This window comes from Phyllobates terribilis, unplaced genomic scaffold (assembly GCF_046119375.1).
Source record: "Phyllobates terribilis strain yellow unplaced genomic scaffold, ASM4611937v1 Scaffold_3__8_contigs__length_932513732, whole genome shotgun sequence".
Taxonomy (NCBI): domain Eukaryota; kingdom Metazoa; phylum Chordata; class Amphibia; order Anura; family Dendrobatidae; genus Phyllobates; species Phyllobates terribilis.
Genome location: NW_027362763.1, coordinates 917,829,148 through 918,117,505, shown reverse-complemented (window position 1 = coordinate 918,117,505; position 288,358 = coordinate 917,829,148). Strand labels below are relative to the sequence as shown.

General features: G+C 45.6%; 2 protein-coding genes across 4 annotated transcripts; both read left to right on the top strand.

Moving 5' to 3' along the window:
• The first annotated feature begins 26,131 nt into the window (after window positions 1-26,131).
• On the top strand, window positions 26,132-74,155 carry TBP (TATA-box binding protein). Of its 2 annotated transcripts, XM_073672804.1 has the most exons (8): window positions 26,132-26,279; window positions 31,524-31,670; window positions 32,309-32,631; window positions 32,966-33,053; window positions 38,085-38,176; window positions 41,126-41,293; window positions 66,689-66,783; window positions 73,519-74,155. In XM_073672804.1, the coding sequence occupies exons 2-8, from the start codon at window positions 31,620-31,622 to the stop codon at window positions 73,596-73,598; spliced, it is 897 nt and encodes a 298-aa protein (XP_073528905.1). In that variant the 5' UTR covers window positions 26,132-26,279; window positions 31,524-31,619; the 3' UTR covers window positions 73,599-74,155. The 2 variants fall into 2 exon arrangements, with proteins under 2 accessions (XP_073528905.1, XP_073528906.1); XM_073672805.1 differs by lacking the exon at window positions 66,689-66,783.
• Window positions 74,156-91,610: 17,455 nt separating this feature from the next.
• Window positions 91,611-206,696, top strand: LOC141257803 (protein Mis18-alpha-like). Of its 2 annotated transcripts, none has more exons than XM_073672802.1 (5): window positions 91,611-91,936; window positions 113,936-114,002; window positions 142,947-143,069; window positions 158,208-158,304; window positions 205,342-206,696. In XM_073672802.1, the coding sequence occupies exons 1-5, from the start codon at window positions 91,795-91,797 to the stop codon at window positions 205,495-205,497; spliced, it is 585 nt and encodes a 194-aa protein (XP_073528903.1). In that variant the 5' UTR covers window positions 91,611-91,794; the 3' UTR covers window positions 205,498-206,696. The 2 variants fall into 2 exon arrangements, with proteins under 2 accessions (XP_073528903.1, XP_073528904.1); XM_073672803.1 differs by lacking the exon at window positions 205,342-206,696 and adding an exon at window positions 194,764-196,676 and having other exon boundaries at window positions 91,617-91,936.
• Window positions 206,697-288,358: the final 81,662 nt, after the last annotated feature.

Below are 288,358 nucleotides of genomic sequence, written 5' to 3'. Positions count from 1 at the left end.
TGATCGCCAGCCCTGTCCTCATCAACACCCACACCTGTGTTAATGGATCAATCACTAAAACGATGTTAGCTTCTCCTTTTAAGGCAGGACTGCAATGATGTTGAAATGTGTCTTGGGGGTTAAAGTTCATTTTCTGGGCAAATATTGACTTTGCAAGTACAGTAATTGCTGTTAAGCTGATCACTCTCTGACATTCAGGAGTATATGCAAATTGCCATTACAAAAAATGAAGCAGTAAACTTTGGAAAAATTACTATTTGTCTCATTCTCAATACTTTTGGCCATGACTGTACACGGTGTGCAGAATTATTAGGCAAGTTGTATTTTAGAGTATTATTTTTATTATTGATCAACAACTATGTTCTCAATCAACCCAAAGACTCATAAATATCCAAGCTTAATATTTTTGGAAGTTGGAGTGGTTTTTTTTTAGATTTGGCTATTTTAGGAGAATATCTGTTTGTGCAGGTAACTATTACTGTGCAGAATTATTAGGCAACTTAATAAAACTCAAATGTAATCCCATCTCACTTGTTTATTTTCACCAGGTAAACCAATATCAGTGCACAAAATTTAGAAATAAAAATTTCTGACATGCAAAAACAAAAATCAAAAAAATGAGTGATCAGTATAGCCACCTTTCTTTATGATGACACTCAACAGCCTTCCATCCATAGATTCTGTCAGTTGCTTGATCTGTTTTCGATCAACATTGCGTGCAGCATCCACCACAGCCTCCCAGACACTGTTCCGAGAGGTGTACTGTTTTCCCTCCCTGTAGATCTCACATTTTATGATGGACCACAGGTTCTCTATGGGGTTCAGATCAGGTGAACAAGGGGGCCATGTCATTATTTTTTCTTCTTTTAGAACTTTACTGGCCAGCCACTCTGTGGAGTAGTTGGATGCATGTGATGGAGCATTGTCCTGCATGAAAATCATGTTTTTCTTGAACGATACGGACTTCTTCCTGTACCACTGCTTGAAGAAGTTGTCTTCCAGAAACTGGCAGTAGGTCTGGGAGTTGAGCTTCACTCCATCCTCAAGCCGAAAAGGTCCCACAAGTTCATCTTTGATAATACCAGCCCATACCAGTACCCCACTTCCACCTTGCTGGCGTCTGAGTCGGAGTGGAGCTCTCTACCCTTTACTGATCCAGCCTCTGGCCCATCCATCTGGCCCATCAAGAGTCACTCTCATTTCATCAGTCCATAAAACCTTTGAAAAATCAGTCTTAAGATATTTCTTGGCCCATTCTTGACGTTTTATCTTATGTTTCTTGTTCAAAGGTGGTCATTTTTCAGCCTTCCTTACCTTGGCTATGTTACTGAGTATCGCACACCTTGTGCTTTTTGATACTCCAGTAACGTTGCAGCTTTGATATGTGGCAAAACTGGTGGCGAATGGCATCTTGGCAGCTTCACGCTTGATTTTCCTCAATTCATGGGCAGTTATTTTGCGCCTTTTTTGGCCAACACGCTTCTTGCGACCCTGTTGGCTATTTGGCATGAAACGCTTGATTGTTCGATGATCACGCTTCAAAAGTTTGGAAATTTCAAGACTGCTGCATCCCTCTGCAAGACATCTCACAATTTTGGACTTTTCAGAGCCTGTCAAATCTCTCTTCTAACCCATTTTGCCAAAGGAAAGGAAGTTGCCTAATAATTAAGCACACCTTATATAGGGTGTTGATGTCATTAGACAACACCCCTCCTCATTACAGACATGCACATCACCAGATTTACTTAATTGGTAGTTGGCTCTCAAGCCTATGCAGCTTGGAGTAGGACAACATGTATAAAAAGTATCGAAGTGATCAAAATACGCATTTGCCTAATAATTCTGCACGTGGTGTATTTCGGTTTTCGGATGGATCCGTAGAAGATCCGTGCTGTTCTTGATTGGAACCTTCCCGAAAACCTGAAGGCTCTACAGAGTTTTCTGGGCGTTACTAATTTTTACAGGAAATTTATCCAAAATTATTCAGTAATTTTGAAACCCCTCACTGACATGACAAGGAAGGGGTCTGATTTTTCCAAATGATCAGATGCCACTCTTCAGGCTTTTTCTCCCTAAAGAGCTGTTTTGCCACTCTGTAACGACCGAAATGCTGGTCGAATGTGTATGAGGGATAGGGCGGAGCTATGAATGACTCCGACCTCAGTGTAGTGGCAAATCAACTTTCTTTAAATTTGTCAAACAAATAACAGGGTTGAATTTTTCTACAAAGTTTGGGCCACAACAGCCACAAATACAAAATACAAGTTATGATGCCGCCCGAGAGAGCCCAAGTGCAAATCTCGCGGGAATGAGCCAAACTACCCCTGGGCTATGCCGCTCCCACCCTTATTCAGTACAGGGCCTACCCAGGATGATACCGCTGAAGTGGCACGTGATCCTCCCAGGAATATAACCTTACACTAATACAATGGGATCCGGGTACCCTTGTTTTTCCCCTTAATAAACACTTGTATGTTTAGCCAACGCATTGTCTATACAGTATACAGTTTCTCTTCCTACAAGAGCAAAGATATATCTGTCTAACTTAATATACACCACCAATTAACAAACTAAACCTTTTATTAGACCCTGATCTCCGGCCACAGGGTTTTAATCGGCTTCTCCTTCTCACCAAGTTCTCTAGCACATCCCGGTGCTGGCAGGAATCAGAATCGATCTCAGTCTCAATGTATAGTTCACAACAGGGCTCCTTTGCAGTATTCACGTACTCAGAGTATTGTTATACCAGATCTTTCACAATCTCTGGATCAAGCCTGATCAGTCCATCAGCAATGATATACACCGGGCAGTTCTCAGTACTACTGGGATTACTAACTAGCTTTCCCTAGCTAACTACACAGTTTGTGACTGGTCACATATCTCAGTTACTCACATGGCACAGCTTCTTCTTGGACACACCGACCGACTCCAGTCTCGGCAAGCTCCAAGAGTCTCTGGATATCAGACACGTCTCGTCCCCTCAGAGGTCTTCCTGGATCTCTGATTCCCGGGCTTTTTTTTCACAGATCCCCAGGCTTTTCTTTACTTGTCTCTTGCTGACCCTTAATGGCCAGACTAAGCCATTGCAGGAGAAATTTATGCTGTCAGTAATATGAACTCATTACTAGGAACACATGCCAACATGCTACAACTGACCTATACTCAGTTAACCCGATGTTTCCCATTTCTTTATTGTGGAAGTTGATGCTTTGGAGGTGGGGGTTGGGGCTGTGTTATCTCAGGGTCCGTCCCCCGTTAAATGCCGTTCATGTGCTTTCCCTTCTAAGAAATTCTCTTCAGCTGAGAGAAATTATGACGTGGGTAGTAGGGAGCTTTTGGCGATTAAATTGGCGTTTGAAGACGACATTGGTTGGAGGGGGCTGTCCATCCTATTACTGTTATCACAGACCATAAGAATCTGTCATATCTTCAATCAGCTAAACATCTCAACCCTAGACAAGCAAGATGGTCCCTATTTTTTACTAGGTTCAATTTTAAATAAACAAAAAAAGCAGCCTCACCGTGTCCTATTTATATGACTCAGTCCGTCTTACAATGTTGTGGGTCTCCAACCAGTAGCCGTGACTTACTGCTTCACATAAGAAAATAATTTTGGTGAGTCCCAAAAATAATTAAGATCTCAGTGAATAAGGGCTTTTTGCCAGAAACGCGTTGAGATGTATTCCCAACCTGTATGATCTTTTAAATTATTTTGTAATAAATTGAGGATTTTAATTATTTTTGGGACTCACCAAAATTATTTTCTTTGGTTCAATTTTGTTGTCACTTTCCGTCCAGGGGTCAAAAACGTCAAAGCTGATGCTTTGTCCCGGAGCTTCCCTGGTGGTGGTGACCATGAGAACCCTGCCCCGATTTTACATAAGTGGGTAGTTATTTCGGCATTGTACCCTGAACTGGAGGTTGAGGTGTTGGAGGCTCAGGGGGACGCCCCAGCCTCCTGCCCTTCAGGAAGGTTATTTGTACCATCTAATCTGCAACGCAAAGTGATTAGGGAACATCACAACTCTGTGCTTGCTGGTCATCCAGGTGGTAAGGCAACTGCGGACCTCCTTTCTCGTCATTTTTGGTGGCCGGGGTTGCATCGGGATGTGATGGAACATGTGTCTTCTTGTAGTGTCTGCATGCATTCTAAGGTATCGCCTACCTGTCCGTTTGGTACTCTTCATCTGCTACCTATTCCTAGCAGGCCATGGACACACTTGTCCATGGATTTTATTTCTGACCTACCGGTATCTGCAGGCAAAACTGTGGTTTTGGTGGTTGTAGATAGGTTCAGTAAAATGGTTGACTTTGTCGCATTACCAGCACTTCCAAATGCCAAGACTCTTGCTCAGGTGTTTATAAACGAGATTGTGGAGCTTCGCAGGGTTCCCTCCAATGTGGTGTCAGATTGGGGGAACCCAGTTTGTTTTCAAGTTCTGGAAAGCATTCTGTTCTCGACTGGGGGTGTAGCTATCCTTTTCCTCTGCCTTCCATCCTCAGTCCAATGGGCAGACTGAGCGCATTAACCAGAACTTGGAGACTTTCCTCAGATGTTTTGTCTCCGAAAACCAGGAGGATTGAGCATCTTACTTACTGCTGGCAGAATTGGCTATTAATAATCATCGACAAGAATCTACCGGCAGGTCACCGTTTTTTGGTTCATACGGTTACCATCCACAGTTTGGTACTTCTACTGGGGGAGAGGTTTCGGGAGTTCCTGAGGAGGAACGTTTTGCTTTGTCGCTCTCCTCGGTGTGGCGGGGGGGTTCTAAATAATTTGAAGATCATGGGAGACAGGTACAAACGTATGGCTGACAGGAAATGCTCGCCAGGTCCGGACCTACGTGTGAATGACTTTGTCTGTTTGTCTACCAGGAATATCAAGTTGAAGGTTCTGTCCTGGAAGCTGGGACCTAGATTTATTGGTCCCTATAAAATAACCGCCGTCATTAAATCAGCAGCGTTTCGTCTTGCGCTACCTCAGGCCCATAAGATCCACAATGTCTTTCACAGATCTCTGCTCAAAAAGTATGTAGAACCTCACACCTGCCGTCACCCCAATCATGGTTGATGGTAATTTGAAGTTTCAGATTTCCCTACAATACTTGGTGCACTGGAATGGTTATGGTCCAGAGGAAAGGATGTGCGTTTCAGCATCAGAGGTGAAAGCCCCAGGCTGGTTCGTTCATTCCACACCTCTTATCCTGAGAAACCTGGTCCTGAGTGTCCGGAGATCACTCGTAGAAGGGGGGTACTGTCATGAGTGTGTCAGATGTAACAGACAGTCGCTCTGGATCTGTTTGTAGAAGGTCACTGCATCTGGCATTGCAGACGCCTTCTTAATCTGTCTGCTTTTAGGACCCAGCGGCTACCTCTCGTCTGCTCTGATTGACACACCCTGCTCTAGGTGTTTAAAAACTCTCAATCTGCTTCAGGGACTCGCTGGTGATATTTCTATGTCCCTTGGCTCTGGCTTGGAGTTTTAGCAGTCAGCTAGTGTCACGGGTGTGTTGCCACGAAGATCGTCACGAGTACACAGCCTGACTTCTCGCAGCTGACTTGTTGGTGCTTTGTGTTTTTTCGGCAGTGTAGGAGTTAATTCTCTCTCTCTCTGGGCTAGCTGAGGTCCAGCCTCGCCCAGCTGCAATCAATGCTTCTTTAGTGAGACTCCTTTATATTCCTGCAGGTCTGTTTGGGAGGTGTCGGTGAAAGCTTTTCATTCTGACTTACAGAGCGGATCGTGGTGTTTGGAGTTGCTGAGATAAGTGCATTTGGAAGTGTTTTTTCCCTTTCCTCGCTTTATCATTTATCTCCTTTCCCGTTGGTGTTCCCTCTGTTGTAGTTGTGTAGAAGTTGTATGCAAGGTGGTTTTGGTTTTTCCCTTGTACTGTCTCGTTCGTCTAAATACTGTGTGTGGGCATATTATTTCTGGTTCCCTATTGTTGTGATCGGGGTCCTTCTCAGGACTAGATTACTTAGGTGCAGGGATCCTCAGGAGGTAGGGGTTACGCTGGCGGCCTGGACCTCTGTACCTTTAACAGTACCTCCAGGTTGAGGGGTTAGTCAGGGTCCCAGCTTAGGGTCAGCTTAGGCCCCCTACCTCCAGTATTCTGTGACAGTGTGACATTTTCACCGACCATCTTAGTTTTCTCCAGCTACCATGGATCCAGTAGCCGGTCTAGCTCGGCAGTTGCAGAGTTTGTCCATGGGGCTGGCGGACGTTAAGTCCAAGGTTTTGCATCCTCCGGAGCAAGCCGGACCAGAACCTAAAGTAGCTCTCCCTGACAGGTTCACTGGGGGGCGGGACAAGTTTTTTGTTTTCCGGGAGGCATGCAAATTGTACTTTCGGCTGCGGCCTCGGTCATCGGGCAGTGAAGAACAAAGGGTGGGAATTGTCATCTCGCTCCTACAAGGGGACCCTCAATCTTGGGCGTTCTCTCTTCCCCCAAGCTCCCCGGTTCTCCAGTCAGTGGATAGGTTTTTCGCTGCTCTGGGACTCGTATATGATGACCCAGATCGGATCTCCCTTGCTGAGTCTAAGTTACGTAGGATTCAGCAGGGAGATCGTCCGGCGGAGGAATTCTGTTCGGAGTTCCGTAGGTGGGCCACGGACACCCAGTGGAATGACCCGGCTCTTAGGAGCCAGTTTTGTCATGGTTTATCCGACAAATTACAGGATGTGTTGGCACAGTATGACTCTCCCGCGTCACTGGAAGCCGCTATGGCCCTTGCTATTCGTGTTGACAGACGGCTTCGGGAGAGGTGCGGGATAACTCTACCCCCTGTAATGTCTCCACCTCCTACAAGGTCCCCTCATATGGTGGTTCCCCTGGTCAGTCCGGAGGAGCCTATGCAATTAGGAGGGACATCATTTCGGGGAAGGGGACCGGTGGTGCGCCATAAGACAGGAAGGTGTTTCCTCTGCGGGAAAAAGGGACATTTTATTGGGGGGTGTCCATCCCGTCCCTTGCAGAGTAAAGAGTCGTCGAAAAAACTGTTGATCCCAGGTTGTGTGGTGGACGGCAATCTGGGAGTAGGTATTTCGTCCCTAGGTTCGTCTCAGTTTCTCGTACCGGCGGAGGTGGTGGTGGGTACGAGAACTGAGAGGATATCTGTTCTTCTGGATAGTGGGGCCGGGGCTAATCTGGTTGATGCTCGGTTTGCCCGGGTTCAAGGTATGCGATTGAGTGAGTTGGCTAAACCCATCCCCATATTCTCGATCGATGCCAGGCCTCTCGGTCAGGGAAGTTTTTTGCAAGCTGTGCATGGTGTAAAACTTCAAGTGGGGGCAATACATAAAGAACTGTTGTCTTGCTACGTGTTGGAGGGTCTTCCCACTCCTATAGTGTTGGGCCTTCCTTGGTTAGCTAAGCATAACCCGGTTATTAATTGGCAAACCAGAGAGATAAGCCAATGGAGTAAATTCTGTAATAAAAACTGCATGAACACGGTCATCGGTGCAGTTACTCCTTGGGTCTTACCTCCATTTCTGGCGGACTTTGAGGATGTATTCTCGGAGAATGGGTGTCAGGAACTACCTCCTCATCGCGAGTATGACTGTTCTGTAAAACTGCTCCCTGAGGCCAAGTTACCTAAAGCTAGGTTGTATAACCTTTCTGGTCCTGAGAGGCAGGCCATGAAGGATTATATTTCTGAAAGTCTGGCTAAGGGGCATATTAGACCTTCATCTTCACCGGTGGCCGCGGGGTTCTTCTTTGTTAAGAAGAAAGATGGAGGCCTACGCCCTTGCCTGGATTTCCGTGAACTTAATCGGATTACGGTCCGAGATCCGTATCCGCTCCCACTTATTCCCGATCTCTTTAATCAGATCGTGGGCGCCAAATGGTTCTCTAAGTTGGATCTCAGGGGGGCGTACAATCTGATTAGGATGAAGGAGGGGGATGAGTGGAAGACGGCTTTTAACACTCCGGAGGGGCATTATGAGAACCTTGTCATGCCATTCGGTCTGACTAATGCCCCGGCGGTGTTTCAACACTTTGTTAATGATATTTTTCGCCACCTGGTGGGACAGTTTGTTGTCATATATCTGGATGATATCTTAATTTACTCGCCGGATCTGGTGTCTCATCAGGAGCACGTTAGACAGGTGTTACAGATCTTGCGGGATAATAAACTGTATGCCAAGTGGGAAAAGTGTGTGTTCGCCGTACAGGAACTCCAGTTTTTAGGCTTCCTGGTTTCAGCGTCCGGTTTTCGTATGGACCCTGGGAAAGTGCGGGCAGTTCTTGAGTGGGATCGGCCGGAGAATCTTAAGGCACTACAACGTTTCCTGGGGTTTGCTAACTATTACCGGAAGTTCATTCGTAATTTCTCGTCCATGGTTAAGCCTCTCACAGACATGACTAAAAAGGGGACGGATTTTTCTAGGTGGTCTGACAAGGCTTGTCAAGCATTCTCCTCCTTGAAAAAATGTTTTGCCTCGGCACCCATTCTCATTCAACCTGATGCGTCTCAGCCATTCTTTGTAGAGGTAGACGCTTCCGAGGTAGGGGTGGGAGCAGTATTGTCACAGGGTTCGTCCCCTGGTAAGTGGCATCCATGCGCCTTTTTCTCTAAAAAGTTGTCGTCCGCTGAGAGGAATTACGATGTCGGCAATAGGGAACTCTTGGCCATTAAGTTAGCTTTTGAGGAGTGGCGCCATTTTTTGGAGGGGGCAGTTCATCCGGTCACCGTCATCACCGATCACAAGAACCTGCTATATCTGGAGTCCGCTAAACGTCTGAATCCCAGACAAGCTAGGTGGTCATTGTTTTTTACCAGGTTTAATTTCGTCGTTACATATCGTCCTGGGTCTAAAAATGTAAAGGCGGATGCCTTATCTCGCAGTTTCCCTGGGGCCGGGAATACGGACGACCCGATTCCTATTCTTCAGGAGGGGGTGGTGGTTTCGGCAGTATGCTCTGAGCTGGAGGAGGAGATATTGGAGGCTCAGGGGGACGCCCCTGTTGGACCTTCGGGGAGACTGTTCGTTCCAGATCAGTTGCGACAAAAGGTGATCGAGGCACACCATAACTCAGTTTTTGCAGGACACCCGGGGAGTAAAGCAACTGTGGATCTCCTCTCGCGTCGGTTTTGGTGGCCTAACTTACATAAAGAGGTGGTAACTTTTGTCGCGTCCTGTGGGGTTTGTGCGCGCTCTAAGACCTCACATACCCGTCCGTCTGGGGCCCTCTTACCTTTGAAGATCCCGGAGCGTCCTTGGACTCATCTGTCTATGGACTTTATTACGGACCTCCCTCCGTCTTCGGGTAAAACGGTCATACTCGTTGTAGTGGACAGGTTCAGCAAGATGGCACATTTTATCGCTCTTCCGGCTCTTCCTAATGCTAAAACTCTTGCGCAGGTATTCATTGGGGAGATTGTGAGGCTTCACGGGGTACCCTCCGAGGTGGTGTCTGATCGGGGGTCTCAGTTTGTGTCCAAGTTCTGGAAGGCGTTTTGTGCTCGGCGGGGGATGCATTTGTCATTCTCGTCGGCTTTTCATCCTCAGACCAATGGTCAGACGGAACGTATGAACCAGAGCTTGGAGACATATCTTCGGTGTTTTGTGTCAGAGAACCAGGAGGACTGGGCTTCTTTCCTACCTCTGGCAGAGTTTGCTCTCAATAATAGGCGGAGCGAGTCCACTGGTAAGTCCCCGTTTTTTGGGGCATATGGTTTTCACCCCCAGTTTTGTACTTTCAGTAGGGGGGGCTCTTCGGGGGTTCCGGAGGAGGAACGATTTTCCTCATCTCTCGCTTCAGTATGGAGAGGGGTGCTGAAGAATCTGAATACTATGGGGAACCGATACAAACGTATGGCTGATAGGAGGAGAGTGTCTGGTCCGGACCTAAGTGTGAACGATCAGGTATGGTTGTCTACCAGGAATATTAAACTTAAGGTTCCCTCCTGGAAACTGGGTCCCAGGTTCATCGGGCCGTACAGAATCAGTTCTGTTATTAATCCGGTGGCATTCCGTCTTGACCTCCCCCCTACGTTTAAAATTCACAACGTGTTTCACAGATCATTGCTTAAGAGGTATGTGGCGCCGGTGGTACCATCACCTTTACCTCCCCTTCCTGTGGTTGTCAATGGTAACTTGGAGTTCCAGGTATCGAGGGTCATTGATTCACGCTTTAATCGCCGGTCCCTTCAGTACTTGGTTCATTGGAAGGGGTATGGTCCTGAGGAGAGGATGTGGGTTCCTGCGTCGGATATTAACGCAGACCGATTAGTTCGGGCCTTCCACTCGACTCACCCGGATAAACCTGGCCCTGAGGGTCCGGAGGCCCCTCGTAGAAGGAGGGGTACTGTCACGGGTGTGTTGCCACGAAGATCGTCACGAGTACACAGCCTGACTTCTCGCAGCTGACTTGTTGGTGCTTTGTGTTTTTTCGGCAGTGTAGGAGTTAATTCTCTCTCTCTCTGGGCTAGCTGAGGTCCAGCCTCGCCCAGCTGCAATCAATGCTTCTTTAGTGAGACTCCTTTATATTCCTGCAGGTCTGTTTGGGAGGTGTCGGTGAAAGCTTTTCATTCTGACTTACAGAGCGGATCGTGGTGTTTGGAGTTGCTGAGATAAGTGCATTTGGAAGTGTTTTTTCCCTTTCCTCGCTTTATCATTTATCTCCTTTCCCGTTGGTGTTCCCTCTGTTGTAGTTGTGTAGAAGTTGTATGCAAGGTGGTTTTGGTTTTTCCCTTGTACTGTCTCGTTCGTCTAAATACTGTGTGTGGGCATATTATTTCTGGTTCCCTATTGTTGTGATCGGGGTCCTTCTCAGGACTAGATTACTTAGGTGCAGGGATCCTCAGGAGGTAGGGGTTACGCTGGCGGCCTGGACCTCTGTACCTTTAACAGTACCTCCAGGTTGAGGGGTTAGTCAGGGTCCCAGCTTAGGGTCAGCTTAGGCCCCCTACCTCCAGTATTCTGTGACAGTGTGACAGCTAGCTTCTCCTCTGGTGCCCTTGGAGGACTGTTGCCATTTCTCCTCTGGTGTCTGCTCAAGCTAAGTTATCCCCTTTGTTTGTCTACCTTGTTGTCTTTAGTGTGTAGTGGGGCCTGACCAGTGCTCACTCCCTCCTTATCTAGGGCCAAGCTCTAGGAATATACAGGGCTTAGGTTTCCTGCTCGGTGACTGGTGTGGAACCAATATAGGGACGGTAGGGTAGGGTGTTATTAGATCTGCCCAGGGGTCTCCACTCCCCCTTTCCCTAATGTTTGTGCTTCCCCTCTTCCCTTCATGTTGCACTTAGTCGTTCCACACCGTGCATGACACTGTGTTATATACGTGTGCCGCACATTATCACACGTACCGGTGCCTGGGAATCTGCGTTACAGTTAGCGCTCTTCCCAAGTACTCGGTGCTGAAGGACTCACCATTGTCCCCTGCTTGAGCTGTGATCAGCATTAGCAAGGGAAAATGTTGAGAGTAGTATTCATCCCCTGATTTTTCTAAACCGTGTCAAGAAATGAAAAAAAATACACCTGGTTAGAGGCGACCACACACGTTCATGAGCAGAGTAAATTTACTTGCTGCAGCGAGCAGTCCCCTGAGACCTGAGCTCAGCGCAGGTCTGGGGCCCGCTCACTTCTCGTTTTTACCACCAACCAAGCACATACAAGTTAAATAGCTGTATCTATTCTATTGGAAAATACATGCCATGTATATCCCCTTTTTTTCTTTGTGAAAAAAATTAACTAAAATGTTTAAATATAATTTTATTTTATAACAAATAACTCCAACAAATAATGACAAACATTGTCATTTTAACATGAAACAAAATATAATAATAAACTACTCATGACAAAAATTGTCATGCTATCAACTTGTAACTTTCCCATAAACAGGGAAAAAAATATTTTGGAACCTGTCAACAGTTTTGGCCCATATAAAGTACGGCCAGCACCTGTAGGCACTTATTCTGTCTATAGGACATAAAAGTAAACACCTTTTGTTATAGTCATCTTATGCCATAATCCAGTTTGATGAGTGTTGCCGGTCTTGGTTTGACACCTTCTCCAGCCCCGCAGTGGTTGTCCTTTTTCATGTGGATGATGCTTCTTGTATGACGCTCAAAGCAGGCACACTTTTCAACCCTCCTCAGGACACAGAAGCATCATTCACATGAAGGAGGACGGACATGACAAGCAGTGAGGAGGCGTCGGATCAAGAGCAGTTACAATCATCTGCCTGGACCGTGGTGTAGGTGATTATAATAAAAGGTGTTTTTTCAAACAGTGTTTACGAGACTAAAATACAGCATTCCAAAATGTTGGATATAAGGACCTACAGGTGCTGGCCATAGTTTTTATGGACCAAAACTGGTGACAGGTTAAATAACAATCAGATCCTTTAAAAGTGATGGTAGTCCGAGGAATACCCATAACCAGGGCAAGTATCTGAGAGGTAAGTGGCATTTGGGGAGGGGCCAGTGCATTGAACCACACTCGAACTGCATGGCGGGTTACTGAACAAGCCCTGTGACACATCACCACCCTCTTGCTGCATAGTATAGGTAGTGACAGCTCTTTGTCACTGAGGTAGTCCAGCCGCTGGTAGTTGAGCGCTGGGATGGACGACGTAAAATGTTCCAGGCACTATGACGTGCACAGGGGCAACTGGAAGTGGGCACTCGTAGGCGTTCATCATCGAGATGCCAGCCGACATGTACATTGACTGCCTGTCCTGTGGCAATGCCCTAATCCGACTAGCAATCATAGAGCCATAATGGTCGAACTCATCCTCCTGATGAGACCTTTCAATCAGATTGAGGGTGTCAACCGTCAAATTCTCAACATCACTCACACCATCATTGTTTTGGGCTTCTTTGCCTTCAATTTTAGCAGTGGCTTTTTTCCTGCCACAAGACTGTCCTAAAGCAGCGGCGGCAGCCGGAGAGGATGAAAGTTCCAGTTCCTAACCCTGGACTGTCGCTGGGAGACTGTCTGTCATCGGCTTCTCTTCATCTTCAGCCTCAGCCTGTGGGGGCATATTTCCTTCCGTACTGTGAAAGCAATATAAAAAAAAGGATGCATCATAATCTAAATATACATGTATCAAAATACTAATAAATAAAAACATAATAAAAAATTACCTATGCAATGTCCGACTGGTTGCTATAAAATGCGCAGATCATAGTATGGACATTTGTTTTTTGATGGAGAGGCGCCACTTTTTTTCTGCTGCTGTTGTAATTTCATGTAGCGGTTTCTCACCGACAACCATCGTTTACGGAGGTCACGATCTACAATACAAAAACACTGTTCATTCTTCCTGCATTTACTGAACTTTAAAAAACAAACAACCAAAAAATACACTTACCAACTAGAGACTGAAAGTTGGTCTCAACGGAGTCCCACTGCGGATATAGGTCTCTACATATACTATTCCAGCTCTGCTCCCACTGCTGTTTGTCTTTATATCTGGGACAAGCTGCGTACCAAATGGGAGGGAAATGCTCCACCTAAAAAGTATAACGGAATGTCATTACATACCATTTTTTAACACTAAATATATATTTATATATATTATTATATTATTATTTATTTATATAGCGCCATTGATTCCATGGTGCTGTACATAAGTAAGGGTTACATACCAGATACAGACATCACTTACAGTAAACAAAACTAACAATGATAGACTGATACAGAGGGAAGAGGACCCTGCCCTTGTGGGCTTACATTCTACAGGAACGGGGAAGGAGATAGTAGGTTTGGGGGGTTGCAGTAGCTCCGGTGTTGAGGTGGCAGCAAGCAAGGTCATGGCAGGCTGTAGGCTTGTTTGAAGAGATGGGTTTCCAGGTTCCATCTGAAGGATCCAAATGTGGAGGCTAATTGGACGTGTTGAGGCACAAAATTCCATAGGATGGGGGATATTTGGGAGAAATCTTGGAGGCGATTGGGCGAGGAACGATTAAGTGTGGAGGAGAGAAGGAGGTCTTGGGAGGACCGGAGATTACGTGAGGGACTATATCGGTAGACTAGTTTAGAGATGTACGGAGGGAAAAGGTTATGGATGGCTTTGTAGGTCAAGGTTAGTAGTTTGAACTGGATACGCTGGGCAATTGGGAGCCAGTGAAGGGATTTGCAAAGGGGGGGTTGCAGAGGAGTAGCGAGGTGAAGATGAACCAGTCGCGCAGCAGAGTTGAGGATGGACTGGAGGGGTGTGAGAGTGTTAGCAGGTAGGCCACAGAGGAGAATGTTGCAGTAGTCGAGGCGGGAGATGATGAGAGCATGCACAAGCAGTTTAGTAGATTGAGGGTTGAGGAAAGGACGGATTCTGGAAATATTTTTGAGCTGGCGGCGACAGGAGGTGGCGGAAACTTGGATGTGGGGTTTGAAGGACAGGGCAGAGTCAAGGATTACTCAGAGGCAGCAGATTGCCGATACTGGGGAAAGTGTGGTGTCATTTATTGTGATAGAAAGATCAGATGGGGAAGATACGCGAGATGGCGGAAAGATGAGGAGTTCAGTTTTGTCCGCATTCAGCTTGAGGAAGAGAGAGGAGAAGAAGGAGGATATGGCTGATACACATGCTGGAATTCTGGACAGCAGAGAGGTGACATCTGGGCCAGAGAGGTAGAACTGGGTGTCATCAGCGTACAGATGAAATTGGAAGCCATGGGATTTTATGAGCTGTCTCAGGCCAAGGGTATAGATTGAGAAGAGTAGGGGTCCTAGGACAGAGCCTTGAGGGACTCCAACAGAGAGGGGGCGGGATGAGGAGGTAACGTGTGAGTGGCAGATGCTAAATGTGCGGTTAGAAAGGTATGAGGAGATCCAAGATAGGGCAAGGTCTTTGACGCCAAAGGAAGAGAGGATCTGTAGTAGGAGACAGTGGTCAACTGTGTCAAAGGCAGAGGACAGGTCAAGAAGAAGGAGTACAGAGAATTGTCTGTTAGCTTTGGCTGTAAGTAAGTCATTAGTAATTTTGGTAAGGGCAGTTTCGGTGGAATGGTGGGGGCCAGGGCCGGCGTCAGCACCCGGCGCACCCGGGCAAATGCCGGGGCCCTGAGCAGGCAGAGGGGCCCACTGGCGGTCGCGCACCCCGCTGGGCTATGGGCGGAGGAGAGCGGTGTCAGCGCCCGCTCTTCTCCGCCGCTTGCTCAGGGCCCCGGCAGCTGGATACTTACCTCTCCCCGTGCCTCCGCAGATCAGCTGTCTTCCTGCTCTGCGCTCCCTGTGACGTCTCAGGTCAGAGGGCGCGGTGACGTCTTTACACCGCGCCCTCCCCTGAGCCGTCACAGGGAGCGCTGAGCGGGAAGACGCCGACAACGCTGGAGTTCAGACCCAAGCAGCGGGCAGCAGGCAGCAGGTGAGGAGAAGGGAGGTGAGTATTTGATTTTTTTTTTTTAATGTATGGAGGCATGGGGCAGTATAAAGAGCAGGGGGTGGGGTGGCATCCTCCATGGAGCATTATAAAGAGAGGGGGGGACAGCCTGCATGGGGCATTATAAAGGGGGGGGCAGCCTGCATAGTGCATTATGTGGGGGGGAACAGCTTACATGGAGCATTATAAGGGGGGGGGGCAGCCTGTATGGGGCATTATGTGGGGGGTAACAGCCTGCATGGAGCATTAAAAGGGGGGGCCTGTATGGGGCATTATGTGGGGGGTAACAGCCTGCATGGAGCATTATAAGAGGGGGACAGCTTGTATGGGGCATTATATGGGGGGTAACAGCCTGCATGCAGCATTATATGGGGGCCAGTATCCTGTATGGAGCGTTATAAGGGGACCGGTATCCTGTATGGAGCGTTATAAGGGGACCGGTATCCTGTATGGAGCGTTATATGGGGGCCAGTATCCTGTATGGAGTTTTATAAGGGGACCAGTATCCTGTATGGAGCGTTATATGGGGGCCAGTATCCTGTATGGAGCTTTATAAGGGGACCAGTATCCTGTATGGAGCGTTATATGGGGGCCAGTATTCCGTATGGAGCCTTATATGGGGACCAGTATTCCGTATGGAGCCTTATATGGGGGTCAGTATTCCGTATGGGGCCTTATATGGGGGCCAGTATTCCGTATGGGGCCTTATATGGGGGCCAGTATTCCGTATGGGGCCTTATATGGGGGCCAGTATTCCGTATGGAGCCTTATATGGGGGCCAGTATTCCGTATGGGGCCTTATATGGGGGCCTGTATTCCGTATGGAGCCTTATATGGGGGCCAGTATTCCGTATGGAGCCTTATATGGGGGCCAGTTGTTATGTTCTGCTACCAGAGCTAAGGAAAGAGAGGAGATCTGTCCCTACGATAGAACTCAGCTGAATCCCTACGATGTAACAGGGAACCTGATCCTGCGATCAGACCTGCTAAAGTCCTAAGCTAGTCTGTACGGAGACCTATAGATGTGGGGAAGGAATCCCTACAAGTACTAAGGACTGGGAGGAATATGGGACACCTCCTAACAGAAATAGTAGCAGACAGACGAACAAACAAAACATATAGAACATAGAGGTCCGTAGACCAAGCAAACTAACAGAGTAAGATACAGAGCACAGGCTAGCTAGAAAGTAGTTATACAATGAAGTCCAGCAAAGCCAGAAGGGCGGAGCAGGCTTAAATAGGCCAACAAGGTCATGTGACCAGCAAAGGAAAAAAAACCTAAGAGCAAGGTTCTAACACCAGTATTCCGTATGGAGCCTTATATGGGGGCCAGTATTCCGTATGGAGCCTTATATGGGGGCCAGTATTCTGTATGGAGCCTTATATGGGGGCCAGTATTCCGCGTGGAGCCTTATATGGGGGTCAGTATTCCGCATGGAGCCTTATATGGGGGCCAGTATTCCGTATGGGGCCTTATATGGGGGCCAGTATTCCTTATGGGGCCTTATATGGGGGCCAGTATTCCGTATGGGGCCTTATATGGGGGCCAGTATTCCGTATGAAGCGTTATATGGGGGCCAGTATTCCGTATGGAGCCTTATATGGGAGCCAGTATTCCGTATGGGGCCTTATATGGGGGCCAGTATTCCGTATGGGGCCTTATATGGGGGCCAGTATTCCGTATGAAGCGTTATATGGGGGCCAGTATTCCGTATGGAGCCTTATATGGGGGCCAGTATTCTGTGTGGAGCGATTCACCGGTTTCTGAGCTATTGTGGAATTTACAATAGATATCACTCATGTAATGTAAGAAGTGAAATCTTTGCATTGCACTATATATATATATATATATATATATATATATATATATATATATATATATATATATATATTCTCCGCCGTATCTCTGCATCATGAATCGTGGTATGTGTTAAAGGGGCCCACTGAGACTCTTTCGCCCGGGGCCCATAAAAACCTGGAGCCGGCCCTGGTGGGGGCGGAAGCCAGGTTGTCGGTTGTCGAAGAGAGAGTTAGATGAGAAGTGAGGGGAAAGTTCAGCGTGAACGTGTTGCTCAAGGAACATATAGAAATGTGCTTCTCACATAATTAGAATATCCTCAAAAATTTTATTTATTTTAGTTCTTCAATACTTGAAACTCATATATTATATAGAGTCATTACTGATCTATTTCAAGTGTTTATTTCTGTTAATGTTGATGATTATGGATTACAGCCAATGAAAATACAAAAGTCATTATCTCATTGAATTAGAATAATTAACAAAAAACACCTGCAAAGGCTTCCTAAGCATTTAAAAATGTCCCTTAGTTTGTTTCAGTAGGCTCCACAATCATGGGGAAGACTGCTGACTTGACAGATGTCCAGAAGGCAGTTATTGACACACTCCACAAGGAGGGTAAGCCACAAAAGGCCATTGCTAAAGAAGCTGGCTGTTCACAGAGTGCTGTATCCAAGCATTTTAATGGAAAGTTTAGTGGAAGAAAAAAATGTGGTAGAAAAAGGTGCACAAGCCACCGGGATAACCGCAGCCTTGAAATGATTGTTAGGCAAAGGCCATTCAAAAATTTGGGGGAGATTCACAAGGAGTGGGCTGCTGCTGGAGTCATTGCTTCAAGAGCCATCACACACAGACATATCCAGGACATGGGCTACAAGTGTTGCATTCCTTTTGTCAAGCCACTCATGACCAATAGACAACGCCAGAAATGCCTTACCTGGGCCAAGAAGAAAAAGACCTGGACTGTTGCGCAGTGATCCAAGGTGTTGCTTTCAGATGAAAGTAAAGTTTGCATTTCATTTGGAAATCAAGGTCCCAGAGTCTGGAGGAAGAGTGGAGAGGCCACAATCCAAGCTGCTTGAGGTCTAGTGTGAAGTTTCCACATTCAGTGATGGTTTGGGGAGCCATGTCATCAGTTGGTGTAGGTCCACTGTGTTTTATCAAGACCAAAGTAAGTGCAGCCGTCTACCAGGAAATTTTAGAGCACTTCATGCTTCCGTCTGCCGACAAGCTTTTTGGAGATGGAAATTTCATTCTCCAGCAGGACTTGGCACCTGTCCACACTGCCAAAAGTACCAATACCTGGTTTAAAACAGCAGTATCACTGAGCTTGATTGGCCAGCAAACTCGCCTGACCTTAATCACATAGAGAATCTATGGGGTATTGTCAAGAGGAAGATGAGATACACCAGACCCAACAATGCAGACGAGCTGAAGGCTGCTATCAAAGCAACCTGGGCTTCCATAACACCTCAGCAGTGCCACAGGCTGATCGCCTCCATGCCACGCCACATTGATGCAGTAATTGATGCAAAAGGAGCCCCGACCAAGTATTGAGTGCATTTACTGAACATACATTTCAGTAGGCCAACATTTCAGATTTTAAAAACATTTTTCAAGCTGGTGTTATAAAGTATTCTAATTTACTGAGATAATGACTTTTGTGTTTTCATTGGCTGTAAGCCATAATCGTCAACATTAACAAAAATAAACACTTGAAATATATCACTCTGTTTGTAATGACTATATATATAAATATATATATATATATATATATATATATATACATAGTACAGACCAAAAGTTTGGACACACCTTCACATTTAAAGATTTTTCTGTATTTTCATGACTTTGAAAATTGTACATTCACACTGAAGGCATCAAAACTATGAATTAACACATGTGGAATTATATACTTAACAAAAAAATGTGAAACAACTGAAAATATGTGTTATATTCTAGGTTCTTCAAAGTAGCCACCTTTTGCTTTGTTGACTGCTTTGCACACTCTTGGCATTCTCTTGATGAGCTTCAAGAGGTAGTCATCGGAAATGGTCTTCCAACAATCTTGAAGGAGTGTGCAAAGCAGTCAGCAAAGCAAAAGGTGGCTACTTTGAAGAACCTAGACTATAAGACATATTTTCAGTTGTTTCACACTTTTTTGTTAAGTATATAATTCCACATGTGTTGATTCATAGTTTTGATGCCTTCAGTGTGAATGTACAATTTTCAAAGTCATGAAAATACAGAAAAATCTTTAAATGAGAAGGTGTGTCCAAACTTTTGGTCTGTACTGTATATATATATATATATATATATATATATATATATATATATATATACAGTGGGTACGGAAAGTATTCAGACCCCTTTAAATTTTTCACTCTTTGTTTCATTGCAGCCATTTGGTAAATTCTAAAAAGTTCATTTTTTTTCTCATTATAGTACACGCTGCACCCCATCTTGACCGAAAAAAAACAGAAATGTAGAACTTTTTGCAAATTTATTAAAAAAGAAAAACTGAAATATCACATGTTCATAAGTATTCAGACCCTTTGCTCAGTATTGAGTAGAAGCACCCTTTTGAGCTAGTACAGCCATGAGTCTTCTTGGGAATGATGCAAAAAGTTTTTCACACCTGGAATTGGGGATCCTCTGCCATTCTTCCTTGCGGATCCTCTCCAATTCCACCAGGTTGGATGGTGAACGTTGGTGGACAGCCATTTTCAGGTCTCTCCAGAAATGCTCAATTGTGTTTAGGTCAGGGCTCTGGCTGGGCCAGTCAAGAATGGTCACAGAGTTGTTCTGAAGCCACTCCTTTGTTATTTTAGCGGTGTGCTTAGAGTCATTGTCTTGTTGGAAGGTGAGCCTTCGGCCAAGTCTGAGGTCCAGAGCACTCTGGATGAGGTTTTCATCCAGGATATCTCTGTACTTGGCCGCATTCATGTTTCCTTCAATTGCAACCAGTCTTCCTGTCCCTGCAGCTGAAAAACACCCCTATAGCATGATGCTGCCACCACCATGTTTCACTGTTGGGATTGTATTGGGCAGGTGATGAGCAATGCCTTGTTTTCTCCACACACGCCACTTAGAATTATCACCAAAAAGTTCTATCTTCATCTCATCAGACCAGAGAATCTTATTTCTCATAGTCTGGGAGTCTTTCATGTGTTTTTGAGCAAACTCTATGAGGGCTTTCATATGTCTTGCACTGAGAAGAGGCTTCCGTCGGGCCACTCTGCCATAAAGACCCGACTGGTGGAGGGCTGCAGTGATAGTTGACTTTGTGGAACTTTCTCCCATCTCCCTACAGCCTCTCTGGAGCTCAGCCACAGTGATCTTGGGGTTCTTCTTTACCTCTCTCACCAAGGCTCTTCTCCTATGATTGCTGAGTTTGGCTGGATGGCCAGGTCTAAGAAAACTTCTGGTGGTCCCAAACTTCTTCCATTTAAGGATTATGAAGGCCACTGTGCTCTTAGGAACCTTGAGTAATGCAGAAATTTTTTTGTAACCTTGGCCAGATCTGTGCCTTGCCACAATTCTGTCTCTGAGCTCCTTGGGGGTTCCTTTGAGCTCATGATTCTCATTTGGTCTGACATGCACTGTGAACTGTGAGGTCTTATATAGACAGGTGTGTGCCTTTCCAAATCAAGTCCTATCAGTTTAATTAAACACAGCTGGACTCCAATGAAGGAGTAGAACCATCTCAAGGAGGATCACAATGAAATGGACAGCAAGTGACTTAAATATGAGTGTCTGAGCAAAGGGTCTGAATACTTATGACCATGTGATATTTCAGTTTTTTTTAATAAATTTGCAAAAATTTCTACATTTCTGTTTTTTTTCAATCAAGATGGGGTGTAGAGTGTACTTTAATGAGAAAAAAAAAGAACTTTTTAGAATTTACCAAATGGCTTCAATGAAACAAAGAGTGAAAAATTTAAAGGGGTCTGAATACTTTCCGTACCCGCTGTATATATATATATATATATATATATATATATATATAACATATCAGTGTCTGGTATTCCACAGATACGACACCAGGGAGATCACGCAATACCTCACCGTGCCGTCACTGTGTCGAGGATATCGTCCGGAATTGCAAGCACGTGATCCAGACTACTCGCTTCTTAGGTATCGGCAAGCGACCAGTGAGCGTATGGCGTCACACCTCTGGATTCCAAAGCATGGAATATGTGTTTAGCTCTCCGTATGGTTACTGTCAGCTTCTCGATAGCCCAATTATTAATATTCTCAGCCACCACCGTCCAGATTTGAAATATAATACAGGTCTGGGCGGGTGCTTGCGTTCTGGTAGCGTATGGCTTCGGGGGAGGGCGCCATTACAGAACAGAAGAAACAGAACTATTACATTTTATATTTAATCCAAAAGGGAGTCAGTGTAAGAAAAATATACAAGATTTTACAAAGGAGACATTACAATACAGAATATGCAGTTAGACAAAATAATGATAAAAGCAGAAACTTAGTCTATAAATATCGCTGCGACGATTCAATATAGCCAGAGGGGAGCTCTCCTTATTACCATTCAGCAGATCGTGACCCCTTGCTTATGATACATATGCTCTCTGCAGTGAGTACTGCTCCAACCTCAGCAAACTATTTTAGGCTTAAGGGAGAGACCTGGCCACACCTCCTTTTGCCAACATCAGAGGCTAGGGTTCCACCCTTCATGTTTGTATTAAAAATCTGTTTTTTGGGATAACTTATCGCTGGTTGATCCCAGAAGCCCAAAAGTGGTACCATATTTTCTATTTTGATTTTACCTTCATTTAGAGACCACACATCGCGCCGTTGCAGTCTGCTATTCTGGTGCTTTTGCGCTACAGCTCCACGGAGGGGTTTATGGTTACAAAAAAATGAACATATCGCTCCTTGGCTGTCCCTGCCACTAAAAATATAGGTCCCATCATTATCAGAATTATGGAACTTCAGTTATTCCATATTTTGTAATGGTGTCGGCGAGACTAGAAGTTTCCCTTTGAAGCTCAGGAAGCAAGCCTCAACAGCTACAAGCAAACTACTGCAAGCCTGCATCTAATCACCTCCTGCGTCTGCCAGGGAGAAAGATGCTCCCTTTTAAATTAGGCTGGTGACACCTATCTGGCCAGCATTTGTGTACAAGGCCTTACTTATGAGTGTGCTAACTGGGGTTTTGTGCTGAGATCTACACGGAGATAGCTTTTGTATTGACAAGTGGTCGATTGCTAGCTCTTGTCTTGGGACGAAAGGTGGAAAGGAGGGGTGAGGAGGCTTCAGGGAAATAAAGAAAATGTTCAATATTTCCCTCACAATGAGTTCCACTTTTTGTATTGAAGAACTGAAATAAATTAACTTTTTGAGGATATTCTGATTTAGTGAGATGCACCTGTTTATATGGGATATGTTCATTTCCGTAATCTACATATATTTCATGTTCATTCCCCACCTAAGGTTAAGTTCACACGATGCGTTTTTCCCGCCGTGGAAACGCTACGACAACGCTTAATAGGTCTGCCAGGTATAGCAATGCAAATCCAGATGTGCTGTGCACATGATGCAAAAATGTCCGCTCCAGATGCGCATTGAGGTAAAAACCGCAGCATGACCATTGTGCAGGCGTTTCCGCCACGAATTTGCGCCCATTGACTTGTATTGAATCGCATCAAACCCGCAGGTATAATGTCTATACCTGCGGATATGCTGCGTTTCAATGAAAGTCAATGGGTGCGAAATCCCGCCGGAAACATGCTGCGGATGGTACCCGGGTCGAAAGAGGAGGACTACATCTCCTCTCATCCGACTGGTTAGATTTTATAGGGGGACCCCACGTCAATTTTTTTCTGGGGTTCCCCTGCAATCTAGCCAGTAAAGGCTAAACAAACAGTTGTGGGCTGATATTAATAGCCAGGGAACATTGTTGGCTAATGGCCCCTTCCCCGGCTACTAATATCAACCCCCAGCAGTCGGCTTTCCCTCTGCTGGTTATAAAAATGACACGGGAGCCCATGACATTTTTTTAAAAAAAAAATTTTACGCTCTGTGCCCACGATCCGGACATAGCAGCGCTTTGGATGCATATGTTTTTTCTGAGTCCAAAACGTTGCATTCGATTGAACGCAGGTAAATCCACATGTGTTCACTGAACCATGCGTATTTACCGCATTCTATACATTCTAGCAGGGCTGTGGAGTCGGAGTCGTGGAGCCGGTGCTCATTTTGGTGGAGTCGGTATAAAATGGACCGACTCCGACTCCTAAAATATATAATAAATTGGGTACAGTAGTTCAATGCAGAATGTGCTGAAAATTTTTTCATAGGAATTTGGGAAAGTTATGAAATGTCCTATAAATGGCTGTTCTATTCCAGATCTAAGGCTACATTCACACACAGCGTTTTTGCTGCGTTTTTTGAGGATACGTTTTTCAGCTGCAAAAGCAGATCAGCTTTTTTTAAAAACGCATCACCTGAAAGGTTTTTGAGCTTATATATGTTTTCAATAGCAAAAGCAGATTAGAAAAACGCCGCGCAAACTGACATGCTCATTCTTTGTGAGGATCCGTTTTTGAGCCCAAAAACGGATCCTCACAAAATTATGTGTCTGAATGTCATATCTTGAAACCCATTGACTTTGCTGGGATGCCCAGAGTCACTGCATTTTACTGCAATATAAGAAATATATGTGGGAGTCGGAGTCGTTGTAAGGGAAATTGAGGAGTCGGAGGTTTGGCTTACCGACTCCACAGCCCGGCATTCTAGTGGTCAAATTTCTGTTGTGGAGACTAGCGACTCCGCAAGAGAATTTGACATGCTGCGGTCCTGAAAGACACGCCGCATGTCCGTGTCCGCAGCCTCAGATGCACGCATAGCGGACATGGGATTTCTAGAGATCCCATCCACAATACCGTAACATCTGGATGCTGCGGGATTGACGCTGTATAAACACACAGCGACAAATCTGCAACTGCTCTTGACCGTGGCCACGTACCCAAACTCACCTGCAGCATGTCAATTTCTGTAGCGGACACGCTAGTCTCCGCTGCAGATTTTGACTGATTGAAGTGTCATTATATGCGGTGGATTCACATGTACTGACAACAAAAGTGCGGTATTAGAACACCACGCTGCATCCAAAGCGCTGCTGAATGCTGATCGAGGGGACGTAGCGGCCAACGAAAAAGCTGTGAGATGTTATTTAATGGCCAGGGACCATGCTTGCAAATGGCACCTTCCCAGGCTAAAAATAGCAGCTCACAGCTGCCGCATAAATTACATGAATGGAAATGCTAATGAAGATTGGGTGAATGGGACTAGCTGACACCTAGCTCTTTTGTTTGGTTATGACAAGGTGTCAATCTGCCCTTTTCATGACCAAAACTAATTAAAGTAAAGAGTTAAATAAACACACAGACACAGAGAAAACACTTTATTTGAAATACAACAGACACATTCTTTAATCATTTAAATTAACCAATATACTCACCCCAGTTACAATGGTAATCCAAGGTTTTAAGCAATGTCCCACCAAACAACTTTGAGGCTGGGTGCCCACGTAGCGTTTTTCAAGCGTTTATGCTGCGGAATTTCTGCAGCGGAAACGCTTGTGAAACACTAGGTAATCCGCACCCCATGGTCCCCAAGGGGATTCCGCATGTTCTATGCACATGCTGCGGATTTTTCCGCAGCGTTTATGCTGCGTACAAAAATCTGCAGCATGTCATTTAATTCTGCGGAAGTGCAGCGGAACTCCCGCCATTGACTTGCATTGAGACGCACAGAAACCGCGACTGTACATTTTTACAAGCGGCTTCTATGCGTCTCTATGTGCGGATGGTACCCAGTTCTGGAGGAGAGGAGACTCTCATCCAGACCTGGGTACCATTGTACCTGTAAAAAAAGAATAAAATAACAAATAAAGTTTATATTCACCTGTCCGGCGTCTTCTCTCTGAATGCCAGCAGCGCTGAAGGACCTTCGGTGACGTCACAGTCATGTGACCGCAGGCCCTTCACCTCTCTGTCTCGCGATATGCCGGCAGCCGGGAACCAGACAGGAACGAGCGCTGCAGCCACGCCGGGGCCTCGGGGGTGAGTATAGCGTTATTTGTTTTAATTTTTACGGTTCACACTGTATAAATCCATGCTGTTTGCATGGATTTATACTGTGTGACCTAGTTGTCAAGCACTTTCCAAGTGATGCTATCGCCTGGAAAGCGCTTGTCAATCTGCATGCGGAAACGCATGTGAATTCGCATGTGGATCCGCATGTATTCTGCAGGAAAAACGCATGTACAATCTGCATGCGTTTTTTCTGCCAGGGAGATGCAGAAACGCTGCAGAAATTTTCTGCTTCATTTCTGCATCGTGGGCACATAGCCTGATTAGATCCCAAAAAGCATTCATTGAGGTACCAAAACCGCATCAAAAACGCCCAGCGATTTTCCTGACAAGGAGATGCAGAAACACTCAGGAAATTTCTGCTTCCAATCCTGATGGTGAGCACATAGCTATATTGTGCTATTTACAAGAGCCGGTGTCTGTTACAGAGGAGTCACACTGCCCCCCGTAGAGGTGCAGAGAGGGGTGGGAGCCCCGGCTATTTCCCTGGCCTGTCCCACCCTCTCTGGCACCTGCAGCCCCGCCTGGGAGTGATGGCGCAGCATGCCATGGAGGCTCCTCAGCCAGTCACTTCACTGTATCCGGAGAGATTTGGGGAAGGGCTTAGCATCCAGCATTGGGTGTGTGGGGGTCACGGAGGAGACGGCTTCCTCACTTCTCGTTACTGATACCCCGGCACCTCAAACAGGGCTGCAGTACGCGGAGTATCATGTAATCCCAAAAACAACGGCTACACCCTATAGAAGAGCTCGGCTGAGATTTCCTTGCCGTCATTGGCCAAGAGGAATTTGGCATCACAAAACCACGCCCACCTAGGTCTACGTACAAGACTGACTGGAGACTTCCGTGGTTGGCGACTCAGCGCTGAGCAGCCAGCGGAAATGGCGTATCCGGGCTACGGGAAATAGCGCTGATTGGTTCACCTCGGAGACTTGGCCAGTTCACGCATGCGCAGAAGGTAGTGGCGCCGGCGGAATGGCGTGAGAAAGCACGAAGAGCCTTGAGTGTACACAGTTCACCTTTCCCAAGGTAACGGTGTGGTTGGCTGTGTTAGTTTTGGTATTCGCGGTAGTGCTCACCCGGGTCTTCGCTGCTGCAGACTTCCATTTCTGTTCAGACGTCCTTATCTGCTAACGTTGTGGCTCATCATTCACCGGAAAGTGTACTGCTCGAGCAGCCTGATGTACCGGCCTTTACTGTGTGCCCACATGTACACAACTGATGTACCGGACTGTTCTACTGCTGTAACCTGGCCTCAGCCCCATATAGAGACCCCTATACACCCAGCAGTGCTGTATCCTGGGCTCAGCCCCAATATACAGACCCCTATACACCCAGCAGTGCTGTATCCTGGGCTCAGCCCCATATACAGACCCCTATACATCCAGCAGTGCTGTATCCTGGGCTCAGCCCCAATATACAGACCCCTATACATCCAGCAGTGCTGTAACCTGGGCTCAGCCCCAATATACAGCCCCTATACATCCAGCAGTGCTGTATCCTGGGCTCAGCCCCAATATACAGACCCCTATACATCCAGCAGTGCTGTATCCTGGGCTCAGCCCCAATATACAGCCCCTATACATCCAGCAGTGCTGTAACCTGGGCTCAGCCCCATATAGAGACCCCTATACACCCAGCAGTGCTGTATCCTGGGCTCAACCCCAATATACAGACCCCCTATACATCCAGCAGTGCTGTAACCTGGGCTCAGCCCCATATAGAGACCCCTATACACCCAGCAGTGCTGTATCCTGGGCTCAGCCCCCATATACAGACCCCTATACATCCAGCAGTGCTGTATCCTGGGCTCAGCCCCGATATACAGACCCCTATACATCCAGCAGTGCTGTAACCTGGGCTCAGCCCCATATACAGACCCCTATACATCCAGCAGTGCTGTAACCTGGGCTCAGCCCCAATATACAGACCCCTATACATCCAGCAGTGCTGTAACCTGGGCTCAGCCCCAATATACAGACCCCTATACATCCAGCAGTGCTGTATACTGGGCTCAGCCCCAATATACAGACCCCTATACATCCAGCAGTGCTGTATCCTGGGCTCAGCCCCATATACAGACCCCTATACATCCAGCAGTGCTGTATCCTGGGCTCAGCCCCAATATACAGACCCCTATACATCCAGCAGTGCTGTATCCTGGGCTCAGCCCCAATATACAGACCCCTATACATCCAGCAGTGCTGTATCCTGGGCTCAGCCCCAATATACAGCCCCTATACATCCAGCAGTGCTGTAACCTGGGCTCAGCCCCATATAGAGACCCCTATACACCCAGCAGTGCTGTATCCTGGGCTCAACCCCAATATACAGACCCCCTATACATCCAGCAGTGCTGTAACCTGGGCTCAGCCCCATATAGAGACCCCTATACACCCAGCAGTGCTGTATCCTGGGCTCAGCCCCCATATACAGACCCCTATACATCCAGCAGTGCTGTATCCTGGGCTCAGCCCCGATATACAGACCCCTATACATCCAGCAGTGCTGTAACCTGGGCTCAGCCCCATATACAGACCCCTATACATCCAGCAGTGCTGTAACCTGGGCTCAGCCCCAATATACAGACCCCTATACATCCAGCAGTGCTGTAACCTGGGCTCAGCCCCAATATACAGACCCCTATACATCCAGCAGTGCTGTATACTGGGCTCAGCCCCAATATACAGACCCCTATACATCCAGCAGTGCTGTATCCTGGGCTCAGCCCCATATACAGACCCCTATACATCCAGCAGTGCTGTATCCTGGGCTCAGCCCCATATACAGACCCCTATACATCCAGCAGTGCTGTATCCTGGGCTCAGCCCCATATACAGACCCCTATACATCCAGCAGTGCTGTATCCTGGGCTCAGCCCCATATACAGACCCCTATACATCCAGCAGTGCTGTATCCTGGGCTCAGCCCCATATACAGACCCCTATACATCCAGCAGTGCTGTATCCTGGGCTCAGCCCCATATACAGACCCCTATACATCCAGCAGTGCTGTATCCTGGGCTCAGCCCCATATACAGACCCCTATACATCCAGCAGTGCTGTATCCTGGGCTCAGCCCCATATACAGACCCCTATACATCCAGCAGTGCTGTATCCTGGGCTCAGCCCCATATACAGACCCCTATACATCCAGCAGTGCTGTATCCTGGGCTCAGCCCCATATACAGACCCCTATACATCCAGCAGTGCAGTAATCTGGGCTCAGCCCCAATATACAGACCTCTATACATCCAGCAGTGCAGTAATCTGGGCTCAGCCCCAATATACAGACCTCTATACATCCAGCAGTGCAGTAATCTGGGCTCAGCCCCAATATACAGACCCCTATACATCCAGCAGTGCTGTATACTGGGCTCAGCCCCAATATACAGACCCCTATACATCCAGCAGTGCTGTATACTGGGCTCAGCCCCATATACAGACCCCTATACATCCAGCAGTGCTGTATCTTGGGCTCAGCCCCATATACAGACCCCTATACATCCAGCAGTGCTGTATCTTGGGCTCAGCCCCATATACAGACCCCTATACATCCAGCAGTGCTGTATCCTTGGCTCAGCCCCATATACAGACCCCTATGCATCCAGCAGTGCTGTATCCTGGGCTCAGCCCCATATACAGACCCCTATGCATCCAGCAGTGCTGTATCCTGGGCTCAGCCCCATATACAGACCCCTATACATCCAGCAGTGCAGTAATCTGGGCTCAGTCCCAATATACAGACCTCTATACATCCAGCAGTGCAGTAATCTGGGCTCAGCCCCAATATACAGACCCCTATACATCCAGCAGTGCTGTATACTGGGCTCAGCCCCAATATACAGACCCCTATACATCCAGCAGTGCTGTATACTGGGCTCAGCCCCAATATACAGACCCCTATACATCCAGCAGTGCTGTATACTGGGCTCAGCCCCCATATACAGACCCCTATACATCCAGCAGTGCTGTATACTGGGCTCAGCCCCATATACAGACCCCTATACATCCAGCAGTGCTGTATCCTGGGCTCAGCCCCATATACAGACCCCTATACATCCAGCAGTGCAGTAATCTGGGCTCAGCCCCAATATACAGACCTCTATACATCCAGCAGTGCAGTAATCTGGGCTCAGCCCCAATATACTGACCCCTATACATCCAGCAGTGCAGTAATCTGGGCTCAGCCCCAATATACTGACCCCTATACATCCAGCAGTGCAGTAATCTGGGCTCAGCCCCAATATACTGACCCCTATACATCCAGCAGTGCTGTATACTGGGCTCAGCCCCATATACAGACCCCTATACATCCAGCAGTGCTGTAACCTGGGCTCAGCCTCATATACAGACCCCTATACATCCAGCAGTGCTGTAACCTGGGCTCAGCCCCATATACAGACCTGTATACATAAGTGAAGAAATAGTCTAGCTTCATGGGTAGATTTTTCTTTATTTAAAAGACTGCAAGTTCTGGTTGCTTTTAGCCACATTTACTGGTAGTATGTCCTTCACATATTATGAAGGCATTTACAACATGTATGATATACCTTGCTGCTCGCCCACCCACCTCCTGTTTGTTCAATAGGAAATGTTTGCAATGCTGCAGTATATATACAGTACTGACCAAAAGTTTGGACACACCTTCTCATTTAAAGATTTTTCTGTATTTTCATGACTATGAAAATTGTACATTCACACTGAAGGCATCAAAACTATTAATTAACACATGTGGAATTATATACTTAACAAAAAAGTGAGAAACAACTGAAAATATGTCTTATATTCTAGGTTCTTCAAAGTAGCCACCTTTTGCTTTGATGACTGCTTTGCACACTCTTGGCATTCTCTTGATGAGCTTCAAGAGGTAGTCACCGGAAATGGTCTTCCAACAATCTTGAAGGAGTTCCCAGAGATACTTAGCACTTGTTGGCCTTTTTGCCTTCACTCTGCGGTCCAGCTCACCCCAAACCATCTCGATTGTGTCCAGGTCTGGTGACTGTGGAGGCCAGGTCATCTGGCGTAGCACCCCATCACTCTCCTTCCTGGTCAAATAGCCCTTACACAGCCTGCAGGTGTGTTTGGGGTCATTGTCCTGTTGAAAAATAAATGATGGTCCAACTAAACGCAAACCGGATGAAATAGCATGCCGCTGCAAGATGCTGTGGTAGCCATGCTGGTTCAGTATGCCTTCAATTTTGAATAAATCCCCAACAGTGTCACCAGCAAAGCACCCCCACACCATCACACCTCCTCCTCCATGCTTCACGGTGGGAACCAGGCATGTAGAGTCCATCTGTTCACCTTTTCTGCGTCGCACAAAGACACTGTGCTTGGAACCAAAGATCTCAAATTTGGACTCATCAGACCAAAGCACAGACTTCCACTGGTCTAATGTCCATTCCTTGTGTTCTTTAGCCCAAACAAGTCTCTTCTGCTTGTTGCCTGTCCTTAGCAGTGGTTTCCTAGCAGCTATTTTGCCATGAAGGCCTGCTGCACAAAGTCTCCTCTTAACAGTTGTTAAAGAGATGTGTCTGCTGCTAGAACTCTGTGTGGTATTGACCTGGTCTCTAATCTGAGCTGCTGTAACCTGCGATTTCTGAGGCTGGTGACTTGGATAAACTTATCCTCAGAAGCAGAGGTGACTCTTGGTCTTCCTTTCCTGGGGCAGTTCTCATGTGTGTAGAGCTTTATGGTTTTTGCAACTGCACTTGGGGACAGTTTCAAAGTTTTCCCAATTTTTCGCACTGACTGACCTTCATTTCTCAAAGTAATGATGGCCACTTGTTTTTCTTTACTTAGCTGCTTTTTTCTTGCCATAATACAAATTCTAACAGTCTATTCAGTAGGACTATCAGCTGTGTATCCACCTGACTTCTGCACAACACAACTGATGGTCCCAACCCCATTTATAAGGCAAGAAATCCCACTTATTAAACCTGACCGGGCACACCTGTGTAGTGAAAACTATTTGCGGTGACTACCTCTTGAAGCTCATCAAGAGAATGCCAAGAGTGTGCAAAGCAGTCATCAAAGCCAAAAGGTGGCTACTTTGAAGAACCTAGAATATAAGACATATTTTCAGTTGTTTCACACTTTTTTGTTAAGTATATAATTCCACATGTGTTAATTCATAGTTTTGATGCCTTCAGTGTGAATGTACAATTTTCATAGTCATGAAAATACAGAAAAATCTTTAAATGAGAAGGTGTGTCCAAACTTTTGGTCTGTACTGTATTTGTGATTGATTTTTGTCTTCATCCTGTTACAGATTGGGTGATAATTCAAGATGATTCAATGAAACTTGACAGCCTGTAAACGTGAAAATAAAAACAGAAGCATATTCATTGAACTAAACAAGAAGAAGATGGATCAGAACAATAGTTTGCCTCCTTTTCAGGGCCTGGCTTCCCCGCAGGTGAGTAATATATCCTAACCCATTTCATAAGAAAAGTAAACACATGCTTTGGATGTTCACATTAGCATTTTACCATTCCATCAGACTTCCTAGGATCTTTGATAAAAGTACATAATACGTTCTCTAGAAGTGTATTGGCTTCCTTCATATGTACTGTTAGCTGGAGAAAATGAGCACCATCATCCCTGGTTTATCTTGTCTAACACCCACTTCTACTGAATGTGAAGAGCTTCACCGCAAACTTGAAAGCCATAACTCATTGTGAATGTCATAGTACATACATGTCAAACTCAGGTCCGTGGGCGAAATCTGGTCCACAATCTAATTATAGTTAGCCTGCGAGAAAATACAAAATGTCTAAAACAGCTGGTCCGCCGTTAGACAGCGCATGCTAATACTACAAATCCTGCGCTTCTAGTCTGGCATGCTCCATGGTTACTACAAGATTTTTAACATACCCAGTAATAACGCACTCCCCAGTGCGTTACACACTTAATTCTCTTTCATGTATTCTCAGTTTTGTCTTTTTGTACGTTGTTATCCTTTCCCTATCTATTGAGATGTTACCCTTCTTGTCCTGATAGTGTATGTCACTTCTGAATAATCTTCTTTTGAACTTTTTGCATCTCACTTTGCAGGGAGCAATGACACCTGGAATCCCCATCTTCAGTCCTATGATGCCCTATGGCACTGGTTTGACCCCACAACCTGTACAAACGACAAATAGTTTGTCGATTCTTGAAGAACAGCAGAGACAGCAACAGCAGCAAGCTCAGCAGTCCACGTCCCAGCAAGGCACTCAGGGGTCCGGCCAAACTCCACAATTGTTTCACTCACAGACTCTAACCACAGCACCTCTTCCAGGCAATACGCCTCTATATCCTTCCCCTATGACCCCCATGACTCCTATCACCCCAGCCACTCCAGCATCGGAAAGTTCTGGCATTGTACCACAGTTGCAGTAAGTACACAATATATGTGGATCTTTGCCTAAGAATGAATCATTTATACACCTATGCTTTGTTTTCGTGTTCTCTAAAGCTATAGTCATACTCAGTGCCTATTAAAAGTGTAGCATTAGAGTGAGTAATGACATGTTGTTTGTACCCATGGGATTTCAAAATCTGCAAATCTGGTACAGTTAATGAATAATATGCTGTATACTTGTCCACTTCCTCCTTTCATACTCATTCTAGTCAATGGAGAAGATATTGCATGACTGACAATATAGGTTGTAGTTAACACACATTCACAAAATTTGTTTATCAATATTTATTTATTTATTTTTTTTTAAGGAATATTGTGTCCACGGTGAATCTTGGCTGCAAATTGGATCTTAAAACGATTGCACTTAGAGCTCGAAATGCTGAATATAATCCAAAGGTAAAACTATCTGTAATGTTAGGGTATGTTCACAGTTTGACTGATTTTTCTGGGTGAAAAATCCATACAATAAAACCACTGTGCAAAAAAAAGTGCTCTAAAACAGTTTTTTTTTCTGGTTGGGGAATTTGATGAATTTTAGTCGTTTCAAGCATAATTGTATCAAGGTTGATATGTTGCTGCTTTTTCCACATGGGTAAAAATTAGCACCATGTGCACCGTGGTGAGAGTTCCCATTAAAATTAATTGGATGCTTATTCAAAGCGTATTTAGGCTATGTGCCCACGATGCAGAAATGCTCCGGATTTTTCCTGAGCGTTTCTGCATCTCCCTGGCAGAAAAAAACGCATGCGGATTGTACATGTGGATTGTACATGCGTTTTTCCTGCCAGGGACAAGCGGAAGTGAAGCGTTCTTCACATGCATTTCTGCATGCGATTTTAGCATCACTTGGAAAGTGCTTGACAACTTGGTCACACTATATAAATCCTTGCAACCGGCATGGATTTATATAGTGTGACCGAAAGAATGGTAAAAAATAAAAATTAAATATCTCGCGGTAGGTCCTTTAGTCCACTGCGAGCTGCCGGCAAGCCGAGACAAGGACACCGGGGGCCAACAGAAGGTAAGTATAATATTTATTTTTTTATTTTATTCTTTTTTTTTTTTATTTTTTTACAGGTACTATGGTACCCGGGTCCGGAGGAAAGTCTCCTCTTCTCCAGACCTGGGTACCATCTGCACATTGAAACGCATCGAATCCGCATGTACAGATCCAGTGATGCGGATTCCATGCATTCCAATGCAAGTCAATGGCGGCGAAAACGCGGCGCTTCCACAAAATAATTGGTAGTGCTGCGGATTTTTCCGCAATTACAATCCGCAGCGGAAATTTCCACAGCACATGCGGATTATCATTGGGGAACATGGCAGACCTTCTACCAAGCGTTGAAGTGTTTCTGCAGCGGAATTGCCGCTGCTGAAACGCTTAAAAAACGCATAGTGGGCACACAGCCTAAAAATGGTTTACATGTGGATTTTGGAACAGAAAAAAACTCCATGTGCTCATATCTTAAAGAGATCTTCTGCCCAGTATGCAGTTTGTTCTGAAATTAGCTCATATCAAGACGTTTCTGTATGCTTTTGGGGGCACACTGAACACTGCAATCTTGCTTTGTACAGTTGTGGCCAAATGTTTTAAGACATTTTGTTTTTATTCATTCACCCGTGACAGCACCACGAGAGAGGGGATCCGCCCACCAAGGACAGGAAACCTACAGGTTAAAAGGGCGGCACCTCTCTCTCGCCTCAGTTTGGTTTCCTGTCGTTGATGGGAACCCCTGCAGGCTTACCTGATGAAAGAAGAAAAAAGCTTCCGGTCCCAGGCCAGGCTGGGATATCTTCTCCGCTTCGGTTGGTCTGGATCCCCTGGAGACGCTACAACAGAGCTCAGGGGGGCTGCTCCGTGTGCATTGGGGTAAGAGCGGCATCCCCTGACCGGGGTCGGCAGCTCGTGCGTGGTCCAGACCGTGGGAATCATGAGGCGCGGTCTGGTGAAAGATCCCCCCCCAAACACCCATCCCCTGTCTGCAGATGCAGGAAGTTCGGGCCGCTGCAGCGGGTGACGCGGCGGGCGAGGCTGGTGATGAGGCGGAGGTGTGACAGTACCGGCAGGTGAGCCTGGGTACAGCGCTTTCAGAATGATGTCACAGCGGGAGACACGCCGGGGACGTGCGGCGTCAGGTAGGGGTGGATGTTCCCCACCAGGGAGGGTGGGTCTTCACTCCACGCAGGGATCAATTGACCAATAGGGAAAATATTAGAATTTTTATAAAAAGGGTTAGAGTTGGGACTATCCACCAGCACCTTGAAGGTCCAGGTATCAGCTCTGGGGGGCCTTATTTTCCTATGATTTAGCAGCAAACTACTGGATATCCTGTTTCGTTAAAGCATCATTTAGATCTAGACCCATTGTAAAACCAAGACTGATACCTTGGGACTTAAACCTGGTTCTTTCCGCACCAACTAACCCTCTCTGTGAACTTTTAGATTCGGCATCCCCTAAACTCGTCTCTATAAAAACAGCCCTGTTAGTAGCTTTAACATCAGCCAGGAAAGTCAGCAACATTCAAGCCTTATCCATGGCCCTACCGCTTACCCAAATCTTAGATGATAGGATAATCCTGAAACCAGACCCAGCATACCTTCCGAAAGTGGCCTCTCATTTTTATAGAACTCAGGAGATAGTTCTTCCCACTTTCTGTTCCTCTCCCAAGAACGAGAAAAAATTACATACTTTAGATGTGAGGAGGTGTGTTATTCAATATCTTTCAGTAACAAGAGATTATAGGGTAGATAGATCACTCTTCATATGTCACCAGGGTATTAGGAAGGGGTGTAGAGCTTCAAAACCAACTATTCCAGATGGATTAAAGATGCCATCTCCCTTGCCTATTCATCAAGGTGCCGCTCATAGCAATGTTTACATGACAACCACAGGGGTCTGCTGCAGACCCCGGGATGTCATGCCCACGCATTGGTGACCCGCGGTCATGTGACGGGGTCACCGATGGGGGCTGATGCCGCGCTTCTGGCCCTGCAATGTTAAATGTCGCTGTCAGAGATTGACAGCGGCATTTAACTGGTTAACAAACGCGGGTGGATCACGATTCCATCTGCGGCTGTTGCGGGCACATGTCAGCTGGATAAATCAGCTGACATGTGCCCGGTTCAGTGCGGGCTCAGCACCGGAGCCCTCACTGAACTGGGGGTGATGGCCTGGGGCGTACTAATACGCCCCAGGCTTTAAAGGGGTTAATCTGATTGAGATGCTGTGGCATGACCTTAAAAAGGCGGTTCATGCTTGGAAACCCTCTAATGTGGCTGAATTATAAGGGTATGTGCACACGATCCTTTCTGGCAGCTCTTTGAATGCAGCATACTCTATGCTGTGTATAGGATTCACCGCATCCTATACTTTGCACTGATAGAATTTCTCTTGCAGAGACTAGCGTCTCCCAAGAGGAATTGACATGCTGCAGTCTGTGAAGACGCGCCGCATGTCCATGTCCGCGTATGATCTGCAGGTGCACGTAAACGCATAATGACCATGGGATTTCTTGAAATCCCATCCACTATTCTGTAACATGTGGCTGCAGCGCATTGCACGCAGTGCAAGTGTTCTGCGTCCAATTTGTAGCAATTACTGATCGTGTGCACATACCCTAACAATTTTGCAAAGATGAGTGGACCAAAATTCCTCCAGAGCATTGTAAAAGACTCATTGCCAGTTGGTTTGGATTTCTTTTTCCCTTTATAATAAAGACCTGCATTCTGTGTTTACTTGTGTTATTTTTGTCTAATATTTAAATTTGTGATGTGAAACATTTAAGTGTGACAAACATACAAAAGAATAAGAAAGCAGGACGGGGCAAACACTTTTACACACCACTGTAAGTGTGTTATGGGCATTGCGCAATTATCATTGTTATCTTTGATATGAGCTTCTTTCTCTTCTTCTATTGATAGAATTGGTGACCCCTTTCATAGATTATAAAGGCATGTAATTTTCAGGGAGTCACCTAAAGTTAATGGAAAAGAAGCATGTCATGAATTTTCAAATAGAAACAGCTAAATAAGACAATACTAGCTGAGTCATATATGGTAGGGTCTTGTAACCAGATGAATACAAAAAAACCTGCTGCTTTTAACTTTTTAGTTTTATGGAATCTTGTCCAAGCAACAAATCCAAACGGCTTGTGTTTTTTAGTATGCTGTTTTGTTCTCCAGTGCTGTAACTAGCTGCTTTATAGAGCAGATTTAAAACCTTTTGCAGTCATTCTTGCAACTTTATTTTCCATTTTACCCCTTAACAGAGCTACTTTTCATTTTTGTTCTTTCATTCAAGAACCATAACTTTATTTTGCTTCCGGCAAATCTATGTAAGGGCTTGTTTTTTGTGCGACTGGTTGTATTTTTGAATGACACCATCCGTTTATCATAAAATTTACTAAGAAAGGGGAAAAAAATTCCAAGTGAAGTGTAATTGTGGAAAAAAAAAAACCACATTTTCACATTTTTCGGCTTTGTTTTTTCGGCATTCATTCAGTAGAAATTATCCAGATATGATTCTCCAGATCAGTACGATTATGATAATACCAAACTTGTATATTATTATTATTTTTATTTTTTTTTTCATTAGTGGTGAAAAAAATCATTCAGTACAAAACGAAAAAACCAAAACACAGATGGGGATATATTTTATAAGTAGATGGATTGGAATTTTCTGGACACATTGATACCAAATATGTCTATTTTATTTTTTACATTTCTTGTTAACTGAGAAAAGAGGTTTGAATCTTTCTCTTTTTTTTTTTTTTTTTTTTGTACTTTCTTTTTATATATTTTTTTAAAAAACTTTCTGCACTTCTGTTTTAGTCCCCTTAGGGGACTTGAACCTGCGTTCATCTGATCGCTTCTACTGTATACAGCAATGCCCACAGTATTGCTGTATATAGTATGAAACCACTATTCTTTGATGCTCAGCCACAGGCTTGACATCACTGAGGACGTCACATGACAGCCCCAGCTGTCATAGTAAGCCTGGGAAGCTGATGGCTGCCCTAATCAAAATCCAGGGCCGATTGTGGTGTTTAAATGTTGTTGTAAGTAATTGACAGTGGCATTTAATAGGTTAACAGCGGTGATTGGCGGGCATTCCGACCGCTGCTATTAGAGGCTGATGCCAGCGATATACTATAGCCAGCATCTGCCCAGTATGGAGAGGACTCTGCTTCTGAGCCTGCTTCAAAGTCCCTGACACACTTCACGACAAATGTCAGTCATAAGACATTAAGGGGTTAAGCAGTTCTGGGAACTTTCCTTAGAAGTGCTCATGTAAGAAAAATTTGAAACCAAACTTATTTACCTTCAATTTTATGGTGTTGTCATCTTTGACACCTGCTTTCTTATTTGGCTGTTTTGGTTGCTACATTTTTGTGAAGAAATATACCAACTTTTTTTGTCTCCTAGCGTTTTGCTGCTGTAATTATGAGGATAAGAGAACCACGTACAACGGCGCTTATATTTAGCTCGGGTAAAATGGTCTGCACAGGAGCCAAAAGGCAAGTATTCATATTTCCAGATTTTTTTCAATTATCTTCAAAGCAACCACTTCTCAGCATTGAATTTGCAACACCAAGAAGGAAAGTTTGTGGAATTATGGAATGGAATCTCGATTTTATTCATTATGGGTATGGGCTCCACATGCAGAAATACACACTCCTAACATACCTTGGTATGTTATCAATGGCGGTCTGAGGAATGTCCTGCCACACTGAATGCACTTGGGCAATTCCTTACTATCTGCTGATGCCAATCTCTTTTTTTAATTGCCGACAAATGACATCCCAGGTGTGCTCGATGGGAGACAAAATCTGGAGATCCTGCAGGCTATAGTAGCCTTTTTAGGCTTCTCGGGCTGCTTAAGGTAGAACAAATAACATGTGACTTTGCATTGTTTTGTTGACAAACTGCTCCTCAGACACTTTAGAGAAATGTCTGTAACTCTGGTTCCACGACCAAATCAATTTAACGCTGAGCTGTTAAGCTACCTGTAGTGAAAATTAGAGAAATACCTCTACTGTACATTATACCTCTAGACACCATGACCATGGGAGTAGGACCATTTAGACGTTTCCTCATGATGGCCTCTTCATGGCGTGGCCCATGTGGTCTCATCATTTTAGTAGGATGGCATGTAATGAGCCAATCTGTAGTGCAAATGAAATTGGACTTCACATGCCAAGCCTAATGCATCATATGGCAAAAGAAAAAGGAGGATTATCAGCTCACCCACTTAGAAGATCTCATTGCGGAACCAGCGGTGCAACTGGGAGTATCGATCAGTTAGCAGAGAAAAATCCAGCTGTAGAAATCTTCTAAAACGCGTTTGCTGATGTCCTCCTAAGTGTGTTTTTTTACTATCTATATGTCCTAATAAAATATAACTGATTTTAGAAGATTTCTACAGCTGGATTTTTCTCTGCTACCTAATGCATCATAGGTGAATACATAAACCACCAGAAGGTGTTTGCAGGACATAGGGCTATGAGCCAGAGGTCCAACTACAGGTGTTACATTGATCTGAGGTCACTGTTCTGAAAGGCTATCATGATGTAGAACAAGATGGCTATGAAGGCTGGAATAGACAACTATTCTCTTCAGTGATGAGTTCTTTCTGTCTTAAATGCAATGATGGTGGGTGATTGCTCTTGAGACCAGGTGGGCAACACCATGAAGAGACTTTCATGAGGGAACTTGAACATATCCAAGGAGCCGTTTTTTCAACACGATGCCAGGCCCAGTTTTGCTTGTGCCTAAACGTGTTGTTATAGCCTGCAGCATCTCCAGACTTGTCTCCCATGGAGAATATTTGGAACATCATTGGTCGGCAATTGCACAGGAAACTGCCAACAGCGCATCTTGATGATTTACATGCCTAAGTGCATTCAGCGTGGCTGAACATTCCTTAGATAACCATTAACAACCTCTCTGATGGTATGCCAAGATGTCTAAGTGCAGGTAGTTCTTTGCATAGTGCTCCTACTGAATAAGTCGAGGTGTTTTGTGCAATAATTTTGTTTCCATTTTTTAGCATTTGCATATCCTGTGATTTTCACAATTCTTTCCTTCTTGGTAATGCAACTTCAATGTTGAGAAGTGTAAAACTAGGCTTTGTAATATTTTCAGCGTTTTGCAGATTTATAGCTTGCATAGCTGCCCTATAATGCATTTCCAATTCTGTTTGAATGTGAGGTAATGTCTCAGAATATTGCATTATGTTTACACAGCTAGATATAGTGACGTCAATTCAATGAACGGTCACCATTATCTGATTACACTGCAAGTGAATTTTCTAGCTCTGTAAGTTTTTACATCTTTCTAATCTAGTTTAGGTTAAACTTCCACAAAATGTAAGATCTCTTCTTCATGTCGGTGATGTGTTTTTTTTTTTTTTTGTTTTTTTTTCGAATGTATCCAGATCTTATACTAGTTTAAATAACCTTCCCATTTCCCATATTATGAGCTGCGTCACATTTCTTAATTTTAACTTCCAGTAATTCTATTGAAGCTTCTTTATTCTGTAGTAAATATAAATGCTTTATTGAAGAGAATCTGCCAGCAAGATTTAACACTATGAAGTAAAGGCATGGCCATATTGGTGCTGTTATACTGATTACATTTGGAGGAAGCCGATCTCCGATTATTGTTTAATCAGCCTCTAAAGTTTTCTCCTAATGGCAATGGCATCTTTGGTTCATCAGGGCGGGACTGGGGGTAGGATCTACTTCTACTCTTTCGCTACACCACCTGCCTCCCGTAGTTGTTTTTCTTTGAAATATTTTTTAATAAATCTCTCTTCCCTCCCCCGCCCCCCCCAAAAAAAATACAGCTATCAAAATGTAAATTTTCAATAATATTTACAGAATTTGAGAAAAACATAAGTTCACAACGCCCTGCCCTTCCCACCCCTCCCTCAATACCATTCAATTACAAAAAATACATGTAATTTAATATAAAGTTACCATATGTATACACTCACCCTAATGATGATTACCATAAAGGCACTTAAATTGGACTGTCGATAACCCTGTTATTTTATATATCCCAACTTTAAAACATGGAGGGCCGTGTTATACACACAAATTCCAGACACATTGACCACAATTTTTCATATTTACCATATACTCTTCTCTTAAGGTGTATATACTTTTCACATATTATGACCAAATTAACTTTATTAATAAACTCTCTTGGTAAGTGGGGAAGGTTGAATCCAGTGTAAGGCTATCAGTTTGCGTGCTTTGTACAATAAACGTCCAATAGTAGACGTGTTTGATAAAACAGCTGTTCATTCTACATTACAAGAAAACTTTGGAGGCTGATTAAACAATAACCAGAGATTGGATTTCTTCACCAAATGTATCAGTTTAACCCACATAACAGCTCCATTTGGCCATCCCTTAACTACATATATATAATTTATTTTATTTTTATTTTTTTTCTTCAAGTGAAGAACAGTCTCGGTTAGCAGCCAGGAAGTATGCTCGAGTTGTACAGAAACTGGGATTCCCAGCAAAGTTTTTAGATTTTAAAATCCAGAATATGGTGGGAAGCTGCGATGTCAAGTTCCCGATCAGATTAGAAGGTCTGGTGCTTACACATCAACAGTTCAGCAGGTAAAACATACAGCTGTATATGTTACCCTAATTTAAGTTAAAGCTGCCTAAACACATTTTTATAGTTGTCAGCCAACTTTTCGTTCAGACGACCGCTAAATATACCCCCACTTCCTCCCTTCTTCTCCACCATACAAGTACCCACTTGCTTCCTTAAAGGGGATATTTGATTTTTACATACAAGTCTGCAGTCACCCAGTGACTGCAGACTTGTGAAGCGTCATATCTTGCTCACTGATTTCTCATGCGCTAGGAGCAATGAGCGCATGACCGCAAGTATGTGATTTGCATAAATGCAGTCTCATGTTGTCTAGATGTGTCTGGCCTCACTCAAAGTGTATTGAGCGAGGCCGGATACAGTCTAATTGGAATGTGGCCACAAGTATACAAATCAGATACTTGTGATTACATGAGCATCCATTCCTGGCACCTGACAATCCTCACAGCGCTTAAGACCGGAAAACCTCTTAAGTGCCTGTGTTCTCCACTGGGAGTAGAAAAATATGCTGTTGCCAAATAACCCTGCCATGATTTTACTCCAATGAGAGAATGAATGGATAGTGAATAGGCATATTGAAATCCTGTAGCCAATCCTACTTCCACCTAAAATCTACCATTGGTTGGGGAGGGGAGAAATAGTGTGTATGGCCACTCCACTGTTTGGCACACTTGTTACCTTATTGATGAATGTGAACAGTTTTCTATAAATGTGTGGGTATCTCTTGTCATAATCTATGGACTTTATTATAATAATTTGCAATAACCACTGCAGGAAACTGGTTTAAAGGGGTTGTCTGATCTTCTGTCAAGTCACTTGACCGCAAGTATGCGATTTGCATACTAATGGCCACATTCTGACTAGATGTGCTAGGCTTCTCCCAGTTTACTTGTATCAAGCAAGGCCTTGCACATCTAGGCGGCAACTGACCGCATGTATTTAAACCACATACTTGCAATCGCTTAACTGAGAATCATGGCTGCTGCGGCCTGCTGCTTCTCCCTGGATCCTCGCGGCTTGCTCTGTAGGCAGCCCGGGCCGGGACTTCCGGGTTCCATTGCACACGCACGTGTGCGTCAGGGGCACCTCCCTATGAAGCTGCGCCGCAGGGCATGACTGGAAATCCAGGTGGGGGGGGGGCGTCCCAAAGGGAAAGACGCGTTGGGATTTAAAATGTAATTAACGAACTATCCCGATGGGCAGCTGGGGGGGGGGGGGTGCCCTGGGCTTATAGACTGCCAGCAGGCACTGGGAAAGTGCTTCTCATAGGGCTCTGGCGGTCTTCCCTTCAGCCATGAGTGAGCAGGAGGTGCAGTCTCTGCATCCCCAGTCACCACAGTAGCAACGGCAAAGAAAAAAGCGGGAGAAGGAAACAGGACGGCAGGAGGACCCTTCCCATCATCACGAACGTGGTAACAGTGGGATCCGGCGTTCGGGCAGATCGTCCCTGCGCAGCAAGGACTCCAGCGCGGCGTCAACTCTGAAAAATAACCCATCTACAAAAATGGTTGTTTCTAACCCGGTACCCCTTCTTCCGTCAGAATGGTAAGTGATCTTCATGAAAGTTCACCTTGTAACTAGTGTCCCTCTTTTTTTCTCTTCTCTTATTAGGGAAGGAAAAGTGCAGGCAAAACCAGACACAGGACCTGTGCACTTTGCGCAGAATAGTTGCCCACTACTTGGGAAAAACGACTGCAGCTTTTGTATAGAGCAAACAATCTGCGAGGAAACCCCAAAGTTCGTCTAAGAGCTCAGATCCATAATAAAGTCACAGGTAGAAGACACCTTTTGGGTCCTTTCAGGGGAAGGGAAAAAAAACAAACTCCAAAAACATATCCCCTGAATCAATCCGAGTCTAGTAGTCCAGAGGATGATGAGGAAGATTCAGATATGTCTAATTCTTCTTCATCCTCATCCAGGGATAGAGGCGAACGTAGCTGTTTCCCCATAGAGGAAACAGTCTCATCAAGGTCGTCAGGTCCACTATGGGGCTTATAGATCCCCGTCCCAAAAGATCTGTCTAGGACATAATGTTCGGCGGGCTAGAACAAAAAAAGAGAAGATCTTTCCCTCTTAATGAGAAAGTCCACTCTTTATTTAGGAAAGAATGGAAAAGACCGGGGATAAAATGCCTTTTCTTTCTGAAGAAGAAAGGCCCATTCGACTGCCCCGCATGTTAGTTCTTGGAGAAGGCGCCAAAATTAGATGTGGCAATTGCTAAGGCCTCCAAAAAAGTCTCCCTTCCGTTTGAGGACCTGGGAGTGTTAAAAGATCCCATGGTCAAAAAAGCGGACACCTTCCTAAAGGGTTCATGGGAGGACGCGGGGGGTTAAAATCCGCGGTAGCAGCCACTTGTACGGCCAGATCGCTAATTGTCTGGCTAGACCAATTAGAAACACAGCTGAGAGAAAAAACGTCTAAGGATACTATATTTGACTCCATCCCTGTAATGAAAAGGTCAGCTGCTTTCTTAGCAGACGCATCTGCTGACTCTGTCAGGCTAGCGGCCAGGGCAGCAGGTTTCTCCAACGCAGCCTGGTGGGCCCTCTGGCTTAAATGTTGGCCAGAAGATCTCCAGACAAAATCCAGGTTATGCTCCATTCCCTGTGAGGGCGAATTCATATTCGGGCCTACACTTGACGATATTCTAGACAAAGCCGGGGATAATAAAAAGGTTTCCCTGTCCTCCAATTCCTCTTATAGGAAACCCTTTTGGAGTAAGACCTTTATCCGTAGGAAACGCCCTAGGGACCAGGATAAGTGTGAGGATAGAATGAGGAAAACCAAAGGGTTCTTGTTCAGCAGCCCCCCCCCCCAATGACAGAAAGCCCTCCTAATGAGTGTTTTTCCCCGGGTGGGGGGGAAGGCTATCCGGTTTACTCTTGACCTGGGAAGGAATATCCAACAGCTCTTGGATCCTAGACCTAATAAAATCAGGTCTTAAATTCCAGTTCCACTCAGATCCCCAACCAAATTTTATAGTGACACCCAAGAGATCCTCAAATTAAGAGCAGCTAGCATTAGAACAGGAGATTTTAGGCCTGATGGGGAAAGCAGTCCTTCAAGAGGTACCTGCCCGGGAAAAAGGCAAAAGATTCTACTCGCCTCTGTTCCTGAGGAAAAAACGGGATGGAACTTGTAGGACAGTCATAAACCTAAAGAGACTAGGTATTGAAGGTGCAAACCTTCAAAATGGAAACCGTAAAAAATGACCTTTCATGACTGTTCTGGGCCTAAAGGATGCTTACTATCATGTCCCCATCCACAAACATTATCAGAAATTCCTCAGGGTTGCAATTTCAATAGAGGGGATAGTCAAGCATTATCAGTATATGGCTCTCCCATTTGGTCTAGCCATAGCTTCAAGGGTGTTCACCAACATAATTGCGGAGTTAATGGCACACCTGAGAGAACAAGATATCCTGATTGTCCTGTACCTGAACGATTTTCTGGTAATAGGCAGTTCTTTACAACATTGCAAAGACCAACTAGGGAAGGTCATGGATTCCTTGACAAGCTTGGGCTGGCTTTTGAATCTAAAAAAATCCAAAACCAGCCGAATCAACTACAGGAATATCTGGGCGTATTAGATTAAAAAAATCAGGAGTGTCGCCTCCCGGCAGAAATAATTCAGAAGATCATAGCTCAGATATCTTGGATAAGGGACCACCCGTCTATGACTCTGCACAAAGCTATGTCCCTCCTAGGTTCCATGACTGCCTCTTTCTCAGCCGTTCAGTGGGCTCAGATACATACCAGAGATTTGCAGTGGGAAATCCTAGAAGCCAAAAACTCTCTAAAAGCATTTAGAAGGTCCGCTAACCTTGTCGTCAAAAACCACACTTTCTCTAAGGTGGTGGCATAGAATAGACAATTTAACCCAGGGTATTCTGTGGGTGAGCTCAGTCTCTCGGATTCTGACCACAGATGCAAGCCCCAGGGGTTGGGAGGCTCAATTGAATGATCAGTTAGCTCACTGGGTCTGGGCAGAGGACCTAAGATCAGTATCCTCGAACATGAAGGAGCTACTAGCTGTAAAGTTTGCCATTTTAGAATTCTTGGACACTCTGCGGGGTCACCACTTAAGGGTGTTCTCAGACAACCGGATGGTAGTAGCATACCTGAATTACCAGGGAGGTACCCGGTCCTGTCGTCTGATGCAAGTGACAATCTATCTTCCATTTAGCCGAGAGCAATTTGGGGTCCCTATTGGCCCTCCACATAAGAGAGATAGAAAACCACAGAGCAGACTTCCTGAGCCGGATCCAGCTGAGACAGGGCGAGTGAATACCAACTGTTTCAGTTGACAATCAGATCATAGAGATGTGGGGACGTCCTACCATAGATCTATTAGGCAACAGTCATAATAGGAAGGTAGACCGATTCTGTTTTAGACCCCAAAGGGAACCCAATAGCATTAGACACATTCATGATCCCATGGAATCACCCTCTAGCCTATGCTTTTCCTCCTATTTGCCCTGATTCCGGCAGTTCTGAGAGAGATCAGATCAGGGATACAAGGCAAAAGTAATCTTTTATAGCCCCCTTCTGGCCGAAAAGGACGTGGTTTTATTGGCTGAGGATGATGTTGTCGTCCATCTCTGACCTCTGGGTACTTCCGGACCTTCTTTCCCAGTGACCAGTTCTTCATCCTTAGGTAACAACAAATTTGCACATGACAGCCTGGAATTTGAGAGGGCTCTCCTAAGGGATAAAGGGTTTGCTCCGAATTTAATCTCCACGCTGCTACAAAGTAGGAAACCCGTAACCACCAAACTTTATGCGAAAGTTCCTTTTATCTTCCGGTTCCACTAACAGCCATTTTAGAATTTTTACAGAAGGGGTTGTAACAGGACCTATCTACAAGCGACTTGAACAAGCGACTTGAACCTTCAAGTCGCATCATTGTGGGCCCTATACAATGCGACCTGGCTAGGAATCGGTGGATATCTAGATTTATCAAGGCATCCGCTAGATCTAGATTCTAGACCCATTCCCACTTGGAACCCTCTTCCTTGAGATTTAAACTTAGTCCTTACAGCTCTAACCAAACCTCCTTTCGAACCCCTGGCAGATGCATCTCTAAGAATCCTATCCCTTAAGACATCACTTTTAGTAACTCTCACGTCAGCGCGTAGAGTCAGTGACATCCAGGCATTATCTGCAGGCCTTCCCTTCACACAAATCTTAGAGGATAGTTATTCTTAAAACCGACCCAGCCTACCTACCAAAAGTGGTGTCGTGATTCCATAGATCTCATGAGAACATCCTCCCTTCTTTTTGCTCCAATCCCAAGAACAAGGGAGAAAAGGACTTGCATACACTGGATGTCAGAAGGTGCCTAATCCAGTATCTAGCTGCCACACAAGAGTGTAGGAAGGATATGGCTCTCTTTGTGTGCTTTCAGGGACCATGAAATGGGCGAAAAGCTTCTAAAGGCACATTGGCAAGATGGATAAGGGATGCCATCACCCTGTCATACTTCTCATGTGGGGAAGCTGCCCCGGAGAAACTGAAAGCTCACTCGACAAGGACAGTGGCAGCCTCTTGGGTGTAAAGAGCCGGTGCCTCAACAGAACAGATATGTAGAGCTGCAACATGGTCTGCCCCCTCTACATTATTCAATCACTATCGGCTAGACTTAGCCTCTTCTTCAGATCTTACTTTTGGTAGAAGGGTTCTGGAAGCAGTTGTCTCCCCCCCCCCCCCCCCCCTAATAATACATTTCTCTGCAATTCTATCCGTGGTGCCGTCATGGGGGGGAGGAGAAAGACAGACAGTTACTTACCAGTAATGGGATTTCTCAGAGCCCATAACGGCACCCGTACATTCCTTCCCTTCACATGTGGGTGTGCACAATTATTTTTTTTGTTATTTATACATAGTCACATGGTGTTCCTGATAAGTTTCATAGTAATGTTGAATGTTGTGTTATTAACCTTGAGGTCCTCTCGTGCTCTGTAAACAACTGATGTGGGAGAGAGATACTGCCCTTTTTATCTGTAGGTTTCCTTCCTTGAAGGGCGGATCCCCTTTCTCCTTGGTGCTGTCATGGGCTCTGAGAAATCCCATTACCGGTAAGTAACTACGTCTTTTAGGGACCACATCACATTTGAAGTGACTTTTACGGGCCTTACATACATACTTACCTGACGGGGAGGAGCGTTGCCACGGTGCCTCTCTTCGCCGGAGAACGGGGCAGTGTGTCTTCAGCAAAATGGAGCCGGACAGCGCGGTTTGGGCGCGCTCGTACTCCGGCGCCGCACTCCTCCCCCGGCCAATGGCTGAACAGTACACCGCAGCGCTTGAGCACAGGGAAGAAAGGTGAGTATGTGTTTATTTTTTTTGTATGTGTGCGCAGTGTGAAAGGGATGAGGGGTGCCACGCATACCAGGATTGGGGGTGATGAGGGGTGCCACGCATACCAGGATTGGGGGTGATGAGGGGTGCCGCGCATACCAGGATTGGGGGTGATGAGGGGTGCCACGCATACCAGGATTGGGGGTGATGAGGGGTGCCGCGCATACCAGGATTGGGGGTGATGAGGGGTGCCACGCATACCAGGATTGGGGGTGATGAGGGGCGCCGCGCATACCAGGATTGGGGGTGATGAGGGGCGCCGCGCATACCAGGATTGGGGGTGATGAGGGGCGCCGCGCATACCAGGATTGGGGGTGATGAGGGGCGCCGCGCATACCAGGATTGGGGGTGATGAGGGGCGCCGCGCATACCAGGATTGGGGGGGGAGGGATGAGGGGCGCCGCGCATACCAGGATTGGGGGGGGGGGGGTGATGAGGGGCGCCGCGCATACCAGGATTGGGGGGGGGGGGGGGGATGAGGGGCGCCGCGCATACCAGGATTGGGGGGGGGGGGGGATGAGGGGCGCCGCGCATACCAGGATTGGAGGTGATGAGGGGCGCCGCGCATACCAGGATTGGGGGTGATGAGGGGTGCCACGCATACCAGGATTGGGGGTGATGAGGGGTGCCACGCATACCAGGATTGGGGGTGATGAGGGGTGCCACGCATACCAGGATTGGGGGTGATGAGGGGTGCCACGCATACCAGGATTGGGGGTGATGAGGGGTGCCACGCATACCAGGATTGGGGGTGATGAGGGGCGCCACGCATACCAGGATTGAGGGGGGGGGGGAAATGAGGGGCGCCGCGCATACCAGGATTGGGGGGGGGGGGATTGAGGGGCGCCGCGCATACCAGGATTGGGGGGGGGGGGGGGAATGAGGGGCGCCACGCATACCAGGAGGGGGCAGCATATACCAGCATGGGAGACCAATAAAAATGCTCGCCACTCGGGTTCAATAGCTAGTCTATTTATACAAGTAAATGAGATCTCCTCTCAGCTGTCTTTTTTTCTAAGCTAAATAAGCCCAACTTTTTCAACCTCTCATTATGAGAGGCCTTCCATCCCTTGAAATAATCTAGTTGCCTGCCTTTCAACTGTGTCTAACTTCTAAATATCCTTTATAAAATGTGGAGCCCAAAACTGGATCCCATATTCTAGATGTGGCGTCACCAGTGATTTATAAAGGGGTAACAATATGTTGGGATCGCGGTATTTTATCTCTGTTTATACATCCTAAAATATCGCTTGCTTTTGCGGCTGCTGCTAGATATTGAGTACTGCTGCTCAGCTTAGCTGTAACCAGAATACCCAAGTCCCTCTCCTGTTCTATAATCACAAGTATACTCCCATTTAATGTATGCAGCAATAGGATTACTCCATCCTAGGTGCATTACTCTACATTTATCTACATTAAACTTCATTTGCCAAGTACATGCCCATTCAGACATCTTATCCAAATCATTTTGCAATATTGTAATCTCAAGATCAGATTTTAATATCCTATATTGGTGTCAGCAAATACTGACGCTTTACTTTCAATCCTGTCCCCAAGGTCATTAATAAAGAGGTTAAAAAATTTGTCCTAGCACAGATTTTTGCGGAACCCCACTGCTGACTATATGCCATTTAGAGATGTACCCTTTATCACTACTGTTTCTTGTCATGTAGCCAATTCCTTACCCATCTGCACATAGTTCCCCAAGTCATTGCTTCAGTATAAGGCTGTTATGTGGCACAGTATCAAATGCCTTTGCAAAGTCCAGATAAATCACATCAGTCGCATTACCAGCATCCAGGTTTGCACTTCCCTCCTCATAGAAACCCAACTTTCTGGTTAGACATGGCTAGTGATGAGTGAGCATACTCACAAGTACTCGCCCGAGCATCTCAGTACTCGAGATGCTCGGAGCTCGCGGAGTACTTGCGAGATGCTCAGGCGGATGTTTGGGTCGCCTCCCTGCATGTTTGGCGCTCTTTACAGAGCCAATGAACATGCAGGGGTTGCCTGCCACTCACTGTAATGCCGCAGCCGTGTTGGTTGTGGGATTACAGTGATTGGCTGGCCGCACAGCGTCATCAGGTCTACATCAGACCTGGCGCCTCTGTGCTCGTCAGCCTACTCCGCAGTCAGACAGTGTAGGGAGAGCTGCTGCTGAGCTAGTGAGAGATTCGCTTGTTTATTAGGTAGTGTAGGTAGAACAGAAGCATATTACACATATCCATCTCAACAAACAGTCCATCTGAGGACTAATCCATTTTCAGAGATATCTGGCAGTCAGTGTATATAGCAGACTGCAGTGCATATAGCACAAGAGTCTCCATTCCAGTTCTGTCTGCTGCTGCTGCTGCTATTAGACATTTCTAGACATAGACCCAGGTCTCGGGGGCCAGGAATAATTTTTTTTTGGATCTTAATCCTCATTATTTGCTTAAAGTAATCCAGAGAACACCGTTTTTTTGAGCCATTCGCTTGTTGGCAGTGCAGAATACAGCCAGGTCCTTTCCATATTAAAGCGCTAAAAATCCAGCTATTTAAAACTGTGGTTTCTCCGTCATACGGATCACATATACGTTTTCAGAAAATACTGCCATTTCTGGCCTCCATTAAAAATTTGTTTGTGTTTCAGCTAATTTTTTGATACCTGTTTGCTGTTCAAAATAGTTACCTACAGGCCAGGCATTTAAAACTGGTTTCTTCGTCACACGGATCACATATAAGTTCACTCCAAATTCAGCTATTTGTAGTGAGCGTGGAAGATATAGTCCTCCATTTAAAATGGGCAAGCCGCGTGGCAAGGGACAGAGAACTGGACGTGATGGTGCATGCAGAGGCCGTGGACAAGTTGAAATTGTGCCACAACAAACACCCACATCTTCTCGCTCGACCTTCCTGTCCCAATTCCTAGGGAACCGCAGCACACCACTATTGAACACATATCAGTGTCAACAGGTTGCTGGTTGCATAGCGGATAATGCTTCCAGTCACTTTGCCACCACCACCCTGTCTTCCACGCGGTCAAGTCTCAGTAGCCGTGCGTCTGGACTGCACATTCCTCACCCTGATCCTCCTTCCTCCCACCATGCCGAGTGCCCGGAGACAACTGATCCCACACTTGGACACTCAGAAGAGCTGTTAACTTTTCCATTTATAGATTCGGGCCTCTTGCCCGGTCCACTTAAAGCGGGGCAACAGGAGATCGCATGTAGTGATGCCCAAATATTTGAGCAGACACGGTCACACGAATGCGACGGTGGGAAAGTGTCACAAGAGGTGGACGATGAAGAAACAATTGCCAGAAAGTCAGGAAGAGGACCAGGGTGCGGAAGTGGAAGACGAGGTGGTGGATGATATAGTAACTGATCCAACCTGGCAGGAGGACATGCAGAGCGAGGACAGCAGCACGCAGGGGAGGGAGGCAGAGCACCCCAACAGGCAGGAAGAAGCAGTGTGGTGGCCGCAGACAGAAGGCAGGCAACCGTAACCCCGTAACACCAACACGAAGGACGTTGCCAGTACAACTGTTAGGTTTTCCCCAGTTTGGTTGTTTTTTAAAGACTCTGCCGATAACCCCAAAAAGGCCATTTGCACCACCTGCCAGGCCAGCATCAGCAGGGGTGGCTAAACTACCAGCCTGACCACCACCAGCATGATCAGGCTCATGGCAGCAAAGCACCCGACTTTGTGGGCCAAACCCCAGGGTCCACGAACAGTGTCTGCGGGTGGCACCACTGCTTCTTCCGCTGTTGTGCATGCAATCCAATCCCCTGTCCATGGTGCATGCGAAGATGCCTCCTGCCCTGCTCCTGTGGTTGCACACACTCAAGTAGCAGCATCAGGAAGCACGTCCTTGTCCCAGCGCAGTGTTGAGTTGTCCATACCCCAGTCCTTGGAACGCAAGTGCAGATACGCAGCCAATGCCCCACAGGCCACACTACTAAATTCCCATATTTCGCAACTGCTTGCGCTCGAAATGTTGCCTTTTAGGCTTGTGGAGACCGAAGCATTCCACAACCTGATGGCGGCCGTCACTCGGTCCCCAGCCGCCACTATTTCTCCCGGTGTGCCGTCCCCGCATTACACAAGCACGTGTCTCAAAACATTAGCCGTGCCCTCAACAACGCAGTTACCGGGAAAGTCCATCTAACCATGGACACGTGGACAAGTGCTTGTGGGCATGGACGGTACATCTCGCTGACGACACACTGGGTTAACATAGTGGAAGCCGTGACCCAGTCGGACCTTGGGACAGAACACGTCCTCTCGATGCCAAGGATTGCGGGCCCTAGGTCAATCAGGGTTGCTCCCACATTCTACAGCTCCTGCACCTCAGCCTCCTCCTCTTCAGCCTCCATCTCCGAAATGATCACATCAGTCACAAGCTGGAAGCACTGCCTCAGCCAAGCGGCAACAGGCTGTGCTGAAGCTAATATGCTTAGGTGACAAACCGCACAATGCTGAAGAGTTGTAGACAGCTCTGAAAGAGCAGGCAGATCTGTGGCTCACACCGCTGAACCTACAGCCAGGCATGGCCGTGTGTGACAATGGCCGGAACTTGGTGGTGGCTCTGAGGCGAGCTCACACGTACCATGCCTGGCCCATGTGCTTAACCTCATGATTCAGCGATTTCTCAAATCCTACCCGGCGCTGCCGGATCTGCTTGTTAAAGTACGCCACCTGTGTGCCCATTGTAGAAAGTCATCTACAGCTTCCGCCGCCCTTGCCGTGTTTCTGCACCGTTTGCAGCTTACGGCTCACAGACTGGGGTGTGATGTCCCCACGCGTTGGAACGCTACACTGCAGATGTTGGGAAGGATTTGTGAGCAGAAGAGGGCAGTTGTTTACTACCAGTATCAACAAAGCCGTCGGTATTCAGTTCAGACTCCACACACAAAACCTCAGGAGTGGACATGGATGTCAGACATATGTACCATCCTCCAAAACTTTGAGGACTCCACCAAGATGGTGAGCGACGATGACGCCATAATTAGTGTCACCATCCCGCTTCTCTGTCTTCTGAAACGCTCTCTGCTCACAATCAAAGAGAATGCATTGAAGGCGGAGCACGATGAGATGGAGCAAGGAACACCATACAGGGTGATTACACGCAGCCCAGCCTCATCTCATCCCAAACGTGGATTGGGTGACAATGAGGAAGAGGAGGAGCAGGAGGAAGGACAGGAGCTAATTTCATGCGCTATTGACGGTACTACCTGCACAACTGTCATACGTGAGGACAGAGGAGGAGAACATGGTCAGTCGTCCTCTTGGTGAGGACACGAAAGTCTTGCCTGTTAGCAGTCTGGCACGCATGGCTGAGTTTGTTACGCCGCCTTTCCCATGACCCTCACATTCTCATAATTTTGGGTGACAGTCATTACTGGTTGGTGACACTTCTAGACCCACGCTACAAGGAGAACTTTCTATCTCTTATTCCTGAGGCGGACAGGTCTACATAAATGGGGCGAAACTATTAAAAACATTCCCATCTGAAAACGCTGGCAGCAGAGGTCACAGTTCGTTGGACAACCAAGGCGTACAGACGAGAGAGACACCACTCCAGTCCAGCAGAGGCAGGGGAACACTGTCAAAGTTCTGGAAGAATTTTCTCAGCCCCTCCCATCGCACAGGCCCTGAGGCACGGTGTACTCTCACAAGTAGTGCAAAGTTTGGGAAGATGCTGAGGGAGTACCTTGCCGAACGTACCAGCGTCCTCCGTGATTCCTCTGTGCCTTATAATTATTGGGTATCCAAGCTGGATACGTGGAATGAACTGGTTCTCTATGCCTTGGAGGTCCTGGCCTGCCCTGCCGCTAGCCTTTTATCAGAGTGATAAGCGCATCCGCCTTGTCAGCTGAAAATGCTGACAGGCTGACTCTCTTACAAATATGAACAAGGGCTGGATTGGGCCTGACATCTCAACACCACCGAATGATAGCAGCATAGTATAAACTCAAATCCAGTGTCTTTTTTTGGGAGGTGTATTCCCATGTACCTTTTCACACCCACACATGGGTATATACTTCCTGATTTTGGTTATTTGCTCTTGTCCTCCTCCTTCTCATCCTCCACCACCATATCACCAGGGTGACCATGGTCAGTGATGCAACACCCACAAATTTTTTTAAAGGGTGTTTATGATGCCCGTTAAAAAAAAAAAAAAAAAATTATACAGTATGTTCATATATACTCCCCAGGGGTAAATTTTTGTGAGCCCATACACTTAGTGCATGGGCATTACAAGTATAGGAGACTCACTCCTTTCTAATGGGAACATTTTTTTATGAGGCCTCCTCCACGTCTCTTCCAAGAGGCATTGGAGTGCCTTCCAATTTTTGGCAACCCTTGCATTCACTGCATAGGCAAACACAATGGGAGACCCACTTCCTAATAATGGGAACATTTTTTTTCAGTAGGCCCTCCTCTACGTCTCTTCCGAGGGGCATTGGAGTAGGTCCAAACTTTTGGCAGCCCTGCCACTCACTGCATACGCAATAACAATATAGGAGACCCACTCTTTAGTAATGGGAACAACAAAGCATAGCCGGCTGATGGCTCTCTAAGAATAATGAGGGCCGATTGCTGGCCCTTTAAGAATAGTAAAGGCTGCCTGATGGCCGTATGAAAATAGGCTTTGTGACTTTCAGAGTCCATCCTTCATTTATGAAACAGGATGTGTCTGATCATGTGTCACACACCACATGGCCAGATAAGGTTGTAAAATGTTAAAATTAATTTCCCGGTGAATGCATTTGTCAAAAGCAATACAAAAGTGCAAAAATGCATCAAAAACATAGCCTATGGTGTGGAGGAGTGTTTTTGTTTTTGGTTATTTATTTTGCCTTCTATACAAGTCATTACCCAGGAAAGGATGTTCCTTAACATATTTCCCAGGAAAATCCATTTTGGTTTCGTTTTTGTATGTTTTATTGTGAGTCCTTAAAAGTGACATACATTGACAACATTGTTGACTGCAGTGATCTAGGAGTCAGAAATGCTTCCAGGGGTCTTCCCCATGCTATTCCCATCGATTTGGGCAGTTTTTAGGCTCTCTGCAGACCGCTGGGGGGAGCTGTCTGAAAAATGCTAGTTTCCCATAGACTTACGTTGGGCTTGTTGCTCGAGTTGAGCACCCGAGTATTCCAATGTGCTCGACCCGAGCAGCGAGCACCCGAGCATTTTAGTGCTCGCCCATCACTAGACATGACTTATCTTTCATGAATCCTTGCTGATTATCATTTATTATATCATTCTCTACGACATAACTCTGCAGATTATTTCTTATGATGCCCTCAATAATTTGTACACTACTGATGTCAGGCTTACTGGACAGTAGTTACCTGGATCCACCTTCTTACCTTTCTTTTATATCGGTACCACATCAGCCATCCTGCAATCCTGTGGCACCAACCCTGTTAAAAGAGAGTCTAAGAATGAGATACAGCGGTCTGTCAATTACTGAGCTCAGTTACCTCAGTGTCCGTGGGTGAATGCCATCTGGGCCAGGGGATTTGTCAATTTTTAATTTGCTCAGACGCAGGCGTACTTCTCTTTAATAATACTTAGACAATCTAGGAGCATGAAGCCAAGTATGAATTCCATAAATTTTATTAAATGTAGATATCACATACAATATAAAATTAGGGGGTAAAAAATGGGGGGAGATGTAATAACAGAAAACAACTGACCGGGGGGTATAAATGTGTGGCTAGTGAGTAAGTATTCAAGTTTACCAGAGGTATATACAGGGTGGTCCAAAAGTAGGTGGACAAAGTGTAATAAGGTTATGAAGGGGGAGATTTATCAAACATGGTGTAAAGTGAAACTGGCTCAGTTGCCCTTAGCAACCAATCAGATTCCACTTTTCATTCCTCACAGACTCTTTGGAAAATGAAAGGTGGAATCTGATTGGTTGCTAAGGGCAACTGAGCCAGTTTCACAGATCTAGTTTTCACAGATAGATCTCCCCCAAATCTGTTTTCTTTTCAGATAACACATAATGGCAAATAATTTAAATACAGATCAAAGAAAATGGATTTTAGCAGAGTATTGGAAATCTCAAAATGCTGAAACCGTTAGAGCAAATTGGGTTGAAACATTTGGTACTTAAGCCCCAAAGAGACAAACCATTTACCGCATTTGTGACAAATTCAGTGCCACTGGCTCAATCCTTAATGCTCCAAAAACTGGTCGACCCAAAACAGTCTGTACCGAAGATAATAAACAACTTGTTGCTGAAACATTTGTTCAGAGTCCAAAAAAGTCCACCAGAAGAGCCTCTTTGGAATTGGGAATTTTCATGAGCTTCTATCATGCGAATCCCGAAATCTGTTGGGTGGAAAGCTTATCGTCCACGTCTAATTCATGGTTTATTGGAGGATGATCCAGACTGGCGGCTGCAATTTGGTGAGATTATGCTTAACGAAATTGAAGAAAATCCAGTAATTTTAGATAACATTATGTGGAGTAATGAAGCTTCTTTCAAATTATCCGGCCATATTAACAGACATAATTGTATTTACTGGTATAATGAGAACATGCATTTAACATTAGAGCAACAACTAAATGAGCCTGGTGTCAATGTTTGGGGTGGTATTTCAAGTTTTGGTGTTTTAGGACCAATCTTTTTTGATGGAACTTTGATGGAACAGTCAGAGGAGATGAGTATCTCGAAATTCTAATGAATCAAGTTGTTCCCCAGTTACAGCAACAGCCTAATTCAAATGACCTTTATTTCCAACAAGATGGGGCCCCTCCACATTATTCAAGAGTAGCCCGCGAGTATCTTGATGAAACATTTCCTAATAAATGGATTGGCCGAAGAGGCCCACTTGATTGGCCGGCACGTTCACCAGACTTGACCCCAATGGATTTTTTCTTTTGGGGAGTACTCAAGGACAAAGTTTATAGTCGAAAACCAAGAAGTGTCAGTGATTTGAAAAATTACATAAGAGATGCATTTCAAGAAATTAATACCCAAAGAGACTTGTGCAAAAAAGCTTGTTGAAGCGTAAGAGGCGACTTCAAAGCTTTGCAAATTGTAATGGAAAACAGTTTGAGCACCTGTGTTGATAAAATTTAAGGGCTTTTGTATTGTTCAGAATAAAATTTAATTGTTATGCTTGTGTTAGTAAATATAATTTTATATATAAATCAAAATAAATGTTATTATTTTCTAGCCACCTACTTTTGGACCACCCTGTATTTAATTTACATGCCATAAATGAATATAAAATCAATGTTGTTAAAGTGCATATAGTGCTCAAAAAACTGAGAAGTTCACTGGGCCAAACAAAACACGGAATGCGGGGAGGCAAGCATTCAGTCACGGTAAATGTATGTCACATGTGGATAAGCGAATCCTTCAGGATATAACAATCACCAATGGTAACTAATTCTATCTAAGCAATTAGGTCTAAATGCCATCACTAACATACTTCAGCCCAGTTTGGACAACAATAGTCAACATATGTGTTCCTCCTTAGAGCATTCAGAGATCAACCTTTGGAAGGTTCTAGATTGGCATATTTACCCAGTCACGACTGGTAATCAGAAAGCATACTTCTTTGCGTTAAACTAGTTATATCAGGTGGTGTGCTTTTGATTTTTGCATTGTTAAGGATGCCTGGAACAGACAGTTCGTTGATCAACATGGATGAAAAATGCCTGTTTAATACCTCAGCCTTTTCTTTGTCCTTATCGTCTTTTACCGGGCCGATACTATCTGTGTTTTTTTTTTTTTTTTTTTTGGCATTGATGTATTTATAAAAAAATTGTGGATTTAGTTTAATGTCGCTGGGGATTTTAAATACTCCTGAAATGCTATTATAGTATTTTTGGCCTTCGATATTTTGAATGCTCTTTGTTTTTGTCTTATTAAACTTTGTACTGTCTTATTTATCCATAATGGCTTCTTTTTTATTCCTGGACATTTTATTACCAGAGGGTATAAATTGTCTTCAGGATTCTAGTAGAATTTCCTTAAACATGCCCCATTTATGTTCGGTATCCCCAGTTACCATGACATGATCCCATTGTACACGATTAAGCTCTTCCCTTAATTTGTTAAAATCAGCTTTCCTAAAGTTCCAGGTTTTTGCATTTCCCCTTTTGAATGTTTGATTGAAAATTACATTGAAACTTACTGTATTATGGTCACTGCATCCCAAATGCTTACGGACCTGTAGATCTAAAATTGTATCTGGTCTATTTGACAGGATCATATCCAGCAGATTACCTTCCCTGGTTGGTTCATCTACCAGCTGAGAAAGTTAATTGTCTTGAATTGCAGATCAGAATTTAGAATCTTCTGGTTGGGCTAAAAGTTATATGTCCAATTGAATGTCTGGATAGTTACTATCCCCCATAATAAGGACCCTATTACTAATTGCTGCATTTTTAATTTGTTGTAGCATTTCATCCTCTACCTGTTCAGCTGTATAAGGCGGCTTGTAACAAAATCCAATTTAGCATTTTTCCATTGTCATCACTGTGTACATTTACCCTTACTGACTCTAGTGCTGATTTTCCTAGAATAGTTTGCAGACTCCACATACAAAGCCCCGAAGTGCTGGAAGAGTTGATCCGCCCCCCCCATCAAGTGACCCCATTTTGGAAATTATACCCCTTTGGTAACTTATCTACCGGTGTAGTGACGATTTTGTCTCAATGGGTATTTTCCAGAAACAAGCAGCAATGGATGAGTGAAAATTGCAAACTACCATTGTAGTGATCAGTATGTTGTAGCGTCTAGTACATTATGCCCAGCTCATGCTTGTGGAGACATGCACCTGTAAATTAGGGGGGCTCTCATCGCTTCAGAAATGCCAAACGTGTGGACGTGAAATGTTGTTTAGGCACACTGGAGCTCAGAAGGAAGGGGGCATTTGGATTTGAGAGTGCAGAATTTATTGGATTTCCCTTCTGTTAACAGATGGCATATCTGAGTGGAGGGTTTTTTTGTGGATTGAGTGGAAACTTCTGTTAAAAACATTTTACATATCATTTTGGATCACATTTATCCTCCTCTCTACGCTGAGCACTTTCATATATCCAATCCCAAATATTAAGGATTTTTCTCACACCCTGAAACCTCACTTCCCCCGCCCCCCCTTCCCCCTTAATCCCCCACCCCTCCTCCCTTATACTATTTGTCACCAGACCAAGAGCTGGCAACTACGGAGCTGTCTGTATCCCAATTAGCACACAAAGGAGAATTAACTAGTAGGCATATGCTAGCACAAAGGGGGCAACTAACCCAATTAGCATACGAGTGTATTTTCCATTGGCACAGGCCTGCAATAAATTTTAGACCTGAGTGAGGAGGACGCAGCTCGTTTAGGCTTCAAACAATACTTGTAATAGCCAGCTGCAAACTCCAGGTTTTTAGGCACAGACACGAAATATTGAATATTAGTAGTTCCATAACTGATAATAATGGGACACATTTTTAGTGGCAGGGTCAGCTAAGGAACAATACGCTTATTTTTCCATAGCTGTGTGCTCCTCCGGTGAGCTGTTGCGTAAAAGTACCAGAATAACGGACCGCAGCTGTGCCATGTGTAGTCTCTAAGGAAAGGTAAATTCATAATGGAAAATATGGTATCACTTTTGGGCTTTTCTGATCAACCAGCGAGAAGTTATCACAGAAGCCAGATATTTTTAATAAAAATATGAAGGCTGTAGCCAAGCCCACGTGATGTCATCACAGGGGAGTGTGTGGGCAGCTCCCCCCTTCGGCATAAAAGGCCTGACCGAGGATGGGTCAGTTCTCATTGCTGGGAGTATGTTTCATATGCAAGGGGTCACGTTCGCTGAACAGTCATAGTAGAGCTCCCCTCCAACTATTCTGAGTCGTCTCTGCGATCTTTTCTAGTAAGTTTCTTCTTTAATCCTGTTTATTTTCTGTAACTGTATATTCTGTACTGTAATTATCCATTTGTAAAACATTTTGTATATTTTTCCTAAACACTGTCTCCCTTTTGGTTTAAATATAAAATGTAATAGTTCTGTTTCTTTTGTTCTGCAACCGTTCCCTCCCCCGAAGCCATACACTACCAGAACGCAGGCGTCCGACCCGGCCTGTATTATATTTCAAATTGGGTCGGTGGTAGCAGCTACTAATAATAATTGGGCTATCGTGAATCTGGCAGTAACCATACGGGGGCGTATACACATATTCCATGCGTTGGAATCCGGAGGTGTGTATGCTAGATGCTTTCTGCTCGCTTGCTGATAGCTACGTAGTGAGTAATCGGGATCGTGTGTGCGCGAATCCCTGCTCAATCCTGACAGAATGACGGCAGCTGTGAGATATTGTGTGATCTCCCCGGTGTCGTCGCTGACGTCCCTGACGGTCTTCTTTTCAGAAGTGCACAAAACTGTGGCCGACGGCACTTTTATGTACACTTAAAAAGACGGACACCACCGGACCATAGGCCAGACGTGTCCACGGTTCTTCCATCTGCCTCATTATAGGGAATCTTTCACCGGTGGTTCCGTCTGAATCACGTACAGTAGTGTTAAAAATATCAGTGTGTTCAAAAACACTAGTTAAGCACAAAATCTTTAGGCTATGTTTACACATTGCGTTTTTTCAGCGTTTTTTTTTCTCTGCTGCACAACCTGATCTCTTGCCAGGATGGTTTGTTCAGAATTTTGCTTGTTTTTTCCCTTGTATTTTTTGGTGCGTTTTTTGCTGTGTTTCTCAGGATCCCAAAGTTCAGCTTCTCTTTCACCACAGAAGCATGAACACAGGTCACCAATGGGAGACATATGTGAAACTATATTAACCTGAGTTTCAAATATATAGCAGTGGGGGAGGAGGATTGTTCAGGAATAGTTTACCCAAGACATTGGCAGTGCATTAACTTTGTAGGACATGATTTTCACACTATGGTCTACCATTGAATTGCTCAGGGCTGTTCAATTTCACACCTCACTGGGCCACAGGTATTATTCAATCTCACACCTGGCTCAGCCAATGTTTACTTTGTACATATTACAAATTTTAATTTAAAGAGGTTTTCCCACAAACAAAAGTTCATTTTAAAAATTGGCTGCTTCTGACTGTGTAAGAGTGTACAGATATTACAGCAGGGGATCACAGAGAATTCATTTTGTGAGGTAAAATATTGTTTAAAATCAGGCAGTGACATATTTTACCTCACACAAAAAGAATCAGCTGTGATCATGTGCTGTAATGTCTGTATTGTCTTTTGCTTCCTCCCCTGCCCAGGAGATGTGGTATGTTCCGTAAACGGTCAGACACAGGCAATTTTTAAAATGAACTTTTGTTTGTGGGAAAACCCCTTAAATTGCACTATCCAAACTGCCATCTCAGGTGTCCAAGACAAGATGGTAAAATCACAAAAATAAATGGGTTTCACATACTGTTGTACTTGCTTTTTTTTCACTAAAAACACAGCAAAACCTGATAGCTATGTTCACGCTAGCCGTTATTTTTCAGCTTTTTTTTTCACCACCTATTACTTCCAATGGGTAAAAAAAACGCTGAAAGAAGTGAGACATTATCTATTCTGCAAAATAACATGCAAAGCACAAAATACTAATCAAATAAAAACCAAGGTGTGTGCGTGAGATTTCTGGAATCTCAGACTTTGCTGGTACTGTAAAACGCAGCAAAAAAATTTGCATTAAAAGCTTTTAAAAAAAAAAAAAAAGCGCAATGTGTGAACATAGCCTTATACTAGTTTTTATTTCCATGCATTCCACTAAACCAACAGTTTTTTTTTTTTTAATTGTTTTTTTTTAGAACTGCTTCACATCTATGTTGCATAGAGTCAACCAACATCTGGCACCTATCAACTGTTATTCCAGCCCAGGATGCCTTGACTAAATCCCATAATTTTTTGGCATTTGTTGGCTTTGCCTCAGCAACGGCATTCTTTGTCACCCCACAAGTGTTCTATCGGGTTAAGGTCTGGGGATTGGGCTAGCCACTCCATAACCTCAATTTTGTTGGATTGGAACCAAGATTTTGCTCCTTTAGTGGTGTATTTAGGGTCGTTGTCTTGTTGAAACGCCCATTTCAATGGTATATCCTCTTGTTGGCTTCTCCGTTAAATAAGGGCCACCTGATTCACACCTGTTTCTTCACAGAATGATTGACCTCACTAATTGAACTTCCACACTGCTATAATTTTGAACACTCCCTCTTTCAATTATTCAAATACACAGACTCAAACATGCAGATTTTGTGGTTTTCTGTGAGTCTGTTGGTTTTCTTAGATTTTACTGCCCCAACTGGTAAATTGTTTGATATGTGGTAATATAATTTATACTAAAAACAGTGATTATTCTGGTTAGTCATATTGGACTGCTATTTTGAACACTACTGTATTTCAGACATTTGCGCGAAAAACTCAGTGTAAGCGCTCAGCACAGAGCGCAGGATAAATGTGTGCCGAGCCTTACTGTCATCTTTGGGAGGCAGAATGTACAAATCAACAGCAGAAGAATTGGTTTTATTTATTTTTTACGGCGTTCCTCATGCAGTATAAGTGATTAGACAACATCGGATTTTAACGTTTGGCTGCTTTCACACACTAAAAAACGCCATATTTTGAAAGCTATAATTTACCGGGCGCCATCCATCATGACAGCACGACAGGAAGGTAGTCCTACTTATCCTCTAGGGACAGGAAACACATGAGGGTAAAAGCCCCCCTCCACCTCACCCTTAGTGTTTTTCCTACCCCTAGCAGCGCAAAATTACCTGCGGGATCGGGGGGACTGACCTCTCCCCTTCCCCCTGTGAAGACTCTCCACGTTGATACCTCACTATGGGGTGGTCGCTCTTCCATGTCGGTTGAAGTGAAGGGAGCTCCTGACTCTGCCGCTTCTCTCTGCTCCACATCATGCTGTTTTGCCACGACTTCTGGTTCCGGCCTGCACGTGCGCTGCAGGGTGGAATGCACTTCCTTCCGGTGGAGGCGCAGTTTTGATGACGCGTGCGTTCCAGGGTGGAATGCACGCTGAAATTAAGGAGGCATGCACCAGTGTGGACAGCATGGCATGCATTCCAGCACAGGAACGCAAGTGGATGACGTGGGGGACGTCCTACTACCACCTGCATCAGGTAGGACCCTTTAAAAGGGTACTTACACGGAGAGTATGTTCACATTCTGAAATAATAGATACCAATCCTGTTGCTCAAACTCCGACGGAGTTGTCCCTGTGTAGTGTGAGTATTCTCTACATCCACAATTCTTCTCCTCCCTGGTAGACAGAACAGGTTTTAAATAAAGTTCTCATGTCTCTTCTAAACTAGGATAGAGGAACCCAGATGTCCAGATCTTTCTCACTAAAAAAGCATAGGAAGTGGCCGTCATGTAACTCCGGACTCCTATAAAAAACAGCTTTTTTCAGATTGCATTGCTAAAATTCTTAAGGATGAACAGGCGTCATTGACGGAAATGCTCTCCATAATAAGGAAGGAGGCCCACAATACGGTCTCTAGCCTTATATCCCCCCCCCCCCCCAGATACCGCAGTTACCCCAGTCAGTAGTCCTCCTCCTGCCACAAGAGAGCTAGGTGGGAGATGGAGGTGTCATCTGAGGAGGGAGCATATCCCTATTCTGACTCTGAGCAGGATCTGGAGGGGAAGGAAGAAAGCATTTCTCAGCTACCATCAGAGGAAAGGAATAAATATCAGTTTTCCTCTGAAAATATTGATGACTTACTAAAAGCAGTAAGAAATATGATTTAAGTTAGAGGACGAGCAGGTCTCACACTCCATAAAGGACAAGATGTTTAGGGGCCTGAGAACGCAAAGGAATAGTGTTTAATGTTAATGAACATATCAAGGCTATGATCCTGGAAGAGTGAGAAGACACAGAAAAGAGGCAGTTCATTCCTAGAGACCTTAAACCTTGTCTTCCGTTTGACCCAGAGGAGATCAAGATCTGGGAGGAAATTCCCAAAGTAGACATCCCTATTGCCAAGGTGGCAAGGAAAATTTCAATACCCTTTGAGGATTCCTCCTGCCTCAGAGATGCAATGGACATGAAAGCCGAGGGTTTAGTGAAGAGAAGCTGCGAGTCATCGACAGTAATCATCAAAGCTAATATAGCAGATACTTCAGTGGCTAGGTCAATGTGCCTCTGAATAGATGAGCTCTCGACCCAGCTTAAATCGAATACTCCTAGAGAGGTTATGTTAGATACCCTACCTATGTTAAAGTCAGCCACCCAATTTATGGCAGATGACTCAGCCGAATCCATCAGGTTCGCAGCCTGACGTAGTGTGCTTTCCAATTCAGCGAGACGGATCATCTGGTTTAAAACATGATCATGAGACAGCCAATCTAAAAATAAGCTCTGTTCCTTCCCATTCTCGGGCACACAAGTTTTCGGTCCAGTCTTGGACGAGATCCTGGAGAGGGCCTTGGATAAAAAAAGGGGGTTTTCCAGAGGAGAAATCAAAAAAGTACCAGTCTTTTAGTAAGCCCTGTTAGTCCCCCAGGCAGGATTACATTGGCAAGGGTAAATCGGGCAGGTGGAGTTACCCCAAAGGATGTAGGGGAGATCAACCCAGTTTTCCTCCGGTCCATCTGGAAGACCTAGACTCCAAAAAAGTTGGGGGGAGACTTCAGTTTTTCCTGGAGGGTTGTCGGTCCATAACGCACAACTAGTGGATTTTACGAACCATAGGAGAAGGTTACAAAATAGACTTTTTTCCATCCTCCCCCACACCATTATCAGCTTACCCGTTGACAATCTCTCTCTGCCTCACAAAGGCTTTGTCAGGACGTAGTAGACCTTATAGAGCTAAGTGCGGTCACACCAGTTTCTCCTTTAGAATTAGGCCAGGGTCTCTCTTCCTCCCTCTTCTCCGTAAAAAAAACCCTCGGGCAAATATCGTACAGTTATAAACCTAAAACTTCTAAATCAGTGGGTGAAGTACAGGAGATTCAAAATGGAGACTGTGAAATCCAGCATTCCATTAATAGCGAAAGACTCCGTAATGTGCACCTTGGACTTAAAGGATGCATATTAGCATGTACCCATCTATCCCAGTCATCAACAATTCCTGAGGTTTGCTCTGGAAAGGCACACTATAATCCATTATTTTCAATTCATGTGTCTACCATTCGGTCGGTTTTCGGCTCCTCGAATTTTCACGAATATAATGAAAGAGGTAGCGGCCGTCTTAAGAAAACGTGACACGATCATAATTCCATACCTGAACTGTATCCTCCTAGTGGCCGAGTGAACTACTCTGCTGGTTCAGGAACAGGACCAGACTATCAAAACCCTAGAGATCCTAGGGTGGTGTATCAACTGTGAAAGATCAGACCTCCAATCCGACACCAAAAAAGGTGTTCCTAGGGATTCTTTTAGACTCCCATCATCAGATTTCCTCCCTCCCCCTTATAAAAGAGGAAGATATCAGTCAGGCTATGTGCTCTTGATGCGTTTTCAATGCGTTTCAGCTGAGATTTTTCCGCCGCGGAAACATTTTAAAAATGCTTAATAGGTCTGCCATGTGTAGCAATGGTAATCCGGATGTGCGGTGCACATGATGCGGAACTTTCCGCTCTGGATTCGCATTGCGTCAGAAACCGCACCAAGACCATTGTTTGTGCGTTTCCGCTGCAAATTCGCACCCATTGACTTGCATTGAATCACAGCAAACCCGCAGGTATAATAGTCAGTGGGCGCCAATTAACGCCAGAAACGCGCTGCGGTTGCTACCCGGGTCCGGAGTGAAGACTACTACTCCTCTCATCCGATCGCGCCTCTGGCTGATAACAGCGAGAGTGGCGAGGAGCAGCAGTCTGCTCTGGCCATCCCGTGTGCCTGAGCTTAAAAAAAAATTAAAAAAAATTCTACACTCACTTGTCCGGCGGCCCCCTGGTGTCCTCCTGGTCCCCGACAGTGATGTCTTCAGCCCGGTGGCCAGTGGTATACTGCGGGGAGTGCGTCCTATACTGTGCTTCCAGGACCTGTGCTGATGTCAGCGATCATCTGATGGTCACAAGACCATCAGCTGATTGTCGGCGATCAGCTGATGGTCACGTGACCGTCAGCGATTAGCGAATGTTCCCAGGGTGGTAAGCTCACCGGTGCTGATCAGCTGATCTTCAACTGATCAACCCCAGTGACCTCCTGCAGCATGTATACTGACAGGAGTGAAGCACTTCCCAACCAGGACATACTGAATACGTCTAAGGTCATGAAGGGCATAAAAATGTAATATTTGAAAATTGCAAAATTTTCACATTTTTTGTCAAGTTTTCGATATTTTCATAAATAAATGGAAATCTTATCAAACAAAATTTACCATTAACATGAAGTACAATCTCTGAATCACTGGGATATGTTAAAGTGTTCCAGAGTTATTACATCATAAAGTGACACTGGTCAGATTTTGGAAAATTAGGCTCGGTCATTAACGTACAAAGTGTCTCGGCCCTTAAGGGATTAAATGGGTTCTCTGGTTTTTAAATTTTAAGCTCTCCACATATATTCTCCAGCCTTCTATTGTTTTTTAATTATTTTCCTTTATATTTTCAAGATGTCTTTATGTTTAGCGTATGAAAACTCGTATAGTCCTGCTCATCGCTAAGACGTGGATACAGTTGTATATGATTTAATCAGGGCTGTGTGAGTTACCAACTTGGACTTGTCTAACTGTAGAAACTTCCAGAAGACTGTACTGCTGTTGTATGAAGCTAATCGAGCCTGACAGATTGAAATCCATTGTATCTTAGTACAATTGTACAGTTTTGGCTTAGAGCAAGACTAGCTGTTCACTGTTTTGTAGTCTGTAAATGTAAAGGACTATGGTTAGAGATGTTTAATGTCTATTGCAAGTATATTTAAAAGGGGTATCGTGTTTACCATTTGTGTCTTATCAAGATATGCCATAATTGTCTGATAAATGTGGGCAACACTTCTGGGACTCCCTTCAATCCAGTCCCCACTTTCTGCACAGTGCTGCAGAGCACTGAAAGTACAATGTCACAATTACTAGATTATAGCGTAACATTTTTTTTTTCTTTGTCTAGCTATGAACCAGAGTTATTTCCAGGTCTTATTTACAGAATGATCAAGCCAAGAATTGTTCTACTGATTTTCGTATCTGGAAAAGTTGTATTGACTGGTAAGTCAAAAGCACAAGCAATGTGTCTGAAAGGGGTTGTCTGCTACTTGAAAACCCCCTTTTTAAATATATTTGGGCCCCATACTAAAGAAAAATGCTACTTGCTCACCTGCCGAACATGCTCTGCTCCAGTGATGTTGGCGCTGTGTTTCCTGATGCTTGTGTGACTTGCGACAGTGCAGTATTTACATGAGTGCCGTGGGACAGAGAACGCAGACAATCGACAACAGCTGATGGAACCATGCGAAAGGAGCATCGGGAGACACGGCCACTACATTGCTAGAACAGTGCTGATCAGGCAGGTGAAAGTTCAGAGTGGTTTTATTTTATATGGGGCACTGTTGCATTTACAACGTGCCTATTTTTAAATCAAATATTTGTTCAATTCATCTTTTTTTTTTTTTTTTTTTTTTTTTTTTTTTTTTTTACACTTTCAACTATCTTTATTTTTTACCATGTTGCAATCTGTGTTAAAAAAAAAAAAAAAAAAAATAGAAATCTTGCAATTTCCAGACTGGCCATTGTGGCTATTCATACTTTTGTCCTTTTCAGGAAGAGTTTACAGCAGTTTAATTAGAGGAAGAGTTTACAGCAGTTTAATTAGAGTAGAGGAGTTTGAGTCAGCTTTGCAATGACTGGTAACACCTCTGTACACAGCTGATAACACAGGATCCACCAGTCTGTCACAGCTGAATATATATATATATATATATATATATATATATATATATATATATATATATATATATATATATATATATATATATATATATATATATATATATATATATCTCTATCTATCTCTGATCTGCTTAAGTCCACTTTACTCAAAGTGATAAACTCCTTTTTAACCCATTAGCAATTTTATACATGTTCGTGATTGTGGGGGTCCCAGCATTTTGAAAGTTCTCAGTAGCTAAGCACCCTCCACTCATAGTAAATGCCGGCAATATTACATAGCCAGCAGCTTAATCGAATTGCCACAGTTGGGGCAGAGAGCCAGATGCTGTTTTTAACCATATAATCACCACTGTCCATATCCAACAGCGGCAAAAAAGAAATGCTTCCCCACACCATTACTGACCCACTGCCAAACCGGTTATGCTGGAGGATGTTGCAGGCAGCAGATCGCTCTCCACGGCACCTGCAGACACATTTGTAACGTGCTCAGTGTGAACCTGCTCTCATTCGTGAAGAGTGCAGAGCGCCAATCTTTGTGTTCTTTGGCAAATGCTCTGCACGGTGTTGGGCTGTGAGCTCAACACCCACTTGTGGATGTCGAGCCCTCATATTAAGCTCGTGGAGTTTTTTTCTGACCGTTTGAGCAGACATATGGATGTTAGTGGCCTGCATGAGGTCATTTTGCAGGGCTCTGGCACTCCTCCTCCTGTTCTTCCTTGCACAAAGGAGGAGATAGGAGGGCAACAACCCAGCAGCAGGACTGCTAAGCCCCTCCATGTCTCCTGGTATACTGGCCAGTCTCTTGGTATCTGCTCCATGCTCTGGACACTGGTGACAGACACAGCTACCCTTCTTGCCACAGCTCGCATTGATGTGCCATCTTGGATGAGCTGCACTACCTGAGCAACTTCTTAGGGTTGTACTATAGACACCATCTGATGTTACTGTACCTCTAGGGGTGAGAGCAATGACAAAATGGAAAAGTGACCAAAAAAGGCTGAGAACAGAGAAATGGTCTATGGTCACCACCTGCAGAACCACTCCTTTTATGGGGCTGTCTTGCTAATTTCCTATCAATTCTACTGGTTGTTCCATTTGCACAACCACAGGAGAAATTGATTCACAATCTTTGCTGGACAGGCTGATTTCACAGAAGTGTGATTGACTTGGAGTTGCATTGTGTTTTTGTGCTTACTGTATTTTTTTTAGCAGTTTTTAACATTTACCACATGTCCACTTTACATCCACATCATTTTTGAAACATAATTTTTTATTATGAAGTTAGAAGGGATAAAAGTTGATCACCAATTTCTCAATTTTCCAACAAAATTTGTAGGGACCACATTACATTTGAAGTGACTTTGAGGGACTTAGATGACAGAAAATACCCAAAAATGACACAATTTAAAAAACTGCACCACTCAAAGTGCTTAAAACCACATTCAAGAAGTTTATTAACACTTCAGATGTTTCACAGGAATTAAAGAGATGTGAAGTGCAAAAAAATTAACATTTTCCTTTTTTTTTTCCTCCAAAAATGTTGATATAACACCAAATTTAGCATTTGTGCAATTGTACCAGGAGAAAATGGACTATACAATTTGTTGTGCAATTTCTCCTGAGTATGCAATTATCCAATGTGTGGAGGAAAACTACTATTTGGGCGCACGACAGTTCTCGGAAGGGAAGGAGCACAGTTTGACTTTTAGAGCCCAAAATTGGCTGGTATACATAGCAGACACCATATCGTGTTTGTCAGAGCCCCTGATGTGCCTAAACAGTGGAAACCACCCACAAAAATGCATTTTTTTTCTCTCAATTAATATTTTTGTCACAAATTTTTCATTTTCACAAGGGTAGCAGGAGAAATTGGACCATACAATTTGTTATGCAATTATTCCTTATAACCCCATATGTGGTGGAAAACTACTGTTTGGTCGTATGGAAAGGGAAGGAGCACCGTTAAGATTTTGAGTGCAAAATTGGCTAGAATGGATAGCAGGATGCCATGTCACATTTTTTCCACAAAAATTTTGCTTTGGCCCCAATACCCCTATGTGGTTGAAAAATTCTTTTGAGGCACAGTGCAAAGCTCATAAGGGAAGAAGCGCCATATTGGAGTTCCGATTTTGCTTAAATTGTTTGAGGGTGCCTTGACACATTGGCAGAGACCCAGAGGTCCCAGAACAGCAGAAACCCCCCATAAGTGACCTCATTTTACAAACTACACCCCCTTCCCCAATGAATTCATATAGGGGTGCAGTGAACATTTTGACACCACCTGTGCCTCACCGAATTTTATACCATTGGGCGGTGAAGAAAGAAGAATAATTACATTTTTACCACTAAAACGTTGTTTTAGCCACAAATTAAATTTTTATAAGGGCTAATAGGAAAAAAATGGACCACAGTTTGTTGTGCAATTTCTCCTGAGTGCGCCAATACCCTACATGTAATCCAGAAATACTTTTCAGGCACAGTGCAAAGCTCAGAAGGGAAGGAGCCGTATACTATAGTGCTGATTTTACTGTTCTGGTTTGCAGGTGCCATGACCCACTGGAAAAGCCTCTAAGGTGCCAGAACAGCCGAACCCACCCCCATAAGTGACCCCATTATACAAAATACACCTCTATGAATTCATCTAGGCGTGCAGTGATCATATTGACACCACTGGTGTGTCACAGAATTTTATAACCATTGGTCAGTGTAACAAAAATTTAATTTTTACCACAAAAAAATTGCATTCGCCCCAGATTTTATATTTTTCACACAGGTAAAAGTGGTATGAAAATTTGGCACACAATTTCTGCTGAACGTCGAAATATCCCATATGTGTCTGTACACTACTGCTTAGCCACACAGCACTACTCTGGAGGGAAGGAGTGCCATTTGCCTCCTGGAGCACAGATTTTCCTAGGACCGCTTTGCGTACTGCATATACAGAGCCTCTAAATGCCAGAAGAGCATAATCCCCAAGTGACTTCATTTTGTAAATTATACCCCTTTTGGGAATTTATCTGTAGGTGAATTTACTCCATGTTTTTTTTTTCCAGAAACAAGCAGCAGTGGATGTTGCTTAATGGAAATAGCCGATTTGCAATTTTAGTGCCCGTATGTTGTAGTGCCTAGTACATTGTAGTGCCCGTACATTATGCCCAGCTCGTTCTTCTGGAGACATGGACCCCGGGCTTTCATTGCTACAGGAGTGCAGAATTTTCTGAATTTCTTTTGAGGGAAGCAATTTTGCTTTTCCAGAGCTTTTGTACCTTCAGTAATGTGAAAGTCCCCTATATTTCTGTTAATGATGGACCTAAGTTGGGGGACTTGCTTTTTTGCTGATTGAGTTGAAGCTGTTATTGGGAACATTTAACATAACATTTTGGATCACATTTATGCTGTGCTTTACATTGAGCACTTAACATCGGGGTTTCCATCTAAATCTCCGAATAACGTGATTCAGATGAAACCCCCGACGGATCCATTCACTATAATAAGGCAGCAGAGTTACTCTGGACTCCGTCGGGTCTTGGTTCAGCGTTGTCCTCCTCTTCAGAAGTGCACAAAACTGCCCGATTGCACTTTTAATCACGTCTAAAAAGACAGACGCCTTCGGATCACAGGCATCCACAGTGCCTTCTTCTGCCTCATTTATAGGGAATCTTCTGCCGGGAGTTTTGTCTGAATCATGTATTTAAAAGATTTACACTGAAACCACGGTGTAAATGCTCAGTGTAGAGCACAGGATAAATGTGCGCCGAGCCTTACTGCAATCTTTGTAAGGCAGAATGAACAAATCAATAGTAGGTCAACAACTGGCTTTCCTCATGCTCTATAAGTGATTAGATGACTGTATCCTTTGGGTCGGTATGATTACAGCAATACCAGATTTTTATAGTTTTTTTATGTTTGGCTGCTATCACACACTAAAAACTTTTTTTTTTCGCATCACCATTTTTTTAGAGCAATTATTTTTCTAGATTTCTGCCGACTGTCATGTTAGGACTTGTTTTTTTGTGGGATGAGTTGATGTTTTTATAGGTACCATTTTTTTGTCACATAACATTTTTTGATCGTTTGATCGTTTTCTACTCCTATTTTTGACAGGCAGAATGAGCAAAAGCCAGTGTGGTAAAATTGATAATTCAGCTTTATTCTTCTGGTCAGTATGATTACAGTGATACCACAGTGTTATCATTTTTTATGTTTTGATGTTTTTTACACAATAAAAACTATTTTATAGAAAAAATAAATATTTTTCGCTGTATTCTGAGAGCTATATATTTTTTCATTTCTCCTCCGGCCGGCACTTTTTTATTACTTGAAAATGCGTCTTTATGGTTATATTTATTTTCATTTTTTTTTTTTTTTTTTATATTACCTAGTCCCTCTATCCCTCTATGGGACTTCAACTTTTATCACTCTGATCGCTGGTATAATGCATTGCAATACACCTGCATTGCAGTGTATTATACCTGTAAGTGCTGCACTGACAGAAACCTCTTAGACCATGTTCTGAGCATGGTCTAAGAGGCTTTCCGTAGATGGATGATCCCGGGGGTTGTCATGACTAGCTCTGGTTGCCATGACAATGATAGGGACCCTTGCAATGATGCCGATCGAACTGGAGAAGGAGCCTCCTCCCTCTCCCAGCCTCCTAAATGTTGCAATCGATTTCATCGTGGTATTTAGGGAGTTAAACAGCCTGGGGCTGTGCGGACACAGCTCCTGGCTGTGACAGCCGGGCCTCAGCAATCATGTAAGCTGAGCTGCTAATGGAGAACACTCGGGCACAACTTCTGTGCCCCCACATTCCCTATGATGTACCCATACATCAAATGTTGAGAGCCCTTTCCCTTCTATGACGCATGGGTACGTCAAAAGTTGTGGAGGTGTTAAGCACCGCTCTAGCGGTTTTAAGTTTTTTCTATTTTACTGCTTGAGTGGGGCTACTAATGTAAGACCCCTGCACCTAGTTTTATACTTGCCATCCGCCATCGTCTACTGTTATCCACTGTTCCATTAGGTCTCCAGCAGTTTGTGACCAGCTAGATCTCTCCAGTATTTTGCTGGAACGAGAGCTGTAGGTCACTTTTCAATGCAAGCTTGAGCGCCTTGTTCTGACTCTCATATACTTGCATTGAGAGCTTCTGATCTTTACTTGTGACTGCAACCGACTGACCGGAAGTCAGAAGATGGCACGGGACCAGAATGGCGGTGGCAAGAGCTGAAGATACCGTGCCGGGATTATATCAGGTGGAGGGATCTTACATTAGTAGCACCACTCCAGTGCTGCAATAAAAATGCTGGAGGGGTGCTTTAATTCTTTGTCATATTTCATTAGAATGTAGTTTTCAAAACATTTTGTGCTGTGAGGCCTTACTTAATATCATTTATTAATAAACTGGACTGTTGTAATTTCTAATTTATGTAATAATTTTGTGTGGATTTTAATTTTAGCTGCCATTTATGTGGATTGAGTGGTATTTTAAACACTCAGTAGTGGTTTGTTCAGCTTAAGGATGCATTGCATGTCTGAAACGCATTGTGTTGTTTTTTTTTTTAAGCTACTATAATTGTGATTTTTTTTTTTTTTTAATGCAGCATTAAAACGTTTCATTTGATTTCTGTGAGCTGGACGGTCTCTGCATGTTACCAACGTTTCGCAAGCACAAGGGTCTATGAGCTAGCTACATTTTTTTATTTTTTATTTACTTTATAAATGTATTCTATGACGTTAAGCTTTTTGTGTTAGATGGCGAATGCTGTGTTGGTTACTAAAAAATAATACAGTGTCTGCAGTGGTGAGGTCACCCCAGTGGTGAAATCGATGCAGCCCCTTACTGAGCTCAAGTTGTTGAGCTCAGTGATTGGCTGGAGCACTGTTGACATGACATAATGCTATAGACAAACAGAGACGAGTGCAGCATTGGTAAGTATTACTGGTTTGGTTTTGTTTTGTGTGTCTGTTCTTTTTCATCATATGACAAAGTTTTCTGAAATGGCACAATCTCCTTGAAATGCAAGTTTTGTTACAAGTTTTTCTTACTCTTTTAGGTGCTAAAGTTCGAGGAGAGATCTATGAAGCTTTTGAAAACATATATCCCATCCTTAAAGGCTTTAGAAAGACAACATAACTGCTTCTACAGTTTTAAATATTTGTATGTGTTTTCCAATACTGGATTCTTTTTACCTGGCTTGGCGTACCGTTATAAGAGATGGACTCAAGTTACATATGGTGTTCCACTGACCTCAATATGTTCCTGCTACTCTTCTATTTTAATTGCCAAATGGTTAACAGAATGCAGATATGTTACTTGTTTTAATAATTTTTAAGGAATGCCTACTAATGTATTTTACTTAATTTGACCACAATGTATAATTTACAGAAACAAAGTATTTTTACAGTACTATATTTTTTTTTTTATCTTGCATCTTTTGGCAGGAGCTCAGCTTTTGTAAATATCAAATATGCCGCAAAAATATTCTTCTCTGTATGATTTTTTATTGGTACTGTTAGTCTGCAGTATTTCATTGTTCATTTTAATGTCATTCTTTTAATTCAGTAAAGCCCTTTTAAGCCACTGTATGTAAATTGTTCCAATGTTTTATGCTTATGCTAGAAACATTCCTGAATTTTCAGTGTTTAGCTAGGCAAAATAAAACATGACTATTCTATGAATGTTCTTGCATACATCAGAATATATTTTCTTTTGCTGGGAAACATGGTAGGCTTATTATAAGCCAAACAAATGTTGTATTGCATCCTGTGTAATAGATAAAAATGGGTGGTCCTAGGTAAATAAGATCTTGAATTTTTAATACCCATAAACAGGGTTCAGCAGCTATCGGCCCTTCACAACAGCTTGATGGGTGTTGTAATTTTACAAATTGTGAAACTGTAACTTGCAAGATTCCAACAGTTGGCATGCTACAGGTTGCTAACCCTCGCCTTAATAGATTGGCACATGAGTGTTACAGAAGAAAAAAAGAAAACAAAGTTTCCCCAATCCCCTCTACAACAGCACCACAGGAGGTTACCTCCCCATCCTAATCAGCGATCGGAAACACAGAGGCTAGATATCCCCTCCCCACCTTCTATCCTCATTGTTTTCCCTGGCCCTAAGGGCATGAAGAGGTTACCTGTGGGGTGCTGTTGCCGACAAAGCAGTCACCTACACACACACACACACACACACACACACACACACACACACACACACACACACACACACACACACACACACACACACACACACTCTACAGACCAAAAGTTTGGACACACCTTCTCATTTAAAGATTTTTCTGTATTTTCATGACTATGAAAATTGTACATTCACACTGAAGGCATCAAAACTATGAATTAACACATGTGGAATGATATACTTAACAAAAAAGTGTGAAACAACTGAAAATATGTCTTATATTCTAGGTTCTTCAAAGTAGCCACCTTTTGCTTTGATGACTGCTTTGCACACTCTTGGCATTCTCTTGATGAGCTTCAAGACGTAGTCACTTTGAACTTCATAGCCTGGTGTATGCAATCATGAAAAAATCTACTTAAAGTGGCCACTTGCAAGTTGTTGTCCTGTTTGAATCTCCTCTGAAGAGTGGCATCATGGGCTCCTCAAAACAACTGTCAAATGATCTGAAAACAAAGATTATTCAACATAGTTGTTCAGGGGAAGGATACAAAAAGCTGTCTCAGAGATTTAACCTGTCAGTTTCCACTGTGAGGAACATAGTAAGGAAATGGAAGAACACAGGGACAGTTCTTGTTAAGGCCAGAAGTGGCAGGCCAAGAAAAACATCAGAAAGGCAGAGAAGAAGAATGGTGAGATCAGTCAAGGACAATCCTCAGACCACCTCCAGAAAGCTGCAGCATCAACTTGCTGCAGATGGTGTCACTGTGCATCGGTCAACTATGCAATGCACTTTGCACAAGGCGAAGCTGTATGGGACAGTGATGCGAAAGAAGCCGTTTCTGCAAGCACGCCACAAACAGAGTCGGCTGAGGTATGCAAAAGCACATTTGGAGAAGCCAATTTCTTTTTGGAAGAAGGTCCTGTGGACTGATGAAACCAAGATTGAGTTGTTTGGTCATACAAAAAGGCATTATGCATGGCAGCAAAAAAACACAGCATTCCAAGAAAAACACTTGCTACCCACAGTAAAATTTGGTGGAGGTTCCATCATGCTTTGGGGCTGTGTGGCCAATGCCGGCATCGGGAATCTTGTTAAAGTTGAGGGATGCATGGATTCCACTCAGTATCAGCAGATTCTTGACAATAATGTTCAAGAATCAGTGACAAAGTTGAATTTACGCAGGGGATGGATCTTTCAGCAAGACAATGATCCAAAACACCGCTCCAAATCTACTCAGGCATTCATGCAGAGGAACAATTACAATGTTCTGGAATGGCCATCCCAGTCCCCAGACCTGAATATCATTGAACATCTGTGGGATCATTTGAAGAGGGCTGTCCATGCTCGGCGACCATCAAACTTAACTGAACTGGAATTGTTTTGTAAAGAGGAATGGTCAAAAATACCTTCATCCAGGATCCAGGAAATCATTAAAAGCTACAGGAAGCGACTAGAGGCTGTTATTTTTGCAAAAGGAGGATCTACTAAATATTAATGTCACTTTTCTGGTGAGGTGCCCATACTTATGCACCTGTCAAATTTTGTTTGAATGCAGATTGCACATTTTCTGTTAGTACAATAAACCTCATTTCAAGGCAGAAACATTACTGTGTCCAACAGTTATTACATATATCAAACTGAAATAGCTGTTGCAAAAACACCAATTTTTATAAAACATTAAGCTTAAGATTAATAGGGGTGCCCAAACTTTTTCATATAACTGTATTCCCAATATCTAGTATAATAGATAATATAGCCCCAAAAACTGCATCGTGTTTGAATCCCCAATAGGACTCCATGCCTTTATATCCATCTGAAATTATTATTGAGGATTCATCTAATAAAATAAACGTTGAGATAGTAAGCAATGAATCAAGGGGTAATGAGATTGACCCAATCCTCAATAAACCTCCACCTAGGTTGAGCTTTTCCTCCTCACTGGATCTTATTGTACCTTTACAAGAAGTAGTGGTCAATGATTCCTTGTTGCCATCTGTTAAATTAGTAAGGAAATCTCCTTCTGTTACGACTCTCAAGAATACAAGAATTACACAGTTTTTTCGGGTGGCTCCGGGGCGCCATACGAAAAGAAAAAGAGGCGTGGATGCAGAGGTAGTGGACGAAGTATCTGCCGAGCTGTTGATGGCGACAGATCTCACATTGAAAAGGACGAAAATCAATTAAAACCCCTTTCTGACTGTTCCTCTGAGTGTACAGGGATTTTTAATATCGCCGATATTATTCTCACGGAGGAACAAGTGTCACTACTTAAAAGGGGCCTTTCATTTTGCCCAAACTCACGGGCTAATCCCTTTACCTTGTATCTTGATTTTAATGAGTACATGAGAAAACTAACTGTTCAATGCCATTTTATTATAGAAAGGCAGCGCAAAAAATCTGGTCCAATTGATACGATGAGTGCCCCTAATGAACCTCTTACAGATGGGTTCCAACATGTAAACCCAAAAAGTATCAGTAAATTTTTCCCTTTACTTCATAGGGGCCCGCACTTCGAAACCTTCCAACATTTAGCCTTAAACGAAATCCGGTCCTTTGCGAACATCAGAAAAAGAGAGAATCTTACTCCGGGGGAAAGGCAGGCTATTAATACTCTAAGAGAAAATAGGGAGATTGTCATAAAGAATGCGGATAAGGGGGGAGCATAGTGGTGATGAATCGCGTTTGGTATCTGAGTGAAAGTAAACGAATTCTCGACGACGTAAATTACTATGAGAGACTTGATAATGATCCTTCCGTCTCAATTTTTCTAAATTACAATAAGCTTATTAAGAATGCCTACGTTCGAGGCATTTTAAATAAGAAAGAGATTAAATTTTTAAACATCTTGAGGTATCAAACCCCTTTTTTCTATTTTTTGCCAAAGTCCATAAGGACGCCAAAAACCCTCCTGGCCTCCCCATAATTTCAGGGGTAGGTTCTATTACTTGCAACTTATCGTATTATATAGACCTTTTTTTTACAAAAGTTTGTTCTTAAGTTAGAGTCCTATCTGAAGGACTCATCCCAATTGATCGGACACCTTAGAGGTGTTCCTTCAGTGCCAGGTTGTTTGCTGATGACTTTAGACGTCACAGCCCTTTATTCCAATATTCCTCACGAGCTAGGTATATCTGCGATAGATCATTTTCTGTACTTGGGTGATACTATCTTGGCGGACCAGAAGGAATTTCTTAAAATGGGGATCCTATTCATTTTGAACAACAATGTATTCACTTTTGGGGCATCTGTGTACAGGCAGTTGAGGGGCTGCGCGATGGGGACGAGATTCGCCCCATATTACGCTAACTTGTTTATGGGGGTGTTTGAGTCCATCTTCATCGCGCAGTCCCCCTCTGCAGCTGGGCATGTTCTCCTCTACAAGTGTTTTATTGATGATCTCTTCTTTCTGTGGTCAGGGACTAAAGAGGAGGCCTCTGTTTGTGGAGGAATTAAATTTGAATACATGGGGTCTTACCTTTACAGCAACTGTGTCAGAAACCGCCCTCCATTATTTGGACCTTTTGGTGCTGGTTGACCCATCAGGGAGGTTGTCCACATCTACCCATTTTCAACAGGTTGATGATAACAGCTACCTTTGCTTTGACAGTGGACACCTCCCTAGATGGGTCAGAAACGTACCATATGGCCAATCCTGGAGGATTAGAAAAAACTGTACCAATGATTCTGATTTTGCCCTGGAGGCCAAAATCCTCATAAACGGTTCAGGCAAAAAGGATATCCACGGAAACTACTGAGTGATGCCTTTCAGAAATGTAGAGCATTATCTCAAGAGTCCTGTATAAAAAAACTCCAGCTCCGTTCCCAAGACATTATTGTTAAGAGTACGACTTCGGCTAGTGATAATACCCCTAATGACGCTATTGAGTTGAGTAACTGAAGCCTGGTGACTACTTATAACCAGTCTCACAGGAACATCCAGAAGTTACTAGACAAATTCTGTTTCATCCTTAAGAGTGATCCGGTCCTCTCTAGGCACCTTCCTGATAAACTAAGGGTGGTGTTCAGAAGGGGTAAGAACCTCCGCAATATGGTGGCTCCTAGCAACATGTTATGTGAATCCTCTCCAACCATACCTATCTGTATGGGCAATTTGATCAGTGGTTGTTTCTCTTTTGGGTCCCCAAAATGCATGTGTTGCCAGAGCATCTTGAGTGGTTCAAAGACTTTCTCCTCGAACACCACTGGCAAAACATATACCATTAGACAATTTTTAAACTGTCACTCCATGTTTGTGGTATATCTTCTTGAATGTACGTGCGGCCTACAATACGTGGGCCGTACAATACAGGCCATGCATGCACGGATGAATAAGCATAGGTCTAATATTCGTAGTGGTTTCCTTCTACATAGAGTTTCTAAACATTTTTCAGTGGCGCATAATAAGGATCCTACTGACTTGAGGCATAAAATTATTGATCAGATTGCTGAAACCACGACGGACCGCTTGGGTCATTTAATTAATCATGAGAGTTATTGGATTTTTAGATTGGGCACTCTGTCCCCTGAGGGCCTTAATTTAACAATTGAGAATGCGATTCATTAACCCTAGTTCTCTCTTGGTTCTTATTCACGCATTACTAGTTTTTATTAATTTTATATTTTATTTATAATCCCTGCTTTTAGTACATCATGACATTATTGGCTATATTGTGGCATCTTTTATCCTCTTTTTTAATCTTTTGATGTAATGTTTTAATATTCATATTTATACAATATTCATTTCCTTCTTTTTTTTTTTTTTTTAATTTACTTCCTGTTTTGTATTTCCTGTGTTGTCATAATTGTTAGTGTCTTTTGATTGGTGCACCTACCCTATATAATGGTTGATATTTCATTTGCTCTCTAATCTACATGAGGAAGATAGCTTCTGGTATCGAAACGCGTCGTGGTGTTAGAGAGCATATTAAACAATAAAAGGTTTGTGTTTTATAACTTAATTCCCTGTCTAGTTGTTCTTGCGCTTCCCTATCACCGCACAATTCTTTCCTTCTTGAGCTAGAATGGAGTGGCTGCAGGAAACTATTTCTTGGCAGTTACACAAGATTACAGCCCAATTCACGAACAGCAGAATTTTGTATGCCAGTCTAAAGGGTATATCCGGAACTTTATGGAAAACAAAAAATGTGCCTAAGCACTAACAGGCAGGTAGTTGCTACTTACCTGCCTGTTGTGCCCAGTGCCATTCTTACCTAGCACAGAGCGGTCACAGACCACTGCTGCCGGGGATTCAGCTGCCTCTGCTGACGTGACCTGGTGTGACTTCTTGCATCATTCTGATTGACAGCCAGCTCCCCGGGTTAGGCAGTGGGAATCCGGCTGTCAATCAGAATATCGTCAACATTCCCACCCTGTCAATAAAGTAGAGCAAAAAAGAAGCCTCTACTCTGTCGACCTAATGTCAGCAGAGGCAGCAGAATCCCCGGCAGGAGCGGCCTGTGACTGATCTGTGTCGGGGAAGAACGACGCTGGGCACAACAGGCAGGTAAGTAGCAATTACCGGCCTGTTAGTGCTTAGGTACATTTTTTTTTTTTTTCATAAAGTCTCGGATATCCCCTTTAAGGTAGGGTGAGAGGGAGAAAGCTGCAGCCGAAAGATTCAGCGTAATTTACATAACAAAAAATGGAATAAATTACAGCAGTGTTCTCCAGTGACCCCGGACATCTCTATAAATATATATATATATTGTGTAAGGTGGCTGCCGGACAGGTCGTGGGCGGGAGGTATGTGTCCCCGAAGTACCAAGCTTCGGTGATGTAGGACCCGGAAAAGCAGGCTCCAACACATATAGTGCTGAGAGGAATATAATGGGCCCGGATTACAGGGCCGGGTTTTACGAGCAGCTGAAAGAGCTGGGTGGGATCAGCTGCTCACTTACCTCCAGTCCAGGTCTTGGAAGGCTGATTTAAGACAGCTGCGCCTGTCACTGTCTGTCTGTGTGTATTGGGCAAGGTGAGCAGACCTTGCATGTGCTCCTTAGACTCTGCAGGAGGTAGAGGAAGGCACTTTGTTTAAATGGCTGAGGCCGTGCTGCATGGACTTGTTATTTTGAGCTTTGTCTGTTATTCCTTTTTGTGCCAGGAAAAGGCTGTTACTTTTGTTTCCTCACTGGTGTATGGACACTAAATAAACCACCAGTTTGTTTGAACCCGCGGACTGCATCACTGTGTGAACCCGTGCCTACCTCCAACGTAGCTCAGTGAGTACAAATCCCTACTATATATATATATATATATATATATATATATATATATATATATATAATTTAGTTACTATTCAAGAAAACAAAGAACCAGTAATCTCATTTATTCCTCGGCCTCGTTATCCCCATCACTGTAGTAACTGCATTGTAGCCGCTTCTGTAATGAGACGTCTAGATCGGAGGTGATTTTTTTGAGGACCTCATTTTTGACGGCTCACTAGTGAGGTGACTAGAGTGGGGTTGATTTTTTGAGGCTCTCGCCGTAGCTTCCACTCTAGACAGCTCACTACTGAGGTGACTAGAATGGAGTTGCTGAAATTAGGTCCTCAAAAAATAACCTCCGATCTAGACAGCTCATTACTAATGATGAGCGAGCATGCTCGCCACTATTCGTTACTCGCCCGAGCATCACAGTGCTCCAGATGCTCGTTACTCAGGAAGTATTTCTTGAATGTTCGGGCGGGAGCTCGAGTCCCCGCCCTGCATATTTGGCGCATATTAGGCAGCCAATTACCATGTAGGGATTGCCTGACAGTCACTGTAATGCCATAGCCATGTTGTTTGTGGCATTACAATGATTGGCTGGCCGCATAGTGTCATTGGGTCTATATAAGACCCGGGACCCTATGCTTGTCACAGTCTACGGGTCGAAGAGGCAGAGTAGGGAGAGCTGCAGCTCAACTAGGGAGAGAATTGGCGCTTATTTTAAACAGGGATTCCACACCACAATTATTAATCTACACTAACCGTCCTTATAAGGGCTCATTCTGATGAATATTAATCCTGCTGATAGCACTAGTTAGGCAGAGTTTGTGGAGTATAGTATAGAATAGGGTCCATTGTACGTTCTTTCTGCTGCTGGAACTCTTATCAATAGCCCTAGACATCAGGGCTGATAATATTCTTTTTGCTCTTAAACCTGCTAATTTTGGTGAAAAGCAATATAATACATCATTGTTACTGCTCCATTTGCTTGTTAGCAGCATACAGCTAGATTTGGTTGATTTGAATAACATTGCTGTATTGTGCTGGCCGAGAAACTCGTACATCATCTCAGGTGGTCAAATATTACTGTAGTAATAATCCTGAACATTTTTGGAAGCTGTAAAATATTATACTCCATTTAAAATGTGCAAGTTGTGCGTTCAAAACATACCCAGACTAGTTCACTGACCAATAGCATCGCTATACCCTCTCTAGGCAAAAGAATTGGTCATCAGAAGTGATCAAATACTGCGGTATTAAATCTGACATTTTTTTGCAGGCTCCAAGATATTATACTCCATTTAAAGTCTTGTGTGTCCAAAATATATTCACACTTGCTTGCTGACCAATAGCATCACTATACCGGCATTGCCAAAAAAAATTGGTCGACGTGATCAAATAGTACTGCGGTAATAACCGTGACATTTTTTGCTACCACATCCCTCCCACATACAGTATGATGTCCCCACAGCTCCCTAACATAATTTGATGACGGGTCATTCCATGTCAAGTGAATCAATGAATATTACCACTATATTTTTAATTCTTTTGAGAATTTGTTCTTTGACAATAGTGTGTTAGAGGATGCAAAATGCGAAGAAGAAAAAAAGCTATAAATTTTAGTTTTTTTTAAATGAATTTTCAAAGTTTTGAAAAATGTGAATTTCTGTGTTGCATGCCTTTACGATTCTCCTCATAACTCAGGCAAGAAACCAGATACGGAAATGGGAAAAACTGCATTCAACTCAGGACAGTACTGGCTTTCAATAGATATGTTACAACATTATCTTTGTTAATATTTTACCCACGTGGATTCAATCGCAAAATTTCAAAATGCATTTCCGAAAAATAAATATATTAAATTTGCAAAAAAATCGCATGTGCCTCCTATGCTCCTAGCTACATTTGTACCAAAATTCAAGTTGGACTCTCCATGGGATCATACTTATAAAAAAACAATGAAAAAAACCCTATATAAACAGTGTCAATGTGAAAATCTTGAATTCAGATCTGTTCACCTTGGGGTCTAAAAGTGTAGGGCCTATGTTTTCCAAATAAAAAACATGTTTTTTTTTTAGATATTGGGAGGTATGCTTCAGCAGCTTCTTCACACGAACAGCTGACTGGACCATGAGATGAGCTTTATTACACACTCAGATCTTCCTGCTCAAACTGCTCTCCACCAATCCAGTCACATCTCCCAGATCTGCCCAGTAATGGAGACAACCTGAGCAGATTCTAGGAAGGTGAGCACCCCAAGCACATCCCAGAACGGTGTGGAATATAGCAATAATTACAATAAACAAATGAATAAATACCGGAAGGAGAAAATTATGGAGTTAATACTGACAGAAGTAAAGTTTTATTTTAAAAGTGAGAGAGGCAAAGGAGAACCCATTAAAGGGACTCAGCAATACCACACTTTCATTCCACTGAGTGAAACAGAAATAAAAACAAGGATTTTTTAATTCAGCAACAACAGTGAAGTCAATGAAGTGATTGAATATGGCACAAGATTGGCAATGGATGACATAACTGGTTACTGTGAATATGATAGGCACTGGTGGCTAATATGCTCTCCAAAGATTATTCTAATGAAGAAGTAGAAGTGACCTTTTGCATATTCTGGTCCATCCCCATCCTTTGTGTATCCAAGAAAACCAGACATATTAAAAGTAAACAAAAATCAGATATACAGTTGTGCTCAAAAGTTTACATACCCCAGCTGAATTTTTCCTTTCTTGGCCTTGTTTTAGAGAATATGAATGATAACAAAAAAACTTTTTCTCCACTCATGGTTATTGGTTGGGTGAAGCCATTTATTGTCAAACTACTATATTTTCTCTTTTTAAATCTTAATGACAACCAAAAACATCCAAATGACCCTGGTGAAAAGTTCACATACCTCAGTTCTTAATAACACCTCTAAAATCAATGACAGCTTGAAGTCTTTTGTGGTAGTTGTGGATGAGGTTCTTTATTTTCTCAGATGGTAAAACTGCCCATTCTTCTTGACAAAAAGCCTCCAGTTCCTGTAAATTCCTGGGCTGTCTAGCATGAACTGCGCGCTTGAGATCTCCCCAGCGTGGTTCAATGATATTGAGGTCAGGAGACTGAGGTGGCCACTCCAGAACCTTCACTTTGTTCTGTTGTAGCCAATGACAGGAAAACTTGGCCTTGTGTTTTGGATCGTTGTGATGTTGGATCGTTGTGATGTTGGAACGTCCCAACATGTGTGGGCTCCTGCGTCATTTTTATAACCAGCAGAGGGCAAGCTGACCATTGGGGGCTGATGTTAGTAGCCGGGGAAGGGGATATTAACCAACAATGTTCCGTGGCTATTAATATCAGCCCAGAGCTGTTTATTTAGCCTTTACTGGCTAGATTACAAGGGGACTCCAGAAAAAAAAATTTACTTGGGATCCCCCTATAACATCTAACCAGAAAAGGCTAAACAGACAGCTGCGGGCTGATATTAATAGCTAGGGAAGGGGCCATGAATGCTAGCCCCCTCAGCAGCTATTAATATCACCTCTCAGCAGTCCCAGAAATGATACATCTATAAGATGCCCCCATTACTAACTGCGTAGTAAAGTTATCGCCGCCTTTTCAATAAATACACGGCCAGAATAAAGTGTTTTAATGAAATAAAAAACACAATTTAAAAAAAAAAACAAAAAAAAAAACATTTATTGCGCTGTCAGTCCCCAAAGCCTTCGATCTTCTGAAAAGAGTAAAAACAGCAAACAACCATATTCCTCATCTGTCCGCAGTCACGATTGTCCCTCGGCGATCTGGGTCACTTCTACAGCAGTGACATCAGCTGTCACTGCTGTAGAAGACAGCAATGTACATTGACAGGGGTGTAAAATCAATCCTGTCAGTGTACATTGCTGCTGCAGGAGTGAGGTCACTGGGGGTTAGCTGATCAGCCCTGGTGAGCTCACCACCATGGGAACATTCAGAATGTTCTCATGGTGAGGTCACGTGAGCGATCAGTTGATTGCTCACTTGACCGCAGGTCCAAGCAACGCAGTACACTGCTGGGAGCGAGTGCGCTTCCCGCAGTGTTCCGCTGGCCGCACCGCCGGGGACATCGCAAGGACCAGGAGGACACCGGGTAGCGCCAGACAGGTGAGTATAGCTTTTTTTTTTTTTTACTACTGCTACCTCCCAGCCGAGCCGCTCTCGCTGATATCAGCGGGAGCGGCGTTCAGATGAGAGGAGTAGTAGTCCTCCTCTGCCAACCTGGGTACCACTCGCAGCCCGTTTCCACCGTGAATTCGCGCCCATTGGCTTCAATTGAAACGCAGCAAATCCGCAGGTATAGATATTATACCTTCGGATTTGCTGCGGTTCAATTCAAGTGAATGGGCGTGAATTCGCAGTGGAAACGTGCGCACAATGGACATGCTGCGATTTTTTCCGCAATGGTAATCCTGAGCGTAAATTTCCGCATCATGTGCACAGCAAATCAGGATTACCATTGCAATACTTGGCAGGCGGATTACATAGCATTTTCGCTGCATTTTCATGGCGAAAAAACACAGTGAAAGCGCATCAAAAACGCAATGTGTGCACATAGCCTTCAACAAAAATGTACTGAATAACATTTGTGCAGTCTATGAATTTGTTTTGAGAAATGGTATCGCCTCCATCAGATCCTCCTTCATAGATGACCTTAAATCTGACCTAATTAGTATAAGGCTAGAGAACAATCTCGCTACACTAACTTGGATTGGTGGCAAAGCAGTAACCACAACGGCAACATCTCTAACAATTTCCGAGTATAAAGGAATTGCCTCATGCACAGTCAGTTTTGATGAACGACTGAACTCTTCTACTTCTTTGAGAGCAAGTGAAAAAATGTTGTAATTCCACAATTGCCCCTTTTCCAGCACGTCTCTTCAAGATGGAATCAATTTTATGGGTTCTAGCAGCAATAGCCAATTTCCTCACTTTGCTAATCAGAGTTGCAGCATGTCCCTCTCTTATTGCCAGCTGCAGCGTGTGCACAACACAGCGCATGTGATGAATAGGAGAGAGGTGTGAAGCAGCTTCGACAAGTTGATCTAATTGTAAAGAATCACGTTGCTGTTCTTCTGTAGTAATATCGGTTTGTTCCTCCGTTATGAGAATTGGGAACAGGACTGTGGCCTTCCATCTCCAACATACTGAATCTGAAATGTTCTTCTAGCTGCTGTTCACCTTCATTAAGGCCCCGTCACACTTAGCGACGCTACAGCGATCCCGACAACGATATGAACTGTCAGGGATCGTTGCTGCGTCGCTATGTGATCGCTGGTGAGCTGTCAAACAGGCAGGCTCACCAACGATCAGCGACATCGTGGAAAGAATCTTTCCACGATGTCCTGCTCTTGGTTACCAGCCTGCTGAAGCAGGAGCAGGCTGGTAACCATGGTAAACAGCGGGTTACTAGGGGCACACGCGCACTTAGTAACCCGCTGTTTATCATGGTTATGAGCCTGCTACGGTGGGCGTGAGGTTACCACTCACCGTAGCAGAGTGGTAACCATGATAAACAGCGGGTTACTAAGTGCGCATGTGCCCCTAGTAACCCGCTGTTTACCATGGTTACCAGCCTGATCGCTGGTCACACACAGCGATGTGTGCTGACCAGCGGGAGGGCAAAGACCAAAAAATGGTCCAGGACATTCTGCAGCGATCAGCGACCTCACAGCAGAAGCCTGATCGCTGCAACATGTCACACATAGCGACATCGCTGGTGAGGTCGCTGTTGCGTCACCAAAACCTTGACTCGCTTTGTGAGACGGGGGCTTTAGTCTCATTCATCAGTTTAATTGCACTTATGTTTGAAGCATTGTCAGTTATAATAGCAAGAACCTGTTTTGTTTTTTTTTGTTCTTAATCCTACTTTCCTGTTCACTCCATCAGTTCTGAGATGAGTGCAGGCATTCCTTCCCTGCGTGTTTGTTTCCCCCCCCCCCTTATTTGTAGAGGTAGAGCTTCCCAACTTATCATATACATAAACTGCAGCACAGATTCTTCTCAGCTAAACGTCTAGACCCTTAGATCAGGAATAGGACAGACATTTATGGGACATTTGGAAACTTTCCCAAATTCTTATGAAAAAATATTCCCCAACAAACTGCGTTAAATTACTGTACCCAATTTATTATATATTTTAGGAGTCGGTCCATTTTATACTGACTCCACAGCCCTGATGCTCACAGTATTTTGGGACCAGCATGGAGTAGTATTGATGGATTTCCTAGCAAAGCGTACCATGATCACTGGGGCACACTATGCTTCACTGCTGCGGAAATTGCAAGAGGCCATCAAAACCGAGAGACTTGGCATGCTCACCAAAGAAGTCCACCTTCTGCAAGACAACACACCAGTTCACAACTTACATATTGCCCTAATGGAAGCATGCTCCTGTGGCTTTGAAACTATACCGCATCCCCCTTATTTACCCAAACTCGTACCATCGGACTTCCACCTCTTTCCAATGAAGTTATTTTTGAAGGGCAAGCATTTTCCAGATGATGATACACTGATTTCCTAAGTCACAATGTGGCTTTTTGAGCAACCTGTCGACTTCTACAAATGAGGTGTTGACAGTTGCTTAAAGAGAGAAATGTTTGTGTCACTAGGTGGCACCTATGTAGAGAAGGACTAATAACTGCCAAGTTTCATTGATCTCAGTCCACAGGAAGTGGGTCAGGGGAAATCTTTAATGAATGCCCCTTGTACAAGCCCAAAATTCTGACTTTTTCAAAACTTTAGAAATCTATAAAAAAAAATACCTAAAAGATAAAAATGCAAAACTTTTTTTTTGTAATTCACTTAAAGTAGCACTTAAAAAAAAAGAAAAAAAAATCCAAGACATCGGGTAAAAAAAAAATATTCAGATTTGGATCACTTGACAAGGAATGACCCTGGTCCCACACAGACAGTATGATGACCACACCGTATGGTGGAACAGCCAGGAAGGCGGATGTGGCCTTCGTGCTGCACTTTGCCCAGGTCTAATGAACACCCATCTATATACTACAGATTTGAGTTACTGAAAATTACCGGTAAGTGTCCTCTTTCTTAGCTAAAAATACTCTTCAAAATTGGTAAAAGGAGTGTTTTTACTCCTCTGCCAGAACCAGTCCTATGGAGCAGTGACCATCAGCAGTCAGACCCTCAGCAACTGATGGCCCTTTAAAAAAAAATCTGTAAAAAAAAGTGTTCTGTCCCATATGACTTGTACAACAGATCAGCTGTATGGGCCACAGAGAATGGTAAGTAGCCACAGAAGGCCGGGATACAGAGATACACTGCTAGGACCTAATAAATTGGTTACATAAGCGATAGTCGTCTTTTTATTTACCTTTTTTTTTTTATTTAAATGCTGCTCAGGAAAGAATTATTGTCAGCGAGATCTGAACGATTTAGCTCGGGACTACTGGTGATGACTTAGCTACAGATGGTTTCCCGAACAAATTGCAATGTGTGAACACATCCCAAGCTTTAGAAATATAGAAATGAAAATTCAACCCATAGTTCTCAAACACTTTTATTAAAATACATATAAATAAGTCTTGACATTTATCTGAAGTGCCCTTATCTCATTTATTTGGACATTGCGATAATTTACACATATAATTATAACAAAAAGGAGAAAGATATAAATATATATTTATATACAGGTGCATCTCACTAATTAGAATATCATCAAAAAGTTAATTTATTTCAGTTCTTCAATACAAAAAGAGAAATTCATATATTATATGGAGTCATTACAAACAGAGTGATCTATTTCAAGTGTTTATTTCTGTTAATGTTGATGATTATGGCTTACAGCCAATGAAAACACAAAAGTCATTATCTCAGTAAATTAGAATACTTTATAGCAACAGCTTGAAAAATGTTTTTAAAATCCGAAATGTTGGCCTACTGAAAAGTATGTTTAGTAAATACTTGGTCGGGGCTCCTTTTGCATCAATGCAGCGTGGCATGGAGGCGATCAGCCTGTGGCACTGCTGAGGTGTTATGGAAGCCCAGGTTGCTTTGATAGCAGCCTTCAGCTCGTCTGCAATGTTGGGTCTGGTGTCTCATCTTCCTCTTGACAATACCCCATAGATTCTCTATGGGGTTAAGGTCAGGCGAGTTTGCTAGCCAATCAAGCACAGTGATACTGTTGTTTTTAAACCAGGTATTGGTACTTTTGGCAGTGTGGACAGGGGCCAAGTCCTGCTGGAGAATGAAATTTCCATCTCCAAAAAGCTTGTCGGCAGAGGGAAGCATGAAGTGCTCTAAAATTTCCTGGTAGACGGCTGCACTGACTTTGGTCTTGATAAAACACAGTGGACCTACACCAGCAGATGACATGGCTCCCCAAACCATCACTGATTGTGGAAACGTCACACTAGACCTCAAGCAGCTTGGATTGTGGCCTCTCCACTCTTCCTCCAGACTCTGGGACCTTGATTTCCAAATGAAAATTGGAACTCTGGGACGTTGTGGAGTGTGTCAATGACTGCCTTCTGGACATCTGTCAAGTCAGCAGTCTTCCCCATGATTGTGGAGCCTACTGAAACAGACTAAGGGACTTTTTTAAACGCTTAGGAAGCCTTTGCGGTGTTTTTTTGTTAATTATTTTAATTTACTGTCTTTTGTGTTTTCATTGGCTGTAAGCCATAATCATCAACATTAACAGAAATAAACACTTGAAATAGATCACTCTGTTTGTAATGACTCTATATAATATGAGTTTCACTTTTTGAATTGAAGAACTGAAATAAATTAACCTTTTGATGATATTCTAATTTAGTGAGTTGCACCTGTATACATGTCTGTAACTATGAACAATATAACAAATCAATACATAAAAATAAGCCACGATGAAGTACCAATGAAAACAAAATGCACGTGAGTGACAAACTCATGTGACTGACATCACCCTCTTCCCTGTGCAGACCGCCCACTCCCACATGCATGTGACATCAACCCCTTCCCTACATAGCCCACCCCACCTCATGCAGCCACACGCACATAACGTCACCCACTACCCCGAGCAGCGGCCCTGCATATAGCCCCACGAGTATCATTGCCGCCATTCACTACACAGATCCCCAGCATGCAGCCCCATGAAAGTAACATCACACCATCCCCGCACAGCCCCGAGTGACATCACTCCCTTTCCTGCACAGCCTCCCAGCATGCATCCTCACGCAAGTAACATCGCCCCCTTCTCCAGACACGCAGCCCCATGCGAGTGACATTACCCCTTCACTATGCATCGCTATGTGAGTTGCATCACTCGCTTCTCCAAAGAGCCCCTCATCACAATCATCGTTCCCCCTTCTCCGAACAGCCCCTCCTCATCGTCCCCCCTTCTCCGAACAGCCCCTCCTCATCGTCCCCCCTTCTCCGCACAGCCCCTCCTCATCGTCCCCCCTTCTCCGCACAGCCCCTCCTCATCGTCCCCCCTTCTCCGCACAGCCCCTCCTCATCGTCCCCCCTTCTCCGCACAGCCCCTCCTCATCGTCCCCCCTTCTCCGCACAGACCCTCCTCATCGTCCCCCCTTCTCCGCACAGACCCTCCTCATCGTCCCCCTTTCTCCACACAGCCCCTCCTCATCACTCCCCCTTCTCCACACAGCCCCTCCTCATCACCCCCCCTTCTCCGCACAGCCCCTCCTCATCATCCCCCCTTCTCCGCACAGCCCCTCCTCATCATCCCCCCTTCTCCGCACAGCCCCTCCTCATCGTCCCCCCTTCTCCGCACAGACCCTCCTCATCGTCCCCCCTTCTCCGCACAGCCCCTCCTCATCATCCCCCCTTCTCCGCACAGCCCCTCCTCATCGTCCCCCCTTCTCCGCACAGCCCCTCCTCATCGTCCCCCCTTCTCCGCACAGCCCCTCATCGTCCCCCCTTCTCCGCACAACCCCTCATCATCCCCCCTTCTCCGCAGAGCCCCTCCTCATCATCCTCCTTCTCCGCACAGCCCCTCCTCCTCATCCTCCTTCTCTGCACAGCCCCTAAATAATCCTCCCCCCTTCTTTGCACAGCCCCTCCTCCTCATAATCCCTTCTCTGCACAGCCCCTCCTCATCATCCCCCCTTCTCCGCACAGCCCCTCCTCATCATCCCCCCTTCTCCGCACAGCCCCTCCTCATCATCCTCCTTCTCCGCACAGCCCCTCCTCATCATCCTCCTTCTCCGCACAGCCCCTCCTCCTCATCCCCCTTCTCTGCACAGCCCCTCCTCCTCCTTCTCTGCACAGCCCCTCCTCCTCATCCTCCTTCTCTGCACAGCCCCTAAATAATCCTCCCCCCTTCTTTGCACAGCCCCTCCTCCTCATAATCCCTTCTCTGCACAGCCCCATTCAAGTAACATAATCCCTTTTACATATAATTTGCAGTGGCCACTTCCCTGTATAAGCCCCCCAACATGCAACAAGACCCCCTTCCCTGCACAAGCCCTGTAACATGATCCTTTTCCCTGTGTAAGCCTCCCAACATGAGCCCTGCCGTCTGTAAACCCACAAACGGCCCCCTTCATGCAGCTTCAGAACGACATAAAACCTCACGTAGTCACATGATCCACTTTTTATGCCCCCAAAATACAATCTTAGACTCTTACACTTAGTTGCATATGTACAAAAAATAAATAAAAGCCATGATTTCCATCTGTTCACAGCTCCGCACCTCAGTCCAAGCAGGATCGTGTGAACTCAGCCTCATCACCGGCATCAGCAGCACAACGACGTGCGCTCGTATCAGATCTGACCGGGACTGGGGAGGCCCCGCCCCTTCCGATGACGTCATGCTCTCCGTAAAACAACTTGGCTCTAGACGCTACCGTGCAGTGAGCAGAGCGCTGCTTTCTGGTATCAGAGCCGCGTGGCGTGCGGGACCCGCCCCTTCCTGTGACGTCATCCCTCATAACACCAACTGCACTAGTCCGCGGGCTTTGAATGTGAGCCCTGCACTTCCACTAATAACATGGCAGATTCATTAAGCGAAGCCGGCAGCGCGGAGGCGGAGGACCATGTCGTGTTCATGTGCACTGCCTGTGGATTGCCTTTTGGTGACTCTGGAGACCTGCAGGAGGATTTGAACGAAGAAAACATCATTTTGTTGAGAGGTGATGGAGTGTGTGACAGGCAGTGCCCAGACTGAGCAGCGGGCTCGTCTCTAACCATAAGGATAAGTGCGCTGAGCAGTGGCGGGGTTATAGCCCTATAGTGCCGCTGGGACCTACTAAACTGCATATTGGGATGATGGGCTGCAATGCTAGACTCGACCACTAGATGGCAGCACATTTTTCAAATGCAGACCAGGAAATGACTTCTGGCCTTGATACTGGATTAGAAGAAGCTGCAGTTTTTAACTCTTGACCTGTAATATAGAAAGAAATCAGAGGGAATTCAATGGAAATACTAAAATGAATCAGAACATCCACACGGCTGGATTAAAGTTTAATAATAGAACCAAGGAAAAAAGATTGTAACTATTTGGGATTATGTGTAGAATATCGGGGTTACACACGCCTGGTGATATATCTCATCAACATCTCCTAGGAATATAGGTATAATTATAGTTCTGTATGGGGATTATGGGGGAAATATCACAAATACACATATCCAGTAACATATTTCTTGTACTTCTGATAGGAATATTGGTATAATTCGTATTCTATATGTGGATTTTGGGTGACATATCAGGAATACATATGTGAACAATTTTCAAAAAGAATGAGTTGTGGCAGGTTGACCACAGTAATGATGGTTTTTGGCTGCTAGGAGGCCATATGGACACCCATCCCAGCAGCATAGGGGTTAATCTATTGGGTGGGGCAATTTGGACACTGTTGGGTTATTTGTTGGCCCTATGCCCTCACAGCAGTGTCCTGCATTGCTCCAGGAGGGAGCCGGACCCCGAAGTCTGAAGGGTCCCATGCAGGCGAGAGAGGCCTGTGGGCAAGGAAAATTATTGGGGCATGGGGCCCAAAAGTGTTTAAACAGTGCTGTAACTGAGCCGTATCTTTTTCTGTTGAAATAAACCTGGCAGGAGCCAGAGTTACCTTTTAAAACCCATGTGAAGTGCCTTTAATTGAAGAGTTCCATCCGCCTGGAGACGCTAGGCGGCGATCCCGAGACTGAAGTCGTCACAGGGTATAAATATTTTTACTGGGAATTATGGTTGAAATACAATGAATACACATGCCCAGTAACATATATGATTTACTTCTGCTAGGAATATGGGTATAATTGTTCTTTGTGGGTACTATAGGTGATATATCATGAATACACATGCCCAGTGTCATATTCGATCAATTCCCGGTAAGAATATGTGTACAATTATTGTTTTATATGTTGATTATTGGTAAAATATGATGAATTCACATGTTGAAACATTTCATTAACTTCCGGTAAGAATATGGGTATATTTATTATTCTACATGGGGTTATGGTCAGAATGCCTTGGATATACAGATCCTGTAACCTACTTGCATCTGACAGGATTGCATGTCCATTGCCTTCTCCCACCCCGGGGAGATGTGAGCCCTGGCATCATAGCTCCTTATTAGATAGGCCGGCCATGTCACAGTGATGAGCAGTCTTGCACCATACTTCTTGCTTATATACCTATATTATTCTCAACACATTGTTCTTTATAGGATGTTGGATCTTTTGGAGGGTTTTATTGGTTACTTTAGTTTGTTGACATCAATAACTTTTAATGGAGATATATAGAATTTTTTTTTTAAACAACTTTTAATAAAATAGGTTTTATCTTAACCCAAAAAATTGGAAATGAAACATGTATTTTAGTGTATGCTGGTCTCTAGGTTAATACGAAGGCGATCATAACAGATACAACAAAATAGCTCTCATGAAACAATAAATTATCCTGCTTACTATGTTCACATGTCTGATATAGGACTCGGTATTGCTTCTTAGTCCGTAGGCAAGGCATAATTGAATTTTATGTGCCTGTTTTCCATCCAGGTTCACTTGAATGGGAATGGAAACTTTCATATTGTTCCCCGCTATACAGGGCAGATTTTTTTTTTGTGTGTCCGTTTCTGTGCTGCCACGATCATCCTCTGCTGTGCATCGGAAACCCGGGTCCAGTGCGTGGCATATTTCCTTCTACTTCAAGAGAATTCTGACCTCTGCCGGAACACTCATGTGGAGGGGTGGACATCAAGGGAGGATGATGTTTGCCTGACATAGGTCACAGACATCATCCTCCCTCTCCACTGCAATAGGGATTGGCGGTGGGCAGACCTACCCACCCCTCTCCCTCTGCCCTCACTGCCTCCCTGATTGCACAGTTTAGCTGTGCCACCATCAAAAAGTCCTATGTTCAGCACATTCGTTCCTGATGTACAGAACACACATTATGCCAATTCAGAGCCTTTATACACTCTTTACTGTATTTTATGGGCAGTTTTGGAAAATAGTGAAAGTCTAAAGCTCCCATAAAATACAAATTACTTGTAAAATTCTGGATTCCAAGCTAAAAATATCAATCTTCCTTGTTTTTGATCTGTTTAGTCAGTGTACTTTTTACTTACCTGTCATTTTCAGCTCCGCGCCGTCCTCCAGATGCTTGAATGTAGATAAAATATGTTCCTGGGCATGTGTATTTGTGATATTTTATCCATAATCCCCATACAGAACAATAGTTATATACATATTCCTAGGAGATGTTGATGAGATATATCACCAGGCGTGTGTAACCCCGATATTCTACACATAATCCCAAATAGTTACAATCTTTTTTCCTTGGTTCTATTATTAAACTTTAATCCAGCCGTGTGGATGTTCTGATTCATTTTAGTATTTCCATTGAATTCCCTCTGATTTCTTTCTATATTACAGGTCAAGAGTTAAAAACTGCAGCTTCTTCTAATCCAGTATCAAGGCCAGAAGTCATTTCCTGGTCTGCATTTGAAAAATGTGCTACCATCTAGTGGTCGAGTCTAGCATTGCAGCCCATCATCCCAATATGCAGTTTAGTTCGTCCCGTGCCCTCTCTCCTCACCCTGTGTGTTGTGCCACTGACCCACTGACGCTGTAGTGCGCCTCAGTCGTGGCGCGCTGTAGTGCGTCTCACCCAGCACTGATCGCTATTCTGAGCAGAGTGATGCCCAACCCAGGCACAATGACAATCTAATATATATAATTGTCTTATCCCGTCCGTCTGTCTGTCTGGCCAGGAAATCCCACGTCGCTGATTGGTCAGGCCGCGGCCAATCAGCGACGCCGGATTTCAGAACAAGATGATGGCCGTTAGCGGCTCACTTTTTCCCCCGCTCACCTTTTCCCCCTCAGACGCTCACCCCCCTCACCCTGTGCTAGCCGGTCATCTCCCGGCTGCTCGCAGTAGAAGTACCCCGACCGGCGGCCTCGCTCCCCGGTCCTCCAAAATTCATTAGGGGCCCCGGGCGGATACATTGGGGGGTTAATTTAAAGTAGTGCACAACCCATTTAAACACTGCTTCGCTGATTAGTCGCGCCCGGTCAGACGCATACATATTCTAGAATACCCGATGCGTTAGAATCGGGCCACCATCTAGTAATTAATAAGTAGGAATTTGTACAGGTACATCCATAGGTAACAAAATCTATCAGGAGGGAATGTTGCTATGGTATGATAAAGCCATCTAGTGGGCAAATATTGAGATGACTAAATATCAGACACATTTGTATTTACTATTGCAATTTCCTAAGGCTAAAGTAGAAATTTAACCACCTCATATGTCTCAAAATAGGTCAAAATCATATTCACCATCATTAAGGCTGCAAACAAAGAATATATACACACTGCATTAATTTATGGTATAATTACAATGCAGAGGTAAAGGTGTAAATACACCGTAAAAAGGCTGGTGTCAATTCACAACCGTGATACAGATCGTAAGTGCAAAAGGTAAGTATACAAGTATGAGGAAGTAAATAGTAAAGTGCTCAGTGCAAAGTCAAGTAAAGTGGACACAAGATCTATACCACGAATAGTGACACAGCATGCAATAAACAAAGGTGTCACAATTATCGCAGCGTGGGGACTGTCACGTCGAACCACCCGCTGTGCCCTGGGCTTTAAGAGCCTGACCCTTATTAGTAAATCATGGCGATCGCGTGGGCGCAATTGCCTCCGGGTGTATGCTGATTGTCACCGCTGACACCCGGTGCTATGTGCAGAGAGCGGTCCCGCACCGTTCCCGGCACATCAACTTCGATCGCAGCATTGCGGGGGTTAATCGCAGCATTGCGGTGGCTAAGGGGAGGTGATAGCGATACTCACCGCCTCTTCCGGCCTCCAGCGCTGTCTGCCGCGGCTTCCCGGATGTTGCCATGACGACCCGATGTCGTCATGACAACATCCGGGTCACCGGACAGCAGGAAGATTTTTTTGGTCATGCGCAGTGCATGACTAAACTATCTTCTCCCTGTGCAGCACTGACAGCCTGCATAGCACAGGGATGGTGCTCCATTCCTGTGCTATGCAGGCGATCAGAGTAAAAAAAGTGAAAGTCCCATAGTGGGACAAAGTATAAAAATAAAAAAACTGTCAAAGTGGAAAAAAAATTGTAAAAATATTAAAAAAATAAAAAAAATCCACCAAAAATAAAAATATAATGTACCCATCAATAAACATTATTATGGGAAGAAAAAAAACAATATAAGTACACATATTTGGTATCGCCGTGTCCGGAACGACCTGACCTATAAAATTGTCCCACTAGTTAACCCCTTCAGTGAACGCTGTAAAAAAAAAAAAAAAAAAACTACGAAGCAAAAAATGATGCTTTATCACACCGCCAAACAAAAAATGGAATAACACGCAATCAAAAAGGCGAATATAAATAAAAATGGTACCGCTGAAAACATCAACTCGTCCTGCAAAAAACAAGCCGCCATACAACTCCATCAGCTGAAAAATAAAAAAGTTTTATAGCTCTGAGAATAAAGCAATGGAAAAAAATAATTTTCCATTACGTCCCCATGACAGCACCATAGGAGTAATCCCATATCCTGTGTAGGGACAGTAAACAAAAGAGGTTAAAAGCCCTCCCACCCCCAACCTCCTCGGTGTTTTTCCTGTCCCTACACAGGACAGGGAGTGCAGGAGGAGCGCTTGTGCAGGAGCACTGGTGCGAAGATAGATATACCTCAGGGGACCCCGGAGGGATCGGGGGGGCCACGGCTGTCTCCTTCCTGCCGTCAAGCGGGTCCTGGGCCGACACTCCCTGCCGGGAGTCCCTCAGCCCTCCAGTGTGCTGGAGCCTCCGGGTGCCGCTTCCCCATCGCCGGGGCTCTCGGCGTCCTGCTCTGGGCGGGTCCGGCTTCTCCCAGCTCCAGGACCGCCCGGCGTCTAAACCGGAAGTCCGGAGATGATGACTTCCGGTGGTGGTCACGCGGGAAATTCAAACCGCGGTTAGGCCAGACGCCAGGAAGCAGGAGAAAATGACAGGACGACCAGGTAAGGTATAAGAAGGAGTGCTGGGGAGCAGCATAGGCAGGCTTACAGCTTTGGCACCCCTGGCAGTACAATGGCTGATGTGTCACACCCTGATACCCACCCTGGATCGCCCCAGAGTCATGTAAGTGTACCATTACCCCTTTTTATATGGCTAATGGGGCTTGCGCTTACCAGGCCCTCCATATTTTTTATAGGATGTCTCTGGGCAGTTACCACCTCCTTCTGAAAAAAAAGGATACGGGAAAAAAGGCCACAGTAAAATCCAAGAGGTGCCTGGATTGTAACATCAGACTTCCCGACTCATATACAAAGTGTCTATGTGCTGAATGTAGAGCCTCCATGCTAAAGGAGGAGCATGGGGCTTTAGTAAATGAGATGCGCAGTATAATTAAAGAAGTTCAGGCTTTTGTCACGTCTCTACAGCCCCTAGGTTCAGGAGTCCAGGATGTCCCAGGACCCAAAAGACCCAGAGAAGATATAGCACCATCTTCTGAGGGTGAAATCGACCCATCTGGCGACTCTGACAGTGAGACCATTAGTCTACCTCAGGGCGGAGAACGGAAAAGATATATGTTTCAATCAGATGGTATGGATATTCTTCTACGAGCCGTCCGAAACACGATGCAAGTAGAGGAAACGAAGAAGAGCAGTAACATTCAGGATGAGATGTTTGGTGGTCTTAAAACCCAGAGATCCATGATTTTTCCTGTTAATGCTCATGTGAAGGACATGATACTGGAGGAATGGGAAGATGCAGAGAAGAGACTCTATACCACGAGACTTTCGCGCCCGACTATCTTTTGACCCAGAGGACACCAACGTGTGGGACACTGTTCCTAAAATTGATGTCCCAGTGGCTAAAGTGGTCAAGAAAACCTCTATCCCCTTTGAGGACGCATCAGGACTTAAAGATCCTATGGATAGGAAGGCAGACGGACTTTTGAAAAAAGCCTGGGAATCTTCGGTGGCAATCATTAAATCTATTATCGCTGCTACATCTATTGCCAGATCCTTGAGAATCTGGTTAGAAGAGTTAGAGAGTCACCTACGGGATGGCACCCCGAGGGAAACTCTCCTTCAATCATTACCCCTGTTAAAGATGGCAACAAATTTTTTGGCCGACGCTTCGGTGGAAGCTGTCAGATTTGCGGCCAGAAATAATGTGCTTTCCAACTCAGCCCGTAGAGCTGTTTGGTTAAAAACATGGTCTGGAGATGCAGCTTCTAAGAACAAGCTGTGCTCTATTCCATTTTCAGGGCTCAGAGTATTCGGACCTGTACTAGATGACATTCTAGAAAAAGCTTCCGATAGAAAGAAGGGCTTCCCTGAGGAGAAAAAGGAGCAGCCCTTTCGCAAACCCTTCCCCTCCCATAAATATAACACTCAGAAAAAAGGGGGGTCCACAAGTTGGAGTTTTAATAAGGGGAACAAAGATAGGACATACCAGCCCAGAACTAGCTTCCGTCCAAAACGACAATGACTATGTCAGAGGGGGGGGGACGATTAAAGTTTTTCAAAAACAGTTGGCATCGGGTCACTCAATCTCTGGATACTAACAACTATAGCACAGTGTTACAGGATAGAATTTTCTCAATATCCCCCTCAAAAATTCTGCCTGACAAAGGGTTCCCCTACCTCTCTTTCCTGTCTACGGGCAGACATAGAGAAGCTGCTACATCAGAGGGTTATTGTACCAGTTCCGGAACACGAACAACATCAGGGCCATTACTCCTCTCTGTTTTCAATAAAGAAACCGTCAGGAGAGTTCCGTACAATAATCAACTTGAAACCCCTAAACCGATGGGTCCGTTACAGAAAATTTCGCATGGAATCCGTAAGATCAGATGCGGTAATGTGCACCCTGGACCTCAGAGATGCATACTACCACCTGCCAATACATTCCTCAAGTCAGCAATATCTGAGATTTGCACTACCATCAGGCAGTCAGATTCTACGCTACCAGTTCCGATGTCTTCACTTTGGCCTGTCATCCGCTCCCAGAATCTTTACGAAGATCATGGCAGAGGTGGTGGCCTATATCCGACTCAGGGATATTACCATCATTCCGTACTTGGACGACTTCCTGGTGGTGGCAGGATCTCCTCTAGGTATGACGCAACATCTGGAAGTTGTCCTACAGACATTTACCAACCTGGGTTTGATTATGAACAAAGAAAAATCCAATCTTATCCCCAGTACTTCACACATCTTCCTGGGAGTCCAGCTCGACACCAGAAAACGAATGTCTTATCTCCCGGAAGACAAAATGCTCTCAATTCCACAAAGGATTTGTTCTTTTTCAAGAGAGAAGAAGCCTTCAATCCGAAAGGCAATGAGTATTTTGGGAATTATGACGTCATGCATCACCTGCGTCAGATGGAGCCAGTTCCATTCCAGGCCTCTACAGAAATGCATCCTGGAATTGACAGACGGACATCAGAATTACCTAGACAGGAGCATGTCTTTGTCCAGAGATGCCCAGGATTCTCTGCACTGTTGGCTCGACCAGAAGAATCTATAGACGGGAGTGCAGTGGATTCTGGAACCTTGTCTTTTAGTGACCACGGACGCACGTCTCTCAGGATGGGGAGCTCGAGTGGGAGATTCTTATCTCCAAGGAACATTGTCCACAGAGATTCAGACCTGATCATCAAATTTTCGGGAACTACAGGCGATCTGGGAAGCCCTACAGAGAAGCTGGGCGGTCTTAAGAGACTGACCTGTAAAAATCCTGTCGGACAACATCACGGCAGTCTCCATCAGACATCAGGGCGGACCAAGGCACCTACTTCTCCAGTCCCTGACCAAAAGGATATTCTTAGGGATAGAGAAAATAGTGAGCTCCATTTCAGCAGTTCACCTTCAGGGATCCGACAATCGGGAGGCAGATTATCTCAGCAGGCTTCAGATGAAGACTTCAGAATGGGAACTGAATGAAGAGGTGTTCCAGCAACTAACTCGCAGATGGGGTCAGCCGCACCTAGACCTTTTTGCATCCATAACGAATGCAAAGACACAACATCTTTCTTCTCTCTCGACCCAGGAGATCAAACTCTGGCAGTGGATGCTCTCACAATATTGGGGAGAAGGCCTAACATATGCCTTCCCACCTGCCCCTCTAATTCTGAGAATGCTGTGGAAAATTCAGGAAGATCGGGCGACAGTCATAGCCATTGTCCCGTTCTGGCCAAAGAGGAGTTTGTTCTCCCTTCTATGTCATCTAGCGTTGGAAGACCCAATCGTTTTGCCATTTCAGGAGGATCTTCTGACGCAAGGTCCACTGTTGCATCGGAATCTTCAACAACTCCAGCTCTCAGCCTGGCTTCTGAAGGGGAGATCCTGAAGAATAAGGGCTTATCCGCCAGAGTGATCCAGACTATGCAGGCTAGTAGAAAACCTGTAACTCAGGCCATATACAGTACAGACCAAAAGTTTGGACACCCCTTCTCATTTAAAGATTTTTTTTGTATTTTCATGACTATGAAAATTGTACATTCACACTGAAGGCATCAAAACTATGAATTAACACATGTGGAATTATATACTTAACAAAAAAGTGTGAAACAACTGAAAATATGTCTTATATTCTAGGTTCTTCAAAGTAGCCACCTTTTGCTTTGATGACTGCTTTGCACACTCTTGGCATTCTCTTGATGAGCTTCAAGAGGTAGTCATCGGAAATGGTCTTCCAACAATCTTGAAGGAGTTCCCAGAGATGCTTAGCACTTGTTGGCCCTTTTGCCTTCACTCTGCGGTCCAGCTCACCCCAAACCATCTCGATTGGGTTCAGGTCTGGTGACTGTGGAGGCCAGATCATCTGGCGTAGCACCCCATCACTCTCCTTGGTCAAATAGCCCTTACACAGCCTGGAGGTGTGTTTGGGGTCATTGTCCTATTGAAAAATAAATGATGGTCCAACTAAACGCAAACCGGATGGAATAGCATGCCGCTGCAAGATGTTGGGGTAGCCATGCTGGTTCAGTATGCCTTCAATTTTGAATAAATCCCCAACAGTGTCACCAGCAAAGCACCCACATACCATCACACCTCCTCCTCCATGCTTCACGGTGGGAACCAGGTATGTAGAATCCATCCGTTCACCTTTTCTGCGTCGCACAAAGACGGTGGTTGGAACCAAAGATCTCAAATTTGGACTCATCAGACCAAAGCACAGATTTCCACTGGTCTAATGTCCATTCCTTGTGTTCTTTATCCCAAACAAGTCTCTTCTGCTTGTTGCCTGTCCTTAGCAGTAGTTTCCTAGCAGCTATTTTACAATGAAGGCCTGCTGCACAAAGTCTCCTCAAAACAGTTGTTGTAGTGATGTGTCTGCTGCTAGAACTCTGTGTGGCATTGACCTGGTCTCTAATCTGATCTGCTGTTAACCTGCGATTTCTGAGGCTGGTGACTCTGTTAAACTTATCCTCAGAAGCAGAGGTGACTCTTGGTCTTCCTTTCCTGGGGCGGTCCTCATGTGAGCCAGTTTCTTTGTAGCGCTTGACGGTTTTTGCAACTGCACTTGGGGACACGTTCAAAGTTTTCCCAATTTTTCGCACTGACTGATCTTCATTTCTTAAAGTAATGATGGCCACTCGTTTTTCTTTACTTAGCTGCTTTTTTCTTGCCATAATACAAATTCTAACAGTCTATTCAGTAGGACTATCAGCTGTGTATCCACCAGACTTCTGCACAACACAACTGACGGTCCCAACCCCATTTATAAGGCAAGAAATCCCACTTATTAATCCTGACAGGGCACGCCTGTGAAGTGAAAACCATTTCCAGTGACTACCTCTTGAAGCTCATCAAGAGCATGCCAAGAGTGTGCAAAGCAGTAATCAAAGCAAAAGGTGGCTACTTTGAAGAACCTAGAATATAAGACATATTTTCAGTTGTTTCACACTTTTTTGTTAAGTATATAATTCCACATGTGTTAATTCATAGTTTTGATGCCTTCAGTGTGAATGTACAATTTTCATAGTCGTGAAAATACAGAAAAATCTTTAAATTTGAAGGTGTCCAAACTTTTGGTCTGTAATGTATAAAAAAGTCTGAAAGACCTTTTGTCAGTTCCACAGGACGGTAGACTCCTCTCAGCCAGACATCTCTGCGATCCTTGACTTCTTGCAGGCACGATTTGACGGTGGTCTTAGACCAAGTACCTTGAAGGTGCAGATTGCGGCACTAGGTGCTTTCTTCGAAACATCATTGTCCTCGCATCCCTGGATAATCAGGTTTGTCAAGGCAATCCAGAGACTTAGGCCTACCCAGAGAATTTCTTCCCCCTCCGTGGGATTTGAATCTTGTCCTGAGAGTCCTTTGTAAACCTGCCTTCGGCCCAGTTAATAAGTTGGGAATAAAGAACTTGACTCTGAAAACTGTCTTCTTGGTGGCAATCACCACGGCTAAACGGTTGGGTGAAATCCAGGCTTTTGGGTGAAATCCAGGCTCTATCTATTGTCGAGCCTTGTATGCAGATTCGGGATGATTGCATCATTCTGAAGCGGGATCCAAGTTTCTCCCCGAAGGTGGTGTCCTCAATGACCTTAAACCAAGAAGTGGTTCTTCCATCATTCAGCGAAAACCCTAGGAATCAGAGGGAGGAAGAGTTCCACCATGTCGATGTCCGCAGAGCAGCGTTGACCTATTTGGAAGCGACTCTTAACTGGAGATTAGACTCTAATCTTTTTATATAGTTTGGGGGAAAAATAGAGGCAGGAAGGCTTCAAAACCATCCTTAGCTAGATAGGTCACATCCATGATTAATCTAGCATAACTTTCAGAAGGACAGCCTCCCCCTGAAATTATCAAATCCCATTCCACCAGAGCAATTTCCACCTCATGGGCAACTAGAGCAGGGGCTACCATTTGAACAGATATGTACCGCAGCCACATGGTCAGGACATACTACTTCTGCAAACACTACAAACTAGATGTTCTCTCACAGCAGAGATCTGCGTTTTGGTAGGAAGGTACTTTAGGCAGTTACCCCACCCTAAGCTATGAGTTCTTGGGTATACTCCTATGCTGCTGTCATGGGGACGTACTGGAAAACCGGAATTAGTCTTACTTGTAATGATGTTTCCAGGAGTCCACATGACAGCACCCTTATTTCCCTCCCTATATTGCTACTGTATGTGACCCTAACACATGTCTAAGCAAATCTAAAAATAAAATTTTGTTGTACCCAGCCAATGTGGTTCTTGGAAAATCACTGAGGAGGTTGGGGGTGGGAGGGCTTTTAACCTCTTGTGCTTCCTGTCCCTACACAGGATATGAGATTACTCCTCCAATGGTGCTGTTATGTGGAGTCCTGGAAACATCATTACCGGTAAGACTAATTCCGTTTTTTTTCTATAAAATTGCTTTTATGTAAAAGCGCCAAAACATAGAAAAACTATATAAATGTGGTACCGCTGTAAACTTACTGACCCGAAGAATAAAGCTACCTTATCAATTTTACCACACGCGGAGCAGAATTAAAAAAAAAAAAAATTCCTGAATTGTTTTTTGTTTATTCTATCTCCCAAAAAATGGAATAGAAAGCGATCAAAAAAATGTCACGTGCCTGAAAATGGCACCAATAAAAACGTCAACTCATCCCGCAAAAAAACAAGCAGTCACATGACGGTCTGCCTAAATATGGAAAAATTATAGTTCTCAAAATATGGCTATGCAAAAACTAGATTTTACAAAAAAATGTGTCTTTTAGTGTGTGACAGCTGTCAATCATAAAAACCCGATATGATTCTGGTATCTCTGTAGTCGCACCGACCCGAAGAATAAAGTCGTCTAATCACTTATACCGCACGAGGAACGGCGTAAAAAAATAAACTCTCGGGTTAGGGTTGGGCTAGGGTTAGGGTTGGGATTTTTTTTTCAAAAGTTAAAAAAAAAAAAAAAAAAAATGACAAGGCAACTAGTGTTGAGCGCAAGTGGTCGCTACTTGAGTTTGCATCGGGTGCTCGGGTATGCACTGAGTATCGTGAGTGCTCGAGTGACATGCTCGAGTCTCCGCCCCATATGCTTCACGACCAAAAAAACCTTGCGGGGATTGCCTGCCATGCACGAGCGATCCCCGCATGTTGTGTTTTTTTTTTTTTTTTGGTGTCTAATAACTGTGAAACATGCGGGCGGGGACTCAAGCATGTCACTCGACTACCCTTGATACATGGTGCATACCTGAGTACCCGATGCAAACTCAAGTAGCGAGCACTTGCTCAAGACTAATGACAACTTATTCAATATGATGACCTAATGTAATCAAATTCTGTGTCGTACCTCTGGGTTCAAAATGTTCACTATACCCCTTGATAAAATCCTTGAGGGGTCTAGTTTCCAAAATGGTGTCACTTGTGGGGGGTTTCCACTGTTTAGGCACATCAGGGGCTCTCCAAATGCAACATGGCGTCTGCTAATTATTCAATCAAATTTTACAATCGAAAAGTCAAATGGTGCTCCTTCCCTTCCGTATACCCAAGCAGTGGTTTTCCCCCACATATGGGGTATCTGCTTACTCAGGAGAAATTGCACAACAAACTGCATGGTGCAATTTCTCCTGTTACCCTTATGAAAATGCAAAATTGGGGTCTGAAAAATAATTTTTGTGGGAAAAATGTGAAAATTTTATTTTTAAGGCTCAATGTTATAAACTTCTGTGAAGCACTTGGGGGTTCAAGGTGCTCACCACACATCTAGATAAGTTCCCTGAGGGGTCTAGTTTCCAAAATGGTATGACTTGTGGTGGGTTTCCACTGTTTAGGCACATCAGGGGCTCCCAAAATGCAACATGGCGTCTTCTAATTCAAGCAAATTTTACATTCAAAAAGTCAAATGGCGCTCCTTCCCTTCCGAACCCTGCCATGTGCCCAAACGGTGTTTTTTCCCCACATATGGGGTATCTGCGTGCCAAGGGGAAATTGCACAGCAAATTTTGGGGTCCATTTTTTTTCCTGTTACCCCTGCAAAAAAAAAAAAAAAAGGGGTCTAAAGTAATATTTTTGTGAAAAAAGTTAAATGTTCATTTTTTTTCTTCAACATTCCAAAAATTCCTGTGAAGCACCTAAAGGGTTAATAAAGTTCTTGAATGCGGTTTTGAGCACCTTGAGGGGTGCAGTTTTTAGAATGGTGTCACTTTGGGGTATTTTTGGTCATAAAGACCCCTCAAAGTGACTTCAAATGTGATGTGGTCCCTAGAAAAATGGTTTTGTAAATTTTGTTGGAAAAATGAGAAATCGCTGGTCAACTTTTAACCCTTATAGCTCCGTAATAAAAAAAAAATTTGGTTCCAAAATTGTGCTGATGTAAAGTAGACATGTGAGAAATGTTATTTATTAACTATTTTGTGTGACATATCTCTGTGATTTAAGGGCATAAAAATTAAAATTTTGAAAATTGCTAAATTTTCATTTTTTTTTTTTTTTTTACAAATAAACGCAAGTGATATTGAAGAAATTTTACCACTACCATGAAGTACAGTATGTCACGAAAAAACAGTCTCAGAATCAGGGGGTCCGTTGAAGCGTTCCAGAGTAATTACCTCATAAAGTGACAGTGGTCAGAATTGTAAAAATTGGCCTGGTCATTAACGTGCAAATCACCTTGGATTGTAAAGGGGTTCAAGAACACAATGAACAGAACTATTAAATTTTAGATTTAACCCAGAATGATAGGCAGTGTTTATAAAAAAAAAAATATGTAAAAGATTTTACAAAGGTGACAAAACAATACAGAATATACAGTTACATAAAATAAAAGGATGAATCAAGAAACTTACTAGACCTGTCGTCACAGATATAGCTTCAGGTATATGGAGGGAGGCGTCTCCAGAAAAACGGACAGAGCCTACAGTGAATTGTGCCTCCAGGTACTGACATGCCTAAAACGTGGCAGTTGCCTTTTATTAGCTCTTTAAGTTACACCCACACCCCCTCCCATCCTTACTCCTGCAGGGTAGGACTTTTCAGTTTCAGAAAATTGAGATTCCCTAATTTGATTATATCTTTGCTTCGGAACGTTGCATGTGCTCGATATCAATGTCCTCTTTTGTATTATGATTTTATCTTTACATAGAGACCAAATACGCCAAGTGTAGCCTCGTCTATCAGCAGCGACTTGAAATGGGTGCTTTGCATTCGCCACTTAATCGCGTTTCCGAAAGTATGATTTTCCTATCTATTAGATGGACGCAGTTCATGCAGATCTCCCTTCTTATTTTTATAATAAGCACACAGACATTCCAGAAACTTAGTTTCTAAAACGCTTATCTCGGTCTTAAATCAGCTCTACATTCCTGAAGCCGGGCCTCACATCTGTTTGGTCATTGGCGTATCTATGGTTACCAAAATCCAAAGGAGGGGGGGGGGGTCAGCCACACAGAGGAGAGTGCTAGCTCTTCTTTCATCTCTGGAAGCATTTTACTTTTTTTCCATGAAAAAAGGCATAAGGAGTGCCTGGAAGTATGACAGCTGGGGTGGACTAGTGCCCCGACGCATGTTTCCCAATTGCCCCTTCCAGGGGGTGTGCATATGGGGGTGTAGTGGGGTAGTGATACGGACCTTAAATGCAGGTGGCGCTGGCTGCAGTCAGACATGGGCCGCAACCTCCGGCGTTCCACGTCATCTGTCCCCACCCACTCCTGATGCATCAGAGGGTGGGAGGGGAGGATGACACTGTGGGACATGTTCCCATGGCAACCAAACCCAGCGCACACTGCAAAGAATGGTGGGAGTGATTTGTTGGAGGCGGTCTTCAAGGGAAATGTATGTGTGTGGGAGTGATATTAAGCTGTGAGGAAGTGAAAATATGTGGCAGTAAATGGACAAGGGGAGTGATAGTGTGAAAAAGTGTGTCTTATGAAACTCAATGGCTAGATCACTGCATAGGAACTCATGCAGTGATACTTAAATATTAGTAACATTAAATATGCCAGAAATTCCCCAGCGCACCAAGTGCACAAATCCAAAGTGAGTTGCCAATAATTTAATCGCCAGGTGCATATGAGTATGTAGTGAAAAAAATAAAAATTCCATCATAAGGATATGATCCACCTTTACTTTCAATCTCATTTTCTTTAAAATCCACAAAACACTCCCAGATGGTAGTGCTAGAAAGCTAGAAGATAAAAAAAAAATGGGGAATCCAACATAAAAAGGGGAAAGATAATAGAGCATGTGGTATTAAGACATAAAATATGTCCTTTTCAGTCCAAAAAACAAACCAACACCGTCACTAAGATGTAAAATAGAGACCACGATATGGGAGGATATCCAGGTGCTTATCACAAAATTAGAACATTATCAAAAGGTTAATTTATTTCAGTTCTTCAATTCAAAAAGTGAAACTCATATATTATATAGAGTCATTACAAACAGAGTGATCTATTTCAAGTGTTTATTTCTGTTAGTCATAGAATCGTAGAGTTGGAAGGGACCTCCTGGGTCATCTGGTCCAACCCTCTGCTCAAAGCAGGATTCACTAAATCATCCCAATAGAATCATAGAATGGTAGAGTTGGAAGGGACCTCCTGGGTCATCTGGTTGATGATTATGGCGTACAGCCAATGAAAACACAAAAATCATCTCAATAAATTAAAATAATTAACAAAAAACACCTGCTAAGGCTTCCTATGCTTTTTAACCCTCCGTCACATACAATAGGCCTGACAGGCACATCTTTTACTTTCATTTCTCCTTCCTCACCAGATTGTGAGGAAATCCCCTCCCTCCAGGTAGTCTCCTGTCTCTAGCAGCTCTGTGAAAGCTCATACCACAGTTGGATTGCAGAGCTTCAGGAGGACAGATATAACTGCGCTAATCTCTCAGGCTCATTGTATGTCAACACGTCACACTCAATAAGGTTGGTATTTTATGTTTTTATTCATCACAATTGTTTATTTAGCTTGTTTTATGAATGTATAGCACAAAGTGTGAGGATATTTCATAGAAATAAGGCAGATTAAAAAAGAAAGTGTGCTGCTCAGGCATATACAGTAGTTCCCTAACAAATAATCTGAAGCAAGAGAAGGAATATCTGCTGAAATGGAGAGGAAAATGTACAATTTATCAAAAAACCTTGATGTTGAGGAAGTAACAAACATGCTGTTAGATGATGCAGACCCCACACTGAATGAGGATTTAGGAGAGGAAAGTGAAATTGATTCTCATGATGAGGTGGAAGTATGTGAAGTGGATTCTGAAACAGAGCAAGATGGTGACAGTGATGAGGATGAAGATGTAGAATCTTATTATATGGGAAAAGATAAAAAAAACAATGGAACAAGAAGCCACTCCAGAAAAAACGTAGGGAACCTCAAAACATTATTACTCCCCTTCCTGCAGTTATAGGAACTGCAAGTAATGCAAAAACTGCAGTTGAATGCTGGAATAGTTTATTCACAGATGACATTCTGGACTCTATTGTCACATATACCAACCAATATATAGACATTATAAAGGACAAGTTCATCTGCAACAGAACCATCAAGGCCACAGATGAAATAGAACTGCGTGATTTTTTTGGATTATTATACCTTGCTGGAGCTTATAGGGCAAATAGACAAAGTTTGGAGGAACTTTGGAGTAAAGATGGGGATGAAGTTGAAAAATTTGGCCATATGTCCATAAACAGATTCAAGCTTCTAATTCGTTGCCTTCGGTTTGACGACAGAACTACCCGAACCGAACGTAAAACACATGACCGACTTGCTCCAATTCGTGATATATTCCAAAAATTTGTTGAAAACTGTAAAAAAGCTATTGCCCTGGGGAGAATCTCACTATTGACGAAATGCTCCCTGGTTTTCGTGGTAAATGTGCCTTTCGTCAATATATTCCATCAAAGCCTAACAAATATGGAATAAAAATGTATGCCCTTGTTGATGCCAGTAAGACCTACACTTACAACCTGGAAGTTTATGCAGGAAAACAACCAGAAGGTCCTTACTGTGTCAGCAACAAACCCAGTGATGTTGTAAAAAGACTGGCTGAGCCCTTATTTGGATCGGGTCGCAATAGAACAGCTGACAATTGGTTTTCAAATTGTGATCTGATTGATTATCTGAAAATGCAGAAGCTTTCATATGTCAGAACTGTAAGAAAAAATTAAAAAAGAATTGCCTACACAGTTTGTAAGTGTGAAAGGGAGACAACAGTACAGCAGTATGTTTGCATTCCATAATGGAAAGGTTTTGGTTTCCTATGTACCACAAGCAAAAAAAATTGTACTTCTATCAACACTTCATGATGATGATGCCATCGATCCTGGGACTGAGGCACAAAAAAACCCGGAAATAATTACATTTTATAATGCAACCAAAGGGGATATTGATACAGCTGATCAGATGTGCTCAACTTTCAACGTCAGCAGAAACACCAAACGCAGGCCAATGGTCATATTTTTTGCTATGTTGAATTTGGGTGGTATAAATTCACAAGTCTTTTACCTTGAAAACAAGCTTGAACCACTCCGTAGACGATTCTATCTGAAAAAATTGGCCCATGAACTAGTGCTTGGAGAGCTACGCAGGAGAAGTATGAAAACAATCGGTATCCCCTCTCGCCTTCAAGTTCAGCTCAAAAGATTCCGCCCAGAAGATGATAGTGAAAATTCACCACCTGCACCACCTCCCAAAAGAAGGAGATGCACCACCTGCACCACGGAAAGCGGAATCAGAAGGCTTTCTAATTATGAATGTCACAAATGTCATAATGCAATCTGTCTGATGTGTAATTCTTGCTCTTTGCTCTGCAAGTGTAATTTTTCTGGGGAAACTTCAGGATCTAATTCTGATTGAATATGTGTTTAATAATACTTAAGGTACCTTTAAAATTAAGTTTGTTTCCATAAATTTTCTTTGTAGACTTTTTTGACAGTCGAACTGGGGACTATTTGGCGGGAGTTTTGAAATGTTTGTATTTCAGAGTTATTAGTTTTATGTTAAGTAAATGGGTTTTTTTTGCACCTAATTATGTGTAGTCTCTTTTATTACATCCCTATGAAGGTCACTGATCACTTTTAGAGCACTGAAATTGCAAACATTAGATATAGGTATTTTTCTAGCCTGCGCCTGACAGTCACATTGTATGTGAACTCGTTAGAACCGATATTGTATGTGACGGAGGGTTAAAAAGGTCCCTTAGTCTGTTTCGGTAGGCTCCACAATCATGGGGAAGACTGCTGACTTGACAGATGTCCAGAAGGCAGTCATTGACCCACTCCTCAAGGTGGGTAAGCCATAAAAGGTCATTGCTAAAGAATCTGGCTGTTCAGAGTGCTGTATCCAAGCATAGTAATAGAAAGTTGAGAGTAAGGAAAAAGTGTGGTAGAAAAAGGTGCACATGCAACCAGGATAACCGCAGCCTTGAAAGGATTAAGGAAAGGCAATTCAAAAATTTGGGGGAGCTTCACAAGGAGTGGACTGCTGCTGGAGTCATTGCTTCAAGAACTACCACACAGACATATCCAGGACATAGGCAACAAGTGTCGCATTCCTTGTGTCATGACCATAGTCGATGCCAGAAGCGTCTTACCTGGGCCAAGGAGAAGACCTGAACTGTTGCTCAGTGGTCCAAGGTGTTTTCAGATGAAAGTAAATTTTGCATTTCATTTGGAAATCAAGGTCCCAGAGTCTGGAGGAAGAGTGGAGAGGCACACAATCCAAGCTGCTTGAGGTCTAGTGGGAAGTTTCCACAATCAGTGATGGTTTGGGGAGCCATGTCATCTGCTGGTGTAGCTCCACTGTGTTTTATAAAGACCAAAGTCAGCGCAGCCGTCTACCAGGAAATTTTAGAGCACTTCATGCTTCCCTATGCCGACAAGCTTTTTGGAGGTGGAAATTTCATTCTCCAGCAGGACTTGGCCACACTACCAAAAGTACCAATACCTGGTTTAAAAACAGCAGTATCACTGAGCTTGATTGGCAGCAAACTCGCCTGCCCTTAACTCCATAGAGAATCTATGGGGTATTGTCAAGAGGAAGATGAGACATCAGACCCAACAATGTAGACGAACGGAAGGCTGCTATCAAAGCAACCTGGGCTTCCATAACACCTCAGCAGTGCCACAGGCTGATCGCCTCCATGCCACGCTGCATTGATGCAGTAATTGATGCAAAAGGAGCCCTGACCAAGTATTGAGTGCATTTACTAAACATACATTTCAGTAGGTCAACATTTTGAATTTTAAAAACATTTTTCAAGCTGTTGCTATGAAGTATTCTAATTTACAGAGATAATGACTTTTGTGTTTTCATTGGCTGTAAGCCATAATCATCAACATTAACAGAAATAAACACTTGAAATAGATCACTCTGTTTGTAATGACTCTATATAATGAGTTTCACTTTTTGTATTGAAGAACTGAAATAAATTAACCTTTTGATGATATTCCAATTTAGTGAGAAGCACCTGTAAATCAGCAGAACTCTTCATTTTCCTGTCTTCATATTTGAAGTTGTTCTCAAGCGACAGGGTTGGGTAGTAATGAAGAGACCACCAAGCTTCTCCATGTTCATGCTTGGAAGGATAAGGTGAAGCTTCAGAACCATAAATTGGCTGAACGAGGGTGGTGTCTCGCGGTGTTTTGTTTATGGTTCTGAAGCTCCAACAAATCACTCCCACCATTCTTTGCAGTGTGCACTGGCCACAGCCGGCTGGATTTGGTTGCCGTGGGAACGTGTCCCTCAATTTCATCCTCCCCTCCCACCCTCTGACACTTCAGGAGCGGGCAGGGACTGATGACATGAGCTGCCGCTTCCAGCCCATGTCTGACCGCTGCCAGCGCTATTAATCTGCTTAACACCTGTGACACCTGTTTTTAAGGACCGCATCACTTATGCCTTTGTTTATTGAATGCTGTGTCTCCTGCATTAGTGAGGTGTCACTATTCATGGTATAGATCTTGTGTCCATGACTTTGCACTGAGCACTTTACTATTTACTTCCTCATACTTGTATACTTACCTTTTGCACTTACGATCTATATCACGGTTGTGAATTGATACCAGCCTCTTGCGGTGTATTTACACCTTTACCTCTGCATTGTAATTTTAGCATTATACCATAAATTCATGCAGTGTGTGTATATATTTTGTTTGCAGCCTTAATTATGGTGAATATGATTTTGACCTATTAGTACCTATTTTGAGACATACGAGGTTGTGAAAATTTCTACTTTAGACTTATTAAATTGCAATAGTAAATACAAATGTCTCTCTGATACTTAGTCATCTCAATATTTGCCCACTAGATGGCTTTATCATACCATAGCAACATTCCCTCCTGATAGATTTTGGTACTTATGAATGTACTTGTACATATTTCTACTTATTATTGCGATTGTTCCTGGACTTGGGTATCACTCTGTTCTGAATTCTCCCCCACCCTTTTCCTGTCTTGTATAAAAAAAATTCTTATTTTAATTACTCAATAAAGATTGTTAATTTTATTCTTGGGTTTACACACTTCCTTTTACACCTTTTGGTTGCTTCACAGTGATTGAAAGTTGCCGGCTGCCAGCAGCCGGGCTCTCAGTGCAGTGGCTGCACAGCCTTAGGGCTCTCACACGTCAGTGTCTCTGGTACCTGTGGTGACAGTTTCCACACGTATTAAAGACACTGACATGTTTAGGCCCATTCAAATGAATGGGTTTGTGCACATGTTTTTTACCCGCTGCACGGACCGTAAAACTTCACACATCTGTGTGACACGTACCATCACCTGGGAATTAGCGGAACAGTTAGCGCTGTTCTCAAGTGCCGTGTGCTGAACGCTGCCCTCATCATTGTCCCCTGGTGACTCTGCGATCAGCAGCAGCAGGGGATAATGATGAGTAGTAGTCTGCTCCCGCTGTCTCCAACTGTAAAAATAATAAAATTAAAAAAATCCTTATACTCACCAGTCCGAAGATGTCCCCCTCTGTAATCCACCTGACCTCTCACGCAGAGGAGTTGGGGAGAATAACTCGCTCCAGCAAGCGAGCCCTGGAGCTGCGCTCAGCGAGCAGTGTCCTGTCATTCACTGAGCTCAGCGCAGCTCCGGGGCCCGTTTTCTGGAGCGAGTCATTCTTCCCGGCTCCTCTGCATGAGCTGTCAGGTGGATTACAGAGGGGGACAGGTGAGTATAAGGATTTTTTAAATTTTATTCTTATTTTTGCAGTTGGACACTGCAAGAGCAGAATACTACTCTCAACATTGTCCCCTGCTGGTGCTGATTGCAGTGCAAGCAGAGGACAATGATGAGGGTAACATTCAGCACCCAGCGTTTGGGAACAGTGCTAACTGTACTGCTGATTACCAGGCGCCAGTACGTGTGACCCTGATGTGGCACATGGGCGGAACACTGCTGCCACACAGGTACACACGGATATGGATATCTCCAGTGCTGTTTTTCCAGTACCAGAAATATCCGGACGTGTGATATGGGCCTTAGAACGCTATTAATCTGCAGGCAAATTAACCCCTTATCTGCAGGTTACTATTTTTTTTTTTTTAATTAATATATATGACCGTTCCCTTTTAAAGAAGCAGAAATGTTGGTAGAGTGCATCTGTTGTAGAGTGGAGATATCTGGAACTTCTATATTTTAGGTTTTTTTTTTTGTTTTTTTTTTTGAGGATTTTGTAAATGTTGCATTTTTCATCCATTTTTGCAGGTATTACAAATAATGTTGAAATTGATGCAACCAAAGCAGTTTCCTCATACAATCTGGACTGTTACAGGTACGTATTCCTTGTGCTGATCTTGTGCCATCTTTGCTCTTGGCTGCAAAGTTGTAAAATGTTATATCTTGTTTGAAGGATCCATACTTTGCCACCCGCCTGACGTCACAATTGCGTCAGATGGATCCCGTGATACGGATCTGCCCTTTGCACCAACGTGACGTTCCGCATCCCCTTGGGGACATGTTAGCTCAGATTGGTACCATTCTACACAAACTCCCCCCGTCCACACAAGTACAGGAAGGTACTGGGAGTGAGAAGAGGTGGCCCACTCAGTCACTGATGTGGCACCACACTCGCTCACACCCCTGACAGGCTGAGAGGCCCCTCTCACTGATCCCAGTGAAACAGAACTTTGTCAGCCTGGTAGAGCTGCCACCAGTTTCTATTAGATATGACGGGAATTATATCGGGCCAGAAACCAGCCCCGGTAGCATGAGGATTAAGCCGAACAATGGACTTGTGGATCGAGATAAAAGAGCAGCCCAAGGTTAAATTTATATATTTAATCGCCTTAAGGGCACACTAGACGATACACTGTAATACATAAGGGTTATACATAAATAATTAATAATACATAATGGTCAGAGATGCAAACACAATAGTAGTGGTACAATAGAGATAAGCAGATATTAAGAGTCAGTTATAAGGCTTAGCTTGTGGGGGAGGGCTGCCACATGGGAGGCTTGTGGGTCCCTCTGTGGGTTGACTTCCCTCACATGATGTGTCGTCGCGACCTCTCAGAGAAAAAGCACTAGACCAGAGCTGCAGGAGTGTTTAACCCCTCTGGGACACCCCCCTCTTGTTCCCTGGGCTGGACCTAAATCTCCACCCCTGGCCTCCATCAGCTTTAGACTCCAGAAACTAAAATGGGTTATAATTCCTTTAATGGATGCTCCTATGGAGCCGGTTCTGGTGTCACCGGATCCAGCCGGGCCCCTGCTATGCGTGGAGACCAAACACAGTGGCCCTAGAGGTTTCCAAAAGGCTGTGCTGGGTATCTCCCCATCCCTACGTGCTAGACTGGGCTGGAAGCCAGGCTGACATTCCCCATTCTCTTGGGATCTTGAAAATCTATTTTGGGACTAACTAGGACATATAGTATTTCCATAACTCTGTATTGAATTCTAGTTGTCTGACACAATGGGAGGCCGCATGGCTTGGGTCCACAGGGGGTCTTCCTGTGGCAGCTCAGCTGATGGGGGAGGTGTAGCTCCTTGACTTGAAGCTGCTAGGTGAGAATTTGGTCACTCAGGGTCTCTTCGTCCCCTCCCTCCTCCTTGGCTTTAGAAGTGTCCAGTTACAACTGTACACTGTAGCCGTTTATAATCCCCTGCCAAATAGGATACAATGATTGACATATGAAGAATATTGGAGATGTAATCCCATCTTGTAATAAATGATATCCTAGATGGATGTTTAACCCCTTTACGACGAGGTCAGTAACAGTGCGTAGCTGCGCCCTGGGCCTTATGGTACTATTATGCATGCTACAATCACACCCGCGCACAAGCGGTGTAGGGCGATAGCTTCCGGGTGTCAGCTGACACCCGGCAGCTATGTGCCAGGAGCAGTCAAGCACCGCTGCTGGCACATTAACCCCTGAAATGCTGCGATTTAAGTCAATTGCCGCATTCCGGGAGCAAGTGGAGGTAAGCACCGATACTTACCTCCTCTCCGGTGTCCCGCACTGTCTCTGCCGGGTCCCGGATGTTGTCACGGTGACCCGATGTCGTCATGACTGCATCTGCGTCACCAGGAGGCAAGAAGTTACTTTCGTTATGCGCAGTGCTTGACCAAAGTAATCTCTGCATGCAGCGCGGACAGGCTGCTGCATCTCTATGCTATATAAGCGATCATACTGCAAATAGTGAAAGTCCCATAGTGGGACAAGTAAAGTGTCAAAGTGGAAAAAAAAATTGTAAAAATATAAATAAAATGAAGAAAATAAAAAATACAGTATACTGTACCCATAAATAATATGAAAAAAAATAAAAATAAACCAATAAAAGTACACTGATTAGTATCGCCGTGTCCGGAACGACCTGACCTATCAAAACTCTCCCACTAGTTAACCTTTTTAGTGAGCACTGTAAAAAAAATAAAATAAAAAACAAAGCAAAAAAACAATGTTATATCATCATACTGCCAGACACAAAAAAATGGAATAATTCGCGATCAAAAAGACAAATGTAAATAAAAATGGTACCGCTGAAAACGTCATCTTGTCCCGCAAAAAAAAACAAGCCGCCATACAGCTCCATCAGCCAAAAAAGAAGTTAAAGCTCACAGAATAAAGTGATACTAAAATTGTTTGTTTCTATAATTACAGTGCCTACAAGTAGTATTCAACCCCCTGCAGATTTAGCTGGTTTGATAAGATGCAAATAAGTTAGAGCCTTCAAACTGCAAACGAGAGTAGGTTTTATGAACAGAAGCATAAATCTTACAAACCGAAAAGTTATGTTGCTCAGTTGAATTTTATTAAATTTTAAACATAAAAGTGTGGGTCTATTATTATACAACCCCTATGTTTAATATTTTGTGGAATAACCCTTGTTTGCAATTACAGCTAATAATCGTCTTTTATAAGTCCTGATCAGGCCGGCACAGGTCTGTGGAGTTATCTTGGCCCACTCCTCCATGCAGATCTTCTCCAAGTTATCTAGGTTCTTTGGGTGTCTCATGTGGACTTTATTCTTGAGCTCCTTCCACAAGTTTTCAATTGGGTTAAGGTCAGGAGACTGACTAGGCCACTCCAACACCTTGACTTTTTCCCTCTTGAACCAGGCCTTGGTTTTCTTGGCTGTGTGCTTTGGGTCGTTGTCTTGTTGGAAGATGAAATTACGACCCATCTTAAGATCCTTGATGGAGGAGCGGAGGTTCTTGGCCAAAATCTCCAGGTAGGCCGTGCTATCCATCTTCCCATGGATGTGGACCAGATGGCCAGGCCCCTTGGCTGAGAAACAGCCCCACAGCATGATGCTGCCACCACCATGCTTGACTGTAGGGATGGTATTCTTGGGGTCGTATGCAGTGCCATCCAGTCTCCAAACGTCATGTGTGTGGTTGGCACCAAAGATCTCGATCTTGGTCTCATCAGACCATAGAACCTTGAACCAGTCTGTCTCAGAGTCCTCCAAGTGATCATGAGCAAACTGTAGACGAGCCTTGACATGACGCTTTGAAAGTAAAGGTACCTTACGGGCTCGTCTAGAACGGAGACCATTGCGGTGGAGTACGTTACTTATGGTATAGACTGAAACCAATGTCCCCACTGCCATGAGATCTTCCCGGAGCTCCTTCCTTGTTGTACTTGGGTTAGCCTTGACTCTTCGGACAAGCCTGGCCTCGGCACGGGAGGACACTTTCAAAGGCTGTCCTGGCCGTGGAAGGCTAACAGTAGTTCCATAAGCCTTCCACTTACGGATGATGCTCCCAACAGTGGAGACAGGTAGGCCCAACTCCTTGGAAAGGGTTTTGTACCCCTTGCCAGCCTTGTGACCCTCCACGATCTTGTCTCTGATGGCCTTGGAATGCTCCTTTGTCTTTCCCATGTTGACCATGTCTGAGTGCTGTTCACAAGTTTGGGGAGGGTCTTAAATAGTCAGAAAAGGCTGGCAAAAGAGATCTTTAATCCACACATGTGAAGCTCATTATTCTTGGTGCCTGAACTACTTCTTAATACTTTAGGGGGACCAAACAGAATTCTTGTGGTTTGAGGGGTTGAATAATAAATGACACTCTGAATTAACTTTTTAACGTTTTTAAAAAAAAAAAAAAAAATTTGCTGCAGTGCATTTCCCACTTCCAGGCTGATCTACAGTACAAATGTCACAATACCAAGTTAATTCCGCATGTGTCAACCAGCTAAATCTGCAGGGGGTTGAATACTACTTGTAGGCACTGTAGTTTTTATTGTGTAAAAGCGCCAAAACCTAAAAAACTCTATAAATGTGGTACCGCTGTAAACGTACTGACCCGAAGAATAACGCTGCTTTATCAATTTTACCACATGTGGAAAGGCATAAAAAAAATAAATCCTAAATTGTTTTTTGTTTATTCTGCCTCCCAAAAATTGGAATAGAAAGCAATCAAAAAATGTCACGTGCCGCAAGATGGTAAAAACATCAACTTATCCCGCAAAAAAACAAGCCGTCACATGACTCTGTCGGACAAAATCTGGAAAAATTATAGCTCTCAAAATATGGCAATGCAAAAACTATTCTTTGCAAATAAAAAAGCGTCTTTTAGTGTGTGACAGCTGTCAATCATAAAAACCCGATATGAATCTGGCATCGCTGTAATCGCACCGACCCGAAGAATAAAGTCATCTAATCACTTATACCACACGAGGAACGGCATGAAAAATAAACGTTGGGGTTGTGGTTGTGCTAGGGTTGGGATGTTTTCAAAAGTAAAGAAAAAAAAATGACGATATGGCGACCAGTGTTGAGTGCTAGTGCTCGCTGCTTGAGTTGCATCGGGTGCTCGGGTATGCACTGAGTATCGCATGTGCTCAAGTGACATGCTCTAGTCTCTGCCTCATATGCTTCGTGGCCAAAAAAAGTTTCGTGGATTTTCTTCCATGCACGAGCGATCCTCGCATGATTTTTTTGGGGGTTTCTAATAACCATGAAACATGCGGGGCGGGGACTCTAGCCTGTCACTCGAGCTCCCGCGATACATGGTGCATACCCAAGAACCCGATGCAAACTCAAGTAGCTAGCACTTGCACTCAAGACTAATGACCACTTATTCAGAATGATGACCTAATGTTATCAAATTCTGTGTCGTACCTCTGGGTTCAAAATGTTTACTATACCCCTTGATAAAATCCTTGAGGGGTCTAGTTTCCAAAATGGGGTCAGTTGTGGGTGGTTTCCACTGTTTAGGCACATCAGGGGCTCTCCAAACGCGACATGGCGTCCGCTAATTATTGAAGAAAATTTTACATTCAAAAACTCAAATGGCGCTCCTTCCCTTCCGAACCCTGCCTTGCGCCCAAACAGTGGTTTTCCCCCACATATGGGGTATTGCGTGCTCAGGAGAAATTTCACAAGAAATTTTGGGGTCCATCTTTTCCTGTTACCCTTGCGAAAATAAAATTGGGGTCTAAAGTAACATTCTTGTGCAAAAAAGTTAAATGTGCATTTTTTTTCTTCCACATTACAAAAATTCCTGTGCAGCACCTGGAGGGTTAATTAACTTTTTGAATGTGGTTTTGAGCACCTTGAGGGGTGCAGTTTTTAGAATGGTGTCACTTTTGGGTATTTTCTGTCATATAGACCCCTCAAAGTCACTTAAATGTGATGTGGTCCCAAAAAAATGGTTTTGTTAATTTTGTTGGAAAAATGAGAAATCACTGGTTAACTTTTAACCCTTATAACTTCCTAAAAAAAAAAAAAAGTTTCCAAAGTTGTGCTGATGTAAAGTAGACATGTGGGAAATGTTATTAACTATTTTGTGGTACATATCGCTCTGATTTAAGGGCATGAAAATTCAACATTTGAAAATTGCGAAATTTCTGCCAAATTTCCGTTTTTCGTGTTTTTTTTTTTTTTGTTGTTGTTTTTTTACAAATAAACGCAAGTCATATTGAAGAAATTTTACCACTATCATGAACTATAAGATGTCATGAAAAAACAGTCTCAGAATCAGGGGAATCCTTTGAAGCACGTTCCAGAGTTATTACCTCATAAAGTGACAGTGGTCAGAATTGTAAAAATTGGCCTGGTCATTAACGTGCAAACCACCCTCGGGGGTAAAGGGGTTAAAGGGCTGTTCTGGTTCATGGAAAAAACCTAAAGAGGTTGTCCAGAGTTATTTGAGAATTTCCACTGGGTGGATCTAATTTAAAAATTCACTAATCAGGCAGTGCTTACAGAAGCCGTGCCACCTTCTGGCCACATCCTGCCAGTGTTATTGACAGAAGTGGTATTGCTGACCCGTTTACAGCCAGAAATGGGACTAGGCTGCTGGGCCATTGCTTGGCTGCAGTAGTCATGTGTTGTAGACGGGGGGATGCAGCCGCAAGGCGGTGGTACAGCTTCAGCAAGTAAGTATCTGCTTGTAGTATAAAACATGCCATTTTTAGATTTGCATTCTCTCAGGCAGGAGCTGTGCACTTTTACCCCCTGAGCTAAGCACTTCTCAGCAGTCTATTGAGAAATTGGTGGAGATCTCAAGACTGGACCCCTACTGATCTGCAGGGAGTTAGACTTGCATTAGAATAAATATTTAAAAAATTTCAAACGTTATGCTTAAAGGGGTTTTCACCACAAACAAGTTGGATGGATGTGTTTTAAATAAAATGACCCTGTGCTGAGATAATCTTATAAATGTGCCCCCACTGTGTACTTTGTGTAACGGGTCTGGGAGGTGGAACCTCTGAGCAACTATACAAGGGGGCGGTCCTTGTAAGGAAGCGGGTGGCTCCCAGGGAAGACGGGCAGGTAGTCACGGCAAGTGACAGGGACAGTCTCTGGGTAGAAGGGCAGGTAGTCACGGCAAGTGACAGGGACAGTCTCTGGGTAGAAGGGCAGGTAGTCACGGCAAGTGACAGGGACAGTCTCTGGGTAGAAGGGCAGGTAGTCACGGCAAGTGACAGGGACAGTCTCTGGGTAGAAGGGCAGGTAGTCACGGCAAGTGACAGGGACAGTCTCTGGGTAGAAGGGCAGGTTGTCACGGCAAGTGACAGGGACAGTCTCTGGGTAGAAGGACAGCAGGCAGGTGGCTGGTGAGCGCACCCAGGTGAGCGGGCGAGAGTCTCTGGACAGGCAGGTGGTCACGGCAAGTGACGGCAGAACCTCCAGGTAGACTAGCAGACAGGTAGCAGGTGGATGTTCCCAGGTGAGCGGGCAAGAGTCTCGGGACAGGCAGGTGGTCACGGCAAGTGACGGCAGAGCCTCCAGGTAGACTAGCAGACAGGTAGCAGGTGGACGCTCCCAGGTGAGCGGGCAAGAGTCTCTGGACAGGCAGGTGGTCACGGCAAGTGACGGCAGAGCCTCCAGGTAGGCTAGCAGGCAGGTAGCAGGTGAGCGCTCCCAGGTGAGCGGGCAAGAGTCTCTGTACAGGCAGGTGGTCACGGCAAGTGACGGCAGAGCCTCCAGGTAGGCTAGCAGGCAGGTAGCAGGTGAGCGCTCCCAGGTGAGCGGGCAGGCTGGTCCATAGACAGACTTGACAGGTGTCGGAAGGCAGACCGTCGGACCGCAGGCTTGCAAGCAGGTAAGCAGATATCAGGCAGGTATCAAGCAGGAATCTGGCAGGTGACTGGCAGGTAACAAGCAGGAATCTGGCAGGTAACTGGTAACGGGACCTGAGGGCTGAAGCAGAGTGAAGGCTTTGCAACAACATTGCTCGGGCACCTCCATTTTGGAGGAGGTGCCTTATATATGGTGAAGTCCTCCGGCCATTGGCCGGGGACTCCTTAGGACGGCGCGCGCGGCCCCTTTAAGAGAGGGGGAGCACGCGCCCTAAGCACCGTGGCCGGGAAGCAGCGCGCGCTGCCAGCAGAGCGGGAGGAAGACGCCGGGCACGGAGCGGAGAGGTGAGGGGAACAGCGTCCCTGCCTAGCAGGAGGCAGGGACGCCGACGCTACACTTTGTAATGTCTGTGTCCAACCGTACAGGAACATGGTCTGATCATAAGACAGCTCCTGGGCAGGGGAGGACGCAAAAGAGTATACAGACATTACAGCATGGATCACAGCTGATTACAGCATGGGATTATAGTGCTGTGGGTCTCACTGAAAAAGGGGATCAGTCCACAAGGATAGCTCTTATGCTCCTGCTCAACCTTTCCTCCCGGAGTACCATGGAGGATCAGACAGCAGCATGGAAACATTAAAGGGGGCAGCCGTTTAAGTGGCAGGAGCAGCAGCCGTCCGGGCCAGAGGAGTAGAGTATCTCGGGACTTCTCGTTGTCCAGAGAGGATGCCTTATGTATCCCAGAACAGCTTGTGAATCTGGTACCCTTAAAGTGACCTTTTGAATGTCACCATTTTAATAGGTCTCTTGTTTTTTTGTTTAAATCACTAGGAGAGACCTAAAAAAGCTAGTGTTAAGATGAGGAACAGAGTGTGCGCTATGTAAAACCCTGCTAGCATTGGACTAGCAGAAAAATCTGTTCAGACTGCATCCACAAAACAATAAGTGAAGAGACTTTAAACTTAATTTGTTTTATTAAACAATTTTATAAACAATTACACATTGCATTTGGTAGTAGAAAACATCCAGAGACATCACATCAACACAGATCTACAACTCTTACATTGATGAGAACACATTAAAATAAACTGGTCGGATGGATTATCGCATGCATATGAATAATTGCTTTGCCCTGTGGATGTCGCATCTTCTGAATTTATATAAAAAGGAGAGAAAAAGAGTATTTACCTAATTAGGATACAATTCAAACTTTGAACCCTCAACCACAATTTATCAAACTTGTGCTGTCTTTATCCTTTCCATGCTAAGATTGACTCTCATCTTAATATATATGGACCTAAATGCCTGCCCCCATAAGCAACATTTGTCACTTATAACTTGTGGTTTTCTATTTGTTCTCACATCCCTTTCAAATTTACTCTCCAGCTCAAACTGTTTGCCTAAGTAGAGACCGTAAGACGCAAACAATTCCAATAGTCCCATATTTTGGAGAATTTTAATGGACAACCTCTAGTTTGGTATACTATCTTTTCGAATGGGATGATTGAGTTAACCAATGCGATCCAAGATCGCAATGTTGGCTGTGTATTGCCCATCCATCTCAATGGCAACAATTTCCTGGGCAAAAATAAGGTTTCTCTCCAGAAAATTTTAATGTAATGATCCCAAGGATCATCCTCCATTACCCCAAAAAGGCAAAACAAAGGATCACAAGGAATTGGGATGGATACTAAGGAAGATAATAAAGAGGTTACTTCCTGCCAGAAGGACCTAATAATGGAGCAGTCCCAAATTAAATGAACAAAGTCAGCATCTATGGTAGGACATCGTAAACATTCTGTATTAGAGGAACGCCCCATTTGATATAGTCTGAGGGGTGTGAGGTATGACTAATGAATAATATATAGCTGAATCAACTTATTGATGGAGGGCGAGACAAAGGACGGGGACTCCAAAACATCCTCCCATTCTTCCTCCCCCATATTCGGAATTAGAAGTTTCCACCGATCTAAACCTGTTGCTAGCAAATATGTATGCAAGCTGGATATAAGACCTTGTGGACCTTGAGATTTAAGTATTCCTATTAAGGGGAATGAGGAAATAGTTAGAAAGAAATCACAATTTTGTAAGTGAGATCTGGGCCCAGTTCTAAGTTGGAGGTACCTGAAGAATTGAGATCTTGGAATTTTGAATTTATTCTGCACCTGTTCAGATGACATCAGTATAGACCTTTCATAAATGTCTCTTAACAAATAGACCCCGCTAGCTATCCAAAAGGAGGCAGATGGATGTTCCACTAATGTCGCAAAATACGGATTCCCCATATAGGCATTTCAGCTATAACATGTGTAAAGTCAATTCTTTTCTTTGCCTGTTTACATACTGTTCTCGCCAATTTATGTAGGGGTAGCAGCTTAATGGCAGTGGACTTATTCAATTCTAAAAAAACCCAGTAAACAACCTGTGCCTAAAGTGTGTGCCAAGTAGTTCTCAGAATTCGGTAACTGGGAGTCAGGCATCCAACTACGGATCTCTTTTAGTTGACCTGCTAAATAATACAAATGGAAGTCAGGCAGAGCTGCTCCTCCCATATCTTTAGGCCTTTGAAGGGTAGATAACCTGAGTTTAGGTCTGGAGTTCCCCCAAATAAATGTGGACATCAAAGAGTTAAGAGATGTAAAGAATTTTTTAAGGACCCGTACTGCACTATGTTGTAATATATAGTTAAATTTAGGGAGTAAGATCATCTTAATTAAGTTAATCCTTCCTTATACTGATAGCTTTAATCTCCCCCACAAGGAAAATTTATATTTAAGCCCCCGTCTCACATAGCGAGATCGCTGCTGAGTCAAGGTTTTGGTGATGCAACAGCGACCTCACCAGCGATGTCGCTATGTGTGACACTTTGCAGCGATCAGGCCCCTGCTGTGAGGTCGCTGATCGCTGCAGAATGTCCTGGACCTTTTTTTGGTTGTTACCCTCCCGCTGGTCAGCACACATCGCTGTGTGTGACCAGCGGGAGCAGCAATCAGGCTGGTAACCATGATAAACAGCGGGTTACTAGGGGCGCACGCGCACTTAGTAACCCGCTGTTTATCATGGTTACCACTCTGCTACGGTGAGCGGTAACCAGCGGGTTACTAGGTGCGCTTGTGCCCCTAGTAACCCGCTTTTTATCATGGTTACCAGCCTGCTCCTGCTTCAGCAGGCTGGTAACCAGGAGCAGGACATCGTGGAAAGATTCTTTCCACTATGTCGCTGCTCCCCTGATCGTTGGTGAGCCTGCCTGTTTGACAGCTCACCAGCGACCGCATAGCGACGCAGCTACAATCCCTGACAGGTCGTATCGTTGTCGGGATCGATGCAGCGTCGCGAAGTGTGACGGGGCCTTAAGATCATCTTCATTAAGTTAATCCTTCCTGATACTGATAGCGGTAATCTCCCCCACAAGGAAAATTTACATTTAGCGTGTTCCAATAAAGGGAGAACATTACTCGAGAGGTCCTCTCTATCATTTTTAATAATCATAATCCCCAAGTATTTGAAACATGACACTACAGATAAAGGAGATAACGTTTCCAGATCAGCATTTGAAGTGGGCGACAGAGACATAAGAGAAGACTTATCCCAATTTATAAAGAGACCCGAGTATTCACTAAATTTATCAATAGTGGATATAACATATGGAAGAGTATCTTTAATCTTGTCCATAAAAAGTATCATGTCATCTGCATATAAACCAATTTTATCAGTTCTGCCCGCAATTGAAATTCCACTGATATCCTCAGATGATAGTATTCTTATTGCTAATGCTCCATTAGCCAGAGCGAATATAGCCGGAGACAAAGGGCATCCCTGGCGAGTTCCCCTTTCCCATGAAAAAGATGTGGAGGATATATTATTTATCACTATCTTAGCTTTGGGGGCCACGTACAATATTTGAATCCAGGCCCGAAATTTAGGGCCAAAACCAAATTTCTCTAGGCAAGCAAATAAAAACGGCCACTCCAGTGAGTCAAAGGCCTTGGCCGCATCCAATGAAGCCAAGGCCCAATAATTTCCCGGTGTCAGAGAGCTATATTGAGCTATTGATTGTACCCTTCTAATGTTAATAGAAGTGTTTTTTCCTGGCATAAAGCCTGTTTGGTCCAGGTGGACAACAGATAGTATCACCTTAAGTCTCATGGCCAGAATTTTTGTAAGAATTTTGTAATCCACGTTTAATAGTGAAATAGGGCGATATGATCCACACTCCAGAGGATCTTTTCCCTCCTTTTTTAGGACAATAATATTGGCATCCTAAAAGGATTCAGGCAAAGAACCACCTTGCATCGCTTCTGAGAAAGTCTCTAAAAGTTGAGGCATCAAGACCTTTTGGTATCTATGGTAGAGTTCTAGTGGTAGGCCATCAGGGCCCGGAGCTTTACCCAAAGCCATATCTGCCAGGGCTACATTTATTTCCTCTAAAGTGGTATCTGCATCTAAAAGAGATTGTTGTGTGACACTTAATTTGGGAAAATCAAGATCTGCCAAATAAGTGAGACATTCTAATTTATTATGGGCACTTTGGGATTTATATAATAATTTATAAAGGTTATGAAAGCCACTTAGTCACTGCGACAAAAGATATTCTATCTGGCCCCCTAATGTTTGAATCCTAAGAATAGCACTAGAGTCTTAATGTTTGCGGACCATAAAGGCCAGCAACTTACTTGATTGGTTCCCCAATTCAAAATATGATTGTCTAGTGTTAACGTTTTGTGTATACAATCTATAGGAGTGTAGCCAGTTTACTCTATTCTCATCGGACGGGTCTGAAACATAGGTTAAAGGATGCTGAATAGACTTATGTTCAAACTCGGTATTAACCTGTGAAGTCGCTCTCTTGATGTGTGAAATAGTCTAGGAGAGGCATCCTCTAAGGCAGGGGTCTCAAACTCGGCTGGGTATATGGGCTGCACATGGAAAAAATTTGAATTTGGGGGGCCGCATTCTTTGTTCAATGTGACATTTTTAGTGATACCATTTTTTTTGTATACACCTTTTGAACATTTTTGCCGTGTTTATTTTTTTATGGCTTGGGTCGTTATGGATGTGGCGATAATAAACGTGCACTTTTTTGTGTTTACTTTAGTTTACATATAAAACAGCATTTTTAGTGCCCAATATTTTTTCATGCTTTATTTTATTTTTTATTTTTTTTACAATTTTATTTCCCCCAATTGGCCACATACAGTAATATTGTCTTACAATTAGCATCATATAGTAATAATGGAAAACATCTTGTAGTAATGTTCCCCATCCAAGTCCCCATCTTGTACTAATGTGCCCCATCCAGGTCCCCATCCTGTGGCTATGTGCCCCATCCAGGTCCCCATCCTGTGGCTATGTGCCCCATCCAGGTCCCCATCCTGTGGCTATGTGCCCCATCCAGGTCCCCATCCTGTGGCAACGTTCCCCATCCTGGCGCCCATCTTGTACTAATGTGCCTCATCCAGGTCCCCATCTTGGGGCTATGTGCCCCATCCAGGTCCCCATCCTGTGGCTATGTGCCCCATCCAGGTCCCCATCTTGTGGCTATGTGCCCAATCCAGGTCCCCATCTTGTGGCTATGTGCCCCATCCAGGTCCCCATCTTGTGGCTATGTGCCCCATCCAGGTCCCCATCTTGAGGCTCTGTGCCCCATCCAGGTCCCCATTCTGTGGCTATGTGCCCCATCCAGGTCCCCATCTTGTGGCTCTGTGCCCCATCCAGGTCCCCATCTTGAGGCTCTGTGCCCCATCCAGGTCCCCATTCTGTGGCTATGTGCCCCATCCAGGTCCCCTCTTGTGGCTCTGGTCCCCATCTTGTGGCTCTGTGCCCCATCCAGGTCCCCATCTTGTGGCTCTGTGCCCCATCCAGGTCCCCATCTTGTGGCTCTGTGCCCCATCCAGGTCCACATCTTGAGGCTATGTGCCCCATCCAGGTCCACATCTTGAGGCTGTGCCCCATCCAGGTCCCCATCTTGAGGCTATGTGCCCCATCCAGGTCCCCATCTTGTGGCTCTGTGCCCCATCCAGGTCCCCATCTTGTGGCTCTGTGCCCCATCCAGGTCCCCATCTTGTGGCTCTGTGCCCCATCCAGGTCCCCATCTTGTGGCTCTGTGCCCCATCCAGGTCCACATCTTGAGGCTCTGTGCCCCATCCAGGTCCCCATCCTGTGGCTCTGTGCCCCATCCAGGTCCCCTCTTGTGGCTCTGTGCCCCATCCCGGTCCCCATGTTGTGGCTCTGTGCCCCCTGTGCTGTTCTTCACACACATAAAATAGAAAAAAAAAAGATGATTCTCACCTGTCCTCCGTTCCCTCGGCGGCCTTCCTGCAGATGTGGCCCGCAGGCACCACAGAGTCCGACCCCTTGACGATCCCGACCTGGTCCTGGAGGAGCCGCCGACAGCAGCGCTGCATTGCCGCACAGAGACTGTCTCCCAGCACAGCATTTTCAATGTCAGCCGCCGGCCAATCAGAGGCCAGCAGCTGACATCTGCATATGGCAATGACGTCATACTCGCTGCGCCGACACGCAGATATCAGCTGCTGGCCTCTGATTGGCCGGCAGCTGGCATTGGAAATGCTGTGCTGGGAGACAGTCTCTGTGTGGCAATTCAGCGCTGCTGTCGGCGGCTCCTCCTGGACCAGGTCGGGATCGTCAAGGGGTCTGTGCCTGCGGGCCGCATAAAGCAGCCTCTGGGGCCGCATGCGGCCTGCGGGCCGCGTGTTTGAGACCCCTGCTCTAAGGTATGCCTTCACTGTATCCCAAAAAATCTTAATGTTCCTTGGCAACGGATGTACTTCCACGAAACAGTCAATTTGATCTGGTATTCTATCATCAAGACCAATTAATTTTAACCAAAAAGGATTAAGTTTCCATGTGGGTCTGTCTCGTACCTGGTCAAATTTAAGCGTTAGTATCACCGGACTATGGTCTGAGATCCCTCTTACCCCATGCTCAATACTATGTACCCACTTTGCTGTATTACTAGAACTGAAAATATAATCTAACCATGATAACGTAGATTTGGTTGAGGAATGACATGTATATTCTTTAGTTCCAGAGTGATGTAATCTCCACGTCTATCCAACCAATACTCTCCATATAGGTTGAAAACAAATTAGAAGATGGTGTTATTGTCGTTCTGGTGTTGTCACCAATTCTCAGTCTATCTAAATTTTCGTCCATAATCAGGTTGAAATCGCCCGTACACAAGATCTGAGCATGCGGGTGGTTTAGTGCGAAGCTTACTGCCTTTTGGACTATTATTAGATTAGCAGGAGGTAGGTTATATATACAGTGGGTACGGAAAGTATTGAGACCCCTTTAAATTTTTCAATCTTTGTTTCATTGCAGCCATTTGGTAAATTCTAAAAAGTTCATTTTTTTTCTCATTAAAGTACACTCTGCACTCCACCTTGACTGAAAAAACCCATAAATGTAGAAATTTTTGCAAATTTATTAAAAAAGAAAAACTGAAATATCACATGGTCATAAGTATTCAGCACCCTTTTGAGCTAGTACAGCCATGAGTCTTCTTGGGAATGATGCAACAAGTTTTTCACACCTGGATTTGGGGATCCTCTGCCATTCTTCATTGCAGATCCTCTCCAGTTCCGTCAGGTTGGATGGTGAACGTTGGTGGACAGCCATTTTCATGTCTCTCCAGAGATGCTCAATTGGGTTTAGGTCAGGGCTCTGGCTGGGCCAGTCAAGAATGGTCACAGAGTTTTTCTGAAGCCACTCCTTTGTTATTTTAGCTGTGTGCTTAGGGTCATTGTCTTGTTGGAAGGTGAACATTCGGCCAAGTCTGAGACCAGAGCACTCTGGAAGAGGTTTTCATCCAGGATATCTCTGTACTTTGCCGCATTCATGTTTCCTTCAATTGCAACCAGTCATCCTGTCCCTGCAGCTGAAAAACACCCCCATAGCATGATGCTGCCACCACCACGTTTCACTGTTGGGATTGTATTGGGCAGGTGATGAGCAGTGCCTGGTTTTCTCCACACATACCGCTTAGAATTATCACCAAAAAGTTCTATCTTCGTCTCATCAGACCAGAGAATCTTATTTCTCATAGTCTGGGAGTCCTTCATGTGTTTTTGAGTAAACTCTATGCGGGCTTTCATATGTCTTGCACTGAGGAGAGGCTTCCGTTGGGCCACTCTGCCATAAAGGCCCGACTGGTAGAGGGCAGCAGTGATAGTTGACTTTGTGGAACTTTCTCCCATCTCCCTACTGCATCTCTGGAGCTCAGCCACAGTGATCTTGGGGTTCTTCTTTACCTCTCTCACCAAGGCTCTTCTCCCGCGATTGCTCAGTTTGGCTAGACGGCCAGGTCTAGGAAGACTTCTGGTGGTCCCAAACTTCTTCCTTTTAAGGATTATGGAGGCCAATGTGCTCTTAGGAACCTTGAGTAATGCAGAAATTCTTTTGTAACCTTGGCCAGATATGTGCCTTGCCACAATTCTGTCTCTGAGCTCCTTGGGCAGTTCCTTTTGAGCTCATGATTCTCATTTGGTCTGACATGCACTGTGAGCTGTGAGGTCTTATATAGACAGGTGTGTGCCTTTCCAAATCAAGTCCTATCAGTTTAATTAAACACAGCTGGACTCTAATGAAAGAGTAGAACCATCTCAAGGAGGATCACAAGGAAATGGACAGCATGTGACTTAAATATGAGTTTCTGAGAAAAGGGTCTGAATACTTATGACCATGTGATATTTCAGTTTTTCTTTTTTAATAAATTTGGAAAAATTTCTACATTTCTGTTTTTTTTTTCAGTCAAGATGGGGTGCAGAGTGTACTTTAATGAGAAAAAAAATAAACTTTTTAGAATTTACCAAATGGCAGCAATGAAACAAAGAGTGAAAAATTTAAAGGGGTCTGAATACTTTCCGTACCCACTGTACATAGTATTACATACTCTCTGGAGTCAATTATAGCATTTATAAAAATGAATCTTCCCCCTGAATCCCTGTGGGCCTCCCTAACCTCCCAACTAATGGCCTTGTGGATTAAAAGCGAAACTCCTCTTGAATAGCTTGTATGGTAAGAGTGTATTGACCATTGCACCCAGGGTTTATTTAGCCACCTAGCTGAATCTCTCTAGTGAGGTGTGTTTCGACCAAAGCCAGGATATGTGGCTGGTAATTTTTGATTTTCGAAAATACTTTAACCCTCTTAGGGGATTTGACCTCTTTTATATTCCATTTCATACATTTCAGTTGCGACGCCATTTACCTAATATAAGAAGATGGGAATAAATGAGAGTAGAAACAAATGGCCACCACATTATTACTGCTCATATTCATTCATTATTTGCCGTTTGACTTATCCAATCATTTCCACCAAATTTATATATTTATAGGGCTCGCCAGGTTGATCTATCGTCCCTATAGGTCCCAACAAATTATATTGTATGCAGACAAAGTAAAAAGGACTGAGCACTTTGACAGCATTCAACTTATAAACAACAAGTAAACTTAAACTTTTCTTATGACGCTTCCTTTTGGGGAATACCATCACTGATGCCAGTGTGAGGTATTATGTTGTCTTTGACGATGCAAAGTCTGAACTCCCGCATATGTAAAAGGTGCATCAAGCCACACCAAACCCAATATTCAATATAGGAACGGTGGCACAAAGGGTGTGGGTCACAATTTTCCAGGCTCTGGGTGCAACTGGAGCCGCTCCAACACCTCCTCCGGGGTAGCAAAGAAAATAGTAGAATTTCCAGAAACAACTCTGAGACTAGCAGGATAAGCCATTGCATAAATAATCCCTTTGTCTTTAAGTTTCTTCTTTACATCCATAAACTGGGCTTTCTGATTTTGTAGTTCCACAGAAAAATCAGGGTACATAGAAATTGTAGAATTGTTATATCTAATAGAGCCTTTTTATCTTGCTAATCTCAAGATGGTATCTCTGTCCTTAGAATTCAGCAGTCTAGCAAAAAGAGGTATAGGAGGGGGGGTTTGCTGGAACTCTGTGGGCCCTTTCCACAGCAAAGACCGGGGAGTATTCATCTCCTAGGGTAGATTTAAGCCAATTTTCCAAATAGATTTCAGGATGCTGACCCTCTGTTCGTTCTGGTAGACCAATAATTCGTATATTATTTCTTCGCATTCGATTTTCTAGGTCATCAGCTTTTTGGCGCCAGGCGTTCATGGATCCAGCCACTTTGGTCAACTTATTAACAATGTAGAGGACATATTGATACTCATGCTAGAGCAACTCTATTTTGTCTACTCTCTTTAAAATCATGTTATCACTCCTTACATAACATACATTCTTTCTTTCTTTCTCTTCCCATAGAACTTATCTCACACTAACCTTTTCTCAAGAGAACATTTTGTCAGACACTCTGTTATCTAACTTCTTGTTTAGGCCAAGTTTGACCTTGTAAAATTTCCATAGTGCTTCAAACTAACAATGATATGACCATATGTGTTTTCCATAATAATTATACTAACATCAGTATGGCTGTAGAGTTGATTGGCTATTTGATATACTCAAAACAATATAAAATGCTAAGCAAAATAAACGGGATCAGAGATTCTTTGAATCCTCCCAATACAGAACATTGTTTCCGTTTGGTTTTCTGTGGATTGCAATCAACATAATAATTTAATAATTTGACACTCAGTTGGTCAACCGTGAAGGGTTATTGCCCTCCCTTAACAACAATAGGCAGCAGTTTATCTTCCAGTTCTGATACCCTTGTCTCTGCCTCAGTGACACGTTTCTTCATAGTTTGCATGTCTTGGCGGAGTAGTCCCACATCTGAATGAACCTGCTCTATCTTTCCGGTCAGAGTTCTTGCAAGTGGATATAGCTTCTAAAAGTTGGTCAGCAACTTGTTTCAAAGTCTTTTTTTTGTGTCCCTCCCCCTCCTCCTCATCAGGAACATGACTCTTGCGTTGATCCGTTGTTTTATTTGACAAGGATGTTGGCCCCTTCCTCAATCAAGAGTTTTCCTGGGGGTCCCCTCTGGCAAAGTCTTTCATTTTATCTGCTATACTAGAGTTTTTTTCCTCGGCTCATTTTGTAACGGTATAGGCAGAGTATATTATATTGTGTTTACTCCAATAGCATATTATGCAGATTTATTACAGTATGTAGAGGTCAGTGTCTGGACAATGCTGCCACCTGGTGTCTTTACTGCAGCGGTGCCACAGTAATATCTTTTATAAATTATATGCCGGTTTCAGTAGAAAACATGTTATTTCCAATAATAAAAGTTGGAGGAAATAGTGGCTTCTGGTTGCTTTGTATATTGTTTGTCACTGTGTCCCATATATGGATGCATGGACTAAATATAGGCTGAGTGTCTCATGCCCCAGGGCTTACGCTTTCCCTTGCAGAGTTAGGATGTGGCTGCTGTTTCCCTCCTTCAGTTATTCCAATGGCTCCTAAACAGGCCGCGGAGCCGGGTTGTCCGGTACACTCACCGCTGCACCTCTCCAGAAGCCCGTCGCTCCTCAGGCCTTTCAGAGGGAGACCGACTGCCAGCATATATCTTCAGTGGTGCCTGTGTGCTGCGTCACGTGCAGAGCCCTCAAGATGGCCGCCTCTCCTCAGAGAGTTTACTCTGCCAGGTTCCACAGAGCGTGCCCGACTGGAGCCCTCTCCTTAGCTGCTCCTCAAAAGCCCAGCCGCTCCCCTCTTCTCCGGAGCTGTGCTGCAGGGCACAAATGAAAAATCGGGGTCCGGTTAGTATAGGATTAAGAGCCGGATAGCGGGAGCTCACATCTCCTGCGTTCTCTCAGCTCCTCAGCATCGCCACGCCCCCAAGAGACTCCAGACTTTGACGAAAGCCTTAGATCCATTACCAGGGTTGAGGTGACAGGCACCCTAAAAACCTATTAAAAAAGGAAGAAAAAAACCTAGGAGGGCATCTACTGATTCTGACGTTTCCCCGTTATCAAAGGGAGAATACTACAGTACGTCTTCATCCTTCTCGGATAGTGACCTGGGGGGCAGACCATGTTTTCCGGTGGAGGATACAGATAGGCTAGTTAAAGCTGTTGGCTCAACAATGGGCTTAAAAGAGGCGAAGACGACCAAGTCCCTAGAAGACGTGATGTTCGGAGGGTTGGAGCAAATAAAGAAAAGCACCTTTCCGGTTAATGGTAAAATCTAGGCACTCATTAACAAGGAGTGGAAGAAACCGGAGAAAACTGGTGCCTTGCCCTCATCTTCAAAAAGGAGATATCCTTTTGAGCGGAAGGACTCAGACATGGGATAAGGTCCCTAGGATAGATAGACCTATCAAAATCCTCTGAGTTCAGCCCTACCCACTGAAGATTCTGGAGTGCTTAGATAAAAAAACAAATGGATAGCTAAAGCTCATGTGGTGGGAAGCGGCAGCAGGGGTTCTGAAGCCAGCGATTGCTGGAAACTGTACCGCCCGTTCCCTTAAGATTTGGCTGCAGCCAGTGGAGGAACAGCTCAAATATAAAACCCCAAGAGATAAAATTTTGGCCAACATGCCCTTGTTACAGGCATTTCTAGCATATACCTCTCGACCGACTCGGTGAGGCTAGCGGCTAGGTTTGCTGGGTTGTCGAATGCAGAAAGGCTAGCTTTGTGGCTCAAGGGCTGTCCAGGAGATTTTCACTCTGTAAATAAACTATGCTCTATACCGTGTGATGGCCAATTCTTGTTTGTAAAGAAATTGGACGACATTTTAGAAAAAAAAGTGACAAGAAGGGCTTTCCCGGGGTCACAAGTGATATGAGAGACTTCCTTTTCGGAGGAAGAAATTTAATAGGGGACATCTTCCGGAGGAGAAAAGAAGGGGGAATTTAAAAGTAGGAAAGAGTGTGAATTTATGTTTGGAGGTTCCTATTCAATATCCAAAATAATCCTCACAAGGCTAGCAGTAGAGGGAAGGCTTTCCCTATTTATCCAGGCCCAGGAGAACATCTTCCCCAACCGCTGGATTCTGGACATGGTAAGGGAAGGTCTGAAAATATAATTTTACCATCTGCCACGTAAAACATTCATAGTGACACCCCATAGGAAGTCATCGGAAGAACAGCTATCCCTAAAGACAGATCTTGGGCCTGATAAAGAAGCTGGTTCTGTGCCAGATCCTGGAGAAAGAAAGCGGAAGAAGACTTTATGCCCCCTTCTTTTTCATAAAAAAAAAAAAAAAAACATGGTTCATTCAGAACCATCATCAATGTGAAGAACCTCAACTGATAGATAAAAAAATCACACCTTCAAGATGGAATCTCTGAGCACGGCCATAAAACTAAATTGCTCTATCACAATTGTTTCATGGTGGTCATCGATTTAAAGGATGCTTATTACCATATCCCGATTCATCCAGACCATCAGGGGTACCTTTTAGAGTAGCCCTGTACATAGAGGAGGAAATCAAGCATTACCAATTCATAGCCCTTCCATTTGGGTTGTCGGTGGCTCCGAGGATTTTCAAGATATAAGCCAAATTGACGGCCTACCTTCGCATCCAGAACACAGTTAGTTTCTTACGTATACGACTTCCTCATAGTGTGGAGATCGGAAGACCAGTGCGCAACACAGCTGAAAGATGAGTCATCTTCAAAAATCTTTGCTGGATGGATGGTGAGCACTCGCCACCGCCCCCCCGCACGCGTGGCGGAAGTGCCTCAGCATCTCGTGGGGGGCGTGGCCGATCGACCAGCGATTCCACGCTGTAATTCATAAGCTGGGGTGACTGGTGCTCGCAGAGCCTTATGGCTAAAGTGTTGGCTGGGGGACCTCCAAGCCAGGGCAAGACTTTGCTCCATCCCCTGTGAAGGAGAGTACCTCTTCGGTCCAACAATGGACATAATTCTTGAGAAAGCGGGAGATAATAAAAAAAATTCCCTGCAGTTTCCATGCCTACATATAGGCGATCGTTCCGGAAGAGAAAGTTCGTCCTAAAGAAGCCGGTCAAGGATCAGGACAAATACTAAGTCCACCGAGGGAAAGGTGGACGACTAGGATTGTTTGGGTCCTCTTCCCAGGGAGCCCGAAAAACGAGACAATGACTCTTTTGTCCAGGTGGAGGGGATGTGTTGTTTTTTTTTTTTTTGTTTGTTTTTTTCCCAGCCTGGGAACTTATTTTTGCCAGTCATTGAATCCTCAGTCTGGTTGAATCCGGTCTGAGGTTAGAGTTTTGGTTTGCCCCACGGGAAAGGTTTATGGTAACCCTCTCTTGTTCCTCCCCGGCGCAGCAGTTAGCCCGTGAGTTGGAGGTCCAGGACTTAATCCAGAAAGCTGTTCTGCTGGAGGTCCCTGAACCAGAAAAGGGGAAAGGGTTCTATTCCCCTCTCTTTTTGGTACCAAAGTCCGATGGTTCCTTTAGGACCATTATAAATCTAAAGTCCTTAAATAAATGTTTGAGTGCCCTCATTTAAGATGGAATATTTGAGTACAGCAATAAAGCTTCTCTTTCCTGAGTGTCACATGGTCTGGATCTTAAGGATGCATATTACCACATACTCATTCATGAAGAATATCAGAAATACCTTAGGGTGGCAGTAAGGTTAGAGGATTTAGTTAGGCACTTCCAGTATATGGCCCTTTCTTTCGGACTGGCAGTAGCTCCCAGAGTTTTCACCAAAGTTGTGGCCGAAGTTTTGGCCGATCTTCGGGAAAGGGATGTTCTCATCATTCCTTATCTTGATCATTTAATAGTTGGGAGCTCCCTCCACCATTGTGAAAAAACTTTTGGAGGATGTAATGTCTGCCTTAGAAAACCTTGGTTGCTAAACCTTCAAAAATCAAGACTAGTGCCCCTGAAAAACCAAGAATTTTTAGGGGGGTTGTACAAGGTTCCCGCCTTCCGGACTCAAAAAAAATTATAAAAATTCAACTACAAGTAAAAGAAGCCATATGAGCCTCCTCTATGTCTCTCAGAAAGGCGCTGATATTATTGGGAACATTGACATCCATGTTTTCCAACAGTTTTATGGGCACAGTACCATTCTGGGGCCCTGCATTGGGGTATTATGTATAATGAATCAGTCCTCAAGGGACATCTGGAGGGTAGAATGACATTATCCCCCCTCGCTCGACACTATCCCTTTGGTGGCTGGATATCCAGAACCTGTCCAGGGGAGTCCCCCTGGGTGATAAATCCATCACATATAGTAACCACTGATGGCCCCCCCCCATCCTGTGGGACTCGCATCTAGGGGGCGAAATAATCCAGGGTATCTGGACAAGGGATGAAAAATTGCTTTCCTCTAATGTTAAGGAGTTGTTGGCTGTGGAACGAGCAATAAGCGGGTTCCTTGTATCCTTACAGGGTCAAGGTTTTGTCGCCCAGCCATGTTTCAGTGCCATACTTAAATCACCAAGGGGGAACCAGATCAAAATCTCTAATGACAGTCTCAGACCAGTTGTTGCAGGTGGCAGAAAAATCATCTCCTCTCCCTTACCGCCTTACATAGAAGAGGAAAAGAGAATACCAAGGCAGACTTCTGTCGAAATACTCTGAGAAGGAGAATGGACCTTTAAAACAGTCTTCTCAGTCCAGAAATGGGGTCTCCCTATGGTGGATCTATTTGCTACCAGACAGAATCGGAAAGTTAAGGATTTCTGTTCTCTAAACCCAAGGGAAAATCGCCTAGTGGTAGACTCCCTCCTGATCCCCTGGGAATTCAGCCTAGGTTATGCCTTCCCTCCTGCGTCTCTTCTCCCGATGATCATCAGTAAGATTAGAGCAGACAGGGCTTGGATTATACTGATAGCTCCCTTCTGGCCCAAAAGACCTTGGTTCTCTTGCCTGAGAGAGATGTCTGTTTCAGATCCATGGGTCCTGCTGGAGATTCCGGTTCTCCTCTCACAAGGGCCAGTTTCCCATCCTCATGCTCCGGGTCTACACCTGACGGCGTGGAATTTGAGAGGGCATTATTGAAAAGGGGTTTTTCATCAAATCTAATAGATACCATCTTATGTAGTAGAAAGACTATCACTACACGTATTTATGCAAGAACCTGGAATTTTTTTTTTTTACCTTTTTCAGGGGCTAGCATTGAGTATGGGGCACCCATAGGCAAAATTCTAGAATTCCTTCAGAAAGGCCTTGAATTAGGGTTGTCTAGCAGTACCCTAAAGGTTCAGGTGTCAGCACCTGGGGCCTTGCTTAGCTGAGAATTTCTGGATATCACTGTTTTATTAAAGCGTCTTACAGGTCTTGACCCATTGCAAGATCAAATCTGATGCCCTTAACAGCATTGACCAAATCATCCTTTGAACCCTTAGTCGGCTTCCCTAAAGAACATTTCCCTTAACACTGCTCTTCTGATTGCATTAACTTCGGCCAGAAGAGTGAGTGACATACAGAGCCTGTCCTCAGCTCCAACCTTTTACTCAAATATTAGATGACAGGGTAATCTTCAAATCAGACCTGGCATACCTCCCTAAGTTTGCTACCTACTTTCATAGAACTCAGGAGATAGTTTTACCATCCCTTTGCTCTAATCCAAAAAACCCAGAGGAGAGGTTACACACTCCTTAGATGTTAGGAGATGCATAATAAAGTATCTTTCCATCACTAAAGGTTTTAGGAAGGATGCACCCCTCTTCGTGTGTCACCAAGGGGTTAAAAAAGGGTGCAGGGCTTTGACACCCACCATTGCTAGTTGGGAAAGAAGTACCGGAAGATCTGAGGGCCCATTCCACTCAGGCCGTGGCGACCTTCTTGGCGGAGTAGACTGATGTCTCCACAGACAAAATATGTAAGGCCGCTACCTGGTACTCTTGTCGATCTCACCTTTGGGAGAAGGGTGCTCCAGGCTGTGGTCCTCCCTAGAATCTTTATTCTCTAATTCTCTCGTGGTGCTGTCATGGTTGAACTAATAAAGTCTTAGTTACTTAATGGTAACGGGATTTTTCGGAACCAATGACAGCACCCTTATATTCCCTCTTGTCACTTTTGTGGGAGCACCCCGTTTAGTTTGTTATAGACTCCCTCTTATAGGTGTTTGGGTGTGTATGTATGTATGTATGTATGTGTATATATATATATATATATATATATATATATATATATATATATATATATATATATATATATATATATATATATATATATATATATATATATATATATATATATATATATATATATATATATATATATATATATATATATATAAAAAAAAAAAATTTAAACAAAGGGGCATGGTTTAGGAAATTTAAATGATTGTTGTCGTACTAACCTTGGCAGTCCTCTCATGCTCTGTAGACCATCTGAGGCGGGAGAGAGGTGCTGCCCTTTTAAGCCTGTAGGTTTCCTGTCCTTGGTGGGCGGATCCCCTCTCTCATGGTGCTGTCATGGGTTCCAAAAAATCCAGTTACCAGTAAGTAACTAAGACTTTCCTGGGCCTTGTTCTAAATTCCAAGCTCCAGACTTGTCCACTTTGTCCTCTGGTAAAAGACAAGGTAGTAAACCTTGCTTTGGCAGCGAAAGATCTTCCAAAAATGACCCTAAGGAAGGCCATGACCCTTTTAGGAACCCTGGCCTCCTGCATCCCAGCAGTGAGATGGGCCCGGGTCCACACGAGGCAGTTTCAGTGGAAAACTCTGCACAGAGGTTGCTAAAAGGACATTTAGAAGGGAAGGTGGAACTTAAGGAGTCAGACTCTCTCTCGTGGTGGACAGACAGGGCAAATCTAACATCAGAGGTCCAATGGATAAGGCCAGTAAACGACATACTCGCAACCGATGCAGACAACTCAGGTTGGTGGGCACATCTGAGAGATTATACAATTCGAGGGTCTTGGTCACTCCTTGAAAGGAGTCAGTTGTCAAATTTAGGAACTGTGGGCTGTAGAAAGACCTCCTAAAAGACTTTCTTTCCTTCCTTGGTCGCCACGTCCGTGTCATGTCGGACAACTGGGCTACGGTGGCGTATATCAACCACCAGGTCCCACTCCCTAATGAAAACGGCAAGCAAACTCTTCCAGCTGGCAGAGCAGCACCTTTTTGTCCCTAACAGTGCTGCACATAAAGGGGGCAGAGAACACCAAGACAGACTTCCTGAACCGCAACAGGCTGAAACAAGGGGAATGGACTCTAAATTCCCAGGTGTTTTCAGCGAATAGTTCTTTATGGGGGTTGCCAGAAATAGACCTGTTTGCTGACAAACAGAAAAGTAAAGTTCTGTTTGCTAAACCCGAGGGAGAGGCCGTATCCAGTAGATGCCCTTTAGGTCCCTTGGAACTTCAGGATTGCTTATGCATTCCCTCCGATAACGAAGATCCCAGCAGTCGTGAAAAAGATCAGGGAGGAGAAGGCAACAGTGATTCTGATTGCTCTATTCTGCCCAAAAAGACAATGGTTTTCCCTATTGAGGGCAAAGTCGGTGTCAGATCTAAGAATCTTGCTGGAGATCCCAGACTTTTACTCAGGGTCCAGCATTCCACACAAGTGAAGGGCTTTCATCTAGCAGTGTGGAATTTGAAAGGACAATACTGAGTTGGAAAGGATTTTTGCCAGGATTAGTCTCCACCTTGTTAAAAAGTAGGAAGCCTATAACAGAGATTTACGGCAGGACGTGGCAAAAATTTCTGGAATTTTCAGGGCAGGCCTTGGGAGAAAAGGCTCCAGTTGGTCCCCATCCTGGAGTTCCCCCAGTCGGGTTTGAGCTAGGATTAGCTACCTGAAGGTTCAGGTGTCAGCCTTGGGTTCTTTGTTCAATTGTAATCCCGTGGCCAATAAGTGGGTATAGAAATTTATGAAATCCTGATAGGTCCAGGCCAGTCCCAGTTCCAAGCCCCCCACCTCATTGAATCTAAACCTAGAACTAGAAGCATTAACCAAGGATGTATTCAAACCTCTACAGGAGTTTAGCTAAGTACCTTACCCTTAAAACTATCATATTGGTAGCACTGACATCGGCCCGCAGAGTGAGATATACAGGCCATTTCCACACGCCCTCCTTATACACAGGTATGAGGATAGGGTTATATTGCGACCTCATCTGGCCTACCTTCCCAAGGTAGCCTAAAAGTTTTTATAGGAGTCGAGAAATTTTCCTGCCCTCATTTTGTAATAACCCTTGGAATCCAGGGTAGGAAAAAATTCACAGTTTAGATGTTAGATGAACATTATTAGAGAATATGTCTATGTCCAGTCTCTTTGTAGCCTTTCAGGGTAGCAGGAAGGGATATGGGGTGTCCAAAAGTACCATTGTGAGGTGGATCAGGAAGGCCATTCGTTTATCCATCTCTGCTAGTGGTGCTCCGGTTCCTGAGGGCATAAAGGTTCACTCCACTAGAGCTGTGGCGAACTTCTGGGCAGAGAAAGCGGCGGTATCTATTTGATCATATTTGTAAAGTTGCTACCTGGTCCTCACCATCTACTTTCTTTAGGCACTAGAGACTGGATCTATCCTCCTCTGCTGACTTAACCTTTGGTAGAAGGGTGCTGCAAGCGGTGGTCCCTCCGTAAGATGTCTCAATTCTCCTGAAATTGCTCAGGGGTGCTTTCATGGGTGAAGGGAAAACACCAAGGTTACTTACCGGTAGCAATTTTTTCCAGAACCCATGACCGCATCATTATATTCCCCAGCTCCTCTTCCTTTCTCACCATATGGGTGATATGTTTGATATGGTGTCAGTGTCTGTTATTTAAATCCCAGTTTTCGTTCTTCTTTTTTTTCCCTTTTTTTTTTTTTTTTTTGTCGACCTCACAGTACCCTTATACAGTTCCACATACCTCTGTGGAACCTAAGCCTGGTCTTTAACCTCTACAGTTGACTCTTTTCAGACCCTTGCAAAAGATTTCAATTGGCATCTTACCTTGGAAGGTAGTCTTCGCCATTACCGTCATTTGGATGGTATTTGAAGTACCACCCCTGTCTTCTTCCTCAGCTTTGCATCATCCGGCGTCTTCTCTCCAGGTATGTAAGAAGGCATCCTAGTCTTCCCTTAAAACTTCCTACAATTTTTTACAAGGTACATTTATTTGAACCTTATGCCTCTTTTGGTCGGCTGACTTCCATCTTTCTCTTGCTTTTTTCCTTGGGACTGCTTTAGTGTCTGCTTATTAACTGTAAAATCCCTTTTCTTTCAGTTCTTAAGGGAATACTGTACCTATCCCAACAATAGTTTTTTAGCCTGGTTCTCATTTAATGGGTCATTTGCTTGAGTTTTATTTTTCTTGTTGCATGAAGTTACAGATGTAGCCATTCTTAAAATGACAAAGCTTTCCGGATGCAGAAAGAGAGCCCCATACAGAAGTGTAACTCAACACCTAACTGTGCAAATTTAATTACTTTTGTTGCTTCCGTAATATCTTTCCTGTGTGTAGTTTAAAAAGGGCTACGTCTGTATATTTCTATAACTAGTTATCCTGTTTGAGTACCTCCTAGCTCTGTGCCTGCAGGAGATGTATAGCCTGGTAGGAGGAGCTGCTTGGTGTTAAGCAGTCCTATACCCACAAGTGTGTGCGTGTGTATATAATACTAGCTATTGAACCCGTTCTACGCCCGGGATTGCGAGCATTTTTATTGGTATATGGTCTCCCATGCTGGTATGTGCTGCCCCCATCCTGTCCCCACCATCCAATCCCGGTATGCGTGGCTCCCCTCATCCCCGATCCCTGTATGCGTGGCTCCCCTCTTCCCCATTTCCGGTATGCGTGGCTCCCCCCCTCTTCCCCATTTCCGGTATGCGTGGCTCCCCCCCATCTTCCCCATTTCCGGTATGTGTGGCCTCCTCAATCCCCCCATTTCCGGTATGTGTGGCCTCCTCAATCCCCCCATTTCCGGTATGTGTGGCCTCCTCAATCCCCCCCATTCCCGGTATGTGTGGCCTCCTCAATCCCCCCATTCCCGGTATGTGTGGCCTCCTCAATCCCCCCATTCCTGGTATGTGTGGCCTCCTCAATCCCCCCATTCCTGGTATGTGTGGCCTCCTCAATCCCCCCATTCCTGGTATGTGTGGCCTCCTCAATCCCCCCATTCCTGGTATGTGTGGCTTCCTCATCCCCCCCCCAATCACTGCACACATAAAACAATAAACACTTATACTCACCTTCCTTCCTCACCTCTGCTCCAGCGCTGAGTCCTGTCTGCAGCAGCTCATGTCGGCATCTGAGCTGCGCGCGCTCTCAGAAGCCGAGGTGAGCGCTGCCGGCACATTCACTCCTCTCGCGTGAATATGCTTTCTCTTTAGCGGCGGCCACTGACAACAGGAGCCGGGGCTCAGCGCTCCTCCGTGGCCGCTACTAAAGAGAATGAATATTCCGTCTTCTCCACGCCCATGGGAGTGGCCTCAGAGGGAATATTCATGTCCCTTTAGCATCGGGCACACGTGGTAGTGTGCTCCGCTCCTCTGCTGCCGCCACCTCCTACTCACCTATCCTCCTCGTTCCCACGCTGCTTGGGGCCCTCACGGGCCCCCTCCGGCCACGGGCCCGGGCCCCATAGCAGTGGCTGTCTTACCTGTAACGGCTGGATGCGGGTCTTCTGTCTGGAGCCAGACTGTGCGTCACGCATGTGCAGTCTATCGAGGCTTCGGACAGAGACACGCATCTCCCGTTATATTATAGATGATAAGCATTATGATGAGCTATTCGACTGCAAAGAGCCTATATAGTTCTTGCACAAGGGCTTGCTTCTGTCTTTGTCTAATCATGGTTTTGATGAACAGTGTTCCCCTTTCCAAAAAAATTAATTTGTATTTCTTAAACTTTGTTCTTGTGTTAAATTATACATAACTATATTAATCATACATTTTTGTTTGCCTTCCTTCCATAGTACTGTGCAGATTCTATACTGTAAAGGCTGTTCTGCAAGTATTGGAACGCTCTATATATCGACACCAAGACACCTGGAGTACAAGCGTGAATTGTTCAGCTTGAATAGATGTGCGATTACTTGGTAAGGTATCTTATATTTCAGTAATTTGGGCATTCTATTTGGTTAATCCTCCTTACACCTGGTATTAAGAAATTATAAAATGGCCCACACAAGATTCCCTGTTTATTACCCCCACAGAGTTAAGTATTTCCACCATATGGTGTACATGCTCCTGCCATGTGGTGTACATTACATCTTAGGTGCCTGTGTTTGAAGCGGGCTTACTCAATTTCTTGCTTATCTGGAGAAATCACAAAGCCATTAATAAGCAAGCTTTTTTTTTTTTTTTTTTTTTTTTTTTTTTTTTTAAATGCATTTCTCATAGTACACCAAAACACTGCTGCTTTTATGAAGCCTCTCCATCTTTACCTGACCTCAGCTGGTACGCGAGACTCCAGTGTCATGATTTGAAGTCTATAATCTGAAAAACTTTCATGCCTGATTTTCTGATTCCTTGCACTAATTTCTATTATTTAGCCCAAGTGGAGCGTTGTAACACATTCTTATTAGCAGCATGTTACAATTTCTCTTGTGTTTATTATTTTCATTAACGCCCCATGATTGCTTTCAGTCATGGAGATGGTCGGGATGGGAGAAGTAGGCTTGGGAGCTGATGCTGGCTAAACTACCGCGTTTTTCAAACTATAAGGCGCACCTAGCAACTAGGTTGAGACAGCAGAAAATAGAGAGAAATCTCAAATTGTAGGTTTCCTGGAAGTTTAAGAAATTGGACAGGTTAATAAACTAGTGCCCTTCTGTATGAATATTACTTCAGAAGAAGCCATGACTAGAAAACTTAATAAAATGCTGAATCTGGCTGTATAAAGAGGTTGTCCGATACCTATAATATCCTTTATAAATATCGCTAAGCCCTAACCAGTTTTGCAATTTGCTTTATGATAAAATTCCCTACCATTCTCTATCCTGCTAATCCTTACATGTGCTTTTTTTATTTATTCCTGTGGCTTTTTGTTTGCGAGAAGTCTCAAATGGAACATCACAGGATAATGGCCTCCAGTCACTCCTCCGAAGATTTTCACTTCCCGCATTTCCCCCTTCCGAATCCCAACACAGGATGTAAATCGAGGGTGGTCCTGCGGTCACTTGCCACAACACCTGTCGCCACCATCCTGTGATTACGTCCTGTTTCATGGGTGTTAGAGAAGTAACTGCAGCTTCTGTCTCTGCCACCTGCATTTTCAGTGGCTGCCATCACTGTCCCTGCTTCTGACACCGCCACCTCTTTCCCTGAAACGAATAGCCATCAGGATGCAATGACAGAAGCAGAATGAGAGACAGCAGCACCACCCTCTTATTTGTTTCAGGGTGATGCTAGAAGCTGTGGTGTGGCGCTGCTGTCACTCGCCCTGCTTCTATCTCTGTTCCCTGTGGACAATTTGCTTTAGGGAAAACTGCAGCAGTGTTAGAAGCTGGGACTCTGACAGCAGCCATTGAAGATTCGGGGGCAGAGGCTGCAGTTTCTTCTCTAACACCCCCTAAGAATCAGGACGTCATCACTGGATGGCAGTGACAGTAGATGTGGTTTGGCGACTGCAGCACCTCCTTCTGATCATGTCCCGTTTCAGAGGGTTTGATAGAAGCTACGGGGAAGTGAATGCAGGGCCGTTCACCAGTGACGTCCCGTTTAAAAGTCCCCTCAAATGAAACGTCATAGGAAGAAAAGAGAAAGAAAGCACACATAGGGAGAATACTAAGGAATTGTATAGTAAAGCTAATTTAAAATGTAGTTGGGGCATAAAGATATTTTCTAAAGAGCATTATAGGTATTGGACAACTTCTTTAATGGACAAGTTTTTGTCATTCAGTGCAAATTTTATAAACTCGGACCATCTTCTATCTTTGCCTACATTCCATGATATAAAACAGACTAGATACATCTTGGCAAGTAGGGAAAGAGCTGGTCCTTTCAAATTTTAATTAGGATTGATGCATATAAATAGTACATTTAATACATTTAACCATTTTAAACTTTTGCTGTATTTATGTGCTGCCATGATGGCTGAATACTTCCTGAGGGAGCAATCTACTACTGTCCATAAAATCCCAGCCATGTGAACACACAACTGCTTTGTTTATAGGTATTTTAATGCACCATATTGACAGCTTTGACTGTACTGTACTGGACTGCTAACCAGTGTCCTGTAGCACCAGCAGACATCACCATAGCTCATTATCCAGCCTCCTTGGCTTAGTGTGGAACTTTAAACAGTTTTACTGGCAGCATCTGAGGGAGAAGAAGAATCGTCCAGCATGTGATTGTTTAGAATGTGCCATCAGGAAACTAATTTGTCAACCTCATGTCAGGCAGAGACATGACTTTACTCAACAGTTCTTTCATTGACCAGCAGAGTACTTTGTGAACTAGCAGTGCTGCGGCCCCTGACTTCAGACTATTAGTCACAATTTTTTTTTCTTGCTAAAAAGTGCATCTTAGACACAGATGCTGGGTATTTACCATATTTTTTACTAGAATAGCTGTAGTCCAAGTTGAGCTCCGTCTGACTGTTGAAGATTTAAAAGCCACTGTCAATCTCTTGCAGCAGCGTTTAAAATGGAACACGTGCCAATGCCCACAACACATTCGTGGGGAACTGATGGTTTACTATGGCAACCGTGGACCTGCTGAAGGCTCATGTTGTCACCATCTTGGTACTCTTACAGAGCTCAGCCGCAAGCTGAACTTCAAAAGAGACCGAGATTTTAACTACAGTATATTATAATATACACTGCTCTAAAAAATAAAGGGAACACTTAAAAAACAGAATATAACTCCAAATAAATCAAACTTCTGTGAAATCAAACTGTCCACTTAGGAAGCAACACTGATTGACAATCAATTTCACATGCTGTTGTGCAAATGGAATAGACAATAGATGGAAATTATTGGCAATTATCAAGACACAGTCAATAAAGGAGTGGTTCTGCAGGTGGGGACCACAGACCACATCTCAGTACCAATGCTTTCTGGCTGATGTTTTGGTCACTTTTGAATGTTGGTTGTGCTTTCACACTCGTCGTAGCATAAGACGAACTCTACAACCCACAGAAGTTGCTCAGGTAGTGCAGCTCATCCAGGATGGCACATCAATGCAAGCTGTGGCAAGAAGGTTTGCTATGTCTGTCAGCATAGTGTCCAGAGGCTGGAGGCACTACCAGGAGACAGGCCAGTACACCAGGAGATGTGGAGTGGGCCATAGGAGGGCAACAACCCAGCAGCAGGACCGCTACCTCCGCCTTTGTGCAAGGAGGAACCGGAGGAGCACTGCCAGAGCCCTGCAAAATGACCTCCAGCGGGCCACAAATGTGCATGTGTCTGCACAAATGGTTAGAAACCGACTCCATGAGGGTGGTATGAGGGCCTGACCTCCACAGATGGGGGCTGTGAGCACAGCCCAACACCGTGCAGGACGCTTGGTATTTGCCACAGACCACCAGGATTGGCAAAGTCGCCACTGGCGCCCTGTGCTCTTCACAGATGAAAGCAGGTTCACACTGAGCACATGTGACAGACGTGACAGAGTCTGGAGACGCTGTGGAGAGCGATCTGCTGCCTGCAACATCCTTCAGCATGACTGGTTTGGCAGTGGATCAGTAATAGTATGGGGTGGCATTTGTTTGGAGTGCCGCACAGCCCTCCATGTGCTCGCCAGAGGTAGTCTGATTGCCATTAAGTACCGAGATGAGATCCTCAAACCCCTTGTGAGACCATATGCTTGTGCGGTTGGCCCTGGGTTCCTCCTAATGCAGGACAATGCCAGACCTCATGTGGCTGGAATGTGTCAGCATTGAAGCTATGGACTGGCCCGCCCGTTCCCCAGACCTGAATCCAATTGAGCACATCTGGGACATCATGTCTCGCTCCATCCACCAACGTCACGTTGCACCACAAACTGTCCAGGAGTTGGCGGATGCTTTAGTCCATGTCTGGGAGGAGATCCCACAGGAGACCATCCGCAACCTCATCAGGAGCATTCCCAGGCATTGTAGGGAGGTCATACAGGGACGTGGAGGCCACACACAATACTGAGCCTCATTTTGACTTGTTTAAAGGACATTACATCAAAGTTGGATCAGCCTGTAGAGCCAATTTCCACTTTAATTTTGGGGGTGACTCCAAATCCAGGCCTCCATTGGTTAATAAATTTGATTTCCATTGATGATTTTTGTGTGATTTTGTTGTCAGCACATTCAACTTTGTACAGAACAAAGTATTCAATGAGAATATTTCATTCATTCAGATCTAGGATGTGGTATTTGAGTGTTCCCTTTATTTTTTTGAGCAGTGTATATTCTATGCAATTGAACGATCACAGGTTCAAGTTCCTTGAGAAGACTAAAAAAAGTAGGTTTTAAAATGTATATCATCCCCTTTTCCCATTAAAAGTAAAGAAGTTGAAGAAATAAAAAAATATTAACCTATTTGGTATGGACTCATTGGTAAGTCTGATCTATCAAAGTACAAAATTAATCAACCCATACACGAAACACTGTCAAAAGAAGAAAATTCAAATGCCTGAATTGTGATGCATAAAAAAAACAATTGCCTAAAAGAAATGCAATAAGAAGTGATCAACATGTTGTATCTTAATCAATTTAAGTTTGACTTCTTTTGCATTTTCAGTTGATTGTTCTGTTAATGAATGATGTCATCCAAAACTAAAACTTGTCTCACAAAACACAAGCCCTCATGGCTATGTAGACAGAAAAATTAAAAAGTTAGGCCTTTTTGTAAGATTAGAAGGAAAAACGAAAGTGCAAAACGGTAACCACCTCCTGCTGTTCAGAAGCCTAATTGAAGGGTACAGTCATTACAATGTGTCCCTAAATAGCAGCTAGATTTACTATAGAATCATACAGCCACAAATTGGGTGTTAATTATTGACTGCAATCCAACCAATAGAGGGGACCCGTTTTGGATTGCCATTTCTGGTGGTGGTCTCCATTTGGTCAGTCTGCCGCAGTATTCAGAGATAGATGCTGGGAAAGGAAGTTGTTTCTGCGCTCTCTGAGGAAGGAGTCGGTGGACTCTGAAACGCTTAGACAATAAACCTACATTTTTATCCATTCTAATGCTTTGTCGTGACTCCAGAGAGCGCAGAAACAACTTCCTTTCCCAACATCTATCTCTGACATATCCATAGGAAGCTGCAGCATTTGGAGTCCAGGCTTTATAGGTGTTAGGTCCCACACAACCCTACTAGGTGAGCAGTTTTTAATACTTCTGTAACATTTATTAATTGGATAAGACCCTATTGCGCTCTTGCATTTTTTCCATGCTGCAGTATTCAGGCCATTATAAGAACACAAAGATCAGACCGATACATTTTAACCCTTTTCCGACATCAGCTGTACATGTGCGAGGCAATTCGGGAGCAGTTGTATGGAGCTGGCTCAAAGGCTGAGCCCACACCATACCCAGCAGATAATGGTTGTGCTACAAAGCCAGCATATGCTTCTAGCAGCCGTGTGGAGCTGAACTCTATCTGCTGCGTTTTAAGTTAAATGGCACTGTTAGCTCAGCAGAATTTAAAGCGGGCATCGTGTAGGAAGGTAGCATGCTATTCCAAGTGCCCGTCGGCTACACAGCGATGTGATTGCGGGGCGGCCATGCCCATCGGCCCCACAGTGATGTGATTGTGGGGTGCTGAAGGGTTGCTATGACAGCCAGGATTCTGCTGAAGATCCCAGTGTTTGCCTTTACTGTCCTTCGTTGAAACCTAGCCTGTGGCTGGGCTGCAAAGGGCACCATGATTTTTGCTGAGACGATCACAGGTTCAAGCTCCCTAAGAGGACTAAAAAATAAAGTAAAAAAAAGTTCAATAAAATCACCCCCCCATATACATGTGGAATCTTCAAGACCATTGTATCAAAATATAAAACTAGCCTGAAAATGGTATCAATGAAAACATCAGCTCGTCCTGCAAAAAAAAACAAGACCGCTCCATTGATTTAAAAACTGGTTCCTGAAAATGGTAAAGTAAATGTGAGGGGAAAAAAAAAATTATATTTTTTTTATTTATAGTTCCGCGCCTTTTTTTTTTTTTTTTAACACTATAAAATAAAAAAGGACAATTTTAGTATTACTGTAACTGCACTGACATGGTGAATCATGATGCCAAGTCATTTTTACCCATGATGCCAATTATCCCGTTAGTGACAGAGGCAATTTTGACCTTAATGATCAGCCAAGTTTTACAATTCTGGCTGGTGTCACTTGATATGGTAGTAACTCTGGAGAGAGTGGGGGGATTGAGCTCACCACGCCATGCAGTTTGATGCTCCAGGTTGAAAGCTGTGTCGGGTGCCGGTCCTGCTGGTGAAGTTCAGCCAAAGATTCAAAAAGAGGAAAGTAATCGGCACATCCGTCCAATGATGTATACACTTTAATAGCAGGCTTTATTGAAGAGTCATTAAAAACCTGATGTGTTTCTGGCACCCAAGCGCCCCGAGATTTGTTTTTTCATGACAAGTTGTACTTCATGATAGTGGTAAAATTTGTTTGATACCACTTGCATTTATTTGTGGAAAATTTCACAATTTTCAACCTTTTTTTCTTTTTTTATTTTTATGCCCTTTAAAACAGTTATGTCACACAAAATAATTAATGAATAACCTTTCCCACAAGTCTACTTTACATCAGTACAATATTTGAAACATTATTTTTTTATATTTTTTTTTTTTAGGATGTCAGAAAGAGGGGTTTAAATGTTGACCAGCAATTTCTCATTTTCTTACAAAATTTACAAAATCTTTTTTTTTTGGGGGGGTACCACATCACATTTTAAAGTGAAATTGAGGGGTCTATATGACAGAAAATACCCAAAAGTGACAACATTCTAAAAACTTTCAGGTGCTTCACAGGAATTAATGGAATGTGGAGGGGAAAAATAAACAACTTTTTTTCACACAAATTTTACTATAGACCCAATTTTTTTTCAAACTTTCACAAGGGTAACAGGAGAAAATGGACCCCAAAATTTGTTGTGCAATTTCTCCTGAGCATGCTGATACTGCATATGTTAGGGAAAACCACTGTTTGGGCGCACGGCAGGGCTTGGAAGGGAAGGAGCGCCATTTGACTTTTTGAACACAAAATTGGCTGGAATCGAGAGCGGATGCAATGGCACGTTTGGAGAGCCCTTGATGTGCTTGAACCGTGGAAACCCCCCAACAAGTGACCCCATTTTATTTATTTTTTTAAACTACAACCTCCAAGGATTTTATCCGGGAGGGTATAGTGAGCATTTTGAACCCATAGGTACGACAACGAATTTAATAACATTAGGTCATAATATTGAATACGTCGTCATTAGTTTTAAGCGCAAGTGCTCGCTACTTGCATCGGGTGCCCAAGTATGCACAGAATATTGCGGGTACTCGAGTCCCCACTCCGTATGTCTTGCGGCTGTTAGACACCCCAAAAACAAACCATGTGGGGATTGCACGTGAATGGCAGTCAATCCCCATGTGTTTTTTTTTGTCTGTGTAAAATGCGTGAAACATGTGGGGTGGGGACTCGAGCACCTGTGATACCCTGTGCATATCCGAGTACCTGATGCAAACTCGAGAATCGAGCACTTGAGCTAAACACTAGTCGCCATATCGTCTTTTTTATAATTTTTAGCTAACTAAAAGGGTGACAAAGGGGGATTTGATTTACTACATTTTTGCTTTTGATCACTGTGATGTACCCTATTGTTGCTGGGTATGGGCCAGCAGATATCTGTGGGCGCACTGCGCATACGCCCGCCATTTTTTTTTTTTTCCCGGTGGATGGTTGAGATACCGGGGAGTCTCAGGGGACATTTCTTTCCTCTGACGTGTATCATGTCAGGAGAGAGCAAAATGATTTAACAGCGGGCACTTCCTAATTTTTTTTTTTTTTTTGTGATCGCCATTATTCACTCAATAACGGCGATCATGTGGTCGGGGACTGGAAAATTCAACCCTGGCTTATTCCTGATCGCTGTTTTAAAACTGCAATGAGGGAATAAGACCCCTTAACGGCCGCTATTTTAATGTGTATCGGCGGTCGTTAAGGGTTTAAACAAAATTGAAAGCAAAGATGGAATTGCCTTTTTGTTTTTCACAATTTCACCTCACTCTGATTTTTTTTTTTTATTTATCCCCCCCCCCCCCCTGTTTTCCTGCAACTTGTATGGTAAAATGAATAATGTCATTCAAAAGTACAACTTGTCCTACAAAAACAAGCCCTCCTATGGCTGTGTGGACACAGTGTGGAAGGGAAGGAAAAAAAAGACAACGTACAAACTAAAAACTTCTTGAAGCAGCAGATGTTAAGCCAATGTGATTTGTCAAAGATTTGGGAAAATGGAGGCTTGATGGGTTTATAAGGTTAATTGGTACATGTCCACGATTTTAGTAATGGCTGTTCCTGGTATTACAAGAGTAAATGGGTCCCATTCAAGAGAATGGCGCTGAGCTGCATTACTAGGCACAGCCATTAGCCACACAGCATAGTAAGTAGAGGGACTGAGCCCTCACTGGAGTGCGTTGCCTCGTGCGAACCACTGTCTGTTGGCGGTGCCAAGAGTAGACCTTTAATTTTAGAGAACTGCATAAAACCTTTAATTGATGTTCAGACTATTGATGAAAAAAACATAGAATTTAAAGCTACATTTTTACATGTTCACTTTGTTGTCACTGTCCCTGCAAATTTAACCAATAAATAATTTTTTTCTTGATAAAATGATAAAGCTGACTAATCTCATTTTAGTTTCAAAAAGGTTTTATTTTATATTCAGAAAGTAAAAATAGTACACACTAACAATGCAATGGAATATGGTAATCTCAACAATCCCCTCGCGGAGGGGTCAAAAGTAGTAGCCTAAGAAGAAGGATAAAAGCTATAACAAGGCAAAAAGGAGAAAAAAATGAAAACGTAGGGCAAAATGGTCATGTAGAAGTGGATGAGGTAGACCAACTGCATTGTATTTACTGTATTTTGGAGACCTTTGAGGGTCATAGGAGGGTTTATTTAGCGATTTTAAAAGGTATTTTGGAGTCCGAGACAGACTGATGGTTCCCTGTAGTATAAACTGGTTTGTATAGCTGATCCATGGATCCAATACAGCATCGAATATGTCTTTGGTGTCTTGTTTACTTGAAGAGGACAAGATGCTTCCAGCTCCCGGTAAAAACCTTACTTTATTAGAAAACTAACTGGTTATTCCAAGCTTGGTCAAAGAACGCTGTAACATGTAGCTCCTTTCCATGATCATGTTTTTTTTGGAATTCACATGCATTAACCAGTTTTACATTTTCTAATAGTCAGGTTTTTACTGAGGACTGGAAACCTTTTTTTCTCTTTTCCTATGGACAGCCAAGTTTAGTCATAACGGATTTCCGTGCTCCTGGATTATGAGAGCCGTATTGGATGAGCTGGCTATAGGCTTTTTTTTTTGTTTTAGTTGCTTAAGTGCATTCATAAATCATTGTGAAAAAAAAATATATATACATAGTACAGACCAAAAGTTTGGACACACCTTCTCATTTAAAGATTTTTCTGTTTTTTCATGACTATGTACAATTTTCATTCACACTGAAGGCATCAAAACTATGAATTAACACATGTGGAATTATATACTTAACAAAAAAGTGTGAAACAACTGAAAATATGTCTTATATTCTTGGTTCTTCAAAGTAGCCACCTTTTGCTTTGATGACTGCTTTGCACACTCTTGGCATTCTCTTGATGAGCTTCAAGAGGTAGTCACCGGAAATGGTCTTCCAACAATCTTGAAGGAGTTCCCAGAGATGCTTAGCACTTGTTGGCCCTTTTGCCTTCACTCTGCAGTCCAGCTCACCCCAAACCATCTCGATTGGGTTCAGGTCTTGTGACTATGGAGGCCAGGTCATCTGGCGTAGCACCCCATCACTCTCCTTCTTGGTCAAATAGCCCTTACACAGCCTGGAGGTGTGTTTGGGGTCATTGTCCTGTTGAAAAAGAAATGATGGTCCAACTAAGCGCAAACCGAATGGAATAGTATGCCGCTGCAAGATGCTGTGGTAGCCATGCTGGTTCAGTATGCCTTCAATTTTGACTAAATCCCCAACAGTGTCACCAGCAAAGCACCCCCACACCATCACACCTCCTCCTCCATGCTTCACAGTGGGAACCAGGCATGTAGAGTCCATCCGTTCACCTTTTCTGCGTCGCACAAAGACACGGTGGTTGGAAACAAAGATATCAAATTTGGACTCATCAGACCAAAGCACAGATTTCCACTGGTCTAATGTCCATTCCTTGTGTTCTTTAGCCCAAACAAGTCTCTTCTGCTTGTTGCCTGTCCTTAGTAGTGGTTTCCTAGCAGCTATTTTGCCATGAAGGCCTGCTGCACAAAGTCTCCTCTTAACAGTTGTTGAAGAGATGTGTCTGCTGCTAGAACTCTGTGTGCATTGACCTGGTCTCTAATCTGAGCTGCTGTTAACCTGCAATTTCTGAGGCTGGTGACTCGGATAAACTTATCCTCAGAAGCAGAGGTGACTATCAGCTGTGTATCAACCAGACTTCTGCACAACACAACTGATGGTCCCAACCCCATTTATAAGGCAAGAAATCCCACTTATTAAACCTGACAGGGCATACCTGTGAAGTGAAAACCATTTCCGGTGACTACCTCTTGAAGCTCATCAAGAGAATGCCAAGAGTGTGCAAAGCAGTCATCAAAGCAAAAGGTGGCTACGTTGAAGAACCTAGAATATAAGACATATTTTCAGTTGTTTCACACTTTTTTGTTAAGTATATAATTCCACATGTGTTAATTCATAGTTTTGATGCCTTCAGTGTGAATGTACAATTTTCATAGTCATGAAAATACAGAAAAATCTTTAAATGAGAAGGTGTGTCCAAACTTTTGGTCTGTACTGTATGTGTAGATATGTATGTGTGTATATATATATATATATATATATATATATATATATATATATATATATATATATATATATATATATATATATATATATATATATATATATATATATATATATATATATATATATATATAAATAATATAAAAATATACAGGGTGGTCCAAAAGTAGGTGAACAGAAAGTGTAATAAGATTATGAAGGGGGAGATTTATCAAACATGGTGTAAAGTGAAACTGGCTCAGTTGCCCTTAGCAACCAATCAGATTCCACTTTTCATTCCTCATAGACTCTTTGGAAAAAAGTCTTTATTTTCAACAAGATGGGGCCCCTCCACATTATTCAAGAGTGGTCCGCAAGTATCTTGATGAAACATTTCCTAATAAATGGATTGGCCGGCACGTTCACCAGACTTGACCCCAATGGATTTTTTCTTTTGGGGAGTACTCAAGGACAAAGTTTATAGTTGAAAACCAAGAAGTGTCAGTGATTTGAAAAATTACATAAGATGCATTTCAAGAAATTAATACCCAAAGAGACTTGTGCAAAAAAGCTTGTTGAAGCGTAAGAGGCGACTTCAAAGCTTTGCAAATTGTAATGGAAAACAGTTTGAGCACCTGCGCTGATAAAATTTAAGGACTTTTGTATTATTGTTCAGAATAAAATGTAATTGTTAATGTTATGCTTGTGTTAGTAAATATAATTTTATATATGAATCAAGATAAATGTTATTTTCTGTCCACCTACTTTTGGACCACCCTGTGTGTGTGTGTGTGTGTGTGTGTGTGTGTGTATATGTATGTGTATATATATATATATATATATATATATATATATATATATATATATATATATATATATATATATATATATATATATATATATATATACAAAAAAAAAGTATTGATTTGATTTATTTTTGGATTGTCCATTAAAAAGAATAATTGCAATAGAAAGGCGAAAGAGTTACAAAGTGATTGTCCATAGATTCACCCATCTTTCCTGGGATCCTGGATGGTAGGTTACGTCGGTCTGTATCCAGCGCATGTGTCAGGGCCTACATGTCATCTCCTTCCTTCACACGTAGATCCTCTGTCTAGTGTCATGTGTAGTGCAAGAGACTCTCCCTGTCTCTAACATGGGGTTATATAGGCCCCTCACAACACCTGTTCTTCTGCATATGGCACTAACTTACACCAAGCTAAAAATAGCCTGAATGTGTAGCACGAGGCTGATGCAATCTTATGCAAAGTACAGAATTAAGAATAAAAATGAATATCCATAATTAATATTTAACAATCATATTTAATTATGAAGTCAAAGAAGTGGATTTCCACTTGACTGTACACTATCATAGTGCAGCATTGATTCCATCAGTGGGTGTTATTGTTAGTTCTTGGGGGTTTATCACTCAGCAGCATGATACTTGACAGTAGCTGGAGCTGTGTATTGAGCATATTAATCGTGTTAAAGCTCCTTTCCCCTCTCCTCGTCCCACCCAGTGGGCAATTTCACCATATGTGCCAAGTGTTATGCACAGAGTTGCAGTTTCTGAAACCTCTCGGCATATTCTGTGAAGGAACATGGTAAATTTCATGTAATTAATTGACGTTTACATCAGGGATAGAGAATGGTAGATCGACTTGCAGGGCTCTATTCGCTAGGTACCACTGATCTGGACCAGGTGGGAGGCCCGTGAGCCTCTTGCCTTTTTGGCATCCCCGATGGAGCTTTTGATTAGCCAGGGCTGGCACGACATCATCTGTGTGACGTGGCGCACACATGATGTAGCGCCAGCCATGACCAATCAAACGCTGCGCCAGGGACACTGGAAGGTGATAGGCCGTTAAATTTATAATCTAGCCTCCAGGTACTACTAACCTAGACACTGGATCGGAGTACCGCGAATCGATTCGCTCATCTCTTGACTGCCTATAAATAATGTGACAAAACAACAATGCAATTGCTCTAGTGACCTTGCATTAGTCAGATCACTCTCCCACTTGTCTGATATCGCTATTTTTATTTGAGTGTACTGGGAGTTTAATATTGAGCTAAGAAATGAAATGACCCCTGTCAGGAAAATATTAATATCAGGGACAGATTAACAAAATATTAGCCCTTCTCCCATGCCCTCTGCTGTAGTGTTTGTCCAGAGATGACAATCATACAGTGTCTACTGCTAATTATCACCACTTGTCGGCACCGAGCTGTCCCATTTTCCTCAGCACAAAAGCCCCAATTAGCTCATGCCTGAGAAATGGCTAATGCAAATAAGGCCCGCCAAGGAGTGTTATAACTTCGTTAGGAAGCAAGCATCTTGTCTCTGAAAGACACAGGAGGTAATTAAAACACAGGCTTGCACTAATTTACATGTACCCGTGAGGCTGGTTCCCGAGCTTCAAAGGGGAATTTGCAGACCTGATGACTCCGATATGAATTATGAGATATTATGCGTTCTATATGTCCGACAGTAACGGGAACCATATGTGTAGTGACCAAATCAGCCCAGGAAGGTATAGGTAGTTTTCCAGGGCTGTAACTAAAATCAAGGAGCTGTCGCTTAAAAACACCGGAATAGCAGACTGCAGCTATGTGAAGTGTGATATCAAAATAAAGATAAAATCATAAGGGAAAAAATTGCGTAGTTTGCAAGCTTCTGCGATCAACGAGCGATGAGTTATCGCAGAAGTTAGTGTTTCTAATAAAAATGTACAGGCTGGAGACCGGCCCACATGATGTCACCACGAGGGGCGTGCGGCCAGATCTCCCCTTAGGTATAAAAGAATCTATGGAGAAGACAGGAGCATTCATTGCCAGGGGGGAATAAGAATTATAAGCAACAGGTCCGGTTCATTAACAGCATATTTCATCTGGCGAGCCCCTCCTCCACCTATATTGAATCGTCTCCACGATCGTATAGAGTAAGTTGTCTTCTTTTTACCCTGTTTATTTTATATGCATTACTTCAACTTTGATATACAGTAAGGTTTTTAATATAGACAGTGTAGGACCGTCCCAATTTAGGGTCACCTTGTCGCTAGTGGGACTGCTTGTATACTTTTTTTGATCAAAAATAGTTCACTAAGTACCCTATATTTCATATGCAACTTTGCTTTACATTTATATATAATGATGGTAGGGTATGAGATATTTTGTCTTTTGTAGGTTTTGCATCTTTTTGCTAGTGTGAACATGCTCCTATTTCTTGCATGTGTACCATCTTAGACCTCAGTTCACATTGCTTGGTTTCCTGTTTATTTTATGTAACTGCCTATGTATTTTAATGTCCCCTTTGTAACATCCTTGTATATATTTTTCCTGAACACTGCCTCCCTTTTCGATTTAAATATAAAATTTAATAGTTCTGTTTCTTTTGTTCTGTAATCGTTCCCTTCCCCGAAGCCATATGCGCTACCAAAACGCAGGCGTCCGGCCAGGCCTGTATTATATTTTAAACTCGGCCGGTGGTGGCAGAGAGTATTAATAATTGGGCTATCGTGAAGCTGACAGTGACCGTACGGAGGGCGTTAAACACTGATTCCAGGCTGTGGAACCCAGGGTGTTACGCCATACTCTCACTGGTCGCTTACCGATACCTACGTAGAGAGTACTCTGGATCGCGTGCTTTCGACTCCGGGCGAAATACGGACAGCGTAACGGCACGGTGAGATATTGTGTGATCTCCCCGGTGTCGTCCTGACTGTGTGTGGGTGGAAACCCTGACAACCCCTTAGGAGTAGCGATCATTTTTACACAGCAATTCAATTTACGATGGGATCGGATTTTGAACTGGTCTGGGAAGGGATCCAGTAAGTGGTGAATTTTGGGGTAGATAAAAAGTTTCTTGAAGGGGGGAGAGAATTTTTCTTTCAGGGTCTCCAGTGGTAAGCCAAAGGAATTTGAGTAGAAATGATGTAGTCAAATGTCTTAATGCCATTGGATTGATCTAGGCTCTAAACACAACTTAAAAAATAGATTCAGAATAAGTAAGGATGACTTTTAGAGTTTGAATTGAAAGTTCACAGAGCACAAGAGTTGTATAGAAAGTAATATGAAAGGAGATTTCTTTAAAATTTGTAATGAAAGAGTGCCTGTGGCCCATAGACTACTAAAAGTGTAAGGAGCTCACAATGCTGACTCAAGGGACATTTAACAATGCACTGTGGAATAATCATTCTCTGGTAATAATCATCTGATTGCAATAATTAGGAATTACCAAAATAACAATTGTCTGTCTTCCAGTTATAGTTTTAATGAAGCTTCGAAACAAAGAGCAAGAGGGCCTCAAGATCAAGTGACCTATTCAACAGTTTCTTTTCTGGAAACACAACTGAAAAAGGTACAAGGGGAACCTTCACAATGTAGCTCAGCTAGCAATTAGAAGGTTACTGGAACAATGAGTGATTAAATAATGTGGAGACCTGCAGGGAATTTCACTTCAATATGGTACACCTCTGTATTGAGACGAACTGGAACAATGTTACAAAATTTGTCAGTTTTTCATTTAAACAATAAGAAATTGAATAGGGAGAAGAAAACCTAAGTTAATGTTTTATGATTGTAGGCTAGCGTAATGTTAGGAGTATTGCAGATTCTATAATGAAAACCCCAACAGACATGAACCCATTTTAACCCCTTAGTGACTGAGTTAATTTTCATCCTTCCTGACAAGGCCAAATTTTAGAAATCTGACCGGTGATCCTTTATGGGAGTAATATGCAAATTATCTCTTCAGAGTAAGAGGATTAGAACTCTAGTGCCACCTATAGGAAGTATCAATCCTAAAAGTCAATATCGACTCTAATGAGCTTTGTCACATGACTTGGGGATTAAAGCAAAGCCAAAATCTCAATTTGCAGACACTGTTTCAGAGTACTGCCCCTCGTCAGTGCAAAGTGTGCAATCTGGTTTGGCTGGGTGAGAGGCGCCTGACTTTATGAGATAATAACTCTGGATAGCTTCAACGTATCCCAGTGATTCTGGAATATTATACTTCTTGATAGTGGTAAAATTTGTACAACATGACTTGCGTTTATTTGTGAAAATATCGCAATTTTGGCAAAAAAGTGAAGAAAATTCACTATTTTCTAACTTTCAATCTTTATATCCTTTAACCCCTTTACAATCTTGGGATTTTCCGTTTTTGCATTTCCATTTTTGCTCACCTTATTCCCAGAGCCATAACTTCTTTTTTTTTTTTCAGTCAATATGGACGTATGAAGTCTTGTTTTTTGCGGGACAAATTGAAAAAAAAATACAATCAGATAATTTTTTATTGTGAAAGATATCAAGATACATACACATTTTTAACTTGTTTATAGAAACATTCAAAACTAAATATAAGAAACACGCAAATTAAAAAACAAGTCAACCAAACACAAACCAGTTCACATTAACGGTCATCGTAGGTATTGTCATTTGTTTACTACAAATTACATATATGAATACCATCTGACTGTTTGTTTATTGCATTAAAATACAGAGAATTACAGCATTTACTTGTAATTATTTTTGACCCTTTTGTTTTTTAAGATCTAACACTTGGGTGTGTAAGTTAGGGACAGGAGATTTTACAGGTTTATGACAAGGAAATGTACAGATGGTCTATCATAGTGTTTCTGAGAAGACTTTCCAATGTAATCCCTGGAGAAGTTAAAACATTTATAATGCTATGCGAACAATGGTTATGGGTGTTTCTTTTAATATATGTTCCCCTTTTCATACGAGGTTTCTATTCAATGTAGTGCTAAAAGTTTTCTAGCTTGAAATAGTACTCGGGAGATAGCTATAGCTATAGGGGAATCCGAATCCAGACCCTCCTCCAACAGACTTTGCAGATTTTGGGTTCCAACTGTATATGGATTCCAAACACAGATTTTAAGTCAACTACCCCTTCCAATAGTTCCCAATGTTTTACACTCCCACATGATGTGCATTAAATGAGCGTCGTTTTTCCCTCATCTTGGACACAGGTTGTCCACTCGTATACCAGTTTTAAATAGGATACTCGGGGTCTTATATACTCTATAAATAAGAAAGATTTGGGACAGTCTTTGATCCGGGCAAGGATAATTTAGGAATTAGATCCAGCACCTCTTCCCATTGTTCCTCAGATAGGGGACCCAAATCTTTCCCACTTTACTTTGGCTGTGATGGGATACTTTTCTAAATGGACAGCAGCCATAAGCACATACATACATACATACATACATACATACATACATACATACATACATACATACATACATACATACATACATACATACATACAGCCCCTGCGAGTTCAGTTGCCACAAAGGTACTGCATCTCACCCAGAGGTGTGGTACCCCACTCTCAGGTAAGGATGGAGTACTAACCGGGACCCACCCATCTGCATCCAACACTACACCATTCTAAACCAGCAGGCGGGGCAAGATGCATGCGTACAGTGCTGAGCCCTGTCCCTGGTTGGAAGAGGGGGAACCATGTAGTGGGTGTGGGTGGAGGAAGTAGTTCAGGGGAGCACTGAGTGAAGCATATAAAAAGGGGAACCATCTTGAAGGAGTCAAATCAGTCTGAGGAGAGAGTGAGAAGAGAGAGAGAGAGTGTTAGGAGCAGGAGCTCTGTAGGAGCTCTGCTCAGGAGGAGAGGAGGAAGGAGCGGGCCAAGACTGAGAGGCCCATGAGAACAGACTGAGAGAGGACTGGAGCAGAGGGAAGGCTCAAATCTACACGGACGTGGAGGGATCAGGCCGCAGAGGGGATCGGCCCCTAACTAGTGGAGAACAAGGCTCCGCTAGAAAACCGGATGCTACTGTACTTTCAAGGTGCAGCTGCCAACTACCACAATTACATCGCCGAAAAGGTGGCCACATAGGGTCCAGGGGACCGCACGTCGCCCGACAAGACCCGAGGCTACTGGCTTGGGACACTGATTGTGAGGCGCAGGAAGACTATCGACAAAGGAACATAGAACGGGGTTCCGTTTAAGTACTCTTGAAATACTTAAAAGCTGCTGAACCCCTTTCTTTGTGAACATCGGACGACGTGGGTGGTTATAATCTGGCAGTTGTAACCTGGAGCAGCGTGATAACTGTGAGTAAAACCTTGAAGACTGCACCTCACTGTGTCCTAGAATTATTGCTGTGCCATCATCAGCCCTGCACTACACAGCACCAGCAACATCTACCTCATAGCATCACTATATCCTGCCCTGGAGCTGAGCTCTGCCTGTGGAGAGCTGAACCAACTCAGCTGCGTCACCATCAGCTCCAGAGGATCTGCACCGCAGCGGTGGCCCCATATAGCCGCATACCACAGGTGCCGTCACGAACATTAACCTCTAAAAACTTATTTCCCTTTTTACTTTTCCCCTTTTATTGACTGCCCTGGCTCACGGACCAGGTCACTGCTACTGTGACATCCCCCAGCATCGACTGGCCCGACTACAGAGTACCCCACGGCCCAGGGGGCGCGTCACATACACATATACACACTTTAATTTATATATGGGAAATTACACCCTTCGTGTCTATCGCAGAAGCAATTGTATCAATTATAGTGTTTATTTATAATAATGTCATTTGCTCTGAGTTGTGCATTATACGCATGACGTATTTGCAAAAATTTATAAAACATTTTGTGAGTAAGATTGTAGCCTGCTCTTATTTGTTCGAAGTTTTAAAATATTCCCTCACGTAGGAGTTGACAAAAGAAAAATCCCCCAATCTTCCCAATTGTTGAAGCCTTTTAGCTTGTATATCTCTGGCATGTTTTAGTTATACCATAGAGGTGTGTAGTTTGTGAATTTACAAGTTGTACTTTTTGACGACACCATTGGTTTTACCATATCGTGTACTGGGAAACAGGGGGGAAAAAAATCAAACTGGTGAAATTGCGCAAAAAAAAAAAAAAACAATTCCACAATTTTTTTATTTTACTATGTTCACTGAATGCTAAAACTGACCTGCCAACCTGCCAAATGATTATCAAGGTCACTACGAGTTTGCAGATACCAAAAATGTATAGGTCCTTTTTTATTTAAGTGGTGAAAAAAATTCCAAGGTTTGTTTAAAAAAAAAAAAAAAACTCCCATTTTCTGAGACCCAAAGCGTCTCCATTTTTTGGGATCTGGGGTGGGTCAGGGTTTATATTCTGCATGCTGAACTGACGTCTTTATTGATAGTCGGGCTGAGGTCTTGCTATGTGCAGCTAATATGATCATCTGCTATGAACGCTGGCCACAGCTGTCATGTGCCTGAAAAGATGCGGGCTCATCGTCGGAGCCCGCGTCAAAGGTGGATACACAACCTGCGTCATGGGTCGTGAAGAGGTTAAACCAGTTAGTCATGCTGAACAAAATTAATCCAATTTCCCATATGTCTACTTTACATCTGCCTCATTTTTCAAACGTCTTTTTATTTTGTTAGGATGTTAGATGGGTTAAACGTTTAGTAGCAATTTCTCATTCAGATTTCAATGGACCTTGAGGGTCCTATATATCGGAATAGTGATACCATTTTAAAAACCGCACCCCTCAAATACTTCAAAACTGTCAATTTTTTTAATCCTTCAGGTGCTTCACACAAATTAATGCAAAGTGGAATGAAAAAAAATAATTTTACCTCTAATGTTGCTTTAACCCCATTTTTTTTTTTTCCATTTTTGCAAGAGGTAACACCAAAAAAGTAGACCCCAGCTTGTTACCCGCTTTCTTATGAGTGCAGGGAAAAAAGTTCTGTTTTGGACAATATTTGAATTTTGTCTGAAATAGATTGCAGGCACTATGTTGCATTTGCAGGTCCCTTAAGGCGCCTAAACTGCAGAAACCACCCACAAGTGACCATATTTTGGAAACTACACCTCAAGGATTTTATCCAGGTGTATAGTGAGCATTTTAAACCCACAGGTAATGCACAGAATTTGATAACATTCAGTATGATGACCTAATGTTATCATATCATCATTTTTGTTTTGTTTTTTGCAACTTTTGAATAATCCCTAACTCTAGGCCCAACCCTAATGGCAAAGAATGAAAGAAATATTAAAAATATTATAAAATGTAATCTGACTAGGGGGATGACACCGGATTAGGGGTGGTGGGGCACAGCCCAAGTGCTGCCATATTTACTAATTATTGGGCTTTTTATTAATGTGATAGACCCAGTGATCAAAAGTCAGCAACAAATAGGAAAAATCCCTGTGGTTGCCGGTTGCAGGCCGGCAGATCTCGACGGGCGCACGACACATGCGCCTGCCTTTTTTACTTCAGGAGAAGGAAGAGGCGGAACCGTGAGGTGCTTAGGGACATCATTTCTCTCTCCTCTGACATGTATATTATGTCAGAGGAGAGAGAAATGATTTTTACACCGGATCTCACTTTTTTTTTTTTTTTACGTGATCGTCATTATTCATTGAATAACGGCGATCAAGTGATCGGGGACCGGAGCAAAAAAAAAAAAAACTGCCCTGGTCATATTCTTCAGGGTCTCTTCTACATCCGGTAGCTGAGACCCTAGACGTTTTTGGACTCTTGGGGACGCGATTACCTTATTCCCGATCACTGTTTTAAAAAGGCGATGAGGGAATAAGGCCCGTTAGCGGCCGCCATTTTAATGCGTATCGTTAAGGGGTTAAGTCAAAACAGGAAAATGGCGCCGGTGACGACTCATACACAGATTTAGATCTCTGCTCAATGACCAGCCAAGATGTGCCTGCACACGTGCCATCACTTTGCTGAAGACTGCCAGAAGATCAATGTGCCGCCTGTGTATAGGTTGGCACTGACGCAAAGTTTAAAGCAGGAGGACGATGGAGACAACAGGAGCAGCAGAGGGGCCGTGGCAGAGACGAAGACCTACCCACAGTCCTAACCTGATGTACGAAGCTATGATTATAAGAAAATTTCAAACCCTGATTAAAACAATACCTGTGGTGAAGAAATCATGTAATCAGTATCACAGCACCAATATGGCCACATGTGTACTGCACCAAGCAAAATCCTGCTGAGAGGTTCCCTTTAAATTGACCTGAAAGTGAGGCTCATGCTTGATGACACGAGAATCACTAAGTAACTTTAAGACCCTGCCTGTATTTTTGAGTACCGCTCTTCGCCATGCTGATTTGTCTCCCAGCCCAAGGTCATATGAGGCTTCTTCAGTGGGAGGTCCTGTCAGCGCAAAAATCCTTCAACGGACATTTAGAAAGAATACTATCTCTTTCCCTAGAGGCGGTAGACTCCCTCTCATGGTGGACAAACAGGGAGAATGTGACCTCAGGCTTGCAGTGGTCCAGACAAGTCAAGCATACAATTACAACAGATGCTCCGGCTGGGGGGGGGGTCATCTAGCAGATCTCTCGGTTCAGGGGCTCTGGCTACGTCACCAAAATAGGGACATCATCGAACCTAAAAGAGCTTTTGGCAGTGGAGAAATCCCTGATAGGCTTCCTTCCCCACATACAGGGTCGCCATGTCCAGATCAAGTCCGACAATCGGACAACAGTGGCTTATATAAATCACCAGGGAGGAACAAGATCACCCTCCCTGATGGTAGTGGCAAACTGAATCCTGCAACTAGCAGAACAGCATCTCCCATTCCTCAGTGCTCTTTACATCCGAGGGGTAGAAAATTCAAAGGCAGATTTTCTCAGTCGTCACAATTTAAGATAGGGAGAGTGGGCTCTAAACCCGATAGTCTTCCAGCAGATTATCCAACTATGGGGGTCACCGGACATAGATTTGTTCGCCACCAGGGCGAACAGGAAGGTGGAGAGATTCTGTTCACTAGATCCGACAGAGAATCCCTATGCTGTAGACGCTCTCCAGATACCCTGGAAGTTCAGGAGGGCCTATGCTTTTCCACCGACAGTAATGATCCCGGTAGTTGTGAGGAAAATTCGGGAGTAGGGGGCAAGGATAATTCTGATGGCCCCCTTTTTGCCAAAAAGACCCTGGTTATCACTGCTTCGTCTAATGTCTGACTCGGATCCCTGAGTTCTGCCGGACAGGCCGGACCTTCTGATGCAGGCGCGTTGTGAAGCCTGTCAGGTCCCATGTATTAAGGTGGTCCTGAACAGTTGCTTCCCATAGGATTGTCTTATTGAACATCCAAACCCCCAAACTATACTGCAATATCGTTAACTGATGAAGGTCACTGCGACCAAAACGTTTTATGTTCACTAATGGACTGCAAATAAAATTTCACTGCTTTGAATATTTGAGTGCCAAGGCTATTTTTGTATGTCAGTGGGTTCGGCCCCTACTTGAGCACCATTACACAGCAGTTCAGCGTTTTTTTTTTTTTTGTATTATTTGCAGTATATATGTCATGGCTAGGAAGTAGTTCCCGACCGATGAGTCATGTCATGCTGATCGCCTGCGCATAGAAGCTTTGCACGTGCGATCGCCTGGTTCTCAGCTAACATCACAGCTGACACCTGGCTCGCACTACCAGGAGCAGTGCCCGCACCGCTCCAACAGTTTAACCCCCTAAATGCTGTGATGGATATCGATCGCAGCATTAACAAGACGGGGAGAGGGAAGGGTCTCCCTCTCCTCTGATCAGCGCCCCCACGACATGGTGAGGCCCTGATCGCAGAGCATGGTCAAAAGGGTCTTGCGTCAGTGCAGAACTGACATGTATTAAGCATTGCAATGGTTTAACCAGCAATCAGACTGCTGAAAGTGAAAGTCCCATAGAGGGACTAAGTAAAAAAAATAAAATAACAAAAATTGGAAAAATATTTTTTAAAAAATCACAAAATGAAAGAAATATTGTACCTATAAAGAAGTATTTTTATGTAAAAAAATAAATGAAAAAAAAAGTACACATTTGATAGTGCCGCATCTGGAATGACCTGACCTAGAAAACTGTCAAACTGGTTAAACCCTTCAGTGAACTTCATAATAAAAAACTAGGCAAAAAAAGTGCTTTTTTACCATACAGCCAATAAAAAATGTAATAAAACTTGATCAAAAAGTCTAATGTAAATAAAAATGCTATCGCTGAAAACGTCATCTTGTCCCGCAAAAAAACAAGCCGCCATACAGCTCCATCCACAGAAAAAGTTATAGCTCTTAGAATAAAGCAATGCAAAAATTTTTTTTTATATAAAATGGCTTTTATTGTGTAGAAGTGCAAAAACATTAAAAAAAAAGTGGTTTTGCTGTAATCGTACTGACTTGAAGATTAAAGTTTTCTTATCAATTTTATGACACGCGGAACGGCATTAAAAAACAATTCCTGAATTGCTATTTTTTGTTCATTTCGCCTCCCAAAAATCTGAATAGAAAGCTATTTTAAAAAAAAAAAAAAAAAAAGTTATGTAACTGAAAATGGTACCAATAAAAATGTCAACTCGTCCTGCAAAAAACAAACCCTTGTATGATTGTCAGCAGAAATATGGTACAATTTATAGCTCTCAAAATATGGCAATGCAAAATCTTGTTTCTGCACAAAATAGCCTCTTATTTTGACAACAGCCAAACATGCAACAATATAAATCTGGCATCGCTGTAATCGCACAGACCAAAAGAATAAAGTTGTCTAGTCGCTTATTATAGCACAAGGAACGGCTTAACAAATAAATAAAAACAATTCTTGACCTGCTGTTGATTTGTTCATTCTGCCTCCCAAAGATCGCAGTAAGGCTATGTGCACTTTTATCCTGTGCTGAGCGCTTACAATGGGGTTTCCATGTAAATCTCTGAAAAGCGTGATTCAGACAGAATCCCTGACGGAAGATTCCCTATAAAGAGGCAGATGAGGACACACTGTCCTATGATCCGGCATTCTGTTGTCTTAGGCATGCATAAAAGTGTGGTCTGCCACTCTGGAAAGGACACCGCTGAACAGAGGCCAGACGGCGTGCAGGGTAATTCTCTGCTGCCTCATTATAGTGAATGGACCCCTCGGGGATTTCATCTGAATCACATCATTTGGAGATTTAGATGTACACTGGGTACGGAAAGTATTCAGACCCCTTTACATTTTTCACTGTTTCATTGCAGCAATTTGGTAAATTCTAAAAAGTTCATTTTTTTTCTCATTAAAGTACACTCTGCACCCCATCTTGACTGAAAAAACCCAGAAATGTAGAAATTTTTTAAAATTTTATTAAAGAAAAACTGAAATATCACATGGTCATAAGTATTCAGACCCTTTGGTCAGTATTGAGTAGAAGCACCCTTTTGAGCTAGTACAGCCATGAGTCTTCTTGGGAATGATGCAACAAGTTTTTCACACCTGGATTTGGGGATTCTCTGCCATTCTTACTTGCAGATTCTCTCCAGTTCCGTCAGGTTGGATGGTGAACGATGGTGGACAGCCATTTTCATGTCTCTCCAGAGATGCTCAATTGGGTTTAGGTCAGGGCTCTGGCTGGGCCAGTCAAGAATGGTCACAGAGTTTTTCTGAAGCCACTCCTTTGTTATTTTAGCTGTGTGCTTAGGGTCATTGTCTTGTTGGAAGGTGAACCTTCGGCCAAGTCTGAGGTTCATAGCACTCTGGAAGAGGTTTTCATCCAGGATATCGCTGTACTTGGCCGCATTCATGTTTCCTTCAATTGCAACCAGTCGTCCTGTCCCTGCAGCTGAAAAACACCCCCATAGCATGATGCTGCCACCACCATGTTTCACTGTTGGGATTGTATTGGGCAGGTGATGAGCAGTGCCTGGTTTTCTCCACACATACCGCTTAGAATTATCACCAAAAGTTCTATCTTCGTCTCATCAGACCAGAGAATCATATTTCTCATAGTCTGGGAGTCCTTCATGTGTTTTTGAGCAAACTCTATGCCGGCTTTCATATGTCTTGCACTGAGGAGAGGCTTCCGTCAGGCCACTCTGCCATAAAGACCCGACTGGTGGAGGGCTGCTGTGATAGTTGACTTTTTGGAACTTTCTCACTTCTCCCTACTGCATCTCTGGAGCTCAGCCACAGTGATCTTGGGGTTCTTCTTTACCTCTCTCACCAAGGTTCTTCTCCCACGATTGCTCAGTTTGGCTGGACAGCCAGGTCTAGGAAGACTTCTGGTGGTCCCAAACTTCTTCCATTTAAGGATTATGGAGGCCACTGTGCTCTTAGGATCCTTGAGTAATGCAGAAATTCTTTTGTAACCTTGGCCAGATCTGTGCCTTGCCACAATTCAGTCTCTGAGCTCCTTGGGCAGTTCCTTTTTAAGCTCATGATTCTCATTTGGTCTGACATGCACTGTGAGCTGTGAGGTTTTATATAGACAGGTGTGTGCCTTTCCAAATCAAGTCCTGTCAGTTTAATTAAACACAGCTGGACTTCAATGAAGGAGCAGAACCATCTCAAGGAGGATCACAAGGAAATGGACAGCATGTGACATAAATATGAGTGCAAAGTGTCTGAATACTTATGACCATGTGATATTTCAGTTTTTCTTTTTTGATAAATTTGCAAAAATTTTTACATTTGTTTTTTTTTTCAGTCAAGATGGGGTGCAGAATGTACTTTAATGAGGAAAAAAATGAACTTTTTAGAATTTACCGAATGGCTGCAATGAAACGAAGAATGAAAAATTTAAAGTGGTCTGAATACTTTCCGTGCCCACTGTAAGTGCTCAGCGTAGAACGCCAGATAAATGTGATCCCAAAAGTTATGTAAAATATTCCCAATAAAAACTTGAGTTCAATCCACAAAACAATCCCCCACTCATGTCCTTCATCTATTAATGGAAATATAGGGGGATTCCGCATTACTGGTGGAACAAAGGTTCTGGAAAAGTTCTATGGCTCCCCACCACCCAAATTAAATCCAGCGAATTCTGCGCTCCCAAATCCGAATACCCCCACTCTCCTCCTTTCTGAGCCCTAGTGTGCCTAAACCATATTTAGCATCCACAAGTTTGGCATTTCTGTAGCGATGAGAGCCCGCTTAATTTGCGGGTGCATGTCTCAAGAAGCACAAACACTACAATGCATTGGGCTCTAAAATGTACGGGCACCACAATAGCAGATTTGCAATTTTCACTCCGCAAAATCCACTGCTGCTTGTTTCTGGAAAAAAGGCCATAGTCAAATCACTACAACTGTAGATAAATTCGCAAAGGGGTACAATTTCATTATGGGGGTGGGGGTATTCTGCTCTTCTAGCACTTAGTTTGTAGATTCCATATATAGAGCCCCTAACCTATGAAAATCTGCGCTCCAGGAGGAAAATGGTGCTCCTTCCCTCCCGAGTCTCGCCGTGTGGCTAAGCAGTACTATACAGCCACATATGGGTTATTTCCACATTCAGAAGAAGTTGTATGACAAACTTTGGTGCCATTTTTACCCACTTCACCTTATTAAAATGTAAAATCTGGGGCTAAAACTACATTTTTCTGTTAAAAATTTAATTATTTTCTTCACTGGCCCGGCCCAATGGTATAAAATTGTGACACACACCTGTGGTGTCAATATGATCACTGTACCTTTTTTAGATGAATTCATTGTGTAGTTTATAAAATGGGGTCACTTATGGGGGGGTGGGGTTCTGCTGTTCTAGCACCTCACGGGCTCTCCCAGTGTGTCATGGGTCCCGCAAACCTTAACCGTAAAATCTGCACTAAGTTATGGCACTCCTTCCCTTCTGTTTTGCACTGTGACTCCAAAAGTATTTCCCGATTTACATGTAGGGCACTTGCGTACTGCGACTGAGAGGTCCATTTTTTTCCTAGAAGTCCTCATAAAAATTAAAAATTTGGGGCGAAAACATTTTGCCAATTTAAAAATGTAATTATTCATCGCTCAATGGTATAAATTTCTGTGAGGCACATGTGGTGTCAACATGCTCATTGCACCCCTAGATGAATTCATTGAGAGGTGTAGTTTGTAAAATTACTTCACTTACAGTTATATGAAAAAGTTTGGGCACCCCTATTAATCTTAAGCTTAATGTTTTATAAAAATTGGTGTTTTTGCAACAGCTATTTCAGTTTGATATATGTAATAACTGTTGGACACAGTAATGTTTCTGCCTTGAAATGAGGTTTATTGTACTAACAGAAAATGTGCAATCTGCATTCAAACAAAATTTGACAGGTGCATAAGTATGGGCACCTCACCAGAAAAGTGACATTAATATTTAGTAGATCCTCCTTTTGCAAAAATAACCGCCTCTAGTCGCTTCCTGTAGCTTTTAATGAGTTCTTGGATCCTGGATGAAGGTATTTTTGACCATTCCTCTTTACAAAACAATTCCAGTTCAGTTAAGTTTGATGGTCGCCGAGCATGGACAGCCCTCTTCAAATGATCCCACAGATGTTCAATGATATTCAGGTCTGGGGACTGGGATGGCCATTCCAGAACATTGTAATTGTTCCTCTGCATGAATGCCTGAGTAGATTTGGAGCGGTGTTTTGGATCATTGTCTTGCTGAAAGATCCATCCCCTGCGTTAACTTCAACTTTGTCACTGATTCTTGAACATTATTGTCAAGAATCTGCTGATACTGAGTGGAATCCATGCGTCCCTCAAGATTCCCGGTGCAGGCATTGGCCACACAGACCCAAAGCATGATGGAACCTCCACCAAATTTTACTGTGGGTAGCAAGTGTTTTTCTTGGAATGCTGTGTTTTTTTGCCGCCATGCATAACGCCTTTTTGTATGACCAAACAACTCAATCTTGGTTTCATCAGTCCACAGGACCTTCTTCCAAAAAGAAATTGGCTTCTCCAAATGTGCTTTTGCATACCTCAGCCGACTCTGTTTGTGGCGTGCTTGCAGAAACGGCTTCTTTCGCATCACTCTCCCATACAGCTTCTCCTTGTGCAAAGTGCGTTGTATAGTTGACCGATGCACAGTGACACCATCTGCAGCAAGTTGATGCTGCAGCTCTCTGGAGGTGGTCTGAGGATTGTCCTTGACTGATCTCACCATTCTTCTTCTCTGCCTTTCTGATGTTTTTCTTGGCCTGCCACTTCTGGCCTTAACAAGAACTGTCCCTGTGTTCTTCCATTTCCTTACTATGTTCCTCACAGTGGAAACTGACAGGTTAAATCTCTGAGACAGCTTTTTGTATCCTTCCCCTGAACAACTATGTTGAATAATCTTTGTTTTCAGATCATTTGACAGTTGTTTTGAGGAGCCCATGATGCCACTCTTCAGAGGAGATTCAAACAGGAGAACAACTTGCAAGTGGCCACTTTAAGTAGCTTTTCTCGTGATTGCATACACCTGGCTATGAAGTTCAAAGCTCAATGAGGTTACAAAACCAAAAAAGTGCTTTAGTACGTCAGTAAAAAGTAGGTAGGAGTATTTAAAACAAGAAAATGATAAGGGTGCCCATACTTATGCACCTGTCAAATTTTGTTTGAATGCAGATTGCACATTTTCTGTTAGTACAATAAACCTCATTTCAAGGCAGAAACATTACTGTGTCCAACAGTTATTACATATATCAAACTGAAATAACTGTTGCAAAAACACCAATTTTTATAAAACATTAAGCTTAAGATTAATAGGGGTGCCCAAACTTTTTCATATAACTGTATTTCTGGGATTTCTGCTGTTTTGGCACCTCAGGGTCTCTGCCAATGTGACATGGCACCTTCAAACCATTCCAGCAAAGTCTGAACTATAATATGGAGCTTCTTCCCTTCTGAGCTTTGCACTGTGCCTCAAAAGTAGTTTTCGGCCATAAATCGATGTACTCAGGATAAATTGTACAACAAATTGTTTGGTGCAATGTCTCCTTTTTAGCCTTGTGAAAATAAGAAAATTAAGGCAAAAAAAAAAAAAAATTGTGGGAAAAATGTGATTCACCCCTCCTCCCCCCACACAGCTCAACGGTGTAAACGTTTGTGAAGCACCTGGGGGTTCAAGGTGCTCACCACACGTAGATACATTCCTTGAGGGGTTTAGTTTCCTAAATGGGGTCACTTGTGGGGGGGGGGGTCCACTGTATAAGCAAATCAGAGGCTCTCCCAATACTACATGGCGTCCGCTCTCAATTCCAGTCATTTTTGCATTCAAAAAGTCAAACGGTGCTCCTTCCCTTCTGAGCCCTGCCATGCGTCCAGATATGGGGTATTGGCATACTCAAGAGAAATTGCACAGTACATTTTGGGGTCCATTTTTTTTGCGTTACCCTTGTTAAAATTAAAAAAATTGGGACTAAAGTAAAATTTTTGTGATGAAGTAAATTGTTCATTTTTTCCTTCCACATTGCATTAATTCCTGTGAAGCACCTGAAGGTTAATAAACTTATTGAATGGTTTTGAGTAGTGTTGAGCGATACCTTCCGATATCGGGAAATATCGGATCGGATTGGATCGGACCGATACCGAAAAAGTATCGGATATCGCCGATTCCGATACCGGAAACCAATGCAAGTCAATGGGACATAAATATCGGAATTAAAATAAACCCTTTCTTTCCTTGTAGGTTATTTCTACATGAAGGAAAACAACTAAGAATAATGTAGAATGTATTGGGGGAGGTGGGGGAGACAATAAAGGCATAGAGGTTTAGCCCAGTCAAATGGAATAGCAGGAATTAATATTTTTTTATTATGTTCTGAGTTACGGAAATATTAACTATGTTAAGTATTTTTATATTTTGTCAGATATTTATGTTTCACTACTTCCATGCTCTTCACCTTCTTTTTTACTTCTCCCACACTTTCTCCTTCATCATCCTCAGCATCTTTTTCATCCACTTCTTCTTCACCTTCTTCTTCTTCACCTTCTTCGTATTATTCTTTTTTTTACATTCTTCATATTCTACTTCTTCATCTTCTTCATATTCTTCTTCTTCATCATATTCTTATTTGTGACAGGCATTCCTGTAGTTGTTATCTATAAAAGGTTGGACATTACACCTTTCGTTCTGCCCGTCACAAAAGATTTACAACAGGATTTGTCCGCGTTCAGTTTGGCCTGCAGCAGCAGGTCTTTTCCAGGGGCACCACGAGGAGGAACGGACTCACCCCCATACACTGCTTAGTCATCTTCTGCTTATAATTTAGATATTATCTTTTGCTCTGATTTTTAGTCTTATGCTTAATGTTCTTCCGCTTTTTGTTCTGCAGCTTCTTGTATTTCTGCTTCTTGGTTTTCTGTCTCTTGTTTTTCTGTATCTTGGTGCTTGTCTTCTCTTCTTTGTCTTCTTGGTCAACTTCTTCAGGGTCATCTTCTTGGTCTTCTTCGGGGTGGTCTTCAGGGTCGTCGTCTTCGGGGGTCCTCGTCTTCGGGGTCCTCGTCTTCTTCGGGTTGGTCTTCTGGGTCCTCGTCTTCGGGGTCCTCGTCTTCTTCGGGGTGGTCTTCAGGGTCCTCGTCTTCTTCGGGGTGGTCTTCAGGGTCCTCGTCTTCTTCGGGGTGGTCTTCAGGGTCCTCGTCTTCAGGGTCATTGTCTTCGGGGTCCTCGTCTTCTTAGGGTTGGTCTTCAGGGTCCTCGTCTTCAGGGTCCTCGTCAGGGAGATCCAGAGTGATTACCAAGAACCATTTCAAAAAGCTTGAACTTGGAAATGTAGCAGAAGGTACAAGAAAGCTGAGGAACTACCGAGGACCAGCTGACGGTACTGGAACCCGGATGGATAGCAGAAGGTACAAGAGCCAATGGAACTACCGAGGACCAGCTGATGTTACTGGAACTCTGTTACTAAGCAGGAGGTACCTGTGCCAGAAAGCACTACCAAGGACCAGCAGACGTTGGTGGAACTTGGATACCGAGAAGGAGGCACCTAATCCAAAGGCACTGCCGAGAACCAGCTGACGGTACTGGAACCCGGATGGGTAGCAGAAGGTACAAGAGCCAATGGAACTACCGAGGACCAGCTGATGTTACTGGAACCCGGATGGGTAGCAGAAGGTACAAGAGCCAATGGAACTACCGAGGACCAGCTGATGTTACTGGAACTCGGTTACTAAGCAGGAGGTACCTGTGCCAGAAAGCACTACCAAGGACCAGCAGACGTTGGTGGAACTTGGATACCGAGAAGGAGGCACCTAATCCAAAGGCACTGCCGAGAACCAGCTGACGGTACTGGAACCCGGATGGGTAGCAGAAGGTACCCATGTAAAAAAAAAGTTCAAGGCCGCGAGCCGGCCGCAGTTACCAAAACCCACAGTCCTACAGAGGGTGCTTGTCCTATTGGCACTATGGAACCAGCCTTCATTGCCAGATCCCGCAGCCCACATAGGAGTCACCTAAACTGCAGGCACCATAGAGTCGGCTAACCCGACCGCAACACGACAGGACAACGCATTGGAGGCAAAGTGACGTTGACACTACCCGGAAACAGCTGGCGTGCTGGAACCAGGCTGGGCAGGAGGGAGTACCCGTGCCAAAGACACTGCCGAGAACCAGCTGACGGTACTGGAACCCGGATGGGTAGCAGAAGATACAAGAGCAAATGGAACTACCGAGGACCAGCTGACGGTACTGGAACCCGGATGGGTAGCAGAAGGTACAAGAGCCAATGGAACTACCGAGGACCAGCTGATGTTACTGGAACTCGGTTACTAAGCAGGAGGTACCTGTGCCAGAAAGCACTACCAAGGACCAGCAGACGTTGGTGGAACTTGGATACCGAGAAGGAGGCACCTAATCCAAAGGCACTGCCGAGAACCAGCTGACGGTACTGGAACCCGGATGGGTAGCAGAAGGTACCCATGTAAAAAAAAAAGTTCAAGGCCGCGAGCCGGCCGCAGTTACCAAAACCCACAGTCCTACAGAGGGTGCTTGTCCTATTGGCACTATGGAACCAGCCTTCATTGCCAGATCCCGCAGCCCACATAGGAGTCACCTAAACTGCAGGCACCATAGAGTCGGCTAACCCGACCGCAACACGACAGGACAACGCATTGGAGGCAAAGTGACGTTGACACTACCCGGAAACAGCTGGCGTGCTGGAACCAGGCTGGGCAGGAGGGAGTACCCGTGCCAAAGACACTGCCGAGAACCAGCTGACGGTACTGGAACCCGGATGGGTAGCAGAAGATACAAGAGCAAATGGAACTACCGAGGACCAGCTGACGGTACTGGAACCCGGATGGGTAGCAGAAGGTACAAGAGCCAATGGAACTACCGAGGACCAGCTGATGTTACTGGAACTCGGTTACTAAGCAGGAGGTACCTGTGCCAGAAAGCACTACCAAGGACCAGCAGACGTTGGTGGAACTTGGATACCGAGAAGGAGGCACCTAATCCAAAGGCACTGCCGAGAACCAGCTGACGGTACTGGAACCCGGATGGGTAGCAGAAGATACAAGAGCAAATGGAACTACCGAGGACCAGCTGACGGTACTGGAACCCGGATGGGTAGCAGAAGATACAAGAGCAAATGGAACTACCGAGGACCAGCTGACGGTACTGGAACCCGGATGGGTAGCAGAAGATACAAGAGCAAATGGAACTACCGAGGACCAGCTGACGGTACTGGAACCCGGATGGGTAGCAGAAGGTACAAGAGCCAATGGAACTACCGAGGACCAGCTGATGTTACTGGAACTCGGTTACTAAGCAGGAGGTACCTGTGCCAGAAAGCACTACCAAGGACCAGCAGACGTTGGTGGAACTTGGATACCGAGAAGGAGGCACCTAATCCAAAGGCACTGCCGAGAACCAGCTGACGGTACTGGAACCCGGATGGGTAGCAGAAGATACAAGAGCAAATGGAACTACCGAGGACCAGCTGACGGTACTGGAACCCGGATGGGTAGCAGAAGGTACAAGAGCCAATGGAACTACCGAGGACCAGCTGATGTTACTGGAACTCGGTTACTAAGCAGGAGGTACCTGTGCCAGAAAGCACTACCAAGGACCAGCAGACGTTGGTGGAACTTGGATACCGAGAAGGAGGCACCTAATCCAAAGGCACTGCCGAGAACCAGCTGACGGTACTGGAACCCGGATGGGTAGCAGAAGGTACCCATGTAAAAAAAAAGTTCAAGGCCGCGAGCCGGCCGCAGTTACCAAAACCCACAGTCCTACAGAGGGTGCTTGTCCTATTGGCACTATGGAACCAGCCTTCATTGCCAGATCCCGCAGCCCACATAGGAGTCACCTAAACTGCAGGCACCATAGAGTCGGCTAACCCGACCGCAACACGACAGGACAACGCATTGGAGGCAAAGTGACGTTGACACTACCCGGAAACAGCTGGCGTGCTGGAACCAGGCTGGGCAGGAGGGAGTACCCGTGCCAAAGACACTGCCGAGAACCAGCTGACGGTACTGGAACCCGGATGGGTAGCAGAAGGTACAAGAGCCAATGGAACTGCCGAGAACCAGCTGGCGCTGCTGGAGCCCAGGGTAAATACTAAAAACAGAAGAGCCAGAGGTGTATTTGGAGGAGGTTTTAAATCCGTACTACAGTGGATGTGGACAAAGCAGGAGAATTTGCCGGACACACAGCTGGGGATCAGCTGACGTTACTGAACCCCAATAACACTGGAGCAAGCGTTGACTGTGCAGACGGCACTTCTGAGCAGCAACTAGCGGTATTGGAGCCCCGGGTAAATACTAAAAACGGAGGAGCCAGAGGTGTAATTGGAGCAAGTTTTAAATAAGTAGCACAGTGAATATGGACAGAGCAGGAGAAATTGCCGTGAACACAGCAGGGGAACAGCTGACGTTACCGAACCCCAATAACACCGCAGCAAGTGTTGACTGTGCAGACGGCACTTCCGAGCGCCAACTGGCGGTGCTGGAGCCCAGGGATAAGAATGAAAACGGAGGAGCCAGAGGAGTAATTGGAGCAACTTTAAAATGTGTAGTACAGTGGATGTGGACAAATCAGGAGAAATTGCCGTCCGCACAGCAGGAGAACAGCTGACGTTACTGAACCCCAATAACACGGCAGCAAGTGTTGACTGTGCAGACGGCACTTCCGAGCGCCAACTGGCGGTGTTGGAGCTCAGGGATTACAGTTCAGGTGGTAGAAACATGAACAGAACAGGAGACCTGGATACTGTTGCCAACCAATTATTTATTCTGGAAGAGGACTGGCAAATTCATGAGAGATCCAGGCCTTGTTCATTTTGAGAAAAGTAAGCCGGTCAACGTTATCGGAGGATAGTCGCATGCGACGGTCTGTTAGTACACCACCTGCGGCACTAAAGACGCGTTCCGATAATACACTAGCAGCAGGGCAAGCTAGCACCTCCAGTGCATACTGACTAAGCTCTGGCCATGTATCCAGCTTACAGACCCAAAACTTGAAGGGAGAAGAGCCGTCTGGGAGTACACTAAGAGGGCAAGACATGTAGTCTGTCACCATCTGACGGAAACGTTGCCTCCTGCTGACTGGAGCTGTCTGTGATGGTGTAGACATTTGTGGCGGCGGGGACACAAAACTTTGCCACATTTCGGCCATACTGGTCTTGCCTTGTGCTGAGGCGCTGCTTCTGCTCCCTCTTTGTGCAGAGCTTCCTCCACTGCCTCGACGCACTGAGCTGCTTTGTAAAGCACTAGCAGCACTGCTCTCGGTTGGAATGGAGAACATGATGGAATGCACCAGTGCGTCTTGGTACTCCCGCATTTTACGCTCCCGGTTCAATGGTGTTATGAGGCTTTGTAAGTTGTCCCGGTAGCGAGGATCTAGGAGGGTGGACACCCAATAATCAGCCGTGTTGAGAATGTGGGCGATGCGGCGGTCGTTTCTGAGGCACTGCAGCATGAAATCAACCATGTGCTGCAGACTGCCAACTGGCCAAGAAACGCTGTCCCCTGCTTGAGGCGTGATCTCTGCCTGCTCTGCATCACCCCACCCTCGCTCTAGATACTGACTACTAGAGCATTGTGTACCTCCCTCCTCTGGACAGATGTCTTCCTCATCCATTGACTCCTCCTCATCCTCCTCACAAAGTGTCCCCTGCCTAGGCCTTTGTGAGGAACCACGTTGCGCAGACTGTAGAGAAGCAGATGGCATTTGTGACTCCTCATCCTCCACCTCTTCCAAAACCTCGTCCCTTAGTGCTTGCAGTGTTTTTTCAAGCAGGCAGATAAGGGGGATAGTCATGCTGACTAGTGCATCATCTGCACTCGCCATCCGCGTGGAATAATCGAAGGCACGCAAAACGTGGCAAATGTCCTTCATAGAGGCCCACTCAGTGGTGGTGAAGTGTGAACGGCGCGCACTGCGACTTGTTTGCGCCTGCTGCAGCTGGTACTCCATTACTGCTGCCTGCTGCTCACACAACCTCTCCAACATATGTAACGTTGAATTCCACCTGGTGGGTAGGTCACATATGATGCGATGTTCCGGAAGACATAATCGGCGCTGCAGAGCTGCAATGCGTGATCTTGCATTGCTGGAACGCCGCAAGTGAGCGCACTCTATGCGGACCTTGTGAAGCAGTGCATCAAGATCCGGATAGTCCCTCAAAAAACTCTGCACGACCAAGTTGAGCACATGTGCCAGACATGGGATGTGAGTGAGGTTGCCTAGGCCCAGAGCTGCCACCAGATTTCGGCCATTGTCACACACTACCATGCCTGGCTGGAGATTCGCTGGCACAAACCACACGTCACTCTGCTGCTTGATGGCATTCCAGAGCTCCTGCGCTGTGTGGCTTCGATTCCCCAAAGAAATTAATTTTAATACGGCCTGTTGACGTTTGGCCACGGCTGTGCTCATATCGGTCATCATAACAGGTAACCGTTCACGGGTCGATGTGGAGGTAGACCGTGACGGCTCCTGCAGCGCTGATTCAGAGGCACTGGAGTATGAGGAGGAGTCAATGTGTACAGACTGGATTCCTGCAATCCTTGGAGTTGGCAGAACACGTACAGCGCCACTCTCAAGATCTGTACCCGGCTCCACAACATTTACCCAATGGGCAGTGAGGGAAAGGTATCGTCCCTGTCCATGCTTACTGGTCCACGCATCAGTGGTCAGGTGGACCTTGCTACTGACGGCGTTTTGTAGCGCATGTTTAATTTTTCCCTCCACATGATGTTGCAGGGCAGGGACGGCTTGCCTGCTGAAATAAAAGCGGCTGGGCACGTTGTATTGTGGGACTGCCAATGCCATAAAGTTACGGAATGTGTCAGTCTCCACCAGCCTGAATGATAGCATTTCAAGGGCCAGTAGTTTAGCAATGCCAGCATTCAGAGCCTGTGCTCGGGGGTGGTTTGCCGAGTATGGGCGCCTTTTCTCCCATGCCTGTGCTAACGATGGCTGTAGACTGGCCTGGGAGTGTGAGGATGACTGGGAAAGTGGTGCTGTGGGTGGAATTACACTGTGTCTCTGTACAACAGTGCCAGAGATTCTTCCATGGCGATCCTGTGAGGAAGCCGAACCAGCTGTGTGTGAGCTGGAGGAAGAGGCTACAACACGAGCTGAAGAGGTGGTAGGTGGCGCTGTAGGTTGGCCTAGGTCTTCAGTGTGTTTGTGTAACTCCACCACGTGCTTGGTCCGCACATGTTTCCACATATTTGTGGTATTGAGGTTGCTGACACTTTTCCCTCTTTTCACCTTCTGATTACACAGCTTGCATTTGACAAAGCAAATGTCATCTGCAACTGTGTCAAAAAAGGACCAGGCACTGCAAGTCTTGGGAGCGCCCGCTTTGGATTTTGGAAGAGCCATGCTCCTAATGGGTGCCGAAGTGGAGGCTACAGGCAACCAAGTCTGCCCCCTCCCTCTCCCTCCTTTTTGGGCCGTTCGGGGAATCTCTTCCTCAGAGCTGCTCCCACCACCTTCCTGTCCCTCACGCCATGATGGGTCAAGGACCTCATCATCTACACCACCCTCTTCAAACAACTGCTTCTCCTGGGTAGTCTCGACAGCACAGTACGCACCAGAAAGTGGCACCTGAGTCTCATCATCAGATGCGTACTGAGGTGTGCTGCTGACCATAGGCACTGGCCCACCCGCCTCTTCAGATTCAGAGAGACAAAACGGTTGCGCATCACTGCATACTACCTCTTCTTCAAATTCTCGAATTCTGCTTGGCTGGCCCCCTCTTTCCAAGCCAAGAGATTCAGAGAACAGAAGTAGAGATGGCTCCTGTCCAGGGCTCTCTGACTGCCTGGGCAATTTGGCAGGTGGTGAAGAGACAGATGGGTGCTCTTCAGTGCTCAGGACCTGAGAGGATCTGGAACTAATTGAAGTCGATGCGTTAGCTGCCATCCATCCGACAACGGCTTCAATTTGGTCCTCGCGCAGCAGTGGGGTACGGCTAGCTCCTACAAAGCTGCGCATAAAGGACTGTTCCCTGGTAAAACTGGGGAATGCTGAGTCACTGGTGCCCGCAGCAGGCACAGAATCCCCACGTCCTCTCCCTGCAGGCACAGAATCCTCACGTCCTCTCCCTGCAGAAACTCCACGCCCACGACCACGACCACATGCCTTACTCCCTGCCTTCTTCATCTTGGTAGACTGATAAAGATAGGCAGAAAAGTACTAAGGGCTTAGTGTGCTTATTCCTGAACAGCTGCTAACAGGTATAAGAAACACTAATTTTATAAAGTGTGGACTAGACTTTAATATGAGCTAATGTGGCCTACACAACTGTAAAGTGGAGTGTTTGGTGAACTTTATTTAGGTTTTTTTTGTCACAAAAAGACACTGGATGTGCCTAAAGATGTAATAACGATAGTATCACAAACTTTTTGTAGCTATTACAATGTAGGAAGGTAACCTACAATGCAATAGATGAGGCTGCAAAAAATAGGCTAATACTAATCTGGCTGGGGCTGCAGGGCCCAATGCTGCAGAAAGGCTCCTCTATCTACTCCTATATAGTGTGTTTGGAATCAATTTAGCTGAATATGGATGGAACCACCACACTAATAGGAGATATCAGGAAAAATTATGAATTGGCAATAAAGGACAATGTATGAGGCAGTGACACACACTGAGTGCACTACAACCAGACGGGGTTGAAGCACACACTACAGGGTGAGCTGCACTCACACACCAGACCTTGCAGACAGCGGTGAACAGTACAGATGCAGAGCACTGTGCACTAGTGCTGCAAGACGGAAAAAAATTTCTCTATCTACTCCTATATAGTGTGTTTGGAACCAATTTAGCTGAATACAGATGGAACCACCACACTAATAGGAGATATCAGGAAAAATTATGAATTGGCAAAAAAGGACAATGTATGAGGCAGTGACACACACTGAGTGCACTACAACCAGACTTGGCTGAAGCACACACTACAGGGTGAGCTGCACTCACACACACAGACCTTGCAGATAGCGGTGAACAGCACAGGGAACTGTGCACTAGCACTGCAAGGCACAGTGATTTAGAAAGTAGCTTGGGTAAAGCAGTATAGAGCAAATAGGTAGCTAAAACTGTCCCTCAGAACAACAGCGTCCTATCCCTAACTGAATTCACAGCAGAGTGAGCTCAAAATGGCGGCGGTGGCTTTTATAGTGCATCATGACATCATTTCAGCAGCCAATCACAGCCATGCCATTAGTTAAGATGCCTACATGCCTAACAGGATGTGCCCACACTTCTTAGGATCCTCATTGGCTGAATAAAATGAAAATGTCTCATTGCATTATGGGAACTTCCGATTCCGGTATACGATATTGCAATAGTATCGGAATTAAGTATCGGAATTCCGATACCGCGAATATCGGCCGATACCCAATATTTCAGTATCGGAATGCTCAACACTAGTTTTGAGGACATTGGTGTCACTTGGGTATTTTCTGTCCTATAGGTCGCACAAAGTCACTTGAAATGTGGTGAGGTCTCTAAAAAAAAATAAAATAAAAAAAAAAAGTTTTGTAAATGTTATTGGAAACATTAGAAATCGCTGGTCACCTTTTAACCCTTCTAACTTCCTAACAAAAATTGTTTAAAAAAATGAAGCAGCTGTAAAGTAGACATATGGGAAATGTTATTCATACAATCATTTTGTACAGCATGACTTACTGGTTTAACCTCTTCAACCCCAAATTTGTTTTTCACCTTCATGACCAAGCCAAATTTACAGTTCTGACAAGTGGTAATAACTCGAACGCTTCAATGAATCCCACTGACTCAGAGAATTTTTTTTTTTTGAAACCTAATTTTTATTTAGGACGTTAGAAGGGGTAAAAGTTGACCAGCGACTTTCTAATTTTTTTCCACTAAAATTTACAAAATCTCTTTATAGAGACCATATCATGTGTGAAGTGACTGAGGTGCCTGTGACAGAAAATACCCCAAAGTGACACTATTTTAAAAACTAAAGCCCTTAAAGTACTGAATACCACATTCAAGAAGTTTATAACACTTTAGGTGCTTCACAGGAGTTGTGGAAAAAGAACATTTTTTAATTTTTCCCACAATGTTAATTTGGCCCCAAACGTTGCATTTTAACAAGGGTAACATGAGAAAATGAACCTTGCAATATGTTGTGCAATTTCTCCTGAATACTCAGTTACCCTATATGTGGAGGAAAAGTACTGTTTGGGCGCATGACTGAGCTCGTTAGGTGAAGGAGCACCTTCTGACTTTTGGTGCGCAACATTGTCGGGAATAGATAGCAGACGCCATGTCGCATTTGCAGAGCCACTGGTGTGCCTAAACAGTGGAAACCCCCATTTTGGAAATAACAACCCTCAATGAACTTGTCTAGAGGTGTAGTGAGCACCTTGAACCCACAGGTGCTTCACAGAATGTTTTAATGAGCCAAAACTTTTTTCCCACAAACCTGTTTCTTTTGCCCCAAATCTTTCATTTTCACAAGGGTAACAGGAGAAAATGGACCATTCAATTTGTTGTGCAATTTTTCCTGAGTACACCCATACCCCATATGTGGTGGAAAACTATTGTTTGGGCTAACTGCAAAGCTTGGAAGGGAAGGAGCTCCAATTGAATTCTAGAGCACAATTTTGGCTGGAATACGATGCAGTTGCCATGTTAAATTTGACAAGCCCCTGACATGTCAAAACAGCAGAAGCCCTTACAAGTGACCCCAATTCTAGAAACAACACCTCTTGAGGCATTCATCTACTGTGTAGTGAGCATTTGTAACCCTCAAGCGATTAACAGAATTGTATAACATTGGGCAGAGTCGATGGAAAATTACCATTTGTTTTCCACTAAAATGTTTCTTTGGCCTCAAGTTTTCAATTTTCAAAAGGGATAATAGGAGAAAATGGACTGTACAATTTGTTACGCATTAAGGCAAAGTGGAATGCTCAGAAGGGAAGGAGCGCATTTTGTAGTACACATTTTGCTGAAATAGTTTGAGGGTGCCATGTCACATTGGAGAGCCCTTGAGGGGGCCACAACAGCAGATTTAGGAGGAAAATTGGGATGTCTTATAATTTGAATGTAGTTTACTGGTGGGGGCAGTGAAGCAGGGTCTTGGCAGGCAGGACGCCAGCAGCAGGAGTGGGGTGATGCTGTGGGCCTTGGGCTGGGAAGAAGGGGGGTGTCTTGGCAGTGCGAGGCTGCGGGCCCTGGGCTTCAAGAAAATGTTGGCAGTGAGGCAGTAGCGGAGTCCCCCCTCTGTACATTGATTTCCCGGCAGTGGGTTTTGTCATTGAGCCAAGATCTAAATCTGTGCATGCGTCGCCTCCGGCAGCCATTTTCTTTAAGCCCACCACTGGGAAATCAATGTACAGAGCAGGAACTCCGCTTGTAAATACCCCTTATGTGGCTGTACAGTACTGCTTAGCACACGGCATGACTCTTGGAGAGCATATTATTGTAGAATAGTTTGCAGACCCCATATGCCAAGCCCCTAAGTGTAAGAAAAGCAGAATCTCCCCTCAAGTGACCCCTTTTTAGAAATTACACCTCTCTGGAAACTTATCTACTGGTGCCATGACTATTTTGACTCCATGGGTGTTTGTCCAGAAACAAGCAGCAGTGGACTTTGCTGAATAAATGTGCAAATCTGCCATTGTAGTGCTCCGTACATTGTAGTACCCATACATTGTGCTCAGCTCGTGCTTCTGGAGACATGAACGCCGTAAATTACCGTATTTTTCTAACTATAAGATGCACTCTTTTTTTCCTCAAATTTTTGAGGAAAGTAGGGGGGATGCGTATTAGTCCGGTTGTGCCTTTTATGGTTGTGACTGGTGGGGGCAGCAGCTGCAGAAGAGCGGGTCACAGGAGGGAGCAGCCGCCTGCTTCAGCGAACACCGTGCCTGTTAAAGAAAATGAATATTCACTGCTCCCCAAGGAAGTGGGGAGTAGTGAATATTCATCTTTAACAGCGGACACACCTGATCGCCCAGCAGCTGCAGGAAGCTGGTGGCTGCAGCTAACGAGGGCTGTGGAGTCTGAGTCGTGCAGTCGGAGTCGGAGCCCATTTTGGTGGAATCGGTATAAAATGGACCAACTCCGACTGTTTTCATAAGAATTTGGGAACGTTATGAAATATCCTGTAAATGTCTGTCTTATTCCTGATCTAAGGGTCTAGACTTCTAGCTGAGATTAATCTATGCTACAGTAAATTTATCACTTAAACATGAGCCAAGTATGAGGGAGTCGTAGAGTCTGATTCGGTAGCATGGAAATTGAGGAGTCTGAGTCGGAGGTTTGGCTTACCGACTCCACAGCCCTGCGGCTAACACTGTGCCCGCTATTTAAAGGAAATGAATATTCACTGCTGTCCTCACCCATAGTCCCGGCGTGTAAAGCAGTGAATATTTCGGTAGCTGATTTCGGCGTGTGGGAGCATATGGCTGTGACGTCATGCACTGCTTACATGCTGGGATCAGCTGCTGGCACAATAGGAAGCAGTGCTGGAGCAGAGGGAAGGAAAGTGAGTAGAATTTTTTTTTTTGTGTGTGCAGCATGATGGGGGCCATGCATACCATGATTAGGATGGGGATCATATATACCAGAATGGCATTTGGATTTGGAAGCGCGGAATTCGCTGGATTTCTTTTGGGGGGTGAGGTGCCTTTAGCGTTTTTCCAGAGTCTTTGTGCTACTGGTAACGTGGAAGCCCCCTATATTTCCATTGACAGATGACTGACCTTGAGTGGTGGCTTGCTTTTTTTGTGGATTGAGTGAGTTGAATCTTTTATTGGGAATATTTTACTTAACATTTTGGATCACTTTTATCCTGTGCTGTACTCCGATCACTTACATCGGGTTCTCCCATCTAAATCTCCAAATGACTTGATTCAGATGAAACCCCTGATGGATCCATTCACTATAATGAGGCAGCAGAGTTACTCTGGACTCCATCTGGCCTGTGTTCAATGGTGTCCTTCTCAGAGGTGCACACAACTGTACTGACGCCTCTGAATCATAGGTCAGATGACGTCCAGTGTCCCAATCTGCCTCATTACAGGGAATCTTCCGTCGAGGCTTCCGTCTGAATCACTTATTTCAGAGATTTATATGGATGCCCCGGTGTAAGCGCTCAGCGTAGAGCGCAGGATAAATCTACACTCAGCTTTATTGTGATCTTTGGGAGGCAGAATGAACAAATCAACAGCAGGTGAAGAATTGGTTTTATTTTTTTACGCCGTTCCTCGTGCGGTATAAGTGATTAGACGACTTTAGTCTTCGGGTCTGTGCGATACCAGATTTATATTGGGTTTTTCTGTTTGACTGTCACACATTAAAAGACGTGTTTTTTTGCAAAACAGAGTTTTTGCATCGCCATAGTTACTTTATTTCTGCCAACAGTCATGTGAGGATATGTTTTTGTTTTTTTTTGTTTTGTTTTTCTGGGACAAGTTGACTTTTTTTATTGGTACTTTTTTCGGGCACATGACATTTTTTGATCGCTTTATATTCCGATTTTTGGGAGGCAGAATGAACAAAAAACAGCAATTCAGGATTTTTATTTTATGGTCTGGTGCTTTTACACAAACTATTTTATAGAAAAAATAATTGTTTTTGCATCACTAAGGGCTTTAACCTCCTAAATCTCCAGGCTGTTTAACAGCCCGGGGCAGTGCGGTAGTGACAGATGGGTCTTGGCTAGCTCCTGGTAGTGACAGATAGGTCCGCCTTAAGTGATAGCCAAGACCCATCAGGATTTTGCTAAGTAAACTACAGCCAGTGTCAGGTTGGCGCAGTTACACTGAGTAAAATGATACCTGGGTTGATATCTATCTTGTGGTTGTTTAATCTGTATTTGCAGTTTTCAGTTAGATTCTCGTGCTTCAGGGCAGGTCCTTTTTTTGGTGCCCTGTTCTCATATTCATCCTTTTTGGCTTAAATGACAGGTCACTGAACCTTCAGTCACCTGCCTCCTATTTTAAATACTGAGCAGTATTGGTACATCCAATTTGGGAAGGGGTTAAAATATAAAAGCATTTAAACTTTTCCCTCATTGAAAATAAAAGGAAAGGTATTGCAGTGTTTGGAAAAGTCTGATCTTTCAAAATATGAAATGGATTAACCCCTACAATAAACACCTTAAAGGGAGAAAAAAATAAACGCCAGAATTGCAGCTTTTTTTTGACGCCTCACCACCTTAAGCGCTCAAAGCATATGTATACAAAATTGTTATTAATAAAAAGTCAGCGCACTGAGCAATAAAAACAAGCCTTCAGCCTCATCAACAGAAAAATAAAAATGTTAGTCATTGAAAATGGTGGCACAAAGCAAAGAAATTTTTCAATATTCTGAAATTTTTTTCATCACTTTAAATAGAAAAAAATCATTGCATACTCGTAAAAAAATGCTCAGCATGGTGCCTAATACTTCAGCCGCTATCACCAAATACTAACATCCTACATAAATCCGGGATAGACAGTGAATAAGTTGAAATAAAATATATGAATCGGATAAACAAAGGCCATGGTAAGGCAACAAGCTGTATAATCTAATATTAAGAGCCCATAATATTATCATGCCGCTTGGCTTGCATTTCGCTGCGGCTACCTTTTGCGTTCCACCGCGATACACGGTGGAACGCATGGCACTTCCGGCTGCTATTTCTATGGCGGTTTATCTATACTGCGCGGTTTGTGTCCTGGTACGTATACCTGTACCAGGACTGCAAATGCCTGCCTTCTCCCTCTCACTCATTACACCTGACAATGGTCACATGCTCCTTTGATCCTGGGTATTTAAACATGAGCAACACACTACCTCATTACCCCTGACGAAGCTGCTGGTGAGTAGCGATACGCGTTGGGTCCACTCACTTTGTAGGTAACTATATGCATTGATCCTATATATAATGCCAAGGTCACGTTTTTTACCGCAAATATTGATTGTTTATTAATATATTGATCCAGTGGTCAGTGACCTAAGGTATTGTTTTCTATCTGGATTCAATAAATACTTGACTTTTCACAGTACCTACAAAGTTTAGAGGTTTTCTGCATTACTGGGTTATTTTCCCATACCTCTTGTATCTGAATATTTTCTACACAGATTGTGTTTTAAGTGTTTTTTTAAAAAAAACTTGGTTGTTTGTGTGTAGTGTTGAGCGATACCTTCCGATATCGGGAAAGATCGGATTGGATCGGACCGATACCCAAAAAATATCGGATATCGCCGATTCCGATACCGGAAACCAATGCATGTCAATGGGACACAAATATCGGAATGAAAATAAACCCTTTCTTTCCTTGTAGGTTAATTCTACATGAAGGAAAACAGCTAAGAATAATGTAGAATGTATTACATGAAAAGCGGGCAGCAATTCAACAGCGGCATACACCGGTACCCAACAATTTAGAACAGAAAGAATAAAGCATCACACATAGATTAGATAAATAGAAACATGTCAGTCACATATATAAGAAGTACAGTGACAGTGTTGCTTACTGTACTTGTCATTTAGTGTTAAAATAAAGGATTTATTTAAAAAAAAAATTGGCGTGGGGTTCCCCGTAATTTTAGTCTCTAGCGGAGGTTAAGCAGACGGCTGGGACAGATGTTTGAAGCCTGGGAAGGGGGTAATACCCACGGAGCTTCCCAGGCTACTAATATCAGCCCCCAGCTGAATACCTAGCCTTTACTAGCTATTAAAATGGGGGACCCCCAAAAAAATGACTTGGGTTCCCCCCTATTTTAATAGCTAGCAAAGGCTAGGCAGACAGCTGGGGTCTGATATTAATAGCCCAGGAAGGGTGCCATGAATATTGGCCCCCTCCCAGGCTAGAAACACCAGCCGTCAGCCGCCCCAGAAATGGCGCATCCATAGGATGCGGCAATTCTGGCACTTAGCCTCGCTCTTCCCACTGCCCTGTAGCAGTGGCAGTGGGGTAATAGGGCTGGGGTTGATGTCAGCTTAAAAGGCCAGCTGACATCAAGCCCAGGTTAGTAATGGAGAGGCGTCTATAAGACACCCCCATTACTAACCCCATAGTCAAAGTTAAAAAAAACACAAACACCCAGAATAAAGTCCTTTTTAATTGAAATAAACACACAATTCTTTATTGTTCTAAATTAAACCATACTTACCATCATGCCCATTCCAGCTGAAGCCAATGTCTTCTGCAATAAAAGTAAAATAATAAAGCAACATAATCCTTACTTTTTCATGGTTCCCACGACCGCTTCAGCTTTGTTACATTCACATGACAGGCTGGATCGCAGCCAAAAGCTGCCATCCAGCTTGCCATGCCGCAGACACTGAGAAGCGTAGGCATGCTTGTGCTCCTCAGTGTCTCGCTGTGACGGCATAAAGATGAGCCGAGGTCATGTCCAATGAACTCAGCTCACCTCATGCACGTCACTGACAGCGTGGGAGAATTGCCTGCGCTCTGCAGTATCTATGAAGGATGGCATGCTGGATGGCAGCGCTCAGCTGCCATCCAGCCTGTCATCTCAATGCCATCCCAGCGTGGGAGAATTCTCCTGCTGAAGCGCTGAGCGCAGGAGAATTCTCCCACGCGGTCAGTGACGTGCATGAGTGACGTCAGTGACGTGCATGAGGTGAGCCGAGTTCATTGGACATGACCTCGGCTCATCTGGATGCCGTCACAGCGAGACACTGAGGAGCTCAGGCATGCCTGCGCTTCTCAGTGTCTGTGGCGTGGCAAGCTGGATGGCAGCTTTCGGCTGCGATCCAGCCTGTCATGTCAATGTAGCAGAGCTGAAGCTGTCGTGGAAACCATGGAAAGGTAAGGATGAGGTTTCTTTATTATTTTACTTTTATTACAGGAGATCGTTGGCTTCAGCTGGAATGGGCGTGATGGTAAGTATGGTTTAATTTAGAACAATAAAGAATTGTGTGTTTATTTCAATTAAAGGACTTTATTCTGGGTGTTTGTGGTTTTTTTTTAACTTTGACTATGGGGTTAGTAATGGGGGTGTCTTATAGACGCCTCTCCATTACTAACCTGGGCTTGATGTCAGCTGGCATTATAAGCTGACATCAACCCCAGCCCTATTACCCCACTGCCACTGCTACAGGGCAGTGGGAAGAGCGAGGCTAAGTGCTAGAATTGCCGCATCCTATGGATGCGCCATTTCTGGGGCGGCTGACGGCTGGTGTTTCTAGCCTGGGAGGGGGCCAATATTCATGGTACCCTTCCTGGGCTATTAATATCAGCCCCCAGCTGTCTGCCTAGCCTTTCCAGCTATTAAAATAAGGGGGACCCCACGTCATTTTTTTTTGGAGGGGTCCCACATTTTAATAGCTAGTAAAGGCTAGGTATTCAGCTGGGGGCTGATATTAGTAGCCTGGGAAGCTCCATGGGTATTGCCCCCTTCCCAGGCTTCAAACATCTGCCCCAGCCGTCTGCTTAACCTCCGCTAGAGACTAAAATTACGGGGAACCCCACGCCAATTTTTTTTTAATAAATCCTTTAACACTAAATGACAAGTACAGTAAGCAACACAGTCACTGTACTTCTTATACAGTATATGTGACTGACATGTTTCTATGTATCTAATCTATGTGTGATGCTCTATTCTTTGTGTTGTAAATTGTCGGGTACCGCTGCTGAATTGCCGGCCGGCTTTTTTTAAAGAGACGGTGCATGAAAATACTATTATTTTTTTAAATAAATCCTTTAACACTAAATGACAAGTACAGTAAGCTGAGCTCTGCCATCCAGCTGGTCATCCTTCAGAGACACTGCAGAGCGCAGGCATTATGGGAACTTCCGATTCCGGTATTCGATATTCTAAAAGTATCGGAACTCCGTATCGGAACTCCGATACCGCGAATATCGGTCGATACCCGATATTTCAGTATCGGAATGCTCAACACTATTTGTGTGTTGATGTATTATTATTAAAAACTTTTTGATATTTTGCATTACATTTGGGAGTGCATGGTCTTTGTTTGCCTTATGCCCTTTTCTCTTCTGTATACCAATTGATTCCCAGCGTGGGTTTACTGTAGCACCCCTTTGTTAAAACCAAAAATTTTTTTATAGCTAATCATTGAGTGATGCCTGCTAAATGTGTTGTGTAATAAGAGCCAAGAGACCTAAAGATATCACAAAGATAAAGTGTAATATAGTCTAATAAGCATAAAGCTGCAGACCCATAAATGTCTATCTCCCTGCTGAAATGGCAACACTTATAACAGCGCAAGCCTTCATCAGGCGGCATCTTATGTTTATCTTATTCACATATTGTATATAAAATAATGCGTTATACATCTTCAGATGGCCATTACTTTATGTATAGATTCTGGTATTAGATTTACTAACATTTTGTCCTTATGTATAGTTTTTGCTCGCTGCTTGTGATAATGGGATCCCCTTTATTATTTCTCTCCTATTATATGGCCTGGGTTTGCTGCATCTCACTGTGTGACTCTCCAGTGTTTTTAGCCATAGTTTGTCTATGGATGAAGCTGCTATTGCGAAATGTGCGTCCAGTGTGGCGAGATATCGCCCTTTACTTTGGAGTGGTATACTATTTTATGACTGATTTATTATCTTATGTTGCTGTACACCTCATAGGATACATGTGTTGGCTCATTAGTTTTGATGTGCCCATATATACCTGTATATTTGATTGTGTAGGGCCTCTGACTTATTCACACGGCCCCACATTCAGCAAAAGTTGGGGGATTTATTATAACGATTATACCATTTCTACTTTGCCCCTTAACTAGTTTTCTATTTTCCATACATAGTGCATAAATTGTGAATACATTTGTTTGTATAATTACACCCTCCCCCCACTCTGGTATATATCTAGTTATATGCCAATTTTGCATCATACTTTTAATGACTATGTATTGATACCCTTTCCCTTTCTTGACTTTCCCCTTTTTCATATTTCCCGTGTACCGTTTCCCTTATTCCCTCCCTTCTTTCCTTACTTCCTAATTTTTACCTTCCCTTGACCTTTCCGTTACTACTTTCCTTGATAGATATATATTAAATAAATAAATATCTTAAAAACCTGTCTTATAACTATGCGCTGTAATTCCATTTATAACATTGATGTTTTTTGGTATATTCCCAACGCAATATTATGTTACTTTTTTACCCTCCGCATTTAAATAGTTTTTATTAGGGAAAATTTTACATAAACAAGCAAAAAAAAAATTACTTGTTGTCCAGCCATAGGCAACAAAACTAAAGTCACTTTGTGTCTGCAGACTTGTGGAATCCTCACATTGCGCACTAAGAGTTGTTAACAGGATTTCATTTGAAAGCAGGATTTCACCCCCCATCCCCAAAGTATTTATATGTGCATGTGCAGCCAGGTCAACTAAGGAGTGGCTCTGTAAGAAGTATTTCAAGGTCCTGGAGTGGCCTCTTTGGTGGGAGCTGAAACTCCATGTTGGCCAGTGACAGCCCCTAAACTTGAAAGATCTGGAGAAGATCTGTATGAAGGAGTGGGCAAAAATTCCTGCTGCAGTGTGTGCAAACTTTGTCAAGAACTAACAGGAAGCGTCTGACCTCTGTAATCCCTAACAAAGGTTTCTGTACCAAATATTAAGTACTGTTTTTCTATTGTATTAAATACTTATTTCCAGGACGTCCCTCCTGACAGCAGCATGGAGGTCGTCCTTCTTATCTTTATTTGGACAGGAAACACACGAGCTGTTAAAAGACCCCTCCCACCCACACCCACCATTGTTTTTCCTGTCCGGTAGGGACAGACGAGAGAATACGTGCAGAGAGTGTCGGAGTCTCATAAGCAGGATTACCTTATCGCGCTCAGGGGTATGGGGGGGTCCATCCTCTCCTCCTTCCTGTCAAAATGGCCAACACCCCCCCCTCCTTCTAAAGGGGAATTTCTCAGCCACATGCCAGTAGAGCGGGGAGCTCCTGGTCCTTGAGCCGCTTCCCTCCCAGTGGGGGCTCTCGGCTCAACCACCTGCTGGAAGAACGTTGTTGTCTTGGGTGACCGCATGGAGAATGGAGTGGTTTCCGGTGTGACTTCCGGCGTGCCTTCTAAGGTGGAATGCAAGAAGTGCCGGAAATCAATCTGGGCACCGGCTAAAGGCCGTTTTCTAAGGTGGTGAGCTGGATAATCACCAAAGACAAGATAGTGTATAAATGGCTATCTTGCTCTTGGGACACATACACACCACTGACAGAGAGAGCCTATAGATCAGTATGGATGATACAGGACAAGCTGAGATCCCTGTTGAGCAGTCCCTGGTGATTGTAAGTGTTTTGTTAGAATCCCTCACTCTGATCACTGCATGTTATATACTGAATAGCTGTTCTATGGTTATGTATTAGGACAAAGCTGTGATGGCCACAATGACATCTGCATCAAGGAGGACTGGCTAATCCTCTGGGAAGACCAGAAGATGTGCTATCTGTAATATTAAATTACCAGAGTCCTGGGTGAAGCAGCTATGTTAGGGTTGCACCCTTAAAATCATTAAAGATGAAGTCTTCTTTTCTGTCTGATATGCGTACCATGGTCAGAAAGGAGGTCCAAGCCTCCATCTCTAGTCTCATGCCGGCACAAACCTCTCAACCAAGTCCCCGTGCCAAAAGCCCAAGATGGGAGATGGGGCTAACTTCGGATGAGGAGCTACAATCCATGAGTTCTGACCTGGAAGAGGAAGGAGAAATTACTTCAGAGCCCCCAGAAGTGGGCAAAAGGTATCTCTTCTCCTCAAAGGACACAGATGAGCTCCTTCATGCTGTTAGGGGTACTATGCAAATAGAAGACATTCAGATATCTGAGTCAATCCAGGATGAGATGTTTGGGGGCCTGAGATCACAAACATATTATACTTCCTGCAGATGGGATTTAATTAGGCTTTAAGACCCAGCACATTCAAAGTTTAAATATTGGCATTAAGTATCTTCTTTGATTTCTCCCTTAACAGCTCATCCTTGGGTGGTGAGATTTTTTAGGGCCATTCAGAGATTAAGACTCACAATAAGAAAATCTGTTCCCCCACCCCGGGACTTAAATCTAGTCCTCAACGCCTTGTGTAAAGTCCCTTATGGGCCTGTAGAAAATACGAACCTCGCTAGGCTCATGTTTAAAACTATTTTTTTGGTAGCCATCACCTCAGCTAAAAGACTCGACGGTGAGATTCAGGCCCTGTCAGTACAGAACCCATACATTCAGATCTTTTAAGATCGGATAGTTCTAAAGCTTGACCCAGCATTCCTGCCCAAAGTGGTTTCCTCCCAGAAAATCTTACCCTCCTGCCAACAGGAAGACAGGCTGTTATCCTTTATCTAGAAGCCACTCTTGAGTGGAGACAGGACACTAATTTATTCATCCAATATGGGGGCAGAAATAGGGTGGGGGGGGGGTTCTAAGCCTGCGTTATTTAACCAGGTCGATAACGTCTACTATTTCCCTAGCATAGGAGTCAGAAAATATGCCTGCACTTGCGGGACTGAAAGCCCATTCCACTAGAGCAGTTGCTACATCATGGGCTGAAAGGGCTGGGGCATAAGTAGAACAAATTTGCCAGGCAGCAACTTGGGTCTACCGTAAACACATTTTGTAGACATAAGTTGGATACTTTGTCTGGTCAGCAAGCTGCTTTTGGTAGAAAAGTTCTTCAGGCAGTAGTCCCACCCTAATATATCATGCGTTGGTTTTCTCCATGGTGCTGTCAGAAGGGACGTCCTGGAAAACTGGGATTAGACCTACCGGTAATATTGTTTCTAGTAGTCCATCCTGACAGCCCTGTTATTTCCCTCCCTTTAATTTCTGTACTACTGTGAATTTAACATTGTGCAGAGATTCAATAAATCAAAGTTGCATCCATCCTGGTGTGGTACTTGGAAAATACACTGGTGGGTGTGGGAGGGAGGGGTGTCTTAACCTCTCGTGTGTTTCCTGTCCCTATGAGGATAAGAAGGACGACCTCCATGGTGCTGCCAGGATGGACTCCTGGAAACAATATTACCTGTAGGTCTAATCCCCGTTTTCATGCAATTTAATTGTTTAAAAATCATACAATGTGATTTTCTGGTTTTTATTTGTAGATTCTGTCTCACAGTTAAAGTGTACCTACAATTAAAATGACAGACCTCTCCATTCTTTGTAGGTGGGAAAACTTACACTAAAGATTTTGCATCAAATACTTATTTTCCCCACTGTAGCTCTTTCACAGACCTGTCCAGCAATCACTTTACATAGCTAATCTGTTCCTCTGGTACTGCAAAATCAGTGTTTGAATTGATATGAAAATGAGGCTGAAGATCTCAAGCCGGTCACTCCAGCTCTATTCCCTGCCCAGCTCTGCCTCCTCGTACTTGATAGCCTCTATGCTGTGACTTTCGGTAACATAACTTTTAGTCAAGCAGAAGGAGGTGGTGCTGAGTAGGGAATGGAGCAGAAGTGACAGAGGCTTCAGATCTACTGCCTCATTTGCATATCAATTCAAATGCTGATTTTTCAATAACTGAGGAGTGGACTGGCCATGTGAAGGTAATGCTGGATTTGTCTTTGGAAGAGCTACATGCACATAAGTACTTCGGAGGTGAAAACCTACAGACAGATTGCATGTAATATTGAGCATGTTTTGTATTAAGACACCTAACTTTATTTTCTCTTGTTTTGTTTCCCACTTTCAGTGCAGAACGGTGCTTGGCCACTGTGCAAGATCTTTATCATTATTGGAAAACTGTGTGGATGAACTTTTATTGGCCAGCGATTAGGAAATGTTTCTAGTTTTGATTGAAAACATTGGATGTTGGTGAAGACATAACAGAATCTGTTCCAGATTTTTCACCGTGCTACATGACATTTGGTTACATAGATTCTCTTCTGTTCTGCCACCTTCTGACTATTTTAACATTTACATGAATGTTTTTCTACAAAATAATTGCATGTACCATAAATCCTGGCCTGCTTGACAACTTTTCTGAAAAAAGCAAGTGAAACATAGAAGCCCCGATTGCTCAAAACTTTTTACACCAGAATTCTGACTTAAAAACTGAGTCACAAAATTTTGGGGCAACACAAGACTGGGCTTAAATGTTGTTACTTTTAGTAGTCTCAAGCAACCCACGTTCATCAAATTCCTGTTTAGCTGCAGCATTCTTTACACCACAAATCTTACTCCAGTCCCTGGCTGGAGTAAGATTTGTGGAGAAGCGCACACACCACTTTTCAGATGAGCCAGATTCCTTAAGAAGTGTGTGCCTCTTAATGAATCGAGAACATGTGACTCAAGCACATCTCTTCATCAAGATTGGTATGAAAACCACCGGCCTTCATGAATCAGAGCCACAGCGTCTTAAACATTAATACATTTGGCACATGGCATGAACAAGAGGTTTATTTTATTTTTATTTTTTTGTGTGCAATTTGATGCATAATTTTTAGCACATTTTGGTTCTTAATACTCATCCCTTTCAAATTGTACAGCTCTTAACATCTGGGGCAAATATTTTCTGCTCCCTGGTGAAAATCTTGCTTTTAGTGGTAGCACATTGCATTTTTGTAGCTTTTTTTTTTTGCACCAAAAAACGGAGTACATTACTCACACTTGTCACGTTTTTAATTTCAATTTCCACCCACTAACTTTAGTGGGTTAAAAGTGCTGCAAAAAAATGCTTAAATAGACCCGCTGCACAACATCCACCACTTGTGAACATACCCTTATTTCTATCAATCGACTACATAAGGAGCAAACAGCCCCACAAGAGTATTGCAGGTATTTGTATTGGCAGATAAAGATTTTGGTACACAAATCTACCCATTTCGTTAAGTTTATAACATTAAAAGAGAGAACCTCTGGCCATAGTGTTGATATTCAAGGGCATGTAATTCCCACTTAGTTTATTTGGAGAGTTAAAAAGTGGTGACAAGTGTTTAGTTCAAGCCCTTATGTTGTACTACATTACGTTGTATAACAGTGATACAGACATTTAGCCACATACATTTCTTTAAAGGATATGGTAGGTTTAAAGTGTTGTTTTTTTTTCAACTGTTAAAAAGGAGTGAAAAAAAAATTTGAAAAATGATTCGTTGTTGTTCTGTGAGTTGATAAACAATTCCTGTGTTTATTTTTTTGTTCAAATATCTTTTTATTAAAAATTTTCAAACATTACAATACAGAAAAGATACAACTGAGAAACTTTTGACATTCCATGTATGCATTACATACAAATCGTATACATTGTAACTTGTTTAAGGAAAGAAAAATAAAAGGGGGGGTGGGGAGAGGGAGGCAAATTTATTTAGGAGGGAAGTGGCAAAGATTGCAGTGGGAGATATTCCCTTTTCTAACATTTTGTACACACTGTTAATATATTTAAACCATCAAGTGTAAGATGGGACCTGAAAAATCCCCAGCGTACCTACCCACCCAGATCCTCCAAACAATACCACTCTGTATGTCAAAATGGTCTAACCAAAGCATTTCAATATAATACATACAAAATTTTAAATTTGAAGTTTTTCCAGAAAGGGAAAATTTGCTTAGCTGATGTTTCTTTGTCTGTCTGCTTCTGCGAGTTCTGTACCCAATAAAAATTTAATTTGTGATACCAGCACTTCTATTGACTGTGGTTTAAGACCAGACAATACTTTGCAGTGCTACCAACAGAATTGCATGTACTGTATTTTTCAGACCATAAGGCTGTGTGCCCACTATGCCTTTTTTAAGCGTTTCCGCAGCGGAAATTCCGCCGCAGAAACGCTTAAACGCTTGGTAGAAGCTCTGCTATGTTCCCCAATGATAATCGGCATGTGCTGTGCACATGCTGCGGAAATTTCCGCTGCGGATTATCATTGCGGAAAAATCCGTAGCACTACCAATTATTTTGCGGAATCGCAGCGATTTGGCCGCCATAGACTTGCATTGAATCGCTTAATATCCGCATGACTACATGTGCACATGCGGATATTAAGCGATTCAGAGTGCGGATGGTAACCGGGTCTGGAGAAGAGGAGACTCTCCTCCAAACCCGGGTACCATAGTACCTGTAAAAAAAAAAAAAAAAAAAAAGAATTTAAAATAAAAAAAAAAACACATTATACTCGCCTTCCGATGTCCCCCGGTCTTCTATCCTGTACGTCTTGGCTCCCCGGTGTCTCGCGATGGAGTAAAAGAACCTTCCATGATGTCATTCAGTCATGTGACAGGTCACGAGACCACTGACGTCGACGGTCATGTGACCTGTCTCATGACCGAATGATGTCATGAAAGGTCCTTTTACACCACCGGGAAGACCGGAGAAGGAGACCGGGGGCCATCGGAAAGTGAGTATGTTTGTGTTTTTATTTTTTACCATTTTTATTCTTTTTAGTTTAAAAAAAAAAAAAATTGGCCACACTATATAAAATCCATGCCGGTTGCATGGATTTATATAGTGTGACCAAGTTGTCAAGCACTTTCCAAGTGATGCTAAAATCGCTTGGAAAGCGCTTGACAACCCGAATGTGAAATCGCATGCTAAAAATGCTTCATAAATGCTTGTCCCTGGCTGAAAAAACGCATGTAAAATCCGCATGCGTTTTTTTCTGCCAGGGAGATGCAGAAACGCTCAGGAAATATCCAGAGCATTTCTGCATCGTGGGCACATAGCCCAAGATGCCCTTTTTTTTCCTCCAAAATTTTGGAGGAACGTGTGTGTGTGTGTGTGTGTGTGTGTGTGTGTGTGTGTGTGTGTGTGTGTGTGTGTGTGTGTGTGTGTGTGTGATATATATCATGCGCTGTGGGGGGATCTGCAGCGGCGGAGTAGCAGGGCACAGGAGGCAGTAGCCTGCTGCTGCAGCCTACCCTGTGCCTGCTCCTAAAGAAAATGAGTATTCACTGCTCCCCATGCCCATGGGCGTTGGGCGCAGTGAATATTCGTTCTCCTTAATAGCGCGAGCACACTGTACTTGCAGCGCGGCTCCTGGTATGTATGCCCCCTCATACTGGTATGTATGGCACCATTCATCCCTCTTCCTGATATGCTTGGCACATCTCCATCCTGGTATACTTGTCACCCCTGATCCCCATCATGCTACACAAAAAAAAAATAAACCGTTATACTCACCTCCTCTCTGCTCAAGCGCTGCGTCCTGCTCTGCTGCCGACAGGGATCTCACTGTGTGAGCAGCGCATGGCGCAACTGCCATGCACCCTCACACTGAGATGCTGTGCCGGAATAGTCGCTGCTCTCCACACCGGTTCTGTGTGCGTGAGGAGCAGTGACCATTCACTCTCCTTAATAGCGCGCACACTGTACCCGCAGTGCGGCTCGTGCAGCGGCTCTGTGGTCTGTGTGCCTGCTATTAGAGACCATGAATATTCACTACAACCCATGGGAGTGGGTTGTAGTGAATATTCATGGTCTTTAATAGCGGGCACACGTGACCGCCGGCTGCAGCAGGAGCCGCGCTGCGTGTACAGTGTGCACGCTATTAAGGAGAGTGAATGGTCACTGCTCCTCACGCACACAGAACCAGCTTGGAGAGCAGTGACTATTTCAGCACAGCATCTCAGTGTGAGGGCGCATGGCAGTTGCGCCATGCGCTGCTCACAAAGTGAGATCCCTGTCGGCAGCGGAGCAGGACGCAGCGCTGGACCAGAGAGGAGGGGAGTATAATTGTTTATTTTTTTTGTGTGCAGTGTGATGGGGATCAGGGGGTGCCATACATACCAGCAAGAGTGAAGAGGAGTGCCATACATACCAGGAAGAGGGGTACCATACATACCAGGATGAGGGATGAAGGCCATACCAGGATGGGGGATATTAACAGAAATGATGGACATTACCCCTATAACAGTGTCAGCAGCAGACCCCCTCCCCCTTAACAGGGCAGCATGACCACATATTTTGCTTACGTTTTTTTTTTTCTATTTTCCTCCTCTAAAACCTAGGAGCGTCTAATGGTCCGGTGCGACATATAGTCCGAAAAATATGGCATGTTTCTAATATTCCTCTGTCCCTGTTCTTCTGGAGACCTTAGTTGGTTAAACAATAGGGCTTGAGGAGTTGGTGGCAGGTGATTTCCCCAGCAGGATTGTACTTCTCAAAAAAATAAAGGAACACTTAAACAGAATATAACTCCAAGTAAATCAAACTTCTGTGAAATCAAACTGTCCACTTAGGAAGCAACACTGATTGACAATCAATTTCACATGCTGTTGTGCAAATGGAATAGACAATAGATGTAAATTATTGGCAATTATCAAGACACAGTCAATAAAGGAGTGGTTCTACAGGTGGGGACCACAGACCACATCTCAGTACCAATGCTTTCTGGCTGATATTTTGGTCACTTTTGAATGTTGGTTGTGCTTTCACACTCGTGGTAGCATGAGACGGACTATACAACCCACAGAAATTGCTCAGCTAGTGCAGCTCATCCAGGATGGCACATCAATGCGAGCTGTGGCAAGAAGGTTTGCTGCGTCTGTCAGCGTAGTGTCCAGAGGTTGGAGGCGCTACCAGGAGACAGGCCAGTACACCAGGAGACGTGGAGGGGGTCGTAGGAGGGCAGCAGCACCGCTACCTCCGCCTTTGTGCAAGGAGGAACAGGTGGAGCACTGCCAGAGCCCTCCAAAATGATCTCCAGCAGGACACAAATGTGCATGTGTCTGTACAAACGGTTAGAAACCGACTCTGAGGGCCCGACGTCCACAGATGGGGGTTGTGCTCACAGCCCAACACCGTGCAGGACGCTTGCCATTTGCCACAGAACACCAGTATTGGCAAAGTCGCCACTGGCGCCCTGTGCTCTTTACATATGAAAGCAGGTTCACACTGAGCACATGTGACAGAGTCTGGAGACGCCGTGGAGAGCGATCTGCTGCCTGCAACATCCTTCAGCATGACCGGTTTGGCAGTGGGTCAGTAATGGTGTGGGATGGCATTTCTTTGGAGGGCCGCACAGCCCTCCATGTGCTCGCCAGAGGTAGCCTGACTGCCACTAGGTACGGAGATGAGATCCTCAGACCACTTGTGAGACCATATGTTGGTGCGGTTGGCCCTGGGTTCCTCTTAATGCAGGACAATGCCAGACCTCATGTGGCTGGAGTGTGTCAGCAGTTCCTGCAAGATGAAGGCATTGAAGCTATGGACCGGCCCGCCCGTTCCCCAGACCTGAATCCGATTGAGCACATCTGGGACATCATGTCTCTCTCCATCCACCAACGTCACGTTGCACCACAGACTGTCCAGGAGTTGGCGGATGCTTTAGTCCAGGTCTGGGAGGAGATCCCACAGGAGACCATCCGCAGCCTCATCAGGAGCATGCCCAGGCATTGTAGGGAGGTCATACAGGCACGTGGAAGCCACACACAATACTGAGCCTCATTTTGACTTGTTTTAAGGACATTACATCAAAGTTGGATCAGCCTGTAGTGTGTTTTTCCACTTTAATTTTGGGGGTGACTCCAAATCCATGCCTCCATTGATTAATAAATTTGATTTCCATTGATGATTTTTGTGTGATTTTGTTGTCAGCACATTCAACTTTGTACAGAACAAAGTATTCAATGAGAATATTTCATTATTTGAGTGTTCCCTTTATTTTTTTGAGCTGTGTGTGTGTGTGTGTGTGTGTGTGTGTATATTATATAGTGTATGTGTGTATGTGTATATGTGATTTTTGTCGACTTGGTATTTTCCCATAATCTCTTGTAGCTTGAGTCACCTTTTTTCTTCTATATTAATAATGTCCCCTCCTGTTTTTCATCTTTAGGCCACGGCACCAATATCAGTATTTTTTCTTAGGAGTAGGAGCCAAAACCAGGTGAGGAACAATCAGAGAAAAGGTATAATAGAAACAAGTCACCAATTCTACATTTTTTTACCCACTCCTGGTTTTGGCTCCCACTCCTGAGAAAACATACTCACTGAATACTGATAGTCAGGACGTGGCCTTATAGTAATTGACTGGGAAACACTTGTGGGCTCTTTTCCATGAGGGAACTCTGGATGGTTAAAAATTGGTATATGTTTAAAAATTTGAAAAGGGAGATGAAATATTTTCCGAATTACTTTCCAACTTTCTGTGGTATTTCGTAGTAAGAGGATTTAATGTTCGAGGGTAGTTTAGCCTACTTTGTGTGTAAAAGGGCCAGTAAGTCCCATGGTGCTGTGTAGAATTAGTTTTTGCAATTTTTGGTCTTTTCCCTGCCCAAATAAAGTAAGAGAAGGCTTTGGTTATTTTATCTATGTCTAAATGTTTTATCAGCAGAATTAGTGTTTGGAGGGGGTTAACGATTCTGGCGAAGCTAATCATTTTGACCAGGTGACATCTGCCAAGAATGGACAACTGTAAACAAAAGGGTTTTTTTTGTTAGCTCTGTCATTATTTTGTCTTGTATAATTAAAGGGGTACAGCTGCTCCAGATATCTTCTTATCTTGATTCCCAGGTAGGTAATAAAATATTTAATGGGATGTAGGTTCAGGCCTAGCTTCTTCCAGCTATCCAAAGGGAGTTTTCTTTTCCCAATTCCAGGGTTTCACTTTTAGATATGTTTTATCTTATTATCCCAAGTATTTCCCAATACTTTGGACCATTGGAACAGTTGACAGAAGTCTTCCAATTTATCCAGACAGAAATAATGTCATTCATGAAGAGTGCCATTTCGGCACCTTGGTACCAACTCTTATTCCAGTAAACAGGACAGACTTATCTATAAACTGGGCAAGGGGTTCAAAGGCTGGATCAAATGGCAGCTGTGACATCAGGCCCCCTTGGCAGGTCCTTTTGTGCATAAAAAGATCAGACAAAAAAAAACTGGCATGTATACTCTAACTGTAGGGTTATTATATCCTCTGACCCCCCCCCCCCCCATCCAAAAAAAAAGTCCTGGTGTTACCATTCATGTTCATTATATCCAACACTCCCCCAGCCAGTCCCAGCTTAGGTTGTCATTCTTTTTCTGCATCCAAGGCTAACAGGTTCAGGTTTTCACCTGGCTGTGGGCGGTGTCATATCGCATTTAGCACTGTCAGGACTTTGCGTATGTACGTCACTGCGGCTCTCACCTTTTATGAATCCTACTTGTGCTGGGCCTACCAAATGTGAGAGAAAACATGGCAAAAAATCTGCCATTATTTTAGAATTTTTTTAATCCCCATCAATTAGAGATATAGGCCTATTTGAGCTCACCTCCAGGGGGTCCTTCCCCTGTTTAGGTATCACTTTTATGTATGTTTCCTTCTGTCTGGGAATGATGCCTGTGTGAAGGATGCTATTATAATATGTGGTTAAAATTGGCAAAATCTGATCTGTTAAAGCTTTATAAAATTCCACACTGCATCCATCCAGGCCCAGAGCCTTTCCATTTTGAAGGTGTTTAATAGTAGCTTACGTCTTCTTCCGTTATATCAGCATTAATAAGATCCATTTGTTCTTGTGACAGTTTAGGAAGGGACAGGCTATTAAAGTGCTGTCCTTCTGTTATGTCTACAGGGGAGTTGTGATATAATTTACTGTAATAGATCTGTAGTATACCTTTTTTGGGGATCAGAGGTGACTTTGCCCTGGTTGTCTTTAAGTCTGACTATTGAGGAGATAGGACTGCGGTCTTTTGCTAGTTTTGCCAACAATTTCCCTGCTTTATTACCAAACCGAAACAATTCAACTTCATGTTTAGAGCTTTACATTTGTTCCCTTCTGTGAAGAATATTGAAAATCTAATCCCATGTCAATCATTGTGCCCTGCTTGGCATGCGATTATACAGATCTACAGTGTGCAGCTGTAGCCGGACACTTTTGCAGCAAGCAGAAGGGAGGGGGCTGAGGGACAGTGAGTGACAAAACCCCCACCCTCAGCTGTGGAGCTGCCACAGGAAGACCCCTGGAGATCCCAGCCATGCGGCCGTCCCTTTGTGTCAGACAATTAAAATTCAATAACGAGTTATGGGAATACTATATGTCCCAGTTATTCATAACCTAGATTTTCGAGATCCCAAGAGAATGGGGAATGTCACCCTGGCTTCCAGCACAGTCTAGCATGTAGGGATAGGGAGATACACGGCACAGCCTTTCGGAAGCCCCTAGGGCCACTGTTTGGTCTCCACGCATAGCAGGGGCTCGGCTGGATCGGATGACGCCAGAATCGGCTCCCTAGGACCGTCCATGAAGGAAGTATGATGCATTTTAGTTTTTAGAGTTTGTAGCTGATAGAGACCGGGGGTGGAGATTTGGGTCCAGCCAGGGGTCAGTAAGGGGAGTGACCCAGAGAAGTTAAGAGCTCCTGCCGCTAGAGCTCAGTGTCTTTTTCCCTGGGAGGTCGTGACGACACATTATGTGGAAGAAATCCTGCAACAAAGGGGACCACAAACCTCCCGTGTGGCAGCCCCTCCCCCGCAAGCCAGGCCTTCCACCTGACTGGTAACTGACTCTTGATAACTTCTTATACCTTTTGTACCACTACTATTGTGTTTGCATCTCTGACCATTATGTATGTATAACCCTTATGTATATAGTGTATTGTCTCGTGTGCCCTTAAGGCGATTAAATATATAATTTAACCTTGGGCTGCTCTTTTATCTCGATCCACAAACTCACGTCCGTTGTTCGGCTTAATCCTCATGCTACTGGGGTGGGTTTCTGGCCCGTTAATGGACTGGGGACTTGTATCTAAGAAACTGGTGGCAGCTCTCCCAGGCCAACAAGTTTCTGCTTCACTGGAGCTGGTGAAGGAGCCGCTCAGCCTGTCAGGGGTGTGAGCGAGTGTGGTGCCATGTCAGTGACTAAGTAGGCCACCTCTTCTCACTCCCTGGTGCCTTCCTGTTCCCATGTGGACAGTGGGTGTCTGTGTAGAACTGTACCAATCTGACCTTGCGCATCCCTGAGGGGGTATGGAACGTCACCTTGGTGCAAATTTGTATCACGTGATCCGTTGGACATAATTTTGACGCAAGGCGGATGGCGAGGTGTGGATCCGTCACAAGTCGTGGCAGCGGTGGGATTCTGCGGGATCTCTCTGGGGCCATTCTTCACATCTATCTAGCCAGATCTCAAATTTTTTTTCTAACCATATTTCAATTCTCTTTGTTCTGAGGTGTAGGATGTTCCCAGAACTCTTTTGTAGGAGGATCTAAGTTGGGAACTTGATGATGCGTAACCCTCCATTGTACTTTTCCTTTAAAAAAAAAAAAAAAGAAGCTTTATACATCATTAATTTGCCCCACAATACAGCCATGGCTGTACTCCAAAACAAGGCTGGTTGGGACTCCTGTTCTTTATTGTCCCATTTATATTCCAGCCACCAGCTAAGAAATGTTTTAATAAACTCATCATCCTTTGTGAGGAATGTTGGGAATCTTCATATGTAGTCAAGCCCTTTAACAAAGCTGTCATCTATTTCCATAATTATTAATGTGTGGTCAGAGATGACCGGTTCCTGGATATCTCTTGATTTCAGTCTATTTAATATTGCCAGATCCTATCTTCAACTACGAATAATGGACTTGTGAGAAATGAGTGAACTAACTGTTAAGCGCAAAAAACAGTAGAGGCCTGCGGTACTTCTTCCACGGAGAACATTAAATATGGTAAAAGATAATCCCAATCACGTCCATCTTTTTCACTACCATTTTTAATTTGTGCTTTAGCGTCAGGGTGCATCAAGGTCTAACCACCTCCACACATCTTTTAGGCCTGTATTGCATAGAAGGGCAGGTAGAGCAGTCTCTCCTCATTGACACTGGGGTAAGATGCCTCCTGTCCTCTTGAATATTAACAGTATTCCGGTCTCCCCCCAATTATCAATGGGCAGTTGTCCAACAATTTGTTCCAATTCCTTAAAGAAACCCCTGTTAGAACCATTAGGGTTCTTTATAGTACATTATAGAGGCTGTAGGTTTGGTGTATGCCATCAATTATGGATGCCCAAAGATTTATACTGGACAAGCAGGAATTGAGGAAAAGGGTGCAGCAGCACCTCTCAAATATATCGACGGCAAAGAGAGACCGTGATAAGAACAAGGGAATAACATCAGTGGCAGCGCACTTCCTGGATGTTCATAACTGGAAAGTGTCTGATTTACAGGTAATGGGACTTGAGCATGTGCGGCTGAATATCAGGGGTGGCAATATCACCAATGCTGAATCCAAGTGGATATATAATCTACACAGTCTTGCTCCCTATGGTCTTAATGGAGAATTGTTGTTCACAGGCTTTTACAAACCGCTATGAGGTCAACATGCGATAGTTTATGAACACATATATATATCTTCTTCTTTGCAGGGCATGCTGCATTTAGATTTTCCCACTGGACACTTGGACTGGCATTGCACTTTGTGGACGTCATGCTTGGATGAGGACGAATTGTGTATGGGCGGTCAGATCACCACCTTGGGAGTTACACATACATCAATGGACCACCACACCATATGTAATTAAAATGGAGGCTTTAACCCACCCACAGGTAGCTCCATCTAGCTCGGACACTTTGGTTGGGTCGTCTACTAACTTGCCTTTCATTATATGGACACAGGATATTGTGCATCTCCCAGGGAGAAATGGAGGAAGTAATTTAATCAGGTCAAGAGTCCAGATTCCATCTATGGTTATGTACTCGTGATCTAGGAAGAACCTGGTGAAGGGACTTTGGGAGCCGGGTTTTTTGGGGGGCAGATCGATATATTTTGGACTGGGGAATCATTAAGGGTTGATTACCTTTCCCCATTTCTTCCCCCTTTCCTCCTGAGGAGGTACTTATTTGTAGGATCATCTTCTGTGCCTGTAAATGAACAGTCTCTGGTGGTCAATATTGGCTTCCTTTGGACGCCATCTATCTTCATTAATGATGTTCTGTGTTTATATATTGGATGGATATATCTCTCTCATCTGGGTTTTATATATACGAGGATCAGTCAATAAGTAATGCCTCCTATTTTTTTTCTCCTTAAATAAGGTAATTATGTTAAATATTTCAATTTGGCACAATTCCTCAAACCTTCTTCTCCAATCTACAGCAATTGCAACTTCCTGCACCAACAGGTGGCAGGACTGTATCCGTTTGCAAAATGGCTGACATCGATGTTCGTATTAGACAACGTTCTGTGATTGAATTCTTGCATGCAGAAGGTGAAACGCCCATTCCAATTCATGAGAGACTGAAAAATGTGTCCGGTGATGGAACAGTGGATGTCAGTACTGTTAGACGATGGGATCGTCGCTGTAACACAGCTGAAGGGCCATCACCGTTGGCTGACAAAATGCGGAGTGGCAGGCCTGTAACCGCAGTGACTCCAAGCAACATTCAGCGAGTCGATGACATCATTCGTGGTGACCGCCGGGTGACTGCAGATGAATTGTGTGGCATTATCTGCCTCAGTAAAGGCAGTGTGATGAAAATTATTGGACAACTGGGATACAGAAAAGTTTGTGCACGGTGGGTCCCAAGAATGCTTTTTACCATGCTGGAATACATGCCCTTGTTAAACGGTGGACCAAGACTGTGGAAATGGATGGAGATTATATTGAAAAGTGACAAATTAATCGTTAATGTTGTGGTTTTCAACCTATGTAATTGCATTTGAATTTCTTGCCAATTAAAAGGAGAAAAAAAATAGGAGGCATTACTTATTGACTAACCCTCGTATTCTACCACTTGGATACAAGTTAGGACTACCTCGGGTAGTCCACTTTATATACATATGAATACGGTGGTGCTTTTGCCAAGTATTATGCTTCACTTAATTATTACCCATATAAGGTTACCCTCTTAAACCTAAACATTTCTGCATGGGACACTGTGTTTTGTAACCCATAATTTTGGATCATTGACTGTATCACTATACATGCTTTTCTTGTTTTCTGTTAACAAATATTGGATGCATTCTTATCATGTTACCTGGTGGCTGGATAGAGGCTGGGACTTTTTTAAGGATCAGGTCCTCTTTTTTGCACATACATGTGATTTCATTTTTGTTTTTTTTAATGTTTTTAAATGTAAGTAAGTCTGTATAGTTCTTGGAATAAAAATTGAATACATTTATGTATGACCAGGTGTGCTGGTCGCTTTATGTGGTTCTTTCTCTTCCCTTATGTGTAATATAGCTATATCACATGATATAGCACCCTCTTGCTAATATAATTCATAAGTATTGGTGTTGCACTCTTCTTTATATAAACGCCATGTCTCAATGACTGAGGTGAGAGCGTCCATGTCCCTTTCAGCCTCTTAAGGCGACTTGAAGGTAATAACCTCACCGCTATCTTGGAACATATTTGGTACAGTAGGGTACTGGAGCATGAAACTCTTCTTTGACTGGAACAAAATTTATCAGATTTTGCTAAAGGATATGAGTTTGGCAACATCTGCCAAATAATCTTCAAATAGAAAGAGCCTCATTTCTTTAATTATCAAAGGGCGAAACCTTTTTCTGTAAGCTTTCATAAGGTCCGCTTTGTCGTTGTAGTTTAAGAATTTCATTATAACCTATCGTAAATTTGACCCTTGGCTGCCAGGATCAGGTTCGTGAGAACGTAGATCCAGTCCCAACCTGTGTGCCCCTTCAGCTCTGTAGCTATGACGGAGACCTAGTGATAGAAGTAGATCTCTCCTGCAGAGTCCCTGAAATTCTAAGGCAGGGACAGACTCCATTAGTCCTACTAGTCTCAAGTTACTGTGTCTGGATCTGTCCTCTAGATCTTCCACCTTTTCACTGAGACAGCTGGATTTTTCAAAGATTTCTGCCCATTTTCATCTTCCAAATGCAAGACCCGTTGTTCCAACTCCTCGATTCTATCTTTGTGGCCACTTAGCTCTCCCTGTAAGTGTTTAAGGAAGGTTTGGATGATCTGTTCCAGAATCTTTCGAATAATATCAGGAGCTATTCTGCTTGCTACTTCAACAGACAGCTTTTTATAGTACAGCAAATCGGAGGGTAACTCCGTTGATGATGCATCATCAGTGTACTCACTGTTAGACAGAGGTAAGACTATTTGTGTTCTTTAGGTGCGTTCTGGGGCCAGTGCCATAATGTCTTTCTCCCTGTAGCCGTTCCCGCCAACCATTCAGCGTCGCTTTGTTTTCTTCTGTGAACTACGAAGCAGATACTGGTCCATACAGAGGTAGGGCAGCTTTGACCAAGTTTTCACTTGTTGGTAGGCTGGTCTGGGCAGTTTCAATGTTTATTTCTGGTTTTATCCTCCGTTTTTACTACACGTTGCTTATATAGCATGAACAGAATGGTTTCCTGTGTAATAAAAAAGGTAACATAATATCCATTCTCTACCTTACTGCTGAGGCCATTTTTCACCCTCCTGATCAGTCCAAATTTCTTAAATCTGACATGTCACTTTGTGGTAATAACTGGCATGCTTCTATGTATCCTACTGATTGAGATATAGTTTTTTGAGACATATTGTACTTTTTTTAATGGTAAATTTAGGTCAAAATAGTTTCATAAACTTAAATCATTTGAAAGTCACTGAATTTTTTGAACTCTTGGTCATACTACACAATAGTTAATAAGTAACATTTACCATATAGATAGGGGAAATATACAGAGAAAAGCAGTACACACCATATAAATATGTAAGTATTCTAGTCCATATTAAGTGCTGCCCACCTAAGACTCAGCAATTGACAGGATCATCATATCAAACTGACAAAAGAGGGGAGAGGCCAAAAGTCACATGAGATGAACCAAGACCTCATAAGTCTGAATGTGAAAAAGAGATTTTATTAATAAAAAGCATACAAATGAGGTGGCTGGGATACACACAGGGATACACTTGTGGAAAACAATGAAGCACATGGCCACAGTATCATATACTCTATGTATACACAGGGGCCAGGAACCGTTTCTATAATGAAAATTCAATAGTATCTATATATACTATATGTCCATGAGTACAACAGCTAGCGGTCAACAGGAAACCATGCCTACATACATAATGTTGTCTGCCCTTTAGGAGCATGGGTAGATTACCTGGAATGTAGAAGAACCGCTGTATGATGACCAGCGCCGGCACTTCAACCCCGAAGCGTGTTTTGGCAGGAAGCTTTTCTCAAGGGGCGTGAACATTTACCATATGTCTGCTTTACGTCAGCATTGGTTTTTAGGCTATGTGCGCACGATGCGTACCATCCTGCGGCCCCCGACGCTCCGAAATAGCCGCGGCGTCTGATCATTATGCAAATGTGCGACGCCATTTTTTTCTCACATGCGGACTTTCCTCATAAAGGTGAGGTCTATGGGGAAAGTCCACATGCAGACTCGCAAGAGAAATTGACATGCTGTGGTCTGGAAAGATGCGCCACATGTCAGTTTCCGCGGGTGATTTGCAGGTGCTCAGATATGCATAGTTGGCATGGGATTTCTACAAATCCCATCCACTATGCTGTAACATCTGGTCGCTGCGGACTTGACGCTGCATAACACGCAGTGTCAAACCCGCAGCTTCTCATGATCGTGTGCACAGCCCCTTTTATCTTTCGTTTTCCTCCACAAATTTTACATTTTGTAAATATAGTTGAAAAAAAAATATATATATATATATTTAAACCATAAACTACAAAAACGCGCACACTTCTTATATCAATATTATCAAGGACACCATCCTATTTACAATTCTTAATTTACTTATATTATAAGGACATGGTTTAAAGGCGAGGATAGGACAAACTATATTAATTAAGCGCACATTCTATTCATATTTGAAAATAATCTTCTGTGTGGTATATGACAACTAGAAAGATGGCGACCGTAGTGTCGCAAGTGTAAAGCGCATGCCCGGTGACGTCACGATATAGGCGGACTAAGTTCGCTCCGGTCATGTGACAAAACAATGTGGGCTTCATGGGAGACATGCGCAGATTGAATTCTGAGACGCCAAGAATAGCGTGGAGGAAGTAGGAAGTATGTTTATGCATGATTGCTGCTGGGTGAGTCGCACCCTTATACTGTATGTATTATTTATAATTTACACCTGGCACTAATAATTATCAATCAAAGCACTTGTCACCTTATGAGAGTTATGGATCATATTATTGAAGATAATGTATTTTCTAAACTTATCACTAAGTATGTAATTTGAACGTTATTTTGAGACCTGCACATTTGCACTTTAACTTTTGCACTGTAACTATATATATTGCGCACCTTATGCACTTGAACTCTGCTTGAAAAAGGTTCTGTGAACCGAAACTTTTCTTTTTGGGCTCAATAAAGTCCATTTTTTTCTAAAAAATTATTTGGAGTGCTGCCTTTTGATATACCTTCTTTGATATGCAACAGTTTGGACAGACTGTTTGGAGGCCTGGCTCCCAGGGCTCGGAAGTGAAGGAGCACTATTTGACCTTTAAAGCACAAATTACATTGTGGACGTCATGTCACATTTGCAGAGTCTCCGAGGTGCCAAAACAGCAAAAATTCCCTCACAAGTGACCCAATTCTGGAAATTTATACCCCTCAAGGAATTCATCTAGGAGTGTAGTGAGCATCTTGAACCCACAGGTTATTCAAAGAATTTTATAACAGTGGGCCATAAAAAATATTTAAATTTTTTCCATTAAAATGTTGCTTTAGCCCTGCATTTTCAAATTTCACAAGAGTTTCAAGGGAAAGTGGAACCCACAATTTGTAACACAATTTCTCTCGAGCATAGCCATATCCCATAAATGGTTGGAAACTACTGTTCGGGCACACAGCAAAGCTCAGAAGGGACGAAGCGCCATTTTGAAGTACAGATTTTGCTCAAATAGTTTGTATGCTCGATTTAGTATTTGCAAAGACACATAAGTGCCAGAACAGCAGAACTCCCCACACCCCCTCACCCAAGAAAAAAAAAAGTATACAATACATGGTCATCAACAAATTAATATGGAGGCATATTGAGAGAGTCAAATTATTTGTGGTTTTCCTGGTATTTGAATTTATAATGTGGTGGCATATGCAAATTGTATAATAAGGTGGTGTCATTACAGTGTAGATAAATAATAAAATTACTAATCCATGGATATGTGGTACACTTTGAAACATTCCTTTATGCATAGGTCAGGTTTTTGAGGGCAGGTGACGCATTGCCAAGTGGTGTCCTTTCTTATCCCCATTTTTTTAGTTGAATTTTCCGCTTTTTCTCTGGTTCAATATGGGCATCTTCAGTTCCAGAAGTAGGGTGAGTAACCTAAAAAATAAATCTAAAAGGAATCGTAGCAGAGTGTAAACATATAAATCCTTTAAAATCTGTATTTTAATTCAATTCACTAAAAAGCACCAATACCCATGTGATGGAGAGTAGTGAGTGGATGAGAGATCATCCAGACCAGCATATCTCTAAAAGAAAATAAACTTCTTGTGGGTAGCTAGGATCCAGTCCATAGCTCTCTGGAAGGTAGCCAGAGCTCCTTGCAACCCAAACAGCATCTTTGTGTACTGGAAACAATAGTTTGGCATCGAGAAGGCTGTCTTCTCCTTGGCATCTTGGGACATGGGAATTTACCAATACCCTTTTGTGAGATCAAGGATAGTAATGTACAGTTAGGTCCATATATATTTGGACAGAGACAACATTTTTCTAATTTTGGTTCTAGACATTACCACAATGAATTTTAAACAAAACAATTCAGGTGCAGTTGAAGTTCAGACTTTCAGCTTTCATTTGAGGGTATCCACATTAAAATTGGATGAAGGGTTTAGGAGTTTCAGCTCCTTAGCATGTGCCACCCTGTTTTTAAAGGGACCAAAAGTAATTGGACAGATTAAATAATTGTAAATAAAATGTTCATTTCTAGTACTTGGTTGAAAACCCTTTGTTGGCAATGACTGCCTGAAGTCTTGAACTCATGGACATCACCAGACGCTGTGTTTCCTCCTTTTTGATGCTCTGCCAGGCCTTCACTGCGGTGGTTTTCAGTTGCTGTTTGTTTGTGGGCCTTTCTGTCTGAAGTTTAGTCTTTAACAAGTGAACTGCATGCTCAATTGGGTTAAGATCAGATGACTGACTTGGTCATTCAAGAATATTCCACTTCTTTGCTTTAATAAACTCCTGGGTTGCTTTGGCTTGTTTTGGGTCATTGTCCATCTGTAGTATGAAATGACGACCAATCAGTTTGGCTGCATTTGGCTGGATCTGAGCACACAGTATGGCTCTGAATACATCAGAGTTCATTTGGCTGCTTCTGGCCTGTGTCACATCATCAATAAACACTAGTGAACCAGTGCCATTGGCAGCCATGCATGCCCAAGCCATCACACTGCCTCCGCCGTGTTTTACAGATGATGTGGTATGCTTTGGATCATGAGCTGTACCACGCCTTTGCCATACTTTTCTCTTTCCATCATTCTGGTAGAGGTTGATCTTGGTTTCATCTGTCCAAAGAATGTTCTTCCAGAACTGTGCTGGCTTTTTTAGATGTTTTTTTTAGCAAAGTCCAGTCTAGCCTTTTTATTCTTGATGCTTATGAGTGGCTTGCATCGTGCAGTGAACCCTCTGTATTTACTTTCATGCAGTCTTCTCTTTATGGTAGATTTGGATATTGATACGCCTACCTCCTGGAGAGTGTTATACACTTGGTTGGCTGTTGTGAAGGGGTTTCTCTTCACCATGGAGATTATTCTGCGATTATCCACCACTGTTGTCTTCCATGGGCGCCCAGGTCTTTTTGCATTGATGAGTTCACCAGTGATTTCTTTCTTTCTCAGGATGTACCAAACTGTAGATTTTACCACTCCTAATATTGTAGCAATTTCTTGGATTTTTTTTTCTGTTTTTTTGCAGCTTAAGGATGGCTTGTTTCACCTGCATGGAGAGCTCCTTTGACCGCATGTTTACTTCACAGCAAAACCTTCCAAATGCAAGCACCACACCTCAAATCAACTCCAGGCCTTTTATCTGCTTAATTGAGAACGACATAAGGAAGCAATCGCCCACACCTGTCCATGAAATAGCCTTGGAGTCAATTGTCCAATTACTTTTGGTCCCTTTAAAAACAGGGTGGCACATGTTAAGGAGCTGAAACTCCTAAACCCTTCATACAATTTTAATGTGGATACCCTCAAATGAAAGCTGAAAGTCTGAACTTCAACTGCATCTGAATTGTTTTGTTTAAAATTCATTGTGGTAATGTCTAGAACCAAAATTAGAAAAATGTTGTCTCTGTCCAAATATATATGGACCTAACTGTACCTGGCCGGCCCTAGTCTTTCAATCAGTTCATCTACCCTGGGCATTGGGTACGTGTTGAACTTCGAGCCCTCATTGAGCTTCCTATAGTCATTACAGAACCTCCACTCCCCATCTGGTTTTCGCACCAACACCATGGGACTGGACCCAGCCACTCTTCGACTCTTCAATGACTCCTAGATTCAGCATCCGCTTCACCTCTGTCGAGATCACCTCTCGGCAGGCCTCTGGAATCCGATACAGTTTCAGGTTGATACAAACTGTGAGTACATCATGCTCTATGACCTGAATGAGACCTAGCAACTCAGAAAGGTCTTTTATTCTGCTGCAACAGCTCCCACTACCTTAACATCTTCCATTCTGACTTCCCACTTGGTTACCAGCCAAGGAGCTTCCATGGATTCTCTGTTCTGCCACTTTTTAATCAGGTTGACATGGTAAACCTGATAGAGCTTCCTCTTCCCTGGTTGGTGGACTTTATGGTTGATTTCACCAATTTTCTCTACTACCTCATAGGGGCCCACCCTGCCACTTGGCCAAGAACTTTCTCTCCACCATGGACACCAGCATGAGTATTCAATCCCCTTGGTTGAACTGTCTCAACCTGGCTGACCTATTATACACCCTGGACTGCGCTTCCAGTGCCTTGAAGAGGTGCTCCTTCACAATGGGCATCACCTTGGCAATCCTCTCTTGCATTTGGGCGATATGCACAGGACTCTTTTGCCACATCTAGGAGTTTCCAAGGGTGTCGGCCATAGAGCAGTTCAAAGAGGAGAAGCTTGGGGAACTTCCCTGATGGAGAATAACAGATGGGATAGCAGACAGTCCCAATCTCTGCTGTCCTCCACCACTTTTTTCAACATAGCCTTCAAGGTTTGTTTGTCTGGGGCTGCTACACTGAGGTTCTGAGTTGTGAATTCTGCAGTGTCTTGCACAATTCCCTCATGATCTTTGACATGAAGGGGGTCTCCTTTGGCAGATCTGTTCGAGAGAAGATACGGAGCAGCTCCCGAGAGATACACTTTGAGGAAGAATTTCTTAAGAGTACCCCCTGTGGGTACCGTGTAGTATAATCCAGGACCACCAATATATATTGATGTCCTCTTGCGGACTTCACCAGGGACCCCACCAAATCCATTGCTATGCGTTCGAATGGAATCTCGATGATTGGCAACGGTAATAGGGGATTGCGGAAGTGGTCCACCGGGGAGGTTAGCTGGCATGTGGGGCAGGAACGACAATAGCTCATAATTTCTCTGTAGCACCCAGACCAGTAGAATCTCTGGAGGATCCGTTCCTGGGTCTTATCTGCCCCCAGGTGACCACCCAACACAGGGGAAGGAGCCATGTCTAACACCATGCTTCTATAGGGCCCTGGCACCAGTAACTGCTCTATCACCTCACCCCTTGGCTTGGTTACGCGATATAGAAGATCCCCATTCATAGCAAAATGAGGGAACCAAACTGTCTGCTCCCGGTTCCTTAGGAACCCCATTTAACACCGTCACATTTTCAAATGCCCCTTTAACAGTTAAGTCCCTGAGTTGGGCAGTTCCAAAGTTTCCCTCATACATCTCCAGCTCAGGGATGTTGACCTGAGGGGATTCTACCTCATCCTTGTCGCCAATAAGCACACACAAGGGAAACTCGTCCGCTATGGCCTGCGATGAGGTTTGTTTAGGGGTGATCTGGCTGTCATCTGAACAACCATGCGTCCCTGCTTTCCCCCACAACTCCCAGAACAATGTAAAGTCCCATCCGATGATTATGGGGTGCAACAAGTCCTTCACGACCCCCACTTCCTGAGACGCGGTGCCACAGTCCTTGATTACATCCACCCGGGCCACAGAATAGTTCTTAGTGTCCCCAGGGATATACCGAACGCCCACCACCTTCCCAGAGACCAGCCGATGAGCATGTGTGGCCCTTATCAGAGTCCAACAGTCCAGTCACTCGCACCCCATTTACAGGGACTGAGCATGCCTGAGGGCCCTCGCCAGGTTGAGGAACCGTGCTGCATGTGGGGTAGGCAAAACTGGAGCAATGCCGGCCCTATTCTGCAGTCCATTGGCTCTGAGTTCATGGGATAATGGGCGGCTATATGACCAGAGGCATGACACCTTCAACAGACAATGGCATTGGACTGATTACTCGGCTGTGATTCAGATGCCTCCTGGGACTTTGGACGCCCCCCAGTGTGGATTTAGTCCTCTTCTTTTGGGAGCCATCCCCCCTTTTGGAACCCCAAAAAGGTGACCTTACCCCTGCTTGACCACTCCGAGAACCCTCTACCGCCCAGTACCTCTCCACTAGCCACACCAGGTCGTCTGCATTTTGGGGATCCCCTGGGCAACCCAGGATTGAATCTGCTTCGTCAGAGAGAGGATAAACCGATCCATGACCACTCTCTCCACCATCTGCGCTGGGGAACAAGTCTCTGGCTGCAGCCACTTCTGCACCAGGTGCAGAAGGTCAAACATTTGTGACCAGGGAGGTTTATCCCTGTGAAAGTCCCAGAGGTGGACCCGTTGTGCCCTGACTGCCAGAGTTACGCCCAGCCGAGCCACGATCTCAGCCTTAAGTTTGTCATACTCTTTGGCGTCTTGCAGGACCAGATCAAAGTACGCCTTCTGTGGCTCGCCGGTCAGATATGGCACTCGAACCTCTGTCCACGGTCCGCTACCCTTTCAAACATGGCCAGTAACGCCTCAACGTCATCACCCAGAGTCATCTTTTGCAATGCATCTCTTATAGTTTTCCTCACCTGGGTCCCGTCACTTCAACCTGGAGGTGGTGCGGATTCTCTGACACGGATGGCCTCTGCCAGGAGCGTCATCTATTCCTGCTGCTGTAGCTGGAATTGTAGCAACAGCTTGTTGGTCTCCTGCTGAGCTTGCTGCTGCAGATTTGCCTGTACCAGCAGTTTAATCAGCTCCTCCATGGTTGCAGGCTGTGCTTGCACTGCTACAGCTGCCTTGACCCAGTACATATAGTTTCCAGACAGCAATCAATTGTCCTCTGGGACTTCTGCTCGCATTCTCCACCAATAGTGAGGGATCGGCTCCATAATAGTCGATGGTTCACACACCAGATTCAGTTTGTTGATTCAAAACAAATGGTCAGTTTATTAAACGTTCAGAAACTGTGTGGTTTAACAAAATAAAACAGCATCTTCCGGGTACAAAAGGTATTGTTACGGGTCTGGGTGGTGGAACCTCTGTGCCGAGGTGCAAGGAGGGACCCAGAGGGGCGTGACTAAGTATCCACCCGAACCGACCCTGGTCGTACGGCAGCTAACGACACCGTGACCAGGGAGGATCCGGGCTGAGGGACCAGGTGCTACTCTGGGGACGACCTTGTAAGAGAGCAGGTGGCTCCCACGGGTCAGATAGCTGGGACTGACCAGTATGGCGGATGGACACGGCAAGCAGGCGGAAGTCTCTGGTAGCTGACAGGTGGTCACAGTTCGAGAAAGCAGGGCAAGAAGCAGTCTTTAGTTTTACCAGGAAGGTGGTCACAGCAAGTGACGGCAGGGTCTCCAGGCAGGCTGGCAGGAAACAGGCAGGTGCTCCCAGGTGAGCGGGCAGACAGACGAGGCGGGTAACTGGCAGGTAACTGGTGGGTGCTCCCAGGTGAACTGGCAGACAGACGAGGCAGGTAACTGGCAGGTAACAGGTGGGCGCTCCCAGGTGAGCGGGCAGACAGACGAGGCAGGTAATTGGCAGGTAACAGGTGGGCGCTCCCAGGTGAGCGGGCAGACAGACGAGGCAGGTAACAGGCGGGTGCTCCCAGGTGAGCGGCCAGACAGATGAGGCAGGTAACTGGCAGGTAACTGGTGGATGCTCCCAGGTGAGCGGTCTGACAGACAAGGCAGGCGGATGCTCCCAGGTGAGCGGACAGATAGCCAAGGCAGGTAACCGGCAGGTAACATGTGAGCGCTCCAGGTGAGCAGGCTGGCAGGTAACGGGCAGATAATAGGCTGGCAGGCGGGACTAGAAGTCAGGCTATCAGCGGGACCTGAGGGCTGAAGCACAGATCAGACACAGTGCAAACAACTTTGCTCGGGCACCTCCATTTTGGAGGAGGTGCTTTATATATGGGAGGTCCTCCGGCAATTGGCCGGGGACTCCTTAGGACGGCGCGCGCGGTCCCTTTAAGAGAGGGGGAGCGTGCGCGCGCCCTAAGCACACAGCCGGGGAAGGAAGCAGCGGGGAGAGAAGCGCTAGAGGACGCCGCTCCAGGAGCGGGGAGGTTAGAGGGACGGCGTCTCTGCCTAGCAAGGAGCAGAGACGCCGATGCTACAGGTATAACAGAACAAAAATAGAAAAATAACCAGTCCATATAAAGCACAGGCTCCCCCATTTTAAATGTTAGTTCTTTACTCTGACTCCCAGCAGGAGCACATACAAGGCCTCCTCACCTTGCACACGCACACCAACAAAGTGAGACACAGATGCCTTAAATGAGACATTTCAAGACCTGGACTGGAGGTGAGTGAGCAACTGATCCCACCCAGCTCTTTCAGCTGCTCATAAAACCCGGACCCATAATCCGGGCCCATTAAAACACCTCTCAGAGCTATGTATACTGGAGCCTGCTTCCCCGTGTCCTACATCACGAAGGCTTGGCATCTCGGGGACACATACCTCCAGTTCACGACCTGTCCAGCTGCCACCTTACAGTACACAGAGTCTTTTGGAGTATGCATATGACAAAAAAAAAAACTGATAAATTATAAAAAAAAAATATAGAATTAGACTTACCGGTAATTCGGTTTCTAAGACCCTCCACGACAGCACACCCCTAAGCCTCCCCATCCTAATTAGGGACAGGAATACAAAAGGTTAAATAGCCCCTCCCCAATTCCATCCCCAGTGTTTTCAAAGGACCACACAGTATGAATGCTCAAAATATTTTATTAACACTAAGGATTTTTCCATCAACTAGGAAAGGGCGGGAATTACCCATGTTGTCATGGAGGGTCTTAGAAACCGAATTACCGGTAAGTCTAATTCTATTTTCTCCAATCCCCTCCACGACAGCACACCTGGAGTAATACCAAAGAATGAATCTTAGGGAGGGACAACAGCCTGAAGGACTTTCCTTCCAAACGCTAAGTCCTTATTTGACATTACATCTAATCTATAATGCTTAGCAAAGGTATGGACAGACGACCACGTAGCTGCCCTGCAAATCTGCTCGATGGATGCACTAGCCTTTCAGCCCAAGAGACAGACATAACTCTAGTGGAATGAGCTTTCAAGGATTTCGGAGGAGGCAAATCTTGAACTATGTATGTTTCACAAATTGCTTTTTTAATCCAATTCGCTAGCGTATTTTTTGCAATTTTCTTCCCTTTGTTGGGGCCTCCATATTGAACAAATAAGTTTTGATCTTTCCTCCAAATTTCAGTCTGACTCAAGTAGTGGATTATAATCCTTCTTACGTCCAATGCATGGAATTCTTCTTCCTTGCTATTTGATGGATTTTGGCAGAAGGACTGGAGAATTATGGGCTAAGACATATGAAAATCAGATGACACCTTGGGAAGAAAAGAAGGTTCCAACTAGAGGATGATCCTGTCCTCCAAAATACGACAATAAGGTTCTCTGATGGACAGGGCTTGGATTTCACCCACTCTCCTAGCTGTAGTCAGAGCTATAAGCAATGCCGCTTTCCAAGACTATTTGTCTGTGTGACTCGGCTATTGGCTCGAAAGGATGCATAGCTAGGCCTCTAAGAACTATATGGAGATCCCAAGGTGGAATTATTTTAGCTCTTGTTGGATTTATCTGAGAAGCAGCTGTCATGAATCTCCTAATCCATCTGTTCTGGGCCAAATCAGTATCAAAATAGGAGCTTAAAGCCGAGACTTAGACCTTAAGTGTGCTTGGCCTCAATCCTTTAGACAGACCATTCTGCAGGAAGTCCAAGATTCTGGCCATGTCCAGCCGAAAGGGATCTAATGGATGAGGTTCATTCCATAGTTTGAAAACTTTCCAGATTTTTTCATAGATGGAATTCGTGACCTGTTTTCTGCTTTTCTGCACTGTATGGATCACCTCCACTGAGAAGCCACTGGCTCTTAAGAGGGCGGTCTCAGAAGCCAAGCCGCTAAAGACAAATTTTCAGGGGCTGGATGGTAGATCGGACCCTGATGCAGCAGATCGTGGATTTGAGGAAGCATCAATGGATCCTCCATTTTTAGACTGTTCAGTGTTCCGAACCATGCTCTTTTTGGCCACATTGGAGCTATTAGAATCGTCTTGACTCTCTCCGACCTGATTTTTTGTAAGGTCCTTGGTAGCAACAGAATCGGGGGGAAAAGCATAAGCGAGTTCGACTTCCCAAGGGTGAGCAAATGCATCTATCCCTGTAGCTGAATCCTTGGGGTCCAAGGAGAAAAAAGCTCTTACTTTTGCGTTTTTCTGGTTCACAAATAAATCCACCTCTGGATATCCCCACTTTTGTACAATCATCTGAAATATCTTTGAGTTCAGACTCCACTGACCTGGATGAATGTCTTTTCTACTCAATAGATCTGCCTAACAGTTGTCAGAGCCCCTCAGGTACAGAGCCGACATGGATAGTAGATGATGCTCCGCCCAGCAGAAGATCCTTTCTGAGATCATTGGCAATCTCCCAGTTTTTTGTACTTCCCTGATGTCTCAAGTGGGCTACGGTTGTCATATTGTCTGAGTAGACCCTGACATGTGACCTCTGGAGTAGAGAATTGGCAGCCCATAGGGTTTCTTACACCGCTTTCAACTCTCTTAGTTTCGAGGATTGTTCTGCAATTTCTTGCGACCAGACTCCTTGAAAGGCCACGAGAGAGACTACTGCTCCCCATCCCCTTTTGCTTGCGTCTGTTTTGACCGATAACAAGGGAAGTTGAATCCATGGTGAACCTTTCTCCAGATTTTCTGGACAGAGCCACCACCTTAAAGATGCTTTCACCTTCTCTGGCAGATGAATCCTGCTGGCGAGGAAACTTGGAGATCTGTCCCAACGGGAAAGGCTGTAGTTTTGAAGGACCCTTGAATGCGCTTGAGCCCAAGGTACAACTTGAATAGATGAGGTCATGGTCCCGAGGACGGACATGGCGAATCCTATTGAGACTCTGCTCCGGTTCTTCAGCGCATAAACCTTCGATCTTAACTGAATTTGTTTCTCTTTTGTCAAAAAAGAGGCTTGCTGCTGAGAGTCCAGGAGAATTTCCAAGAAAGTCTTCCTGGTGGAGGGAATCAGATCTGACTTCTTGTAATTTATCAGCCATCCCAATGATTCCAGAATCTGGAGGGTCACCTGAAGGTCTCTTTCCAAACTTGGAACTGAGGGAGCCATCACTAAAAAATCGTCTAAATAGGGAACGGTGCTGATATTCCGCCTTAATAGGGAACGATGCTGATATTCCGCCTTCTTAGACAAGCTACCACCTCTGCCATGATCTTTGTAAATAAACGGGGTGCCGACGAAATTCCGAAGGGGAGTACATTGAACTGAATATGGAGTACCCTTTGATTCTGACTTATGGCAAATATGTGGAATTTCCTGTAGGCCAGGTGAATTGGTACATGGTAGCATGCCTCTTGCAGGTCTATTGTTGCCATGACAAATCCTTCTCCAATCAACGGAATCGTGGACCTTATCGACTCCATCTTGAACCTTCTGTATTTCACATATTGGTTGAGATGTTTTAGATTGAGTATTATCCTGTAGGAACCTGAAACCTTTTTCAACAGAAACACTCGAGAATAATGACCTTCTCCTTGTTCCATGCGAGGCACTGGTGATATAACTCCCGAGTTTTGAAGATTCTGAAGACCTGTCATTAGGATCTTTTGTAATTTTGCAGAAGGTAAGGACGTTACTTCTACCCTTCTTGGAGGGTAGGTAGCAAAGTCTATTTCGGCACCTTCCACCACCATGTCCAGGATATTCCTGTCCCTAGATATTAGCTGCCATTATGGCAGGAAGCTTGCAATCCTGCCTCCTACCTTCTTGGCGTCATTGTCTGTCTTGCCTTGAATTTTGAAAGATATTCTTCCCTCTTCCTCCTTTTGGGTAGCTCCAGCGACCAGTTTTACCCTTGCCTCTATACTGAAATGCTCTTGCTGCTTTTGCTGCTGAGGGGGAAGAAATGGTCTCTTCCTGAAGTTCCTTGAAATCTTTGACTCTGGCAGAGATTTCTTCTTGTCAGATGCTTTCTCCAACAGCTCGTCCAAGACTGCTCCAAACATATACTCTCCTTTAAACGGGATGGAACAAAGTTTAGACTTTGATGCGTTATCCCCACTCCACATCTTCAACCATAGAGCTCTTCTTGTGGAATTAGATAAGGCTTCCGATCTTGCCGCAATCTTGACAGACTCCGCTGAGGCATCAGCTAAGAATCCAGTGGCTTTTTGTAGCAAGGGAAGAGATGCAAGGAGGTCCTCCCGAGGAGTACCCTTTCAGAGATGTTCCTCTAGTTGTTGTAGCCAGAGGAAAATGGAACGTGCTTCACAAGTTGAAGCGATATTAGTCTTCAGTGAAGCCACCAATGTTTCCCATGTCTTCCTCAGCAGACTGTCCATCTTTCTATCCATAGGATCCTTCAGCTAGGATGAGTCTTCAAAGGGAAGGGTTGTATTCTTCGCTACCCTTGCTACTTGCACATCTACTTTCGAAATTTCCGTCCATAGTTTAGCCGTATTTTCATCCAGAGGGAATCTATCCTTCATTTCTCCCATAATACTAAGCCTTTTTTCAGGTGACTCCCATTCATCCATTATCAGACTCCGAATGTTGTCATGCGCCGGGAACACTAACTTCTTCTTTGATTTCAGACCCCCAAACATCTCATCCTGAACTGTACGGGTCTTCTTTTACTCTTCCACCTGCATAGTGTCTTTCACCTGCAACAACAATTCTTCCATATTTTCGGCAGAAAAGTAATACTTCATATCCTCCTCACATTCTTCACTTAGAATACCTTCCTCAGGTTCTTCCATGGATCCCAATTCTTCTGAATCAGAGGTATCCCTAACCGTATACTTTCTCCTTTTTGGTGGAGATGGACCCTCAGCTCTGGCTTGCAATAATGACTGCGAGAAGGAGGCTAGGGAGGATTGTGTAGCATCAGCGTCTCTGCCTCCTGCCAGGCAGAGACGCCGTCCCTCTCACCTCCCCGCGCGGCGTCCTCCTGCGCTCCTCTTCCTGCAGCGACCGGCGCGCGTTCTTTCCCGGGCACTGTGCTTAGGGCGCGTGCGCTCCCTCTCTCTTAAAGGAGCCACGCGCGCCGTCCTAAGGAGTCCCCGGCCAATAGCCAGAGGACCTCCCATATTTAAGGCACCTCCTCCAAAATGGAGGTGCCCAAGCAAAAGTTGTTGCACAGTTACTTATCTCTGCTTCAGCCCTCAGGTCCCGCTGCTAGCCTGACTCCTTGTCCTGCCTGCCAGCCTGTTATCTGCCCGTTACCTGCCGAGCCTGCCAGCCTGCTCACCTGGAGCGCTCACCTGTTACCTGCCTGTTACCTGCTGTGTCCGTTAGCCCGCTCACCAGGGAGCGCCCACCTGTTACCTGCCTGTTACCTGCCTTATCTGTCAGCCCGCTCACCTGGGAGCACCCGTCTGTTTCCTGCTAGCCTACCTGGAGGCTCTGCCGTCACTTGCCTGGTAAACCTAGAGACTACTACTTGCTCTGCTGTCACGTACCGTGACCACCTGTCAGTTAACCAGAGACTTCTGCCTGCTTGCTGTGTCCATCCGTCATACCGGTCAGTCCTAGCCATCTGACCCGTGGGAGCCACCTGCTCTCTTACAAGGTCGTCCCCAGAGTAGCACTTGGTCCCTCTGCCCGGATCCTCCCTGGTCACGGAGTCGTTAGCCGCCGTCCGACCAGGGTCGGTTCGGGTTGATACTTAGTCACGCCCCTCTGGGTCCCTCCTTGCACCGCAGCACACAGGTTCCACCACCCGGACCCGTAACAGTTTGCTCGGGCCATGGAACCCGGTGGCACCCAAGCTCCCTCGCTCTCTGACCTATACCATGAAGTCTCCCGGCAGAGATCCCAACAGGAATCCACCTGCGGAATGTCAACTCCCGCCTGGACACACTGACTGCTCCACCAGGACCCGCCTCTAGTTGCACGACTCGCACCCCGGCAGCTCCGCTGCCCACCAATACCCTGGTATCCGGCCCCGGTCCCCGGCTTTCTGCACCGCCTCGTTTTGGTGGAGACCCCGCCTTGGCTCGAGGTTTCATAAACCAGTGCACCCTGCACTTTGAACTCTTGGCACATCAGTTTATCTCCGACCGGGCCAAAGTGGCATTCATCATGTCCCATCTCACTGGGGAGGCACTGGCTTGGCTAAATCCCCTGTGGGAGAGAGGGGATCCCCTGGTGTCCGACCTGTCATCTTTCCTCACTGCTTTCCGGAAAGTCTTCGATGAACCGGGATGTAAGACCTCATCAGCCTCCTCTCTGCTACGTCTCCGCCAAGGGAGTCTCACCGTGGGCGAATATGCCATACGGTTCCGCACCCTCGCTTCTGAGCTTGCCTGGGATAACGAGGCCCTGGTGTCTGTCTTCTGGGAGGGCCTTTCCGGTCTGATTAAAGACGAGCTCGCCGGTCGGGACATTCCTACCACCCTGGATGACCTGGTGTCGCTGGCTACCCGGATTGACATCCGGTTTCAAGAACGCACCAAAGAGACCACCCGTGAGAGAAGGCCTTGCTCCTACTTTCCAGAGACCTGTCCCCTCATCTGTCACTCCCCGGGCGCACTCACCCGAGCCCATGCAGATCGACCAGACCAAGATGGTCAAATCTCGCCAAGAGTCATGCCGAGCCGAGGGGAGCTGTTTCTATTGTGGCAGTAAGGAGCACCTGATCCGTTCCTGCCCAGAGAGGCCGGGAAACTCCAGTGTCTAGGACCGCTCGGAGAGGTCGCCCTAGACAAAAGTAAGTCCTCTCCAACCCTGACTTTGTCTGTCTCTATCTCCTGGGGAGAGAACCGTCACTTTGAACTCGCCCACCTGGATTCTGGAGCTGCTGGAAACCTCATTTCCCAGTCCCTGGTTGAGAAATACCGTATTCCCACCAAGTCTCTGGCTGAACCATTGTCAGTCGCCTCCGTGGATGGAAGACTCCTTCCGGTGACCATCCTGTTCGTCACGGAACCCATAACCCTGCAGGTGGGAATGCTGCACTCTGAGAAAATCTCCTTCCATGTGCTACCCGGACTCTCTCACTCCCTATTGCTAGGCCTACCTTGGCTCCAGACACATGAACCCGTGTTGAACTGGCAATCCGGTGAAGTACTCCGGTGGGGGCCGGACTGCCACAAGACCTGCCTGGTTCCGGTTCGTCCGGTTCGTTCACCACCTACCCCAGCTAATTTACCTGGTCTTCCGGCTCCTTATTGGCCCTATGCTGACGTCTTCGGTAAAAGGGAAGCTGAGACATTGCCACCTCATAGGCCATATGATTGCCCGATCGACCTGGTACCTGGCGCCACTCCACCCCGTGGCCGTATTTACCCGTTGTCTGCGGCCAAAACCCGGGCCATGTCTGAGTACATTGAAGAGAATCTGGCTAGGGGATTCACCAGAAGTCTACCTCCCCGGCTGGAGCCGGATTCTTCTTTGTCAAAAAAAGGATGGCTCGCTACGCCCCTGTATTGACTATAGAGGACTCAATCAGATCACGGTAAAGAATAAATACCCCCTGCCACTCATCTCCGAGTTGTTTGATCACCTTAAAGGCGCCAGGATCTTTTCCAAGCTGGATCTACGTGGAGCATATAACCTGGTCCGTATCCAGCAAGAAAATGAGTGGAAGACGGCATTCAATACCCGGGACGGTCACTATGAGTACCGTGTGATGCCCTTCGGTCTCTGCAATGCTCCCGCCGTCTTCCAAGAACTGGTCAACAACATCTTCCGTAGACCTTCTTTACTCCTGCGTGGTGGTATACCTGGACGACATCTTGGTCTTCTCTCCGGATCTTCCCACTCACCGGAGGGATGTTCGTCAGGTCCTGCTTAGGCTCAGGCAGAACCACCTCTATGCTAAATACGAGAAGTGCCTCTTCGAACAGATCTCTCTTCCATTCCTGGGCTATGTTATCTCCCAGACAGGATTGCGTATGGATCCCGAGAAACTCTCTGCTGTCCTAAAGTGGCCCCGTCCGGAGGGGTTGAAGGCGATTCCTGGGCTTCACCAATTACTATCGTCTCTTCATTCCACACTTCTCGTCCCGGACGGTTTCCATATCTGCGCTCACCCGTAAGGGAGCAAATCCCAAGGTATGGTCGCCCGAAGCCGAGGAGGCCTTCCTTTCCTTAAAGCAAGCCTTCTCCTCTGCCCCTGTACTGCACCGTCTGGACTGTAATAAACAATTCTACCTGGAGGTTGATGCTTCCTCCTCCGGAGCCGGAGCGGTGCTCACCCAAAAATCTTCTTCCGGGAGAATGGTAACCTGCGGGTTCTTCTCCAAAATCTTCTCCTCATCTGAGCGCAACTACTCCATAGGAGACCGAGAATTGCTAGCCGTCAAATTGGCGCTGGAGGAGTGGCACTACCTGCTTGAGGGGGCTCTATATCCGGTGATCATCTATACGGATCACAAAAATCTGGCATATCTCCAGAATGCCCAAAGACTCAATCCGCGTCATGTCCGGTGGTCTTTGTTCTTTGCCCGCTTCGACTTCATCCTACATTTCCGCCTGGCGGACAAGAATGTCAAAGCCGATGCCTTGTCCCGATCCTTTCTGTCCTCCGATCTAGAGGAGGAGCCTATGCACATCATCGATCCCTCCAAGGTGATTGTAATGCACACGCCCGGGCTGAGCGGCGTGTGCGTGTGATTCCACTGGACCGTGCCGGAGAGTGAATGCCTGGAGGGGCATAACTAGGTATTCACCCGATCCGACCAGGGTCGCACGACGGCATAAGACGCCAGTGCACCAAGGAGGAACCGAGCAGAGGGACCAGGTGCTACTCCAGGACAGACCCCGGACACGGCTGTTGACCCACACAGGGGAATACAGGAACAGACAGGTTAGGCTGGCACACAGACTGGTGGGTATAGGCAGGCACGACTGGTATGCAGGCAGGCGGGTATGCAGGCAGGGGGGTACAGGCAAGCACGGCTAGAGTGCAGACAGGGAGGCACTAGCAGGTAGGAACACAGGCGGGATAGGACCCAGTACACACTGGGACTCAGGAACAGAACCACAGATGTGGCGGACAAACACAGCAGAGTAAGGCCGCCCAGAGTGGTGAGCGAGAGCAGGGCAAGACGAGACCGCCTAGAGCGGTGAGCGAGAGTAGAGCAGGACGAGGCCGCCTGGAGCGGTGAGCGAGAGTAGAGCAGGACGAGGCCGCCTGGACCGGTGAGCAAGAGTAGAGCAGGACGAGGCCGCCTGGAGCGGTGAGCAAGAGTAGAGCAGGACGAGGCCGCCTGGAGCGGTGAGCAAGAGTAGAGCAGGACGAGGCCGCCTGGAGCGGTGAGTAAGAGTAGTCAGAGCAGAGCGAGACTGCCGGAGCAGTGAGCAAAGGGTCAGAGCAGTGCGAGACTGCCGGAGCAGTGAGCAAAGGGTCAGAGCGGAGCAAGACTGCCGGAGCAGTGAGCAAAGGGTCAGAGCGGAGCAAGACTGCCGGAGCAGTGAGCAAAGGGTCAAAGCGGAGCGAGACTGCCGGTGCAGTGAGCAAAGGGTCAGAGCAGAGCGAGACTGCCGGAGCAGTGAGCAAGGCAGAGCAGGCTAGAACCGCCGGAGCGGTGAGCAAGGCAGAGCAGGCTAGAACCGCCGGAGCGGTGAGCAAGGCAGAGCAGGCTAGAACCGCCGGAGCGGTGAGCAAGGCAGAGCAGGCTAGAACCGCCGGAGCGGTGAGCAAGGCAGAGCAGGCTAGAACCGCCGGAGCGGTGAGCAAGGCAGAGCAGGCTAGAACCGCCGGAGCGGTGAGCAAGGCAGAGCAGGCTAGAACCACCGGAGCAGTAAGCAAGGCAGAGCAGGCTAGAACCGCCGGAGCGGTGAGCAAGGCAGAGCAGGCTAGAACCGCCGGAGCAGTGAGCAAGGCAGAGCAGGGGGGACAGGGCTCTGTACACACGGAACAGGCAGGAAGGGAAAGGCAGAACCTGATACCCACAGGGTACTTACAGTGAAGTAGCAAGTGGACCACTAACTCACAAACGGAAGTACAGTGACAACGAGCAGGAGTTAGGTACCAGTTCAGACTCTGCAGAAAAAGGAAAGGTACGGACATAGAGAAACACAGGAAACAGGCTAGAAGAGTATACAGACACAGTAGCAAGATACAGGAGCGGGTCTAGGTATGCAGCCCCTAGAAGGAGGGAGCAACAGGCTAGGAGCTTGTTCAGACAGGACAGACAAGATACAGGAGCGGGTCTAGGTATGCGGCCCCTAGAAGGCGGAACGAACAGGCAAGGAGCGTGTTCAGACAGGCCTGGAAATACAGCCTCCAGGAAGGGCAGGCAAGCAAACACAGAAGGGGACCTGGCACATTCAGAGTGAGAGAGCACACTGAATGAAACACAATGCTCAGGCATGGGTTAATTGGAGCAGCTGGTTTAAATACCAGGTGACAGACAGCAATAGGCTGAGGACGCACAAGGGGTGTGCACGCAGCAGGTACAAAAAGCAGGAAGTGATCGGGCGCCGCCCTTAAGCAGCAGAAACAGAAGCAAACAGACAGCATGGAGGGAAGCCAGAGAGACATTCTGGATTGGAGATCAAGTGCGCGCTCTTGCTCAGTGGGAGATGGACCACTATGCAAGGACGCCGCCAGGTATGTTACAGTGATGAATGTGGCCCCCTTGGATGTAACTCGTCTTCCACCCGGTAAGACGTTTGTAGCGGTTCCAGACCGTGAGAAGGTTCTTCGCTGGGGCCATTCTTCTAAACTAGCTGGCCAAAAGAAGACCTTCCTGCTCATTACCCAGCATTACTGGTGGCCTACCCTGCGTAAGGATGTGGTAGACTTCGTCTCAGCCTGTTCATCTTGTGCCCGCAACAAAGTTTCCAGACATTTACCAGCCGGTCATCTCCTGCCTCTTCCCGTACCTGCTGCCCCGTGGCAACATATTGCTATGGACTTTATTACCGGTCTCCCTGTTTCTGCCGGTTGTACAGTCATTTGGGTGGTCGGGGACCGCTTTTCTAAAATGGCCCACTTCATTCCTCTGCCTGGTCTCCCATCTGCATCTGAGCTAGCTAAGGACTTCTTTCACCATATCTTTCGTCTCCATGGCCTACCCCTCAACATCGTGTCGGATCGAGGGGTTCAGTTCACCTCACGCTTTTGGAGAGCTACCTGTAAGCTGCTGGATGTCACCCTGGATTTCTCCTCCGCTTACCACCCTCAGTCCAATGGTCAAGTAGAGCGATCAACCAGATCCTTACCAGCTACCTCCGGCACTTTGTCAATGCCCACCATACTGATTGGGTGGACCTCCTACCATGGGCCGAATTCTCTTATAACAATCATGAGAGCGAATCTACTTCCAAGCCCCCGTTCTTTATTGTCTATGACCAACAACACGGGATTCCGTTGCCCGTCTCCGCTTCTGTGGACAACCCTGCTGCGGAGTCCCTGGTCAGTGACTTTTCCACTATTTGGGAGAATACTAGGTCCGCACTTCTTCAGTCTTCCGAGCGGATGAAGAGATTTGCTGACAAAAGACATCTGGATCCGCCTCTATTCCATCCGGGAGTCAAAGTTTGGCTCTCCTCCAAACATGTGCGGCTCAAAATACCCTCCTACAAGCTGGGCCCTCGGTTCATCGGTCCATTTGAGGTCCTTAAACAGATCAATCCAGTGGCCTACAAGTTGAAGCTTCCACCCACCCTACGCATTTCCAACTCCTTCCACGTATCTCTCCTCAAACCTGCTGTCTTTAACTATTTCTCCAATAACTCAGGTACTCCTCCTGCTCCGCTTGCTGCTGAGGACGTTTGTGAGGTAGAGAATATTCTGGCCACCAAGAGGGTAAGACGGAGAACCTTTTTTTTCTGGTGGATTGGAAGGGGTTTGGCCCAGAGGAGAGAACTTGGGAACCCAGGGAGAACATCCATGCCCCACTTCTCCTTGAAAAATTTCTTGCCAGCCTAAAAAAGAGGTAGCGTAAAGGGGGGGGTACTGTAGCATCAGCGTCTCTGCCTCCTGTCAGGCAGAGACGCCGTCCCTCTCACCTCCCGCTCCCCACGCGGCGTCGTCTTGCGCTCCTCTTCCTGCAGCGGCCGGCGCGCGGTCTTTCCCGGGCACTGTGTTTAAAGCGCGTGCGCTCCCTCTCTCTTAAAGGGGTCTCGCGCGCCGTCCTAAGGAGTCCCCGGCCAATAGCCGGAGGACCTCCCATATTTAAGGCACCTCCTCCAAAATGGAGGTGCCCGAGCAAAAGTTGTTGCACAGTTACTTATCTCTGCTTCAGCCCTCAGGTCCCCCTGCTAGCCTGAATGTGGCGGTGGAGCAGGGCGTTTTTTAGACAAGCGCCCCCCTCCAAATGCAGAAGACATCCCGACCACATCCCATTTACAATCAAGAACTCCATCTATAAAAACGAAATATCGACCTTACAACTTCAGTAAGAAAAGACCCAAGATACTCTAAAGGTAATTAATTTATCTAAGAATCCCTTATCCAAAGTACAGTTTGAGGTTTTATCCAAAGGACTTTCTTTTTCGCCTGTAGAGAGATTTGATTGCTTCACAGCAATCAAAGATCTAGAATTGTTTGCCAGAAAACTAAATTTTAAAAAATTTTTTTCGAGTTCAGAGGTCTCCTTATCCACAGCCGAGGCACTCGCACTTCAAGACTTAGAAGCACTAGAAGCGGAACAAACAACACAATCGCCTCCGAATGTATCCGTGCATCTCCACCGGAGTTCCAGGGCCTTCCCCCCCCTGTCTTCATGTCCACAAATTGAAATTTTTGTAAAACTAGTACGGGAAGATCTTATCAGAATGGACTCTAAAATATACGCGGATAACCTTTCATTATCCCAACGCCGTGCAATTAAAGAATTACAGAACATGAAAAACGTTGTTATTAAGACAAGGGGGGGAATGTGGTCATCTGGCCGGTGGAGTTATACGAAGCGGAGGCATTCCAACACCTAGACTGTATTGAGAAATATAGGAGATTAGAAAATATTCCACTCAATACTTTCCGCCAGGAACTTGTAGACCTGATTGATGATGCTCTTGAATCTAAAATAGTTACACCAAAGATGGCCGAAGCATTAGTTCCGGATTTCCCAGTGAATCCCACCTTTTACTTGCTGCCTAAGGTCCACAAGGACCCCCTCTTCCCTCCGGGCAGACCCATTGTCTCGGGAATTGGGGGTCTTTGTGGTCCTGCCTGTGGATTTATTGATTTCTACCTGCAGCAATGTGTTGAGACCCTTCCATCCTTTGTCAGGGATACCACGGATGTCCTGAGAAGACTCGATGGTGTCACGCTTGAGGAGGATATGTGGCTAGTAACCTGCGACGTGGATTCCCTCTATACGTCTATACGGCATGACCAGGGAATAAAAGCTGCAAAATTTTTTCTTTCCATGACCAACCTAGAGATAGATCTTATTGAATTTATCTTAAAATTATTGAGATTCATTCTAACACACAATTATTTTGTGTTTAAGGACCGCCCCTTCCTACAGCTCCAGGGGACTGCAATGGGGGCAGCTTGTGCGCCCTCATATGCAAATCTGTTCCTGGGCCTGTGGGAGAGGGACGTTGTCCTTAACACCCCAGGACATGACGGAGTCGCCCTTTGGTCACGCTATATAGACGATGTACTCTTTATATGGCAGGGCTCCACGTCGCAGTTGGAAATGTTTCTTGGCAATTTGAACGCCAATGATCTTAATATAAAATTGACGTGGAAATACAGCCAGCAACAAATTGATTTTTTGGATTTATTTATCTCAAAAAACTCGGATGGCACACTAGGTACGAACATTTTCCGCAAAGAAACATCAACAAATTCGCTTCTTCATTTTTCCTCCTCCCATCCCCCTAAACTCAAGAGCTCCATACCGATTGGACAGTTCCTGAGGGCACGCAGGATCTGCTCAAGTGATGACGGGTTTAAAGATCAAGCAAATGAGTTGGCCGGGAGATTTCGGAGTAGAGGTTATAGACAGCGTGATATCGATAGGGGCCTGGCTAGAGCCTCTTCCACCTCTAGACAGGCCCTTCTTGATTCATCCTCCAGGTCACATAAGGCACATAGACTTAATCAAGCGGATGGTAATCCGAGATCTGTTTCAACATTTAACGCTAATTGGAGAAAGGTTAAAGATACCCTGTCTAAATATTGGTCAATCCTCCTTACGGATAGGGATTTACGTAAAAATCTGGCACCTCAACCATGTATTTCTTGGCGTAGATCAAAGACATTGGGTGATCTACTCTCAAGAAGCCACTATATACCTCCTGATAATCGATTTATCTTTGGCAGTAAAGGTCCACCATGGGGCTGTTTCTCTTGCGGTAGATGTTCTATCTGTAAATTTGTTCCAAAAACTACAGAATTTTGGAACTCAAGTCATGACAGATCTTTTAAAATTGTATATCACATTTCTTGTGATACTGAATCCGTGATATATCACCTTACTTGCCCTTGCAGATTGATTTATGTGGGAATGACCACAAGACTACTTAAAATCCGCATCCAAGAACATATCCGTGATATAAGAAATGCGATTACATGTTTAGAACCGGAGTCACTCAAAACTATCCCTAAGCATTATTATATGACTCATAAATGCAATCCCAAAGGTACAATAGTCTGTGGCATCGACCACATCTCACTTGGCATTAGAGGTGGTAATGTTAAACAGAAACTACTGCAAAAAGAAACACGCTGGATCACAATTTTGGATACAGTAGCCCCCAAAGGTCTTAATGAAAATGTTAGCTTCAAGCCTTTTTTGGCTTAAATAGAACCAGTGTCCGTTTTATTTTTAACAGTGGATTTTATTTCGCATTATATTTTCACTTTTAACTGCTTTGTTTGTTTTACTTTAGTGTATATGACTCATCCGATGTGTACAATTCTATTGATGGAAGTATGCTGGTCTGGACGTCCACATTAATCTACATGGTCTCTATCATGTTGACCCTACGACCTTTGCAGCCAAAGACTACATATCCTGATGTATATCAACATATGACATTATATTTGTTATTTATACGGGAAGGTGTAATATATGCGGGTGGCCAGCATCACATATATTATAGATGAGGGCATGTTCTGTCAGTTTGCTAGGGGCTGTATATTATCTTTATTTAATTATGAATGTAACTGAATGAAATTATAGCCTTTCAATCATGAATGTAATATATCCGATGTCTATTGTGCTTATGTTACTTTCATTTTTATATTTAGCATACTGCATTGATCCAACGTATTGCTCTTTTATTTTAGGGATATCGCTATAGTTGGGGGCGATGATCCATTGTGATACACGCTCATGTCAGCTTTGCAGCGTACATATAATTCCCCCTATATACCCCTGTTGATACATACAGATTTTATTTCACACTACCCCGTTTATTCACTCACAGACCATCCTGGAGCTTCACTGACATGGGCGGACTGGCCACCCGCCTGTTGCCGGCGTGCTTGCTCCATGGTGTGTCTGCGTCTGATCTTTAATGCTCTGCGATATGTGCTCATTGTTAACTACCTCCAATATCAATGGCATTTCCGGCATTTCTGCGTTGCCGTGATGACGAGTGAGCGGTGTATACTTCCGCCCCGTCACACAGGAAGTTCGTAGCCTGCCGGATTGCCTGGAGGGGCGTGACTTTGGTTAATATCGTACGCCGATTGGCCAGCCATCTACATCGTGTCATATTTAAATACCCACCAGCACACTGTTAAGCCACGCCTCCTGACGAAGCCACGTAGGTGAAACGCGTGTCGAGGCGCGCTGCCAGCTCCCTGTCACCGGGACCTGCACACCGACATGCCCAATATGTTTCAAGGTAACGAATATTGCCGCTAACATAATGCATTTAATATATACCTTGACTATTTACATGTGTATATTGTGTGTCATTCCTAGACTCCTCTATCGATTTTAGAGACATTTAGGCGTTACATTATATGGCTCAATGGGATTTATAGTATTTACTGCCACTGACTCCTATTGCTAGTTATTGTGAATGACCACTAGTTTATTACCTGTGTATAAGATTACTTTATTATACATACCTCAACGGACCTACATATAAGGTATATCTGTATGTTCATCTATTAGCTGAACATATCTGTTTTATACACATGTAATTAATTTGGGCCTGTGGGTTTGTGTGATTCTGCTGACAGGGATTTGGTTTTCCTTCTCTTGGCATTTTTTCCATCTGCCCTAGTTATGCTTCTCACATTACCACGTTTATTTATTGTAACCTTCAACTAGAGATTATCTTTTATGTTGATATGATTCACTAATAAATATGTATATTGTTTAACAGCTCACTCTCCGGCTGTTTTTTTCCTTGGAATGTGGTCTTTATTCTGTATACTATAGACATTCCCTTTACCCCATTCCTTTTCCCCTCTTTGGTCTTATGTTACCTGCCTGTTACCTGCTGTGTCTGTCAGCCCGGTCACCTGGGATCACCCGTCTGTTTCCTGCTAGCTTACCTGGAAGCTCTGCCGTCACTTGCTGTGACCACCTGCCTGGTAAACCTAGAGACTACTACTTGCTCTGCTGTCACGTACCGTGACCACCTGTCAGTTAACCAGAGACTTCTGCCTGCTTGCTGTGTCCATCCGTCATACCGGTCAGTCCCAGCCTCTGACCCGTGGGAGCCACCTGCTCTCTTACAAGGTCGTCCCCAGAGTAGCACCTGGTCCCTCTGCCCGGATCCTCCCTGGTCACGGAGTCATTAGCTGCCGTCCGACCAGGGTCTGTTCGGGTTGATACTTAGTTACGCCCCTCTGGGTCCCTCCTTGCACCGCGGCACACAGGTTCCACCACCCGGACCCGTAACAGATTGTATTTCTTGCCAAACCATTCCCCTGACTTCTTCCATAAGGGAAGGCTGTTCCTCCTTCATAATGCTGTTAGTACATTTCTGGCATAGGGGTTTCTTATGCCCTGAAGCAAGCTTTTTTTCTACAAATGGCACATTTGCGAATTGTAGCATTTTCTCGCACTCTCGGTGCTGGATCCTTGTCTCCCTAAAATTAGAAAGGGGAGATTTTAAAATACAATTTGGGATCCTGCTCAAAAGAGAGTGGGGAACAACCTTGCCCCTAAGTACTTACTGGGGCCAGGTTAGCGCTGGGCTCTGCAGACGCAGGCTTTGAGATAACACCCTCCACAGCAGCAGAATATTCTGTCCTACCTTAATGGTGTCTTCTCATCTGATCAAGCGCCAAATTTCCACCTATCGGGTGAAAGATCCTCCATTCCTGGTACAAAACCGCAGTTTCCAGTGCGAATTTCCCGCCGCGGCCCCATGCGTTCCACAGTGGAACGCAGCCAGAAGTGACGTCCCGCAGGCCGAATACCCTACTTCCGGCGCATCCTGCATGCGCGCCAGAACGCTGCCATGGAGGACAGAGGAGACTCCGGTTGGGGAGCTACAGGAGGCCACCAGCCCCAACCTCACTCAGCTTTACCCGTAGGCGCAGGCGAGTGAGGAGGTCCCGCTCTTGAGGGAACGGGAGCTGCCAGGGAAGGAAGGCCAGAGGCGATCGCTCCCTGCAGCCCGGCACAGGTAATTTTAGTAGGGCTCTGCTTGCTGGCCGCAGCCACCCTAGGTAACCTCTTCATCCAATAGGGACAGGAAAAACACTGGGGATGGTATCAGGGAGGGGCTATTTAACCTTTTGTTTTCCTGTCCCTAATTAGGATGGGGAGGCTACCTCCAGGTGTGCTGTCATGGAGTGGATTGGAGAAAATTATGGAAAGACCCTTACTGTTCATTTTTATTGAAAAATGACCTGCAGTCTCTATGTAACAATGTCTCCTTCCCAGTTGGCCTCCATGGACCATAATGTAATTAGACCTCCATTAGCATTCCTTGTCCTGCTTCTGGTGAAGGAATGTGTGTCTTTGTTCTTCTCTGCAGGGGGCCTTGCTGATACACAACTTTTCAGACTGGCGGGAGACAGGGCTTCTGGGACCTTCTTTGACACATTGAATTAAATGTACCTGATGGTTAAGGGGTGGGAGTATCTCTAGCCAACCAGGGGGCTGATCCAAAGAAAATGGTAGAAAAGCAAAAGCACATATTTATGTTCGAGCAGTTGGTGCTGTGTCTTGGAAGGGCTAGGATCTGCTTATGCGGCCAGGTCCTGGTGCCAGTGTACGGACTATTAGAGATTGGGGATCATCGGCCATGTGGTACTGTGATGTCTTGTCACTCTGCTGGATTTGAGGAACGAGTCTAAGGACTGTTGTTGCAGTCCTTCGGTATCGTATTACCGAGTGGCACCCTTGGATTTGTTCTTGTTGCCGTGTTACAGACTCAGAGAAATTTGTTTGGTGGAACATTCTCCAAGTGACATAATAAAGTTTGTTGGTTCTTGACGTGGCCTAGCAGGGCATGTGAGAGGACGTGTGTTGGAGCTCTCCTGCTGCACATACCGAATACAGGGCTGAACGGAGGCGCCGCAGATAGCTGCTCTGGTTCCCGAGATTTCGGTGAGCTTGAGGAACCCGGCGGAGACTACATCCGAGATCCACAAGACTAGCAGGAGGCAGAAAGAGCTGGGGACAGAGGGGAGTACCCGGACGCACGATGGTGCTGGATCAGCAGAGGAGGAGGCGGCCAAGGCAAGTGCTGCATACAGGAGGAAAATGGAGGTGATCTCCAGGCTGGAGAAGTTTGCCAGAGTGGAGGGAGCAGAGAGGCAGCAGCAGGGAGCTGAAGGTGTAGAGGACACAGGGGAGTTGAACAGAGAGCAGTCCCAGGCACAGTACAACCCCATTACCCATTACTCAGCAGATCCCCATGCATGCTGATAATTCACAGGATAAGTGTGACACATCCCCCCTTGCAGCAACCTCACAAGCCCCTGCACACAGTGAACAGCCTGTAGACTCATGTGAAGCAGCTGTGAATGAACCAACACTGAAGAATGTATTCTCAGTAGTGACATTTTGCAAATCTGCACTCACAGCCCTGACCCTGCAGGTTGATGGCTTAAAGGATGAAATGGTTAATTTCTGTACTGCCATGCAGAAAGCTGAGGAGAGGACAGAGGCAGTGGAGGAGCGTGTAGGCAGTGCTGAAGATCAGATTGCTGAACTGTTAAAAAGGGAGAAAAAATATGTCCAGCGCATTTCGGAGCTGGAATTTAAAACAGACGATCATGAAAACCGTTCCCGTAGGAACAATCTAAGAATAATTGGAGTGCCTGAAAAGGTATAAGGGAACAACCCCACAGATTATATCGAATCATGGCTGAAAACCAAAGTGGGAGGAGACAGCCTTACAAAATTGTTCGTAGTGGAGAGGGCTCATTGAGTACCATCAAGACCCTTACCCCCAAGGTCTGCCCCGAGATCTATCCTGGCAAAAATCCTAAACTACCGGGACCGCGATCTCCTACTTAGAAGGGCCAGAGACATGGTAGACTTTAACTATTGATGGCAACCGGATATCTATATACCCGGACTATTCCGTGGCAGTTCAAAAGCTCAGAATGAAATTCGGAGAGGTCAAGAGGAGACTACGGGGACTGGGTTTGGCTTACTCAATGCTATATCTGGCCAAATTAAGGGTGGTGGCTCTGGGAGGGGTACACTTTTTTTCAGACCCCTGAGGAGGCGACAATTTGGCTGGATCAGAATGGCAAACGTATCAGAGCAGATGGGGCCCGCTGAAGAAGGCTCTGGTTGTTCGAGGGTTAATTGTTATTAAGATTGTAAAATTTGAATGGTTATAGGATAATTGTCCTTTGGTACTGAGGGCCGAAAATGTTTATAATGGTTGTGTTCGGCGGCGCAACAGGCATTTTATTCTGTCATCGGTGGGCGGGAGAGACGAAGAGGTGGAGAGTTAACTAGAAGAGTAGTAAAGTGTCCAAAATCTCAGACCCTGATAATTGCTAGGTTGAGGAAAGGCGTTCTCCTTTCTCGTATAGAGAGTGCGGTATAGGTATTAAAACAAAAGGTTGATAAAGTTCCAGTGGGGAAAGGGTTGGGGAAGTTCGAGGGGTAGTTTTAAGTTGAGTTTTAAAAAGGGGAATCAGGGGGTGGTAGGTGTTAGAGAAGGGAGGGTACTGGTGGGGATGGAGACCAATGGGGGGGGGAAGAAATACTGATATCACTGACTATGATGGGAGGAAGAGTTAAAATTTTGAGCTGGAATGTTAGAGGCCTATCTAACAACACGAGACGAACAGCAATACTGCAATATATTATGCAACAGAGGCCCTTGGTGATATGCCTTCAGGAAACACACCTGGTTAGTGAAAAAATAGCTGTGCTACAGAAGAGATGGGTGAGGAAGGTGTATCACTCGACATTCTCAGCCTACGCTAGAGGGGTGTCAATACTGGTACACTCAAGCACGCCGTTTGTAGAGGTAGAGGTGTCGATAGACAAAGATGGTCAATATGCCTTTGTAGTGTGTAAAATTTTCAATAGACTATTATGCATTGTGTCTGTATATATCCCTCCGCCAAAAAGATGCAGGAAATTCTAGAAATATCGGGTAGATGGGTAGGGGTTCCTATGCTTATAGTGGGTGATGTAAACAATATTGTCAATGACCACTGGGATAAGGGAAGACATGCCTTGTTGAGGAATGAGGGGAATGAGGGGAATGAGACAGCGTTTGGTAACTATTTAAAGGAAGTAGCCTTGACAGAGTTATGGCGGGTACGAAATGTGGATAAGTACTGCTACTCCTGCTATTCGGCCACATATGGCTCTTTGTTCCGTATAGACGTAGCCCTGGGAAATGAATGGATGGATAATTTGGTACAGGAGGTGGCGTATTTACCAAGAGTGGTGCTACTACAAATTGAGGACCAGGGGAGTAAATTGGGGTTGGGATGGAAGATTCATCCTTTTTGGCTGTAACTCCTAGACATGGGGAAGATTGGTGATGAGGTCGCTGAATTTTTTAGGCTTAACGAGGGTAGTGAAAGGAGCGGGATCCCAAAAATGATTAATAGAAAAAAGAGGTTTTTTGAGCATTGCAGCAGGTACGTGTTCACACTATTAGAAGTTTGACAGCCTTTTTTCTGACCATGTGTCCCTCCCATTCAGTCACAGGTGGTTTTAACTAGCTCTACCAGCCCATACATTGTAGGTTAAAAGCCCAAGCAAAGACATATTGTCCATACAGGCTTACAGCCCAAGAGTGGCATATCCAGTGGTAGCGTAGCGTAGTTTCCCATCATACGAAGGTGACCTTGTCGTGGTTGATGGGCACACATAAATTGGCCAAATTATGCGCAAAAAACCTTCATTTTTCAAAGTGACATTAGTCTAGATACAATATTTCTTATATTTTCATGTATGGAGTGCCGAAGTTCTTTTTGCAATTGATATTACTCTTTTCTTCAGAGCACCCGAATAGACCAGTGAGCGACCCCTCTCTTTTTTCTATTAATCATTTTTGGGATCCCGCTCCTGGAGCATTGCAGCAGGTACGTGTTCACACTATTAGAAGTTTGACAGCCTTTTTTCTGACCATGTGTCCCTCCCATTCAGTCACAGGTGGTTTTAACTAGCTCTACCAGCCCATACATTGTAGGTTAAAAGCCCAAGCAAAGACATATTGTCCATACAGGCTTACAGCCCAAGAGTGGCATATCCAGTGGTAGCGTAGCGTAGTTTCCCATCATACGAAGGTGACCTTGTCGTGGTTGATGGGCACACATAAATTGGCCAAATTATGCGCAAAAAACCTTCATTTTTCAAAGTGACATTAGTCTAGATACAATATTTCTTATATTTTCATGTATGGAGTGCCGAAGTTCTTTTTGCAATTGATATTACTCTTTTCTTCAGAGCACCCGAATAGACCAGTGAGCGACCCCTCTCTTTTTTCTAATGTCCACATTTATAGCAACCCGTCACCGGACCCCCTGAGCCAAAGGGGCACCGTCTTTCAGGAATGTAATGACTCCTAACCAGGAGATCCCCAAGGTTCTTGGATCTCTTGGGGGTCATCAGAGGACGGTCCCCCAAATAGGATTTCGGAGGGCTCCGTCATCAATACATCTCAATGTTTGGTCAGGATCTGGCGCATGTTCGACCACTCGTGGTTATATGCAGAGATAAATCTAATTTTATCATCCACGTCACTCCTCCTAATTGAGCGATGGAGTAGTTCATTACGTGTAGTTTTCCTAGCTCTCTCGTATCCATGCTTGATACATCTGCGTCTATAACCACGTTGGACGAACCTCTGCCCCAGATCCCGAGCCTGACGTTCAAAGTCCGAAGGGATAGAGCAGATCCGCCTCATCCTCACGAACTGTCCAACCAGGACGGCCCTAATGGTGGCGGGACTATGTGCAGACCCGGCGTGGATCAGAGCATTAACTGCGGTGGACTTCCTGTACACATCCGTCTGCATGCACCCATCAGGGTCTACACGCAGAGAGATGTCCAGGAAATCCACCTTTTTGCAGTCGTAGGTATACGTCAGTTTAATATTATGCCGATTCACGCCAAGTCCATCCATAAAAGTCCCGAGCTGCTGGGCTGTGCCCTGTCACAAAAACAAAATATCATCTATATAGCGTATCCAGCACAGCACACGGTGGACGTCCGTCGCCCCCCCATCGCCAAATATTTCTCTCTCCCACTGTCCCAGGAAGAGGTTGGCGTAGGAGGGGGCACAGGCCGCCCCATGGCAGTGCCGCGCTTTTGTAGATAGAAATGATCTTTAAATACAAAAAAATTGTGGGTCAGGGCAAACTCCAGCAGCTCCAAGATGAGTTCACGCAAAGGGGCGTCCAGGTTGGAGGCGCCCAAGAAGAGGCGGACCGCTCTTAGACCATCAGTGTGGCCTATACTCGTGTACAGACTCTCAATGTCGGCTGTGACCAATAAAGTTCCTTCATCCACAAGGACCCCGTCGACACGGGTCAGGACCCCGGTTGTGTCTTTAACAAAGGATGGCAATGTCTAAATTAACGGTTTGAGATAAAAATCAATAAACTTACAAACCGGCTCACATAAGCCCCCAATTCCTGACACAATCGGACGTCCCGGTGGGTCGACGGGGTTCTTTTGGACTTTTGGCAACAAATAGAAGGTGGGGGTCCTGGGAAAGCCCACCAGCAGCCCATCCAACACCTTCTTTGTAATGGTACCCTCCTCAAAGGCCCGTATCAAGATGACGCTAAGTTCGGCGGAGAACGAGGCCAGAGGACAGTGGGGCAATTTCGTATAGGTTTCGGTATCCCTCAATTGGCGAAAGGCCTCACGCTCGTATTTGTCACAAGGCCAGACCACGATGTTGCCCCCCTTGTCCGCCGCCTTAATCACAACATCTCTAAGGGACTGCAATTGGGATATTGCCAAGCGTTGGCGATGTGTTAAGTTGTCCCGTTGACGTCTAGAAGACAGATTTCTCAGTGACTAGTTTCGGAAAGATATCCACTGCAGGGCTGAGGGACAGGGGGGGCAACCTCGTGGATCTGGGTATAATGAATTGAGGGAACCCACCTGAATACGATTTGGATTGCTCTGCCAAAAGATCCTCCAGGCACTGTAGGGCCTCGCTCTCTGCCTCAGCTGCCCCATCCAGAATGGCAGGACCCTTGTGGTGTAACTTCTTGAGGATGAGCTTCCGAGAGAAGAGGTGGAGATCTTTTAGCGCTGTGAAAAAATCGAAACCACATGTCGGTGAGAATGTCAGGCCTCTCCCCAGGACCTCCAGTTGAGCCGAAGTTAAAATGTGGGAGGATAGATTGATTACCTGGAGCCCTCCCTGAGATGACGACCCTGACTCGTTGGTGGGTGGGACTCTCATTTTCGTAGTTTGAATCTTGTTTAGAGTCGTAGAGGGGGGTGGAAATGCCCCCTGTAGATTGGTAGGCAAATGGGTATTATCCAGCGATGTATTGGAATGGACAGATGTTGATCTCGACCTAGAATATGACGTGTTGCGATGTCTAAGGCGGGACCTTAAGGATTGGTTTCTCCACCTGTAGACCTGTAGATTCTGCTTATCACTTCTGTAATTCCACGTCCATTTCATCATTAAGCTTTTTTACAGCTTCACTAGAAAGTCCATTTTGCAGGATAATCTGAAGCCCCTCTGTCTCTATCTCAATTTCCTTTAAGGAAGCTGCATTCATTTCCTTTAACAGGATCATGAAGCCTACTGAGCAGGTATGTGCTAGCTCCTCCCACTTATCTTTAAAATTATCATCAGAAATGGGGAATGAGGGGAAGACCTGGACCCGAAGGCCTCTCGGAATTAGCCCCTTTTGTATGTATTTGTCCAAAAAAGCATGATTCCACCAGATCCTGGTGCGCCTCCTAAGGAGGTCTTTAAATTTAAGAATGTAACTCCCTATCCACCCTGGTTCCAACCTCTTGACTGTCCTTAAAAACATCGTCCAGTAGAGAGAGCCACGTGCCGTCAAGTCCATATTGTAACTGGCCTCAACTGTGAATAACACAGAAACAAATATTAGACAACTATAATTGGCCAACAAAAACATTATATACAAAAGGGGTGGATTGCTGGCCTAGATCGGACAGCATATCCACCCCACGCAAACCTTTCACTGTCAGGGAAACTTGAAAAAGAAATAGGCGGACAAGACAGAAAACTAGGTGTAAGTATGAAAAACTTTTATTTAATAGTAATATTAAAACTGGTTTGCAGCAGAGGGAATGGAGAAAAGTGGCCTAACAACAAATAGAACCAGAACCTCAGGATACAGGAATTGGACTGTGGTGCACCTACAAACAATAGCCCGTGAAAATCTATACATACCTGTATGGCCCATAGTAGAGGAATGATTGCAGAGAAAAGTGCTTTAATTAATTCTATTTTGTACAGGCTTGGCGTCCGGGGGACGCCAAGCAATCCCCGCCTATGTGCTTAAATCCCCCAAATCCCTGCCTGTATGCTTAATTATCATATTTCCCCCCTCCCCTGCATGTCACAGAGCCTGTGAGAGGCACCGTGACCAGTACTGTGCCCCCTTACTTCCTGGGCATGCACAAAGCGCCACTCACATAGAGTGCGCTTTGCTTCATCCCAGCCCTGTCTCTCTGCTCTGCGCCGCAGGCTCCGGGAAGTGACAGTGACTCCCCAGCGCCTGCGCAATAGAACCCTGTAGCGCAGTGCACGGAGAGACGGGGTCGGGATGAAGCAAAGCGTGATCTATGTGAGCGGCGCTTTGCTCATGCCCGGGAAGTCAGAGAGCACAGTGCACGTCACAGGGCCATATGATGTGCAGTGGAGGGGGGGAGTATGGTAATTGAGCATATAAGCGGGGATTTGGGGGAATAATCAGCACATAGGCGGGGATTGCTTGGCGTCCCCCGATCGCCAAGCCTGTACAAAACAGAATTGATTAAAGCGCTTTTCTCTGCAATCAAACCTCTACTATGGGCCATACATTTATGTATAGATTTGCTTTTCTATACCCTGTGGGGCCATAGTAGAGGTCTGATAACTCCAAAGTGGTGACAGATTTCTTTTAAGGCTGTTGAAAATCTGGACCATTGAGACCAACGCTTTTCAACTAAGTCCCGATGCACTGCATCTTGTGTAAGAGAGAGTTCGTAGGTTTGGCACAGATTCACTCTATCAATAAGTTCTTTAGTAGTCGGCGCAAGATTAGATTTCCACTTGGAAACAAGACACTGCCTCGCGGCAATAAGGATATACAGTAAGAGAAAACCCAGCTAATTTCATATGATAAATCAAACATTACAATATTTAATAAGTCTGGAAATAGCTGCAAATTAAGTTTAGTACATTGAGATATGACTAGAAAAACTTATTCCCAGAACTTATGAATCTTTTTGCAGGACCACTATGTATACAGCAGAGAGCTCGTTTCTCTACACTTTCCAACAAAGTGGGGATGTGAAGAATATTCAAGATAATCCCATGTCAATCACTGTGCCCTGTTTGGCGGTGATTATAGAGAACTCCAATGTACTGTAATTCGACGCTTCAGCTGCAAGGGAGGGAGCTGAGAGGCAGGGAGAGACATATCTCACAGCAGCTGTGACTGGCACAGGATGACCAGGCCATGCGGTCCTTTGTGTAGGATACTATAATTCAACACCGAGTTATAGGAATACGATACCTCCCAGTGATAACCCAACTAGATTTTTGGAAACCCAAGAGAATGAGGAATGTCACCCTAGCTTTCAGCATAGTCCAGCGTGTACGGAAAATGAGATACCTGGCACTGCCTTGTGGGGGCCCCTAGGGCCCCGGTGCTTGGCATCCATGCGTAGCAGGGGCCCAGCTGGATCCAATGACACCAGACTGGCTCCATAGGACCGTCCAGTAAGGACGTATAGCCCATTTTAGTTTTTGGAGTTTTTAGCTAAGAGAGACCAGGGGTGGAGATTTAGGCTCAGCCAGGTGGCAGGAGTGGGAGTGACCCAGAGAGGTTAAGAGGCCCTGCAGCTAGAGCCCAGTGTCTTTTTCCTTGGGAGGTCGTGACGTCACGTTGTGTGGGAGAAGTCCTGCAACAAATAGAGAGGGCCCCACAACCCTCCCATGTGGCAGCCCTTCCCCCAAAAGCCAGGTCGCCCATCTGACTGGTAACTGACTCTTAATAACTACTTTATATTTTTTGTACCCCTACTATTGTGTTGGCAACTCTGACCATTGTGTATGTATAACCCTTATGTATATAGTGTTTGTCTAGTGTGGCCCTAAGTTGATTAAATATATAATTTAACCTTGGGCTGGGGTCGAGATAATAATGTGTGTGAATGTGGAACGCATACTCACAGACACTAAAGACTGCAAGTAGTAGCTTTTGCTGCTGGAGTCTTAAGATCAGCTCAGCACTAGACAGTCCGAGTGAAAATACTGTAAGGTGTGTGGGTGCATCAGGTTGCAGATGTCACTCTAAGAGAAGGGGAGTCCAACCTAGGCCCCCCAGAGAGAGAGAGTCGCCAGCGGTCGGTCCCACAGTGGACCACCCACTACCTGACCATCCCCCCAGCTGGGCAAGCTCGGATCCCCTCATGTAAGTTGCCCTCGCGAGTATCCAGGCTGGGGACAGGGCCACCTATGAGACCCTCATGGCAGAATGACAGCAGGAGCGCGAGCACCAGAAAGATATGCTCCAGCTTCGGCTGCAGGCCCCAGCCAGTCGCAAGTCCCCTGAGATTCGAGTCCCGAAGCTACGGGCGGAGGACTTCCCCCTGCTGGACAAAGGAGGGGACTTGGACATATTCTTGCTGGCATTTGAAAAAAACTGCCATCAGTACCATCTGCCTGAGGATCAGTGGGTCCGGTTCTTAACCCCCTCACCTTAGGGGTAAGGCCCTGGAAATCTTTGGGTAACTGCCCAGTGAGACGAACTTTAGCTATGAGGACATCAAGCATGCTCTGGTCCGGCAGTACAACTTAACCCCTGAGACGTACCGGAAAAAGCTCGGGAGTATGCGGCTGGGTCCTGCAGGCAGCTAGGTCAATCACATGCGGACCCTACTGAGAGCAGCTGATCAATGGACCATGGGACTGGAGCTCACCACCATCCAGCAACTGAAGGAGCTCATCGTGACTGACCAGTTTCTGTGGAACTGCCAACAGTACTTTCATGACTGGAAACAAAAGGGGGCCTCTGCAACAGCGACACTTGCTGACGAGTACTCCAACAACAGGACTCCAGAGGCCAAGAAACTTGCTGGCTGGAGAGGGAGTAAGATGAATGCGGTGCCTGCTGTGCCCAAGAGGACACCTACCCATGCTTTCCTCTCCACGCCGGTAGGGGAATCCCGACTGTGTCACCTTTTGCAGACAGCCGGGCTACTTCAAAGCCATGTGTCCCCAGCTCCAGAAGCCCGTTCCCATCCCAGAAACCTTCCACTGTTTTGTGTGTGTGTAGGGGTGGTGGGAGTTCCATTGACAACCTTCAGATCATCACCATAGGCCACGCCAGGGCCATGGGACTGCGAGACACTGGCGCTGAGATGACTCTTGTGCGGCCCGAACTAGTGTCACCCCAGGATTTGATACCTGGGAAGACTCTTGCCGTCTCCGGGATTGGAGGCATCGAGCCGTCGCTGCCGTCACCAAGGTGTATTTGGACTGGGGTGCCAGAAGGGGAGTGCGGGACGTGGGAGTAACTCCGAACATTCCTGTGAGTGTTTTACTTGGGAAAGACTTGGGGCGGGTAGTGTCCCACTATGTGGCCAGTGAACCCCCAAGACCTGACTCTCCAGACAACATCATGTCCACCCCTATTGCTGCGAATGTTATAAACATGCCTACTGATGGGGATGTGGGGGTGGGTGATGTACTGTGTCCCTCGCCCCTCGGGGGGAGGAGATCAATCAAGTCAGCTGTGATAAGGCCTTAGAGAGTCATCAGCCCCCAGGCTGGAACAGTTTGTCCTGTGAGGTTGTCACAGAGGGGATAGACGGGGCAAACGGCTGCGGAGGGAGAGCATGCCATAGAGGGTTGGGCAGTCCCAGGAGAGGTAGGGCTCCCAGGTAAGGCCACATGGCAGGGTTCCTCCAAAACCGGTTTGTCAGAGGGCCAGGGTAGTCTATTTAGACCGAAGGCCTGGTCAGAAGCGGAGGAGAAGCGGGCTCTACCAGCTGTCACAGCGGCCATGGCCGCTGTCACGTGCAGTGGTGGCACCCGGGCCCCAGGGGCCCCTCGGGAATCCGACGGCTTCTTCCCTTCCGACCAAGTGGCTGGCGGGTCAGACGGAGGCCAGGAGACAGGTCCTGGGGAACTGACAAAAGACTTGGTAGTTTTGTCTATTCTGGCCACGTCCAGTCAGGGGTTTCAGGCAGTGTTGGAGACTGACGACAGCCTGAAAGCTCTCAAGAAGCAGGCGGCACAGCCTCCCTCGGACTCAGACCTCGATCGGGTGGTCTGGAACCAAGGACGGCTGTACCGGGGTCCAGCGAGGTTCACAGGAGGTGTGGCCAGGGAGTGACAGTTAGTAGTAGCCTATCCGTTCAGGGCAGAGTTGTTGCGGATGGTGCATGAGATTCCTATGGCCAGACATCTAGGGATCACTAGGACGAAGGCTAGGCTAGCCCAGCATTTCAACTGGCCATGGATGTGGGCCGAGGTAACTGCCTATTGCGTCAGAGGGTGTGGAAGGCGGGGCGGCGCCCCAAAGCCCCACTGATAACTCTGCCCATCATTGAAGAGACTTTCAGGAGGGTAGCTGTGGATTTGTTTGGCCCGATGGCCACTCCCAGCAGCTCCGGGAAATGCTCCTGTTACGGATCCGAGTGGTGGAACCTCTGTGCTGCGGTGCAAGGCGGGACCAGAGGGCCGTGACTAAGTACCTACTCAGCCTGACCAAGGTCGCACGGCAGCTCAGTCGACTCCGTGAACCAGGGAGGGACCGAGCAGGGGGACCAGGTGCCACTCTGGGACCGACCTTGTATGAGAGCAGGTGACTCCCACGGGTCAGATGGCAGGAACAGACCGTTGCAGTGGATGAGCATGCTGATTCGGCTGATAGCCAGATGGGTGCTCCGGGTAGGCAGGCTGGCGAGCACAACGGGTAACTGGCAGGTGCTTCCAGGTAAGCATGCTGGCAGGCACGGCAGGTAACAGACAGGTGCTTCCAGGTAAGCAGGCTGGCGGGCACGGCAGGTAACTGGCAGGTGCCTCCAGGTAAGCAGGCTGGTGGACACGGCAGGTAACTGGCAGGTGCTTCCAGGTAAGCAGGCGGGCAGAGCCCAAAGACAGACTGGCGGACTGGACTGTAGACAGACTGTCGGGCTGGATTGTAGTCAGACTGGTGGGCTGGACTGAAGAACAGACTGGTGGACAGGACTGACTTACAGAGGGACCTGAGGGCTGAAGCAACAGTAAGAACACAGAGCAACAACCTTGCACGGGCACCTCCATATTGGAGGAGGTGCTTTAAATAGGGAAAGTCCTCCGGCCATTGGCCGGGGACTTTTAGGACGGCGCGTGCGGCCCCTTTAAGAAGGAGGGAGCGCACGCCCTAAGTACAGTGCCCGGGAAGCTGCGTGCACCAGCAGCAGCAGGGAGGCCGGAAGACGCCGGACCAGGACCGCGGCGGTAAGGGGGACGACGTCTCTGCCTGGCAGGGGGCAGAGATGCCGATGCTACAGTACCCCCCCCCCATTATGCCCCCTCTTTTTAGGCTTGCAAGAAATTCCTTAAGAAGAAGAGGGGCATGGATGTTGTCCCTGTGTCCCCAAGACCTATCCTCTGGGTCAAACCGCTTCCAATCTACAAGAAAAAAGTTTTTTCCTCTTACCCTTTTGGTGGCCAAAATGTGCTCTACCTCATAGACGTCCTCAGCGGAGAACGGAGCTGGGGTGGTACCTGGATCATCAGAAAAAGAATTAAGCACATCTGGTTTGAGGAGAGATACGTGAAAGGAGTTGGGAATCTGTAAGGTGGCTGGGAGTTTTAGCTTGTAAGCCACGGGATTGATTTGGTTCAGAACCTCGAAAGGGCCTATGAACCGTGGACCCAACTTATACGATGGTATTTTGAGATGAACATATTTGGAGGAGAGCCAGACCTTATCTCCCGGATGGAATTGAGGCGGATCCAGACGTCTCTTATCCGCATGTTTCTTCATCCGCTCGGAGGACTGAAGAAGTGCGGATCTGTGTGTCTTCCCAAATAGCAGAAAATTCGCTGACCAGAGACTCCGCGGCAGAATTGTCCACTGAAGAAGAGATGGGAAACGGAATCCGGGGGTGTTGACCGAAGACCACAAAGAACGGAGATTTGGAAGAAGACTGCTCTCATGGTTGTTATAGGAGAACTCGGCCCAGGGTAGGAGCTCAACCCAATCGTTATGGTGAGCGTTAACGTAGTGCCGAAGAAAGCTGGTAAGGACCTGGTTGATACGTTCCACTTGACCATTGGACTAAGGATGATAAGCAGAGCAGAAATCAAAGGAGACATCCAGCAGCTTGCACGTAGGTCTCCAGAAGTGCGAAGTGAACTGGACCCCGTGATCAGACGCAATGTGGAGGGGCAGGCCATGGAGACAAAAGATGTGATGGATGAAGTGACGCGCCCCCTGGGCCAGTGTTGTTTGGGGGATACCCGGAGCCGGATCAGATGGGGGTTGTAGTCTCCGAGTGGCGGTGACCCGGTCCGTGCCCAGGGTGTCAAGCTCAGTGTGTGGCAGTCCTACAGATGTTACTGGATGTTCTTTAGTGTCGACTACGCCACCCGTTGATTTGCGGTCACTACGGCCGCCGCTGCAGCAGGGTCCGCTGAGGCTGGTGGTGTGTGTGCAGCTTCGGGTAGTATAACCCCCAACGGGAGGGGTATAGCCTCAGGGGGTCAGTTGTAGAGGGTGGTGGTTGTGGTGGTGCAGTGAGAGTGGTAATAAGACTCCGAGTCGGGCTGTGCAGTTCAGGGTTTTACTTACTGCTTTTGTGTTGGTCACTCCGGCCTTGAGTGACCGCCCGAGCCGTGCTGCGTCCACCAGGTCCTGGACTCGGCCAACCCCCAGGTGATTCTGGAGCGTGGTCCTGAGCTCCCTTTCTGACTTGTCCTTCTCTCTGGCCTTCCCCACCAGGGATCCACCTAAGTCCGGCTCCCTCGGGCCTCTTGTTGGTAAAACCCTTGTCTCTGGGTTCCCTGACCCTATTCTTGGTTTCCCTTCCGGGTGGATTTAGTGGGTGGTCGTGGCAGATCCTGCCCACGACCTCCGGTCTCTGGCTAAGGATTAGGGCCCTCCACCAGCTTGGGATCCGGTACCCTTGTGCCAACTCTTCACCCTCTGGTCTAATTTTGGGTTCTTGGAGTTCCCTCTTCTCCCCCTCTGGGTCCTTCTTTCTCTTCTCTCTCTCTCTTGGCCTTGGAGCTGGCTGAGCTGCTCTGCTTCTCTGACTCAACTCTGACAGACTGACCCTGATCTAAGATGGTTCCCACCTTATATACTCCCTCTATGTGTGAGCTCAGGTGACCAGCACCCAATGAGCTCCTAGCATTACCCAGACTGCCCCCCCTATCTGCCCCTACACTACTGGGATGTTCCACCCCCCTCCCACTCCAGCCAGGGACAGACACTGTCGTACCTGCACATTTCTCTAGTGGGAGTACCATTGGTCTGTCCCTCGGAAATGGGATGTGTGTAGTGCATGCAGCCTACTGAGCTCAGTTCCACACTCCATCCTTACCCGGGAGTGGAATACCACACCTCTGGCTTGAGGTGTAATACCCCTGTAGCAGCCGAATCCTCAGGGTGCTACATTCCCCCCTGGTAAATCACAGCACGTCCTCGGGCTGTAAGATATAAAAACATCCAAAACATACAATTTTTTTTTTTTCATAAACACATAAAACATCACATAAAACTTTTCATAAAAACTCTTCATAAATAACGTCCTTGTAAACACTCTTGCTCCTCCGGCCATGGTGCAACTTGTGACCGGGAAAAGCGCGACAGTCTCTTTAAGAAAAACAACAGTTTACTATAAAACCGGTAGGGGGCGCCTTAGGAAGCGCAACTATATACAAGGGGAATATGGCCACTCTCAGTCCTCGGCCAGGTAATGGGAATAGGGACACACGGGTTAACAGTTCACTCTTGTCCCAACGGGGACTTATTTAAAGCAGCAACAGTTCACTGTACCCCGATGGGTAACTATTTACAGTCTCTTTACCGTACTTTAACGACGGCGTCCTCCTCCTCCTCCTCACACCGCAGCTCCTCCTCCGTTAGGCGATGTACATGGAGGGCGTAGGGTCCTCTGGCACACTTGTGCCGGGTGAAGGTGACCTCGTCCCCTACGTACAGGTCACGACCTCTGTGTCCCTCCGGCAGATGGCTTTCTACGTCTCTGCGTGTGACAAAGACGTCGCCGGGGGTATGATGGTCTTTTATGAAGCCCCACCCATGCTGCAGGTTGAATTTAATCACAGTCCCGGTGGTACGGGGACCATGAGCTGCACGGGGGTTCCTCCTGGTCCGGCTCTTCTGCTCCGCGCTCCTTATCTGTGCTTGCTGTTCCCGGACCCGCCTCTCTCTCCGCTCCTTCTCGAAGACCTCGAGCTGCTGGCGGCAGCACTCTGCACGCTCCGCTGCGGCCGCCCGAGTCTCCTGAGTGAACCCCATGAGGTCTCCTCCGGTGGGGTCCCACTCAAACTGTGCCTCCTCTAGCGGGGGCTGGGTCCTCCTGACGGGCTTCGGAACCGGAATCAGGGGTTCATCTAGGGGTCTTTCTTTCCGGAGTCGGGGATGGTGAAACTCCGGTGGCCATATGAAGGGCTGCCCATCCCGGCACGTATGCTGGGCGAACAGGTCCTCCCCCAGGTGCGGTACTTTAGGTGTTATGGGCGCTGTGGTGGTAGCGGCGCCCGGGTTGACCAGGCCTTGCGACCAGGCTTGGGGCACGCTAAAGGAAAAGGGCACCGTAAGAACGGCGGCGCCCGTGGTTACTCGGCCCTGCGACCAGGCTGGTGGCTCCGCGGAGGTAGGGGGCGCTGTTGGAATGGCGGCGCCCGGGTGTACTAGGCCTTGCGACCAGGCCGATGGTATTTCCTGCTTTGCCGCGCTCAGGGTCGAAGCGCGTGACGTCACAGGGGTCGCGGCCGCGGTTTCCGGTTGAGGCCTAGTCTGCGGCGGTGACGATGCAGCGACGGGCACGGCAGGGGGAATTTCGGGCTCTGCGATGGGGAGCTGGGGCAGGCACGCGGTTTCCCGGCTCGGGGTAGAGACGTCCCCTTTACCTGCCTCCATTCGTTCAGCTCCCTTCTCGGCGCCGTCTCCGGCCTTGAGTCCTCCTGCACCATCCTCAGAGGCGGTCTGTCTCCTCGTCTCGGGTGGCGTGCTCCGCTGACGGGTTTCGGTCCGCTGGGCCATCTCTCGGCTCCACTCCGCCAACGTCTCTCGCTGCACCCGGGCCATCCTCCGTGCGAGGCCCTCCAGCACAGTCTGTGCACACTCCCGGTCTCGGGGGAGCTGTGCCAGGACCTCCACTAGGCCTAGTGGGGTTGTTGCTTGCAGCAGGCTCCTGACCACTGGGTCGGTGCTGCCTGACTCTCCCTCCATCTCCGGGTAGGCTTTCTCTGGACTCCTCTCCAGACTTCTTGTCTCCGGGTGCGCTCTCTCCAGACTGCTCCAGGCGACACCCATCTTTGCTCTCTTGTTCTCTCTCCGCCCACATTGAGGGTGGTCCCGGGGCAACTTAGTGATTGTCAGTTCCAGGGGCAGTTCTCTCACGCTGATGGACACCTCCAGCATCACAGTCTCTGTTGGTGGGCGCGGTTTCCGCTTTTGGCGCCATTCTTCGACCTGGCCCACGATGGGAGGTGGCCTCTTGCCACCCTCTGGCACGCCCATAATGGCGTCCGCTCTTCCAAGGCGGGAAATCTTTGGAAATGGCGGGAATCGTCTCCCAGTGGCGGGAAACTCCATGGATGGCGGGAAAAAAGCTGCAAATGGCGTACAACCGGCGGGAAACGACCTGTGATGGGGTCCGTTGGCGGGGACCCTCCGGAACCCGCGGGAGACTTCTTTTTGAGGTAACGGTGAACTTTTCTTCAGGCACGCAGTACCCGGTTGTTGCGGGCACGTAATCCTGCCGACTACGCCAAAGTTGACGCGCCCCCTGGGCCAGTGTTGTTTGGGGGATACCCGGAGCCGGATCAGATGGGGGTTGTAGTCTCCGAGTGGCGGTGACCCGGTCCGTGCCCAGGGTGTCAAGCTCAGTGTGTGGCAGTCCTACAGATGTTACTGGATGTTCTTTAGTGTCGACTACGCCACCCGTTGATTTGCGGTCACTACGGCCGCCGCTGCAGCAGGGTCCGCTGAGGCTGGTGGTGTGTGTGCAGCTTCGGGTAGTATAACCCCCAACGGGAGGGGTATAGCCTCAGGGGGTCAGTTGTAGAGGGTGGTGGTTGTGGTGGTGCAGTGAGAGTGGTAATAAGACTCCGAGTCGGGCTGTGCAGTTCAGGGTTTTACTTACTGCTTTTGTGTTGGTCACTCCGGCCTTGAGTGACCGCCCGAGCCGTGCTGCGTCCACCAGGTCCTGGACTCGGCCAACCCCCAGGTGATTCTGGAGCGTGGTCCTGAGCTCCCTTTCTGACTTGTCCTTCTCTCTGGCCTTCCCCACCAGGGATCCACCTAAGTCCGGCTCCCTCGGGCCTCTTGTTGGTAAAACCCTTGTCTCTGGGTTCCCTGACCCTATTCTTGGTTTGCCTTCCGGGTGGATTTAGTGGGTGGTCGTGGCAGATCCTGCCCACGACCTCCGGTCTCTGGCTAAAGATTAGGGCCCTCCACCAGCTTGGGATCCGGTACCCTTGTGCCAACTCTTCACCCTCTGGTCTAATTTTGGGTTCTTGGAGTTCCCTCTTCTCCCCCTCTGGGTCCTTCTTTCTCCTCTCTCTCTCTCTTGGCCTTGGAGCTGGCTGAGCTGCTCTGCTTCTCTGACTCAACTCTGACAGACTGACCCTGATCTAAGATGGTTCCCACCTTATATACTCCCTCTATGTGTGAGCTCAGGTGACCAGCACCCAATGAGCTCCTAGCATTACCCAGACTGCCCTCCCTATCTGCCCCTACACTACTGGGATGTTCCACCCCCCTCCCACTCCAGCCAGGGACAGACACTGTCGTACCTGCACATTTCTCTAGTGGGAGTACCATTGGTCTGTCCCTCGGAAATGGGATGTGTGTAGTGCATGCAGCCTACTGAGCTCAGTTCCACACTCCATCCTTACCCGGGAGTGGAATACCACACCTCTGGCTTGAGGTGTAATACCCCTGTAGCAGCCGAATCCTCAGGGTGCTACAGAAGTCCTTAGCCAGCACAGATGCAGACAGGACACCGGGCAGCGGGATGAAGTGGGCCATTTTAGAATAGCGGTCAGCGACCACCCAGATGACAGTACAACCGGCAGAAACAGGGAGATCCGTAATAAAGTCCATAGCAAGGTAGGGGAAGAGGAAGGAGACGGCTGGTTGGAAGATGCCTGGGAACCTTGTTACAGGCACAGGAGGAACAAGCCGTGATGAAATCCGCAACATCCTTGCGTAGGGAAGGCCACAAGTAATGCCGGGCGATGAGCAGAAAGGTCTTCCTCTGGCCAGCATGGCCGGCTAGTTTGGATGAATGGCCCCAGAGAAGAACCTTCTTACGATCCGGAACCGCTACAAAGGTCTTACCGGGTGGAAGACGAGACAGGTCAAACGGAGCCACAGTCATTACTTTGGAGCGGTCGATGATATGCAGAGGCTCCTCCTCTTGGTCGGAAGACAGGAATAAGCGGGATAGAGCGTCGGCTTCAATGTTCTTGTCCGCAGGGCGGTAGTGTAGAGTAAAGCAGAATTGGGCAAAGAACAGAGATCACCGAGCCTGATGCGGATTGAGTCTTTGGGCATTTTGTAAATAGGCCAGGTTTTTGTGGTCCGTGTAGATGACCACCAGTTGCAGAGCCCCCTCCAGCAGGTAGCGCCACTCCTCCAGCGCCAAATAGATGGCTAGCAGCTCACAATCTTCTATGGAGTAGTTGCGCTCGGATGAGGAGAAGAGCTTGGGAAAGAAGCCGCAGGTTACCATTCTCCCAGACGGAGATTTCTGGATGACCACCGCTCCGGCTCCGGAGGAGGAAGCATCAACCTCCAGGAAGAACTGCTTGTTGCAATCCGGATGGTGCAGCACAGGGGCAGAGGAGAAAGCTTGTTTTAGGGAGACGAAGGCCTCCTTCGCTTCGGAAGTCCATTTTCTGGGATTTGCTCCCTTACGGGAGAGCGCAGAGATGGGAGCGGTCCGCGAGGAAAAATGAGGGATGACGAGGCGGTAATAATTTGCGAAGTCCAGGAATCGCTGAATCGCCTTCAACCCCTCCGGTCAGGGCCACTTTAAGACGGCAGAAACCTTCTCGGGATCCATCCGTAGACAAGTCTCGGAGATAATATATCCCAGGAGCGGAAGGGAAGTCTGCTCGAAGAGGCATTTCTCAAATTTTGCGTATAGGCGATTCTGCCGGAGCCTTAGCAGAACCTGATGAACATCCCTCTGGTGTGTTGACAGGTCCGGAGAGAAGACCAAGATATCGCCCAGGTACACCACCACGCAAGAATACAGGAGATCGCGGAAGATGTCGTTAACCAGTGTTACGGATCCGGGTGGTGGAACCTCTGTGCTGCGGTGCAAGAAGGGACCAGAGGGGTGTAACTAGGTATCAACTCGGACCGACCAAGGTCATACGGCCGACTTTGTATGAGAGCAGGTACTCCCACGGGTCAGAAGGCAGGGACTGACCGGTACAGCAGATGAGCACGGCAGGCAGGCTGACGGGTGATCTGGGTAGACTGACTGGCAGACATGGCAGGTAACAAGCAGGAGCCTCTAGGTAGGCTGGCTGGTAGGCACGGCAGGTAACAGGCAGGTGCTTCCAGGTAAGCGGGCTGGCAGGCACGGCAGGTAACAGGCAGGAGCTTCCAGGTAAGCAGGCACGGCAGGTAGCAGGCAGGTGCTTCCAGGTAAGCAGGCTGGCAGACACGGCAGGTAACAGGCATGTGCTTCCAGGTAAGCAGGCGGGCAAGGCCCATAGACAGACTGGCGGACTGGACTGTAGATAGACTGTCGGGCTGGAGGGTAGACAAGCTGGCGGACAGGACTGGTAGTCAGGCTGGCGGGCTGGACTGGTAGTCAGGCTGGCAGCGAGACCTGAGGGCTGAAGCAGAGTTTAACACACAAAGCTACAACCTTGCAAGGGCACCTCCATTTTGGAGGAGGTGCCTTTTATATGAGAGGTCATCTGGCCGGGGACTCCTTAGGGCGGTGCGCACAGCCCCTTTAAGTGGGAGGGAGCACGCGTGCGCCCTAAGCACAGTGCCTGGGAAGCTGCGTGCGCCTGCAGCAGCAGGAGCAGGAGTGCCGGAGGACGCCGGGCGGGAAGCGCGGCGGTAAGAGGGACGGCGTCTCTGCCTGTCAGGGGGCAGAGACGCCGATACTACAGTACTCCCCCTTTACGCCCCCTCTTTTTTAGGCCTGAAATACATTTTTTAAGAAGAAGAGGGGCATGGATGTTCTCCCTGGGTTCCCAAGTTCTCTCCTCTGGGCCAAACCCCTTCCAATCCACCAGAAAAAAGTTTTTTCCTCTTACCCTCTTGGTGGCCAGAATGTTCTCCACCTCATAGACGTCCTCAGTGAAGACCGGAGCTGGGGAGGTACCTGGATTGTCGGAAAAAGAATTAAGCACAACTGGTTTGAGGAGAGATACGTGGAAGGAGTTGGGAATCCGTAAGGTGGCCGGGAGTTTTAACTTGTAGGCTACTGGATTGATTTGCATGAGGACTTCACATGGACCGATGAACCGTGGACCCAACTTATAGGAGGGTATTTTGAGACGAACATGTTTGGAGGAGAGCCAAACCTTGTCTCCCGGACGGAATTGAGGCGGATCCAGACGTCTCTTATCCACAAGTCTCTTCATCCGCTCGGAGGATTGAAGAAGTGCGGATCTAGCGTCCTCCCAAATAGTGGAAAATTCGCTGACCGGAGACTCCGCGGCAGGGTTGTCCACTGAAGCGGAAACGGGAAACGGAATCCGGGGATGTTGACCGTAGACCACAAAAAACAAGGACTTGGAAGAAGATTCGCTCTCATGGTTGTTATAGGAGAACTCGGCCCATGGTAGGAGCTACACCCAATCGGTATGGTGAGCGTTGACGAAGTGCCGGAGGAAGCTGGTAAGGATCTGATTGATACGTGCCACTTGGCCATTGGACTGCGGATGGTAAGCAGAGGAGAAATCCAGGGTGAGATCCAGCAACTTACACGTAGCTCTCCAGAAGCGTGAAGTGAACTGGACCCCCAGATCAGACACAATGTGGAGCGGTAGGCCGTGGAGACGAAAGATGTGATGGATGAAGTCCTTAGCCAGTACAGATGCAGATGGGAGACCAGACAAAGGGATGAAGTGGGCCATTTTAGAAAAGCGGTCAGCGACCACCAAAATGACCCTACAACTGGCAGAAGCAGGAAGATCAGTAATAAAGTCCATAGCAATGTGTTGCCACGGGGCAGCAGGTACGGGAAGCGGCAGGAGACAGCCGGCTGGAAGATGTCTGGGAACCTTGTTGCGGGCACAGGACGAACAGGCCGTGACGAAGTCTACCACATCCTGGCGCAGGGTAGGCCACAAGTAACGCCGGGTAATGAGCAGGAAGGTCTTCTTCTGGCCAGCATGGCCGGCTAGTTTGGATGAATGACCCCAGTGAAGAACCTTCTAACGATCCAGAACTGCTACAAACGTCTTACCGGGTGGGAGGCGAGACAGGTCTAAGGGAGCCATATTCATCACTTTGGAGGGATCGATGATATGCATAGGCTCCTCCTCTTGATTGGAAGACAGGAAGGATCGGGACAAGGCGTCGGCCTTAACATTCTTGTCTGCCGGGCGGTAATGTAGAGTAAAGTTGAAGCGGGCGAAGAAAAAAGACCACCGGGCCTGATGCGGATTGAGTCTTTGGGCATTCTGTAGATATGCCAGGTTTTTGTGGTCAGTATAGATGACCACCGGGTGCAGAGTGCCCTCGAGCAGGTAACGCCACTTCTCCAGCGCCAATTTGATGGCTAGCAGTTCTCGGTCTCCTATGGAGTAGTTGTGCTCAGACGGGGAGAAGAGCTTGGAGAAGAAGCCACAGGTTACCATTCTCCCATATGAAGATTTCTGGGTGAGCACCGCTCCGGCTCCGGAAGAGGAAGCATCAACCTCCAGAAAGAACTGTTTGCTGCTATCCGGACGGTGCAGCACAGGGGCAGAAGAGAAGGCTTGTTTTAAGGAGAGGAAGGCCTCCTTCCGCTTCGGACAGCCATTCCTTAGGATTTGCTCCCTTTCGGGTGAGCGCAGAGATGGGAGCAGTCCGGGAAGAGAAATGTGGGATGAAGAGACGGTGATAGTTGGCGAAGCCCAGGAATCGCTTAATCGCCTTCAACCCCTCCAAACGGGGCCACTTTAAGACGGCAGAGACCTTCTTGGGGTCCATCCGTAGACCTGTCTTAGAGATAATATAGCCCAGGAACGGAAGAGAGGTCTGTCGTAGAGGCATTTCTCAAATTTTGCATATAGGTGATTCTGCCTGAGCCTAAGCAGGACCTGACGAACATCCCTCCGGTGTGTAGGAAGATCCGGAGAGAAGACCAAGATGTCGTCCAGGTACACCACTACGCAAGAATATAAGAGGTCACGGAAGATGTCGTTAACTAATTCTTGGAAGACGGCGGGAGCATTACAGAGACAGGAGGGCATCACACGGTATTCATAGTGACCATCCCGGGTACTGAATGCCGTCTTCCACTCGTCTCCTTGGCGGATCCGGACCAAGTTATACACCCCACGAAGATCGAGCTTGGTGAAGATCTTCACGCCTTTAAGGCGGTCGAACAGCTCAGAGATGAGGGGCAGGGGGTATTTGTTTTTGATAGTAATTTGGTTGAGTCCTCTATAATCGATACAGGGATGTAGTGAACCGTCTTTTTTTTTTTTACGAAGAAGAATCCGGCTCCAGCCGGGGAGGATTTCCGGATGAATCCCCTAGCCAGATTTTCTTCGATGTACTCCGACATGGCCCGGGTTTCGACCAACAACAACGGGTAAATACGCCCATGGGGTGGAGTGGCACCGGGTACCAGGTCGATAGGGCAATCATATGGCCTATGACGTGGCAGTGTCTCTGCCTCCTTCTTGTCAAAGACATCAGCATAGGACCAGTAAGGTGCCGGTAGACCAGGTAAATTAGCCGGAGTAGATGGAGGTCGAGCCGGGCGAACCGGAACCAGGCAGGTTTTATAGCAATCCTGCCCCCAACGAAGCACCTCACCGGATTGCCAATTCAGGACGGGTTCATGTCTCTGTAACCAGGGTAGACCAAGCAAGAGGGAGTGAGAGAGACCGGACAGCACATAAAAGGAGATCCTCTCCGAGTGCAGCATTCCCACCTGAAGGGTTAAAGGCTCTGTGATGAGCAAGATGGTCACCGGAAGGAGTCTTCCATCCACGGAAGCGACTGCCAATGGTTCAGCCAGAGGTTTGGTAGGAATCTGATACCGCTCCACTACAGCCTGTGAAATCAGATTCCCAGCGGCTCCGGAATCCAGGTGGGCAGTCTCGAAGAAGCGGGTCACACCACTGGAGATAGAAACGGATAGAGTCAAGGACGGAGAGGATTTACTCTTGCCTAGGACGACCTCTCCAAGCGGTCCTAGATACTGGAGTTTCCCGGCCTCACTGGGCAGGATTGGATCAGATGCTCTTTACTGCCACAGTAGAAGCAACTCCCCTCGGCTCGGCGCATCTCCTGGTGAGACTTGATCATCTTGGTTTGGTCAATTTGCATGGGCTCAGGAAAACATGCCCAGAGAATTGCTGGTTGAGAGGCAGGCTTTTGGAATACAGGAGCGAGACGCGGAAATCTTCTCTCCCGGGTAGTCTCCTTAGCACGTTCTAGGAAACGATGTCAATCCGGGTAGCTAGTGACACCAGGTCATCCAGGGTGGTAGGAATGTCCTGGCCAGCTAACTCGTCCTTAATCCAACCAGAAAGACCCTCCCAAAAGGTGGACACCAGGGCCTCGTTGTCCCAGGCAAGCTCAGAAGCGAGGGTACGGAACCGTATGGCATACTGGCCCATGGTGAGACTCCCTTGGCGGAGACGGAGCAATGAGGAGGCAGTAGAAATCCTTCGAAGATCCTCCGGAAGGCAGTGAGGAAAGTCGGAAGATCGGACACCAGGGGATTCCCTCTCTTCCATAGAGGGTTTAGCCATGCCAATGCTTCACCGGTGAGGTGAGACATGATGACCGCCACCTTGACCTGGTCGGAGGGAAAGTGATTTGGCAGAAGTTCAAAGTGCAGCGTGCACTGGTTCAGAAAGCCCCGACATAGTACGGGGTCACCTCCAAAACGACAAGAAGGAAGCTGAGACACTACCACCTCATAGGCCGTATGATTGCCCAATCGACCTGGTACCTGGTGCTTCACCTTCACCTCCCCGCGGGCTTATCTACCCCTTGTCTTTGTCTGAGACCCAGGCCACGTCTGAGTACATAGAAGAGAATCTTGCTAGAAATCTACTTCCCCGGCTGGAGCAGGATTTTTCTTCGTTAAAAAGAAAGACAGCTCACTACGTCCCTGTATCGATTACAGGGGTCTTAACCAGATTACCATCAAGAATAAGTACCCCCTGCCTCGCATCTCGGAGCTGTTTGACCGCCTTAAAGGCGCGAAGATCTTCGTGGGGCATACAATTTGGTCTGGATCTGCCAGGTAGACGAGTGGAAGACGGCATTCAACCCCCGGGACGGTCACAATGAATATCGCGTGATGCCCTTTGGTCTCTGTAATGCCCCAGCCGTCTTCCAGAAGCTGGTTGCAGTATCGGCATCTCTGCCCCCTGACAGGCAGAGAAGCTGTCCCTCTTACCGCCTCGCTCCCCGCCCGGCGTCCTCCGGCGCTCCTGCTTCTGCTGTTGGGATCTCTGACGTGAGACCTCCTGGTACAGGTCAGAGAGCGAAGGAGCCTGGGGGTCACCGGGTTCCGTGGCCCGTGCAAACTGTTACGGATCCGGGTGGTGGAACCTCTGTGCTGCGGTGCAAGTAGGGACCAGAGGGGCGTGACTAAGTACCTACTCGGCCTGACCAAGGTCGCACGGCGGCTCAGTCGACTCCGTAAACGAGGGAGGGACCGAGCACGAGGACCAGGTGCCACTCTGGGACCGACCTTGTATGAGAGCAGGGTCAGATGGCAGGAACAGACCGGTGCAGCGGATAAGCAGGCTGATTCGGCTGATAGCCAGACGGGTGCTCCGGGTAGGCAGGCTGGCGAGCACAACGGGTAACTGGCAGGTGCTTCCAGGTAAGCCGGCTTGCGGGCACGGCAGGTAACAGGTGCTTCCAGGTAAGCAGGCTGGCGGGCACGGCAGGTAACTGGCTGGTGCCTCCAGGTAAGCAGGCTGGCGGACACGGCAGGTAACTGGCAGGTGCTTCCAGGTAAGCAGGCGGGCAGAGGCCATAGACAGACTGGCGGACTGGACTGTAGACAGACTGTCGGGCTGGATTGTAGTCAGACTGTCGGGCTGGATTGTAGTCAGACTGGCGGGCTGGACTGAAGAACAGGACTGACTTACAGAGGGACCTGAGGGCTGAAGCAACAGTAAGAACACAGAGCAACAACCTTGCATGGGCACCTCCATATTGGAGGAGGTGCTTTAAATAGGGAAAGTCCTCCAGCCATTGACCGGGGACTTTTAGGATGGCGTGCCGCGTGCGCGCCCTAAGCACAGTGCCTGGGAAGCTGCGTGCACCAGCAGCAGCAGGGAGGCTGGAAGACGCCGGACCAGGACCGCGGCGGTAAGGGGGACGGCGTCTCTGCCTGGCAGAGGGCAGAGACGCTGATGCTACAGCTCCATACTGATGGTAGTAGACTATGCCACCCGGTACCCGGAAGCAGTAGCCTTGTCGTCCATTCGGGCCGACAAGGTGGCCACCGCCTTACTGGAGATTTTCTCCCTATTGGGTTTTCCCCAGGAAATTCTCACTGACCGGGGGACCTAGTTCATGCCGCAGCTGATGGAGTCACTGTGTAAGCAAATACAGGTGCAACATCTGGTGACCAGCCCCGTACCACCCACAGCCCAATGACCTGTGTGAACGGTTTAATGGCACCCTGTAGCAGATGCTTAAGATGTTGGTCGACTCCCACGGGCGCCACTGGGAGCGGTACCTCCCACACCTGCTATTTGCCTACCGGGAGGTTCCACAGGCCTTACGGGGTTCTCCCCCTTTGACGTAACGTACCTGGTCACCCTGGACCATGCCCGGGGAAGGCGGAAGGTCATCACGTAAACATGATGAAGGCACATCATGAGCTGGAGGCCTGTGTCCTCCTCGTGTGCCACCTGCCAGAGGAGGGAGAGGCGGAGACCCTCCTGGACATGCTCGCCCAGGCTAGGGCGAGTGGGACCATCAAGGATGTGGAGGTTTGCCACCAGCTGTTGGACCAATGGTCCCAACTGTGGGCAACCCTACACCCCTTCCGGGATGTGTTCAGCAACAAGCCCGGAAGGGCAGAGTCTGCTGTCCATCACGTGGACACCAGGGATCACCTCCCAATCTGATGTTCAGCATGCCAGGTCTCCCTGGAGATACAGCAGCACATGCGCCAGGAGATTGACGAGATGCTGAAGCTGGGGTCATCCAGCCATCCAGCAGCGCTTGGGCCTCATCTATGGTCCTCGTCTCAAGGAAGGACCGGACAACCCAGTTCTGCATGGACTGCAGGGGGCTCAATGCTGTCATGGTCACCGATGCGTACTCAATGCCGCGCATTGATGACCTGCTTGATCAGTTGGCCAGGGCCAAGTACCTGACCATCATGGATCTGAGCCGGGGATATTGGCAGATTCCCCTGACCCCCAAGGCATGGTAACACTCTGCCTTTATCACCCCATTTGGACTGGTTACACACCATATCCGGAACGAATGGAAGGTTGCTACGCTGGAGCCTCGTGCTCCAGCAGTACCACTTTGCCATTCGCCACAAAAAGGGCCGCAACCATGGGTAAGTTGTGGACGAGCGCGTAGGGGAACACTGGGTGATCCGGCCCCCTAGTGCCCTCTAAAGGGGGAGGTGTGAAGAATATTCAAGATAATCCCATGTCAATCACTGTGCCCTGTTTGGCAGTAATTATAGGTAACTCCAATGTACTGTAATTCAACACTTCAGCTGCAAAGGAGGGGGCAGAGAGGCAGGGAGTGACGTATCTCACAGCAGCTGTGACTGGCACAGGATGACCCCTCCCCCAGGCCATACGGTCCTTCATGTAGGATACTATAATTCAACACCGAGTTATAGGAATACCATACCTCCCAGTGATAACCCAACTAGATTTTTGGAAACCCAAGAGAATGGGGAATGTCACCCTAGCTTTCAGCACAGTCCAGCGCGTAGGGAATGGGAGATACCCGGCAAAGCCTTGTGGGTGCCCCTAGGGCCCCGGTGCTTGGTATCCATGCATAGCAGGGGCTCAGCTGGATCCAATGACACCAGACTGGCTCCATAGGATCATCCAGTAATGACGTATAGCCCATTTTAATTTTTGGAGTTTTAAGCTAAGAGAGATCAGGGGTGGAGATTTAGGCTCAGCCAGGTGGCAGGAGTGGGAGTGTCCCAGAGAGGTTAAGAGGCCCTGCTGTTAGAGCCCAGTGTCTTTTTCCTTGGGAGGTCGTGACATCACATCATGTGGGAGAAGTCCTGCAATAAAGAGAGTGGGCTCCACAAGCCTCCCATGTGGCAGCCCTTCCCCCAAAAGCCAGGTCGTCCATCTGACTGGTAACTGACTCTTAATAACTACTTTATATCTTTTGTACCCCTACTATTGTGTTGGCAACTCTGACCATTGTGTATGTATAACCCTTATGTATATAGTGTTTGTCTAGTGTGCCCCTAAGGCAATTAAATATATAATTTAACCTTGGGCTGCTCTTTTATCTCGATCCACAAACTCTCACGTCCGTTGTTCGGTCCAATGAACACAATACTGGGCTGGTTTCTAGCCCGATATAATTCCGTTATATCTAATAGAAACTGGTGGCAGCTCTCCCAGGCTGACAAGTTTCTGCTTCACTGGAGCTAGTGAAGTAGCCGCTCAGCCTGTCAGGGGTGTGAGCGAGTGTGGTGCCACGTCAGTGACTGAGTAGGCCACCTCTTCTCACTCCCTGGTGCCTTCCTGTACCCGTGTGGACAGGGGGTGTCTGTGTAGAACTGTACCAATCTGACCTTTTGCATCCTCGAGGGGGTGCAAAGGGCAGATCCGTATCACCTGATGCGTCTGACGTAATAGTGATGTCAGGCAGGTGGCGGGGTGTGGATCCATCACATGTGGTGGCAACGGTGGGATTCTGCAAGGTCTCTCTACTGCCATTTCATCACATTGGTGGCAGCGGTGGGATTCTGCGGGGTCTCTCTGCTGCCATTTCTTCACAAGGGAATATTCAGGAGTAATATGAGATAGCCTTTTAGGTGAGAAAAAACATCTAAGCTGGATTTTCATTGATAACTCTATGTGATTAATACAGGATGAGCTTTTGGCTGACCTAAGCAGTGCCTGTTCCCACAGCTTATAGTAGGAAAATGAGGTTTCCAGATCTTGTTCCCACCTTACCATGAATGGTAATTTGATTAATGCTGGAGGAGAATTTAAAATGCTGTAGGATACAGAGACTCTTTTGTCATCACCTTTTTTTCCCTAAGTAGAATTCTGAATATTGGATAGAGGTAGTTGTTTGTGATTAATGGAATTGGGGAAGAAAAAACTTCTAATTTGTATGTATTGGAAAAAAGAGTGTTTAGATAGAGAAAATTGTATCAACCAAAACCTCAAATGAGAGAAGAGAACCACCTTTGAACACCGTCAATAGATTTACAGCCTTATGAGCTACCCAAGTTGCAAAGCAATAGAATGGAACTACCTGTTTGAGACTTCTCACGGAAAGATATTTCAACTGTACGTGTATGTGATTTTTTTCCTTTTTTTTTCTCCAAATATGCAGGGTATTTTGCATGGCGGGGAGAATGTGAGAGTATGAACCAGGTTTTAGATATTCCATTTCCAACAAAAGTCATTATCTCAGTAAATTAAAATAACTAACAAAAACACCTGCAAAGGCTTCCTAACTGTTTAAAAAGGTCCCTTAGTTTGTTTCAGTAGGCTCCACAATCATGGGGAAGCCTGCTGACTTGACAGATGTCCAGAAGGCAGTCATTGACATACTCCACAAGGTCCCATTGTTCCAATTTCATTTGGCTTGCAAGGTCCCAGAGTCTGGAGGAAGAGTGGAGAGGCACACAAATCAAAGTTGCTTGAGGTCTAGTGTGAAGTTTCCACAATCAGTGATGGTTTGGGGAGCCATGTCATCTGCTGGTGTAGCTCCACTGTGTTTTATCAAGACCAAAGTCAGCGCAGCCGTCTACCAGGAAATTTTAGAGCACTTCATGCTTCCCTCTGCCGACAAGCTTTTTGGAGATGGAAATTTCATTCTCCAGCAGGACTTGGCACCTGTCCACACTGCCAAAAGTACCAATACCTGGTTTAAAAACAACAGTATCACTGTGCTTGATTGGCAGCAAACTCACCTGACCTTAACCCCATAGAGAATCTATGGGGTATTGTCAAAAGGAAGATGAGAGACACCAGACCCAACAATGTAGATGAGCTGAAGGCTGCTATGAAAGCAACCTGGGCTTCCATAACACCTCGCCTCCATGCCACGCCACATTGATGCAGTAATTGATGCTAAAGGAGCCCCATTTACTGAACATACATTTCAGTATGCTAACATTTTGGATTTTAAAAACATTTTTCAAGCTGTTGTTATAAAATATTCTAATTTACTGAGATAATGACTTTTGTGTTTTCATTGGCTGTAAGCCATAATCATCAACATTAACAGAAATAAACACTTGAAATAGATCACTCTGTTTGTAATAACTCTATATAATATCAGTTTCACTTTTTGTATTGAAGAACTCAAATAAATTAATTTTTTGATGATATTCTAATTTAGTGAGATGCACCTGTATATACATATATACATATATTACCTGATACACTGTAGACTATGTGTAAAGGTAAATATCGCTTAAGGGGGGTTTCCTGGGGCAGACAAATCACCAGTGCAGCTGCATCTGGCCCAAAGGTGGAGTGGGGCCTGCTGACACCAACGGATATTTCAGCTAGTTGTGCATCCTCGGACGCACATTTACTGTAGTTGAAATACATTGCAAGGTATCTGCCAGCTCCTTGCGCTGCAATACACGCCGCTGGCCAGTTTGCAGCCAGCAGCTGACCTCGGCATGCCCATGACTGGGGGCATATGGCAGTTACTACATGCGCGATGGTGGGGACGCCGAAGTCAGCTGGTGGCTCCAGCGCTGGCTGCAGAAGAGGACACTGCGTGGCATGGGAGCGGAGGAAGGTGAGTAGAATTGTTTTTGTGTTTTTTTCATGTGTTGTAGAAGAACAAGACAAATTATCAGAGGAATGGGACCAGGATGGGGCACATTATCCAAGGAACGGGACCAGGATTGGGCACATTATCCAAGGAATGGGGCCAGGATGGGGCACATTTTCCAAGGAACGGGACCAGGATGGAGCACATTATACCAGGAAGGGGACCAGGATGATGGACATTCTATCACAGAAAGGAAACCAGGATGGGGCACATCATTATATGGGGTGCGAACACATGTCTTTATAGGTTCTCAAACACTACAAGGGCCAATACATCTGACCAACATGCAGGAGAGGGCCCAGGTCCAAATTTTGCTAAGTACCTGATGGCATTCTCTCCCATCCCCTCATTAATTATGATGTTATCAGGGACTTATAATGAATCTGTGTGTGTGTGGGGGGGGGTTGGACACAAGACAGGGACTAAGTCTATGTGCATACGTTCAGGATTTGTAGCAGTAAAATTCTGCAGTAAATTCTGATGTGCTGGCCGAAACAACACTGCATAAAATGCGTGTTTTTAATACATTTTTTTACATGCATTTGTGTTGCATTTTTTTCCCACTAATTAGTATGGCTGAAATACGCTGCCAAGAATTGACATTATACAGATTTTAATCTGCCGTAAATCTGCAAGGAAAAAATAAGTAATGTGGCATGACACTTCAGAAATCTCATTCACTTTGTACTGTAAAACGCTGCATATTTTCCACAAATCTGTGAGGGAAAAAACGCAATGTATGCACATAGTCTTCAAATGATTTGGGGGAGAGTGACTGATCAATTTATATTTATTGGGCGCCAAAGACTATAGTAAATAGGGCGCACAGTGCTGTAAATCAGTTTATATTTTGATTGCTGCATGGCTAATATATATTAATAGTGTAGTACATATTTGTAGTCAGGGGCTCAGTATGGGGGAGACAAACGTGTATATATACAATACATGTGACTTTGTAATTTTCAAGGTTGCAATGATCAGTGTAACAAGCTGGGTCGTGGCTGGAAGATGTCGCCATGAAGGTCTGACCAGATGGAGAAGAAACAACAGAAAATGGCTCTGATCAGACGGATGTAATTATTTATTCTTTATACTGTGTAACTTGGAGTAATTCTGTTATTTGTAAAACAACTTCCCTTAGGCTGCATTCTCACAGTCATATTAAATGTCTATGTGCTGTCAGATTATTTTATTGGACAGTAAACGGACTCAGAGTTTAACAGATCCATTCACATATCCATGAAAATCACGGATCTGAGAATGAGACATGTGAAACTCAGAGCATGTCCTTTTCTGGTCCGATTTTGAGGATCAGAATAAGACATATTCAATGGGTCTGTGTGCTGTCCAAGAAAAAAATGGGGCAACACAATGACACTTCACAAGGATACAGGAATGTAGCCTTATTATGTACAGTCCCTTAGTAATATAATGTACTTTCTTGATATATATAGCGCCGTCCCTTAGCATATAATGTACTTTCTAGTTATATATAGCGCCATCCCTTAGTATAGAGTGTACGTTCTTGTTATACATTCTACCGTCCTTAATCACATTGTTTCCTCTTTTATTATGTATAACGCCGTTCCTTATTATGTAACATCCTCTCTATTTATTATATATAAAGAAGAAGCAGAGTTTTAATGGTTAAAAAATACATATTTTATTTTGAATGTAAAAATACAAATAGACAGAAAACATGAAACCAGTAAGAAAATGACAGCAAAACAGATGTGCAGCAGCTCAGTCCACTATCCCAAAAGGATTACCTGATAGTAAATTAATTTAAAGGATAGTTGACAGTATTAGTCCCAAGTGCAGTGCAGGTAAGGCAAGGCCAATCACTTGGTATGAAAAGGACCTTCTTATACCCCAAGTGCGGGTCACGTGTGGCCTCAACACTAAGAGGCGGGTATCTGTGTCTCCTGTACACTCAAGCGGCGCATGCACAGCTAAACCGCGCACCCAGATCGTGAAGACTGACCGCGCGGGTGCGCGGCACAAAAGAGGCGAAGCGCCCGAGCACCCACAGACGTCACAGAGACAGCCGGGAGCGTGCCTGACTGCCGCTGCAAGTGGCGCATGCGCACCGTGTCCGAAGGTAATGAAAGGAAAATATTCTTATTAAGGACAACAGCGGACAAAGCGAGAATACAGATGTCACAGTAAGTGTTAACAACAGTACACCGTTTAACAACAAGTACAAATGCGTTGTCCAATAGTGTTCCTCTTCAATCTGTCTTCCGTACATCCAAAGTGTATTGCTGATGAATAGGTAAATCTTATTGTTTACAGAAAAGGGGTGGAGGGAGGAGGACTCCCAACAACAAAGAACTGAAAAAAGAAGAAAGCAAATTAAAAACCATAAAATATAAAAACAACATAAAGAAAACCGCCAAGAATAAGGATGGTGGGGGAATAAAGAACATTGTACAATATTTATGATTCTATAGGACTAAAGAAAGGAGAAAAAGGAAAGGGACTCATTGAGACCATGTGGCGCCAAAGTATTTAAAGTCACAATCCACTTTGTCTCAACTTGAGCCAGGACCTTTCTGAAATTGCCACCCCGGGCACCCATATGTATCACATCGATACCACGGACCTTAAAACAACTGGGATCACAATTGTGAACAGCTCTAAAATATTTAGGGATAGTTGCAAGTTCAGTAGCGTCGGCCACTGTCCTGGCCGCACCAATGTCCAGCACGTGCTCACGCACGCGTACTGTCAGTTTTCTCGATGTTAAGCTAATATGTACCGATGGACAATCCGTTGTAGCATAGTATATAACATTACTCGTGCTACAGGAAATATGACGTCTGATATCAAATTGTTTCAAACCATCGGTGGACATGAATGTGTGGCTCAAATTTCACATCGGAGGAGCAGATCTGTCTCACCCTTAAGAATTCCCCGACCGGGATGGCCCTGATGGTGGTAGGATGGTGTGCAGATCCCGCATGTTTCAAAGCACTGACCGACGTGGGTTTCCTGCAGACATCAGTCTGGACATAGCCACCATCATCGACCTCCAGACTGATGTCCAGGAAATCAATTTTCTTGACATGAAAGGCATACATCAGGTATATGTCAGTCTAATGCCACATGCGTTCGAGTTGAGCTGTGTTATAAATCCCTCAAGCTGCTGCACCGTTCCCTACCAAAAAAAACAAAACATCAATATAGCGGAGCCAGCACAGCACATGGTCCACGGTCTCCACGCCCTCGCCACCAAAAACCTGTCTCTGCCATGCGCCAAGGAAGAGGTTGGCGTACAAGGATGCGCAGGCACATATAATGATTATTAAGAGTTGGTCTAATTTGGTGTCTATGGGTGCCATCTGGCCCCATTTACACCGTAGCAATAAGATTTTTTGGGGGCTGAATGTTTATACGTCTTTCTGTGTTTTTCGCAGTTTTCTATAGGCCCGTTATGGACTTTAGAGCCCGGGACAGCACCTGGCTCTCGCAATTAAATGATGCATGTAATGACAGCAATGACATTGAGTTGGGGGGGGGGTTGCAATATACAAGAAAATGTGAATAGGTTTAAAGACCTTTATAAGAAAAAGGGCACAAATTTGGTGGAATAAGGCTTTTCTTAAAAAATACATCGAGAAGGGACTCATACCTAGTGGGCTAAGAGTGCAAATTTTTCCATCTTTCAGCATTGACAATGATTCGTTTAAAACAAGATGGGAGGAGTACTCAAATACGTGCTCGATTGACTACATAACCCTGTTAATAGAAATGAATCATACATCGTTAGGGGCAATTGAGTCAGAAATAGAACAATTGCAAACTTCCCTAAAAAATGAGATGCCCAATGACTCCCTTAAGAAACTCAATGAGGCTATTGAGGTTGAGTCTCAAAAATGGGCTAATGAGATTCAATCATTCAAATCAAAGAAATTTCAAAGGTAAGTACAAGATAAGCAATTGCAAAGGGTTTACAGGTGGAGAAATTCCAACAGTCGATCTCGACCGCCATAAAGGGCTGGTTCCCATTCAAGATCCACATCCAACTCGAATCTACTACTTCTATGGAAGATAAACATGATAAGTCGAAAACATTGGACAATTTGAGCTCTTCCCTGGAAATATCAAAAAGGATTCAGATGATACAAACCAGCAAAAACAAGGTAACAACCCAGTATCAGATGAGTGGGTCCCAGGGGGCATTACAGTTTGCCAATTTGTCCTCTCATGTTCTCACTACTGCACAGCTGGAGGTCTTGAGTAAAGGTTTGACATTTTCTCCTAATAATGGATTTTATTAATTTACAGCCTTAAAGGATCTCCAGCTGTTCTCCCACAAGCTTATTTTAAAAAAGCTTCACTCAAGAAGAACCGGGACTTCTGATCCCCTGAGTGCGGCGGAGAGAGAGGTGTGGCACGCCAGGGGTCCGGTTGCCCCAGTGGCTTTGCCTCCCTCAAAAGAGGTAATGCCATGCCTGGAAGCAAGCAGGGATCCCCTAGTCAGGGATACTAAACATGCAACACTTTCCTGGCTCCAGACCAGGGGGCAGGGCGGGGTTAGTTAGTCTTAGTGTGAGGAGCTGAAGAGAGGACATCGAGGAGAGAGGAGCTGGGGACTGGAGCTGCGCGGCAGCTCACCTCAGATGAACCAGCACAGAAGAACCGGACACCGGAGTCAGAGGCTGTGGGGCACCGAAGGCCCAGCAGTAGAGACCGGAGGGCAGGAGATTGCAGGTCTCCTGGCCCCATCAGATGCCCGGAGGCTTGGCAGTACCGCAGGGTCCAGCACCGCCACGTGGGAGTGACGCACCAGCAAGGCCCGAGCTGCCTGCCATACGGGTGAGCACAGAAATGCCGCTCTCAGGGATGAGGGTCACCGCACCGCTACAAGCAGCAGGGCCAAAGAGTTTAGTGGAAAGGGAAGGCCTCCAACTTCATCTGGCAAGGAGGATTCTTTACTTGCTTCCAGGCTGCCCGGACTTCCACTTCTAGCCAGTACTCTAGTCCCAGCTTGTTTAATCAGCACCAGAAAAGACCCTGGGACTGCACTTCCTTGTCGCTGTGTTTCTTGCTGCGCCATCAACCCCTGCACTACAACGCCCAGCACAACCTGCAATATCCACACTGCCCTGGAGCTAGCTCTTCCTGTGGAGAGCCACACCATCCCTGCTGCAGTAACATCAGCTTCAGAGGACTGCTCTGCAGCGGCGGCTCCCTTTAGCCGCATTCCACAGGTGGCGTCACGAACTCTATAAAAACACTATAAATCCCCTATCCATAACCCCTTTTATTGACCGCCCTGGGTCACGGACTGGGTCACCGCCACTGTGAAATTCCCCAGCATCCATGGGCCCGGCAACGGGTACCCCACGGCCCAGGGGGCGAGTCAACTTGGCGTCACGAACAGTATTCACGAAGCCCGGTATAACCGGGTCCTGTGTGCCAGACTTTATTGAATGGTGTGAACACGTGGTTTGCCGCACGCCAAGGGGTAGAAAGAAGCCCCGATCCGGAACCTCCGGGTAAGAGATCCTTCCGCCTGCAGAGCAGCATACTGGTGCGTGAGGAGATGCCCAGGACCTGGCTGAGGTTTACTAGGGGGGAGGAAGATGCCCAACATGGAAGAAGGTTCAGCCGCAGGCGCAGCTGCTGCCACTGTAATGCCGTTATCAATGCCATACAGTACAGACTAAAAGTTTGGACACACCTTCTCATTTAAAGATTTTTCTGTATTTTCATTCATGACTATGAAAATTGTACATTCACACTGAAGGCATCAAAACTATGAATTAACACATGTGGAATTATATACTTAACAAAAAAGTGTGAAACAACTGAAAATAAGTCTTATATTCTAGGTTCTTCAAAGTAGCCACCTTTTGCTTTGATGACTGCTTTGCACACTCTTGGCATTCTCTTGATGAGCTTCAAGAGGTAGTCACCGGAAATGGTCTTCCAACAATCTTGAAGGAGTTCCCAGAGATGCTTAGCACTTGTTGGCCCTTTTGCCTTTACTCTGCGGTCCAGCTCACCCCAAAGCATCTCGATTGGGTTCAGGTCTGGTGACTGTGGAGGCCAGGTCATCTGGTGTAGCACCCCATCACTCTCCATCTTGGTCAAATAGCCCTTACACAGCCTGGAGGTGTGTTTGGGGTCATTGTCCTGTTGAAAAATAAATGATGGTCCAACTAAACGCAAACCGGATGGAATAGCATGCTACTGCAAGATGCTGTGGTAGCCATGCTGGTTCAGTGTGCCTTCAATTTTGAATAAATCCCCAACAGTGTCACCAGCAAAGCACCCCCACACCATCACACCTCCTCCTCCATGCTTTACGGTGGGAACCAGGCATGTAGAGTCCATCCGTTCACCTTTTCTGCGTCGCACAAAGACACGGTGGCTGGAACCAAAAATCTAAAATTTGGACTCATCAGACCAAAGCACAGATTTCCACTGGTCTAATGTCCATTCCTTGTGTTCTTTAGCCCAAACAAGTCTCTTCTGCTTGGTGCCTGTCCTTAGCAGTGGTTTCCTAGCAGCTATTTTACCATGAAGGCCTGCTGCACAAAGTCTCCTATTAACAGTTGTTGAAGAGATGTGTCTGCTGTTAGAACTCTGTGTGACATTGACCTGGTCTCTAATCTGAGCTGCTTTTAACCTGCGATTTCTGAGGTTGGTGACTTACATAAACTTATCCTCAGAAGCAGAGGTGACTCTTGGTCTTCCTTTTCTGGGGCAGTCCTCATGTGAGCCAGTTTCTTTGTAGCGCTTGATGGTTTTTGCAACTGCACTTGGGGACACTTTCAAAGTTTTCCCAATTTTTCGCACTAACTGACCTTCATTTCTTAAAGTAATGATGTCCACTCGATTTTCTTTACTTACCTGCTTTTTTCTTGCCATAATACAAATTCTAACAGTCTATTCAGTAGGACTATCAGCTGTGTATCCACCAGACTTCTGCACAACAGAACTGATGGTCCCAACCCCATTTATAAGGCAAGAAATCCCACTTATTAAACCTGACAGGGCACACCTGTGAAGTGAAAACCATTTCCGGTGACTACCTCTTGAAGCTCATCAAGAGAATGCCAAGAGTGTGCAAAGCAGTCATCAAAGCAAAAGGTGGCTACTTCGAAGAACCTAGAATATAAGACATATTTTCAGTTGTTTCACACTTTTTTGTTAAGTATATAATTCCACATGTGTTAATTCATAGTTTTGATGCCTTCAGCCTGAATGTACAATTTTCATAGTCATGAAAATACAGAAAAATCTTTAAATGAGAAGGTGTGTCCAAACTTTTGGTCTGTACTGTATATACCGGGGGCGGCGCGGTTGCCCCAGTACTCAGGGGAGTCGCACACCCTGAATGACTTTGAGGAGAGACTGCGCAGTTTGTTTAAAGTATACCCCCTGTCTGAGGAGCAAAAAGTCAGCATCCTCATAGGCCAGCTGTAACGGGTCTGGGAGGCGGAACCTCTGAGCAACTATACAAGGGGGCGGTCCTTGTAAGGAAGCGGCTGGCTCCCAGGGAAGACGGGCAGGTAGTCACGGCAAGTGACAGGGACAGTCTCTGGGTAGAAGGGCGGGTAGTCATGGCAAGTGACAGGGACAGTCTCTGGGTAGAAGAGCAGGTAGTCACGGCAAGTGACAGGGACAGTCTCTGGGTAGAAGGACGGGTACTCACAGCAAGTGACAGGGACAGTCTCTGGGTAGAAGGACAGCAGGCAGGTGACTGGTGAGCGCTCCCAGGTGAGCGGGCGAGAGTCTTTGGACAGGCAGGTAGTCACGGCAAGTGACGGCAGAGCCTCCAGGTAGGCTAGCAGGCAGGTAGCAGATGAGCGCTCCCAGGTGAGCAGACAAGAGTCTCTGGACAGGCAGGTGGTCACGGCAAGTGACGGCGGAGCCTCCAGGTAGGCTAGCAGGCAGGTAGCAGATGAGCGCTACCAGGTGAGCGGGCAGGCTGGTCCATAGACAGACTGACAGGTGTCGGAAGGCAGACTGTCGGACCGCAGGCTTGCAAGCAGGTAAACGGATATCAGGCAGGTATCAAGCAGGAATCTGACAGGTGACTGGCAGGTAACTGGTAACGGGACCTGAGGGCTGAAGCAGAGTGAAGGCTTTGCAACAACATTGCTCGGGCACCTCCATTTTGGAGGAGGTGCCTTATATATGGTGAAGTCCTCCGGCCATTGGCCGGGGACTCCTTAGGACGGCGCGCGCGGCCCCTTTAAGAGAGGGGGAGCGCGCGCGCGCCCTAAGCACCGTGGCCGGGAAGCAGCGCGCGCTGCCAGCAGAGCGGGAGGAAGACGCCGGGCACGGAGCGGAGAGGTGAGGGGAACAGCGTCCCTGCCTAGCAGGAGGCAGGGACGCCGATGCTACACCAGCTAATCGGTGCAGCCCAGAGAGAGGTGAAGTCCTGACCGGGCAGAGACAAAGGCACTGTAAAAGAAATACTGGCCCGGTTAAAGTATACCTTTGACACCCGAACTGCAGCAGAAATTAAAATGAAGTTTTACGGGTGCAAACAAAGGGTGCAGGACAGTGTACGGGACTATGCTCTAAACCTGCAGGATGCGCTGCCGGCCATCAGACAGGTAGACCCTGACAGTGTGCATGATGAGGACAGATTGCTGACTGAGCAGTTTATTGAGGGGCTCCTGTCCAGCGCTCACAGGACACTGCTGCGCATAATGGCTCTGCAAAACCCTGATCTGGACTTTGCACAATTTAAAGACAGAGCCATCCGCGTGCTGCGAGAATCAACACCAGGAGGCGCTGCATCCCACCGGCGCCCAGCTATCACCTATCATCAGGAGGTGGCATCCTTTTCCCCAGAACCTGTGGAGGCTGACGCGCAGACTCTGGACAATGACCCGTCTGCAGACCTGCGCCTTCAGGTCCAGGAACTTACCAAAAACGTGGCCGCGTTAACCAAAACCGTGCAGGCCATGCAAGTGTCCCCCAAGGAAAAGACCCAGCTGGCTTCCAGTCCAGATGATGTCCCGTGGCGACGACAGAAGAGAATTCCACCGATCAGAGGGAGGAACAGCGATCGCTACGACCAGGATGGACAACCCATCTGCTGCCGCTGTCAAAAGTCGGGACACTACGCAAGATTGTGCAATTTAAACGAACTACACCTGGGGTAGAGGGCCAAACCCCAGGAGTAAGATGACCAGGCCCACAAAGCTGGCGAAACAAGTACGTGGGAGGACGACCGGTCCTACCTGTTGTGCTTGATGGCATCCCAATGAACGCGTTGCTGGACACTGGGTCCCAGGTGACCACGATGCCATATATCCTTTATAAACAATACTGGACTGACTCAGACATTACCCACAGTCCAGATGAACATCTTAACATCTATGCCAGCAATGGTCAGCCCTTGCCTCAGGTGGGGTATAAAGAGGTGACCATAAAAGTTGGCCAAGTAGAATTGCCATCACAAGGAATGATTATTGTTGATATTGATCGTCGAGAAAGTTATCCCATGATAACCTTAGGCACTAATGTGATAGAAAATTGTCTTGCAGAAATTATTGTTTTGTTACAACAGGTCGCAGAGACTGCCAGTTCCAGTCAGCAGCGGGTTCTACAGAAAGAAATCAGAGCCCTGATGAAAAGACAACAGGTAGAGCTGTCAAGTGGGGAAATTGGCAGTGTCAGGATGAGTGGTCCATTCCCCATTGCAATGCCCCCTAGGAGTGAAATGTTGATATGGTGTCGAGCAGCAATTGGTCTCAGGGGTCAAGATTATCAGGCTCTGGTAGAGCCCATGTACTCTGACAGTAGGCCCACCATCTTGACAGCCAGGGGTGTGGTCGATGTCCGCAAGGGGAGAGTACCGATACGCATCCGGAATTGTGGGGAGAAAGGGGTCCATTTACCCCGGTATGCTACCCTTGCTAAGCTGTTCTCTGTCAGTAACAACTCAATAAAGACAGTGGAACCCTTGCCTCCATCCAAACCGGCGGAGGATAATGGCTCCAACGGACAGGTGGAGGATTGGTGTCAGAAGCTACAATTGGGCACTGACTCCACCCCTTTGCACCGAAAGCATGGAGTATACCGGGTGGTCCAAGAGTATGAGCGGGTCTTCAGTAAACACCCATTAGACTTTGGGCAGGTAAAAGGGGTCCAACATCATATCCCCACGGGAGATCATCCACCCATTAAAGAGAGATACCGGCCTGTACCTCCAGCTCACTATCAATGTGCCAAAGGAATGTTATGGGAGATGAAGGAGGCTGGGGTGATCAGAGATAGTTGAAGCCCCTGGGCAGCTCCATTAGTTCTCGTGAGAAAGAAGGATGGTACAATGAGGATGTGTGTTGACTACTGGCAGATTAACCGCATTACACATAAGGATGCCTACCCATTACACAGAATTGAGGAGTCACTAGCTGCATTAAGATCTGCTAATTATTTCTCCACTTTGGATCTCACCAGTGGGTATTGGCAGGTTCCTGTGGCAGAGGCGGACAAAGAAATGACCGCGTTTACAAAACCAATGGGCCTCAGCGAGTTCAACTACATGCCATTCGGGCTCTGCAACGCCCCAGGAACCTTCCAGCGGTTAATGGAGTGCTGCCTAGGACACTAGAACTTCGAAACTGTCCTGCTGTACCTGGACGACGTAATTGTCTACTCGAAGACATATGAAGATCACCTGGAGCACCTGGCCGAGGTGTTTGAAGCCCTATCTGGTTTTGGCCTGAAGGTAAAGCCGTCCAAATGCCACCTGTTGAAGCCCAAGGAGCAGTACCTAGGTCATGTGGTAAGTGCCGAAGGTGTAGCACCAGACCCTGAAAAAGTCACCGTGATCAAGGACTGGCCAAGAGCCTCCACTATCAAGGAAGTGCGGCAGTTCCTCGGGCTGGTAGGCTACTACAGAAGATTTATAAAGGGTTTCACCAAGATGGCAGCACCCATGCAGGACCTCCTGGTAGGCCAGTCCAAGAAGGCCAAGAGCTCGAAACCTCCATTCAAATGGGGTAAACTAGAAGACGAATCCTTCACCCGACTGAAGATGGCTCTGACCGGAGATGAAGTCCTGGCCTACCCCGACTATGGCCAACCCTTTATACTCCATACAGATGCCAGCAACGTGGGATTGGGAGCGGTGCTGTCCCAGGTACAGCAAGGCAGAGAGAGAGTGATTGCCTACGCCAGCAGGAAGCTCCGGCCCACGGAAAGGAACCCCGACAACTACAGTTCCTTCAAGTTGGAGTTTCTCGCCATAGTCTGGGCTGTAACGGAGCACTTCAAGCACTATCTCGCCTCCTCCAAATTTACAGTCTTCACAGATAATAACCCTCTGACGCACCTGGAGACTGCGAAGCTTGGTGCGCTAGAGCAACGATGGATGGCCCGACTGTCTAACTATGAGTTTACCATCAAGTATCGGGCAGGGCATAAAAATACAAATGCTGATGCACTGTCCAGAATGCCCTACTTGCCAGATGGGGGAGAAGACCCGGAAGAGCTGGAGGAGATAGAGATCTCCGCTTTCCATCGTCATGGGGTGACCCAGTGCTCCCACTGTGTAAGGGACAAGTGCTCCGCCAACAGAGAGTCCACGTTCAACCCATTGCCCCACCATGGATGGGCAGAAACGCAGGATAGCGACCCAGCTGTCCGCCTAGTCAAGGAGTTGCTAACGCAAGCTGACTCGTACCCTGATCCAGATGCTCCACAGGAGACCCAACAGTTGTGGAAGGAGAAGAGCAAACTGTTGATCTACGAGGGAAAGCTGTGTCGAAGAAGCATAAACTCCTGGACACATGAACTGGTCTGGCAGGTGGTAGTCCCGAGGAGGGATGCGTCAATGGCCTTAGAAGCGTACCACGATGGAGCAGGACACTTCGGGTGGAAGAAGTTGGAAGTCCTGCTACGTGAGCGATTCTACTGGGCTGGCATGAGGAAAGCAATCGAGAGATGGTGTCGGGAATGTGGTCCATGCAACCTGAGATGGAAAGACCGTGACAGCCAGAGGGCTCCCCTGCAGCCCATCATCACCAAACAGCCACTAGAACTGGTAGCCTTGGACCACGTGAAGCTAGCCCCAAGAAGGTCAGGCTATTTCTACGCTCTAACCATAGACCACTACTCCCGGTTCCTTGTAGTAGTGCCAGTAAAAGACCAGACGGCTCAGACGGCAGACAAAGCGTTCCAATAGCACTTTTGTCGCCCGCACTGTTACCCTGAACGGGTGCTTACCGACCAAGGTCCAGCCTTTGAAGCAGAGGTGTTCCAGGAATTCTGTAACTTGTACGGCTGCAAGAAAATAAGGACAACGCCGTATCATCCCCAGACCAACGGGTTGTGTGAGAAGATGAACCAGGTGGTAATAGACCTGTTGAAGACGTTGCCCCTTGAAGAACGAAGCCTGTGGCCAGAGAAGTTACCAGATTTGGTGGACCTCTATAATCACATCCCGGTGAACTCCACCAACTGTACACCTACTTACCTGATGAGAGCAAAACCTGGTAAGCTACCCATTGACTTGGACATGGGAGTCCTAACATCAGAGACGACTTCACCAGATGCGGATTGGGATACCGAGCGGCAGCAACAATACCGCAAGGTGCAAGAGTGTGTTGAGAGAAGTTTGTCCCAGGCAAGGCAGAAGCAAGAGAAAACTTATGATCAGCAAGCACCTGCCGTTCCCTTATCACCTGGAGAACAGGTACTTAAGAGAAAGAGACGACTCCACAAATTAGATGACCAATGGGAGGTTGAGCCCTACACCGTCCTACCCTCAAACTACGATAACACCAAAGTGTGCCTCATCAGCAAAGATGGAGGGGAAACTTCAGCGGCAGTCTCAAGAGATCACTTGAAGATATGTCCTGAACAGTTGAAACACAAAGAAGATCAAGACAGCCCTCAGCCCACAGAAGAGGTGGAGGAGACGGTTCAGACAGTCCTCGGAGAATTTCCCCGGTCTTGGACGCAGGTGAACAAAGCCATTGTGGTGCCTGTCCTAACCTTTCTCCAAGCGGCCTCACCAGAAGCTGCAGAAGTCCCAGAACAGCTGGAAGACCAGTCGGCCTTAGAGACAGAAGTTTCATCATCAGCAGACCAGGAGAATCAACCCTGCTAGCAGTGAACCTGTCGTACCCATGGTGAGCCAAAGAATTCGTAGGAGGTTACCCAGCCTACCAGTGTTACCTCAGACTACCCGTAGAGTAGTTCATACTGAACCCACCACACCAGGGGTAGACACAAGGGACCAGGGTAGAGCAGTAACTACCAATGTACTACGTAGATCGACCAGGAGTACAAAAGGTCAGCTCCCTGCCCGTTGGAGAAAATAAAATGTAAAGAATTAAAGTATAAGAGAACTAAAATGTATACTGTATATAGTTACCCGTAAGGGTAAAGCAGAAAAGTTGGTCATGTGTGCATTTAGTTACCCGGTAAGGGTATAAAGACTTGTAGGTTATGGACGGTGAATAAGCAAAGAACTTTCCATTGTAAATAGTTGCACTTATTAGAGTGCCCCCTTATTGGTTTTATGATTATAACAAATGACCTCAGAACAAAAACCCGTTTGGCGTGGCCGAAGACGTGGTCCAACACCTGGATCATCTATGCCCTGCAGCCACGCCCAGGGCCTACGTTGAGGGTTTTCGGACGGGTCCCTCATGTTGCTCAAAATTGCACCTTACTAAAGAAGAATGGACACCCGGTTACAGAATGTACTGTAACCTGTTGAAGAATGTTATTAACAGTGTTTACAATGTTTTGATAACCAGTAACGTTCAAGAAATGTTAAATTCATAATCTTCTAATGTGAACTATAATTGTTATTTGTTCATTTTGAAAGATATCCTCAGTCCGGGAGTACTAAAATTAACTAGGGGGGAATGTGGCACCCCAGGGGTCCGGTTGCTACAGTGGCTTTGCCTCCCTCAAAAGAGGTAATGCCATGCCTGGAAGCAAGCAGGGATCCCCTAGTCAGGGATACTAAACATGCAACACTTTCCTGGCTCCAGACCAGCAAGGGGAGACACTCCCCTTGGGAACTGGGATCTGGGGGCGGGCTTAGTTAGTCTTAGTGTGAGGAGTTGAAGAGAGGACGTCAAGGAGAGAGGAGCTGGGGACTGGAGCTGCGCAGCAGCTCACCCCACATGAACCAGCACAGAAGAACCGGACACCGGAGTCCGAGGCCGTGGGGCACCGAAGGCACAGCAGTAGAGACCGGAGGGCAGTAGATTGCAGGTCTCCTGGCCCCATCAGACGCCCGGAGGCTCAGCAGTATCGCAGGGTCCAGCACCGCCACGTGGGAGTGACGCGCCAGCAAGGCCCGAGCTGCCTGCCATACAGGTGAGCACAGAAAAGCCGCACTCAGGGACAAGGGTCACCGCACCGCTCCAAGCAGCAGAGCCAAAGAGTTTAGTGGAAAGGGAAGGCCTCCAACTTCATCTGGCAAGGAGGATTCTTTACTTGCTTCCAGGCTGCCCGGACTTCCACTTCTAGCCAGTACTCTAGTCCCAGCTTGTTTAATCAGCACCAGTAAAGACCCTGGGACTGCACTTCCTTGTCTCTGTGTTTCTTGCTGCGCCATTAACCCCTGCACTACAACGCCCAGCACAACCTGCAATATCCACACTGCCCTGGAGCTAGCTTTTCCTGTGGAGAGCCACACCATCCCTGCTGCAGTAACATCAGCTTCAGAGGACTGCTCCGCAGCAGCGGCTCCCTTTAGCCGCATTCCACAGGTGGCATCACAAACTCTATAAAAACCCCACGGCCCAGGGGGCGCGTCAGAGGCGATTCAAAATCTGGAGGAATTATTACAGGAACAGGAACCACCATGTTCAGGTGGGTTACCACAGTGTGCATTACCAAAATCAATGAATTTCCCCCCTTGTCCTTATGTCCCACCGTGGAAATTTTGGTGAAGTTGGTTTCGGAAGATTTCAAGAAACTATCGACCAAAAGGAGATATTATAATCTCACGTTACATCATCGTGAGGCAATTAGACAACTCCAACCATATCAGAATGTTGTTATCAAGGCGGCGGACAAGGAGGGAAATATCGTTATATGGCCATGCGCGAAATACGAAAAAGAAGCGGTACATCAACTTAAAGATAGTAACATGTACACTAGACTTCATTATAAACCCACCGCCTCCTTCTCTGCCACACTTCAGGGAATCCTGGCCCGCGCTTGCAAGGAAGGGATTATTAATAAACAAACGGTAGAAGGACTTTCTATCTCCTGCCAACAATCTACAAGGATGCCGTCGACCCTCCTGGACATCCTATTATGTCTGGGTTAAATGGGTTATGTGAGCCCATTTGTAAATTCATTGACTAGTACCTGAAACCTATTATCGAAACGTTACCATCCTTTGTCAGGGACACGATGGACGCCCTCACACGGGTCGACGGCATCTTTGTGGAAGAGGGGGTCTTGTTAGTCACGGCCGACGTGGAGTGCCTGTACACTTGTATCAACCATACAATTGGCATGGAAGTGGTCCATCTCTTCCTGGGGGCGTCTGACCTGGGCGGCCCTTTTTGCGAGTTGATCCTCAAGCTGCTGCACTTTGTCCTCATCCACAATTATTTTTTGTTCAAGGATGTTGTATATTTGCAGAAGCGCAGCACGGCTATGGGGGCGGCCTGCCCGCCCTCGTATGCCAACCTCTTCCTTGGCGCATGGGAGAGACAAGTTTTTGGTGGCGGGGGCCGTGGATTATGTGCTGTGCTGGCTCCGCTATATTGATGATGTTTTGGTTTTTTGGCAGGGAACGATGCAGCAGCTTGAGGGATTTATGACACGGCTCAACTCGAACGTATGTGGCATTAGACTGACGTATACCTATAATGTCAAGAAAACTGATTTCCTGGACATCAGTCTGGAGGTCGATGATGGTGGCTATGTCCAGATTGATGTCTACAGGAAATCCATGTCGGTCAATGCCCTTATACATGCGGGATCTGCACACCATCCTACCACCATCAGGGCCGTCCCGGGCGGGCAATTCTTAAGGGTGAGACGGATCTGCTCCTCCGATGTGAAATTTGAGCACTAGGCCACAGATCTAAAAAATAGATTTGAACAGCGTGGATACAGTAAGAGGTGTGTCAGGCGAGGCTATGACAGAGCAAGACGAACCTCGCGTAACAACCTGTTGTATCAAAATAAGAATAAAACAACTGATGAAGGTCAGGGGAAGATCAGATCCCTTTCCACTTATATCATGAATGGGATAACATGAGAAGATTTATGACCAAACATTGGGGCATCTTGACAACCGAACCCTCCTTGGAACCAGCCCTTGGGGACTATCCCCTTATGACCCCAAGACAAGCCAGAAATTTGAAGGACCTTTTAGTCTCTAGCCACTATGCTCCTGTACGGCCAAACCCCTTTGGATCCCACGGACCAGTCCTGGGTTCATTTTCGTGCGGCCACTGTCTTGCCTGCGCCAATGTCCTGCGCTGCAACATGTTCACATCCACCGATGGTTTGAAACAATTTGATATCAGACATCATATTTTCTGTAGCACGAGTAATGTTATATACTATGCTACATGCGATTGTCCATCGGTACATATTGGCTTAACATCGAGAGAACTGAGAGTTCGCGTACGTGAGCACGTGCGGGACATTGGAGCGGCCAGGACAGTGGCCGACACTACTGAACTTACAACTATCCCTAAATATTTTAGGGCTGTTCACAATTGTGATCCCAGTTGTTTTAAGGTCCGTGGGATCGATGTGATACATATGGGTGCCCAGGGTAGCAATTTCAGAAAGGTCTTGGCTCAAGTTGAGACAAAGTGGATCGTGACTTTAAATACTTTGGCGCCACATGGTCTCAAGGATTCCCTTTCCTTTTCCTCCTTTCTTTAGTTCTTTAGTTCCATAGAATCATAAATATTGTACAATGTTCTTTATTCCCCCACCATCCTTATTCTTGGCGGTTTTCTTTATGCTGTTTTTATATTTTATGGTTTTTAATTTGTTTTCTTCTTTTTTCAGTTCTTTGGAGTTGAGAGCCCGCCCCCCCACCTTTTCTGTTAACAATAAGGTTTACTTATTCATCAGCAATACATTTTGGGTGTACGGAAGACAGATTGAAGAGGAACACTATTGGACAACGCATTTGTGCTTGTTGTTAAACGGTGTACTGTTGTTAACACTTACTGTGACATCTGTATTTTCGCTCTGTTCGCCGTTGTTCTTTATGAGAATGTTTTCCTGTAATTACCTTCGGACACAGTGCGCATGCGCCGCTTGCCACTACAGTCAGGCAAGCGCCCGGCTGTCTCTGTGACATCTGCGGGTGCTCGGGTGCTTTGGCTCTTTTGTGCGGCGCGCATGCGCAGTCAGTCTTGATGGTCTGGGTGCATGGGGTGGCGCCACGGTCTAGCTGCGCATGCGCCGTTTGAGTGTCCAGGAGACACAGATACCCACTCCTTAGTGTTGAGGCCACATGTGACCAGCACTTGGGGTATAAGAAGGTCCTTTTCATACCAACATCCACAGCCTCTTGAGAAAGCTGCTGTGGATGCCGCAAAACGCGCATCGGGGATAATTTACCGCCTCTGGTGTGTTGTGTGCCTGCCCATAGTCCCTCTGCTAAGACCATCTATGTGACCATATGCCTAGCTTTATAGGAATTTGGGCACTGATGTTACTGACATGTTAATCTAGGCACTATTGTATTATGAGTGATTGGCCTTGCCTTACCTGCACTGCACTTGGGACTAATACTGTCAGCTATCCTTTAAATGAATTTGCTATCAGGTAATCCTTTTGGGATAGTGGGCTGAGCTGCTGCACATCCATTTTGCTGTCATTTTCTTACTGGTTTCATGTTTTCTGTCAATTTGTATTTTTACATTAAAAATAAAATAAGTATTTTTTTTACCATTAAAACTCTGCTTTCTCTTTATATATAATGCTTATTAAGAGTTGGTCTAATTTGGTGTCTATGGGTGCCATCTGGCCCCATTTACCCCATAGCAATAAGATTTTTTGGGCTGAATGTTTATTTCTCTCTATTTATGTATGGTGCCGTACTTTATTATGTAGCGTCCTCTATTGTGTAGAGTTCTGTCCATTATTACATAGTATTATCTCTTGTCATTTACAGCATCATCCCTTACATTGAGTATTCTCATTATTTTTGTTAATCACAGCACCCTCTCTTTATTACATAGTCCTCTCTTGTTAGATGTAAAATGACTGCTGATGGAGCAGCATCTGACCAGAAGATCAGTCCATTAGCCGCTTCCATCACATAAGAAGCTTTCCCATGCTCCATCAGCAGTCATTTCAGTTTATATCTGACACGAGAGGACGATATGTAATAAAGACGGGGCGCTATAAATAACAAAAATAACAAGAATCCAATATGTAAGGTACAGTGTTGTACATAAGAGGGAGCTATGTAATAAGGGACAGTGCTATACATAAAGAGAGGGCGCTGTGTAATAAGGGGTGTCGATATATATAATGAGAGGAGACTGTAAAATATATATATATATATATATATATATATATATATACAGTTGTGACGCCTACTTCGCTACTTGCTAACCCACCCTGAGAGATGGGGAGTACTCGGAACCGGGTCAGATGTTGGGGGTTGCAGTCGTGGCCTAGGCCCGGTCTGTGCCCAGGGTCGTCACATCAAAATAAGGGCTAGGAGGGACTGTGGTAATCGAGTGGATTAAATGACTACGCCACCTGTGGTTTCTGGTGATCCTCCACCAGCGCTGCATTCAGTCCTCTGAGGCGGGATGTCGTGGCAGCAGCAGATGGTACTACTCCCCACAGGCGGAGCAGTGCCTCAGGGCAGAGAAGACGGATCAGGGGAGTAGTAGTAGGAGATGTGGTGCGGTGTAGTGTGGTGCCGCGTTGCAATAAGGAACCGGAGGCAATATATGCAGTCTTCCAAGCTTTACTCACGATGTTAGGTGTCAGCTGCAAGGCTTCTCCTTGCTCCTCACGGCGCGCTGCGGCCACCAGGAAGGGGTTCAGCACACTCCGGGTAGTTCAGGTGCATCAATCAGGACCCCCGTACCAGAGTGTTCCTAGACTTTCCCACTAGGTCCTCTCCTGTCCGTGTGTGGTACGTGTTACAAGGCTGGGTCTCCCTCTGGACTATGCACAGAACAAGGGTACGGGTGGCGACTCCGCTCCATTACCCGGTGGGATCCACTGAGCCTCCGGGCTTCTCCGACTAAGACTTGAAGTGACAGAGTCAGATATCGGGGGCCGGTACCCCTTTTGCAGCAGGAATCCCTCTGACTAGGCCAGAGTAGTGAGGACAGTTGGCGTATACCGCTCCGTCTGCATCCCCCAGGGATCCTTTTGCCTGTGGAGCTTGTCTCCTCTGCTCCCCTCCAGGCCTTCTTGGGTAGGTACCTTGACCGGGTAGAGACAACCGTTAACTCTAACCCGCTCCTCGCCTCAAGGCCAGAGCACGAGGACCGTGTATCCTCAATCAGCTGCAGGTTCACATAGAAAGCCACGTTCAGTGATGAAGATCACAATCAAAGAACATAAGCCCAAGATGGCCGTTTATTAAATATGAATTTTGTGGTGTAACCTAAAAGTGCGTCCTCCACCCTCACCCACTACATGGTTCCCCCTATCTTTTGGTTCCCCCCCCATCTCCTCTTATCCCGGCTGGGGCAGCACCCTGGTGCATATAAGCCCCCCTCAGGTGGGAGAGGTGTAGTGTTGGATGGATGGCTGAGTCCTGAGAGGTGCTCCTTCCTTACCTCGGAGAGGAGATACCACACCTCGGTCTGAGGTGCAGTACCCCTGTGGCGACTGAACCCTCAGGGGCGCCACATATATATACATTATTATTATTTATTATTATTATAGTGCCATTTATTCCATGTCGCTTTACATGTGAAAAAGGGGGTATACATAGCAGAAACAATGACAAAAATCTTGAACAAAGATGCAACGGCAAACTGGTACAGGAGGAAAGAGGACCCTGCCCGCGAAGGCTCAAAGTCTAGGGATGGGTGAGGATACAGTAGGTGGGGGTACAGCTGGTCGTGCAGCGGTGTGGTGGAGAAGGGCCGGCGTCAGCACCCGGGCCCTGAGCAGACGGGGGGGGCCCACTCATGGTCGGGCACCCCGCCGAGCTGTGGGTGGAGGAGAGCAGTGCCAGCGCCCGCCCTTCTCCCCCACTTGCTCAGGGGCCCGGCAGCCAGATACTTGTCTCTCCCCGTGCCTCTGCAGATCCGCTGTCTTCCCGCCCTGCGCTCCCTGTGATGTCTCAGGTCAGTGGGTGCGGTGACGTCTTTACACCGTGCCCTGCCCTGAGCCATCACAGGCAGCGCAGAGCGGGACGATGCCAGCGAATCTGGAGTCCGGACCTGAGCAGCGGCAGCAGGTGAGGAGGAGTGAGGTGGGTATTTGATTTTTTTTTTTATTTATGGAGGCATGGGGCATTATATGGGGGGTGACATCCTGCATGGAGCATTATATGGGGGGAGAGGTGACATCCTGCATGGGGCATTTTAAAGAGAGGGGGGTGATATCCTGCATGGGGCATTATAAAGAGGGGGGTGACATCCTGCATGGGGCATTATATGGTGAGGGAAAAGGACATCCTGCATGGGGCATTATATGGGGGGGGAAGGGACATCCTGCATGGGGCATTATATGGGGGGGAGAGGTGACATCCTGCTTGGGGCATTATAAAGAGGGGGGATGACATCCTGTATGGGGCATTTTAAAGAGAGATGGGTGATATCCTGCATGGGGCATTATAAAGAGGGGGTGACATCCTGAATGGGGCATTATATGGTGGGGGAAAGGGACATCCTGCATGGGGCATTATATGGGAGGAAAGGGACATCCTGCATAGGGCATTATATGGGGTGGGGGGAAGTGACATCCTGCATGGGGCATTATATGGGGGGGTGACATCCTGCATGGGGCATTATACGGGGGAGGGAAGTGATATCTTGCATGGGGCATTATATGAGGGGCGACAGCCTGCATAGGGCATTATGTGGGGGGAACAGCCTGCATGGAGCATTATATGGGGACCAGTATCCTGTATGGAGCGTTATATGGGGGCCAGTATAGTGTATGGAGCGTTATATGGGGACCAGTATCCTGTATGGAGAGTTATATGGGGACCAGTATCCTGTACGAAGCGTTATATGGGGACCAGTATCCTGTATGGAGCGTTATATGGGGACCAGTATAGTGTATGGAGCGTTATATGGGGACCCGTATCCTGTACGGAGCGTTATATGGGGGCCAGTATCCTGTACGGAGCGTTATATGGGGGCCAGTATTCCGTATGGAGCGTTATATGGGGGCCAGTATTCTGTATGGAGCATTTTATGGGGGCCAGTATACTGTGTGGAGCGATTCGCCGGTTTCTGAGCTATTGTAGAATTTACAATAGATATCGCTCATGTAATGTAAGAAGTGAAATCTTTGCATTGTACTATACCTATATTTCTCTCCGGTATCTGTGCATCATGAATTGTGGTATGTGTTAAAGGGGCCCACTGAGACTCTTTCGTCTGGGGCCCAGAATTACCTGGAGCCAGCCCTGTGGTGGAGCAATGGTTACTGCAGGTTGTAGGCTTGTCAGAAGAGGTGGGTCTTCAGGTTTCTTTTGAAGGTTTCCACGGTAGGTGAGAGTCTGATGCTTTGGGGTAGAGAGTCCAGAGTAGGGTGGATGCACGGGAGAAATCTTGTATGCGATTGTGGGAAGAGCAGATAATAGAGGAGTAGAGAAGGAGATCTTGTGAGGATCGTAGGTTGCATGTAGGTATGTACCGGGAGACTAGGTCACAGATGTATGGAGGAGACAGGTTGTGGATGGCTTTGTATGCCAAGATTAGGGTTTTGAACTGGAGTCTCTGGGCAATGGGGAGCCAGTGAAGCATTTGACAGAGAGGAGAGGCAGGGGAATAGCAGGGGGACAGGTGAATTAGTCGGGCAGCAGAGTTTAGGATAGATTGGAGGGGTGTGAGAATGTTAGAGGGGAGGCCACAGAGCAGGAGGTTGCACTAGTCGAGGCGGGAGATGATGAGGACGTGCACTAGTGTTTTTGCAGATTCGTGGTTAAGGAATGTGCGGATCCAGGAGATGTTTTTGAGTTGGAGTCAGAAGGAAGTGGAAAGGGCTTGGATATGTGGTTTGAAGGAGAGATTAGAGTCCAGGGTTACCCCGAGGCAGCGAGCTTGTGGGACTAGGGAAAGTGGACAGCCATTGATTTTGATGGATAGGTCAGATTGGGGGGCTGAGTGAGATAGGGGAAAGATGATGAATTCAGTTTTATCCATAGCGGACAGACATTGTGGGATTCTAGTTAGTAAGGAGTTGATATCAGGTCCAGAGAGGTAAATCTGTGTGTAGTCAGCATAAAGATGATACTGAAAGCCGTGGGACTCTATGAGCTGTCCCAGGCCAAGGGTGTAGATTGAGAGGAGCAAAGGTCCTAGGACTGAACCTTGGGGGACGCCGACAGATAGGGGGCGAGATGAGGAGGTGGTGTGTGGGTGAGAAACACGGAAGGTCCTGTCTGTTAAGTATAAGGAGATCCAAGATAGGGCCAAGTCTTTGATGCCAAGAGATGAGAGAATCTGTAGTAAGAGGGAATGGTCCACTATGTCGAAGGCAGATGACATATATAATCGGTAGCTTGATCGCCATGAAATGAGGGGGCCCAAACACATTTCTTGCACAGGGGACCCAAGCTGTCTGTGTTTGCTCCTGTCACTATGTACAGTATACGCCCCATATAGCTCCCTATATACAGTATGAGCCCCATATTACCTCCTTAATACAGTATGAGCCCCATATATCCTTCTTTATACAGTATGAGCTCCATACAGTGGGTACAGAAAGTATTCAGACACCTTTAAATTTTTCACTCTTTGTTTCATTGCAGCCATTTGGTAAATTCTAAAAAGTTCATTTTTTTCTCATTAAAGTACACTCTGTACCCCATCTGGACTGAAAAAAAACCCA

Excerpts from the sequence above, each read along its gene's own strand:
- LOC141257803 (XM_073672802.1), top strand. The coding sequence starts at position 91,795 with ATGGCAGATTCATTAAGCGAAGCCGGCAGCGCGGAGGCGGAGGACCAT. Across the intron at positions 91,937-113,935 it reads AAACATCATTTTGTTGAGAG|GTATTACAAATAATGTTGAA; the intron begins GTGATGGAGTGT and ends CCATTTTTGCAG. Across the intron at positions 158,305-205,341 it reads TGGAAACACAACTGAAAAAG|GGCATGCTGCATTTAGATTT; the intron begins GTACAAGGGGAA and ends TCTTCTTTGCAG.
- TBP (XM_073672804.1), top strand. The coding sequence starts at position 31,620 with ATGGATCAGAACAATAGTTTGCCTCCTTTTCAGGGCCTGGCTTCCCCG. Across the intron at positions 31,671-32,308 it reads AGGGCCTGGCTTCCCCGCAG|GGAGCAATGACACCTGGAAT; the intron begins GTGAGTAATATA and ends CTCACTTTGCAG. Across the intron at positions 33,054-38,084 it reads ATGCTGAATATAATCCAAAG|CGTTTTGCTGCTGTAATTAT; the intron begins GTAAAACTATCT and ends TTTGTCTCCTAG.